Source organism: Ursus americanus, chromosome 2, assembly GCF_024610735.1.
Source record: "Ursus americanus isolate L20-20 chromosome 2, mUrsAme1.1.p, whole genome shotgun sequence".
NCBI classification, from domain to species: domain Eukaryota; kingdom Metazoa; phylum Chordata; class Mammalia; order Carnivora; family Ursidae; genus Ursus; species Ursus americanus.
In genome coordinates this window covers 7,377,381-7,602,068 of record NC_142128.1, presented here as the reverse complement: position 1 = coordinate 7,602,068, position 224,688 = coordinate 7,377,381, and the positions used below count along the sequence as shown (strand labels likewise).

Below are 224,688 nucleotides of genomic sequence, written 5' to 3'. Positions count from 1 at the left end.
GAACAGGCTCAAAGCGGCCCAAATGTGGCATTGCCAGGGACAGGTCTAACAAGCAGGTGAACTGTGGCATCTTCAGTGGTCATTTGTGCTGCCCACGACGGGAGTTTGTTTTGTGGATCTTTCCCACGCCATCCTGCCACAGTTTTTGATGATTTCAATAGCCATACTGATGAGACTTTCCGCCTTGGCGTGGCGGTTGCTCGAACTCCATAGATCGGCACAGATCTCACCCTCCGCGATACCCAATGGTTATGCCCAGACTTTGTCCTTGCCACTAAGTAACTGCAGCCCTTCGTTCTTTCTGTTCCCCTTTTCTGGTATGCCTGCCAAGGAAAAAATTAATCTGACACTGGTTAAAATGGTAAGGAAGACTTTATTCAGGACTATTGTAAGAGGTGATAAGACTATCACAATAGGGGAGAGAGATGGGGCTCTTCTTCAAATACAGCAAAGGCAGCTGGGGATTTATAGCCAACAAGCAGAATGAGGGAGTCTGTGATCTGTAATTACTAAAAGGAAACACCAAGACTACCTAAACAGACTTAGGATTCTTGCTGAAGGCAGGTCAGGGTGATCAGATGTCAAGGGCTGGAAGAGTCTCCCTAAACTGGTCTTGGCAGGCCCAGCAAGGTCGAGGCCAAGTCCAAAGAGGGCTCAGAAAAGCCTGACTGAAGTTTGGTCAAGGAAATGTGCCATGACCCCAACAATTCTCCACCTCACTGGAGTCAGTCCAATCCATTGATCCTGCCGTCTTCCCACTGTCTGGCACTCACTTCCCATCTTACCCAGCTTAAAGTTCATGGTCAGTGAAAAGCATTCCCTTGTCCCTCTCTCACTTTATTAACCTCCTGGCAAAACCACAGCCCTGGTAGTTGCAACTCCCCGTCTACCCTAAGCCTGCCCAAAGCAGCTGAATGTGGCTGAAGAAAACACCCAACTATGGTAGCTCCTCTCAGATTCATGACCATGAACCTCAAGTGGGCCTTAATGCTTCCGGCATTCCGACAAGATTTCTCTAGTCCGTTCACTGTCCTGCACTCCTGGATGACCTAAAGCCTTACGCCTCTGCTCAACCCTCCTCCGTGCTTCCTGTACTGCTCTCACTCAGCTCACCACCTTGCTTCCCAATTCAGTGAGAAAACAGAAGCCATCAGAAGAGACTAAAAGCTACTCTCTTCCCACCACGCTTTGCTGAGCCTTCCTCTTGGTATTAGCGATGAACTGACCATGCTCCCAACTAAGGTCAACCTGCCACTACTTCCCATTTCATCATCTTGTTTTCTTTTTGGTTGGATCATTATTATTAGTGTTTAAATATGCTTTTTCGGGGCACCTGGGTGGCTCAGTTGTTAAGCGTCTGCCTTTGGCTCAGGGCGTGATCCTGGAGTTCTGGGATCGAGCCCCATGTCGGGCTCTTCTGCTGGGAGCCTGCTTCTCTTCCTCTCCCAACCCCCTGCTTGTGTTCCTTCTCTCGCTGGCTGTCTCTCTCTCTCTGTCAAATGAATAAATAAAATCTTTAAAATATATATATATGCTTTTTCCCCTTCTTGACTTAAAAAGGATAAAAAAAGATCTTTTGAATACACTATACTCCTCCCATTATTGCTTCATTTCTTTGTTTTTGAGAGAGAGAGCACGTGCACGTGTGCAAGCTGGGGCCAGCGGAGGGAGGGAGGGAGACAGAGAGAGAGAATCTTACTCAGGCTCCATATGGAGCCCGATGCCAGGCTCGATCTCACAACTGAGATCATAACCTGAGCTGAAATCAAGAGTTGGATGCTTAACCAACTGAGCCACCCAGGCACCCCTCTTTGTGGTTCTTTATAGCAAAACTCCTTTTTTTTTTTTTAAAGATTTTATTTATTTAAGAGAGAGTGAGCGAGAGAGAGCATGACCTGGGGGGAGGGGGGAAAGAGGGAAAACAGACTCCCAGCTGAGTGGGGCTCGATCCCAGGACCCCAAAATCACGATCTGAGCTGGTCAGATGCTTAGCCAACTGAGCCACCCAGGCGCCCCAGATGATTAAAATTTTTGAACAATAAAGTATTTTTTGATGAAGATATGTACATGGTTTTTAGACATAATGGTATTGTGCACTTAACAGACTACAGTGCAGCATACACGTGACTTTTATGTGCACTGGGAACCAAAAAAATCATTTGACAGGCTTTATTGCAATACTCACTGCGGTGGTCTGGAACCAAACCCGTAGTATCTCTGAGGTATGTCTGCGCTTGATTACTACCTTCTCCTCCACCACTTGCTCACGCGTCTTCTAGGAGACCACACTCCTGAATTTCCTCCTACTCCTTCTCTTTTGCTTCCTCATCTCTCATCTTAACTCTGAGGCACTCCTAGATGTTGGAGAAATAGCCAAGATGCCACTGTGGACTTGGAGGCTCCACGGAAGACTGAAAGCTCAGTCCTCAGACTTCTTTTCATGATTTATACCCATTCCCTTGGTGATCTCTTCCAATCTCATAGTCTTTTTTTTTTTTTTTTTAAGATTTTACTTATTTATGTGACAGAGAGACAGCCAGCAAGAGAGGGAACACAAGCAGGGGGAGTGGGAGAGGAAGAAGCAGGCTCCCAGTCGAGGAGCCCGATGTGGGACTCGATCCCCGAACGCCGGGATCACGCCCTGAGCCGAAGGCAGACGCTTAATGACCGTGCTACCCAGGCGCCCCCCAATCTCATAGTCTTTTTTTTTTTTTTTAAAGATTTTATTTATTTATGTGACGGAGAGACAGCCAGCGAAAGAGGGAACACAGCAGGGGGAGTGGGAGAGGAAGAAGCAGGCTCCCAGCGGAGGAGCCCGATGTGGGACTCGATCCCGGAACGCCAGGATCACGCCCTGAGCCGAAGGCAGACGCTTAACGACTGCGCTACCCAGGCGCCCTTTTTTTTTTTTTTTTTTTAAGATTTTATTCCCAATCTCATAGTCTTAAACACCATCTCTATGATGGTGCCCCAAAGGTGTATCTCCAGCCCACATCTGAGCTCCACACTGTATGTCCAACAACATATTAACAACTCTGCTTGGACTTCAAACAGGCAGCTCAAGCTTGGTATGCCCAAAATCAAACACCTAAACTTAGTCCTACACCCTACTCCTTTTGTGGTCTTCCCACCTTTCCATTTCCTTAGGTGAAAAACCTTGAAGTTATGCTTGAAATACCCTCTCTCACAGCCCACATCCAACCCATTAGCAATTCCTTTTAAAATATAACCTGTATCCAACAACATCTTATCACCTTAGTCCAAGCCACCATCATCTCCTACCTGCATTATGGCAACAACCCCCTAACTGGTCTCCTGCTTCTGCTCTTACCCCTGCAGTCTATTCTCAACAGAGCAGTTAGAAGGATGCTATTAAAGGGGCGCCTGACTGGCTCAGTAGAGCATGTGACTCTTGATCTCAGGGTCGAAAGTTTGAGCCCCACATTGGGTGTGAGATTATTTAAAAATAAAATCGTGGAAAGCCTGGGTGGCTCTGTTGGTTAAGCATCCAACTCTTGATTTCAGCTCAGGTCACGATCTCAGGATTGTGGGATCGAGCCCCACATTAGGGCTCCACAGTGGGTATGAAGCCTGCTTGGGATTCTTTCTCTCTCTCTCTCTCTAACCCCTCCCCACCTCTCCTTCTCTAAAAAAATACATAATAAAATAAAATCCTTTTTAAAAATGATGCTATTAAAGCAAGAATCAGTTCATGATGCTTCTTTTCAAAACTCTCCAATAGTTTCCCATTTTCCTCATTGTAAAAGCCAAAAAGCCTTAATGATTAGGATAACCACACTTACCTCATGATTCCTCAACTATAGTCCCACTGCAATAGACAGTTTATGCCTGTTGCCTGAGTTCAGTTGTTAACAAGGTTCCCTTTGCTCCAAAGTGACCCAGGGTGGTCTATATTTTACATGGCCACTCTGCCCCCCCAAGCCCTACCCAATGGGCAACCCACCCTCACCTCTCATTTCCTTGCCCCAGCATCCAAGAACGCGCTCTGGCCCAGAAGGCATGAGCTTCCTTTGTGTTCTGGACGCAGACATTGACTTAGTGAAATCTCCTCCACCAATCCCATTTAAATTGAACCACAGCCTCCACCCCATGCCCCTATCCTATTCTTTTTTTCGCCATAGCACTAACACCATCTATGTCCTGCACTTATCTATCTCGTTCCCTGACTGCCTAGTCCCAATAGAAAGTTTAGGTCCACGAAACAGGAGCTTCTGCCACAGCATCGCAGCCGTAGCTTCGCAGCTTCTAACAGACCCGCGCACCGGCGGGGCGGGGGGGGGGGGGCGCGGGGCGGGGGGGTACTCCTCACGTGACTGCAACGCCGCCCCCTCCCGACCCGCCTGCTGGAAAGGAAAGATGGCTGCGCCCAGGGTGGCTTCAGAGAGAGAGGGCAACCAACGAGAGGGCGCCAGCCCGCTAGAGCGCCCACGCCTCGGCCAGGTCTGCGGTTGCGTCCTGGGAAGGCGCGAATTCTGGGGCTACGTGCTGGTCCTCCTTCCCACCATTTTTTAAGGAGAAAGGAATTAGCTCATCCTCGGAGACGCTTGATGTGACCTGCCTGCTGCTTCCCCGCCGCGTGGGATCCCCGGCATCCGAGGCGTGTAGGACGAGGTTCTGGGGTTCAATATATGGGTTTTTCTCTCCTGGTGCTACCTCCTGAGTCAACCTATTAAGTGACCTGAGTGTCAGTTCGGCCTCCAGTTCTGGGCACCCCCAAACACACCCGAGCCGCCCCCTGGGAACAAGGACGTCCAATCCAGCCCGCAGGTGCCCCGCTCCGATTTCAGGCCCCAAATGGGAATTCCCTGGCGATCCACCCTTCGCACCCCCGCCGTGAGCTCCCCAGGATTAAGTCTAGTGAATCCAGACCCCCTCCCCCAGGCCCCAGGGGCAGATGAGCCCTTGGCCACCGCCCCTGCAATTTCCTGCAGACCCAGCAAACAAAAGCCTCGGGAAGAGAGGCGAAGCTGCGCTGGGCGCCCTTCCTGCAGGAACAGCTGATGGAGCAAAATGGTCCAGGAGGGAGCGGAGGGGAGGGATGAAATTCCAGGATTCCTGGAGGACCAGAGTGGGAGGCCAGACTCCTGGATCCCGCGGAAGGAGGGATTCCAGAGAAGTGGATGTGGAGGGCCCAGGCAGGACATCTGACTTTGCTGGGCTCGTCAGATCCCAACTACCCTGGTGGGGTTGATGTCAACTTTTGGGAATGGAGGGGGTGGGGGGACACTGGAGTTCAGGTGAGCTCTCAGGCCCACGGGCTGGAATGGTGGGGGGCTGGGAAAAGCCTGAAGCCCTGCGTCATCTCCTCTGGGGCCCAGCCTACCTCCCCCTGGCCCGACCTGCTACCCTCTGTGCTGGCCCCACCCAGGCCTGGCTTCCTGCTCCTCCCGAGGCACAAAGCTTTTTCTGCTAAACTCTGTGAACCAGCCCCCCCGCCCCCGGGGTCTTCTTGTCCCTTCTGGACCCTGGTAGCCTAGCCCCCAGCCACGAAGTCCTCCTATTCCCTCCTAAAGCTAATGCCCCTGCCCCCATTCCTCTCAAGGACACAATGGTAAGGGAAGGGCCACATCCAGTTGGGGGGGGGGATGCTGGCATGGCGGGGGGGGGGGGGGGGCTTGGCCTCATATCCTGTCAGGCTGCCAAGGGAAGAGAGGAAACAAAAGACTTCCCCCTGCTGGGACAATGAGCCTCCCAATACCTCTCCTCCCCTACTCCCACTCCTCCTCCACCTCTCCCTTTTAGCTCTGGTCTTCAGCGCCTTCACTCTCTCCTTCTTTCGTTGCCCTCTGGTAGCCTTGGCTTCTGCTGGGAGCTCTGCTGGTCCCCTTCCCACCTTCCTATTAAGCTTGCTCCCAGTCCTAGCTGTTTCAGCCCCCTGCAATTCCGTCCCTTCTATCTCCAGCGCCAAGATTGGGGGCAAAGCTGTAGTGAATGTAAATCACACCCCTTTCAAACTAGGGGCTACACAAGAGAAGGGGCCAAAGCAAAGGAAAGGAAATGCCCTTTGGCTGGCTTGGGTGAGAGAAGGAGGAAAAGGACTTACAGTGTCCTACAGGTCCTTGGGGGTGGGGCTGGAAGGTCTGCCTGTATCCTGAGTGCCACAGTGGAGTCGGCCAACCCGCTGACTACTGGCTAAATGCACTGGACATGCCACTTAACCCCAGCCTGTCTCATCTTTAAAGAGGATGTCAGGGGGCGCGTGGGTGGCTCACTCAGTTGAGCGACTGACTCTTGATTTCAGCTCTGGTCGTAAACTCAGGGTCCTGGGATCGAGCCCTGTATCTGGCTCCGTGTTCAGCAGGGATTCTGCTTGAGGATTCTCTCTCCCTCCCTCTGCCCCCCTCCCCACCCTCCCTCATGCGCATGGTCTCTCTCAAATAAATTTTTAAAAAATAAAGTGGATGTCAGAATAATTCCCATCCTGCCTCTCTAACAAAGTTTTTTCTTTTTTTAAAAGATTTTATTTTATTTATTAGCATGAGCAGGAGGTGGGTCAGAGGAAGAGGGAGAAGCAGATTCTGCTGATTAGGGAGCCCGATGCAGGGATCGATCCCCAGACCCCTGAGATCATGACCTGAGCCGAAGGCAGCCGCTTAACCCACTGAGCCACCCAGGCACCCTCCTAATAAAGTTCTAATGATGAATTAAATATGATACTGTTTGCTTTTATAAATAGATAGATAGATAGATAGATAGATAGATAGATAGATAGGTAGAAGGTGAAGTGTAAGACTTTCCTCAGACTTCCCAATCTGTAGTCCCCTCCAACCGCCCTCCCATGGGGCAGCCTTCATTACCACCATACACCAGTATCTCCAGCCAGCAAGCTGCCCCTGAACTCCAAACCGGTTGAGCGCAGTTCGGTTGCCTGCTGGACGTGCTGTCTGGATGGTACACCATGATCTCAAATTCAGCCTGCCCCTCTCTTCCTCCCCTATGGCCCCTGGTTGCCTCACTCCTCCTACCTGGCTGCCCAGGTCTGAAACTTGAATCATGCTTGATTTCAGTCTCCCCCACTCCCATAGCTAGGCTCCAAGACCTACCTGCCGTAGCGTGCCTTCATACACTTGGGTCCTTCTGAGCCTCCGCTGTCGTTTGGAGAGTGACCCGTGGTTTCTCCGCCTTTAGTCTTGATCCCTTTCAGTCTTTTCTCCAGAGCTGTACAAGTGGGATCTTTCTATACAAATCTGATGGGGTTGCCTAAAACCCTTCAGTGGTTCCCAAGGTGTTCAGGACGAGTGTGCATTCTTGGAATGTCCCGTGATGACAGAGGCTGGCCCTTGCTCACCTCTCCACCTCATCCATTGTCACTGTCCTAGCAATCTACACCCTGGTGTCCCGAACTCTGGCAGCTCGGGGACAATCTCACCATGTCCACACTCTTGTATTTGCTGTTCCTTCTGCCTTTTTTTTTTTTTTTAAGAGAGAGAGAGCACACTGGGAGGGGAGGGGCAGAGGGAGAGAGAATCTTAAGCAGGCTCCATGCCAGCATGAGCCTGAGTCGAGGCTCCGACTCAATGACCCTGAGATCATGACCTGAGCCAAAATCAAGAGTCAGTTGCTTAAGCAACTGAGGCACCCAGGCGCCCAATTGTTCCTTCTGCCTTTAAAGCAGCCTTTCCCACCAGTCTCCTCTAGGGCTCATTCAAGACAGCAGCATCTTCAGAAAGCTCACTCTGAACCTGCAGGTTGGAAGAGGTGTGCTTGCCCGGTGATCCCATAGGACCCTCTGTACGTCACCACTAATGCTCCGCGCGTAGCCTCCTGTGTTCTGTTGGAGCTCCGTGCCCACTTCTTCCCCTGGGCCATCAAGGGTGACTTTGGGTTCCCAGTCCTGGTCCATAGCAAAACTTCAATAAAGAATTGCTAAGTGAGGAGTGTCTGACTCGTGATTTCAGCTTAGGTCATGATCTCATGGGTCATGAGATCGAGCCCTGTGTGGGGCTCTGTGCTCAGAGTGGAGTCGGCTTGGGGTTCTCTCTCCCTCCCTCCTCCCACTCGCTCTCTCTCTAAAATAAGTAAATCTTAAAAAAAAAAAAAAAAGAATTGCCAAGTGAATTTAAAAATAAGGATTTAAAGGAATTAAAGGAATAAGTAGTTAACGCACATTTACTGAGTATTTATTATGGGCCAGACCTGCACTGGACTTAGCAGTGAGGCCAACATATGTTGGACCTGCTTTCATGAAACTTGGGCCACAATCAAAATACAATCACTAATTAATTACTGAAATCTATGACACGTGTGTCTATTATAAATTCATATATGACGAGTTCAGGAAGATTTGTGGCGGTCAGATAAGGAATAGAATCAGGTTTCATGAGTCCTGAAGTTTATACAATTTAGGGAACCCTTCCTAAGAAAATAAAAACAACTCAGGGCGTGATCCCGGCGTTATGGGATCGAGCCCCACATCAGGCTCCTCCACTGTGAGCCTGCTTCTTCCTCTCCCACTCCCCCTGCTTGTGTTCCCTCTCTCGCTGGCTGTCTCTATCTCTGTCGAATAAATAAATAAAATCTTAAAAAATAAATAAATAAAATAAAATAAATTTAAAAAAACTTAAAAAAAAGAAAACAGTACCATGTGCTACTATACAGAACTCTTTGGGGCGCCTGGGTGGCACAGCGGTTAAGCGTCTGCCTTCGGCTCAGGGCGTGATCCCGGCGTTATGGGATCGAGCCCCACATCAGGCTCTTCTGCTATGAGCCTGCTTCTTCCTCTCGCACTCCCCTGCTTGTGTTCCCTCTCTCGCTGGCTGTCTCTGTCTCTATCTCTGTCAAATAAATAAATAAATAAATAAAATCTTAAAAAAAAAAAAAGAAAAGAAAAACAAAATTACGCACATGAAATTAGGTATAAAAATTTCCTGTTTATTTAAATGTAGAAATCACAGCCAGTTGCAAAAGTTAAGGTGACAGATACTATAAATAGTACGAAATCTAGAAAAACACCAGGATAGATATAGTAAATAATTGCCCAACACCTCCATATAATACTTTCATGTCCTACCTCTTTCTTAATGTGCACTCAGACTACCTCTTCGTAAGATAATGACTTTGTAATATTTCCTATTTCTCTATGTCTCTGTCTCCCCAGTATTACGGCCGGTTGAAATTTTTTTTCTTTCATTATTGAAAGTTTAGAAAGATCTCACTGAGCTTTACAACTCATTTTTGGCAATGTGGAAAGCTCTACCAAATTCCTTTTGCGTAAGAGCCAGCAGATTTCAGGCCACCGCAAACATTCGGTGCTGGGATTCACCTTAAAAACTGTTGAAATTGATGGCATTCATTAACCAGGGCAGTGGGAGGAGCCAGGGGGGTGAGGGGTGCAAGAGCTTAAACTTCACCGGCTTCCAGTAAACTTAACTCTAGACATGACAGGGCGAGGGGGACCCAACCAGAGGGGGACTGGGATATGGGAAGAGGAGTGACAGTTTCTGTAATTTATGGTGAAAGGGGATGATTTGTTGTTTACTGCATATAGGAAAAGTCCAAATTGCAGCGCTGCTCCACATAACTCTTGGTGTGGAGAGCAAAATGAAAGCCGGGGACCCCTGGCCGGCTCAGTCAGTAGAGCATGGGACTCTCGATCTCGGGATTGTAAGTTCAAGCCCCACACTGGGTGTAAAGATTACTTAAACGATCTTGGGCACCGGAGTGGCTCAGTCGGTTAAGCATCTGCCCTCCGCTCAGGTTGTGATCCCAGCTTCCTGGGATGGCTCTCTGCTCAGCGGGGAGACTGCTTCTCCCTCTCCCTCTGCCCCTTCTCCCCACTCATGCCCTCACTCGCTCACTCTCTCTCTCAAGTAAATACATTTTTTAAAATTAAAAAAAAAAAAAGCCACACCAGCTGTTGGGGGTGGGGTCCACACAGGTACTCCCACAGTGATGAGGATAGCAGCGTACTGATCTTGGGCAGGGAAGGCGGGGGAATCACCTAATATCGGGGTGGGAGGACAGGGTAAGTGCTCTAATAATAAGGAAAGGAGGTCCTGAGCTTTGTTCAGGTCTATGGGACAAGCATCCATCCAGGTAGTGATGAGACTGCTCACCTACGTAAGGTAATACAGTGGAGACTGAATTAGTTGTTGTTGTTGTTTTAAGATTTTATTTATTTATTTGACAGAGACAACCAGCGAGAGAGGGAACACAGCAGGGGGAGTGGGAGAGGAAGAAGCAGGCTCCCAGCGGAAGAGCCTGATGTGGGGCTCGATCCCAGAACGCTGGGATCACGCCCTGAGCCGAAGGCAGACGCCTAACGACTGTGCCACCCAGGCGCCCCTGAATTAGTTTTCCTAGGAAGTGCTCCTGGGTGGACGGAGGGTGGAGGAAATGACCTTACACCCACAGGACAGACAGTCCTGCGCATTGGAGGGCAAATCTCAGATAGCATCTCCAGGAAAAGGGGAAATAATGGGATTTCTTCCCCATTATAAGATCTTTGAGACCAGGCGCCGTGCTTTACAATCTTCAAACTAGCACAGTAATCACTTGGCACATAGTAGATGCTTAATAAAGATTTCGTTTTATTCATTCTTTTACTTAAAAAAATTTTTTTTGATGTTCGCTTATTAAGTAATCTCTGCACCCGACACAGACCCTGAACAGATGACCCCGAGATCAAGAGTCACGGGTTCTTCTGACCGAGCTAGTCAGGCACCCCATTTATTCATTCGTTTATTGATTGGTATACATATACGTTAGATATTGGGAACTGGATTACATGCTGGGAGGTGGGAGCTGAGGACCCCATGACACGGGATCCACCAGGTATTTTCTTACCTAAGGTGTTGCCTTCCCTCTAGAGGAGGGGGCCTGGTTCTCAGAGATACAGGGTTCAAATCTCCGGTGAGCTGTTACACCCATGCATCCGTCTGTCTCATCAGCCCTCATTCCCCCCTGCCTTGTTTCTTTGAGTGGGTCTCTCTCTACCATCCAGGTCATGCAACCCCCCCACACACCCCTGTAAGGATGAACTGCATCCCCCACCAAATGAGACAATTCAAACAATCAAGGACCGAGGGAGGTTGAGCACAGAGCCCAGGGGGAGATAGAGACATAATTTTTAGAGGAAAGAATCAGAGTGCGTAGTGAGAATAAGGAAAAGTGTGTGTGCGTTCTGAGTGAGGAGGTGGACGATTAACCTGGAGGAGACAGCGGTTGAATCAGGGAGGGAGGAGGGGATTCCCGGCCCTGGCCTGGTCTGCCTGGCTCCAGCCAAGCCGGCTGTTTCCTGCCCTCTGTGACCCCCCACCCCGGAGCAGGACCCAGGCAGGGCGACGAGGAAGGGCAGGGGTGTGGGGAGCACCACTTGTGGCAGGGAGATAAGTGCGCTGGGACAAGAGGTCACTGCAGGTCTGGCTGTCCTCTCTGCGGGGTTAGAGGCGCTTGGCAGTCCCCCCGCCCCAACCCGTCAGGGCATCAAGGATTCCTCCTTCCCTCTCTCGGCTCCTCAGCAACTCCAGGCTCTGTCTCCCTTAAATTTCTGAGTCTAAACCCTTTCCTTCCAGCTCTTCACTGGCTTACTCCAGGCAGCGCCCCCCATCCATCCCGCTACCCACACTATAGGTGCCCTGACCTAGAAGGGGGTTGGTGGGAGGAGCACTGCTTTCCTGGACCCTCCCCTCTAACTGATGGAATGGGGGGGGGGGCAGGGGAGGGATGTGGCGGCACCGAGAGGAAGGGCCCTCCCAGACATCCCGAGGGCCCCCAGGAGCCAGACAGGAAACAGCCTGGGGAAAGACAGCAGCAGCCCCGGCCCAGCCCCAGGGGTCAGAATTGCCGGCTGCCAGGAGCTCTCCCAGTGAGAGTGAAGACGGTGATTTGGCAATCCATCCAGACCCTTTACTCTTTCGGTCCCACCTACCTTATATTTACTCCTGCTTCCCTTCTTTCTATACTGCTCCCCATCTCAAACCAGTTGCCCCACTTCCCACATTTTCCTGCGCTATGTTGCGGGCACAATACGTCCTCAACACCTACTGTTTGTTAAATGATTGTGTGAACGTTCGCCCCACGGTCACCTAAGCAGGGGTCGCTTCCTCGCGGCCCGATGCGCCACCTTCCAGCCTCAAAAGCTTCCCCAAACATGGTCCCCTGAGCCAACCGTGGGGTGGTTGGCGCATCCAGAAGTAGAATCCGAAGTCCGCAGGAAGGTCGGGGCGGCTTCGAGTGCACGTTTACGCGCACCTCTGGGAGGCCCCCAGGGCTGCTGGATGTGTTTCTCCGCTGCCTGCTGCGTCCTGCGTTCGGACCTGCCCCGGGGGTCGCTGGGCCCCGGCCCCGACACGCGCGGTCCCAGTCAGGGCGCACGGCCACAGTGCACGTCTGGGCGGTCCCCGGGCTCCGCACCCGCCGCCCCTCCCCCTTCTCCAAACTTTCTCCCAACTTCCCGACCTGCTCAGCTCGGCGCCTCGCTCTGCTTCCCTCATGAATTATTCAGCAGCGCGCGCTCCAATCAGCGCGCCCCGGCCCCCACGCCGAGCCCGGGCTGGGGGAGGGGGGAGCTCCCCCGCCCCCCTCGCGCCCCTCCCTCCCCGGCTAGGCGCCGCCCGGCCCAGTCCCAACCAGGCCCAGCCCCGGCCCGCCCGACCCCGCGCCGCAGTCTCCCTCCCTCCCGCTCCGTTCCCGCTCGGCTCCCACCCTCCCGGCCGGCACGGTGCGCTCTCGGCCCGGCGGCGCGAGCAGCTACACTCCAGGGAGGGGGGGAGACCGCGAGCGGCCGGCCCACCCCCAGCCAGCTGGGGCGGGACCCCGAGGTCCCGGAGGGACCCCGACTCCAGCCACGTCTCGCTCTGCGCCCGCCCGTCGCAGCCGGTGCGAAGACGCCCCCCGCCCGCCTGCGCGCGCGGCGGGGACGCGGGGCCACACCTGGGCGCCGCCGCCCGGTGCCGGTGCGGGGCGCGCCCGCATGGGCCCGCGCTGAGGGCCCCGACCGAGAGTCCCGCGTGGGGAGTCGGCGTCTGCCGTCTCAGGGGGGGTCAGACCTGGGGGGGCTAGTGCCCCCCAAACTCGGATCGGATCCAATCCGAAAGAGGCTGCGCCATGGAACTCCGGGCTCTGCTTTGCTGGGCTTCGCTCGCCGCCGCCTTAGAAGGTGAGTTTCCCAGGGGGCACCCCGGCACTCCAGGGGCCCCCAAAGTTGGGCCTTGGCGTGAAGGGGCCGGCCTCTCTGCCCCTAGCCCGGCACCCCAACCCCGAGCACTTCGGACCAATAGTGCTAGACCGGGAGGGGGGCGGGGAGGAGGCGGCCCAGCGGGGAGTGGAGTTTTCTTTTGTTTGGAAAAGAGAAGGAGTGGAGCTCCGTCCCGGGATGTGCCCCTGCCCCAGCTTCCCAGACTCTTAGCCCTGATTCGGTGCGCCTTTGGCAGCCTTTCCCTTTCTCCCCACACCAGTCTCTCCAAAGTTTCTGTCCCTCTTCCCACCTCTGCCAAACATGAGGAAACGTTTCTGAAGGAACAGCTGCAGACAAGGCAGAACTTTGTGCTAGGCCAGAAAACTGCCCCCACCCCCAATTCCTCAGCGTTTCACACCTTGATCCTGCAGTTCCCGGGGCCTCTGGTAGGACGGCCACCTTCTGCGCTCACTGTCCAAACACCCAGATCTCTCCCAAAGCCACTGCCTCTGGGGCAGTGAGCCCCCCCCCCCGTTTCCCCAGGCTGCACCCCGGCCCTTTAAATGCTGTCTAGACCCCCAGCCTTGCACTAGTCTTGCCTGAGTCCCTTTCTCCAACCCTAAAGACCAGCAGAAACTGACCTTCACGGCCCAGTGGCACCTGAACTTAGCCTAACTACCCATCTCTCTGAATTCCTGACTTTTCTGTGCTCCCCCCAAATGTTTCTTCATCCATGAGTCTCTTCCCTCCCCTCACCCCCCTGGTGGGGGAGCCAAGAGCCCTATAAACCCTCCTCCTACAGCCCTAATCTCCTTTCAGTGAGGTGCCTCCTTCCCCGCCTTCACTGCTTGGAATCAAAGGGGTCTCTGGGGGGGTGGGTCGGGGGGGGCTACTGAGGAGGAAGAATTAAAGGCAGTTAGAAACCCCTCTCCCCCAGGCTGGGCAGTGCTGTTCTGGGCTGGGGATCACGGTCTGGGGATAGGGAGAGGAGACCCTTGCCCGGCTTGGAGACAGAAGGGGAAAGAACTGGGAGGAAGGCAGGCAAAGTGGGGAGAGTCCCCCCCAGGGCAAAGTGTGAGAGGGAGGGGAAGAGGCGAAGGAGAAAGGGGGACTGCTTCTATGCTGCTAACCTAAGTGTTTTCCAAGCCCGAGACCTGCGCTTTACATTTTCACCTTCCCAACAGCCCTGTGGTGGGAGGGATTTTTGCCCCCATTTTACGGATGGGGAAACTGAGGCTTAAAGAGGCGTTAAATAACCTGCCCGCAGCCCCATGCCCCCACGAAGGTGAAAGGTGGGAGGTGGAAAAGAGAGGAGGGATGGCGACATTCAGAAAGGGAGGTGGACAGAGGGCGGGGGAGAGAGGTGAGAGGCAGAAGAACTGACAGATCGAGGCAGGCTGTCTGAGCCCGAGATAGGAGGAGAGAAAGTGAGTCGCTCCAGAGCGTGTGGAGGACAGCCCTGAAACAGACAGTGTGTAAATTGGAGACAGGAAAACACTATCCAGGCTGGAACAATGGAGGGTGGAGACGGCAGCCTCTATCCACCCCCTTCCCAGAACCCGGGCATCCTGTCCCCAGCTTGCCGGGCTGGCTCCTGCCACCCCTGGGGGGCCCAGGCCTCACCTTGGCCTGGCTGGGGTCCCGCCTGACCCCTTGCCCTCGGGTGGACATCACTTGGTCCCTGAGAGGAGGCTGCCCCACCCACCCACCTTCTCTTCCCTTCTCTCCTGCAGCCCCCACGGAGCAGGAGCGGGAGAGGGGAGGGAGGCTGGGGGAACCTGGTCCCAGGTGTGCTGCTGGCTCTCCTGGGGGCCCCCCACATGGCCCTGCCCTCCCCGGGGGATTCCCCTACGCTCCCTCCACCCTCCACTGCCAGGGGCTGTGATGTTTCTCCTAATCCCCCTTTCCGCCAGAGCCCCACCCCTCCCTCGACGCCCCTCCCCTGAGACCAGAGCAGAGCCAGGTGTGTTCACCCCTCCATACACACACCCCTAAAAATCTCCTCCCATTTTCCTTCCAGTAACCAAATCCAGATGTGAGGCCTCTGCAGGCAGGGACCAGGGCGGGAACCCAAGCGTCCTGGCCTCTAGCACTTCCTCCTCTGACAGCAGGGAGAGCTCTTGGGGTGGGGGCAGGGGGCGCGGGCGGCAGGACTGGGCCTTAGGAGCCGAGTACCACCCTCAGGGATCTGAAGGACTGGAGGGTTTGGTCTGAAAAGGGGGTGTGGGCCTGGCAGAGGGGAGTGGAGTTGGGGAGAGGGAAGCAGCGGCTTTGGATTTGGGGCCAGACAGTGGAGTGGCAGGGAGGCAGGGCCAGGAAGGAGGGGTATCCCAGTGCCTACGCTTCTTTGCCCTCCTCCCTCCTCTGGTCAGGCCAGGTCAGGGCTCTAGTTTAACCCTGCCTGAGCTGTTTGGCCTCCTTCCCCTCTCCTCAGGGCACAGCGGTTCTCAGAGGCCTAGATCTGGGAGTCCCGAGGGGCAGCCCCGTGGCTGCCAGCTGTGAGGGGTGGGGTTGGCACTCAGAAACAGCAAGAAAGGGGGCAGCAGAGGGCAGGGCTTGCCCCCCTCTTCATCTTTCCTCTCAGTTGGCCCCAATTCCACCCACCAGCTTGGAGCTAAGAGGACCCACCTGCCTCCGTCAGTTCCCAGGGATCTGGTCCTCCTGGTGTCTCCCCCAGTGTTGATCATCTGTCTGTCTGTCTTAGAGACCCTGTTGAACACAAAACTGGAAACTGCCGATCTGAAGTGGGTCACGTTCCCTCAGGTGGAGGGGCAGGTAAGAGCTGGGCCCGGGAGCCAGGGCTTGGAGGGACCCCCAAGGAGGAGGGACAAGGGTGTGCTGGCCTGCTGGGCATGCCCCCAGCCCCCCACATCCCAGCAGCTGGGGCACATGTCCTCCGAGCCCTTGCTCTCAGAGGTCGCCTCCCTCCGGCCCCTCCTTGCTATACGACAGACATCCTCCCACCGACCGTCACCCCCAAGCTGACCCCCTTCTCCCCACAGTGGGAGGAGCTGAGCGGCCTGGACGAGGAGCAGCACAGCGTCCGGACCTACGAGGTGTGCGACCTGCAGCGCACGCCGGGCCTGGCCCACTGGCTGCGCACCGGCTGGGTCCCGCGCCGAGGAGCCGTCCACGTGTACGCCACGCTTCGCTTCACCATGCTCGAGTGCCTCTCGCTGTCGCGGGCCGGACGCTCTTGCAAGGAGACCTTCACCGTCTTCTACTTCGAGAGCGATGCTGACACGGCCACAGCCTTCACGCCAGCCTGGATGGAGAACCCTTACATCAAGGTATCCGGGCGCCTGGGGCCCCGCCGCCGGCCGGCATGGCTAAGGAGCAGTGGACGAGCTTCTAGGGCCCTGGGCGGGGGCACTGGGGCCTGGAAGCAGGAGGCTTGGGTCCGGGGAGGGAAGAAGGTGGTCTGCTATGTCCTGGCCCCTCAGGGTGGTCGTCTGGACTGCCCTCTGCCACATCCCACATTCTCCGATCTGAGTCCACCTTGCCCTTTAGAGACCCCTCCTTTGTGTCAGCTGATGCCTCCCCCCGGAATGCCGTCTCTCTGGGTCTGCTACCCGATTCCTACTTGTCTCGGGAGCTTCAACTCCCCTAGGACGATAGTTGATAAATGTCTGTAGGATGAGTGAATGAACAGAAAGGGGGTACGGGACAGGCTCAATGCATCATAGGAGCTCAGCAAGCGTTAAAGGGTAATCTTGGGGCCTGCAGGGAAGTGCACGCTGGGGAAGGTAGAGAGAAGGCTCTGGAACAGGAGCTGAGGCGGTCAGGGAGAGGGTGAGCTGGGAAGAAGAAAGTAGTTCACCTACCTGGTCCTTGGGGAGTGGAGGACCGCGGCAACGAGTCTCTTCCCTCACCTGGCAGGTGGACACAGTGGCCGCCGAGCATTTGACCCGGAAGCGCCCTGGCGCCGAGGCAACCGGCAAGGTGAATGTCAAGACGCTGCGTCTGGGTCCGCTCACCAAGGCTGGCTTCTACCTGGCCTTCCAGGACCAGGGTGCCTGCATGGCTCTGCTTTCCCTGCATCTCTTCTACAAGAAGTGCGCCCAGCTGACCGTGAACCTCACCCACTTCCCGGAGACCGTGCCTCGGGAGCTCGTGGTGCCCGTGGCAGGGAGCTGTGTGGCTGACGCCGTCCCTACCCCCGGCCCCAGCCCCAGCCTCTACTGCCGGGAGGATGGCCAGTGGGCCGAGCAGCCGGTCACGGGGTGCAGCTGTGCTCCAGGGTTCGAGGCCGCCGAGGGGAACACCCGGTGCCGAGGTGAGGGCTGGCGTCTCTTCCAGAAAGCTTGCCCATCCACGCAGGGAGGGTCCTATGCCCCGCTCTTGCACCCACTTATATTTCCATTTTGAACATTCTTCGTTCTCAGGGGCACTCAGAGGGCCTGTTTTCAGAGCCCCAGCATGGGTCCGAGCTCTTGCACCCTCTTTCTCCTAACTGTGTCTAACACCTTTCTGGACGAGGGGTGCAGGGCTGTCGTCAGGATGGGGAGGCCTCATTGGGTTCTGAAGACAAAGGCATCATGGTCTCTATTTCATGCTCAGTATGGGTTTTCTCTGACTCCCTGATCCTGAATTCTCACTCAGCTGTTTCTCCAGAACGGGCCTTCAAAACCCGGGTTTTGTAGCTAGAACGTAAAGGGTCTGTGAACTTCTGTAGAGAGAAAAAATGACCTTACCGTCACTCATCTCCACCTGAAATTGGGCCTTGCATGTGGAATAACAGTGACAGAGCCCAGCAGTCACAGCAGGACCTGAGACTTGCACGTCCTTCGAATCATGGCTATTTTCCCAGCCTGTTCCAGATGATGCAAGAATGTCGAAATGCTCTTTTTTGCCCATCACATCCTCAGTATTCCAGGGGCCGTTAGACCTGCCTCTCTATCTTGTAAATAAACGCACACATTTCTGGGGCACAAACTTGCTTTCCTCATGTTTTGATCATTGTATTTCAATTCACTTGGTTTCCTTTGTGATCCCGTGTGTTTTGTGGTGTGCGTTTATTTATTTATTTTTAATATTTTATTTATTTATATGAGAGAGACAGTATGCACGAGCAGGGGGAGGGGCAGAGGGAGAGGGAGGGCAGACTCCCCGCTCAGCAGACCCCAACCCGGGGCTTGATCCTGGGACCCTGAAGTCATGACCTGAGCCGAAGGCAGATGCTCCACTGACTGAGCCCCCCAGGCGCCCCCGTGATGTGCATTTAAAAACATACTTGTGAGCAGGGGTCTGCGGGTTTGATCAGACCGCCACAGGTGTTTGGTGGGGGGTCGGGGGTGTTGAAGTTAACGAAGCTTAGAGTCCCTGATCTGAAGGGAGGGTCTCCTCTTTCTCTCAGACGTTCGGTTTCTGAGCTCTTTCCTCCCTGCTCCCCACTTTGCGCTCCATGTGACCTTGAGAGCAGCTGCTTGAGAGCAGTTTTTGATTCATGTTCTTGGTGAACGGGTCTCTCTTTCAGCCTGCGCCCAAGGCACCTTCAAGCCCTTGTCTGGCGAGGGGTCCTGCCAGCCGTGCCCAGCCAACAGCCACTCCAGCACCATTGGCTCACCCGTCTGCCAGTGCCGCAACGGGTACTTCCGGGCCCGCACGGACTTCCGGGGTGCACCCTGTACTGGTAAGTGACCGGTGACCCCTGGGGTGGCAGGGGGTCACCCACTGCCGCCTCCCCGGCCTTCCTCCTCTTGGCCCTGGCCTGCTGGTGCCCAGCCAGGACAAGAAGTCTGAGGCTGCCTGGGTGCCCCGCTGTCCCTCCTTGAGGATCGGGTCAGCCTCTGACTCCCTCGTGTCCCGCAGCGCCACCCTCTGCTCCAAGAAGTGTGGTTCCCCGTCTGAACGGCTCTTCCCTGCGCCTGGAGTGGAGTGCCCCCCTCGAGTCTGGGGGCCGAGAGGATCTCACCTACGCGCTGCGCTGCAGGGAGTGCCGCCCCGGGGGGTCCTGCACGCCCTGCGGAGGAGACCTGACCTTCGACCCTGGCCCCCGGGACCTTGTGGAGCCCTGGGTAGCAGTTCGCGGGCTGCGTCCAGATTTCACCTATACCTTCGAGGTCACCGCCTTGAACGGGGTGTCCTCCTTAGCCACCGGGCCCGTCCCGTTTGAGGCTGTGAATGTCACCACCGACCGTGAGGGTGAGACGGGGAGCCGGTGGCCGGCCGGGAGGGAGGTGGGCAGCCTAAAGGCCTGAAGGGGAAAAGGCAGTGGCGGGGCCCTGGGGTCGCCGGGCAACATGGAAGGTCAGGACTTGCAGGGTGGGTGGTGGCAGACAGAGGAGTGAAAAGAAGTACAGACTTCAGGACGGGGCAGAGAGGGTCAGAGGGAGCCCTTGAACCAGCTGGAGGTCTGAGACACGTGTGGCCAGCAGAGGCAGAGCTGGGAAAGTTAAGGGCCAGATCTGCCATGTGCAAAAACCCTAACGTGTCCTCTCCCTCACAGTACCGCCCCCCGTGTCCGACATCCGGGTGACACGGTCATCACCCAGCAGCTTGAGCCTGGCGTGGGCTGTTCCCCGGGCACCCAGCGGGGCCGTGCTGGACTACGAGGTCAAGTACCACGAGAAGGTGAGACCAGGACGCACCCCATGCACCCCTAGGGGTTTGGGGGGGACAGTGGGACATGTTTTGGGGGCTGGCTGAATTATAGGGACCTGAGAAGCGTTTGAGGTCCAGCTGTGCCAAGTACTAGCTGTGTGACCTTGGGCCAGCCCCTTGGCCTCTCTGAGTTCAATATCCCCAATGTAGAACGGTTACAAAAATGGTACTGACCCCACAGAAATGCAGCAGGGGTTAAACGCTGTAATCATGAAGGCCAAGCACAGAGCACAGTGCATACGTAAATGAGCTCAGAGGCCCCACCTGCCACACAGTGGCACCATGATGCAAGTGATGGGGGCGCAGGGTGGGGGGAGAGAGGAGGGAAGAGCAGTGGAAACCCAGGGCCCCTGGCTTACGGCCAGCCCCTCCTTCTCCTGCACAGGGCACAGAGGGCCCCAGCAGCGTGCGGTTCCTGAAGACGTCGGAAAACTGGGCAGAGCTGCGGGGGCTGAAGCGGGGAGCCAGCTACCTGGTCCAGGTGCGGGCACGCTCTGAGGCTGGCTACGGGCCCTTCGGCCAGGAGCACCACAGCCAGACCCAGCTGGACGGTGAGCCTGGGGAGCAGGGCGCGGGCAGGGGTGGTGCCCCTCCATTGCGCGGGAGACCTTGCCTGTGCCCTCGAAGGACCCCTAAGGTCACACTCCCGTGCTCCTCTCTGTCAACCACGAGGCATTTTGGCCTAGTGAGGAGAGCATCAGCTACAGAAGCCAAAACCAACAGCTGGGAGGGAAGACCTGCCCAGTGGCTTTCCAGCTGCGTGACTCTCAGCAAAAGCCTGACCCTTAAGCCCCTTCTCTCCTCCCCAAATTGGAACTATCACGAGGCCTCTCCCCCAGGGCTCCAAAGATTAACTGAGGTGACACCTGTTCCTTTTTTTTTTTTTTAAGATTTCTTTTTTTTAATTCATTAGAGTGCAAGCATGAGCGGGGGGAGGAGCAGAGGGAGAGGGAGAAGCGGACTCCTCGCTGAACAGGAGTCCCCATGCAGGGCTCGATCCCAGCACCCTGGGATCATGACCTGAGCCGAAGGCAGACGCTTAACCCTGAGTCACCCGGGCGCCCGGACACCTGTTCGTTGTAATATGCTTTGTGGGCCCAGTGGCTTTCTAAACCTTTTAACGGTTTGAGACATGATTCACATACCATACAATTCACCCTTTAAACAGAGTACAGTTCCGTGGCTTTTAGTGTGTCTAGAGTTGTGCAACCATTACCACGATTAATTTTAGAACGTTTCAGCTTCCAAAAAAGATGCCCTTTCAATCCCCCCCAGCTCCCGGCAGACACTACCTTACCTTCTGTCTCTGCGGGTTTGCCTGTTCTGGGCAGTCATACAAATGGGGTCCTACGTCACACGGCCTCTTGTGACGGGCTTCCTCCGTCGGCACAACGTTCGCAAGGTTCATCCGTGTGTGGGGGGGTTGTTCGTGTTGATATTCGCTTGTATAGTGATAGTACGTGTTTTTTTTGTTTTTTTTTTTTCTTTTTCTTAAATTATAATAATAGCAATAGTATGTTTTATTCTTGCATCTGTTGACGGGCATCTGGGTTATTTCCACGTTTTGGCTACACACCTTTTCATTCTTAGCCCTGGGGGCCTTCTCTGGCCACCAGAATTTATAACTGAACAAAATCAAACCCGCTCTCGCTGTAACGAGGTTGGGAAACTTCCTCCCTTACCCTGAGGGACTTCGGAGGAGCCCGCGCCGGAGGAAAGCAATTTGGAAACCACTGTGCGTCCCCGCACCTGCCACACTGCTGGGGGCCTGTTCTCAGGGGAACACAGCTCATGCCTTGAGGCTGGGGTGGGGTCCCCGGGGCCCATGGGCTTCTTCTGATCGCAGTTTTTCTCCCCCAGAGAACGAGAGCTGGCGGGAGCAGCTGGCCCTGATCGCAGGCACGGCCGTCGTGGGTGTGGTGCTGGTCCTGGTGGTCATTGTCATCGCTGTTCTCTGTCTCAGGTGAGCGCGCTGGGCAACCGGAGGCCCTTGGGGAGGCCCGCGTAGACGGCCACCTCCCCTCTTGCTCCAGGCAAGCCTCCCTCAATGCCCCAGGATACTTGTTTTCTTTTGGAAGCTTCTCTGAGCCCCGCTCCTCCCCCCCCCCCCCCCCCCCCCGTCCCTCTGGAAACAGAGAAGGGTGATTCCGTTTCCCTTTTCTTTCCCCTCGGCCACAGGAAGCAGAGCAACGGGAGGGAAGCCGAGTACTCGGACAAGCACGGACAGTATCTCATCGGGCACGGTGGGTAGGCCTGTGCTGAGGGACACGGGGCTGGGGCAAGCGCGGTGAGCAGAGAGTCGGGCCTCGGAGTGCAGGGGAGGTTGCCTCTCGGTTAACGGGACCCCGTGTGGTTCCTCAGGTACTAAGGTCTACATCGACCCCTTCACTTACGAAGACCCTAATGAGGCTGTGAGGGAATTTGCGAAAGAGATCGATGTCTCCTACGTCAAGATTGAGGAGGTGATCGGCGCAGGTGAGAGAAAAGACGGGCACCCGGGGTGGGGGTGCAGGGGAGTAGGGGGAAGGAGGGCCAGACAGCGGGCGGAGGAGGGCTGACCCTCGGCGTCCTTCCCGAAGGCGAGTTTGGCGAGGTGTGCCGGGGGCGGCTCAAGGCCCCGGGGAAGAAAGAGAGCTGTGTGGCCATCAAGACCCTGAAAGGGGGCTACACGGAGCGCCAGCGGCGGGAGTTCCTGAGTGAGGCCTCCATCATGGGCCAGTTCGAGCACCCCAACATCATCCGCCTGGAGGGCGTGGTCACCAACAGCGTACCCGTCATGATCCTCACCGAGTTCATGGAGAACGGCGCCCTGGACTCTTTCCTGCGGGTGAGCCCCCTGCCCCCCGGCCTCCCGCGGCCTCCTGCGCTCCCCCGGCACAGCCAAAGAGCTCAAACCAGGACAGATGGCGGGGCGCACGTCACACCCCCTGTGCCCCTTGTTCTCCCTCCGGACGGGACTGGCCTTTCCTGTGGCCACGGGTGGAAACGGCCCGTCTGTGGGGCCAGCAGACCCAGGATTTGGAGGGGTGGTCATTCGTCCTCTTGACAAATGCTTCCTGAGTGCCATCTGGTGCCTCAGCCACCGTCCTAGACCCTGGGAATAAAGCCATGAACGTCTCTGCCCTCGACAGCGTAATAATGGAGGAGACAAGTAAACAAACAAGCTTTTAAAAAACAAACAGTTTAGAGAAGTGGCTTGAGATGCTGGGAAAAACCTTATTTTATTGTTGTCCCTTTAACGGGTTTTACTGGGTATCACTTTCTTTTTCCACTCTGCACACTACTGTACATCCTCTTTAAAAAATCAAAACATTTTCCTGCAGAGCAAAACAACATTGCATTTGACAGAATTACGACACTTCCGTGTTCCGTGGATGATCTAGTACCCGGTCACGATTCACGTGTCCCTGCTTGTCCCCCCGCATGTCTCTTCCTCCTGGCTTCTCCGAGCCAGGATCCAGTTCAGGATCAAGCACGGCACCTGAAGGTTATATTTTTTGAGCCTCTTTGACATCCAGGACAGTCCTTTGTTGTGACCCTGACATGATGAAAAGTTGGGCCTCTTATCCCCTTGAGTGTCTCACCTTCTGGATTTATTGGCCTCTTCCCTATGGGGACAGTTAGCTTATTTCTCTAGTTAAGAGAAGATATATCTTAGGTTTTGATAAGTCCAAAAATAAATATCCACAGCCGGCCTACATCGGGGGTGCTGCGTACCTCACACGGCACCCCATCCAGAGATAGGCTACCTGGCTGTCATCAGGAGCGAAGCCAAGGCAGGCCCCGGGGTAGTGTGATGACAGCCAGACCCTCCACCGTCGACACAAGGGTCTGTTCCGTCGGTACCAGACAAAGGTCCAGTTGCCGGGAGGGGAAGGGGATTTATTTTAGAAGAGATGACTTTTGGGTAGATGAGAAAGCCAACCATGAGCAGATGGCCAAGAAGCCCATTGGGGGAACCAGAGCAGGCAGGAACCCTGCATGTTCAAGAAGCAGAAAGGTCAGGGGTGCCTGGATCAGGCTCAGTCAGTTAAGCATCTGCTTCCAGCTCAGGTCGTGATGCCAAGGGCCTGGGATCGAGCCCCGTGTCGGGCTCTCTGCTTAGCGGGGAGTCTGCTTCTGCCTCTGCCCCTCCCCCCCCTCTCATAAATAAATAATCTTTAAAAACAAAAAAGGCAGAAAGGCCGGGGAAACTGGCCCGAGCAGAGGAACAGTGGTAGATCTCTGTGTACGTGGTGGGCAGACCACGTGAGCCTTGTGGCCTTAGTAAGGAATTTGGGTTTGATTAGAAGTTCGAGGGGAATCCTTTGGAGGGATTTCAGCTGGAGAGGGGTGATTTTAGGAGCTCCCTTTGGTGGTGCTGGGGAGCAGGAGCCAGTGGGGAGACTTGCAGTCCTTTGGTGGGTGAGGATTGTAGCCAGGTAGGGAGAAGTGACTGGATCCGGGGCACGTTCTGGAGGCTGAACCTGCTGGTGGATTGTAAGTGGCAGGTGAGGGAGAGGGGAATCAGACTCCAGGGTCTGCCCTGACCATCTGGCCAGCAGTGTTGCCCCAAGCTGAGATTCAAGGCCTAGTACCCTAGGCGTGGAGGGTGGATTCAGAATTCAGGTTTTGGACTCTGTCCCAGGCCCTGCTTGGCCGCCAAGGGGCCCCTGCATGCTTGCTGAACCCAGAGTATGGGATTCTTTCACTGCGACTGGCTAGCTTATCTGGTGAGCGCAGACTCTGTCAAGGTCAAGGTCAAGCTTTAGGTCGTGGTTTGGGGGCTGTGGTCATCGATCACACCCAGTTTTTCACTGTTCTCTTACAAGCTACACACAGCTGGTGCAAGAGGGCTGAGCAAGATTGCTCGAAATCACAGCACGTCCGCACCTGTAGATGGGTGGCCCCGAGCACACTCCGACCGTTCGGAACTCTGTTGCTGTCCCATGAAATGAACATAATAGACCAAAAGCATTTGTTGAGTATGTGCTGGACGTAAAGCTCTGTACTAGACTAAATAGAAGAAAATGTTAATCTCCTTATAACCTTTTTTTTTTTTTTAAGATTTATCTGAGAGAGAGAGAGCGAGCGAGAACAGGCGATGGCGGGGGGGGGCGGGGGCAGAGGCAGAAGGAGAGAAAATCCTCAAGCAGACTCTGTGCTGAGCGCGGAGTCCATTGCGGGGCTCGATCTCAGACCCTGAGCTCATCACCTGAGCCAAAATCAAGAGTCAGACCCCTCACTGACTGAGCCACCCAGGCGCCCCTCCTTATAATCCTAAGCATCGTGTCGGGTGAGTGCGGTGACAGCGCAGAGAGCTCAGGGTAAGAGAAAGGAAGAGGGCTTACCTGGGAGGTCAGCCTGCCCCGCACGGGAGCGTGAGCTGGGTGTTCGAGTGGCAGATCCCGTTCAGAGCGCGGAAGGCGGGGGGCAGGGCGGGCGAGCTGGCCTAACCGCCCTCTCCTTGTTCCATCTCCAGCTGAACGATGGGCAGTTCACCGTCATCCAGCTGGTGGGCATGCTGCGGGGCATTGCCTCGGGCATGCGGTACCTTGCCGAGATGAGCTACGTGCACCGAGACCTGGCCGCCCGCAACATCCTGGTCAACAGCAACCTTGTCTGCAAGGTGTCCGACTTCGGGCTTTCCCGGTTCCTGGAGGAGAACTCTTCTGATCCCACCTACACGAGCTCTCTGGTGAGGCCAGGGGACCCGTGGCTGAACTCGGTTCGTAGGGCCAGGTGGGGAGGGAAGGTGGGAAAGCTGGGAGGTGGAGGGATTGACGTTCCGATTAAGGGACTGGATGTATGCGCAGACCGTGGAGGGGGCAGTCAGGGAACCGGACCTCCAGTGTCCAGGAAAGAACAGAGTTGAGGAGCTGTGTGTCTGAGTCCCAGAAAGAAAGGAGTCCTGGGGGAAAGGCAAAGGTGGGGGGGGGGGCAGAATGCCTGGGCCCTGTGAGTCCCTCAGCTCACCTTTTCCTCTCCCCCCTTTAGGGTGGAAAGATTCCCATCCGATGGACAGCCCCTGAGGCCATCGCCTTCCGGAAGTTCACATCTGCTAGTGACGCCTGGAGCTACGGAATCGTGATGTGGGAGGTCATGTCATTTGGGGAGCGGCCATACTGGGACATGAGCAATCAGGATGTAAGTGTCCTGTGGTCCTACCAAGCTTTCCTGGAATGTTCTCTCACTGGGGAGATGGGGTGGGGAGTGGGGTCCCCAGAGAGCTCGTCACTGTTGGGTCCTTAAGGGCAGCACAAAGTAGAGTTGATCTTTGTATCCAAGACTTGGATACAGCATGTCTGGTCACAGAAGGACACGGAGAAGGAGGGCAGGGTGGGGAAGTTACTCATCTAGATCTTGGCCCAGGAGCCGCTGGGGCATCAAGCCACAGCCAGCTTCGGCCCCGGCCAGGAGGACCCCGGATCTGCCGTTCTCGGGGCCTGTGGCACCTCTCCCAGCATCTGCTAAGTCACCATCTTCTGGGGGTCCTTGTTCTCCCGGGAGATCCTCACCCAGTGCTTCTACCTGTCATTCCAGGTGATCAATGCCATTGAACAGGACTACCGGCTGCCCCCGCCCCCAGACTGCCCCACTTCCCTGCACCAGCTCATGCTGGACTGCTGGCAGAAGGACCGGAATGCACGGCCCCGCTTCCCCCAGGTGGTCAGTGCCCTCGACAAGATGATCCGGAACCCGGCCAGTCTCAAAATCGTGGCCAGGGAGAACAGCGGGTGAGGACCCCAGAGAGTGGGCCTCCTTCCCGCACTCTGCCACCACCTGCCAACCCCCCCTTCCCCCTCAGAAATATCCAGCCCTCTGGTGGTATGTGGGATTGTCCATTGTCCCCGTCCGCTGCCCCAAGGCTGGGCTCAAAAGCCCCCCCGCCCCCGACGTAGCCCTGGAACTCAGTGCGCCCCTCCCCATCCTTGCCTTCCAGGGCCTCACATCCACTCCTGGATCAGCGGCAGCCTCACTACTCAGCTTTTGGCTCAGTGGGCGAGTGGCTTCGAGCCATCAAGATGGGACGATACGAAGAAAGTTTCGCAGCCGCTGGCTTTGGCTCCTTCGAGCTGGTCAGCCAGATCTCTGCAGAGTAAGTCGTGGCAGGAGCTGGAGGTGGCGGTTGAGAGCCAAGCAGCGTCAGGGGCACCTGGGGACCAGAGTCAGGCCCGCCGGTTCAGCAGGGACCTTTGGGGGCAACTCCTAGTGCCAATGCTGTTACCTAGAGCACCCCCAAAGTAGCAGCTCTGGGGACTGAGAGCCCAGGGAATCTTCCAGGCCAGCAGTGACCGCCTCACCCCCTTGCGCCACCTCAGCCCTGGGCCATCTTGCTCCTGTCCTGCCATGGGTATCTATCTACATTCCAGACCCTGCTCTCACATTAACAATGTGTCAACTCTGGCTGCTTTCCAACCCATAAAAGGAGAAGGTTGGACTGGGTTTGAGAGATCATTTCCAGCTTTAATGTTAAATGGTTTTATGGTTCCAACGCCTCCCGAACACTGTGTTCCCCTAGTTGGCCTCTCTGGTTCTCCACCTTTCTGCCTGCCCGTTTTCCCTCCCAGGCTCTCTTCGTAGCCCAGGTTTGACTAACACGTGGAAGGAAGAGAAATCTGGAACCAGAGGGCGGGAGGCAGCCTCCCGGCGGGCAGGTCATGGGCCTCCCTGCTCCCTGACTTGTTCCAGCAACGCCCTGACACAGGTCCCCGCTCTCCATTTCCCACCTCTGCTGTTTTCCCTTATCTCAGGCTCCAGGCCTCAGGATGGGGGCGGGTGGAGGGGGGGCAGCTCGTTTTTCACCCCACCCCGCCCCTTCCTCCCCACCCGCTTTTCCTCTCTCAGGCCTTTTCCTTCTGACTTTCCTTTTCTCCTCTAGAGCAATCTCTGCAGCCCCTTCCCCCAGCCTCATTTTGTGTGCATTTCTCTCTTCCATTCCTCCCCTTCCCTGATTCTCTGCCTTTTCCTAATCCTTGCTGGAGCCCCAAGCTGCAGCCCCCACCTCCCATCTCTGGCCAGCCCTGCTCCACCCTCTACTGCAGCTGCGCAAAAGGACTGCAGCCCGCTCCCAAAGCCTCTGGAAACTGCCCGCAACTGTTGGCAACTATTGACGTGTGGCTCTCCCCCTGCCAGCCTTCCTGATTGGCTGACAGTCCGGAGGCGGGGCGTGGTGTCTGGAGCTGAGCCTCCCCTTGGGAGCCCTATGGCCTCACCTAGCTCTCCCTTCTTCCCCAGGGACCTGCTCCGAATTGGAGTCACTCTGGCGGGACACCAGAAGAAAATCCTGGCCAGTGTCCAGCACATGAAGTCCCAGGCCAAGCCTGGAGCCCCAGGCGGGTCGGGAGCACCAGCCCCCCAGTACTGACCTGCACCTGCCTGTCTGGCCCGACGGCTCTGGAGCAGCAGCAACTCCCAGCTGGGGACGCAGATCCCATTCTTCCAGGGGCAGAGTCGGATGGGGACCCAAGAGGCCGCCATACCTGGGCCCCGCTGGATTGCACTTTGAACCCATGGGGGTGGGGAGCTGGCAATTTGAAGAGATGGGATTTGAGGATTCTGCCATTGGAGTGTAGAAATCGTCACATGCCCCTCCGGGCGGCGGGAAGCCCTTCCCTCAGGATTGGGTGTGACCAGAGGGAAAGGAAGCGCCTGTCATCTGCCAGCTTCCCAGGGGTGGTTGGGCCCGATTCCCACAGCCTCCCTCTGATCCCTAGTTAGGGCCCCACATGCCCCTCCTCACCTCAAAGGGCCAATGCACTGCCCTGCAGACCAAAGAGAAGAGGGTGACTAGCCTGTGAGCTCGGGAGTGGAGCGGGCCCGCCGATTGTGGCGGAAGGCGGGAAGGGGCATCGTGGCCCAGTGACAGAATCATTGGACCTGGATGTCCCTGACCTTGCTGCTGTCTTCCCGAACTCGATTTTCCCTTGTAAATGCCCCTCCCCCATCTGCTGCCTTCATATTGAAGGTTTTTGAGTTTTATTTTTTGTTTTGGTCTTATTTCCCCCCCTTTTTTTGTCGTCGTTTCTTGTTTTGTTTTTCTACTGTCCTCGTCATAACTTTCTGTGTTGGGGGGGGGGGGCTGTTTCATTATTGCCTCCTTCGCCCGGGGTGAAACAGGGACTCATCGTCGTGTCTGTTTCCGGAACAGTGCCTTGGTCCCACCACAACTCCCAGACACTTTCCTGCCCCCAAGTAGCCCCAAGCTGTGTCCATGAGGAGGTGTGGGGGGGTGAGGTGGTGGTGGAAACCAGAGACAGACACCGGTGCTTGGAGGGGTTCTTAAATTATATTTAAAACAATTTTTTTTTGTATAAATAAAAGAAAATGAGAAGCGTTGCAGTCCTGGGGGTGATTGGGAGTGGGGGATGGACTAGGTTTCTGCGGAGACTGGGTAGGGAGGAGGGGTCGGAGGTCTGGAGACAGGGCTGTGGGGGGCTGCGGGCTTGGTTCCCGGTCCCAGGGTGTGTTTGAGGTGGTGGGGTGGGGGCAGTGGGAGATGAGTCATTGGCAGCTGCTTCTAACGGCTCCAGATGGCTCTGCCAAGAGCCTGGGGCACCTCCGGGGTGGGGCTGCTCCCTCCCTCCCCTGTCCTGGTTCCCCAGCCCTGGTAGGGGGCCAGGGGAGGCCGGGAAGGCCTTGAGCTTAAAGCCCTGCCCTGCGACCCCGTGACTGGGAGGGGGGGGGCATCGGCTGGGGTGAGGGTCCACTCAGATGGAGACAGATGTGGGCCAGATGTTGACAGCTGGGGTTGGTTTAGAGGCAATGGGGGGAAGAGTCTGCATGGGCTGTGGGGGAGGGGCAGGGAGCTGGAGTGAGGGATGTGGACCCCCCACGGGTACACACACACACACACACAGTCACACACTCCAGGCTGAGTCCTTGGGAAGACAATTCCCCCTTTCAAGGTGCTGCCCAGGCAGGTTCTCCCAGCCTCTTGGGAAGGGGAGGGGAAACCACCTGAGTGTCTTCCCCCAACTTCTCCCTCCTAAACAGGAAGACGGTAATGGGGTCAAGCCCCTGCGAGTCTTTGTGGCCGTCTTCTGTTCCTTCCCTTCCAATCCGCCCAACCCCAGGGACACCTGCAGGGGCCAGCGCTGTTTAGCTGGGGCAGCCTTGCTGTTTCTGCTTCGGTTGCCCCTGTTGTGTGCAGGACCCCAAATCACAGCTTCTGCCCTTCCCAGCTCGGGGAACCTCAGATCCTATCTGCAATTTCCTACCTGTACCAGCCTCTTCTGGAATCCCTAATACTCTGGAATCCTCTGTCCCCTCCCTCAATGACCCATCACCCCTGTTTTGCCCACCCGAGGGGTCTGGGAGGGACTCTGTCCTGCCAAAGATGGAGGGGGTCTATCCGGAGGATGCCGGCCCAGGCCACCTCCTTCCCCTGCCAACCAGACATCTGGGCTAGATAAGTGACCTTAGTTGTCCGAGGGGAGGAGCAGAGGTCAAGAGGACAGGGCACAGATGAATAACAGAGGCAGAAGGTCAAAGATGAGATGAAGGGAGCTCCAGTGGGGGCCAGTGTGCAGCAGGGAGCCCCATGAAGCCCAGGCTAAAACTCCTGGAATCCCGTTAGCGCTCCTGCTATGCCCAGCTCCGGAGCGGGGAGCTGCTCCCCGCAGCTAGCCTGGTAGGAGGCCACCCCCCCCCGGGGGGCCCTTCCCCACCCAGCTGGGATCTCGATCCCTTAAACGTAGGTGGCTGCAAGGGTCATCTCAGAGAATAAGCACAGAACCCAGTGTCCTGCCCGCTTTGGCATCCCCTGTCCCTTGGGGTCTTCCATCCTGACCACCCTCACCCCAGCTGATGGCCTTCCTTTCCTTCTTGGGGCCCAAGCAGGATTGTCCCAGCCTCCACCCCCAAGCAGGGACCTGCCTCATGGGAGGCACGGGACCCTGGGAGGAGAGGTCAGAACAGTTGCCCTTTGGCCTCAGGCTGAGGTGAGCTGACCACTCTTGCTAGGATGGGGCTCTGAACTCCTGGGCCCCCAGACCCCACCATAGTAACCCCTAGGCCATTTGGGGAAATAGACTTGTGCAGAAGATGGAGGCCTCCCAAGGGTCACAGGCAGTCTGCCCTTTCAAAGAAGCCACATTCCCCATCCTTAGCCCGCATCCAGTGATTAATCTCATCGTTAGAAATATCAGAATCCTTAGCATCACCTTCCGCTAGCCCTAGATTCCTGCGAAGACGGACAGTGCAGTCTTTCCTCCAGTTCCCCAGGAGCCAAAGGGCTAGACGCCACCCCCAAACGGCTTTGTCCAAAGAACAGCCAGACCTCGGTTCCCCTCCCCTCTGGACATTTTCTGCAGGGCACGCAGCCCTAGTCTCCCCCCACCGCCCGCACACCTCTGTCCCTCCCTCCTGTTTCACCCCCAAGACCCACCTCACAGACCCTTCCTCCACCACAGTCATGTGGAAATTCACATTTCAAAAATAAATTTTATTTCCTCTCTCCTTTTTTGAGGACAACTCAAAACTGACTTGAAGGGCACGCTCTGGAACAAAATCCGAGAAAACCTGTATCAGAGGCAGACTCAGCTCCCGGTCGCTAAGGTTCTGGGGTGGGAATGGTTCTCACCAGCGTCTGCCAGCCTGTCTCTACTCTGGCTCTGCGTTTTCTCCCTGGGGGTTGTGGGGAACAGAGGAGGGTAGGTGCCCGCTCCCCCGCTGACTCATCGCCGCCCACCCCTGCTCATCCCCTTTCCCAGAACTCACCTCCTCCTCCTCTTCCTGGAAACACATTCTCTGGTCACTGCGGGCACTAGAACCACCACAGGCACAAGCATCCCCAACAGGACGGCCACAAAGTTGGATGCTTCTGGGGAGCAGGGGACAGGATGTAGGGACATGGGTCAGGAAGGCATGAGGGAGAAGACACTCCCTTTGGATCCTAAGTTGGCACCCAGAAAGGACGGCAGCCCCTAACTCGCTGGGTGTGGCTAGGTCTCCCTCCAGAAGGCTGTTGCTCCACGACCTTGGCACCAGACCCCTAGGACTCCTTTGAGTTTCTGGACACACAACTCCCATCAGCCTTGTTAAGGGAGATGTTCATCCAGCTGGTCCCCTAGAGTCCGGGTACCATCTTGGCCAGTGCTTCTCGAAGAACAGCCTGGAATCACATCCCTCAGTCACCTGGGAGCTTGGTAAAAATGCAGATGTCCGGGCCCACTCCAGACCTACTGAATCCAACGTGGAAAAACGAACACGTGGAAAAAACCACCCCCACCCCACCCTGGCCCGATCTGAGGGGAGATAAAGTTGGTGAGAACCACTGGCCCAGAGGCTCAAGGGAAGTCTAGTCTGGGATGGGGGAGGTACTGGAGAGGCTTAGGAGGGACACAAGATGGGGAAGTAAGAGCGGGGTGAGGCAGGACCAGAGAAAGGAGCTAGGCTCCAGAGAGAGGATCCCGGAGCATGGCAGTTCCGCCGCATGGCGGGCTTTCCACAGTTTCAGCCACCCACAGTCACCCGCGGTCCAGAAGCAGATGGTCCTCCCTCTGATGAAGCATCGGAAGGTCAATAGCAGCCTAACGCTACCTCACACGGCCCACGTCATTCCTCTCACTTAGGCATCTTACCCTTTCCCATCATCCCAAGAAGAAGGGTGAGGACAGTACAACCGATAGTCTGAGAGAGAGACCGTGGTCACATAACTTTGAATACAGTATATTGTCATAATTTTTCTGTTTTGTTGTTGTCAATCTCCTATTGTGCCTAATTTATGAATAAAACTTCATCATTAGTATGCACACGTAGGAGGAAATATGGGGTTTGGTACCGTCTGTGGTCCCAGGCATCCGCTTGGACGGGGGTCTCGGAAAGGACTCCGCACAGATTAGAGGGGCTACTGCATGTCGGTAGGGGATGGGCACAGGGACTCGTTCTGCTGATCTCCGGGGCTCAGAGATTAGATTATTATGTTTTATATAATACACATTATATTAACAATATGCTCTCTGTTAGAGCCCTGTAACAGGTGCCTATTATAGGTTAATGTTACATGTATGGAATCATGCCAGAGCAGCTGGTGGTAGGGAAGGGGCTGTGAGGATACAGGGCCTGGGATGAAGTTCTCACCTGGCTTTCCAGGGGGTGGCACGTCCCGAGGCTCCGTGCAGAGGTGTCCCCCATAACCAAGTTCGCACTCACAGGTGAAGTGGGTTCCCTGCTCCTGGCACCGCCCATCATTCTGACAGGGGTTCCGTAGACACGGGGTTTCTGTGAGGATAAACGGGGTTATGGAAGGTTCTAGGAGGATACCCGCAGCCAGGGAGAGGTCACAGAGAGCTAATGCCAGGAAAAGGCCCCAGCACCACGCCTGGAAGAGAGCAGCTGCTCACTCCCTCGGCCCCTCCCAAGAAAGAAGGAGACAGCGGGGTTAAGGTCCAACTTCCTGACATCGAGGGGGAGGGTCTCAGGCACAGGACACAGGACTGGGAGGGATGACCCTCCGTCCAGCACCCACCCCCCACATAAGGGGACAGCTTGAAGCCACGGGGCCGTCTAGGTTCACCTCGGAAGCAGCCACGAGTGAGGTTCCCCAGGGTGCAGATCTCCCCAGCATGGCAGCTGAGGGGCTCACACAGCAGCACCCCCGAGCGGGCACAGGTGCAGCGCTGAGAGCAATCCTCGGTCACAAAGCTGTCGCCCCGCTGGAGAGGGAGAAGGGCCGGGAGGTGGCGGTCTGGCTTTGCTCCCTCATCTGGCTCTCCTGCCCCCACAGGGCCTCCCCCTCCCAGCGCGGACCTGGTAGTAGACGCCGTTGCTGGTGCAGCCGCAGTGGGCAAGGGGGAGGCTCCGGGCACCACTGTAGACGTAGCCCGGGAGGCTGGCACAGCCCTCCACACAGGGGCCCTCGCAGTCCCTGGGGGCCCCCAGGTGGGCACAGGAGGCTGGGCAGGGTGTCATGCAGCTCTGATAGACGGTGTTGGCCGGACACGCCAAGGCTGACGGGAAAGTCGGAGTGAGCAGGGGGCCGGGCGCGGGTGGAGCCAACAGGTGTGGGGGACCGCGCGGGGGCAGCTGGAGGGGGAACAAGGTCACCCACCAGAACACAGAGCTTGGCAGGGGCCCGGAGGCCAGAGGAGTGGGCCGGTTTCGGGTGTCTTTGGGTCTGACATTAAAGGGCACTAAGGAAGTGGAGGAGAGAGCTGGGCACCGGCAAGGAGGAGAAGGGCTCACAGGGGTGGGGTGCGGCTTCCTGGGGGGGCAGAGGGAGGCTGGCTGGGGAGGATTCTGACACGGGCAGTTGCACAGTCGGGGAGCCGAGGGCAAGGCGGGAAGCCCAAGGTGGGCAGGCCTGGGGGGGTCGGAGCTGAGCGAGGGCAGAGATGGCCGAGAGGGTCGGGGAGCGGCTGCTGGGGAAGGTCAGCGCCTCACCGCAGCGGGTGTGGTCCCGCCAGCTGGCCGGGGTGGCGCCCGCCTCCTGGCAGATGATGGCGTACCCGCTGAGGACCTGGCAGCGCAGTTCCTCCTGCTCTTTGGGGCTCCCGGCGGCACACAGATCAAACACACAGTGCCTGGGGGCAGCGGGGCGGTTAGGGGGCTGTCAGAGGTGGCGACACGGGGAGACCCAGCCCTGCAGAAGAGGACCTGGAAGCCCCAGCAGAAAGACATCAGGCAGGGTGTGCGTGTGTCAGCGTGTGTGCGCACGTGTGCGCATGTATGAGTGTGAGCATGTGGGGAGCGGGTATCACAAGGAACTGAAGCCACAGAGAGACAGAAGTGAGCCAGACAGAGCTCGGATTGCAGAACTGGTAGCAGGCCCCGGAGAAAGGCCACTCCCGTGTAGCCTGGGCCCTTGACTCACTCCTGGAAGGGTTCTGGGGCCACAGTCTGGTGACAGGCAGCAAAGGGGCCCTGGGGGTCCACCAGCACCCTACACGCCTGGGTGCTGTTGATGAGCTCCAGCTGCTCCGGGCTGCATCCCCACTCGTGGAAGCCTGACTCCTCCTCCTCTTCTTCCTCTTGTATGGCCCTGGGGCAGAGACCAAGAGGGGGCCAGGTGAGGCCCCTGAGGACCGTGACCTCGGGAAGAACAAGGGAGGCAGGGTGGGGACGCACGGGGCACAGCCTGGGATCCCTAGTGCCCCCTCCCCCCCACCCCGCAGTCGGACTGAGGGGCAATGGCAGGATGAGATCAGGCAAGTCTGTCTGGGCTCTCGCCCTCGGCTGTGCTTCTCTACTGAGGATACGGGGTGAGCGGGCATGGACAGAGACGGGGCTGCTGTTTACCTCCCCCAGGGCCAGGCCTCCCTGCTCGGAGCCCCAGCCCTCTCACCTTGAGAAGCGGACGAGGTCGCCTCCCTCGATCCTCTGTACCTCCCAGCTATTGCCGAAGGCAAGGAGGTTCTGGGTGACGGTGCCATTGGGCAGCATATAGTCATTCCTCTTGTTCCCATCGAAGTTCCCGCACAGGCCCCGTACCAGCCCCTTATACTTATTGGGCAGCGTGATCACTGCAGGAGGAAGGGGTGTCCAGAAGTGAGGCTCCCCTCCTCTCCACCCCTCCTGGCTACTCCCCTGGCGCTTGGGCCGGTCCCACGCAGGGACCTCCTCACCGTTCCCGGCCCCGGCCCAGAAACGCCCCCTCTGCTCTCCCCTCCCCACTCTCAGCTACCTGCGTTTTTGCCTCCATCAAAGGTGACAACCATCTCGAAGTCGGTGATCAGATACAGGCGATGGCCCCGCAGGGCCACCTGCAGACGGTCGCTGGGCTTGTAGGGGATGGCCATCTTCTGGTTGTTGACCTGGAGAAGGCAGGCGGGAGCCACAGAGAGCCCGGAGTCAGCCTGGCCCTCCGCTGCCTCTCCGCACGGCTTCGTATCTGGGGGCCGTCATTCCACGGAACGAGGTACCCCAGTAGGCTTTGCTACCCCGTGTGGCAAAGGCCTCCCCAAGGTCGGCCCCCTTTGCATACATAGCCTCTTCCTTGCAAAACACTTCACAGAGTGTTCGCCCCCCGGTACCACTCAGCCCGGCTCCCCCTTTGCCTCCCATGTTCTCTCCTCCCCTCTCTCTTCCTGTCTCTCTCCAACCTCTTGCTCCATCCCACTGCCCTCCTCTGCTTCTCCCCATGAGGCGAGTGTGGCACCGATTCTGACCTCGATGACAAGGCAGTCTGGGCCAGGAACTTCCCGGGAAGAGCGGGGGCCTGGCTTCACCTGTGTTCCGTGGCCTCCCCCAGCCCGGCCTGCCTCCCTGGCCCCTCCTGGCCTGGCCTGGCTCTTACCACCAGCTCCAGATGGGCCTTGAGCTGGACGGTGTAGCCATAAATGATCACAATGATTTCGTGCAGGTAGATGGGGCTCCAGGACGAATACACCTTGTTGCGCCCCTCCACGACCACAGGCACCACCCCAGCGGGGAGCACACCTATGGTCTTTATCAGAGTGTAGGTCATGCGGCCCCGGAAGAGGTAGCTGTAGCCATCAAATGTACGGTAATGGGGGTCCCCGTAAATGGAGCACTGTTCCGACTCTGCCAAGAAGGGCCAACCCTGAGAAGGGACCCTGACCAGATATAACAACTCCCCCTGCACCCCTGAATCCCTCTACAGCCCTGATGTCTCTGGTCACCCTCTCTCTTAGCTCTGGGCTCCCTGGCTACTCGATCTTCAACCTTCTCTCTTTCCCAGCCCTAATCGCAAAGCGGGTCCCATCCCCTCATTCTGCACTTTAGAGAGTGAGATCCAGAGTCGGCCGCAGAGCTGGGCAGAGCCCAAATGAGGCCCCAGGCCCACCCCGTGCCCGTGCTGGGGCCCCTTCTGTCTCCAGACCTACCCAGGCTGAGCCCCTCTGGTCCTGCCTCTTGCTCCGCCCCCCTGACGGGCCCTCTTACTGTTAATTTCACAGCCGCCAGTGCCACCGGGCTTGGGCTCGCAGTGGGAGCCAGGGGGGCACCTGAAGGGCTGGCAGTGAACGGTTCCTGCGGTGCAGGCACAGCTTCTCGTGCAGCGAATGGCGATCCAGGTCTTACCCTCCTAGAGAAGCCACGGGGAGAACCAGGGAGTGAGGGGGGAAGGGCCAGTTCCCCTTCCTCTCGCCCGGTCAGCCTGGGCCCACGGTCTGAATGCCTTTGTTGGCCCAGGCTGGAGGCAGTTACAGGCCGCTCACACCCTGATGTCTCTGTACCACCTCCTAGAGGTATCACGTTCGGTGTCTTACATACGTTGTTCAGGACGTACCCATCTTACAGATGACAAAACCGAGGTAACACACTCGGGAGTGGTACCCACAGGATTCAAGCCGAGGCCACACTCCTTCCACTATCCCATGCCCCATTCCAGTTATTTGGATGCCTCAGATCCCAAACCCAACCACACACCCCCAACCCAGGCCTGGCCGGACAGCACCCTGCCCTGTCACCAGTCTGCATCCCCTCGCGGCCAGCCATAGAGACACGGGTGCCCCAGGCTGACAGAGATACAGGAAAGGAGAAGATGTCAACCTTGAGGTGTCCCCACTCCTACTCCCTGTCCCCACTCACGGGGAAGGAGCTGCCGTAGTCGTCCGTGCAGCCACACTGGCTCCTGGGCACACACCGCTGCCCACTGAGAAAGTAGCCGGGCCCACAGAGGCAGCCCTCCTTGCAGGTGGAGGGGACTTTGGGGCCACTGCACTGGCCGGTCAGGTGCAAGCAGGAAGGTGAACAGGAGGGAAGGCAGGCGGAGTAGCTGCTGTGGGCAGGACATTTCAGAGCTGGGGGAGAGGGGGGTAAACGCTTCCTGAGTGTGCGCTCCGTGCCGGGCCCCAAGGAAAGAAAGGAGCAAGAACAGCCCTCCCCGTCCAGTGCGGGAGACAGAGGTCAGCCAGCAGCCACAGCGACCTTGATATGTACGGTCAGCGAGCGTGCGTGTGTGACACTCTGTTGGAGGAGTTAAATAAAACCCTTTAAGAGAAGTACCCGTGATCACATGCGAACGTTCATGGATAGCAAGAGTCTGCAACATAAAGAAGTTGGGGTCCCTAAGTTAACGTACACGTCTCAGATGATCCCAATAAAATACACCAGCACGATTCTGTTTTTGTTTTTGGTAGGGTGAGAAGATATTAAAGTGGAGAGGAAGATATGAACAAACCAGAAAAGCCAGGAGAACGCTAAAAAAAAAAAAAAAAAGACAGAAAGAAAAGAAAAGAGCAGTGAGTAGTGAATGTCCCTGCCAGAAATGAACACACAGTTGAAAATTCTGAACAATCACAACACTGGGTTACCGGTAAGTGAAGACAGATGGAGAAACGGAAGGGAGAGGAAGCCCAGACAGGGACCCAAATGGGGATGGGAACTTAGGATACGATAAATCATGGCATCTCGGTCAGCGGGAGAAGAGACTGGTCATTTAAGAATGCTGGCGGGGGCGGGTGGCTCAGTCGGTTAATCGTCTGACTCTTGATTTCAACTCAGGTCGTCATCTGAAGGTCGTGGGCCCCGGTGTGTGTGTGTGTGTGTGTGTATGTGTGTGTATGTGTGTGTGCGCTCTGTGCTCAGCGGGGGGGGGGGGGAGGTCAGCTTCTCCCTCTTCCTCTGCTCCTGCCCCATTTCTAAAATAAATAAATAAAATCTTTAAAACAAAACAAACAAAAACCAAATGTAATTCATATCTTATATCGTGCACCAGGATAAAAATCTCTGTGGATAAAACATTTAAATATTAAAAAAAAGAAACCATAGGGGTAAGGGTGCCTGGCTGGCTCCGTCAGTAACCCCACACTGGGTGTAGAGCTTGAAAGAAAGAAAGAAAGAAAGAAAGAAAGAAAGAAAGAAAGAAAGAAAGAAAGAAAGAAAGAAAGAAAGAAAGAAAGGAAGAAAGAAGCCATAAAAATGCTGGAACAAAACATGAGCAAATTCTTTTTTAAGTTTGGAGTGTGTAAAGTATTTGTCACTACGACTCAAAACGCAAAAGCCACAGAACAAAGACTGATATATGCTATCCCACATATATATATATATATGTATTTTAAATTTGCATGACAAAAAAAGTCAAAGATGAAAAAATAAGAACCGGAAAAATGTGTGTAGCTCGTAGCACTAATGGGGGCTACTCTCAGGGGGCCTGGGGGTCCCAGTAGGTTAAGCGTCTGACTTGATCTCAGCTCAGGTCCCTTTTTTTTTTTTTAAGATTTATTTATTTCAGACAGAGAGAGGAAGAGAGAGCATGAGCCCAGTGGGGGAGGGGCAGAGAGAGAAGCAGACTCCCCGCTGAGCAGGGAGCCCTGAGCAGGGAGCCTGACATGGGGCTCAATCCCAGGACCCTGGGATCATGACATGAGCCGAAGGCAGATGCTCAACTGACTGAGCCACCCAGGCGCCCCTTAGCTCAGGTCTTGAACTCAGGATCATGAGTTCAAGTCCCATGGTGGTGAGGTCAAATTAATAATTTAATTAATTATTAAAACTAAATAAATTAATTAAATTATAAGTAAACAAATAAAGGGCTACTCTCTGCCATAGATAAAAGACCTCCTTAAGATAGTTTGATAATTCCAACCAGTCGGTGGAAAAAATGGTGAAGGAGAACAAAGACAGAGCTCACAGCAAAGGAGATCAGACAACTCCCAAACATACGAAAGAATGCATTAACCTCACTCATAATAGGAAAAATGCAAATTAAGACTCTTTGTATTTTTCACATATCCGACTGGCAAAGCTCTGTGCGGGCAAGGCTGCGGGGAATCAGGCACGCTCTCTGTGCTGCTGGTGGGAATGTAAATTCCTCACCCCCTGTGGAAAGCCAACTGGCAACATCTCTCAGAAGAATGAATGCACCCAGTCCTCATCCAGCATTCCACGCCTAGGAATTTATCCTACAGACAGACGCGTGCATACAAAATCGTAACTGGGTAAGGTTTCCCGCTGTAGCACTGTTTGTAATAACAACGGGAAACAACAAGAAAGCCCACCAACAGGAGACTAGTTAAATAAATTATGACAAATGAGGGGCACCTGGCTGGCTCAGTTGGGGGAGTGTGTGACTCTTGATCTCAGGGTTCTCAGTTCGAGCCCCACGTTGGATGTAGAGATAATTTAAAAATAAAATCTTTAAGGGGCGCCTGGGTGGCGCAGTCGTTAAGCGTCTGCCTTCAGCTCAGGGCGCGATCCCGGCGTTCTGGGATCAAGCCCCACATCAGGCTCCTCCGCTAGGAGCCTGCTTCTGCCTCTCCCACTCCCCCTGCTTGTGTTCCCTCTCTCGCTGGCTGACTCTCTCTGTCAAATAAATAAATAAAATCTTAAATAAAATAAAATAAAATCTTTAAGGGGCGCCTGGGTGGCTCAGTTGGTGAAGCGTCTGCCTTCGGCTCAGGTCATGAATCCAGCACATAATCTCCGCAACACAGCGGGGGACCCTGCTTCTCCCTCCCCCACTTCCCTTCGCCCCCTTCTCGTGTGCACTCTGTCTCTCTCAAATAAATAAATGAAATCTTAAAAAAAAATAAGTTCCTGAACGATGTGAACATATCACATACTGAAAACACATTAACCACTGTCTTAAAGTTTCAAAGGTTCTGGAATTACATAATGTGATAGTTGCGGAACCTTGTAAAGACCCTACAGAACAGTGAATGGTATAATTTTAAAGTGGTGAATATCATGGTATGTGAACTATAATTTGAAAAAAACAATTTAAGAGCTACGGAAGGATGCCCAGGAGTCTGCCAGGAAGCGAGAAGAAAGAACTTTCCAGGTGCAGGGAGCAGTGTGGATAGAGGCAGGGAGGGGTGTGGAAAAGCAAGGCCTGTGAGGTTGGGGGGGGGGGTTGGGGAACGGGATGGTTTGGTGCAGGGGTTGGTCAGGCACACAGGGAAAGGGGCAAGAGAGGACAGGCCAGGAGAGCCGGCAGGGTCTCGGATGTCTCCGAAAGGAGCTTGGACTTAACCTTGCAGGCAGGAGCCATGCAGGGGAGTAACACAATCACATTTCCTTTGGAAAACGGGCGCTGGCGAAGAAGGAGATGAGAAGCAGCCCGTGCTGTCCCGGGGCGCTGGCGCGATCAGATTGTGAACGAGCCACGAGCCACGAGCCACGAGCCACGTCAGAACAATGAGGTCAGGCATAGGTCAGCAACAATGGGAAAGGAGGACAGGGAGCTTTAAAGGGTACAGAGACAGAAACGAGGTGTGGGAGGGTCTGCGGTGACCGTAGGGGACACTCACGGCAGAAGCTACTGTTTCTCCAGATTGGGGGCTTGAGCCCCTTGGCCCGGCAGGCGGCCCCGAAGCTTTCCAAAGATTCACAGAGGGCGTGGTTCAGGCCTCCAAACTGACACAGGTTGTTGGTACAGCTGAGCAGGAAGGGCCTGAGGACCACGTGGCTGGCACACTTAGCCCAGGCCGGAGCCTGCAAGGCCGTCTGGCACTGTGCCTGGGCTCTGGCTAGGTCAGCCGTCCTGCAGTTTGCATTCGGCTTCTCCGGCGTTTCCGCTGGGATCTTCTGTGCATCTGGTTGGCATCTACAGAGGAAGAAAGGGTCAGCCGAGGGACAGCCACTGCCCCACCTGTGAAAACGACTTGGCACTCCCAAGTGATTCCGAAGACCCCCCTTGTCTTCACCAGGAAGCTGGTCTGAGCTCTGGCCACGTTCCCTGCAGCCTCAGTCCCCTCCCATGTGTTGAGGCCAAAAATGGAAGACTTTCATGTTTCCCCAGATAGGTTCCCGGGACGCAGAAGCCCTCCTCTGTCAAGGTGCACACACACAGGAGCGCTCCGGTCCTCCTATCCCCTGCCATATAGTCTGGGCTCCCAACTCGTGTTGCTATGAACATGCAGAGGCTTTGGGGACAATTACTTGGGGTCAGACTTCCTATCTTGCCAACTGGTCACCAATTCAGTGTCATTCTGGGCCAGTTCATCACTGGGCATCATGAGCTCATCCTCTTCCTCATCATTGAAGTTCCCGCACAAGCCGCAGACCTGGGGGGCGAAGGGGTTCTCAGCAGGCCGGAGAGGCAGAAGAGCCTTTCTCACCGGTGCCCGGTGCCCGCATTTCCACTCCTAAGAAAAAGGCGCCCTCCCAGCCCTCCTCCGTCCTGGGGAATGACCCCTTGGGTCTGGAGAGGGTTCAGCGCCCTCTGGAGGCGGACTCCCCTGGGGAAGAGCTAGGGGTTTCCCCCACCTTTTGGTAATAGGCTGTAGGGAGCTGGACCTCGAAGAAGCCATTGCCGTCAAACTTGACCTGCAGCCCGATGTTCACGGTGAGTACGGTGTAGATGCCACTGGCCGTGATCCTGACCCCCTGGATCTGGGTGGTCGAGGGAAGGGTGACCTCTGTGCCGTTGATCTACAGAGACGGGCAGGGCAGGTGAGTGGGAAGAAGGACCAGAGCCCCTCCCCAGAGGGGGGCTGGCGTCCTCCCTCCCCACCCATGCCGCCCAGCTCACCAGCACGCGGTGGCCCTCTGCCAAAGTGACCCGTGTGTTAGAGATGTCGATATTGAGCCGGAGGAGGTAGAAAGCAGCGGGGTGGCTTCTCCGCTTCCCATGCTTGCCACTGATCTTGAAGAAAGGCAGGTCCATGGTGGAGTGGCACACTTTCAGCAGGACATAAGTGCAGGTGTCCCGAATGGTATGGCGAGTGCCATCGAACGTCACATACGGGGAGCGGTCCGAGGTACGGCACACCCCCATGCCTGGCAGAGAGGGAAGGGTGGCTGAGGAGCGGTCCGGCCTCCATAAGGATGAGGCTTGGGGGCGGAGTGGGCATTGTTGTCCCATCAAACTCGTGGCTGGGAGAACCACAAGGGAACCCAAAAAGACCTTCCTGATGGCGCAGGGGTCATCCCCCCCCCCCCCGCGCCAAGCTCTTCAGGAAGGCAGGGAGGGGAGCCTTGTGCTACAGATGGTGGGAGAGGGGGAGGGGGAGTCGGGGAGAGCAGGCTCCGTGACTTCAGGGGCCTCCCACCTGAAGTTCGGCAGCGCAGCAGGCCGTCCAGGGGCCAGCACAGCTGGCCGGGCTTGCAGGTGCTCTGGTAGCAGGAGATGTAGCTGCGTGCGGAACAGGTACAGAGCCTGGAGCACGTGCTGTCTGTGTACCAGCTCTCCCCGACCTGTGGGACGTGGGCATCAGCAGAGCCAACAGAAGTTTGGAAGCTGGAGTCGGACTGAACCCCTCCACCAGCACCCCCGCCCCCAGGCTCGCTGCCCTTGACTGCTTGCCTCCATCCCTAGCCTTCCTCAACCTTTTGGCTTCTGGACTCGCTGCTCAGCCCCCTAGACGGCCCCCCACCCCTTCAGAGGCTCTGAGCCCTCCCGCCCCCGGACACAGGGCGTTGAGGTCTAGCCCCTCACCGGGTGGTAGGAACCATCCTGGTTGATGCAGCCGCACTGGCTGAAGGGCACACAGGAGGTTCCGCTCAGGATGTGGCCTTTCTGGCACTCACAGCCCTCAGTACAGGGTAGCCCTGCTGGGCAGTCTTTTGGGGTGTTCAGGCTGAGACAGGTGGCCGGGCAGGGGTTGGCACAGGGGCTGTAGCTGCTCCTGGGAGGGCACTTCGGAGCTAAGAAGAAACCAGTGTGAGCAAGGGCAGTGATTTCCAGCTCCCTGACCTTGGGGCTTCGAGAGTTCCCGAGAACGTTCATCAGATGAACGGATACACAAAGCGAGGTCTGTGCATACAGTGGAATCATTTGCAGCCTTAAAAAAGATATTCTGGCCCACGCTCCAACGCGGATGAAGCTTGAGGACATGCCAGGTGCAACAAGCCCCTCACCAGAAGAGACATACTGTATGATTTCACTTCTGTGAGGTCCCTGGGGTTGTCAAATTCATAGACACACAGCAGAACAGTGGTTGCGGGGCCGGGGAGGGGAGAACGGGGTGGGCGGTGGGGGTTCGTGTTTAATGGCTTCAGAGTTTCAGTTTGGGAAGATGCAAAAGTTCTGGAAACGGATAGTGCTCACGGGCGTACAGCACTGTGGATGTCCTTTAAGCCTCGGCATTGGATACTTAAAAATCATTTAAATGGGAAGTTTTATGTTATGTATATTTTACCACATTAAAAAAAAGAAAAAGAGTTCCTGGAAAAGAGAGTAAGGAAGAAAGGGAACAGGGCTGGCCCGGGTCAGACGGGAAGGAGGCAGTAACCAAATGAGGGTGAAACGTCTTGGCGAGGAGGGAGCCTGATGGAGAAGGCTCCCAGGACAGGCAGAGAAGTTGAGAAGGGCTTGGAGAGACTGGAAAGAGAAGCGAGGGAGGAGGGTTCCTTCTGGGGCTGAGGGCCAGGCTGTGAAGGGAGAGTGAAGCCGACTTGCAGGAGAGGAAGAGAGAGAGGGATCTGGCGGCTTGGGGAGCGGGTGGTCGGTCACTCACGGCAAAAGCTGCTGTTGCGCCAGGTGGGGGCCCTGCCGGCGTGTGCGCACAGGGATGCATAGGCCTGCAGGGAGCGGCACAGGGTCAGGGCGTCACCCTTGGTCCCACACTGGCCATACACACAGCTGGTGAAGCTGGACTGGGGGGGCACCACCCCGTGGCACTGGGAGAAGGGTCCTGGAGGATGAAACAAAGTACGAAGATTGGATTGGAAAGGAAAAGAATCATGTCATTGCTTTGGGGTGAATTCAACATCCATTTCAAGCAAAACCCAGTAATTACTGGGGTGCTTGGGGGGCTCAGTCGGTTAAGCGCCCGACTCTTGGTTTCGGCCCAGGTCATGATCTCAGGGTTGTGAGATCGAGCCCCGAGTCTGGCTCTGCGCTCAGCGCGGAGTCTCCTTGAGATGCTCTCCCCTCCCTCTTCCACCCCTCTGCTCCTCCCCCTGCTCATACTCTCTCTCTCAAAATAAAGAAATAAAAATTTTAAAAAACCCGTAATTATTGAGAACCTACTGTTTGAAATGCAAAAAAAAAAAAAACAAAAAAACCAAAACGGTGACTGATGCATCAGAGCCCCCGAGATGAGCACCGCCTCTGTCTTCCCTCTGCTTGCCTTCCTCCTGACTTTTCCTCTATTTCGTGTCTAAATATCCTTCCTCCCTCCCTGACCAGTCCCCCTCCTCTACCTCTCACTAGGGGAGGAAAAAGAGGCTAGCAAGGGATGCTTACCCCGAGGGTTCACTAGGATATCACAATTCTTTTTCCAGTTGTTTGCCTCTCTGTTCTCCAGGCATCTGGAGGGCTTGCCACCCTCAGCAAAACACCTAAACGAGGAGAGGGGAAGGGAAAGGAATTTAGGATTGGAGGAAACTTCCCAAACACTGAAGCAAAAGTGGAGAGGGAAAATGGGAGGGGGATAAGGACAGGAGAAGAGAACAAAGTGTTCCCTCAAGTAGGAAAGTCAGAAGATGCAGCAGGAAGGAACAAGGTTAGCCCTCAGGACGGACTTCCCAAGAGGGCTCTCCAAAGAGACAGGTCAGTAAGCCCAGGACCAAGTGGGGGCAAGGGAGGTCCATTCCAGGCTCAGAGAGATCAGGGATGCACAGAGGACCTCCCCCCTCAGGTCCGGCTCCCCGCATTCCCAGCTCACCCTGGTTCAGAGTACTCCGGTAACTTCCAGGCGACCCCCAGGTGGACAGAGCTGGCCACAGGCCTTTGGTTGGGGAGCAGACTGTCATCCTGGCTATCGTTGTTGTAGTTGCCTGGAGGAGGGGCCTGTTAGAGGCCACTGAGGCACCCCACCAGCAGACCCACCCCGGGACCACCCCCTGCCTCCCAGAAGAGTCAGCTCACTCTTCGCTCAACAGACCAAGGTTCACCTCTTCTTTCTCTTCACCTTGGCTTCCCTTCACGCCTGCCCTCCTGCATAGCGCCCTCAAACAATGAACGGGCAGGCAGTGCTTAGGACACCTAATTCAATGTATGGGTGAGCAGGACCAGGACAGACTCTTGCCCATAGATGCCCAGGGAACTCACCACACAACCCGCAGAGCCGGCCGGCATAGGAAGACGGCACCGTCACTTCGACCAGGTGGTTCCCATCATAGCGAACTTGAAGCCCAAAGTCCGTGTAGAGGAGGGTGAAGAAACCACTGGGCCTTATGCTCACCCGGCCTTGTGCAGGCAACAGAGGCAGGGCCACCCGGCGACCATTCAGCTACAGAGGCAGAGAGGACACGGTAGGGAAAGGCGCTTGGGACAAGGACAACGGGGGCCAGGACCAGAGAGCAGACAGGGATGGCGATGCGTCTCCAGAATTGGGGCTGGTCCGGGGCTGGGTCTGCTGTGAGCTACCCCCCAGGGGCTCCAGAAGCCGGACAGGTGGGCCTGCCCCCGTGAGGACGGGCAGCGAAGAACCCCTGAGCGGGCTGGGGGCGTGGGGCCCGGGGAGGTGGGCGGAGGCACGCACCATGACCTTGTGGCCTTTGATCAGTGAGATTCTCAGGTTGAAGACCTGCACGTGGACGGCTCTGACGTACGAGGCCTCCAGGTTCCCGCCGCGAAACTCATTGGTGGTGCTCACGACAAAGTAGTTCTCTAGGGACCTAGACTGGCAAGGTCGGGTCAGGATGTAGGTGCAGGTGCCCATGAAGAGGTGCAGGGCTCCGTCGAACGTCAGGTAGTGGGGGTCCCCTGAGACACTGCAGGTCGCGGCCCCTGAGGTGGAGGAGATGGCATCAGAGACCCCCGAACCCTGAGCTGCCATCCCGGCCAGTCCACACTGGAGTGGGACCCATGGCTCCTCCGTGTGGGAGGCTTGGCCTGCAAAGGTCAAGCACAGGGACTGCCCCAACCTCACTGGGTCCGTGAAGAGGCTGGTCTGGCTTGGCCCAATGCCTTCCAGCACCCCCCCCCCCCCCGGGGCAGGCCCCAGCTCTCTGGGGTGCCTGCTTTAGGGCAGAGCCACGCCCTTGCTTGAGGCCACATGGGCAGCACACCCCCCCCCCTTGCCCCCGGCTCGCCTCCCACCTGGCTGCTCACCTTGGGCATGGCAGCCATAGATGCCATCCTGCTGACGACAGACCTCCTGGGCCTGGCACCTCCACGGCGTGCAGCGAACTTTACTGTTGCCCTCACAGGTGCAGAGCTGCGTGCAGCCTGGCTTGAACCACTGCTCCCCTACCTGGGGCACGGAAGGAAGGAAGGAAGGAAGGAAGGAAGGAAGGAAGGAAGGAAGGAAGGGAAAGAGATCATTCCCAGGTCTGACTGCCGGCCGACGGCTGCTTGGATCCGGGGCTTGCTTGCCGGAGAGCCATTCCCACCATCCTGAAACGCTGGCTTAGCTGCAAAAGTCTGGCATTCGCCCGCTTATTCAGTCTTTCACTTGTTTGTCCCGTTGCTATTTCAACAGATAGCTATCTGTCTGCACTAGAGAGATGTTAGGGATTCAGGGATGAACTGGATGGACGATGTCTCTGCCCCAACAGCTCATGACCTAGTGGGGTGGGGGGCAGTAAACAAGTAAACTAATTGATCAGGTGCTCCCACACGATATGCACCCGAAGAAGACAATCAGGGGACCCAACGCAAGTTTCCTGCCCTTGACACAGACAATAAGCACTTGCTATAGAAGTTTAGAGGGAAACCTTCTGACTTTGCTTATCAGGGAGGCTTCAAGGAGGCGGCGGCATTTGACAAAGCCTCAGAGCAGGTGAAGGACTCCGACAGGCATGGTGGCTGGAGGCAGAGCAGAGACAAAGGGGCTGCAGAGAAGGTGAAACTGACGGGAGAGCAAGGCCCGGACAGACCGTTCAGCGGACCAGCCCCGAGCGGGGCTGAGAGTTGTGATGGACACCAGTGCTGTTGCCAGGCACAGGGTGAGGGACAGGCAAAGAAGGAAGAGCGAAGCACTGCAGACGAGGGTCTGGCTCCAAATGCTGCCTCTGAGGGAGTGTGCAGACAGGGGCCCAGGTCGGGGCCAAAGGCCTTCGGCAGAGAAAGGAGCCCGTGGCAGCGGATGACACGCTGTTTGGAAAGATACTTGTGTTTGCACAGATGACACAGAAGTGCTTGGGCCCTCAGAGGACGAGAAACTCCGGGAAAATGTCTCAGGGGCATGGAGGGGAGAGAGCCCGGGGGCTCAGCTCTGCCGGCAGTGTGGGGAAGGGCGGCTAGGGCTCCATCCCAGAGCTGGAGAAAGAAACGGGGAAGCAGATCTGGGCCCCAATGTCCCTCCCCGCAGCCCTCCCCACTGCGGCTTCCCGGCCTTCTGCCCCGCACACGGGCTCAACCCGGTGCCAGAGGCTCACCTTGAGGTAGCCCACCGTGGGGTCAAGGCACCCGCACTGGGACTGGGGGACGCACTGCAGGCCGCTGAGCACGAAGCCTGGGTTGCACTCGCAGCCCTCCACGCACCGGTTCTGGCAGGACATGCCGGAGAAGCCGGGACGGCAGGTGGCAGGGCACAGCTTGGCGCAGAGAGTGTACCCGCTGTTGGGTGGGCAGGTCAGAGCTGGGCGAGGGAGAGGCAGACGTGAGAAGAGCAGAGGGCAGGACAGGGAAAAGGGAACGAAGTCTGTTCGGAGGCCAGCATTCAGAGGGCCCCCTGCTAGAGGCTTCTGCCCAGTCCAGAGAAGCAGAGAGTGACCGGGAGAAGCGGGACCAAAGAGCTCAGCTTCTGCCCTGGGCCCAGAGAGGGGCCTGCAGGGAGCTACCAAGAGGCAGGTCCAAGGGCGCAGACAGATCCAAGTGTCTCGGCTGCTGTATAGACATGCCCAGAGTGAGCAGTCAGGGTGATGGAAAGCAGGCGAGAACACCCATGGGGCCTCGATCCAGGGCATAGCCTTGCCCCAAAGCAGGCTCCCCAGAGGCCGTGCGGGAGCTCACGCCGGGAATCTGTGTGTTCTGTGTGCAGTGGACGACCTGGCATGTGTCTACACAGATGGGCATTGCTCCACTTAGCCTCGAGCGGCTGGGAGGGCTCAGGGTGTGCAAGGGACTGTGACTTTTCTCGCTGGTTGTTTCTGACTGCAGCTTTCCCTGTGCATGCGTGGAAACAAAGGGGTTTCACCAGGGGCCCCCCAGCCCATGCTAACACTTGGATGCCGGCCCTCTGCTCGCATCTGCCTGTGAAGGAAGGGGCCCCGCCGCTCGGCACAACTCACGGCAGAACTCGGGTCCCCTCCAGGGCTTGACCGTGTAGCCGGCATCCTGGCAGATCTCGGTCAAGGCTGCCATGTGGGTGCACAGCACTGACTGCAGCCGCGGGAATTTACACATGTCAAACACGCAGTTCTTGAAGAACACAGAGGCCTTGAGGTGAGGCAGACATGCCCTGAGGAGAGAGGCCAGGTCAGAGGGAACGACCCCAGGTGCCAAGAGACCCCCTCTCACAGCCCTACCATCCGTCCCCCCTTCATACTCGAAGGCTCCGCGGGTGTCCATGAGCCGGCCGCAGAACTGTAGTGCCGACAGACTGCTCAGAAAGCCCCGGTCGCAAGACGGAGGATTTGCCGGGTTCTTCTGGCACCTAGAACGGACCCACCCCACATGCCCTCGAGGCTCGCCTCCCTCCCGGGCCCCAACCCCAGCAGTGTCACGGCTCACGGCAGCCCCTAGTGGACAGCATCTGAATCCCGAGCCCGAAAGGAGGCGGGAAAACCCGGGGCTGAGCCAGCAGGGGAGGCTGCTCATCGTCCCCTGAGCGCGGCAGAGATGGGGGGGGGGGGGGGCGGAGCGTGGTGGCGAGAAGCTCGTGAACTTGGCCAGAATGGGAGGAGGGAGAACAACAGGTGTGGGGAACATGCAGGAGAGGAAAAAGGAGAAAAGGGCTGATGCCAGGCGGGGTGCGTGCTTCTTGGAAGGGCAAAGAGCAGGGGGGCAGAGGCAGGGGTGGGGATGTCCTCACTCCTTGTCCTCGTCCTCTGCTGTCTGCCAGCTGTTGCCCAGATCCTCCACGTCCTGCGCCGGGCTGCCATCCGGCTTCCGGTTGTCATTGCTACCGTCCCCGTCATAATTGCCACAGAAGCCACAGAGTTTCCTCGAGTAGGTGCTGGGGCCATGGGGAGAGGAGGCAGCATTAATGGCGAGAAGGGGTTCCAGTCGCCGAGGGACCAGGGCAGAGGAGGGCAGAGTGGAAGATTAACAGGTGCAGACTTTGAGCCAGGGTGCGTGCCAGCTGCCACCCCTCACCCCGGAGCCATCCTTCCTGCTCCCCTCTCCTCTTCCACTCACACCGCATCTTCCCACATTCCCGTTTTTTTCTGTGTGTTTGCCATTCACCATCACAAAGGCATTCTTTCCCTTGTTGGTTTCTCTGGGGAACAGCTCTCTCTTGAAGCCTGGGGTCAAGTGACCACTCTTCAGCTCCCAAGGCCCATTAGTGACTTCTTCTAGCACATTCCCAAAGCATTGTGTGTATATCCTGCTATTATCACACTGCCCTGAAGCCATTTCCGCCTGTCTCCTCATCCAAAGGGAGGACTGCCAGTGGAGGTGCTTCCTACCCCCGGATTAAGAGTTAGTGCCTGGAAGGGAAGGGGAGGGCGAGGGGAAGGTCCTGGGAGAGGGAGGGAGGGGCAGAGCACGGAGTGGCAGCTGCCTGTGCACCCCTCACCTGGGCACACTCATAAACAGCTGCTGGTCACCATCCCATCTCACTCGCAAACCAAACACCGTCTGCAGCTCCACAAATCGCCCACTTGAAGCCAGGAAGATGCCTTTAGAAGGTATGGCGGGGAGGGTGACTTGCTGATCCCCAACCTGGAAGGTGGGTCAAGGGAGACACAGATGGGGGGGAGGTCAAGGAGAACCCCCAGCAGACACCCACGTCCAGGCTGGAAGGCACGACAGCCCTCCACAGCAATCCTCGGTAACACATGGAATGCTCTGGAGGCTGTCCCTGAGAAGGTCGGAGGCTGCAGGTGCCGGCTGGGACCTGGCCGCCCACGGGACAGGCCACAGCCCGGCCTGGAGCCACCGGCAGGACTGGAGAGGAGAGGACACTCACCAGCACGCGGCGGCCCCCGAGCAGCGTGATGGTGACCTTGGACAGCGTCACGTAGATTTTGCTCAGGATGGACATGCTTTCCTGTCCTCGACCCTCATTCTTTGCTGCCACCCTGAAGAATGGCTCTGGGTGGGGAGATGGGTCAAGAGTACGCAGGGATTCATTCAACAAGCATTTCTTCCTTTCTTTCTTTTTTTAAAAAGATTTTATTTATCCATTTGAGAGAGAGAGAGAGAGAGAGAAAGCGCGCACATGCCCGAGCTCCAGTTGGTGGGGGGAGGGGCAGAGGGAGAAGCGGACTCCCCGCTGAGCAGGAAGCCCGATGTGAGACTTGATCCCAGAACACTGGGATCATGACCCGAGCCAAAGACAGACGCTTAACCGACGGAGCCACCCAGGCGTCCCCTCAACAAGCATTTCTGAGCGTCCACTAGGGATGGTGCCCACAGCTGGTGCTGCAGAGATAAAGGCCTCCCCCAGACCCCGGCCCTTAGTTTGAGAGGGGAGGCGGGACCCAGATGTGACTGTCCGCCTTCTTCCAGAATCTCCTGTAACTCTGCTGAGACTCTGTCTCCCCTAAGGGACTGGGACATCCTCCGGGGCGAGGCTTTGTAATAGTTCTCACCTCCCTCTATGGCCATTATTCCCATTATTCCAGGCGGGTCCTCGCTAAAAGTGGGCCCTGGAAACTGCTGATAAAGGGAAGTGTCTTACAGGGCACTCTCCCCCGCAGTCTGGTCCTGCGAAAGTCTTGCTTCTGGCGTGGACCTGTCAACTCTTGTTCTACAGAAGGCCTTGTTCCCATCTCGCGTCTCCCCCATCTGCCCCCACCCCTGGCCCTTTCCTGCCACCCTCTGTGCTCCCATGCACAGCTGTTCTGACCTTGGACCCCTGGCCCAGGCATCTCCAGGGCCCTACCTGTTGAGTTGCCGCAGGGTTGGGCCAAGATGTAGGTGCATTTGCCCGTGAAGCTGAAGTGCCTCCCATCAAAGGTGATTTGATGAGGGTCTCCATAGACAGTGCACGTGGCAGTGCCTGCCGAGGGGAGGGGGTGGGGAGCACGTGAAGCGGCAGGCTAGGTCCCTCAGCCGCCTCACCCACCCAGGATTCCTCTGGTCAAGGAAGGGATTGGGACCCTGGCGTCATACCCACTCTGACAGGCTGGCGGGCGGGGGTAGCATGAAGGGAGGGTCTCACCGTAGGGTTGGCATCCATACTGGCCGTTCTTTAGCTGGCACACCGTGTGTGTCCCGCACTGGGAGATCTGACACTCCATCTGACTGCCAGGCTTGCAGCGGCAACGTTCTGTGCAGTTAGAGCTGAACCACTCCGCCCCGGGCTGGGAGCAGGGGATCCAGAGTCACAACGTTGTAGCTCTAGGGGCCCTTAGCCCTTCCCCACCAAACCTGCAGACCTAAACTTCCTCATACTCTTCCTCTTCCCAACCCCTACCAGATATTCCTGTCTACCACAGGACATTGCCATATGCTGCTCTCTCATCCTGGAATGCTTTTCTGTTCCTTTCCAAATCATTCTTATGCAACCAGCCAGCAGAGTTCAGCTCAAGGGTCACTACTTCCTCGGGAAGACTTCTCAGACCCCCCTGACTAGGTCATCCTCACAGCTCAGGGTACCTTTCTTTCCCAGGACTTACCACGATTGCACCTTCGTGTTAATTTCTGCGATCGTTTGATTGCAAGCACTCTGTGAGGGACTGTGTCTCTTTATTCACTTTGTAGCCTCAACACATAGCACACTGCTTGGCAGGAGCTCTCATTCAAGAAACGCTTGCTGTATCAGAGTGACCTAAGACCCCACGTGTCCCCCAGGATCTGAGAGCATTAGGAGAGCAAGGACCATGCCCTATTCGTGGTGGCCCCAATTCCAGGAGGGTTGAGAGTACTGAAGAAACATTCGTTAGATGCATAAATGAATCTTTATAAGACATGCATACATGTGTCCCTGACACAGGGACTCCCAAGAGACTGGTTAAAGGGAAGTGGGGGAGAAAGTGGTGCCCAAAGAGACAAATAGCATCTCAGATGACAGATGGGAAGAAACACCTGGAACTGAGAAGAGCCACTGGACGCTAGTGAATAGCTTAACGCACTTACAATGACTTACATATGATATTTATCATAATTAGCTAATAATTGTAACATTTATTAAGTACTCGGTCCAAGTTGGGATCTAACTTCATCTTCACAACAATCTTATGAGGTAAGTAGATATTATGGACACGTTTTGTAGACACAGAAACAGATCTGAAGAGGAAAAGAATCTTGCCCAAGGTCACCCAGCAAGTGAATTTTGGAACCCCGATTTAAAGCTCTGATAGGCTTGACTCTAGGGTGGTCCTGTCCAATACAGCGGCCACCAGCCCCTTGTGGCTATCGAACTCTTGAAATGTGGCTGGTCCAAGTTGATATATGTCCTAAGTGTAAAAATACACACTGGATTTCAAAGAATTAGTATGGGGGAAAACAGGAATGTAAGCGATCTCATTAAGAACTCTTCATTACATGTTGAAATGAGAATAGAGATTGAGTACATTATTGGAATTCACTTAACCCGTTCCCTTTAATTTTTAAAAACATGGCTATCAAGAAACATAAAATAGCGTGTGAGGCTTGCGTGCTATCCCTTTTGGACAGCAATGGCTCAGAGCCTGTGCCCCTTCTGCTTGCTTCGAATCTTCCTGGGGAGGGGGGTGGGTTACCAATTCGGGGAGACAGGAACTCCTGTGTTTTGACAGGATTTGCAAGTTCCTTTGGAAGAAGATTCTGGAATGCTGTGTTCTACCCTGAACAGGCCTGAAGCTCTACTCAGCATCCAGGGCTCTCTGCATATGCAGGGACCCCCAGCTTTCCTCAAAAAGGAGATGAGGAAGGTCTTGGACCACCTGGCTGGCCCAGTGAGTACTAGCTGGGCCAAAGTGGGTACTTAGCAAATATTTACCGCATGAACAGAGAGGACAAGGAAAAGACACATTTGGAAAGAATCACTCCACCATTGTGTAACTTCACCAGCTTGTGAGCTGGCCCCTTGGGGTGGTCCCAACAGATCCGAAGTCATCTCCCCTGGGGAGGAGATGAAGTCAGAACCCCCTCGCCATCTCTCTTCGGGGCCCTGGCCTCCCAGTGGTCTTACCTTATAGTAATTGTTGTTGTAGAAACAATTGCAGGAAGACGCATTGATGCAGCGGGACTCATGAAACAAAAAGCCAGAATTGCAGACACAGCCGGGTTTGCAGAGGGGCCTACAGCTGGGCTTGGGTCTCTCGCAGGATGCTGGGCAGGCGCAGGGCTCGTAGTGGGCATTTGGGGGGCACCTCGCTAAGGGGAAAACACCCTGCGTCAAGCCTTCACTCTACTGCTTTTTTCCGGGAGATTTCCTGTCTCTACCCGCGCCCTCAAGTTCTCCAGGAAGGAGGTCCCTAGGATTCAGCCATAAAAAGGAACAAGGATCTGACACGTGGATGAACTTGAAGTTCTCGCACACAGACAAACCTTTAAAACATGATGCCGAGTGCAAGGAGCCAGTCACAAAAGACCACACACTACATCATTCTCTGTGTGTGCAATGTCTAGAACAGGCAAATTCACAGAGACAGAACGTAGGTTAGGGGTTGCCAGGGGATGGGGCGCAGTGGGGGCTGGGGAGAATGTGGAGTGACTGCTAACGGGTAGGGGGTTTCTTTAGGGCTCATAAAAATGTTCTGGATTTAGAAACGGATGTTTGCACAATCTCGTGGATATACCAAAACTCCTGAATTGTACACTTCAGAAGAATGAATTTTATGGTATACGAATTATATCTCTATTAAAAAAAAAAAAAAGATGTTGTAAGCCTAGTGCTTGGGTCCCAACAACCTCCACCCCCAGCTATATGCCTTGCTTCCCTTTTGGCCAGGGTAGTCCTCATTTTTTCTAAAGTTACCATGTCCCAATCGTTTCTCCTCTAAGACTGCAGTTTTCTACTAGACGCATCCATCTATCTAATTCTCTTTCCTACTCACAGTCTCTTACTTTCTGCTGTTTGCCCAATGCTCCATCACATACCTGGAGTACGTCTAGGGGTTGCCGTGGTCATGGAGGTACTTGGAGCAGTCATAGGAGGCGTCACCAAGACTGGTGGCCCAATTGGTACAAGTGTTGGGCTGGGCTGGGGCGTCATAGGAACTGTGTGCCTTTCGGTGGGGACAGTAGATTTTTCTGTGGGGATGGTGGGTTTTTCTGTGGGCATGGTGGTCTTTTCAGTAGGGATCGTGGGTCTTCCTGTAGGCATGGTGGTTTTTTCAGTGGGGATGGTGGTTTTTTCTGTGGGGACGGTGGTCTTTTCAGTGGGGACAGTGGGCTTTTCTGTGGGGATGGTGGGCTTTTTAGTGGGGACAGTGGGTTTTTCTGTGGGCATGGTGGTCTTTTCAGTGGGGACGGTGGGTTTTTCTGTGGGAATTGTGGGTTTTTCTGTGGGCATGGTGGTCTTCTCAATAGGGACGGTGCTTTTTTCTGTGGGGATGGTAGGCCTTTTAGTGAGGACAGTGGGTTTTTCTGTGGGGACAGTGGGTTTTTCTGTGGGGATGGTGGGTTTTTTTGTTGGAACAGTGGACCTTTCAGTGGGGATGGTGGGTTTCCCTGCAGGGACAGTGGACCTTTCAGTGGGGATGGCAGGTTTTTCTGTAGGGATGGTGGGTTTTTCTGTAGGGATGGTGGTCTTTTCAGTGGGGATGGTGGGTTTTTCTGTGGGGACAGTAGTCCTTTTAGTGGGGACAGTGGGTTTTTCTGTGGGGATGGTGGGTTTTTCTGTTGGAACAGTGGACCTTTGAGTGGGGATAGTGGGTTTCCCTGTGGGGACAGTGGACCTTTCAGTGGGGACGGTGGGTTTTTCTGTAGGGATGGTGGGTTTTTCAGTGGGGATGATGGGTTTTGCTGTAGGGATAGTGGGTTTTTCTGTAGGGATGGTGGGTTTCTCAGTGGGCATGGTGGGTTTTGCTGTGGGGACAGTGAGTTTTTCTGTAGGGACAGTGGACCTTTCAGTGGAGATGGTGGGTTTTGCTATGGGGATAGTGGGTTTTTCTGTGGGGATGGTGGTCTTTTCAGTAGGGATGGTGGGTTTTTCTGTGGGGACTGTAGGTCTTCCTGTGGTAACAGTAGTCCTTCCAGTGGGGACCATGGGTTTTTCAGCGTGGACAGTGGGCTTTTCTATGGGGATAGTGGGTTTTTCTATGGAGATGGTGGTATGGATGGTGGTTCTTTCAGTGTGGACTGCAGGTTTTTCTGCAGGGATAGGCGGCTTTTCTGTGGAAATGGTGGTCCTTTCAGTGGGCATGGTGGGTTTTTCTGTGAGGATGGTGGTCCTTTCAGTGTGGACAGTGGGCTTTTCTGTGGAGACAGTGGGCTCTTCAGGAGGGGCTATGGACTCCTCAGTGGAGACAGTGGACTCTTCCGTGGAGACAGTGGGCTCTTCAAGGGGTATAGTAGTCTCTTCAATGGGAACAACAGACTCTTCAATAGAGTGAGTGGATTTTTCAGTGGGGATGGTAGACTCTCCAGTGAAGACAGTGGGCTTTTCAGGAGGGACAGTGGTCTCTTCAGGGGGGACAGTGGTCTCTTTAGGAGGCACAGTGATCTCTTCAGTGGGGACAGTGGGTCTTTCAGTGGGAATAGTGGGCTTTTCTGTGGGGATGGTGGGCTTTTGTGTGGGGATGGTGAGTTTTTCTGTAGGGAAGGTGGATTTTTCTGGGGAAAAGGTGGATCTTTCTGGGGAGACAGTGGACTTTTCTGAGGGGGCCATGGGCTTTTTTGTAGGGAGAGTGGCTATTTCACTGGGGACAGTGTGTTTTTCTGTGGGGGCCATAGGTTTTTCTGTGAGAACCATGGGTTTTTCTGTGGGGACAGTGGCTATTTCACTGGGGACAGTGTGTTTTTCTGTGGGGGCCATGGGTTTTTCTGTGGGGACAGTGTGTTTTTCTTTGGGGGCCACGGGTCTTTCTGTGAGGACAGTGGCTATTTCACTGGGGACAGTGTGTTTTTCTGTGGGGGCCATGGGTTTTTCTGTGGGGGCCATAGGTTTTTCTGTAGGAGTCATAGGTTTTCCTGTGGAGACAGGAGTTTCAGAAGGGCCAGGGGGGGAAACTGGAGATTTGGAAGGAAGCTCTGGTGGCACTGTTCCTGAAAAGAAAAACAAACAAACAAATAAACCCTGGAGTTCAGTCAAAATCATACCATCACCCTCTTCACTCACTTCGAATTGGAGTGGGTGGGCTCAAAGGGTAACTTACACCTCTCCCACTTCCAACCCCAACCTTCACTCACTCAACAAACACTCAACAAACACTGACTGCTCCTAATATACATCAGACATTGTGCCAGATACAGGAAACACAACATGAATAGGATGTCTGTCCTCCCTTCAGGATTGCTGTCCACTAGGTAAAGGGGTTGTGGATCCAGCCACAGAAATTCATGGCATCAGAATCACATTCACTCAAGCAATCATCCCGGTAAGACCGGGAAGGTAGAGGCGGGCAGAATATGGAACACAAATCTGTGTCAAAACTCAAGAAAGAGAGAGCTTGATTTTCAGCAGTCCAAGAGATGGTCATCTCAGAGCGCGGCCCCCTTTCTGGGGCCTTGGGTTTTGTCTTACCTCGACAAGTCCCGTGATTGATCAAGATAAAACCCACAGCAACAACAAAGGCAGTGTTGGTACCCCTGATGGCCTCAAATATCAGCTGAAGGTAATGAGGGACAGAGAAGAGAGAAATGCAAGTGAATCCCTGGCAGCTCAGGGACTCTCCTGGTCAGTCTGTCCTCTGCCAAAAGGCCACCTTGTTCTAGCCTCGACAGTCCAACTCTGCCCCGGCTCCTTTTCAGGAGCCAGGTATCCCTCTCGGGGACACCGAGTTCACCTCTGCTCTGCTCCCTTTCCAGAGGCCCACCTTCCCAGCCCTGATTGTATCCAGACATCATGTCCCCCCTCACCACATTCCAGCAGACGCTGACGGGGCACGCTCTCTCCTCACCTGCATGGGCTGTTGATGCCCCAAAGGGATGGTGACAGAGGTGTTCAGCCAGTCAGGACTCTGAGACCCAACGCGGTGCCAGAGGAGAGATGGGGAACTGCCCGCAGGACTCTCCAGCAGGAGACTGAGCTTAGTGCCCTCTCCGAGGCCATACATGTGGTAGGCAAACTCCACACAGATCGCACCCGGGGCACAGAAGGGCCGGCTCACCAGTCTGAAAGACTGGCCTGCCTCAGAGAACTTGTCAGCCTCGACGAAAATATAGTGACCTCCTGGGCAAAAAAAGAAGGGAATCAAAAGGAGGACAAGATGACAAACCTCCACAGGGCAGCCCAGTGTTGTTTTCTCTCGCAACACCGTGCTTTCCAAAGAGGGTCTGATGCAAACACGTAAACTCCCGGCATTGTAGCAGGGGTGTGTGTGTGTGTGTGTGTGTGTGTGTGTGTGTTTCCTGCTTGTTTTGGACTTCCAACTGAAGAAGGCAAGATCAGAAAGAAAGGGAAAACCAAGCCAGCAGCCCAGACTCTGCTGGCTGCACCAGTAAATGTCTTGACTGAAAATGAGATCGTGGATTTTGAACGCTTGGGCTCGGCAAAGAGATGCCTGCATTTTCTGGGGGTTTCAGTGACCCCCCACAGCCATGAGACTCTTCAACTCACTCTACTTTTGTCATCTCCACAGCTCGGACCCCATGGCAGCTTCCCAGTAAGCACCTGCTGGCTGATCTTCACCACCTACGATATCTTCTTCCATCAGTCACACCAGCCAACCCCCCAGCCCGGAGAAGATTCAGTCATTTGTTGGCTTGAGGGATCGTCAATCTCCTCACCTCCAAAAGAGCCTGCACCCTGGATGTGCATATTTTTATTTTCCCGGGTCCAGTGTCCTCCATCCCCTAAAGCCTGGGCCCAGTCACAGAAGGGATGGGCATCATCTTCAAAGTCACACTGAGGAAAGCTCTCTAGGGGGTCAAAATGGGAGATGTGAGCAATGTGGGCCATGCTCCCTATTCCTCCCCCATCTGTCCCCCGGTTCTGAGCGATCTGGTCTTCCTGGGACCTTGCTCTCACCCCCACAGGGAGCAATGCTGATTGCATCCACTGCCACGGCTGGCTCTGGGGTCTCTCCAAACACACCCACCACGGTGAACTGAAGAGAGAGAGAAAGGGGGCTGGGAGTGAAAATCCAGCCCAAATGCCCCAACCCTCCCCCCATCTAATTTTATTCTATGCAGGAACCCAGGCACCCAGCTCCCAGTGCCCAGACCCTCAATTCGTTTCAATATCAGAGGTGCCTACCATGTACAAGGAATCCTGACCTCTTGCTCCTCTGTACCTGAATTTGTCCCTGGCCTGTATAATTGACAGAAACAGGCTGCCAGTTGGGTCCAGGCTGTCCTGAGAAGAGAGTGTGTTTCCGGATGCTGCCTGCAATGGAAGGAATCCGAGAGACAACTGACTTATGAAGGGGACTGAAAAATGACTTCAAACCTATACTCAGAAGGATGAGTAGCAAAGGGAATACTTGGGAGTGTATTCCTCTCTCCCAAATGCAAGCACATCCTCCTTGCTCACTCTCCTGGCACTTGTATCTGTTTTTCCAGAAGCCAGCGCTCTCCTGGCTCCTTGGTTCCACTCCATGGAGTAACCTTGCATATATCCTAGATTTCCCTAGACCCTGAGGGATGCCCCATAGTTTCCTGTCAACCCAACCCTGGGAGATGAGCCTCAGGTCCTTGCAAAGCCAGCGACTGCGTCTCACCCAAGACGGAGGCATGGATGGTGAGGGCTGCACCAGGTGACTGTCCACGGAGGATGTAGTGGAAGGACAGGCTCAGACAGCCAGAGGAATGGCTCAGGGGGCTCAGGAGGACAGATTTCTGCCTTGGTTTTGCATTCTTGGGGTCCAGGAGCATGTAGAAACCACCTAGGAAGTAAAAGGCCAGGGAGGTGGGTGGCCGAAATTGAGGGAGTCCGGCACAGGGATAGGGCCCTGTGATGGCAGGGGTCCTGGGCCTGGGAAGCCCCAACAGCTGCCTAGGATCAGCCAGCTCTGAGGTGGGCCTACAACTGGCCGAAGCCTTCGAGCCTTCCAGAAATGCTTGGCAAGAGTGGTAAGGACGCAAGCACTGCCATATGAAACGCAGCATCCTCTCAGAAGCAGCAGCCAGAATCCCGTCCTTTGAGTTCTGACGCTTTAGGTCCCCCAGAGTCGTGTCCTCTTCCGGTTCTTGACCCACTGCATATAGTTGACTCACACAGACTAGGGACAGAGACTAGTAACAGAGAACTGAGCCAAGGCCTAGAACCCGGCATCTCCCCACCCCCAGCAGCTCAGACAGCCAATCAGCTTGGACCTCGCTCCGTGACGCAACTGGTAGCCGGGGGAGGGGAATAAAGCCGCGCAGGCGTGCTCTTCCCTGACTCCCACGCGGTCCTCCCCGGTGAGAACGCTCGCGCAGGCCTTTCTGGAAAGGCGGGCTTTGGGAAGGCCGGAAAAGAGGGCTGGACGGGAGGGAGGCGGAGAGTGGGGGGAGTGGGAGAGAAAAGAGAGGAAACAGCAGGGAAGGAGGAGGAAGAGGAAGGAAAGAAATGGTAAATGGTGAAAGAAAACGCAAGGAGGGTGATGATGGGATAGCTGGTTGGTGGAAAGAAGTGGGAGAAAAAGAGAAGATGGAAAAATAGGAAGCAAGAGGGAAAAAGCAAGACAGAGAATATTAAAACAGCAGCCAACATTTACTGAGGCCGCTGGGCTTGGCCTGGGGTGCTAATGCTGTGAGGCGGTCGGTGAGATGCAGAGATACGCCAAGTGAAGGGAAGGGGGTGGTTCTCCAGGTCTTTCTAGAAGGCAGATCTCAGGCAGCGGGAAAGAGCCCAGGAAGGAGAGCCTGCCGTTGGAGTGAGCCGAAAGGACTTATGGGTGGTGGGGGGAGACGGAGGAGAAGAGAAAAGAACAGGAAAACGAAGGGAGAGGATTGAGAATGGAGAAATGCAAAGGGACGGAGAACAAAGCAGGGGGGGGACTTAGAAAAGAAATTAGGGAGCATGGGTTAGGGTTAGTTTGTGGGACGGCATTGGTCAGCCGAGTAACTTGAGCGGACGGAGGTTTGAAGTTGCTGGGGTTCACCCCAGGCCATCCCAGGGCAGTTACTGTCCGTTAGTCAGGCAAACATCATAAACTCCTGCAGGGGTCACTAGAAGCCCAGAAAGGCAAAGGACGGAAGTGTGGCCGTTACTCACTACCAGGGCTAGAGAAATCATCTTCAGGCCCCACGTTTGGCACCCCGGACAGCCCCTTCTTCTGGACCCACTTGGCCCCAGAGGCTGTTGGGATCCAGCTCCAGCCACAGAGATCATTTGGAACGTCGAAGCTGCACGTCTGCATCATGCAGACTGAGGGGGAAGAAGAAGGGGAAGGGAGGATTTAGCTTTTTCTAGGAGGATGAAGCTCCAAAAAGTATGCCTTAGCCTGGCGTCAGAATTCTGTCCCAGTCTGTGTCCTGCTGTCAGCCACGGTGGGCTTTTGAGGCAGATACAGCCCCACCCCTTAACGGTTTATTCCTGGGACAGATTGTTTAAACTGTGCATTAGTTTCCTCATCTATAACTGGGAACAACAGTACCCGCCTGTGGTAAATTAGATCATTTGTGGAGAGCAGCTAGCATAATCCTGTGCTCAGTAAGTGTTAGTTCCTTGCACTCAGCTTCTGGAATTTTCCTTCACTTGAATTTGCTCCCCTTGAGTCTCTCGTGTCAGCTTAGAGGGCTGATTCTGGGTGAATCTGGGGTAACGGTGACCAGACATCCCGTTTTGGCCAGGAACTGAGGGTTTCCTGAGATGCAGGACTTTTCAATGCAAAAAGAGGGACAGCCCAGGGCAAACTGGAATAGTTGGTCACTCTAGAAAAGGTATTACCACAACCCTGTTAAAAGAGAACCTCTCTTTAGGTGTGGCTGCTTCAGGATTCAAATGTGTGAGATGTGGAGGTAGAGGAAAGCAAGCAGCCCCAACTCGGGAGAAAGCAGGGTCGTGGTCCCTGAGGTACTTCTGCCGCCCTGGGCAGCTGGTGGAGTCAGAAAAGGGAAGAGGGACAGAGGCTTACCCCGATTGCAGGAGCCCCGATGGATAGAGATGGCATCCAGAGAGATGTCCAGGTAAGCTGTGCTGCCCCTTACTCCTTCAAACATCACCTGTGGGAGAAAGGAGGGGACCACCCACCCTGTAAGCTCCTTTGCCTCGGGCTCCCAGTTTTCCTGCCTGAATTCAGATGGCCCAGCCCCGCGCCCCCTCTTTGCTCCAGCCCCTCCTGCCCACCCCCCGACAGACCCAGATAATACCCCCTGGGGCTCAAGGCTCTGCCCTCGGCCTCACCTGGCTGGGCAGGACAAGCCCCATAGGCACCGTGACAGCGGTGGGCATCCAGGAGGGGCTCTGGGTGTTAATGTGCTTCCAGAGCAGGCTGGGGTGCTTTTTCTTGGTGTCCCTGAGCAGTAGCAGTCTGAGCTGGGCGCCCCACGACAGCCCAAACATGTGGTAGGCGAAGTGCACACAGAGGGGGCCTTGCTCCCAAATGGGGGGGCTGCGTAGGCGGGCCACCCCGCCCCGGTGGAAGGTGCTTGATTCCATGTGCAGGTAGTAGCCCTCTGGGGGAGGCAGAGCCCAGGATGGTGAGGAGGCCCTGCCGCCCCTGACAGCTGCCCCTCCCACCCCCCATCTGGAGTCCAGGAACCCACTTCCAGCTGCCTCCCTTCTCCCTGCGCCCAGGTCTGCCCGAGCCGACCTCCCAGCTGTCTTCCTAAACCTTAGGCTTCCTCACCTCCATTGGGGTACCCCCCAGGGGGACCGGTGCTGCCAGTGGGGGAGGGCCCACTGGCTCGAATCCAGTCCCCGTCATCTGTGGACGCTTGGGTCCAATCACAGAGGGGTTTGGAGTCATCCTCAAAGTCACACTGGGTGAGAATAGCTGGGAAGAAAGGACTGCTCTGAGGCCAGGACGGGGGAGAGGGCCAAACTGGGGGGTGGGAGTTAACGGGTTGCTAAGCGCAGAGAAGGCAGCCACTAGGAGACTTAGGGTCCAGAGCAGAGCCTCTTAAGAGAGAATCCAAGAAATAAGAATCTCTTAGGAGAAATTCAGGGCAGAGGTCAGGGCAGAATGGCTTCTGGGACAGGGGTCGCAAACTGGGGTCCCTGGGGCTGGATTCAGCCGGGCAGACAGGCTTTGTCTGGGTGCATACATTTTGTTGTTAATTTGAACGTGACTGTTCCAGGTAGGGCTTGGCCTCTACTTCTCCATGTCTCCTCCACCCTCTAACATTCACTGCATGTCTGTGCCATCACTCAGCCCCTAGGGCCCTGGAGGTGGCCACCCCGGGGAAGAAGAGAAATCTGAATGGTGCTGGTTTCCAACTCACAGTTATCCCTAGAGCTGCGAGCAACTGCCTTCCAGTCCGGAGGCTTCTCTTTCCTTGGGGTTGATTTGGAAAAAGGAGAAAAGAAAAAAAAAAAAAAAGAATACTGGTTATTATCAAGAATCATAAGTGTCGAAGATATGAGCTTTCTGAGTGGTGATTCATGGGAGATTTTTCCTTTTGTGCTCGCCATATCGTACTAAGGTGTAGGCAGTGAACGTGTGTTTACTTGTCTTCTTTAAGGTTTTCAAAAGTCCTCCTCACACTAAATTCTCATCTATCTCCTAAAAAAAAGAAAAAGCATCTCCCCTCCGAGCTCCTCCCGTCCCCACGGTTTCCCTCAGCGCCTCTGTGCCCAAGGTTGCATGCGTGGGAAAGCCTCGCTTGAGGAGGTACCAGTTCCTGTGTATGGAGGACTCAAGTGTTCGCACCTGGGAAGCTCTTTCCTTTGGGCTGAGAGTGGGGATTCTGTGGGTCCCATGTTGCCAGGTGGGTGGCAGGTGGTCCTGCCCCAGCTACAGGCCACTGAACATATAGATGAGTTACAGAACGATGGCCCCTCCTCACCCGCTGAACCCCACAGAGAAGCCAGCTGCCCCTCCCCAGGTGGCGTGGGCCACACCCAACAGCCCTCCGCTCTACTTGTGCAAGTTCTATTTGCTCAAATCCCCCCAAACAAGCTCCAGGACACCAAGCCATCCATCATGTCTCACTGCCTCTACCCGAAGTCTCCTATCTGCTGAATTTGCCCTGGGTTCGTCCATTTTCTGAGGGCCCCACCTCTCCTCTGTCTCCCACTCCATGCCTCCTCCCTCTTCTCACACCTGGGCTCTGTCCTGTTCCTGCTGAGCTTCTCACCCCTTAGTTACAGGCTCTCGGGCTGCAGGGTTCCCCCCACCATTCCTGTTCATCATCCTCTTTGTCCCCAGGGCTGTGTCCTTTGTCGTTACCCTGCTTGCCCCCTCCAGCTTTGCCCCTTGCCCTCCCTTGGAGCCACGCCTGATTACCCCCTGAGCCCAGCTTACCGGACAGGGGTAGGCATGTGGCCCCGGCCCCAGGCAGCCCCCGCCAGCAGCACCAGAGTCCAGACTGGAGGAGCCATGCGGGACCTCAGAGGGGGCTTTCAGGGGAGAGGGGAAGGCACAGTAAGCCCAGGCACTTTATCCGCCCCTGACCCTCCTCGCTTGACAGCCTTTGGAGGATGCCATGAAAACCAGACAGAGAACACGGGAGCACTCTGGGAAATGGAAACTACAAGGGTGGAAATGTAAAATCCAACGAAGAGAAATGAAATGAGAGCAGGAGAGAAGGAAAGCAGGAAAGCCAAGAGAAAGAGACTCGGAGAATCCGTCTGGGAAGTCTAACATCCAACCAAAAGTGTTCAAAACAGAAAGAACCAAGGAAAAAAAATGGCTTAAGAGAAACCACCCAAGAAGATTTCCTGGGACTGAGATACAAGTCTCTTGATTAGAAGGGGTCTCGTGTGATGAATGCAAGGACACCCACGGAAGGCATGTCATGAGATTCGAGAGTGGCGGGGGGAAGAGAAGACCCTAACCACTTTCAGATAGAAAAGAGCAGGTCACGTACTAAGGATCAGGAATCAGCATGGCGTCAGGCTTTTCAATAGCAACCATGGGTTCTAAGAGGCCATGGAACATTGTCGGCAGAATTCCAACAGAAAGTCATTTCAAACCTAAAATTCTGTCGCTGGCAACAGTGGCATAAACGACTGGCCGGTCAAATAAGGTGGGACTGGAAACTCTTCATGGCAAAGAACAGAAAAAATCAAGTCCCAGAGGAACACGTGCCCCCAGCCAGTAAACATCGGAAAAGAGGTTCACTAGTACTAAGGAAAATCCTAATCAAAACCACAGCTGTCACAGTGACCACCGTTGAAGGGACTGAAAGCGTTGCGGGTTGGCCAGGATGTACGTAGACACACTCATATACACTGATGCTAAGACTGTAGGTTGGGGGAAGCTTCTCGGAAAGTAATGCGACAGTGACTCCAACTTTCTAGCGTGCGTGGTTTTGACCCCACCTTCCCTTTCTAGAATCTCCCCACAGATACCCGTGTGTATTTGCCCAAATCCGGGCAACCCTTAAAGATGATCACTGTGGCATGGTTTACAATAGGAAAAGTCGAGGTTACCTAAATGTTTAGCAGCAGATAGGCTGTTGGATCGTAGTCAAGGAATATTTTTTCATAAGAAGCAGTATTATGGAGGTATTAAACAGAACGGCGCTCCTCCAAAAATTAAAAATAGACTTACCATCGGGTCCAGCAATTCTACTCCTGGGTGTGTAGACCCAAAAGAAGTGAAAGCAAAGACCTGAAGAGATGCCTGGACACCCGTGTCGATGGCGGCAGTATTCACCATAGCCAAAAGGCGAGAGCAACCCAGAGTCCACAAAACAAAATATGGTGTATTCGTACAACGGGATATCATTCCGCCTTTGAAGGGAGGAAATTCTCACACCTGCTGCACCATGGAGGACACGATGCTGAGTGAAACAAGCCTGAGACGGAAGGACAAATATCATAGGATTCAACTTATCCGAGGTACCTACAGCAGTCGAACTCTTAGAGACAGGAAGTAGAATGGTGGTTGCCGGGAATAGGGAGTTAATGTCTATTGGGAAAGAATTGCAGTTTGGGGAGATGAAAAAATTCCGTGGATGGCCTGTGGTGATGGTTGTGCAACGTGAATGTACTTAAGGACACTGAAGGGTACACTTAAAAATGGTTAAGAAGAGGGGTGCCTGGCTGGCTCAGTGGGAAGAGCACGAGACTCTTGATCTTGGGGTCGTGAGTTCGAGCCCCAGGTTGGGCGTAGAAATTACTTAAATAAATAAGATTTTTAAGAAAGATTTAAAAATGGTTAAGAAGATAAATGTTGTTATGAGTCTGTTTCCACAATTTAGAAAAATGATATCACTTGATGTTCTAACACTGTTTGTTAAAGTTTATTCCTTACTTTAAGAAGAAAGGAATGATGGTAGATCTGTGTGTTGTGACAGTGGAAAGAGAACCTGCATATGTTGTTAAATGAAAGAGGCGAAGAGTCCAGAACACAGACAACAGGAGGGGCAAGCCAGCTCTGCGAAGGGAGGGGGTGGGGAGGGGACGTTGCCAAGGCATATTTAGCAGTGTCTGGTTTTTTGTTTGTTTGTTTTTTAAAGATGTTATTGAGAGAGAGCACACGCAGGGGGAGCAGCAGAGGGAGAGGGAGAACCAGGTTCCCCGCTGAGCAGGGAGCCCGACGCGGGGCTCAATCCCAGGACCCTGGGATCATGACCTAAGCTGAAGGCAGATGCTCAACTGACTGAGCCACCCAGGTGCCCCTAAAGATTTTATTTTTAAGCAATCTCTACACCCAGTGTGGGACTCAAACTCGTAACCCTAAGATCAAGGGTCACAGGCTCCACTGACTAAGCCAGCCGGGTGCCCATAGCGGCCTCTGCTTTATCTGTGGAGTAGGAGGTGAGTAGGGAAGGCTGGTGGCAAGCAGGTCACAGCAGTCCCCCTCTCAGGGGGGCTCCATGCCAGTCCTGCCCAACTCACCCCTACCTTCCAGCTTGTGTTCGTGCCTGCCGCCCTCCTCCGGCCCACGCCTGCCCTCCCACCTTGCCCCAGCATACTTCACAGTCACTGGGGCTTCTGTCCACATACACCCCTCCGAGGGGCTGACCACAGGTGACCAGGCAGATAAGCACCTTGGTAGGGACCGTGTGAAGGGGTCCCTGCCCCAGGTCACTGGTGACAGGAAGGGAAGGCTTTTGGAAAGAGATGACACATGAGGGGCTTTCTAAACCACAGAAACATGGTAATGAGGCAAAGAAATTGGGGAGGCACATCCAGGAAAAGAGAATGTTCCAGGCTTAGAGGGAGCGCGACATTTTTGAAGAAGGGTCTGTGTGGGGAGCGCCTGGGTGGCTCAGTTGGCTAAGCATCTGACTCTTGACTTCAGCTCAGGTCCTATCTCTGGGTCTTGAGATCTAGCCCTGTGTGGGGCTCAGAGCTCAATGTGGAGTCTGCTTGAGACCCTCTCTCCCTTTCCCTCTATCCCTGCTGCACCCTGCCCAGCCCGTGCGCACACGTGCACATGCACACCCACGTGCTCTCTCTAAATAAATAAAATCTTAAAACAAAAAAAAGGGAATGGCATGCAAGTGTGTGTGTGTGTGTGTGTGTGTGTGTGTGTGTGTAACACTGGGAGGAGGCAGGGACCCTGTCTTGGAGAACCTTGAGGAGCCACCAAAAGTATTTAAACAACCAGGGTGACTTGATCCGACTTGTATTTTCAAAAGTGCGCTCGCGCAGCCTGGGCAGATGTGGACCAAAGCGGGGCTGGCTGGAGCTGGGGAGACAGGAGAGGAGGCTGTCAAGGGTGAGAGATGGTGGTGTAGTTGAATGCTAACATCCAGACAGCAGGAGTGGGGACAGGAATGGATCGAGAACTTTCTGGGAGCCATAAACAGCCGTTCTTGCGGGCTAACCTCACTGAACCTGCTGTCCTTCTCACTGCAAAATTATTGTCCTCATTTTCCATGTGTAGAAACTGAGCTCTGGAGAAACGAATCCTGTCCAGATTTCCCATATCCCAGCACACCCAGGTGTTCCTAGAAACCTTCAGTTTCGCTTGCTTCACCTTGGCAGCCCCCTACTCTCTGGCAGCAAGTCTATGCCCAGGGCACCGGGCCTTTGCCCCTGACAAGTGACGCCTGGGGCAACCATTCTCATGAGCTGTCAGGGAGGGGCTGGCACAGCCGTGCACCAGGCATTGAAGCCGAAAGTCCCAAACCGCCTCGCAGTCCTGGGGACTCCTGCCCAAATGAGCACCCATAGGACCACGGAGGGGTCAGACCTGGGGAGAGAGAGATCCTCTGCTTCTTGATATCAGAGCGGGAGATGGAAAGGATGCCCAGCCCCAACCCTGATCCACCCTTCCTCCATACCAGGTTAGGAGAGCAATCAAGAGAGGGACAGAGCCAGGAAATGGTTAACCCAGAAGAGCGGCAGAAGCCAATTGATCCACAGCCCCTCCTGGTTGGGCAATCAGTCCTCTGAGGGCTGCTTTTGCTGACCTCTCTTTGGCGCCACAGAGCCACAGAGCGGGACAGTCACAGCTTCCAACCTGTCTGGGGTGGGGGTTGGTGCACAAGGCAGGACAGGATGGGATGGCAGTGTGGAAGGGCACCACTGGGCTCTGCATTTTGGGGGGGGTCACAACGCACACGGCCCCCAAGGGTTTGTCACTTGTCAAGCCCAGCAGATGCAGGCACAGGTGTGAGGGACTCCGGCATGTGGAAGAACCCCGGAAGTACTCGAGAATTAAAGCCAGTCGGCTTCGCTATGTTTCCTTGGACACTTTGCTCACCCTCTCTGGGCTTTCGTTTGCTCTTCTGCAAAATGGAGAGACTAGCACAGCTGTTTATTTTAAAAGAAATTGTGTGCGGGTCATGTAATTATTTTTACTGATCAATTTTTAAAAATCAAGAGAGTTTATGGACGTTTGGGCATGACTCACATAAGTTGGGAAACCATACTACTGTCTGCTTCTCTGTTGCCAGTCATCTTTCATAATGTCATTTTATGATGGAATTTTAGAGGAATTAGCCTCAACCAGCTGGAAAAAAGCGTAGTTAACATTCAGCTTAGATTCCAATGTCTAAGAGGCCCCATTTAGCTAACTCAAATCCAGCAATACTTGTCTGCTATGATGAGAAAAGGATTCTGAGTAGTTCCAGGAAAATCTTAGGTGACCTGTGGGCTGGGGTCAGGCAGGTGCATTTGGTCAGCCTGATGCTCAGGCCCAGGGAGAGGCTTTGGGCCAATAGGTGGCAGTCAGGGTGGGAGCTAGGGCTGCAGGAGGTGGCTGAGTTGGCCCCTAGTGCTGGGAGACTTGGGTGGTGGGGAGGATAGGAGGGAAGAAGTGGGAGCCCAAAGTAGGAGATGGAGTGCGGAGGAGATTTTCTTTTTCTTTTTTTCTTTATTTTATTTTTTAAAGATTTTATTTATTTATTCGACAGAGTTAGAGACAGCCAGCGAGAGAGGGAACACAAGCAGGGGGAGTGGGAGAGAAAGAAGCAGGCTCACAGCAGAAGAGCCTGATGTGGGGCTCGATCCCACAACGCCGGGATCACGCCCTGAGCCGAAGGCAGACGCTTGCTTAACCGCTGTGCCACCCAGGCGCCCCGAGATTTTTTTTTCTTAAGATTTATTTGTTTATTGGGGGGGGGGACACAGAGGGAGAGAATCTCAAGCAGACTTCCTGCTGAACGAGAGCCTTGATCCCATGACCTGTGAGATCATGACCTGAGCCAAAACCAAGAGTTGGACGTTCAACCAACTGAGCCACCCAGACGCCCCCTGGGGAGGAGTTGCTAGTGAGAGATGGATGCCTCCTTGACCTGGAGCTGCTTCCTCTCGTCCAGCCACTCCCTCTACTGTCCTTTCCCTGCGATCCCTGCTTCTGCTAGAAGAGGGAATGGGGAGTCAGAGAGCCTGGCTCCTGGTTCTTATACAGCCTGGGCAAGGCCCATCATCTCTCTGGCTCTCAGTTTCTTCCTCTGCGAAATGGAGATCCTCTACCATGTCTGCCTTCCTCATGCAGTTAGGAGAGCAAATAAGAAAATGCCCAGGAAAGCACCTCGTACATCGCAAAGCACTCTACAAACAGAAGGCATCGTCATTAAACAGTCATGCAACCCGCGGACTCAGAACCGGCTGCGTTGGCTCCCGTCCTGCCAGGAATTTAGATGCACTCTCTCCGTCATCTACCCGGTGGAACTTAGTTATATTCTCCCCATCTGGTCAATGGGGATGATACCTGATGATACCTGAGGGCTTCCCCTTTCATGGACTTGTGGCGAGAATTGCAGCAGATCACGTGGTCGCCAGCTTTTAATATGTTGTGAATCATCATCATAATAGTACAGAGGAAAGTTCACATGCCCAGCCCGCACTTGGAGACCCTCTGAAATCTGGCAACACCCTCCTCGTATGTGTGTCTCTTCTCAGGGACTTGGGCCCTCACCAGGTCCTTCCCACCCCGGGCCTGTCCATACAAGCTGGCTATACCGTTAATGAGCTCGTGTCTTTCTGCCTCCAGGGGAATGCCTGCTCTCGGAGGACACTGGGCTCCTGGAGGCGCAGACTGTCATTTCGCGTTTTCCTAGCACTCGCTGCAAAGGCTGCCCCATGGTAGGCACTCCGTAAATGTGGAATAAATGAGTTACATTTTTAATGTCTTAACATACTGGCCTGGGTCATATAGTTCAGGTTTTATTAACTTTTTTTTTTTTTTTTTTTTTTTGGTAATAGAAAGCAGTAAGCAGTCTGAAGAGAAGTCAAGGAATAAGGTAGGTGGCCCTGACTTCTGGGGAAAAAAGAGCCAGGTACTGGGTGGGCCCAGGGATGTCTAGGTGGCACATCAGGCTGAGATATGCTTGGGGATTATGAGTCCTAAACCTTGTGTTTGGGTCCTAGCCTCCATTATTAGCTGCATGCCTTGGGTTTCAGGACAACTCTCTTAGCTTCGATGTTGCCAGCGAGAAAGACAGATTCCTCCCTTCCCGATTCACAGCAGTGGGGCAAGAACCAGATGCCATCTGTGGAAACCGCAATACAAAATTTTATTGGAATGTGCAAAGATCACAGCCCTCCAAGTTCTTTCGTGTGTAGATTTCTCTAACATTTCCCAGTAGGGCCTGAAGAGGGCACTGTACCCCAGGAGCTGGATTGGCCATGGTGAAAATTCTCCTTTGGGTCCGCCTCTCTGTTGATTCCTCCTACCAGGCTTCACCCCTGCCCCCAGCACACACATATACTTGGCAAATACCCTCCAATCCCCCAACCTACCCATAATTTGCCCAGCTGCAGATTGCAGAAATTCTCTCTTTTGCATATTTTCAGGGGTGCAGGCTGAGTTCTCTACGTTTTGTGATATGAGCAGAAAGACTGATCCCCACAGATATGATAATGGCCAGGACTGGGATCCCCATACAGCCCTGTGACACCCTTTGCTGTCCTCGCAGGTCTCTCAGGGGGTACTTTGCAGCTGAAGTGTTATTTCTGGGAAGGAATTTGAGATGGATTGTTGGAGTAATGGGTAGAATTAGAAGTAGGGCTGGAGAGCAGAAGCTGAGTTAGTTTGTTCTGTGTTCCCCATCCCAGGGGAGCAGGGAGCAGGTAAGGATTATGAGGAAGGATAAGCAGAAGAGGGAGGGGGTAAAAACTGGGGCACTGGGGGTTCCTGCTGTCTTGGCTTTGGGCAGTTATTTCTTCATCTGTTCCATGAGAATGACAGTGGAAACTTTCTCATAGCGTTGTGTAAGGAATAAAATGAGGTCATGTGAGCGAACCATCTAGAATAGCCCTGGGCACGGGAGTGAGTGCTCAGTGAGACCCCTGTTGGGGAACATGGCTCCTTCTGCAAGTTCCAGGAGAGAGCAGTAATGGTGAGCATCCCCAGGCAAGGAAAGGGGTCAGCTGGATTTAGAGGTAGCAAAGGCTGATGCGGGAATGTGGCTTTAGCCAGAAGCACCACGGAGAAGAAGGAAGAAATAATAAGGGTCCAGTGGCCAGAACCGGAAGCTGCCACCAGCCCCCAGAGGGGTTCCTGTTTCCTTGATGGCAGCTGTAGCTCACTGAAGAGGGTTGCCAGCTGCCTACTGAGGAATAGCCTTGAATGGAACCACCTTATTGACCAGCGTGGGCAGAGCTTTGGCCTCAGGCCCAGTGGGGTCAAGAGGTCAGACAGGCCATGCAAGGCAGCACGTAGGGCCCGACCCCCTCCACCTCTAGTTTCCCAGGACTGTGGCCTGCTGCCAGGGTGGGAGCAGGGCCAGGGAAGTAGGGGGCTCCCAGGAAAACAGAAAAGTCAAGAGCCATGTTGTGGTTTCAGTTCTTGCCAGTGAGATTGAAAAATACACAAAACTTGGTCCCAGTGAGAGCCAGGGGCCAGCCCCCATCCCATCTTCATGGCTCCCACCACCCTTGGTCCAGTGGGCTCTTGCTGTCATGGGAGTCTCCATGAGACCTGGAGAATTCATGGCTTGCCACCTAAATTCTCCAGTCCCTCCTGTCCCTGCCTGATAGGTGCAAAAAGTGGTCTCCGCCCTCTAGCTTGTCCTGGCATCACCGTTCAGCAGGGCACCACGGTGAGTTTTGGTGTCTCCCCAGCAAGGCTCTGTCCCCAAGTTTAAGCTGACTTCCTCCGAATTCCTCCTGCTTCGGGGCCTCAGGCTGGCCCTGTGACATCCTTAGATCTGAGTTGAGCTCTGAACAGTTCCTCTGGCCCTTGAGATGTCACCCCTGGCCGTGGAGTGTCCGTGGGACAGGCTGGTGCTGAGCTGCTCACCCCTCAACAGGGGTCAGGAGTGGTGGTGCAGAGGCGTGGCACGGGCGGTGGTGGTGAGTGAAGTGGTGGATGTGCCCAGGGCAGGAGCACCTGGTCACCTGTCCCCTCTCCTGCAGGCCTCCCCTGTGTACAGCGTCAGCTTTCCCCGCAGGAAATTGGAGTAGATTCGGAAAAGTTTGCACAAAGTATCAACAGTGAATGTTCGGAGTGGAGCAGCAGAGGCTTCCTCTGGAAGGGAGATGGCCTCCTTCTGCCAAGGAGAGAACAGAAAGTTACCGCAGTGCAGGGGTCCCTGGAGGGAGATGGGATTCGGCACAGAATTGGAGCGGGGATGAGGAGAGCCTCAGTACTTCTTGGCAGGACCCTTCAGACGGCAGTGTGAGGGAGGCTCCTACCCACCTGGGCTCCCAGCGCCCGAAGCAGGGAGGTGAGGCTGCGCAGGCTGCTGATGGCTTTGTCCACGTGCAACCGCAGGGTCTCAGACAGCTGCGAGGAGTTGGCCAACAGGGCCTGGCCCCGCAGGATGGCTTCTGAGAGCAGGGCCAGGCCCTGCCAGACTTCCACGGCCTGCTGCCCGACCTAAAGGAAACGGAGACTTGGAGTCAGCAGCCTAAGCCAGCCCCTCCCTCTCAGCAGCCCCAAGCACCAAGCTGAGCAAAGTGAAGGCTTGGAATCAGTTGTGTTGAATGAATGAATGAATGAATGAACGAACGAACAAAGGACAAATGAATGAACATATTGCGTTCAGCCCTCATCTTCTTCTGTCATTCTCCCTCCCACCCCATCAGGTTCCCAAAATGAGACTCCCCAACGAGAAGGAAAAAATAAACTCACGTCCATCCTTTTCCAGGTGTAGAAATTAACCTTGGTGTCTGGGACGGTGATATTCTCGCTGAAGCTGCAGCCTTGAGCACAGCCCATCTGAAATGCACGACCCAGGGGGTGGGGGTGGGGGGGGTGTCAGTCTTCCCAAAAGCTCCCTCCACCTTTGCCCCTTACCTAGCTTCCAGGTTTGCATCGGGGACTACCACTTGCATCACTTTTACTGGGGGCTCTGGCTTCCCACCTCCACCCCTGAACCAAGTGCCAGGAAGGGACTCAGGTTCCTGAATCTTGGAGGATACCCCTGGACTCCTGAGAGTGAGTTCTGTGGAATGTCCTGGGGAGGGGGCCTCACCGTGACATTTTCGGCCTCCCTGGCCTCCAGGATGTACCTCTCCAGGACTCGGCTGTCACAAATGAGGCGAGGGGGGGCGCCCAGGACTGGGAGGCCCAGAGGAAGCAGCAGCAAGGACAGCAGAAGCAGCAGGGCAGGACATTCTAGAAAAGAGTGCCAGACTGAGTGTGTGGGTTTGGAGGGGCCGGTTCACACGTTCCGCTCCTCTGCCCCCAGCGAGGCGCTCCCGACCCCCACCTTCCCAGCGCTCAGGTTCTGCCTCCTTTGCCTTCATTCAATCCCGCTGCCGAGCGCACACCCCACCCCCTCAAACTACCGGCATCCACTTCTCCTGGCCAAACTTCAATCCCTGTGTGACAGAGGCTTCCCCTCTCGCAGATCCCGGTGATTGCTCCAAGATCCAGGTATCAGCTTTCTCCTCACGCACGTAGCAGCCCCTCTTCTCCCCGAACCCCCAAACCGACTCTCCGTGTCCAGGTCAGATTTCACCTTTCCCGGGGACTCCCTAAACCCTGCCGGCACGTGGAAGCTGCCCCACCCCCCTTGCCCTTCCGGGGTCCTTGGCAAGTTGTCGGTCCTTGAACCCAGCCACCTCGGGGCCACTAGCTCCAGCGGTAAATTCCTGCTCAAACAGGGGCCCGGGCGGGCGGGGGCTCCTCCGGCCGGCGAGTACTCACCGCACGCCCCCATCTCCGTGCCTCCCCCGGCCCCTCAGCGACCAGGGGCTCGGCCGGCGCCCTTGCCCAGAGCCCTCATCCCGGGAAGCGCGGTGGGGCAGGGCTGTCCCCAGGGCCCGAAGGAGGGGGCCACCGTCCAGGGGCCGCCGAGCCGGGGTCGCACAGAGCGAGCGCAAGGCTCTTGGTCAGGGTCCGCGAGGAGTGGGGCGCGGCGACTGGCCGGGGTTGGCCCGGGGACTGCGGCTCGGCCGGGGGTCGGGGCTGTTATCAGCATGTGTGCGTGCGTGTGTGGGGGTGGGGGGCAGGCTGTGTGCGTGAGGGGTCGCCAGAGGTAAGGGCCAGAGGGGTCAGACCGGGGCAGGACGCCTGGGTCGGGGGCTCACCGGGGCGGGAGCAGAGCGGCTGCAGGCGCGGAGCGTGGCACCGGTCTGCCCGGCCGACCCCGGGTTCTGGGAGGCGCGGCTGGGTGCGCATCCGCGGGAGGACTACCATTCTGGGAAAGGCTGGGGACCCCGACGCTACCCCCACCCGGGGCGGGGGGCGCGTCCCGGTCTTGGGCGGGGATTCAGGGCTGGGAGCGCTGACTCCTGCGACGGAGCTAGCTTTGGAAGCCGGGAAGGTGCTGGCAGAGGCAAGGCAAGTTGCCTTCCTTCTCAATCCCAGTACTTGTTCTAGAAACCAGTGTTGTTGGTGTTGAGGAATTTGATGGGGGCACACGGAGTAAGAAATTTGGGGGTCTTCTCTCCCCACTCTTTACTTTTCTAGGACTCGGGAAACCCAGAAATTGAACTTTTAGGGCACTGGGCACATGTTATGCAGGACACGCATGCACTCTGACATCCTTTTTGTTTTTTGTTATTTTTGGTTTTGACCTGTGATATAGGTTACCTGTGTGGCAAAATTTGTTAGAACTCTAAAACAGAGCTATCCCCCTGACTGATGGTGATTCAGATTTGCATCTAAGCCCCAGGGGCTTCTAGGAAGCAGCAGGGCAAGCCCCCTAGAGCCGGAGTCTGAGGCTGGCTGGCCTCTCAAACCGTGGAAGGTGGTCCCAGTCCTGAGCCTCAGTGCCCTGACCCGCCAAATGGGGATGATGATGTCCTAGTTCAAAGTCCTACAAATACAGGTGGTTATATATCTTCCCTCACTTCCTTCTCAGTTCCATGAGATTAAAGATATTTTATGCGCATGATCAGTGCCGCTTTTGTGCAAGTCAGCTGCCTACACGCTTTGCAAGACAAAAAGATGTGTTTGAGAGCTAGCTCCTGCCTCCTGGAGTTTGTAGCTTACAACAGAGATAAGATAGGTACACGGGGCAGTGCGTGAGGACCGGAGTGTTCAGAGCCCAGCACGAAGAGTTTGGAAGAGGCAGAGCTCACTGTTAGCTGGGGGAATAGAGGAAGATTTGATGCAGAAGGTGACATGAGCTCAACCTTGAAGGGCCAGTAGGATTTCAGTAGGAAGAGACGTGAGGTGAGGCTGAAGCTAGATCAGCAAGGGGAAGGGGGGTCAGGGGGGTCAGGTGTGTTGGGATGGAGGGTGTGGACTGCAAAGGTGGAGGAGACCAGGCCAGAGGGCTGTTAGGGAGCAGTCAGGTTGTGAAGGGCCTTGAATGCCACTCTTAAGATGTGGATTTGGGGTGCCCAGGTAGCTCAGTCGGTGAGCGTCCAGCTCTTGGTTTCAGCTCAGGTCGTGATCTCGTGGGTGGGTCGTGAGATGGAGCCTCGCATGGTCCCCGCGCTCAGCAGGGAGTCTGCTGGAAAGATTCTCTCCCTCTGACCCTCCCCCAAATGTGCGCGGGCACCCGCTGTCTCTAAAATAAATAAATCTTTAAAAATTTTTAAAGAAAGGAAAGAGTGTAAAGAGTGGGAAGCACTCATTCATTCATTGGAGAAATGAATATTCATCTAAGAAGTATATATGAGTACTAATTGTGGCCGGGGACCTGGGGGTAGAATGAAACAAAGGGGGCCTGCCCTGGTGGAGCTGACGTTCTAGTGGCGAGGGGGACGACCAACACAAAAATGAATAAAAGACGATCTCCCATGGCAATAAAGGACCAAGGAGAGCAGAGAGCAGGGGTGGGAGGGACCAGGAGTGTTGGAAGAGGCTGCGGGTTTAGATGGGTTTAGATGGAGCAGTCAGGGAAGCCGTGGGGAGGATGACTTGAATAAAGGCGGGTGGAGGCGAGGGAAGGAACTGTGAGGTGGGGAGGGCATGATTAGAGAGGGTGTCAGGAGAGGGAGAGGCAGGACGCAGAGGCTGGCATGCTTCCCGTGGGAAGGCACGAGGGCCTGACTTGCACGGATCCTGCCCCCCTGCCGTCCGCACACCTCCAGCCTGCTCTGGAGTCCCTCCTCAGTCCTGGCATACTGACTCCCAGTCCGCACATCCTGCCGTGCCTCTGGTCCCAGTTTCCCTCTCAGCACCCAGGCAGCTTCCCAGCCCTGCTTGGCCTTCGGAGCCCGGTTCCGCTTCCCTCCCAGATCCCAGCTGTGGGAGAAGCACACGCACACTCACGTCCACACACGTCCACACATGCGTTCTGTCCCGGCCTCCCACCCACCCCCCCAGCCTCTGCTGTCCGATCCCCTGACTCCTGCGTCACTGCCCTGACCTGACCATGGAGAGGGGGCCAGGGACAGATGGGGGGGTAGACACCGCCTGAGGAGACGGAGGAGAGGAGGAGCCTTATGGGCTGTGGGACCTACTGCTTCCCTCATAGCAGCTTGTTGGAGGCCTGCCTTCACCCCTCCCTTCCAGGGAGGAGGGGAGATGGGCCATAAGCACCAGCGCCCAGGTGCTGGGGCCTGCTGGACGGGGCTGCTGCTGGCTCATCTGGGACTTTTGGAGAGAGCCCTCTGATCGCAGCTCGGGAGAGAAGGTGCAAGAGAGGATCTTGGTCCACCCCACGCCCACCCCGTAAGCTGTAGTAATCTTACCAAAGGGCAGAGCCTGGTTTGGGGGCCAACTTCAACCCAGGTGCTCCTTGCTACTGCCCAGCAGGGTCCAGCTATGTGCCCTTGATATCACGGAACCCTGAAAACCAGAGAAAAAACAGGAAGCTCCTTGGGGCTCCCCCTCTAACATCTACCACCCCCTGCCAGTGCCCTCTCCATCTGCCTCCTTGTGTCCCTCCGGCATGGTGCTGGCCACTGCAGAGGGTCTCCTCCCTGACCTCTCCAGTCAATCCCCACTAACTTTCCCATTGAATATCCTTGTTCGTGTCACGTCCCTGAGCAGGAGCCCGCTGTGGCTCCCAGTTGCCCCAGAACTAAGACCCTCTCTGCTCTGCCATCCACCTACCTCTCCAGCCTGTTCTCCCACTTTGCTCATTCCCATTCCTTCCATCACATGAACTCGGTTAGATGCTTCCTGCCTTTTGCTCACTCTGTGCTTTCCACCTGCATCACCTTCTTATGCTATCTCTCCCCCTCCCCATTCTTCAGAGCCCAAACCCAAGCCTTAACCTCCTCTATGAAGCCTTCCCTGATCCCCCCGCAGAAAGTTGTCTCCTTCTTCTGCACTGCCATCATTTATGGACGAGGCTCAGGCCTCCTGCCGGCTGGGCCACTATGCACAGCTTTCAAGATGGAGCACTGCACAACTCCAGGGGGCGCCATTCACACAGACTCGCTGGGAACGGTACTGTCTGGCGTCATGCAGCACAGGTGCCTTGTTGACCAAAAAGAGCAGACGACAGTGTATGGCGCTCTCATTCGCCTTGGTACCCCCAGGGACGCAGCATGTTTTCTATTTATGGTTAGGTGTGGCAGGTATTAGGTGGTGCCTCCACTCCAGACACCTCAGCCAGAGAATGGGAGACCTAGAGTGGGGAAGTGTGAGCCGCTCATCCTCTGAATGCTTGCTGGAGCCAGCCGGGACAACCTGGCTTTGGGATCTGGAGGGCCTGTGAAGCCTCCATCCACTTCTGAGCAGCAGCCACTGAGGCAGGGTCTGAAAAGGGATGGGTGTGACAGGAGGATGGCGGGGGTGGAGGCAGGCTCTGTTCCTGGCAGCCCATTCAGACTGAAAGTCCAAGGAGAAGCAAATTTACAGCTCCCCTGAGCTGCCCCAGACCCCAAGACAGCACGAAGCCCCAGCTGCCTGGATTCGTATTGGGGACGGAGGGAGGGGGGGCTCTGGGCCTCTCTGCAGTGGCTCTCAGCTTGGCTGGAGAGTTCAGCCAGCGGCCCACAAGACCTTCTGTGCTGGGAAGTGAGGTGGCCAGGGACTGTGGAGGGTGTGGTGGGGGAGGGCTTCCTGGCCCTTGCGGAGTTGGGAAGGGAGCAAGAATGCTGGAGAACAGATTCCTGCTGGAGAACCAAAGAAAGTCCTGTCCAAAGGCCAATTTGGAGAAACTGAGGCAAGGCTGCCTGCTGGGCCATAAAGTAGCTAGTAGAACTGGACATCCAGGTGTCTTGTCTCAATAGGCATTGGCTCTGTGGCCCAGCAGCTTAAAGGGGGTTGTCCTGTAAACAAGGCAGCCCAGATTAGTGGCCTGAGCTCTGCCACTCACTCGGAGCCGGCTTGGACTGGTGACTTGACTTCTGAGCCTGGCAGATGATAGTAATTGCTTCCCAGGGCTGTCGTGGGTTATGTAACACCGGGAGTAGGGTAATCAATAATGCTGGTTGTTCTAACTCTGCTTTAGTGTCCCTCCTACTTATCCTCACTTTGGAGGCCTAGAGACCACATCTCCAGCATATTCTCCAGACTTCCTCCAGCACCCTCCTTATTCCCTCTGGGGAGGTGAGCACAGGCTCATGGCACCTTATCTCTGCCGTTGTAGCCGCCCCGCCGAGCAACTCACCGGAAGACATCACGAGAATACTGGGGTGTGGACGGAGGTATCTCTGGGTATACGCGCTGACTGCACTGTGGAGAAACTTGTCCCTGAACACAACCGAGTGAAATGGAGTCACCGTGGGATTGCTGGTGGGTTAAGATGCAGGTATCAAGACTATAGGCTCTTTCTACTTAGAAGAATATAGGCCAAGATCTCCTCAAGGGAAGTTTATAGAAGCCTTAGACATACTCGTAAGCATCCAGATTTAGCGAGTATTTTCCCAAACGGTTCATGGTTCACGGAGAACCAACAAATATTGAGAACCTATTGCTTGACCCCATAGGCATCCCCTGACCTATATGTAAGGGAGCCTTTCTGCTCCTGTCCCGTTTCATGAACCAGCAAATGAGTTTAATACTTTCAGGAAAGTATATTTTTCTTGTAGCAAACAAAATTCACAGACTGAACTGGAAAGGATCTAGGAGGTGCCATGAAAGCGAAGGTCCACCCTCGGCTTGCAGTGGCAAGACATTTGGTGTTTCTCAAGGGAGCAGAGGCTTGTTATAGAGTGGACAGCAAGCTGTCCTCTTGTGCATCTGTCCACGCAGTGATATTAGTTACTGGATTGGGCAATGAAATCACTTCTTGAGATTACCTCATCAGTTTGATAACTAACTCCCCTGATCACCCCACCTAGAAAACAGAACAAAGGAACAAGCTTTGTAAAAAAAAAAAAAAAAAAAAAAAAAAAAATTGTTTTATTACAAAAATGATCCATGATCATTGAAAACTAGAAAATATTGCTGGGGCGCCTGGGTGGCACAGCGGTTGAGCGTCTGCCTTCGGCTCAGGGCGTGATCCCGGCGTTATGGGATCGAGCCCCACATCAGGCTCTTCCGCTATGAGCCTGCTTCTTCCTCTCCCACTCCCCCTGCTTGTGTTCCCTCTCTCGCTGGCTGTCTCTATCTCTGTTGAATAAATAAAATCTTTGAAAAAACAAAAAGAAAGAAAATATGGCTAAACCAAAACACATGAATGAAAAGCACCCATAATGCCATTAGGAAGGCAGTCTTTTTTTTTTTTTTTTTAAGGTTTTATTTATTTATTTGAGAGAGACAGCATGAGCAGGGTGAGGGGCAGAGGGAGAAGCAGACTCCCCACTGAGCAGGGAGCCCGACGTGGGGCTCGATCCCGGGACTCCAGGATCACGACCCGAGCCCCCAGGATCACGACCTGAGCCCAAGGCAGACACGTAACTGACTGAGCCATCCAAGCGCCCCAAGAAGGCAGGATCTTAAATGGCCATGTCCAGACATCTTTCTTGGTGGGATCACCTTCACTTCACCCCAGCCCTCCATGTAGTTGGACATCTGCTGCCTGAGGAACTATATTGAGCACAGACTTCTAGTCCAACTTCTCCAGAGGTTCAAGGGTTTACAGAACACGCCATTCTTCTGCCAACTCCTGACCAAACACCAGGAACTCACCTGAGACAGTACAAGGCCCTTTGTAGGAAGCTCATCACCCCATCCAAACCAGTTCATGTGTCCTAAGGGCCTGTCTTCTTCCATGCTGGGCAAGCCACAAATGGAAAAGCTAACAGAACTAGTAGCCTGGCCTTGTAAACCACACACACACAAATCACCTTTCTTCCCCTCTCCCGGTTCCCACGAAGAGGCCCGAAACCATTTCTTCGCAAAATGGCTCACATTACGGCTTATGGAACCTGTACTAATGCCAGGGACAGTTCCAAGCACTACGCCAATTATTTGTCTTTTTTAAATCTGTCTTACTCCCTGTTGACTTTAGAGGACTGGTTTATACCTTTCTGGGAAGGCCAGGCGCTTAACACAGATGCCTACAGCTAACGCGTGCTCGGTAATGCTACAGAGGATGAGCGGACGTCTGCATCCTCCTCCAAAACAAAGCATTTCCACTCTGGCCTCTGCGGATCTGGTTTTGAAGTTGGAGGTCACTTCAAACTCACTGTGGCTTCTGTCGCTGTTGAGTAAAAAGAAGGGAGGGGGCGCTGCATTTGGACACACCTTCTGCCCCTATCCCCAGCCCTGTTGGAAGACGCTTCAGAGTCAGCTGTTGGCCTCCCTATCGGAGTTCCCTGCCCTGCCCACCGTGCCTGGACTCCAGGAGATGCAAGAGCCTTCCCCACGCCCCCTACCTGCCCACACACAGAAGGGTGAGCTCCCGGACCCTCTCTTCCTTCAGCGGCGATGTCTAGGGGCTGTTTCCACAGACCTGCCACTGAGGGAAGCCCCACTGGCAAGCAGTGAGAGGAATGGAGTAGAAACAACAACAATTAGGCTGGGAGAGGTAGCTGCCAAAACAAACCAAATGCAAAAGGGCTGCTTGCCACCACCTCAGCTGGGCCCAGGCCAGGAGCACAGAGAGACAAGAACACATACGTGCCGGGGGACACATAGTTCCAGCGAGCTCTCTGTTGGCTCCCCATTCTGCTACTGGGGGGCTCCGGGGCAAGGGAGCCTTGCAGTCAAGGCTGACAGGGGGACGAGGTGGGCAGTAGGGAGGGTGGGGGGTTGTCTGAGAGAAATGTCTTTCATCTTATCTCCCTTAAGTCTCCCCAGTGCCTCCTGCTTTCTAGCTACCCTGAGTGACCCGAGTCCCACAACACACCCTGCCTATTCATGAATCCCCTTCGCACATTCTGACCCGTCTGCCAGATAGGTCCTCTCTTCTCTTTGCCTGGCAAACTCCTATTCATCCTTCAATACCCAAGGTCAAAGGTGAAGCCATTTTGGACCCAACCTGGAAGTTAGCCATCTCACTCTCCACATTTCCAAGTCAGGGCTACTCTCACTTCTTACATAACTCATCTCACTCACTCACAAAAACGGGTATATCTACCTTCCCAATGAAATGGGGGAGCTCCTTGAAGATAGGGGCTTTTGAACCGATTTTGTATCCTCAGGGCCCAACCCGGGCCTTGGCCCCCAGTAGGCACTCAGCATGTTTGTTTGAATGAAGCACTAGTCCTCCTGTAAGGAGTCTACTTTCTGGAGTTGCTGGCAGTCATCATCACCCCCGTATCCAAGTCCCTCGACAGGAATGCCCAAGCCGGAGGGAGGGACTTTGATAAATGAGAAACCTGATTTTCAGACCCTAAACTTAACTGCCTGCAAGCAAACTACAGTAAAATTCTGTTACTGTTAGATCAGAGGCTTTCAAACTCTGGTGACTTTGATCAACAGTAAAAAACCCAATTTATATTGTAACTAGCACATGTGTAACACATACATTATCTGTAACTAAAAAGCACCAACAAAACATTACCATTTCAGGTCTTGTTTCTGTAAGGAGAAAGAACGTTTTAAAAGGCTAGGACCCAGTAAATTGATTTCGAGACCCACAAATGGATCACCACCCACTTTGATAAATACTGCTTTAGATGACTCTAGCTTGATAAACATGAGAAATCAGATCCCCTTACAAATATCCAAACAAAAAATACTTATTACCTGTGTGCCTGGTAATTCAGGCAGGAGGCTCTCCCTTCCCACTAGAGCAGCCCACCCAGGAGGGTCTAAAGGGCTCTGGACCACAGCTGCTTGGAACCACTTGGGCCCAGCAGGACCAGGAATCAGATGAAGCAGTGTGTTAGTCCCTATCACAGAGCCCGACACAAAGGAGGTCCCAGTCTTTGCTCCCTTCACCCTTAAATTCTCACCTTCCTCTCCTGGGAACCGCCACCAAAAAGCCTGATGCTTCCTGAGTGTACAAAAAAATGTAAAGCAAACACTGGGATTTGCAGGCTTTTGCGTGTACTAAAGTTTGTTTTGTTACACTGTAGTGCTACCTATGCTCTCTGCAAAGGCAGGAAACACTTGGGGTTCCCTCCTGTACGTAAATACTTGTAAAGGTTCCTACTCTCCCTTTCCTCGTACCTACAGAATTTACACGGGAGAGTGGGGTGGCTGCATACTAACACAACGTGGTAGTTTTTATTGTCTAGGACAATGGTTACAGACCACAAAGACCCGGGAAGACCCACTGCTTGGGCCCGACAAGACAATACTCTCCCTCTCAATTCAGAGTCCTGCGGGCTGTAAGGGAACAGGCTTTTTCTTACGTGGCTCTGGTAGGAGGTCCATGACTGTACCCAGTACAAGAAGGGCCATATCTGAGCCTAGTAATGTGGGGGTGGGTGGATAAGGTGGCCATCCTCATTTCCATTACTTGGGTGTAACCCTGAAGACACGGATGTGGATGGCCGAGTTGTTGCGGATGCGGGTCAGTGGCTCGCGTGTATCAGTCTCTGGTTCCAGCTCATCCACAAGCTCCACGGTGGAGGTATTGGCAGCCACCTGCAAGGACCCGAAGCTGCCCGCCTGGAGCTGTAGGGCAATGTTGATGGCACGGTTGATGGCCAGGCCCAGGCCATGAATGTAGATCTCACTGCATGAATTCTGACCCCGAGCCCCTCCGTCCAGAAGCTTTTGGCAGCGGGCCAGCTGGGCCTTAAAGTCAGTCTTCATGTTGACATAAATGTCATTGGGCCTCCGGGGCAGGCGGTGGGGGAGCCGCTTCCGAAGGGTATACTCCACCGGGTCCAGCTCACCCTCGACGGCCCCGCGGGGCTCTCGGTTTTCCGCCATGCTGTGTGTCCTGACGCGGGGAAGGGAGGAGATCAGAGAGAGGTGACAAGCGACTTCGTTGCCTTTCCTACCCGCTTTCCAGCCCAAAAGGTGCAGACAGGAGGGGGCGCACTCAACTCCCCTCTTGCCTTCCAGCCTCAGTCCCCTCCCACTCACCTCAAGCTCCCGGATCTCCCTCAACCCCAGTTCCTATTCATTCAGGACATCGCCCCCAACCTCAGGTCCCTCCACCACCACCTTCCCCCGCGCCTACACTCTCCAGTCCACTGTGCTTTCCCCGAGCACGCGGCCCGCTCCCGGCCGAGCCACTCAAGTGCTGCGCCCACCGGCCCGGCCTGAGCGCGGGGCACGGGACACGAAGGACCCAGGAAGAGAAGAAAAGCGGCGTGCTACAGGATCGCGAGATCGCGGCCTCCCTGACGGGTCTGGGCTCCTGAAAGGGCTGCGCAGTACGCACGCGCGCCCGACCCCCGCGATCCACGAATCGCCTTCCCGGCCTCCGTTCTCCCCGCCCCTCTGGGCGCTCGCGCGACCGTACGATGTGTCTAAGTAACGCGAGAGCGATGGGAGCTCGGCTCCACCATGTGTACGCCACGCAAGCGGGGCGCGGAGGCAGGAGGCGTGTACTAAGTCAAAGCCCGGGAGGGTCAGCTTTCCTAGGCCAGTCCAAATTCTTGGTCCACGGAGGGGTCCAAAGGGAGAGAGGAGACTCTTCTAGGAGCGTGGAGGATTTGGGGTAGGGGCTCACAAACACAGTCGGGAGGGCCGAGGGTTCAAGAGAAGGTGAAGGGACCTGAAGGCGAGTCTGGACTCCCGCGTCTATCGCAGTTCCTCTGCTCAGAGGAGGCATGGCAGAGTTGGCAGAGCCGATCTCCCGCCCAAGGTCCCTGCTGCCCATAGACTGAGTGGGGAATTGAGTGGCGAGGCCGGACCCTCGGCAGAAGACGCCGCCTCTGGTGTCCCCTTTAGGACACGGGGACCCGTCCCTCCCAACTATCTCTTGCAAGGGCCGACCCCCAAGTCAGCCCTTGGGGACCCAAACTATGAGCCATAGATCCAGCCTTCAGGGCTCCCCGCAGAGCACGCTGACCCACCCACACCCCTCACCCTTTACCCACCAGCTAGCTCATCGGCCTCTGCCCACCCCAGCAGGGAAGTGCGCCTCCTGGCGGGCAGGGTGGGACGGCGCCTGGGGGTTTGTGGCTTCCAAGGGCTAGTAACTGGCCAGATTGGTATCGCTTCTGGAGAGTTCCCTTCAAAAATGGGTTAGAACCGCATTGGGGACCTAGAACTACTCTCTGCTTGAGTTGCCCCAACACTCAAAATGGGGATGATAATTCCTTTTTCGCAACTGTGAAACCCAGTATGTGAGTTCGCATTTTATGACCTCATTTGACTGGAGGTTGGAAAGGGGTCAGGTTCCTGAGAACTTCTCTCCCAGCGCCATTTAAATCCTGTAGTTCTCCTTTTAGCTTCAGATTCTTTCATTAATCACAAGTTTGGGGGTTTATGTGGGGGGTGAGGAGGAAAAAAATGGCCCCAACCCTATTCTGCCTCAAAAGTGACACTTGAGCTGAGTTTTGATGGATAAACAGAAGTTCTTCAGGGAACCAAGGAGTATTCTGGAAACACTGAAGGGTATTTTTAAAAGAATGGAAGCGTAATCTAAGCTTCCACCTCAAGGAACTAGAAAATGAAGAGCCACATAAAGCCAAAGGGAAGAGAAGTGAGGAAATAATAAAGAACAAAACCCAATAAAACTGAACACAAAAACAACAGAGAAACTCAACATAAAAGGTGGTTTTTTTAAAAGATCAATAAAGTTGATAAGCATCTAGCAAGCCCGACAAAAAAGCAAGAACAAGACAAGGAAAACTGGAGGTGCCTGGCTGGCTGGGTAGAGCATGCAAGTCTTGATGGGGGGTTGTTAGTTTGAGCCCACGTTGGGTATAGAAATCACTTAAAAACAAAAATCTTAAAAAGAAGGAAGACTCAAATTATGATTACCAGAAACGAGAGCAGGATAGCACTAAAGATCCTCATATGCAGAAGATACCTAGAGAATAATGCAGGCACGCCTTAGACATGTGTGGGCTGGGTTCCAAACCATTGCAATAAAGTGAATATCACCATAAAGGGAGTCAAATTTTTTTGGTTTCCTAGTACGTATAAAATTTATGTTTATATCATACTGTAGTCTATTAAGTTTGCGGTGGCATTATGTCGAAGGACAAGTACATCTTAATTTCAAAATACTTTATTGCTGAAAAATGCTAATCATCCTCTGAGCTTTCAGTGAGTTGTAATCACTGATTACAGGTCACCGTAACAAATACAAGAAGTTTGAAACATCAAGAGAATTACCCAAATGACACACAGACCCAGAAGTGGGCGAATGCAGGGCGCCTGGGCGGCTCAGTCAGTTAAGTATCTGCCTTCTGCTCAGGGCATAATCTCAGGGTCCTGGGATTGAGCCCCACATCCTCGTGGGGCTTCCCTGATGAGTGGAGAGCCTGCTTCTCCCTCTCCCTCTGCTCCACCCCCTGCTTGTGCAGGCACCCTCTCTCCCTCAAATAAATAAATACAATCTTTTTTAAAACAAAATAGACTTTTATTTTTATTTCTTTTAAGATTTTATTCATTCATTTGACGGAGAGAGCACAAGCAGGGGGAGCAGCAGGCAGAAGGAGAGGGAGAAGCAGAGCAGGGAGCCTGATACTCGATCCCAAGACCCTGGGATCATAACTTGAACTGAAGACAGATGCTCAACTGGCTGAGCCACCCAGGTGCCCCAATAAATAAAATCTTTAAAAAAGAAAGAAGTAAACAAATGCTGTTGGAAAAGTGGTGCTGACAGGGTTGCCACAAACCTTCAATTTGTAAAAACTGCAATATCTACAAAGTACAATAAAATAAGGTATACCTGTACAAATAACTATAAATATAAATTCAGCAATTTAGATGAAATGAAGCAATTTCCTAGACAACCACAACCTACAGAACTTACCTGAGATGAACCAGATCATCTGAATACTCTTGTAACTATTCAAGTAATTACTTGAATTACTTGCAAAATTCATAGTTAAAAAACAAATTAAAAAAAAAAAACCTTTAAAAAAAGAAATATCTAGGTCCACATGGTTTCAGTGGTGAACTCTACCAAAAAAAAAAAAAAGAACACAAATGCTACACAATCTCTTCTCTATAGAAGAGGAAGGAACATTTCCTAACTAGTTTTATGAGACCAAAACCAGACAAAGACTACACAAACAAAAACTACAGACCAAAATTTCTCATGAACAAAGATGTAAAAATCCTCAACAAAATTCTAGCAAACTGAATCCAGCAGTATATATAAAAAGAATCATGAACCATGACCAAGTAGAGTTTACTCCAAAGATGCCAGACTGGTTCAATATAAGAAAATCACTCTCATTTACCATATTAACAGACTAAACAAGACAATGTATATGCTTATACCAACCAATGCAGAAAAAAAACATTCACCATAATTTAGTAAACTCTCGGCAAAGAATAGAAGGAACTTTCTCAACCTGATAAAGAACATCTATAGAGGGGTGCCTGGGTGGCTCAGTCGGTTAAGTGTCTGCCTTTGCCTTAGGTCATGATCTCAGGGTCCTGGGATTGAGCCCAGAGCCCCATGTCAAGCTCCCTGCTCGGTGGGGAGCCTGCTTCTCCCTCTCCCTCTGCTGTTTCCCCTGATTGTGCTCTCTGTCTCTGTCAAATAAATAAATAAAATCTTAAAAAAGAAAAAAAAAGAACATCTACAGAAACCCTACAGCTATAATCATAATGGTGTAACACTAGACATTTTTCTCTTAAAATCAGGAACTCTCTCTCGTGGTTAAGGTCCCAGCCAGTTCAATAAGGCAAGGAAAGGATACAGTGCAATAAAGCAAAGGAAACATTGGAAAGGAAGAAATAAAACTGTCTCTACTTGCAGATATATGACTGCATACATAAAAAGTCCCAAGGAATCTACAAAGAACTCATATAATTAATAAATGAGTTTAGCAAGTTTAACAGGATACAAGATTAACATACAAAAATCAACTGTACTTATATACACTGTCAATAAACGATTGGAAACCCAAATGTAAAATACAATACCATTTACAATGGGGGGATATACAGGAGGTGAGGGGGGAAGCAGAAAGAGGGAGAAATATTTAGGTGTAAGTCTGACAAACGTATAGAATCCGTATGCTAAAAACTACAAAATCCTGATGAAGAACTCAAAGAAGATCTAAATTAATGGAGAGATGTCCATATGTCCATGTATTGGAAGACTGAACATAGTAAAGATACCAATTCTCTACAAACCGAACTCTGGGTTTAAGTCAATTCCTATGAAAATCCTAGCAAGAATCTTTATAGTTATAGACAACTTTATCGTAAAGTTAATATGGAAGGGCAAGGGAAGTTGAAGCAATTTTGAAAAAGTTGGAATGACACTACCTGATTTTAAGACTTACTACTACATAAACACAGCATCAAGACGGTATGGTATTTGCCAAGGGATAGACACACAAATCAATAAATTGGAAGAGAGAACCCAGAAATCTATTCACACAAATATATCCAGACAAAGGTGCAAAAGCAGTTGGAAGGGGAAAGAATAAGTCTTTTCAGCAAGTGGTGCTGAAACAATTTGATAAAAAGGCAAAGAATTGAACCTTAGCCCTACGCAAAAAAATTAACACAAAATGGATCAGAGGTCTAAATAAAAATGTAAAATTATGAAACTTTCAGAAGAAAAATAGGAAGAAAATCTTCATGAACATAGGGTCAGGTGAAGAGTTCTTAAGACAACAGGAAAAGCACAATCTATTAAAGAAAAAAATGATATTTTATCAATTCTATCTCATAATGCAGGGGGAAAAGGGAAAAATAAAAAACTTTCACTCTGTGAAAGACCACATTCAGAGAATGAAAAGAGAAGCCATAGACTGGGAGAAAACATTTGCAAATTACTTATCAGACAAAGGACTTGTATCCAGAATAGAACTCTCTAAACTCAAGAGTTAGAAAACAAACAACCTGATTAGAAAATGGGCAAAAGTCTTGAACAAACACTTTGGCAAAGAGGGTATAAGGATGGCAAGTAACCACATGAGATAGTCAACACTGTTAGCCATTAAGGAAACGCAAATTAAAGCCATGACGAGGTACCATCACACGCCTATTAGTATGTCTATAAGAAAAAGTCTTGACTTGATACCAAGTATTGAAGAGAATGCAAGGAAACTGAATGTCTCACACACTGCCTGTGGGAATGTTACATGGTCCAGCCACTCTGGAAAATAGTTCGGCAGTTTCTTCTAAAATTAACCAGCATACATATGACCCAGCAAGAGCACTCAAAGGCATTGAAAATCCTGTTCATGAATGTCTTAGCAGTTTTGTTTGTACTAGCCCCGAACTGGAAACACCCAGGTGCCTCTCGATGGATGAATGGTTAAACAAAATGGCACATCCATACCATGGAAAAGTCCTCAGCAATAAAAGGTGGATCAAGAAGACTTGATAGGCTGTTGGAATACTAGCTGCATCACGGAATATCGCGCTGAGCAGCTCATAGTTTCGTGTGGAAAGCAAACAAGATGAGCAAAATAGTGTGCCCAGTGCTAAATGGGGAACATGTACAGGATTTGGTGGAGCCCCAAGGAGGCATAGCCAATATGACCTTGGGGAGACTAAGGTTTTCCAAAGGAAGCAGTGGCTAAGCTGAGATAGGAATGTCTAGCAGTGGGGCTCATAGCCTGTGCAGTCCCTTCTGTTACAATGGAACGGTCTGGAAGGACTGAGTCCTGTGAGTTAAGGAAGAAGGAAGGAACCAGCAAAGGACTCAGAAGGAGCAGCTGGTGAGGTAGGAGAAAACCCAGGGAGTACGGTGTCCTGGAAACTAGGTGAAGAAAGCATTTCCTGGAGGAGAGAGTGACCAGCGGTGACATATGCCACTGACAGGCCACATAAGATAATGGACCAGTGGATTCAGCAACATGCAGGTCATTGATGACCTGACAAGCTGCTAGGTTTGGTAGACGGAAAAACTTAGCTCATGGCAGAAAGTAATTCTGAATGCAATAAATTCATTTTGAGGCCCATATTGTCTGATAATTAACAATAAACGCAGTTTATGAACCATCACTCCAGGGGAGTTTGGGTGGCTCAGTTCATGATCCCAGAATCCTGGGATTGAGCCCCCTGTGGGGCTCCCTGCTCAGTGGGGAGTCTGCTTCTCCCTCTCCCTCTGCCTCTCTCCCCACCCCCATGTTCTCCCTCTGTCTCAAATAAATAAAATCTAATAAAATATAAAGTTTCAGGATTTAGGTGGGTGAAGCCAGGCACTATAATAAACTGATTTGACATTAAGATGGCCCTTATCTTTTTGCATTTCATTGAAGGCAAACACCACAGAGGAATCTGCCATTAGGAAAAAAAGGCAGAGCTTGGCTGTTTAGACTAGAGGCCTCCCTTTCATCTCGCTTCATCACCTAGCCAAATCTCTTTCTTTAGTTCAAAAGCGTGCCAACTTATTTATTCACTTGTTTATTTTTTAAAGATTTTCTTTATGTATTTGAGAGAGAGAGACAGGGAGAGAGAGCACAAGCAGGGGGAGCGGCAGGCAGAGGGAGAAGCAGACTCCCCGATGAGCAGGGAGTCCCGACATGACATGGGGCGAGGGGCTTGATCCCAGGACCCTGAGATGATGACCTAAGCCGAAGGCAGCCACTTAACTGACTGAGCCATCCAGGCGTCCCCAAAGTGTGCCAATTTAAAGCAACACAGACCAAGGCATTTTACAGCATAGCACCTGAAATAAACAAAAATATTTTAGATCTAACTGATTTTTTCGTAATTCTCTTTTCCATTCCATATGGGAGATGCACGGTTCTCATTTCAGTTTCCCTTCTCAAAGAGGGTGCTTAACAGATGCAAATTCTATAGTCTCTTCAGCAACAGGGGCAGCAGAACATCTTCCCCAGCTTCACAGTTGGGGGAGATTACTTGGCCAGGGTCACAAGCTGGAACACAAGGAACCCTCGGTGATCACTCTTATCTTGCACCCAGGAGTCCGACATGTGCTCCTTGCCAGACTGCATCTAGTGGGTGCTACTCTCAGATCAAACACATTATGGTGGCATTCAACGCCCTCAGCTGAAGTTCCACTTCCCTTCTCATCCAACTAGCAATCCAGGTACTTTTCTCCCACTAGCCTGGATTTTGGCTATTGTAAAGCTAACCCTCACTTTTCCTAAATCTACCCAAATGCCTGCCTTCCATCTCAGCACAGGCCCCCACCATCCCCTACAGACAGCATTCCGCAGAGGTGTCCCCCCCCTTTCCCTATACCATTTCTCCACCAAAATTTGCAATCTGGCATTTGCTAATTGACTATTAAAACATGCTAAGACCTTACTCATTCAGAGATTAGGCTGCTGGGAACTTGAATCACCCACGACACAAACTAGAAAAATTAAAAAACAAAAAGCAACAACAGTTTTTGAGTAACAAAAAACTGTCCTACGTTTAGGAACTTCAGGTGAAGAATTCTCACCCAAGCCTGAGTTCTATTGATACATTTTTATACAGTGTTAACAATCTGAATATCGTCCATCCTGTTGCAACCAGAAGCCCCTGTCAGCTAACATTTGTGGAGTACTTGCCCTGGGCCAAGCACTGTGTTAAATGCTTTACCGTACATTCCAGAGATGGAAGAGATTATTTCCAAGGCCACGGGCAGTAATGAATGAAACCCGCACAGGAGCCCTTGCTTTAAGCTGCCATTTTCCAGCCTCCAAGCAAGCAGCGAGACTGGTAGCATTAAGACAGAAATCCTGACTGCAAGGAAACGAAGGGAACTGAAAAAAACAGACAGTAAAGCTGCAAGTGCATAGAAGCCTGGAGAACCCTCGGTGGAGGAACAATGGGCCTTCTGGTAGCTCCTGAGGTCTGCGCTCCATTATGGCACAACACAAGGGACACGTTCCAAGTCTTGACTTTACCTTTCCCTGTCCTTAAAAGGATTACGTTGTTTGCTAACAGCTGTTCTAGGAAGCTGGAAAGTGAAGTATACATTCTGGAATAACTATCCCCCCCCCCAAAAAAAGAAAAAGGTGAAAATACACAGGAGAAAAAAAAAAAAAACTTTTCATCCTAAAAAGTTCTGGGATTCGGGTAAGCCTTTCTTGAAAGCCCCTTTTTTAAACAAAGGAGTTGTCAATCTACTTCTCACATCTGCATAATAATTTCTCTCTTTTCACAGCCTTTCATAGTCACCTATTTTAATTCTTTTAGCACTCTGGGAAGGGAGAAGAGTGGGGGTCGGCGGTAGGGCGGAGAACAACATTAACACCTGACTGTAAAAGTGAAACTGAGGCCCGAAAGCACCAACTGCTTTCCCCCCGCCCGGGGTCTAGAAGCTATTCAGTGGCGGAGCCAGACGGAAGGGGTCTCACCAGCCAGTGCTGCCTCAGTTTCCAAACCATTAGTTCCTCACTTATTTCATAAATCCCAGGACGTCTGATGAAAGCACCTCTGGATTATATGTTATTGCCTTCAATCCAGGCGGGCTTCCTGGAGGAAGCCGACTGGAGGCAAGCCCTGCGATGCCACCTGCGGCGGCCTCCTTCGCGACGGTCGCGCGTCACGTGCCGGGGAACAGCCGGGGGGCAGCCGGGGAGCGCCCCGTGGGGGACCCCCTCGACCCCCCTCCACTGCAGGCCTTGCATCACGTGACGAGCCAGGCCCCGGGTCACGTGCAGGGGGGGTCGGGGGCGGCGGGAGTCCGGGCTCCCCACTGGGCAGGCGGGCGGGCGCGAGGGCGTGCGGGTCGCTGGAGGCCGGAGCGGCGGAGGGGGCGGTGGCGGCGGCGGCAGCAGCGGCGGCGGCGGAGGGGGCGGCCCCGCGGCTCCGCGTCCGCGTCACGTGGTGTGAGGCGGGCAGCCATCTTGCTACAAACACAAACAGAGAGGAGCGGCCGCCGCGGGAGCGCCAGCGCCCCCTCCCCCGCCGCCGCTGCCGCCGCCGTCGCCGCCGCCGCCCCCTGGCCCGCCGCGCGCGCCGCCAACGCCCCGGGACAGGAGCCTCGCGCCGTCCGCCCGCCGCGGTAAGCGCTCGGCGGCCCCGCCGACCCCGGCCCGCCGCCGGGCCCGGGGCAGGCCCGCCCCCGACGCTGAGGCGGCCGCGCCGAGCCTGCGAGAGTCAGAGCGAGAGCGCGGGCCGCCGGCACGGACCCTCCCCGCGTCTCTGTCCAGGCCGCCGCCGCCGCCGCCGCCCGGTGCGTCCGCCCTCCCGCCGGCCCCTCCCCGGCGCGGCCCCGAGGGAGGCTGGCCCTCTCCGGGTGGGCGGCCGCTCTCGCCCCTCGACCCCGCGCACCTGGCGCCCCCTCCCTGAAGGGCACGCTGTCCTCCCGGGCGGCCCGCCTCCTTCCCACCCCCGCGCTCCTAACGGTCGTCCTCCGGCCCCTCGGCAACCCTGCCCGGCCCCCTCCCGTCCACCCGCGTCCTCCGCCGGGCCCCCCTGGAGGCCCCCGACCCTAAAGCCCGGCGCTCCCCGGTGACTTCCCCAATGTGCCTCCGGGCTCTTATCGGAATTAGCTGGGCCCTGCGGGTCTTAAAGTCCAGGCGTTCCATGACTTTGGCAAATGTGGAAGCCTTTCTTCTTAACCGAAGCACCTCCGTTGGGTCTTCACCTAAATTTCCTTTCAACGGATGACATTAGTGCTTGGTCATTGGGGTCTCCTTCCTCTCTGTTGCCCGGCCGTTTCTAACACCTTAATCTTTCCCGTCTCCAGGCCAGGCTCTCCCAGCCCAGCGCCTCTGATGCAGCAGCTCCCTGGCCACGGCCCCTCACACTTTGCCCTTTTTTCCCCCCCAAGTTAACTTGAAAGAGACCCTCATCTCGCATTTCTTACCCAGTCATTATCACAATTCCCAGTAAGCTTCCCGGTCTGGTCTTTCATAGGGCTCCAGCCCTGGGAGATGCTAAGTCAATTGTCGGCCTGTTCTTTCCTCCACCCACCCCAGTCTCACTCCCGTCTTGCTTCTTACTGCTGCTTATCCAAAACTCAGCCTGCATACCACCCTCTCCACTGTCTCTCCGAGCTGCCATGCCAGTTACATCTTGCCCCCCACCCCTGCCCTCTGCATCGGAAACCTCATGGATACCAACAGGCTGGTCCCCTTTGCAACTCATGATGTGGGAGTTTGCCCTCAGGATCCTTCCTCTGTACTTTTTCTGCGCAGTCCCAGGCCACCGATCCCTCATCCAGCTCCAGTTTTATTTCCTAGTTGTGGGTCTGCTGTGTTATTGGGAAGGGTTGAAATAGATGTGGACTTGGCGTTGCTGCCATGGCCTGCGGACCAAGGGCCGTAAGGGTCCCATATGGTGATTACAGTCAAGTGAGTTGTGTTCCTGGACCTCTGGCCTGGCTTTTTTAGCCAGTGGACAAATTAGTTTTGCTGTGATTTGATGAATCTAGGGACCCCAGTTCGCCCTTGTCTGTTTTCGGAGTTAGGGATAGAAAAAGCAACGCCACTTCAGAGAAAGGGAGAAGAGGTTACTATGTGAGAATTTAAAAAATTCTAAGGAGAAATTTTAAATGGCTTAAAACTCACAAAGTACTTAGGGTGGTTCCTGCTGCTTGTGCATCTCTTCTCTAGTCTCGAATAGAGTGTCCAGGAACATGGGGTCCCCTGTGGGGGCAGCTGCATCCTCCCTTCCTTGTTTTCCCTGGCTGGGTCCCAAGACTGGGCAAGTGGGCAGAAGGGATCAAATGAGGTAAAGTGTGAAAGCGCTTTGAAAACTTAACCAGTAAATGTGCCAAGGGGCGTTATTTGTCATGATGGCTCAGAGAGTAGAGAGCTGTGCTGACCAGGCAGGGGGAACACGGGCTTGTACTCCTTCCTGAGCCTCAGAGTTATCCTACATGCAGGGAGAATCTTTCCATCCTGAGAAAGGGCGGAGTCACCTCCCAACAGGCTTGGGACTGGGCGGTTGCTGGTTGCTCAGATGTTGGGGAATTTGGGACTCCACTTCTGTTAATAGTGGTACCTTTCTGTGCCAAGGCACATTGTTCTGGAATGGGGCTAATTTTAGGGGTGATGGAATGAGGAAATAATGTTAACTTAGTATGTACTAGGACTGCCTATTCTTTGGATCTTTTTCTTCTGAGAGTTCTGAACCCCAGAGAACAGGCTTCCCTCCTGTTCTGCAAGCCTGTTGTGAGCACCCTGGACCAGTATATGTTCTCTCCCCTCAACTCCAGCAGGGGGCAGCCTTTTAATAGCAATAATTCCAATGTCAGGGAAGGGAGGGTACACTGAGGCCTGAGAAAGATGACAGGGCAGGCAGGGACAGAGGGAGCACGTTGGGAGATGAGGCAGACAGATGCTGAAGGTAGGACCACGGGGTGTCAGGTAAGCTGGACTGAGCCTGTGAGGACATCCTTAGATTAAGTGGCCAGGAGAGTGCTATTCCCTGTTCTGTCTGCTCCCTGTCCTGGCTCTTTGCTTCACTGGAAAGAGACCCAAACAGTTGGCTTTGAGAGTTTGTGATAGGGAAACGTAGCAGAATGTTTTAAATCTCTTCTTGAGGATTTCCCTCTTGGCAGGATTTCAGATTTTTCTCATGGGATAGTATAATTAGGAACCGATTTCCTTGCCTTCTCTTCACAGGGGAGACTGAACTGGAATAAATCGGTTTCTCTTGTCTTCATTCTTCCCCATAAACACCGAGTAGACTTTACTTGTGCTCCTGATACAGAGGAAGTGTCCTCAGCCATGACAGTGTTGCTACATTGGGCCAGCTAATTCCTTGTGTGGGGGGGGGGCTGTCCTGTGTATCGTACGGCGTGTAGCAGCATCCCTGCCCTCCACCCGTCAGACACCAGTAGCGCCTTCCAGTCATGCCCACCAAAGCCATCTGCGGATACTGCCACATGTTCCCTGGGGAGCACAGCCCCCCCTCCCCCCAATTGAGAACCATTGGCTTGGAGGAAACGCGGAGAAGACTCAAGTGGGTTGGAGGGGTGGGCACCATGGGGCGGCTCGGGTGCTGCTTTGCAGCCCTTCCTGCAGTCTGAGGAACGGCCGGCGGCCACCAGCTGCTGGGACAGGTCCTCCTGTGGCTGGGCTTGCCTGGAGACGCGGCTTTTTTTCTCCAGCTGCTCCTCTGCTTCCTCTGCCCTGACTGCCTTTTCCTTGCTTCTGCAGTTGCCCTGCTTCTCACACCGGGAGCCCACTCCTCAGTTTGCTCCTCACATCCAGGACAGAAAGGCAAAGGCCAGAAGCGGAAGCGTCACGGAGAGCCGCCTTTGCCACTCCCTGGAAGGGAGGGAGGGTGAGTTGTCCCCTGTCCCCGAAGCAGCCTTCCACACCCAGAGAGCTCTTCTGTCCCCTATCTTCCCCCTGAAGATGCAGCTCTTCTGGAATGAACTGCAGGAAGCTCAGAACAGTTTTTCCTGAGGTTTGTCTGAAGGAATGTGGGGTGTTTTCCTTGGAGTGAGGAAGACTTAGGTATGCAGTAGCTATTACTAAATGTCTTTTTTTCCCTTAAACCTTTTTTTTAATGGTGGTTAAATATACCATTTAACCGAGTTTTCGAGGGTCCAGTTCTGTGAGTTGAAGTATGTTTGTGTTGTGCGACCGTTACCACCATCCGTCTCTGGAACTTCTTCATTTGCCCCATTTGGGCTGGCACTCACTACCTATTGAACAGCTCCCCACTCTCCTCGCCCCCCTAGCCTGTCTTTCTGCTCTCTGTGTTTTTAAATTAGATTCTTTAGGAATCTCACATAAGAGGAATCCTACAATATTCTTTTGTGACTGGGTTGTTTCATTTCGCATAATGTCTTCAAGGTTGATTCGCTGGTCACTTTAAGTAGGGGTTGTAGCATGGGAAGAACGAACCTTACTCTGTTGTCTGGGAGGCCTGCTTAAATCCAGTGAAAGGAAGAGCTTTTCAACAGATGTACATGTGTCTCCTCACGGCCGTGTGTGCCATGGTGTGCTCCGTCACCAGCAATGTCCAGTTGGGGCTGTTGTAGGAGAAATGCCCGACCTGGGAGAGGTCCCCCTCGCTCCAGATGCTTTCCAAAGCTGCATTTCTTGCGAGGACGCTGGGATTCTGGTACTGGGTCCCACCTCTGTCAGAGCATTTTGCTTCATCTTCCCGTGTGCAACTGAAAGTGAGAGCTACTCTCCCTTGGTCCCTCTGGTAGAAACCTTTCCTCCTTTCTTGCCAGAATTGTGGAGTCTTGGACTTGATGAAAACCGTGGAGGCACTCGGGTCCAGCCTTCCCACCAGCCAGTGAGGGAAGCCCCCGTGCAGCTCCCTAAGACCTTGCCCACCTGTCCTCGCTCGGAACCACCAGGGATGAGCCGCCTCCTGAGAGCCTCCTCTGCTGTTCCTTAGAGGGACAGGTCACTGCTACTGCCACTGCTTCAATCAACTTCATTTCTACTTTATGGTGAGGGGAGTTCCTTCCTAGTTTGTAGCATCATGATGTTCCCTTCTTGGTTCTTAGCAGTTACGATGGGCTCTTCCTGATCCGTGGAAAGGATCTGGGTGTTGATTCCTGTTGCATAAACCAGCCCGAGGGGGCACTGGCCCGATTTACCTGCCCGCACCCTTCCGTGTGCCCTGTCTTTGGCCCTGGAATAGGGCTTCCCTACCATCACTCCCCGTCTTCTGGCTTTCCCCACCAAATTGAATCCCTGAATTCTGGCCACCGACCAGGCAGCCCTGAGTTTTTTCAGAAGGGAAATAAGTTTGTTTCCAGACTTCATTTGTAATTTTTTTTTCAGAACTGATGTTTTCTGTCTTGAGAATATGTTTGGCTCTGATAGGACTTTGCTTGCTAGTGTTTTATCTTTCTGTTGAGCATTCCCACATACCTCAAGCAGCCCTTTCCAGAATGCCGTGGCACTCTGTGAGGGCTCTGAGACCAGCGCCTTGTTCAGCTCTACTGATGGAATTAACTAGTCTGGAGACCTAATGTGGGGGACATAGATGAGGAGCAGGTGCTGTGGCCTTCTGCACTGGATAATTGGAAGCTTCCAGCAGCTTTAGATCTCCCCGTTATGCAGGACAGAGGAGGGCCAGAAGTGGGGAGGCCCCTCTGGCCCATTGGCTTAAACCCAGCTTTGTTTCCTTGCCTCTCGGTAAGGATCTTTCGCAGATGTGAAGCTCCCTCCTCGGGCGCCACTGCAGTCAGATCATCATCCTGTAGCTTGGGGACCTTGGTTCATTCCAGCATAGGCCCCTGCCTGAAGAGAGCCCATTCCCAGCCCTACCTGCTTCCTGGGGGCAAGGCTGCCAAGTGAGTCTGGGGCGGAGGGTGGCAACCCCTACTGAAACTGGCAGGGGCTCTAGCTGCCATTTCCTCCCCTCCCCCAGGTCTTCCCTCATCGTGACAGTTCGCTTAATACATGGTGTGTGGCACGTGGCTGGCTTAGGTGAGTCCTTTCAGAGTTCATTAGGTGGGACTCTATACCTTGTTCTCTGGGTGTGCTGTCTCCAAGGCCTAGCATCCCTGTGCCTCCACAGGTGTTTTGGAGAGTGAACGCCAGGTCCCCCCTCCCCCCTGCAGCCCCTCTGACCTCGAGAACACGCCCAGCTCCATAATGGCAGCAGAGACCCTCAATTTTGGGCCGGAATGGTGAGTCAGACATGCTTTGGAGGGCTTGGAGAAGCCAGGAAGAATAGAGTTGCTCAGACTCCTGTCTCTTTCCTTCTCTGTGTCCGTTTCCTAGGTTGAGGGCCCTTTCCAGTGGTGGCAGCGTGGCCTCCCCACCCCCATCCCCCGCCATGCCCAAATACAAGCTGGCTGACTATCGCTATGGGCGAGAAGAGATGCTGGCTCTCTACGTCAAGGAGAACAAGGTGGGGGTAGGCGGGTGTGGGGTATTTGGCCCCGTTGCCCATTTGGTCTCAGCCAGTAGAGTGGGTCCGGGAGCACGTGGGATCCTGGCTCTCCTGCCCCGATTGACAGGTGCCTGATGAGCTGCAGGACAAGGAGTTCGCTGCGGTGCTACAGGAGGAGCCGCTGCAGCCCCTGGCGCTGGAGCCTCTGACTGAGGAGGAGCAGGTGGGGCTGGGCCGGGGCAGCGCACGGCAGGGCGCTGGGCCTTCACCTTGGAGAGAGGGGCTGAAGCCGGGAAGATAGATGGTGGGGGTTGTAGTTCTGGGCAGGGGAGGGGGGGCGGGTGCCTGGGTCCTCACTCCCATCCCTGGCTCCCTCCTCAGAGAAACTTCTCCCTGTCAGTGAACAGTGTGGCTGTGCTGAGGCTGATGGGGAAAGGGGCTGGCCCCCCCCTAAGTGGCACCTCCCGTGGCAGGGGCAGCACTCGGAGCCGAGGTAGAGGGGGTGACTGTGTGTTCTGGGGGCGGGCCAAGGCGGGGGGGCGGGGACTGTGGTTTTGAGGTTGCAGAGAGATGGTCAGGCAGGTTTCTCACGTGTATCTTGTTCTCTCTCCAGGCCGAGGCCGTGGTGACAGTTGCTTTTACCAAAGAAGCATTGAAGAAGGCGATGGGGCCTTTGGCCGAAACCCCCGGGAGATCCAGCGTAGCCAGAGTTGGGATGACAGGTGCTGGCAGCATAGTCGCAGAGCAGACAGAAGCCCTGTGGCTCGGTCCTTGGAGGGCGGCTCGGGTCTTTGTCATCAGAGGGCAACAGAAGACCCACCAAATAAGCCCTGGTCACACATTTTCCTTTTTGACTCACTGCCTGTGGCCCACTTCTTTTCCTTCTGATTCTGTTTACCCTGTGTGACCTTTTCTGCATGCCCTCCTGGGTTCCCTCCCAAGCCGGACTTATCCCTAGTAGCCCCGCCCCTGTGCCCTCCCTCTTTCCACTCCTCTCAGGGCAGAAGGGACAAGGTGTGCAGAGATGCCTCGAGTTGGAGGGTGGGTGGAATCTGTCCTCCTTTGACCAACACCTTTTCCTTCTGCAGAGGCGAGAGAAGGTTTGAGAAGTCGGCGAGGAGGGATGGAGGTATGGAGAGTGGCAATGGCCAGGTCCTGAAGGTCATTGAGAGGTGGGGGGAGGATTGAAATGGGCGGTGCCGTAAGGGGATTGTTTTCCTAAGGGAGGTGGTGGGGACAGGAGGGCCTGGAGCTGGGCTCTTCTTCACTGCAAGGTCTATAGTAAGAGTCTTCCAGGGACCATCGCTGCCGTTCCGCTGACTGTGTCTTCCCCCACCCCCAAGCACGATCCGGGTTTGAGGAGGGAGGGGCTGGCCCGAGGAAGGAACATGCCCGCTCAGATAGCGAGAACTGGCGTTCTCTTCGAGAGGAGCAAGAGGAAGAGGAGGAGGGCAGTTGGAGACTTGGGGCAGGACCCCGGCGAGATGGCGACCGCTGGCGCTCAGCCAGCCCTGGTGAGGTTGGGGCCGGATGAGTGTTGTGGGGTCCGAGGGTGGCAGAAGATCATTGAGAGGTGGGGGGAGGATTGAAATGGGCAGCGCCGTGTGAGGTGACCATGTGAGGGTGGGCTCCCGCGGCCGGGTGGAGGGCACAGAAAGCTTTCTGGAGTGGAGTGGGTGGGAGGGGAGGTCCTGGAGGGCAGAAGGGTGAATGAAGGCTGGCTTGACTGGGATACTGACCTTCGTTCTCTGACTTTTCCTGCCCAGATGGTGGCCCCCGCTCTGCTGGCTGGCGGGAACATGGGGACCGGCGTCGCAAGTTTGAATTTGATTTGCGAGGGGATCGAGGAGGGTGTAGCGAAGAGGAGGGGCGGGGTGGGGGAGGCAGCTCTCACCTCCGGAGGTGCCGAGGGCCTGACGGCTTTGAGGAAGACAAGGATGGGCTCCCGGAGTGGTGCCTGGATGACGAGGATGAAGAGATGGGCACCTTCGATGCCTCTGGGGCTTTCTTGCCTCTCAAGGTAGCGGAGGAAACTCAGGGAAGGTCTCCACTGGAGGGTGGTGGGACCTATCCTGGTGGGGGTTTCTTGCTCCCACCTGTTCATCCTCTACCTCTCACTCCCCAACGTGTCCCCTAACCCTGTGCAGAAGGGCCCTAAGGAGCCCATTCCTGAGGAGCAGGAGCTCGACTTCCAGGGCCTGGAGGAAGAGGAGGAAGAGCCTTCTGAAGGGCTAGAGGAGGGGGGGCCTGAGGCAGGTGAGCCTACGGGGTGGGGTGGGGTGGGGAGGAGGGGGAGTGCCTTAGGCCAGGCAGGCAGAGGGGCCCTCACCAGGCTGTGCCCACCCGCCTTTAGGAGAAGGCGGCTTGGGAGAAGAGCAGGTGTTGCCAGGTGTGGGGGGGAACACAGTGGGCCGTGTCTGAAAGGCAGTGTGTCAGTTCAAACTCGGGTGTAATCACGGTGATCTGTGCGAATCCTTTGAAGAGTCTGAAGAACATGACGTTAAGTCTGTGGTGGTGTGTGTACAGCCTTGGGCAGGGACGTGGACACGTGCACGACGTGTCCAGGGTTGCAAGGTGGGTTTGTGGTGCTGATTTGCTGGGTGTTAGCGGAGTGGAGCAAAGTTAGAGGGGCGGATTCAAGGCCCAGAGGCCTAGGTTCTGGCCACAAATGGGGGATTTGTGTCAGATCATTTTTAAGGCCTTCTAGCTCTTTGGTTTTGAGTTCTGGTAAATACCTGTTTCTTTCAGGAGGGAAGGAACTGACTCCGCTACCTCCTCAGGAGGAGAAGTCCAGTTCCCCATCCCCACTGCCCACCTTGGGCCCACTCTGGGGAGCTAATGGGGAAGGTGATGACACTGCGGATAAGGACCTGCCGGCAGCGGCACCTGAAGGTAGTGGAGGACATGGGGGGGGGCTCCTCTTCCTTGTGGTGGGATGGAGGTACCTAAGGCATCTTGGGGGGTGAAGGGGTGGTCCACTCTTCTGGAACAAGGGTAAATAGGGTAGTGTTTCATTCTGTTTTCTGGACCCCCCATTCCACTTCCTTTGCTTCTAGATGATGGGAGGGGAATGCCGCTGAGTCCTGGGGTAGGCTCACCCTCTGGCCCGCCTGGAGATCTGGAGGATGATGAAGGCCTGAAGCACCTGCAGCAGGTGTGGGGGGCTTCAGAAGGCTCTGGGGGAGAGAACCACTGTTCTATCTGTCCCTGCCCAGTTCATGCTTTCCCCATTTGTTCCTCTGCATTGTGACCTGACGACCTGACCCCGCGCCGATCTTAGCTCCACCCCTGTCCTGTTGTTGTTCTGTTGAGCCTTCCCTCTCTCCCTGGTCTCCCAGGAGGCAGAGAAGCTGGTGGCCTCCCTGCAGGACAGCTCCCTGGAAGAGGAGCAGTTCACGGCCGCCATGCAGGCCCAAGGCTTGCGCCACTCAGCAGCTGCCACTGCCCTCCCTCTCAGCCACGGTGCAGCCCGGAAGTGGTTCTACAAGGACCCCCAGGGGGAGATCCAAGGTGCCCGTGGGGAGTGGGGGCCGTGCAGGAGGGGCTGCTGGGGGCAGGGGATCACCACCATTCTCATTCAGGGCTTCTCTGGCACAGCTTTCTGACCGAGGTCCCCCTTCCCTTGGTCCAGGCCCCTTCACGACACAAGAGATGGCAGAATGGTTCCAGGCGGGCTACTTCTCCATGGCGCTGCTTGTGAAGCGGGGCTGTGATGAGGGCTTCCAGCCACTGGGTGAGGTGATCAAGATGTGGGGTCGTGTGCCCTTTGCCCCGGGACCCTCACCACCCCCACTGCTGGTGAGCACTGCCGCCGCGGGGAGGCGCGGGGAGGGAAAGCGGGAGCCGGGCCGGGGCCGGGTGGATGGCAGCCGGGGTGCAGGGTGAGGTGATCAGAGCCACAGGAGCGCTCTGGCCCTCATCAGGGCAACATGGACCAGGAGCGGCTGAAGAAGCAGCAGGAGCTGGCTGCGGCGGCCTTGTACCAGCAGCTGCAGCACCAGCAGTTTCTGCAGCTGGTCGGCAGGTACGGGCGCCTGGAAGGCCTTGGCGGTCAGGCCGGGTGCGGGCCGTGTGGCCTCCGCCGCTGACGCCCGTCTCTGTGTCCGTAGCCGGCCGCTCCCGCAGTGTGCGCTCCGGGAAAAGGCGACTCTGGGGGACCTGAGCCCGCCGCAGCAGCAGCAGCTCACTGCGTTCCTGCAGCAGCTCCAGGCTCTCAAACCGCCCAGGTTCGGGGGCTGGTCTGTTCTGGGGATGAGGGGGGCAGTCCCAAGAGGAATTCAGAGTTCTGAGGATCACTGCTTTGCTCTTCAGAGGTGGGGACCAGAACCTGCTCCCGACCATGAACCGGTCCTTGTCGGTGCCAGATTCGGGCCCCCTCTGGGACATACATACCTCAGCCTCATCACAGTCAGGTGTGTGGCCTGCCTGTTCCCTGCCCCCATGTGAGTGGGGGGCTCTGTGTGCTCCCGCCCTCCGGCCGCTCCAGCCCAGTCGAGCCTGAGCCGCCTCCTGCAGCTGCCCTTGCTTTCTGCAGGCGGTGAGGCCAGTCTTTGGGACATACCAATTAACTCTTCGACTCAGGGTCCAATTCTAGAACAACTCCAGCTGCAACACAAAGTGAGTAGGCTTTCTGGGGCTGGGGTCCTTGGGCGCCAAGGGCCCCCACGGGTGAGCTCTTTGGGGAGCTCTGCCATCTGAGCTCTTTGGCTGTGCCAGTTCCAAGAGCGCAGAGAAGTGGAGCTCAGGGCGAAGCGGGAGGAGGAGGAGCGCAAGCGGCGGGAGGAGAAGCGGCGGCAGCAGCAGCAGGAGGAGCAGAAGCGGCGGCAGGAGGAGGAGGAGCTGTTCCGGCGCAAGCAGGTGTGTGCCCCGCCGCGCCGCCCTCACCCCCTGGCCCGGGCCAGGCCGCCGGCCCTCACCACGTCGCTCGGTCCAGGTGCGGCAGCAGGAGCTCCTGCTGAAGCTGCTGCAGCAGCAGCAGGCGGCGGCCGCTGTCCCGGTGCCGCCGGCGCCCAGCTCCCCGCCCCCGCTGTGGGCCGGCCTGGCCAAGCAGGGGCTCTCCATGAAGACGCTGCTCGAGCTGCAGTTGGAGGGCGAGCGGCAGCTGCACAAGCAGCCCCCTCCCCGGGAGCCGTCGCGGGCCCAGGCCCCCAACCACCGCGCGGTGAGCAGGCTGGCCCTTCCCCCGCTGACCGGCGTTTATTTGAGCCCTCGGGAACCCCTTCCAGTCAGCTCCCAGGGTGATCCGGGGTGGGGGGGATCGCTGAGTCCCGACTTTGCAGCCTGAGTGCTGGTCTGTACCTGACTCTGAAGCGGTTCTCTTGTGGGCGGCCCTCACCTCGCCCCACTCGGCCGCCTCCGTGAGCTTCCCCACTTAGCTGTTCTAGTGTGTGTGTCCATATTTGGGCCACTCTGATTTTTACCATCTGTAGCAGCTTGGGGGCCTGGGCTCGGCCCCCGTGAACCAGTGGGTATCTGAGGCCGGGCCGCTGTGGGGCGGGCCCGACAAGAGTGGGGGCGGCAGCGGTGGCCCGGGGCTCTGGGAGGACACCCTCAAGAGTGGCGGGAGCCTGGCCCGCAGCCTGGGCCTGAAGAACAGCCGGAGCAGCCCCTCTCTCAGGTGGGTGCCGGGGCCCGCAGGGTCCGTCTGGGCTCGGGCAGGGGTGGAAGGACGCGGCAGGCCTCGGCTGACGTCTCACCTCTCCTTTATCCCCGGCCCGCTCAGTGACTCGTACGGCCACCTGTCAGGCCGGCCTGTGCGCAAGAAGACGGAGGAGGAGGAGAAGCTGCTGAAGCTGCTGCAGGGCATCCCCAGGCCCCAGGACGGCTTCACCCAGTGGTGTGAGCAGATGCTGCACACGCTGAGCACCACGGGCAGCCTGGACGGTACAGGCCGCAGACCTGGGGGCCGGGCGGGGCGGGCGCTTCGGGCCTGCCTCGGGTGGGCTCTGACCGCCACCCTCCCCCCCCCAGTGCCCATGGCTGTAGCGATCCTCAAGGAGGTGGAATCCCCCTACGACGTCCACGATTATATCCGTTCCTGCTTGGGGGACACGCTGGAAGCCAAAGAATTTGCCAAACAGTTCCTGGAGCGGAGGGCCAAACAGAAAGCCAGCCAGCAGCGGCAGCAGCAGCAGGTGAGGCTTCGAGGGCCCCTGGCGGGTGGGGTGAGGCTGCCCCTCACCCTGCTGACCCAGCCTCCCTCTCTGAGCCTCACAGGAGGCATGGCTGAGCAGTGGCTCCCTACAGACAGCCTTTCAGACCAACCACAGCACCAAACTCGGCCCTGGGGAGGGCAGCAAGGCCAAGAGGCGGGCGCTGATGCTGCACTCAGATCCTAGCATCTTGGGTGAGTTTGGGGGTGTGGCCATGAAGGAGGCTGTTTACTCAGTAGGGGCCAGGAGCCTGGGGAGAGCTCAAACCCAGCTTCTCCCCGGCTTCAGGGTACTCCCTGCACGGACCTTCTGGTGAGATCGAGAGCGTGGATGACTACTGACCAGCCCGTCCCACCAGCCCCTGGGCTGTAGGCCAGGGGCGGCAGCAGCGGCTTGGACCCTTGGGTCCCCAGCCTGTAGGCTCCCCACAAGGAGCATAGGAGGAAGCAGGGGCAGGGTCCCCAGCACTTGTTACAAACCACACGATGCACCTTAACTCACCCACCACGAGGCACTTTACAGATTGGGGGGAAGGGTTTTTGTTTGTTTTTGGTTTTTTTTCGTTGTTTTTGTTTTTTTCTTTAAAAAAAATTTTTTTAAACAACCCTGAAGAAAACGTTAGGAGACAAAAAAAAAAAAAAAAAGTTAAAAACTAGACTCTAAGCGCCCCTTCCCCCTCTAGGGACAGTGAGGGTGACGATGGAAGGTCCACAGAGCTTTTTTGGGATTTTTGGGTTTTGTTGGGTTTTCTTGTTTGTTTTTTGGGTTTTTTTTGTTTGTTTGTTTTTTAAGAAAAAAGAAAATGAAAAAAAAAAAAGGTTAGGAGATTGAAAGAAAAAACACACTGTTATTTTGGGGCAGTGGGGACACAGGCCCCACGGACCTGTCCTGCCTGGCCCCCAAGGCTGCACTTACCCTCCCTGCCCCGCAAGGTGGGCCATTGGGGTAACTGGAAGCTGGGGTGCCAGCAGTTTGCACAGCGAGGCCCCCTCAGCCCCGCCAGCCGGACCCGCTGTGAACAGCTCCCTTTGTTGCTGTGACCGTGGCAGAGGTGTCCGGGGTAGGGGCCAAAGTAGCCCCTTGGCTTTGCTGCTTTGGGGGAAAGTTGCACAAATGGGCCGGGCCACCTCAGCTCTCTAGGCTGCCATCCTGTGCTGGCTGACGAGGTAGAGGGGAAAGGGCCAGCCGTGCCAACCTCATCTGGCTGTCAGGGTGGTAGAACTTCCACTCTGGCCCTGGTGAGGGGCTTCCCCCACTGCTGCCATTTGGGGGGAACGGCCTGGGTGTGAAGCTGAAAGCCTCAGCTCCCTGCCTTGCCACATGAATGTATTCTTTGGGCCACAAGCCCCTGCTGCGCCTTCTGCCTCAACCCTGCGCGAGGTGGGAATGGAGCAGTTCCTCCAGGAGCTGGAGAGAGAGGCACCACTTAATGACTGTTTTCTCCTGTGAAAGGGGCAAGAGGAGGGCCTGGGAGGCCAAGGGAGTGGGCAGCATGGGGCTTCAGGTTGCGGTGTGGGGGCCATTAGAAGGGAGTTCCCTCCTGCAGCCAGCTGTGTGGGCTGTGGACCACCCAGCTCCACTCTGACCCCTCCATTGACCAAATGGGAGAGGAGCAGGTGGCCTCTCCCCTTCCTGCTCCCCTGATTCATTTTTAATGTTGGGTAGGGTGCGGGGGTCAAGAATAGAAGTGTCGTCTCTCCTGGGTCAGGGGTAGGCTGCCCTTCTGTTACTCACCAACTTCTTTTCCCAATCACCTACCTGGGTTTGTCTGCATTTGTTTTTGGGTTTTTGTTTTTGTTTTTTCTTTTTTTTAAACAGCTTGTATCTTTTGGGTTTCTCATTTAACTTCTCCCATCGACCTCATTGCTCAGAGCGCAGTATTAGGGCAGGATTCTGCCACTGCCTCCCCTCCATGAATGTATTTATCCTTCCTGCCCTGGGGAAATGGGGAGTAGCCCCTTTTATTTCCCCATCCATCCCCAGAGAGACCACATTTTGTTTTTGTTTTTGTTTTGTTTTTTTGTTTTGCACCAAAGTGGCAACTGGGTCAGTGTTGGGGGATAAAGCTGGCCTCGGGGGTGGAGGGGCACCCTCCACCTGCTTCTCCCTGGTTTCAACAGTGTTAGCGTCCGTGAAAAGACAATATTCTCTCTAAAGCAATAAGGGGGTGATGGGCCAGGGGGAAATGTCTTGCTGCTGCTGGCCCCCCAGCTCCCCCCTTCCTCACGCCAGTATTTGGTGGCATTAGAGGTGTTGGGGGAGTACTGTTGTGACTGAATGTAACCACCCCCACCCCTGCCGCAGCCAATGCAGGGGAGGGGGGTGACACTCTTCCCTGTCTCTTCCTTCCCCTTCCCCCCCCCCCCAGCTAAAGAGACTTTGAATTTAGGGGGCCCTTGAGCCTGGAGAGGCCTTAACCCTGTGAGGAAGTGTAGGGGGAGCCCTCTCCCACCCCCATCCCCTTCTGAGAGTGGTCAATGTTTACAAGCCCCTGAGCCCCCCAGCCCAGGGACTCCACCCCCATTGCTGTCCTTTCCCACCTGTCTTCCTGGGCCCCAGCTGCTCTCCCACCCTCCCTGGGTTGGGGTGGGTGCAGGGGCTGTTCTGTATCCCCTTGTCTGCCTTGGACCCACAATCTCCCCTACCCCCACCCTGTGTGACTCCCCTCTCTTCTACCTGCCCCTGTAAATATTCCCCTTCCCCCAATAAAACTTGGTGTGTGTTCTCCCCTTCTGCTTCTGTGTCTTTTCTTGGGGAAAGGGGTCTTTGGGGAACAAAGAACAGGCTAAGCGCTAGGAACGGGAAGAGCTGTGGCCAGGGGCAGCTGTGGGCAGCCAGCCAGAGTCAGAGGGCTGGGTGTGTTTGGGAGCATCCATGGCCCTGCTGGGCAAGAGGTCCTCCTGCCTGACTTTAGCTGAAAAGGTGTAAGGACCCACACCCACCCTACCCCCCACCCCCGACACACACACTGGTCTGCCCTGGGAACTGAGATCTGGAGTGAGAGACACAAGGGTAGAAGACCAGGTACAGAGTTGGAATTGGTTCCTTTATGGAAAAACTGAAAATATAATAAAAATTAAAATAAAACCAGTTTTAAAAAAGCCAGCCCCTGGAGTTTCTACCTCCTGCCTCTGGCCCTCCAGAGGGACGAGGCCCCAACCCCAGGGCAGCAAAAGGATGAGGGCTTTCTGCCCCTCCTCTTCCCCCATTCTATCCCCATCTTTATCTCCACAGTGGGGGCCCCCGGGAGGAACCAAACCTGGGTAGGGGAGCAGGGACCCAAGGCCCCGTGGCCCAGGGAGGGAGGCTTGGTGTGCACCCAGCCCCAAAGCTCCCGGCCTGTAGTGTGGGCATGGGCAGGGCCTCTCTTGGCCTGGGCCCAGTGGGGTGGTAGCTGTTAGTTCCAGATCTTGAGGAAGGAGTCCCAGGAGCCTGTGGCCACAGCCATGCCATCATCGGTGACCCCGAGGCAGCTCACACGGTTGTCGTGGCCGGCGAGGACACCTGTGAGGAAGGACCATCAGAACCTGGGCTCCCTGGGCCTGCCCGCCCCCCAACGCCCAGCACGCACCTGCACGGTCGCCCTTCATGGCGTCCCAGATGTTGCAGTTGAAGTCGTCGTAGCCGGCGAGCAGCAGCCGGCCGCTGCGGGAGAAGGCAACAGAGGTGATGCCGCAGATGATGTTGTCGTGGGAGTACATGAGCAGCTCCTGGTCAGCCCGCAGGTCGAAGAGGCGGCATGTGGCATCGTCGGAGCCAGTGGTGAAGGCGTAGCCGTTGGGGAAGAACTGCGGGACACAGGGCCAGAGCGGGATGAGGGCACAGCAGAGCCGGGAGCCTGGCAGAGACAGACCAGCCCAGCTCGACCGAGAACTCACCGCCACGGCATTGATGTCTGACTCGTGGCCGATGAAGGTCTGTCGGCACATAGAATCCCGCACATCCCACAGCTTGATGGAGGCGTCACAGGCACCAGACACAAAGGTGCGGCCATCGGGGGCCAGTGACAGGGACATCACATCTCCACTGTGCCCAGCAAAACCCACTGTCTGCTGGCCTGTCTCAATGTCCCACAGGGCACTGGAGAGACAACAGAAAGAAGGGATCAGAGAGGAATGCTGGACCGACTCCCTGCCCCCCTTCCTCTCCACCATGTGAGCCCAGCCCTGTTAGAACCTCCGAGGAAGGGGCACACGGAGCCACTGGGTCACAGGAAAGGGGGGCGAAATGTTCAGAAGGCCCCTGCTCACTCACAGCACGTAGTACGTGCTAAGCACCAAGGCAAGGGCACCCCAGGCAGGAAGTATTGGTGAGCCCCGACTACCTAGCCCTGGCAGGGCCTCACCAGGTGGTGTCCCCGGAGCTGGTGATGATTTGGTTGTCATCCAGGAAGCGGCAGCACGACAGGTACCCTGGGGAAAGGGGCTGGTCAGCCGAGTTTCCCAGGGCGGGCAGCACAACCCCTCCCCCCGCAATAGCGCCTGAGCCCTGCCAGGTCCCTCTCACCGGTGTGGCCAGGCAATTCCCGGCTGACCCGGACATTGCCCTCGCGGGTCTTGAGGCTGTAGATGGAGCAGATGTTGTCCAGCCCTCCACAGGCCACAAAGTTCCCTGAGGGCGCATAGGCACAGGTCATGACCCAGGAGGAGCGCAGAGGGATGGCATGGACCTGGAGAGAAGTGGCAGTGCCCAGGGTCGGAGCCAGCTGGGGCCTGTGGCCCCACCCCATCCAGCCTCAGGCACCACCTCTACCTTGTTGGTGGTATAGCTGTCCCAAATGATGAGCTTCCCGTCCTGGGAGGCGCTGACCAGCAGCCTATTAAAAAGTGGCAGAGGAGAGGCAGAGGGGTCAGGGTGTGACGCTCCCTCTGGAGACAGGACACCTTTCCTCCTCTCTCATCAGGTGGGAGGCCCTCTGAGACAACTCCCAGCAGCAGCCCAGAAGTGCCTGCCGGTATGGTCCTGTTTCCCACCCCCTAGGGCTGTCTGGGAGTCACTGTCTTTCCAAACACACTCAGCAACATAGGCATCCCGTTCATTCCACCAGATCAGCGAGGCTGCAACCCTGCCCCACTCTGCCTGCTATAAACTCAGCCCAGGGCAAACAAAAGCTCAGCACACGGCCCCAACCACACACACACACACCTTGAGTCTGTCCCCCAGTGCATGGCATAGATTTTTGCCAGGTGCCCACGGAGGGTCCTCCGTGTCCTCATCTGGATTCTCCCCACTGGGTCCAGCCCAGCTGTGATCTGGAGGTAGAGGCAGAATGGGCTCAGGGAGGTTCAGGTGGCATGGCCCACCAAGCAGTATGCCTCAAACCCTTGCTCCTTCCCTAAACCCCAGGTTTGGCCCTGGATTCACCTCACCTGGGTCAGTGTTGAATCCCCACATGCTTTTCGGGCATCCTGTAAGAGATGGCAGAGACCATCAGAAAGAGGCAGGAGGAGAGGGGGAGGAGGAGGCAGGCAAAGAGGTGACAGAGGAGTGGAGAGGAGGAGACAGTGAGAGACTACGGTAGCCACACACACAACCCCCCCCCCAACCCAGTACATGCAGGCCACCTGGCCCTGCCTGCTCAGCCTCCCCAGCCCAGCGGCCAGGCCCTCACCCGGATCTGGTTCCGGAGCTGCTCAGCCTCCTGTCTCAGTTGCTCCAGCTCACTCATGGCGCCGGGCCCGTGGGGCGGGGTTGGGGGCGGCTGGGGGCCGCGGGACGGGGGCTGGGGGAGACAGCTCCTCGCCGCTGGCCAGAGGCCTGGGGGATGCAGGGCTGACGTCAGGCCCAAGGCCGCCGGGGAAGAAGGGGGAAAAGGCGGGGTTGAAACGCGGCCCGGAAGGGGTAAGCGCCGGTCGGAGGTGGGGGGAAGGGAGAGCAGCAGTGCCCGCGGTCCCCCAGGCGGAATCGGGGTCTCTGGCACAGGAGGGATGTTGCCCAGGAAGAGCTGACTTCCCCAATCTTCCTCCCGCCCCCCGGAAACGGAGCGGGAAGTGCAAGAGGAAGCGCAGGGGAAACCCCTCCCTCGGACAGCAGCCCGGGCGGGACACCCGCGGCAGGAACTGAAGGGGGGGACGGGGGGGGGGGGGAGGGGGCGGGGAGAGTCCCTTCGAAAACAGACCTGGCGTCCGCCCGGGCCCGTACAGGCGCCGCCCTCCTAACACCTAATTTTAAAAGGGGCGGTGCCTCTTTAAATTCACCCCCACACGCCGCACACCCTCCACACACACCCCCAGCTTCGACTGGGGTGGGGGAGAGACCAGAGGGGGAAGCTGGGCTGTTCGTGGGGTTGCCTAGGCAACCGTCACCCGGACTGAGAGCACCTCATTGGTGAAGTGCCCCCACCCTAGCCCTGTTGCCAAGGCAACCGCATCCACGGCAGAGACCTGTAGGGTGGGTGACCCCACCCCCGGCCCCATCGCCCCCGCCCGACCCAGCCTCCCGCCCCGACCCAGAACCGGCCAGGGTGGCTGTTTACAGGATTTGGGAAAGCCGATTGGCACTAATAGGTTCGGGACGGCTCACCCCGGATAATCCCCGGGCCGGCTGCGCCCCATTAGCCGCCCCCGGCGGGCGGAGGGGAGGGTGGCGGGGAAGGCAGCCCCAAGCCGCTGCTCCCTCCAGCGCCGAGGCCGCCCGCCCCGGCACGCCCGCAGAAAGCCCGTGGGAGCCTCTCTCGAGTAATTAGCGCTCCGAGGAGAGGTCCCCGGCCCCGAGGCGCGGAGCTGCTCTCTCCCAGACGCGGGCAGGCTGGCGGGCTGGCGGCCCCAAGCAGCCCGGCCCTGCGCCCTCGGCACCCCAGGGGCCCAGCATCCGGGCTCCGCGCCGGGGCCCCAGGGGCCTGGCTGGCTCCGCTCCAGGGCCGGGAGTCCTGCCCCCCTCCCTGGACACCTGTGTGATCTGGCCATGCACACTGCGCTCTGCCGACCCAGACGTCCCCCACCCAGCTCCCACTTCCACCAGGCCCTGGGCGTTCCTCTTCCCCACTGACATTTCCCCTCTGCCAGTTCAGCTTTCTACGCTAGAGCCGGGGGATGCCCCTCCAAGAAAGCGGGGAGCCGGGGGGTGGGGTGGGGCAGGGTCTCCCACTCCACGTCCCCAGCTCCGGACAAAGCCCCTTCCTTCCAGCTGCCAGCAGCCCAGGCCGAGCGGCAACGCCAGAGGCCAGGGGCAGAAGGAAGCAGGCCAGGAGGAAGCCGCTGGGGGCGGGGGCGACGCTTCCACCCTTCAGGCCGCATCACCCTCCAGGGCCCCCTCGGCGGCCCCCGGATTCTGGGCCTGTATAGCAGCCGGGGCCCCAAGGAGAAGTGGGGGTGCCACCGCCTCCGCAGGTCTGGCGGGGCGAAGGGGAGGGGACATGGGAGGGTCCCGGATCTGGCAGCTGGAAGGCGCGGGCCAGTGCCGCGCTGCGAAGCGCAGTGGGCCTGGCCCTCCGGCCCCCACGACCTCCATTTTGCCCAAAAGAAAGCTTTTAGGCGTGGGATGAGGGAGTCGGGGAGCTAGCTGGGCTTGGGGTTAGGGCCAGTAGAGGGAACAGGGTGCCGAGGTCTCCGGTCTAGGGTAACGCGGCCAGAAAACACGGACAGAACCCAAATCGAGGGGAGGGTGGAGGCGAAGGGAAGGGTGGCCTCGCGGCCTTGCCTGCTTCTCTGAGGATTCTAGAGTTTTGCAAGGCGAATGCCGGCATGGGTGCAAAATGGGAGGACACGAGGGGTGCTACCCAGGGGCGAACGGGAGGGCGGTGATGGGGGGGAAGGGGGCGGGACGGGGCCTAGAGGAAGCCCGGAATTTGGCCCCCCAACTTCTCAGGGAGTGAGAGGCTGGGATGGGGTCAGGCAAAATGCCCCTGACGGTGCAGGGAGCGCGTGCATTACTGGGGACGAGGGTCCCCCCAGTTCCCCTTCCGGGTTTGGGTGCGACGGAGCCAGAGGAAGGGAGGGGAGGTCTGGGGTGCTACGTCCGCTCCCAAGAGGCCAGATCAGGGAGACAGAAGGAAGAGAGGTTCCCCCACGGGAATTTGGGGCTGGGGGAGAGGAGGACTTCTTTTGTCAGCGGAGGTACCTGTGGCGGTGGGATTCTGCGAAGGGTCGCTAGAGGAGCGCGGGAGGTCCTGTCTTCCTCCGCGGCGGAGGCGGCAGCGGCGGCGACGCGGATGGATTTCCTCAGTCACCCCAACTCAACCGTCCTGCGCTGCTCTCCCCAGAGCGGAGGGATCCCGCCCGCCAGTGACGCGGCCGTCGCCGCCGCGCCCAGGACCCGGCTGGGCGAGACCAACTCCTTAGTGGGGGGAGCCCGGAAGGCAAAAGACCCCTTAAGGGGCAAGGATTGACTCCGTTACAACAAAGATACCATACCACACTATTTCGACGCAAAAAGGACCAAAATAAATGCTTTGCTTCCCAAAAAGGCGCAAGGCATCCCCCCTGGGACTGACAGAGGTGGTACCGGCATGGGGGGGGAGGAAACCGCTCGCTGTCATGTGACCTACCCTCCCGGATTGGGCGGCTCCAGACTGGGCAGGGGAGCTTGACGCCCCAGTTCTAGGTTCGGCACGCCCCTGCCCCGGTGAGACCACGCCCCTCCACGGGCTGGGACCTTGCCCGAGAGATACCTACCCGCGCGCTACAGGGCCGGCGGCCCTGACGGGGCAGAGGGAGACAGCTGCTCTTCTGAAAGTCCCCGAGAAATGGTGCGGGCCCCTGAACCTGGGAATGGTGAGAAGAGTCGTGCTCGGGAAGTTCCCCAGCGTTGCCCACTGGGCTTTTGTAGAAGTCTACTGGAGTGCGTGACACTGTAACAACAACTCATATTTATTGAGTTCCATACTTATTTAATTCTCACGACAGTGCTGTGAATTTCAGTACTAGCATTGTCCCCATTTTATAGTAGTGGAAACAGGTTCCTAGGACTGCAGAGTTGAGATACGAACCAAGGCAGCTTTAGCGACTTCAGTGTGCGGTAATATCAATACTAGCCTCTTGAGGAACGCTCCCGTAGACCATCCTTGTAAAGGAATGAGAATGTAAGCATAGGCCTTAGTTTCCACATCTGTAAAATGAGTGTTGACTGCTGCCTGCCCTGCGAGTCACGTTGGATTGTTACGAGATTCTGACAGATTGTGAAAATGATTTGGAAGGTTCAAGTCAATGAATAGTCTTCACTGAGTCCTCATCCAATTTAAAAGTGAAAGTATCAAAACGGACAACTTTTTGTAGCCTCCGTTAAAGGCATTACAAGAAGCTTTCAAAGCACAATAATTTTTTTAAGAAAATAAGAAACTGAAGTCACATTTTTCCTTATGCATAAATCCCATTTATGTGCACTTACTGATTCAATGATATATTAGCAGTAGATGATAGATGTCACTTAGGCATTAGAATTTGGAAGGGACCTTACGGATAATTTACTTCAATTTCCTGTCAATCTACAGATGGGCAAAGTGACTTCCCAAAAGTCACTTAGAAAACTGGCAGCCTAGGACTAGAACCCAATTTTATTAATCTCTGTAGGGCATCTGACACTGCTTCCTCTCACTTTTGGCTTCACTTTTCCTCTCACTTTTGGCTAATACGCTTCTTTGTTTTAATTCGTTTGACAAACATTCACTTAGTCTCAGTGATGTACGAGGCACTGTCCTAGGCACCGAGGATACAGCCATGAACACGTGCATCCTTCCTCTTCCTGAAGGGAGGTTACAATCTACAGAGCAGACAGATGGTAGATGATCATTGAAATAACAATTAGCGCTGGTGGCTTGGAAGTGCCATTTACTAAGAGCAGAACATTTGGGAGGGGACACATTTGGGGAGGAAGATCAAAAGTTTTAAGTTGGGACATGTTAGGTTTATAGTGCCTAGGAGAAGTGCAATGAAGAATATTAAGAACGTGGCCATCAAAGCAGGCCCAAAAGAGTATGAGTTGGAATAGAGCCTTGAGAATGAGTGGCGTTTTAGAGCAGATGAAGTCATAAAGAGGTTCAGGGAAAAGACAAGATGGCCTAAGACCAAGCCCTGAGGAACTCCAACATTAGAGGTCAGGCAGAGGAGAGCAAGCTGCCAAAGGAGAAGCCAGAGAGCTAACAGGAAAATCAGGAGAATGTGGAGTTCTGGAACCCAAAAGAAAAGAGTGTTCCAAAAAGGGAATGGCAAACTGTGTTGAATGCTGCAGAGGGATGAAGCAAGACTGGACTGGGAAGTGTGCATGAGATTAAGTAATGTGGAGGCCATTGGTGACTTTGTCAAGAGCACTTGCAGTGGGCTGAGGGTAAGTTAAAAAAATGAGGCAGTGGTGACAACCAAAGTGGCCAAAGCTCTGGGAATCTTGACTTGGAGGGGGTGGGGGGTAGAAAGGTGGGGCTACATACGGTGAGAGGAGCATTTGAAATCAAGATGTTTGTGTTTTGATAGGAGCTACTGGAACTTCTTTAGATGATGATGGGAAGGATGGGGTTTGGGGGAGGTGAAGGATACAGATGGGTAGGGCATGGCCAATGGATGACCAATTTCTCTGAGAAGGCAGGAGCCCTGGAGCACATGTGGAGAACCTGGCTCTCCTTCCTCTGACTCTCCTTTCTCAGGCTTCTCCTTGGTCCTCCCCTCCTCCTCTGGGCATCTGTAAACATTGTTTCTCCCAGGATCCCAGCTTCAGCCTCCTTTTCTCAGTGGTGTCTTCCTCCATTGCTGTGACTATCCTTGAATTGCTTATACCTCTCAAATTTCCATCTCCAGCCCCAGATGTCCCCCCCCCAGTACAGACTTGGTATATGTCCAACTGCAGCCTGAATATCTTCACCTGGATGCTCACAGACACTGGTGTGCTGGAGGGAGCTGTGCCAGTTCACACCAGCTCACAAGAGCCTAGTGTGTACCTGTCTTCCCAACTCCTTGTTCAGTGAAGTCACGTTGATAGTAGTAACTTTTAATTGTCATGGTAGGAGTATTTACACCATGGAAATTGGCAAAGGCTTCAGATCAGGGCTCCCTTTTCCAGAAGAGCTTATTCGTAAACCATTTACTATATGTCAGTAGTCACAGACATGTCACATCCAACACATTCAAAACTAAAGTAATCCTCTTCTACCCCACCCCACCCTGCCCAACACTACCCTTTCTCTGAATCTCTTGGCCCAGTTAATGGCATCACCATCCACCCAGGAGCTTCTCACACCCTCATTCCCCATATCCAAAGATGGTCAGCTGGTTAGGGTATAGGCCAAGCTGCTATCACAAAGAGTCCCCAAAATTCAACAGCTTAAGAGACAACTTTTTTTTTCTTCAAGGTTTTATTTATTTATTTGAGAGAGAGCACAAGCAGTGTGGAGGGGCAGAGGGAAAAGCAGACTCCCCGCTGAGCAGGAAGCTTGACGCAGGGCTCAATCCCAGGACCCTGGGATCATGACCTGAGCAGGAGGCAGATGCTTAACCAACTGAGCCACCCAGGCACCCCAAGAGACAACTTTAAAATAGATTCTCCAGGACCGTGGGGGCATTTCTGCCAACCTAACACCTTGCTTCCATCTCTGTGTCTAGTGTGGTCCAAACAGCTTTCCACAATCATACCTGAATTTCATCCATTGGGAAGAGGGGTGGGGTGGAAAGCACAAGTTCTTCCCTGTGTAAGGGTAACACTAACTTCTGCTCGGAGGTTGGCAACTTGCAAGGAAGGCTGGGAAATGTAGTCTCTAGCCATATACCCACCTTAAACATTATTAATAAAGAAAGAAGGGAGATGGCCATTGATGTAAGGGTAACAATCTGTGTCACTGGTGGATACATCTTGCCCATGCTGCCTCTTGTATATTGCTTAAATCCATCCCTTCTGCCATGTGCCAAATGCTATTACCCTGGTCTTAGCCTATATCCTGGCCTCTAAGATAGTTCCTCTCTATTCATCTACCAAAAAGCTGCCAGACATATCTTTCTAAAATGCAAAATAGATCATATAACTTTGTTGTTCAAAACTATGCAGTAGTTCCCTACTGGTTCCATGAGAAGGGCCAAACTTCATGACACACAGACTGGGCCTTGTCCCCTCTCAGAATGCCTTCCACCCCCACTCCAATTAGACTTCCTTGTCAGCTGGGAAAATTCAGCTCATTTTCTCAGGCTTGGTTTAAATACTGCCTCCCTGACCACACTGTTGTTTGTGCCCCACTGCAATGCTGGCTCCATTCCTGTTGTAGCCTTTACTGGACTGTTTATTTCTGGGCACTCGCCACCTTCACGAGGGAGGGGCTCCCTGTGAAGCCAAGACACTTGATTTATCTGGCAGAGGCCTGGGGGAGAGCTCACCGAGCAAGGAACAGACCCTCACAAGATGCCAAATAATTTCCAAGATGTGGGATCTGAGGGTCCTGGCCCTACCACCTTTAGTATCATTACCAGATGTTCAGGTTTGGCCAGCCTGAATGTAAGCCTGGAGGGCCTGCGGAACCTCCAGATGATTTTGATGAATTAGTTATTTAACCCTCCATCTTTCAGGACTGACATTAAACCCTAGGAGAGTCACATCAATTTATGTGAGCCATTTTACTCCTGGTGTCTATCAGGCACCTAGAGAACATCTATGAAATGAACAGATGCTAGGGAACATTTTCCCCAGGATCAATACTTTTCACACACCACAGTTCAAATCTCAGCTCTGTCATTTACTAGCTGAGTGACCTTGGGCAAGTCACTTAATCTATCCATGCCTGTTACCCCTACAAAGTGGGGATAATAATCAGGTCATTATAAGGGCTAAAGTACTTAACATTTGAAAAGCACTTATAATGCTTTACATCCAGGCAGTGGATGTTTTGTGTTTGCTAAATAAAAATAGAGTTTAGGGGGCGCCTGGGTGGCACAGCGGTTAAAGCGTCTGCCTTCGGCTCAGGGCGTGATCCCGGCGTTCTGGGATCGAGCCCCACATCAGGCTCCTCCACTATGAGCCTGCTTCTTCCTCTCCCACTCCCCCTGCTTGTGTTCCCTCTCTCGCTGGCTGTCTCTCTCTGTCAAATAAATAAATAAAATCTTTAAAAAAAAAATAGAGTTTAGGTATGAACGAGTTGGTCTTTGGCCACTTTTCCAGTCTCATTTCCCCCTGACTCTGATCTCTGCCACCAGCTCATATGCAACCCCCCTTCAAGACTGAGCTCCTAACTCCACATATGCCAGAAATGTTCACGTTTCTAGAAATTTGCACATGCTATTCCCTGTGTGGAAGACCTTTCCCACCTTGTTCACCAGTGAACCCTTTCCATCCTTCACAATTCAGCTCAAACTTTACTTCTAGAAGCCTCCCTGGACTCTCAGAGACAGGTAGCCCCTCCTTCCTCCTGGCCCCCACTTCCCCACACTTCCATGCATGTGTGAGCTCCCCACTGCACCAAAACCCCTTGACAGCAGGGATAGATCTTAGGCATCTCAGGATTCCCATGCCTTGCACAAAGATGTTTGCTGAATCAATGAATGGATGGTGAAATATATTAATAACCTTTTACCTTAACCACTTATGTAATACAATAGAATCATAATACAATAGAATGACAAATGAAAATTGGCCACAGTTGACTGGGAGGTAAATCAAGTCCAGCCATGTATTCAGCCAGCTGTAGTTTCTCCACAAACCATGAGAGGAAAATTCAGTTCTCATTACAATACTACAGATTTCTAACTTATGAATAATGATAGGAAAGCCTCAGAAACTCCCCAGGAACATTCTTAGGACCAGTGTTTACTGAACAGTCCTGCGTGCCCAGCTCTTAGCCAGGCACTTGATTCTGGCATCAGATTGAGTCCTCATTCCCACCCATCCTACAGCTAGGGACGGTGAAGCTTGGACCGGGACACAGAAGTTTATGAAATAAGGTCATCTTTCAAGTGGCTGATGAGAGATGTGAGTTCTAGTCCTGGCTTTGCCCTAATAGTCTGTGTGACCCAAGACAGGGCCCTGCCTCCATCTGGGGAAACCCCTGTGAAATCCAAGGGCTGGATCCATGATCAGTAAGGTTTCTCCTGACTTGGGGTAGTCTCTGAATCTGAGACCCCGACTGGGTTAAGGGATGGGTGATGAGAACTGACAAGGTGAATTTATAGGGAAGTGAAGCAATGTCATTAAATCTCAACAAAAGGAGAGGTGCAGGCCACAAATAGAATCACTTTCCACTCCAGTGTCCCTGTAAGCCTCCCCTCAGCAATAATAATCATAACAATAATAATTGTGTAAGATAAAGACATGCAGGTGCCAAGAAGTCAAGAGACTCATCCAGTCATCTAGGTCTCATTTATAGAGGCCAATGACTAACTCACTCAGGAATATTTCAGTTTCCCAATAGAGTCAGCTGTCTCCCCTACAGCTCACCTCTCCCACTTAAGCCTGGACACCTCCAGACTGAGGTGCTAGGCCTGGGCTCCCAACCAACCTTGGGCATTTGAAATGCCAATGTTGCCAATGGGTAATCAATGAGCCACCTTAAACCATCTGTCCTTTGGGTGGGGACGGGTGGAGTCTCTTCCAGAGTAGGTATCTGGTGAGCAAAGAAACTTCTGGGGCATTGGCTGTCACAAGGTACTCTCTTCCTGTGCCATCCATGATCTTTTTATTGGGGGGGGCAGGGAGACCAAAACCTGCCATCCATGGCCTTAATGCTCTCCCCACCCTCAGCAAATAGGTGGGAGTGACCTCAAAACAAGTGTATTCACATGCATATACATACACACACGCACACACATGCATATGCACACGCACAGGTATCCTGACACGCATAAACACATACATACAGGCATACATCGACACACATGCTCACGTAAGAGTCTCTCAGCTAAGCCAGGCTGTTGGAGCTGCTCCTTCACCTTTGCTATTAAAACTGCTGTGGAGGTGGTGGAAGGCCAGGAAAACAGCTGGGGAGAAATAATGAGGAAAGGAAGCTAAAGATGGGTTAGTTGAACACGGGTACACGTGTATGTATAGGGCCCACGCACTGGGGATGGGAGAGGAAAAGAAGGGCCATTAGAAAGACAAGGACGGAAAGAAACAGGGAGAAGATGGAGACACACCCCCTCCTATACCACTCTTTCTTTCCTTCTGCCTTTCCCTCCTTCGCCAGGTGATTTCATTCAGGCTTGAGTATGGCAGAACCTTGCTCTGAAGCCTGAGAATGGACAACTCTCCAGGACTATGGTGCCCTCTCCTCGACCCCATTTAAAAAGGTAAGGGAGCAGTCACTCTGCGGCGTCCTGGTCTCCAGATGGACAAGGTTTCCATCCCTTTTGTACGCGTGCTCTCTACCTGGCTATCCCTTAGGGTCAGTCTCAAAGTCCTTGCTCTCCCCTCCCCGATCTTAAAGTTGCGGTGTCTGCCCCTTTAAAGCAGCAGCCCCCGGTCAGGTTATTGTCTAGCCTTGCAGCCAATCGGCGGCGCCATTGGGGGCGGGGGATCCGGCCTCCTGATTGGCCACCGCGCGCCCCGCCCCGCCCGGGATCCCGGGAGCTGTCCGGCCGCCTCGGTGCTGATCCCGCCGCCGCCCACGGGCCGTGAGCCGCGCGGAGAGGGCATTATGAGCGGGGGCGTCTACGGCGGAGGTGAGCTAGCCTTGGGCTTCATGCTCCCCAGCCTGTCGCGGCCTCACCGGCAGCCCTGCACCCCGAACCCGCGCGACCTAATCTCTGGGCACCCCAGGGCCTGTCACCCTGGCGCTCGAACGGGTTTGGGTCCTGCGCCACTCCTACCTTGGTCCTCGCAGGTCGGTCGCTTGCGTGCACTGGGCTCACTCTTCACCATCCAACTCACCTCCTCCCGGCCCCCCCACCCGGCCCCTTCTTTCCCGGCAAGGAGAGTGGCCTGAATAAGGCCACCGGGCAAGAAGGGACTCTGGAGGCTTGATCCCCACTCCCAGGACCCCGGACTCCAGGCCGATCTCCCACCTGCCCCTGCAAGCGTTGAAGGTGGCGAGACTATGGCTCTGCCCTGACCTCCTCTTGGAGCTATCCGGGGCGGGGGGGGAGGCAGAGTTTGGGAGAGGTCCCCTCACACACCTGTCTCCCTGCACAGATGAGGTGGGGGCGCTCGTCTTTGACATTGGCTCCTTCTCAGTCCGCGCTGGGTACGCTGGGGAGGACTGCCCCAAGGTGAGCCTTCCAGCCCTGTCCCCAAATCCTAGGGGCTCCGGATTCCCCTCCAGGCTTCCCAGTGACCCAGGATTCTCACAACACAGAGAAAAGCTCTGCAAAGCGGGAATGTGGGAGTAAGCCCAGGGGCGGGCTGAGGGCCTTGCTATGGGCCTGGACAGGGGCAGGGGGTTGATCCATTTTCCTGCCCATGCCCCCTCCAGGCTGACTTCCCCACCACGGTGGGGCTGCTGGCCGCCGAGGAGGGGGGTGGGCTGGAGTTGGAGGGGGAGAAAGAGAAGAAAGGGAAGATCTTCCACATCGACACCAACGCCCTGCATGTGCCTCGGGATGGAGCGGAGGTCATGTCGCCCCTCAAGAATGGCATGAGTAAGGAGCCCCCACCCACCATCTCCGGCCACAGACCCGGAGCCCACACACCACAGCCCGGGACACATCACCCCACACCCATGGAGTCTACCCTGCAGCTGCCCACATCCCAGGAATTCCCTCACAGCTTCCCACAGCTGCCTGGTTCCCAGCCCAGGGTCCCGAAAGATTCCTAGAAAGGGGGGATTTCTGCTGGAACTGATCTCACTTCCCCTCCCCTGGACTTGGCCTCCCTCCTTCCTTTGCCTCCTGTCTCTGGACCCCTGCTGGCCTACCCTCATCTCTCCACACTGGTCTCCTGGCCCCAGTTGAGGACTGGGAATGCTTCCGTGCCATCCTGGATCACACCTACAGTAAACACGTGAAGTCCGAGCCCAACCTGCACCCAGTGCTCATGTCAGAGGCCCCGGTAAGTGCCTCACCCAAACCCTAGTCCAGCCCCAGGGGCTTCCTACCTCCTTTCTGCCATTCACTTCTCCCTCGAAAGCATCTGCCATCCATCACTCCACTTCTCAGACTTCTTCCAACTCCACTATCTTCAAGCACTTTTTTTCTCCCTGGTTTTAGTCTCTATCCCTCTCTCTTCTCCTGTTTTATCCATCATATCTTTTGCCCATTCAGGCTTATCCACTGCTGTCCTTCCACCCCCAAAGTCCTTTTTGGACTCTTTAACTTAAAATTTTTGTCAGTGTTATATATGCACATAACCAATTTGCTTTATAAAGTATGTGAAGGAAAAAACTGCCATTCATATCAGATTCCTTCCATTCCCCTTTTCCAGAGGCAACTGCTTTTCTTTTAGATGAGTTTTGTCATGTTCTTCCATACCTCCAAATATCACACTCAAAATGCTCTTGTGGATTTTATAGTTTTAGGCATCAATTTCCCACTGTAGAAAATAAACATTGAGGGGCACCTGGGTAGCTCAGTTGGTAGAATGTTGGGACTCTTGATTTCGGCTCAGGTCATGATCTCAGGGTCCTGAGATCGAGCCCCACCTAGGGCTTCACACTGAGCTGGAGCCTGCTTGGGATTCTCTCTCTCCCTTGCCCTATGCCCCTCCCCTGCCTCGAGTGTGTGCACTCTCTAGGAAGGAAGGGAGGGAGGGAGGGAGGGAGGGAGGGAGGGAGGGAAAGAAAGAAAGAAAGAAAGAAAGAAAGAAAGAAAGAAAGAAAGAAAGAAAGAAAGAAAGAAAGAAAGAAAGAAAGAAAGAAAGAAAGAAAAGGAAAGGAAGAAAGAAAGAGAAAGAAAGGAGGAAGGAAGGAAAGAGGAAGGAAGGAAAGAAAAGAAACATTGAGCTCTCTTTCCTCCTCCAGCTCACACCACACACTTCCCTCATTCCCCACCTTTAAATACGGTTGTATTTTAGATTTTTTTAAAAAATCATTATTCAGTATTTACACTTATATTTCTGTATGCCAATCAGGTCTGAGGCGGGCAATAAACTATGGTCACTTTTCTTTCCTGCACAGCTGTTTTTCCTAGAACTGAAAATTGTGCTGGTTTTTATTTTGTTTAGCTTTCTATTTATTTAATAATATGACCCTAAATTATTCATCTGCTTATTACCCATCGCTTATGTTATCTATATCCTTCCTCAAAACATTAACTCCATTAGGTATTCTATCAATTTCATCTTCTTGAAGAAATCTCTCCAAAGACGCACTGATTTGCTCCACTTTGGACTTGTTGCCCTCTACACAGAGGACATAACTCTCAATCCCGACATCTCTCTTCACCATCATCTTAGGGCGTCTCTTCACCTCTCTCCTGTGCTAGAAATCCTATTTTTGTATCTCATTACTTCTTATCTTGATGTATTCCCTTGTTTTCATGGAGCACGTCCTCTAGTAACTGCCTTAGAAAGGTCATGAGAAGTAAAATTTTTAAGACCTTGCATGGCTTACCTTGATTGATAGCTTAGCTAGGTATAACATTCCAGATTGGAAATAATTTTTTTCTTCAGAATCTTGAAGGTACTTTTCCATTGTCTTCCAGCATCTACTGTTGCCAACAAAAAGGCAGAGTTATCTAATCCCTGATCTTTTGGTGTAATGTTTTTCTTTGTGAAAATTTATAGAATTTTCACTTTGTCCTCAGTGTTGTATAATTTCTCAATATTGTATTGTTTAATTTTCATCCATTGCTCTAGACACTCAATATGTCCCTTCAATCTGAAAACCTATGTCTTTCAATTCTGTGAAAAAATAAGTCAGTAATTATTCAATTAAGTAGTTTTAATTACTTATTTGATTATTTATTTCTCTCAATATTCTCTGTTCTCTCTTTTGGAAAATATTGTTTGGATTTTGCACCCCCTGAACTGGTCCTCTCATTTTCTTATCTTTTTTTCTTATGTTTTCCTTCCTTTTCTTTTTTCCTCTAATTTCCAAGATATTCCCTCAACTTTATTCAACGCTTCTATTGAGTTTTTCATCTCTCCTCCTGTATTTTCAATTTCCAAGAGCTCTTTTTTGTTCCACGAATGTTACTTTTTAGGACATCCAATCCTTTCTTCATGGGTGCAATATCATCTGTTAGGTCACTCAGAATATTATTAGTTTTGTTTCTGTTTTTGAAAGTTTTCATTTCTCTGTATGATCTCTGTTCTTCCAAATTGCTTCTTTTTGGGGGGGAGGTGGGGTATCTCTCTCATTTTTGAGGCTTTTCTCAGATTTCTGAAAAATCCTTGGTTTTCTGCTTATGTTTGCAAGTGGTTGACTGAAGCACTGATTGGAAGCTGTGTGGGGCAGGGCACTCATTGACTGTGATGATCGAGGATGTTGCTGTAGGATGACTTGCCTGGGATGACTGATAGGCAGCCTCTGTTAATTGGCATCTTTAGATCTCTGATGTAACCCACAGGGAGGACTTGTACTCTACAGACAGGCCTGGCCACCCCCTTTCTGGGACCCAAGTGAGGGAATAGGGCCAGGGCTTTCCCCATTTAATATGCATGGAATCACTTACTTCTTCTGTTTTAAGTATAGTGTCTTCACTCCTGACTGTGTCAAGTGTCCCACCAGTCCAGAGACCCTCAGTTTTACTCTAGGGAATAAACTTCCAGTCTTCTGCAGAGGTTGGGGTGGGTAATAACCCAGTGATATGGAACTGGGGAGAGAGTTTCAGGAGCTGTTGCTTGAGTGGCTTTAAACAATCTAGTTTTAGCTTTCCCTTAAACTTAACTGCCAGAGGTACCCAAAACTACCACTTCCTGAACCCTCTGAGGATTCTGCAATTTGACAAAGGTTATTCCTGGCTTTCTCCACTACCAGCTCAGGAGTCAGTGTTCTTGAATCTGTTAAGACAGTTACCAACTATCTGATTTCCAACCTTCAACACTAGTTGCTGTTTTCTCCTTCCTTATTATTCCCAAACCTTGAGGGTGTCTGTCTATCTCTACCTCTCTTTTTTTAGGTAAAATTCACACAACATAAAATTAACTTTTTTAATGTTAACAGTTTGGTGGCACGAAATACATTCACAATGTTGTGTAGCCATCATCTTCATCTAGTTCCCCAACTTTTTCATCACCCCCAAAGAAAATACATTTTCATCAATCTGTTTCTCTCTACTCTCCCTGCCCTTGGCAGCCATCAATCTGCTCTCTGTCTCAATGAATGTATCTATTCTGGATCTTTCTTATAAATGGAATCATACAACATGTGACTTCTCATGTCCGTATTCTTTCACTTAGTATAATATTTTCAAGGTTCACCCATGCTGTATCATTTATCATTATTTAATTCTGTTTCATGGCTGAGTAGCATTCCATTGTATGGCTATACCACAATTTGTTTTTCCAGTTTATCTATTCACGGATTTTTGGGTTGTTTCCATCTGTGGCTATTGTAAATAGTGCTGTTATGAACAGTTATGTATATGGATTTATTTCAGTACCTGTTTTCAGTTCTTTTGGATATATAATTAGGAGTGGAATTGCTAGGTCATATGGTAATTTTATGTTTAACTTTTTGAGGAACTACTGATTGTTTTCCACAGTGGCTGAACCGTTTCACCTTCCTACTAGCAATGTGCAAGGGTTTCAATTTTTCTATATCCTTTTATTTTTCTTAATTATTAGCGGGTATGAAGTGGTATCTCATTGTGCTTTTGAATTGCATATCCCTAATGGCTAACAATGTTGAGCATCTTCTCATGTGCTGGTTGGCTTTTGTGGCTCTATGTTTTTTGTTTGGTTTGTTTGTTTGTTTGTTTGTTTTTTACTTTTGGAGAGACAGAGAGAGTACAAGTGGGAGAGGCAGAGGGAGAGAGAGAGAGAATCTCAAGCAGACTCCACACTGAGCACAGAGTCCAATGAGGGGCTCAATCTCACAACCATGATATCACAACCTGAGCCAAAACCAAGACTCAGATGCTTAACCAACTGCACCACCACTCTGGGACCACCCCCTTTTAAGAAAAGTAACCTCTGTGCCCAATGTGGGGCTCGAACTCATGACTCCAAGATCAAGAGTCGCGTGCTCTACAGACTGAGCCAGCCAGGCGCCATTGGTTTATGTCTTTTTTAAATTGCCCCCCCTTTTTAAGATTTTATTTATTTGTTTGAGAGAGAGAGACAGAGAGAGCATGAGCAGAGGGAGAGGCAGAGGGAGAAGCAGACTCCCCACTGAGCAGCAGGGAGCCCAATGCGGGGCTCTATCCCAGGACCCTGAGATCATGACTTAAGCTGAAGGCAGATGCTTAGCTGACTGAGCCACCCAGGTGCCCCTAAATTACCCCTTTGTTATACTTTTGCTGGAATCTTGGAAGAGGATAAAATTGGATGTTTGTATTCCACCAACAATTTCTACCAGAAATCCTCTTCCCAGCTTTCTTGACTCTGAGATGATTAAAATGAGGAAGAGGGATAAACTGGAAGCTCAAAGGAGCCCGAAGTGTATATTGTACAATAAAGAACAGTGAGCCAGAAATCAAGAGACAATGACTCTACCAACCTCTACAAAGGGCTTTGCGTGTGAACTTGGTCAAGTCACTCTTCCTCTCTGAGTTTTGTTTTCTTTAGCTGGGTTTGGATTGTAATCTTTAAAATTCTTCATAGTTCTCACATTCTAAGGGTCTGTGTGGATCAAAGACCCGACCTCTGTCCCCAGTCCAAAGTGTGTGTGTGTGCACACGCGCTTGGGTCTGTGCCTCTCCCTTTTTGAATCCTCCCCTCCTGCATTTTCTCCCCAGTGGAACACACGGGCCAAGCGGGAGAAGCTGACAGAGCTGATGTTCGAGCAGTACAACATTCCTGCCTTCTTCTTATGCAAGACGGCTGTGCTCACCGCGTATCCTCTGGCTTGAGCTGCCCTGGCTGGGTGGAGGGCCAGGGCGGGGTTTATGGTGTGCCAAGCTGGAGGCTGGACCTGATTCTGTGGAGATCAGTGTCCTGGATGGGCAGACACCCACCCTGTGCTCCATTAGTGCAGAGGGGCCCCTGTGGGCTAAGTGCCTTTGACCCTGGGGTGGCCAGATCAGCAGCTCTCTCCTATTCCTTGGATCAGGCTGAACAGAGAGAAAGAGAAAGAGAGAGTTGGACCACATAGACAGCAGGGGCTGGGACTGGAGAGAACAGGGAGGAATATATAACACTGAGGAGTTTCCTCATTTTTTAAGGCTCTGCCTTGCATTGACCCCTGTGCTAGGCACTGGGGCAATATGGCCCCTCATTTCAAGGAGCCCACAGAGCACTGAACCAAGACTAAAAACAAACTGGGAGCTCAGAAGGAAGGAAAAGAGGAAGAAGTTGTGATTCAGACAGGAAAGAAGAGACAGGGGTCTCAGGAGCCTTTCTCCAGTGATGGGTCATAAACCAGAATGAGAGATTTGCAGACCGTGGATGGGCTGGACCAGGAGAGCAGAGAGTGACCAGGCCGAATCAGAGTCCCAGTCCCCTCACTTGCTGCTGCTGTCTCTTTGACCTACCCATCCTGCACCAGCTTTGCAAATGGACGTTCCACAGGCTTGGTGCTGGACAGTGGGGCCACCCACACCACAGCCATTCCAGTACATGATGGCTATGTCCTGCAGCAAGGTGGGCTTCGAGAGGGGTTGGGGATGCCTTGGGGAGGGGACCAGGCCCTGACACCCCCTTCCTTTCCAGGCATTGTCAAGTCACCCCTGGCAGGGGACTTCATCTCCATGCAGTGCCGGGAACTCTTCCAAGAAATGGCCATTGACATCATCCCGCCTTACATGATTGCAGCCAAGGTGGGGCCTCTGGGGAGTCTTAGGCACTCACCCTATGACTATTGACCCACGGACAGGCTAGACGTCAGAGAGGGGAGCAACAGGGTCCCCAGAGGACCCTGGATCCAGTTCCTTAATTTACAGTCAATGCATCAGAGATCGGACAGCCTGAAGGACATGGCCAAGGTGGTACCAGCCAGCTGGTAGCAGATGTGTGAGGGCCAGTGTGGTTAGACCCAGGTTCAAGGTCTGCCTCTGCCATGTGAGAGCTGTGTGACCTAGAACAGGAGATCGAATCTCCCCGCACCTCAGTTTCTTCTCCTGTGAAGTGAATAGCAGCATACAGGGCTGCTGTGAGTGCTGAGACACGGCATACAAGGGTTCACCCTGGACCCCCACATGGAACATGTCTCAGGAAAAGGCTGCTTCTTTAAGGTTCTCGTCTCCCACTGTATTCCCCATGCCCTCAGCTTTCTCTGGCTGGGGCCTTTCAGGTCAGCCGTACCTGCTGTCTGAGTGGCAGACATGGGGACAGGCTCTCCCCATTCTCTCTCCTTTGACAGGGAAGAAGGAGAAACCCCTTTTGTTGGGCAACAGAGCAAAGAACCCAGTTCCTGTTAGCTGCAGGAGTACAGGTGTGGTCGGGGGGGTGCTGGGCAGGGGTGGAGTGGGGAAGGGTGCTCATAGGCTTTGTGCCCCACAGGAACCCGTACGGGAGGGTGCCCCTCCAAACTGGAAGAAGAAGGAGAAGCTACCCCAGGTTTCCAAGTCCTGGCATAACTACATGTGCAATGTGAGGAGAGAGTCCCCCGAAACAGCCCAGGCCCCTCCCCAGCTCCTAGGCCCCTGCCATGAGTAGAGGGGAAGGGACTGAGAGGCCCTGCAGGCGGGTTGCTTGGCGGTGCTGTGGAGGGGGACCAGGCCCTCACCAGCTCCCTGGGTCCCCAGGAGGTGATTCAGGACTTCCAGGCCTCTGTGCTGCAGGTCTCAGACTCGCCCTACGATGAGCAGTAAGTGGACCCCACAGCCCAGGGGTGGGAAAGAGAACAGGCCTGGGACTCCGGGGGGTACCTCTGGTCCTCTGTGAGCACCCCAGGCAGAGTCTCTCTCTTTCCTGGTCAGGGTGGCCGCGCAGATGCCCACAGTGCACTACGAGATGCCCAACGGCTACAACACAGACTACGGCGCCGAGCGGCTCCGCATTCCCGAGGGCCTGTTTGATCCTTCCAATGTCAAGGTTGGCCCAGGTGGAGGGAATTGAGGTGGGGGCTGGTTGGAGTCCCCGGATGCCGGCATGGGGGGCAGGGCTGGGAAGGATCACTGGGGTCCGGGAAGAGAGGGCAGAAGCCCAAAACCCAGGTCACCTTTCTCGGCAGGGCCTGTCGGGGAACACCATGCTTGGTGTGGGCCACGTGGTGACCACCAGCATCGGCATGTGTGACATCGACATCCGCCCGGTGAGGCCCGGGCGAGCCTGTGTCTGGGCAAAGGGGCACAAGAGCAGTGGGGAGACGCAGAGGGGCTGTGCCCTGAAGGCACGCTGCTCCTCTCTGCTCTCAGGGCTTGTATGGCAGTGTCATTGTCACAGGCGGGAACACGCTGCTCCAGGGCTTCACGGACAGGCTCAATCGAGAGCTTTCCCAGAAGACCCCGCCGGTAGGAGCCCACCCCAACCAGGGACCTGGCTTAGCTCTTCAGGACCCAGTCCTTCCTCCTTCCCCAACAGCAAACCTTCTGGCCACCAGAGCAGACCCCTCCCCCTGTGGCTTCCCAGTCTTCCCCACTTCCAGCCCTGTCCCTTCCCAGAACCCAGGTGTCTGCTTCCCCCAGCCCCTCTTTCCCCCCAGAGCATGCGGCTGAAGCTCATCGCCAGCAACAGCACCATGGAGCGCAAGTTCAGCCCCTGGATCGGGGGCTCCATCTTGGCCTCACTGGTGAGAGGGAAGGGGCCTGGCCTCGCACTGACTGTGGGAGAGGGGCAGACCCAGACAGCCCCATCCCCTTGCGTGCCTCCTTATTCATTCATTCAACAAACATTTATTTTTGAGGAAGAGCAGTCAGTGCTTCCAGAAGGGTGAATATGCCATCAGGACAAATCAGGGAGCAGGACAGGAAGGTGGAGAGATTGGTTGGGGTTGAGATTGTGCATGAGGCAGAGGGGAGACCCTGAAGGTTTGGGGTGAGGAAGCAATGGGACAGTCCCAGGTGTGTTTGAGAAGACTGCGTCAGGCATGAGTATTTGGAGATCAGGCTGTGAGCTGGACACGGGAGGACTTTGCGAGGAGGCTCCTTCCGTTGTCCCGGAGTCAGAGTGAGTCCTAGTGAGGATGGGGTGCTGGGCAAGAGGCAGACAGAGAAGGAGACAGGCAGGCTGGTTCTGGGGCAGTAGGTGGGGAGTTCTGTCTGGGCCTGCTGCTGGGCACAGGGGGCTGGAGGTGCAAACTTTATCTCACGGGTGTCAGCCACGCAGAGGGGACGGTAGGGCCATGACAGAGCAGGAAGGACATCTCCTAGAGGGGCAGCCCCCAAGGAGACAGAAACAAGGGTCAGAAATACAGGAAGCTGACAGTGTGAAGTCAGCTGGGGGCCGGGAACCTGTCAGCCATACAGTTCCTGTGGGCCTACCTGTGTGCCCAACGTAGTCCCCACTCCAGGAGCAGACCCCGTCCAGAGGCTGAGAGCATTAAGCAGGAAGTCACCACAAAGTGTGGGGGTCTTCCTTCAAGGGAGGACCTGATCTAGTTCAGGGGTCACGAAGAGCCTCCTGAGGAGCATTCAAGCTGAGACAGAAGCCTGAGTAAGAACTCTTGAGGCAAAGAGGGAGAGAGGGTGTCTGGGCCATGGAGAGAGGCAGGCGAGACCAAAGGCGATGGGCAGACGCAGTTGGACCTGAATGCAGGAAGCTCGCTGGGACAGCAGAGTGGAGAGTGGCTTGAACGGAGCTGCTGTGGTCTCCACTGTGACTGGGGCTTGACAGAGGAGTGGGTATCAGGCTGTGGAACCCGGAGCTCGTCAGAGGTTCAACGGACAGAATGTGGGCAGCGTGTGGATACACGAAGTTAGAGAGAAAGAGTCCAGGACGACGCCCAGGATGCTAGCTCCTGGCAGCTGTGTCCCACAGGAATGTAATGCGAGCCACATATGCAACTTTAAATTTTCTAGTAGCCGTATTTTAAAAGAGCCCCAAGAATCACGTGAGGTTAAGTTTAAAGAATATTCTTTATTTGGGGCCCCTGGCTGGCTCAGTCGGTAGAGCATGCGGCCCTTGATCTAGGGGTTGTGAGTTCGAGCCCCATGTTGGGTGTAGAGATTACTTAAAAACTGAGTCAGCCAGATGCCCCTACTTAAAAATAAAATCTAAAAAAAAAAAAAAAGAGAGAGAGAGAGAACACATTTATTTAACTCAATATATCCAAAATATTATCATTTCAATGTGTGATCAATATAAAAATGAGATTTTTACATTCTCTTTCCTGGACTTAGTCTTCAGTATCCCTTGTGTATTTTCTAATGGTAGAGCACATCTCAGTTCCGACTAGCTACACTTCAAGTGCTCAGTGACCACAGTATTGGCCAGCACTGGTAGAGAAGGTGAGAAAGACCACCAAAGCAGGTTTGAGCCAGGCCTGGGGGAGCTCAGTGGTGGGCATGCCGAGTCTGCGGCCCTGAGGGACTCAGAAAGAGGTGTCCAAAGCACAGCTGAGTATTTGGGTCTAGTATTTAGCTTCAGCAATGGGAGAATGAGGGAGGGATAGGGGTTCAGTGCATGAGCAGAACTCCCAGGAGTGGGTGAGCTGCTTCCGGAAGGCTTGAACTGTGAGCCCGGAAGAGAAACAGGGACAGTACCAGGGGCACGAGGCACTAGCTCTCAGGCAGGGATTAAGCAACCATCAGAGAGAAGGGACAGTCTGAGATGCCCAGCGCTGAGAGACCCTCAAGGGGCAAGGTTCAACGAGGGGGTGGCGTGCAGAGTGAAGAGAACTCCAGTGAGGATGGAGGAAAGATTCTTCATGGGAATATGGGAGACTGGACAAGTTTGTAAGGCCTGATGGAGTGATAGGTGCAGGAGGCATTGGGGAAGGGGTTGGGGGGGGACAGGCTGGCTGTAAGCTCCCCTACCCAGCTCTAGCCCAGCGGTGGCCCAGGGCAGACAGATGTGCAATAAATACTTGTTGAATGAATGAATCAACGTCATGATTGAATTACAGGAGTGGGGGTATTCACCCTCTGAATGTGAAGGAGGGCTGGGAGGCTTGGGGAGGTCGCTGCTGCTGAAGGGATTGGGCGGGGTCGGAAGGCAGGAGGAGGGTTTCGGAGAGGCAGGGCCTGCACGGGTGGAATGGGGGGAGGCGCGACCCCCCTCCTCCTCCGGGGGCGTCCTGAGGTCCTCTGTCGTCCCCCGCCCCCAGGGCACTTTCCAGCAGATGTGGATCTCCAAGCAGGAATATGAGGAGGGAGGGAAGCAGTGCGTGGAGCGGAAGTGCCCCTGAGGGCGCCCCCTCAACACCCACACGCCATCCAGCCGCGGTGGGGTAGGGGACGCCGAAGGCGGGGAGAGGGTTTCCCCGCTCTGCCTCCGCCAGCGCAGATCGAAGCCCCCACCCCATGCCCTCGTCTCTGCCCCTCCCCTCCCGTCCGCTTAGATTGTGATGTTTCTGGGTTGAAAGGAGTAAAAATGTTTTAAGAAAAAAAAGTTTGGCATCCTTGCGGGGGGGGGGGGCGGGAGTGGGGACAGAGGCCCTGGGGGGAGGCGAGGGGAGGTCCACACCTACGTCCCTTGGTGACCCCACGGTGGACGCCGGGGCAAAGTCTGCGGGCCGGGGCAGAGCCCCAGGAGCCACAGAAGCCTCAGGTTTCAAAGGGGCCGCGACGCAGGGAGGATCACGTAGTGAGGCTCCGGCAGAGGCCCGCGAGAAGGCCCCCAGCTAGGAGCGAAGGCCTCCAGCTAGGTGCTGGAGACTCGACCCCAGGGGGGTTGGGGCGGAGCCAGGGCCAGCCCCGGGGCTGGGCTTGGGCGGGACAGGAGGCGGGGGGCTGGGTGGGAGGGGCCTCGGGCCTCAGGTGGGAGGTGGTGCCTAAGTCTCCGCGGACCTGCGCTCAGGTGAGCCCGGCTGTGCTGCGTCTTCCTTCTCCCGGCTCTTGGCGGGGGCCAGAATGGGGCGGGGACTGGGGCACTGGTGCGCCCCAGCAGCTCTGAGTTTCTCTCCCAATTTGGGTAGGCGCTGAGGTTTCCCAAGGGAGACCTCGACACGGGCCCCTGAGCCCTTCTATTCCAGAGCTACTTGTCTGGGGGTCCTCGGTAGGGCTTGGGGACCTGCACCCCTGCGAGAAATTCTGGGTAAAACTTAGCAGTTTGTGTCTGTGATGTGTTCCTGGGGTGCCCAGACCCAAAAGAGGTAGAAATCAAGTCCTCCCGTCACCAAAGAGACTCAGGTGCCCAGAGAAGACCATGGATTGTTAAAGGTCATCCAACTCTGCCCAGGTCTTGACCAGGACTCTTGCCACCAGTGCCTGGTGGGCCTTGACCCACGGCTCCGGGAGAACCCCAATATGGAGCACTCACTGGTCCTGCTTGACCATATGCTCCCACCCATGCCCCTCCCTCCCCCAGAAGTTAATAGGAGCCTGAGACCCACTTTTCAGCCTGATTCCAATGAGACAGGTATCTACAGGGCCAGACCAACCCCCAGGTCACCCCACTGTCGCAACTTAAGTTTAGGATCGCTTGGGGGCAGGTGTCAGAACAGGGAACTAATGTGTCAGGGAACTAATGTTTACAAGGCCTGGCTGGGCACTCACAGGTGGGCCTGAAAGCCAGATGATTTGAGGGGAAGGGAGGTTTTCATGGTGGGGAGCTTAGGAAGGGGTCCCCAAGGACACTGGGAGAGGTGGAAGCAGGAGAGGGTATCCTTATCTTTTTGCCCTCCCCAACTATCAGCCCCCCTCCCCCACCCCTGACGGGAACTAGGAGGCCAAAGTCTGCCCCAAGGTCAAAAAATTGATTGTTTTGCAGGGAGGGGGCAGGAGTGGGACTGTGGAGGGATTGGCAGGGTAGGGCACAGCCCCTCGTCCTCTAGCCTGGGCTGGGGGTTCATATCTGGAAGGCTGGACTGAGGCCAGGACTGTGCCCCCACCCTTTCTGGGGGAGAAGAACCGCTTGGGCTCAGGCTGCCTGCCAGGGCTGATAAGGGGCCCTCTTGGGGCTCCCACAAACGGTTTATCACTGTGGGGGGAACAGCCTGCAGGGCTCAGGAGGGGGCGTGAGCATGGAGCGACTTTGGGGTCTACTTCAGAGAACGGTAAGACCAAGCGGGGTTGGGGGACACTTTTGGCCTTCTCTCCAGGTCCCTCGGCCCCCTCCCATACCCCAAGGCCGCCCCCTCCCCTTCCCACCTCCATCTCTCCCCTCCAGCTTGCCTCTCAGGACGCTTTCCCCTGCCTTGTGCTCCTTGGGCACTCCAGAGTCACTGGCTCTTATGGCCAGATCCTGCCCCATCCCCCACACCTCTTTCCCCAGTCTCATGGCCGCCGTGCCCCCCTCCCCCTCAGCAAAGGTTGTCCCCACGACCCTCTCAGACCATCTACAAGCGTGTGGAGGGCACCCAGCAGTGGCGCCTGGAGGAGGAAGAGGAAGACGGGGAGGAGGGGGCTGAGCCAGCAGCCCACTTCTGCCCCATGGAGCTGAGGGGCCCTGACCTGGGCTCTCGAGCAGGGAGGCCAAACCTCGGACTCTGGGCAGCACCAGGACGAAGGACTGCCCCCTACGTGGTCCTGACAGCCCTGCTGATCTTCACTGGGGGTGAGAGTCTTCCCCCCGCCCCACGACCAGTAAAGGGCCCGGGTTGGAGGGATTTATGGCATCCAGAGTGGGGCACAAGGAGAATCTTCATCTTGCCATCCCTCAGCTTTCCTTCTGGGCTATGTGTCCTTCCGAGGGTCCTGCCAGGCATGTGGGGATGACGTGTTGGTGGTCAGCGAGGACATAAACTATGAGCCGGGCCCAGACTCCCACCAGGGCACACTGTACTGGAGCGACCTCCAGGCCATGTTCCTGCGGCACCTGGGGGAGGGGCGCCTGGAGGACACCATCAGGTAAGGGTCAGCCTGCCCCCTTCCCAGGCCTTGAAAACCCTCACTCACTCACTTAGACTCAGCCTCCTTTCCTCTCCTCCCAGGACCCTGATGTGGGGTCCCTTCTGAGTCCTTCCACTCGCCTCCCTGGCCTCCCTGTTCCATGGTCCTGGGAAGGATGTCAGGCATTTGGAGCACAGGAGAGGGAGAGTGTTCCAGAGATAAGAGAGCAGAGGGCTCGGGGTCTGAACAGGGCACACTTGGGAGATGCGGGAGCTGAGTGAGAGCAGAGGGGTCCAGTATCCAGAGAGGAGGTGGGACGGATCCATAAAAGTCCTGAATGCCACATCGCGGAGCTTGGATTTTGACCCGTGGCTGCAGGGAGCTCTGGGGGCGGGGGGGTCTGAGAAGGGACACTTTAAGGAATCAGAAAAAAAAAAAACGAGCAAGCAAATGCATTCATGAGAGCAGACCATCCCCCTCTATCTGCATTATGAGAGATGCCAGCCAGACACAGACCTTGCAGGCCCAGAGCAAAGCACAAGCAGGTCGGGGGTTTCTCTTGTTCTGCTGAGGTCACTTCCCCATCGGGAAGGATCTGCCCAGGTAGGTCCAGAGAAGAGGTTGGGCCACCAGAGGCCCCTCTTGGGTCAGGAATGGCATTTCAGTGGATTCTTCTGGGTTTTCCAAGTAGAAAGTCATATAAGCTATAGACGCTGGCTGAGAGATACATAACTTCTTTCTCAGTGTTTATACCCTTTGTGTCTTTTTCATTGCTTATTGCATTAGAGAGGATGTGACTTTAGGTAATGATGACGGGAGGTAGGCCTATCTCCTGACTTTTGTAGGAATGTCTTTATACAACTTTGTTATTGAGTGTGAACTTTCCTGTAGACTCTGGATAGTTTTTTAAAAATGAATCAAGGAAGTTTCCTTCTACTTCTAGCTTTCTCCTTCTCCTTCTTCTTCCTCCTCCTCCTCCCCTTCCCCTTCCTCCTCTGCCCCTTCCTCTTCCTCCTCCCTCCACCTCCTCCTCCTCCTCCCCCTCCCCCTTCTCCTCCTCCTTCTTCTTCTCCTCCTCCTTCTTCTTCATGATCAGGAAAGGAGAGACAGGTTTGGATTTTTTTTTTTCAAATATTTTGCCAGAATGTACTGAAATGGTCACCTGATTTTTCTGCTTTAATTTAGGTCTGTATGTCTTTAGTTTACATTTTCTGTAGTAATTGGTATTGATCGGTTTTCTTGTCTTCATGTGGTCGATGCGAAACTTGATCGAGGCGTGTTATTACTCTTTGGACACACTGCTGGATCCACCTTGCTCACAGGCCTTACGTCTGTGGGGTCAACAACATGCAGGGTCTCTTATTTTCTTGAGCAACGCTGGGTCGTCTGGGTACAGGCTGAGCAGGCGGGTGGTTTCTCAGGGCCCACGGTGAGGTGTGGCACTGGGGACGCCATCAGAGGGCAGGGAGGCAAGAGGGTGATGGTGAGGGGAGCAAGCAGTGAAGTGATGCACGCCCCCAGGGTGGACGGAGAAGGAAGGAATGGGACAGTCGGGAGCACTCAGTATGGTTGAGGGGCAGGTGTAGAGAGGAGTCAAGAAGCAAGCTGGAACCCGGACAACTCTAGTCAGAGAGCGGCGTGTTGGAACTTTTGAGATTTATCTGATCAGCCGTGTCCTATTTATCTGGATGTGTCCAGCACCTAGCAGAGTGCCTGGCATTAAGTTGGTGCTCAGTAAATCCCCAGTGGATAAAGATTCCAGAAATGGAATTCTGGGTAATGACAAGACCCATGTGGGCGTGGCGAGGGAAGTGAGCAGCTGGACGCAGGGACACTGATGAGGTCATTCATTCATTTATCCACCACATATCTTCGAGCACCTACTATGTGGCAGGTGCTCGGCTAAGTAGGTGGGGACAATAGAGCAGAGAACAAAAGTCTGGGCCTTGTTCTTATGGAGCTTGCAGTCTATGGGGGGAAATCAATACTGAACTGATAATCACGTTCATGGCATATATTTATCACTAGGATCACTGTTTTGAAGGAAAAATAAAAGATGTGGGGAATGACTATAACCAGGGGGACCTGACTTAAATTGGGGGCCAGGGAAGGCTTCCTTGAGGAAGTGATGAGTTGAAGCCTGAGGTGTGAGTCCTTCACCAGGCAAAGAGAAGGTGGCAAAGCATTTCAGGTCGGAGAACAGCAGGTGCAAAGGGTCTGGGGTGGGAGATTGTGGCTTATTGGAAGACGTGAAGGAAGGTCCATGTGGTTGTCTGAATGAGAGCAGAGGGGTGCAGTATCCAGACAGGCGGTGGGACAGACCCAGAAAAGTCTTTTTTTTTTTTTTTAAGATTTTATTTATTTATTTGACAGGATAGAGACAGCCAGCGAGAGAGGGAACACAAGCAGGGGGAGTGGGAAAGGAAGAAGCAGGCTCATAGCAGAGGAGCCTGATGCGGGGCTCGATCCCATAACGCCAGGATCACGCCCTGAGCCGAAGGCAGACGCTTAACCGCTGTGCCACCCAGGCGCCCCCAGAAAAGTCTTGAATGACACATCATGGAGCTTGGATTTTGACCTCTGGCCTTGGGGAGCTGCCGTGTCAAGGTGGGTGTGGCTTAGGCCTTAAAAGGCCCTAATGGCTACACAAACTGCTTTGGATTTTCTCCTAAGAGGAAAGAGAGAAATGAAGACTTTAAAACAATAGCATATCATGACCAGATGTAGGGGAGGGCTTTTTGTTTTGTTTTGTTTTTAAGGTCAGTACAAAGAACAGAGTCTATGATACTCCTGAGGTGCTAGTTCAGTGTCTCAGTGAAGGGCTTTTTTGGGTTTGGTTTTGTTTTTTAAAGATTTTATTTTTAAGTAATCTTTACACCCAACATGGGGCTCGAACTTACAACCCTGAGATCAGGAATCGCATGAGCACCCATCGACTGAGCCAGCCAGGCGCCCCAGGGAAGGGCTTTTTTATTTAATTTCCGTCCCTAACGCTGACGGCTCTTTCCCATCCCCTCCCCCAGAAGCACCTCATCTGGTGTGTTTGATGTGAGCCTTTATTTTATTTATTTATTTTTTTTAAAGATTTTATTTATTTATGTGACAGAGAGACAGCCAGTGAGAGAGGGAACACAGCAGGGGGAGTGGGAGAGGAAGAAGCAGGCTCCTAGCAGAGGAGCCTGATGTGGGACTCGATCCCGGTACGCCAGGATCACGCCCTGAGCCGAAGGCAGACGCTTTAATGACTGCGCTACCCAGGCGCCCCTGATGTGAGCCTTTAAATTCCCAAGTGGCTTTGCCATGTATGTAATGTTTTATGTGCATCTGTGGGTTTTTCAAAACATTAATGTTTGTATAAAATCCTCTATGTTCATTATTTTAAAAGTTAAGCCATATGCAAAAATATAAAGAGGAAAGTTAGAAAAAAATCACTCCAAGACGTACTACTCAGATATAGCTATCTCCAGTGTGTTTTTAATTTTGATACACTTTTTTTTTTTTTAACCTAACACTGTTTGCAAGGCCTGTCTGTATTGCAGTGTGGACGTCACGTTTATTGTTAGGCACAGGAACCCACAGGGCGCAGCACCCATTTTACGAACACACTGACAGATGCAGTTTCTTTTCTTCTTTTCTTTTTTTTTTTTTAAGATTTTATTTATTTATTCGACAGAGATAGAGACAGCCAGCGAGAGAGGGAACACAAGCAGGGGAGTGGGAGAGGAAGAAGCAGGCTCATAGCAGAGGAGCCTGATGTGGGGCTCGATCCCGTAACGCCGGGATCACGCCCTGAGCCGAAGGCAGACGCTTAACCGCTGTGCCACTCAGGCGCCCCTCTTTTCTTTTTTTTTTTTCTCTTAAGATTTTATTTATTTATTTGAGAGAGAGAAGGAGAGCATGAGCGGGGACATGGGCAGAGGGAGAGGGAAAAGTAGACTCCCTGCTGAGCAGGGAGCCCAATGAGGGGCTTGATCCCAGGACCCCAGGATCATGACCTGAGCAGACGCTTAACTGACTGAGCCACCCAGGAGCCCTGACAGAGGTAGTTTCAAACAAATGCTTGAGCTCCTCGATCGGGACGGGAGGGGGCAGCAGGAATGGTACTGAGAAAGCCACGGCGATCACGGAGTCCTGGGGTGCAGGGGTCCTCTTGAGAGCTGAGGGGAGGAGGCTGAGACCAGGGCGCACCCTGCATGTGGATTTTGAAGCGGTGACACAACGTGAGTGGACCGTGGTGTGGAGAGGAAAATGCCAAGCCAGATGCCAAAGCCCTTGATGAAAGTGGACAAGTGACCGATTGGCTGGAAGAAGGGCAGAGGAGGGGAGAGCTGGATGGCACAGGCTTCAAAAGGAGAGAGGTTAACCGGAGGAGAAATGGGCAGGACTTCCAACAGTGGAGCCAGGAACCTGCCTCCGCTCCAAGCCCGGGTGGTATGATACCCTGAGTTCTCTCCTGAGCTCAAGAGCCCCATAGGAGACCTGGCCTCTCAAGGGACAGCTTGGGTTTCTGCCCAGGCCAAAGGTGGAGGGGTATTCAATGAGAACGCCGGGGAGGGAGGAGTCTGCCGTGGAGACGGCAAAGGTGAGGCCCTTTGGCAGGGAGGCCATGTGGGGGCATGGAAGGGGAGATGGAAGAACAGGGGGTTGCTCAGGGGACAAGAGGCTCAGTTAGGTGGTGACTATGGAAGAAGACAGGGTGAAGTGTCCAAGACAAGGGACCCCGCTATCATCCCAGTAATCACAGTGTAAGATGTCTCCATGAGACCCAGCTGGAGGACGGGGTAGATGGAGGGCCGCCTCTGCCCACTTAGTCCTTTGAAAGAAAAGCGTTTTCACGCGTGGGGCGGAGCACGGCCAGTGTGCATATGTGTGTATGTGTATGTGTGTGCGTGGGGGGGGGGGCTGGAGATAGATCGGTGAGTTTGGCCTGGACCACGAAAAACCTAAGGGATGGTGGGCAGGATACCACCCTATCCGAAGCTAGGGCTTTAAGCAGAAGGAGGCAGCCTTAGAGACAGCCCAGTGGTGACCGGATGGATGGTGGTGGCAGGGGTCAGGGAGAGACTTAGGAGCTCCTCACCGCCCAGGGTCACCCCACGTCTCTGGCATCATTCCCTCCTCCCTCCCTCTCCTCCAGGCGCCCAGAAGTCCCTCTCCCCTTCCGAGCCCCAATCCCACCTCTTCCCGCTCAGGCAAACCAGCCTTCGGAAAAGGATGGCTGGCTCGGCCGGGATGGCCTCTCTGGCTCAGGACATCCGGGAGGCGCTCTCGAGCCAAAAGCTGGACCACGTGTGGATGGACACGCACTACGTGGGGCTGCAGTTTCCGGACCCGTGAGTGCGCGGGGGGCGCGCGGGGGGCGCGCGGGGGGCGCGCGGGGGGCGCGCGGGGGGCGCGCGGGGGGGCGCGCGGGGGGGCGCGCGGGGACGCTCACCACCTCTCCTCTTCAGGGCTCATCCCAATACCCTGCACTGGGTCGGTGAGGCTGGGAAACTCGGGGAGCCCCTGCAGCTGGAGGACCACGACGTCTACTGTCCCTACAGCGCCACGGGCAACGCCACGGTGAGCGCCCCCCGTCCCGTCCCCAGGACCCGGGCAGCGCGCGCCCTTTCCCGGGTGGCAGAGGAGGGACCCGGAGCGCACGCCTCACCGCCCTCCCCATCCCCAGGGAGAGCTGGTGTACGCCCACTACGGGCGGCCGGAGGACCTGCAGGACCTGCGGGCCCAGGGCGTGGAGCCGGCGGGGCGCCTCCTGCTGGTGCGCTTGGGGGAGATCAGCTTTGCCCAGAAGGTGAGGATCCCTGGTGGGGAGGGGGTAGCGTGGAGCGGGAGGGTGCAGGGCTGGGGAACGCCAAGATAGGATAGCGGCAGATGGGAAGCGTCTAGGAGGCTGTCAGAGAAAGAAAAGAAAGAACCAAGTGGGTTGTTAGAAAATGTTGGCGGGAAACAAAATCGGGAGGTTGGGATGGGGAACAAACACGGAGGAATGCAAAGGACAGTGGGGTTTGAGGGATGCCAAGGCACGGGGGAAGGCGGGACGATGATGACGGTCAGGCGGTGTTCACAGCTTCTCTGTGGTTCCATGAAATAGGAGCAGAGGCAGTCACTTTTCCTTACTTCCCCCGCCCTTACAAATCGGTTTTCTCCGGGAGAAGGAGTCTGTTAGACACTTTCCTTCTCCAGGTGGCCAGTGCCCAGGACTTTGGGGCCCGAGGAGTGCTCATATACCCCGATCCAGCAGACTTCTCCCAGGACCCACACAAGCTCAGCCTGTCCAGCCACAGGGCTGTGTATGGACATGTGAGTCTGGGGGCAGCCAGCAGTGGATTCTTGGGGTCCCCAGACCTGGACCTCCTTGTCTGGGATGGGGCTGGTAGGCTACTCCTTGGAGCCCAGCTCACAGCTTTGGCGTGGACACCCCTTTCCTCACAGGTGCACCTGGGAACTGGGGACCCGTACACGCCTGGCTTCCCTTCCTTTAACCAAACCCAGTTCCCGCCAGTCCAGTCCTCCGGCCTCCCTAATATCCCCGCTCAGCCCATCAGTGCGGACATCGCCTCCCTCCTGCTGAGGTGAGGGGCCTGTGGGGGCGGGGAGGGGAGGAGGAAAGGAGGCGTAGCTAACCTGTAAAGTGCTTTTGGCTGAACTAGAAAAAGATGGATCTTCTGGCTGGGCACGGGCTCACTTTGAGCAGGACATAACCTGCGCAACTGTCCAAGGCAGCAGGCAGAGTGCAGAAGTAGAGCTGGAGCCAGAAGGTGGGAGGGAAAGAGCAAAGAGGGAGCTCTGGGCTCTTCTATAGCCTGGGCCTCTCTGCCACTTCCAATACTTTCTGCCCTGCCTCTCTCCAGGAAGCTCCAAGGCCCTGTGGCCCCCCAGGAATGGCAGGGGCGCCTCCCAGGCTCCCCTTACCGCCTGGGCCCTGGGCCAGGCTTGCACCTCGGGGTCAACAACCACAGGGTCTCCACCCCCATCAGCAACATCTTTGGCTGCATCGAGGGCCGCTCAGAGCCAGGTGTGCTCGCTTGCCCAGCATCACCCACAGCCAGCAGGAGGGGAGCCGCCACTCATGAACCCTGCCTAGAGATGGGGCTGAAGCAGGAGGCCCCAGGGGAGTGGGGGAGAGTGGTGCCCAGTGGAGGGTGTGGTGGGCTGAGCAGGGAGGGAGGCTGGCAAGTTGAGGCTGATCTGGGACTGAGGGGGGTAGCAGTGGGTAGATCCCATGGTCAAATCTGTCCAGAGAAAGGGTAGGCATTCAGCACAGGCGTGAGTTCCCTAGCACTGGAGGTGAGCAAGCATGTGTTGGGTGATATTATAGCATGAACGGGAGTTCCAATGAGATAGATGAACCTTTCAAGCCTAACTAGACGCAGATAGCGGTGGGCAATCAGAGTGGGTTCTTGAGCCGAAGAGTATGGTACCTACAAGCACTGAGGGAGAGACACAGGGGGGGCCCGTGATGTGGCTCAGAGGAGAATGCTGGAGCAGGGGTGCGGGTGGATTAGAGAGAAGCGTTAGGGAGGAAAACCTGTTAGGACTTATGCGGGACATGGCCGACTGCCCCGCGAGCACTGCCCTCCCAGGTACTCTCTGGGTGCTGCCAATGTAAGGACGTCAAGAGCCTCCCCTCCCGCAGATCATTACGTTGTCATCGGGGCCCAGAGGGATGCGTGGGGCCCAGGGGCGGCCAAGTCCGCTGTGGGGACAGCCATACTGCTGGAGCTGGTGCGGACCTTTTCCTCCATGGTGAGCAATGGTAAGGTCAGGGCCTGGGCCGGGCAGCTGGGGCTGTGGCCTGAGCCAGCACAGGGCAGAGAGGCGGTCAGGTGCACAGGCTAGAGGGGGACACGCAGGCCTGGGCTCCAAACCTGGCTTCCTCACGTCCCAGCTACATGGCCCTGGGCAAGTCACTTTACCTCCGTTTCCTCATCCAAACATGAGAGTAGAGCTGGCCCTGGAGCAGCGCCAGGGTTAGGGGCGCTGACTCCTCTGCTCAGTTGAAAATCTGCATGTAAGTGGACCCACGCAGTTCAAACCCATGTTCAAGGGTCAGCTATAACTGTAGTCCTCGGTCCGAGGGAAGCATTAAGCAGGAGACTCCGTATGAAAGCAAGCTCCCTCACTGTGATGGTGGAGTCAGGGCCGCAGGACAGAAGAAGACAAAGATGGGTCTTTGCTCGGCGTCCAGCGGAGCCCATCCTCCTGACCCACTCTGCTTCCAGGCTTCCAGCCCCGCAGGAGTCTTCTCTTCATCAGCTGGGACGGAGGTGACTTTGGGAGTGTGGGCTCCACGGAGTGGCTGGAGGTAATGTGGGGTCCAGGGCCGGGAGTCAGGCAGTGGGAAGAGGTGGGGGCTTTGACACCCCACGTCCCTCACGCACAGGGCTACCTCAGCGTGCTGCACCTCAAAGCCGTGGTCTACGTGAGCCTGGACAACGCAGTGCTGGGTAAGTGGGGGCGGGGCCCCCGCTGGGCGCCCCCTGGTGCACCCTGGCCGCGGGGCCCCAGCCTTGAGCCTGGCATCCCTTCTCCTCCCTCTCTGCAGGAGACGACAAGTTCCATGCCAAGACCAGCCCTCTTCTGATCAGCCTCATAGAGAACATCCTGAAGCAGGCAAGAGCCTGGCCAGGAGCAGGGGATGAAGGGAAGCTGGTGGCGGCCAGAGCCTGACCCTGCCCCCTCTCCTGCCCCCCAGGTGGACTCTCCTAACCGCAGTGGGCAGACCCTCTATGAGCAGGTGGTGTTCAACAATCACAGCTGGGATGCCGAAGTGTAAGTTGGGGCCGGGAGGGAGGGAGGGAGGGAGGACAGCTGTGGGGGGAGCCCATCCCACAGAGCCCTCCCACCTGCCCACTCCCAGGATCCGGCCGCTGCCCATGGACAGCAGTGCCTATTCCTTCACCGCCTTTGCGGGGGTCCCTGCCGTCGAGTTCTCCTTCATGGAGGTGAGACTTCCCGGCCCTGCCCCAGAGCCGCAGCCCCTCCGCCTGTCTGCACCAAGCCCCTGCAGCAGCCCGCGCCCTGTCCCGGCAGGACGGCCAGGCGTACCCGTTCCTGCACACGAAGGACGACACATACGAGAACCTACACAGGGCGCTGCGCGGCCGCCTGCCCGCGGTGGCCCAGGCTGTGGCCCAGCTCGCCGGGCAGCTGCTGATCCGGCTCAGCCACGATCACCTGCTGCCCCTGGACTTCGGCCGCTACGGGGACGTGGTTCTCAGGCACATCGGCAGCCTCAACGAGTTCTCTGGGGACCTGAAGGTCCAAGATACCAACGCTGCTTCTGGGGGTGGGGGGCGCTATATCCCCTCAAAGTGTGGCCCAATCCAGAGGTCCGGCCCCTCCGTCCCACAGTCCCTAGGGTCTAGTCCCCTCTGGTAACCTGGCCCCTTGACTCCTGCCCTAGGACCCAGCTGGTCCCCTCCCAACCGCCCAGGTCGTCTTCCCTCTCCCAGCATCCCATCCCCCACACGCCCTCCTCCTGCCGGCCCTGGGGTCCCGCCCCGTCCCCTAGTCCCCCAGCATCTGGATCCCCAGCCTAGGCCGGGGTCCTGGCCCCCGTGTCCGGGCCCAGCCTGCATCTCCACCCTCAGGCCCGCGGGCTGACCCTCCAGTGGGTGTACTCGGCGCGGGGGGACTACATCCGGGCGGCGGAGAAGCTGCGGAAGGAGATCTACAGCTCCGAGGAGAGCGACGAGCGGCTGACGCGCATGTACAACGTGCGCATCATGCGGGTGAGGCTCCTGTCCCTTGTCTCCGCTTTTACTCCGGCCAGGCTGGAGCGACCCCTGAGGCAGGCCCCGCAAAGTGATGAGACTGGCAGGGAGGGCCGGCTGCTTGGCAGACGCAGTGGCAGAACTGGGACACCCCCCCCCCCCCCCCCCGCACACACAGAGCCCTCCACCGCCTCCTCGCCCCTCTGGCGGGAAAAAGCATGTACACGATTGTCCACAGTACAAGAGGCACAAGCTTGTGGCCCAGGAGGGGCAAAGGCTGAAGAAATTCAGAGTAAGGAGAGCTCTCTTCCTTCTGGTAACAAGATGGGTGAAGCCCAGAGAAGCTGCCTGGGGGAGGTGTCACGTAAAGTTATACAAGACCTTAGTCCTTCGTCCTTGGCCCATCCCTCCTGCTTAGTTTTGGATACTTTGCAACCCACACTCCATCTCCTGTTCCAACCCCTCCACTTCCTTCCATTTCTTTACCCCAAGAACTCAACCCGGTCACCCACTGATTTTGGGAAACGGGATAAGTAGGGACTGTGGGCATGGGGAAAAGTCTACAGGGCGAAATGAGAAACCGGACCATCCTCTAAGTGTAGGGTGGACGGGGAACCCATAGTGTATGCACGACCATGGTTTTAGAACATACCTGCCCCTTTTGTTTTCCTCCCGAGTCCCTTGGCATCGCTCATTCCTTCTTTCTGTTCCCAAACCCACCCCTCTTGCTCTTTCATCCTTGCTCCTTTCTCCTGATCCCCCTCGTCCTCCTCTCTCTGCAGTTTCCTCTTCCTCCCCCACTTCCTGACCTCTCCATCTCTCCCTCCCTTTGTCCTCTCCCCTGAGACACTGGTGACCCTAGGGTGAGACAAGAGGTTGGGCCTGGTTCATTCTCATTCACTGATCTTGCTTTAACCCCTGCTGTGCCAGACTCCAGGAACACAGAGATACTCCCCTCACCCAACCCCCAAAGTTGCCACATGCTCCCAGGGGAATAAAGGGTGTCTGTGTGTGAGGGGCATGATTCAGACTCAGGGCTGGAGAGTGAAAGATTCAGGACTTCAGAACCAACAGCACAGAGCTGGGCCAGACCCAGGGAACTTTGCGGCTCTAGATCAGGGGTTGGTAAACTATAGCCAGTGGGCCCAATTTGGTCTGCCGCCTGTTTCTGCAAATAAACCTTTATGGAAACACAGACATGCTCATTGATTTTCATATGGCTGCTTTCGTGCTGCTATGGTGGCCAAGTTGGGTGTTTGCAACAGAAGCAATATGGCCTGCAAAGACAAAGATATTTACTACCTGGCTTTTTGCAGGAAAATGTTTGCTAACCCCTGCTTTAGACTATGATGTTGGTCTTGAAGAACGGACAGAACTTGGGTTGGTGCAAAGAAAAGACGTTTCAGAGTTGGAGAGGCCTAGAGTAAGAGTGTGGCAGGGAAGTAGGCCTGGCTGTCCTTGGGAGCAGGGTGTGGACCAGCAGAGCCAGAACGGAAGCTTGTAGAGAAGCAGAGGGGAGCGGTGCACCCATCAGTGGGCTAGAGATCACCTATGGGCAGCCCTGAAGGCCAGGATGAGAAGTTTGGATTTTTAGGGTCCGGGCATCAAGGACATTAGGAAGGTGTTGGAGCAGGGAGGTGATGTGGGCGAAGTGGAGTTTTAGGAAGGATTTGGCCAGAGTGTAAGTGGTGAAGAGGGAATGAAGTTCGTAACGGCCGAGCTCTGGATGAGAGTGGCTGGTGGCAGATCCACCTGTGGGTGAGGGGCCTGGAATGAAGTGAGATGTTTGGAAGGAAGGTGGACAGACAGGGTGTTGAGGGAAGAGGAAGAGGAAAACCATAGCAGCTGCCATTTACCGAGGGCTGTGTGTGAGGCTGTGAAGGGGCCCCCTGACCCAGTGGGGAGGCCCAGAACGGTGGAGGGCAGGATTCCAGTGGATGGTCTGTCAGGTGGGCTTGGCAGTTATCTCCATGAGGTCCTGACTGAGGCGGGGGCATGGATGAGCCCTTGGGGTGAAAGGTGGAGGACTTGAAAAAAGATAGGAGCCTATGAGCCTAGAGATTCTGATTTTGCTGGGGAGGCACCCACGCAATGGTCATTAAAAAGTTCCCCCAAGTGATTCTAATAGGCAGCAGGCTTGAAGACAACTGGAGCGTAGGTAAGGAGAATAGGGGGTGGGGGCGGAGTCCTGGGCCTGCCCCTTGGTGGGAGCAGAAGGAACCAGAGAGGGGGAAGAAAGGTAGGAGCACTGGGCTAGGAGAGACGCCATCTCAGGAAAGATGAACAGCATCTGAGACATGCGGGGAGGTCAGGAAGTCAGGCACTTCGTTAGGACTGGCCTGTCCCCTTGACCTTTGACTCTGGCTGTGGACATTGGTGGTGGTGAGGGGGAATGCGTGGGGTGTAGGAAAGTGAGGAACAGCAGGACTATAGACTGTTCTTTGAGGCTTCAGCCGGGTAAGTGAATGGGTGAAGAGGGAAGACTGGGGAGACGTGGACGCAGGTTTGGTGGGTCAAGGCTTAGCAAGAATGGAAGAGAACCCGAAACACAGCCGGAGGACGCATCCTACCCGGCTGCTGGTGACGTCAAAGAAAGGCCGCTCCCGATTGGGTAGCCGAAGGGAGGTGGGACTTTACAGAAGGGGCTGAGCAATGGTCTCTGGGCGCGTACTAGGTCCCAAGCTGGCTAAAGAATTGCTGTTCGGGCCCGCGCTCCCGGCGGAGCCCCCACCCCGACCTGATCCCCTTCTTGGCGCAGGTGGAGTTCTACTTCCTGTCCCAGTACGTGTCGCCGGCCGACTCCCCGTTCCGCCACATTTTCCTGGGCCGCGGAGACCACACGCTGGGCGCGCTGCTCGACCATGTACGGCTGCTGCGCTCGGGCGGCTCCGGAGACCCAGGGGCCGCCTCCTCCCGGGTGCCTCCCGGCCTGGGCTTCCAGGAGAGCCGCTTCCGACGCCAGCTGGCCCTTCTCACCTGGACGCTGCAGGGGGCCGCCAACGCACTTAGCGGGGACGTCTGGAACATCGATAACAACTTCTGAGGTCCGCGGGATGGGGGTGGGGGGCATATGCCCCTGACCCCTGCCCCTGCCCGGAGCTCCTGATCTCCCGTTAGAGTGATTTCTGTCGTTGCTGACCAATTTCTCTTAGCCCTTCCCGTCTCTGCAAGGGGCCCAGCCTGGATGCCAGCGCGGACACCCACACCCAGGCCCTGCAGTGTAGGAGTGGGTGAGCCCTGCCTTCCACGATGGGCCGGCGGTACTGTCAGCTAATCCGAGAGCATCCGCTCTCCCATCACACAGCCCCTTCGCCTTCGGGAAAGGGTTCCCCCACACCTAGAGACCCTTCTGGAAGTTTTCCTAGGCCCTGGGACCCGGCCAGCCCTCTTGGTGGGAGAATGGCCTAGAGCCCCCAGCAGGTGGTCTGTGACGGGAGGGGCTGGGGTTTGGACCTTAATAAACCACCTGGTGGCATCTGTTGTTTATAAACACCTTGATGCTTCTTCCTTACCCTCACTCCACCCAGTCATCCCTCCCTCGGGACGGGAAAGGGTTGGGCAGAAGGGCAGGAGAAGATACAGGTAGGAATGCTGTCTCTCCACATCTCAGGACGCCGCAGCCCTGGCTCTCACTCCCAGGGCAGCTGCATAAATCCTAGGGCTTGTCTTTGGGCTCCTTGGTCCTCTTTTGCTCCCAGTATGGTATTACAGGTCCCACCCTGGGTTCCAGGATGAAACTCTGCCTCTCTCCCTGCCCCCTCCTTGAGCCCCCTGAGCCTGACTGGGTTCTCAGGAGCCTGGGCCAGGGTCAGAAACCTCCTCAACTATTACTATTTGCTTGTCTGACATACTGTCCAGAACAAATTTCCGAAAGTGGTTTCTTAGCCCTTCACCTTGTCCATTTGCTCCTTGTAGCAGACAGAATAATGGTCTGGAAAAAGATGTTCACATCCTAATGCCTGAAAGCTGTGAGTGAATGTTATCTTACACAGCACAAAGGACTTTTTGGATGTGATTAAATTGAGGATCTTGAGATGGGGAGTGTTTTGGGCTGAAATGCCCCCCCCCCATCCCTATGTTGAAGCCCGACCCTCAGTACCTCAGAGTCTGTATTTGGAGATAGGGCCTTAAATTCAAATGAGGCCATTAGGGTGGGCCTAATCCAATCTGATCAGTGTCCTTATAAGAAAATTTGACGGGGCTGTCTGGGTGGCTCAGTCCATTAGATGTCAGACTCTTGACCTCAGTTCAGGTCTTGATCTCAGGATCGTGAGTTCAAGCCCTACACTGGGCTCTAAACTGGGTGTGGAGCCTACTTAAAAAAAAAAAAAAAGTGGGGGCGCCTGGGTGGCTCGGTCGGTTGAGCGTCTGCCTTGGGCTCAGGTCATGATCCAGGGTCCTGGGTTCCAGCCCCACATCAGTCTCCCTGCTTGGCGGGGGACCTGCTTCTCCCTCTCCCTCTGTGTGCTGCTCCCCCTGCTTGTGCTCTCTCTCTCTCAAGTAAATAAATACAATCTTTAAAAAAAAATGGGCACAGAGAGACGGCAGGGATGTGCATGTAAAGACACAGTGAGAAGGGGGCAATCTGGGAGCCAAAGAGAGGCTTCAGAGGAAATCGAAACTGTTGACCCCTTAATCTTGAACATCTAGCTTTTAGAACTGTGAGAAAATTAATTTTGGCTGTTTAAGCCTCCCCTCCAGCCCCCCGCTGTCTGTGCAGCCCTAGCAAACGAACAGGGAGATTATCCTGGACTGGGGGGGGGGGGGCGTGTAATCACTAGGGTCCTTTTAAAGGAGGCGAGAGGAACAGAGGTGGATAAGGGAGATGTGACAGCAGAAGCGGAGAACAGACTCTGTCTGAACAACATTATGTTGCTGATTTTTGTCCCCAGTCAACAACCTGCCAGTGTCACTGGCTGCCCCCCTTCCTTTCTTCTCCCTTGCCCTGCTTCTGAAAGAGGGCTGGACACATACCTTTCAAGGATCCTATTCTTTTCCTGTGCCTTAGTTTCTCCTGCCTGGTTGAGGTAATGTCAGGCAATGCCATTTCCCCCAATCTTGGCGGGGACCTTGGTGTTTCTGACCTACCAGAGCTGAAGTCTTAAAGGGAGAGAAAAAAAGTAAGGCAGATAAAGGGTCAAAAAGCAGAAAAGGATTCTGGGTATTGGAAGCATCCAGGCAACCCTGGCAAGAGCCTCTGATGGCTCAAGACTGAGACTGGATGTCTGCAGCAGGCGGGATCTCGCAGGATTTGTTTGTTTCTTTGTCGTTTAAGTACACCCACTTAGGGACAGGACCCTATTTGGGGGACCTAAAGGAGGCCTTAAAAATCTGCTTGCCCAATTCCCTCATTTTAGAGGTAGAAGTAGAAGCTCGGCGAAGTTCAATGGCTTGCTCAAGGTCACACAGTTTTCCCAGTGTGGCACCAGGACCAGAACCCAGGTCTATATCCTACCTGGGCCCCTTCACTGCCCCCACTTCCTGGGTCCCCTGCGGCCGGGAGGAGGAACTGGAGGAAAGACGTGGGAAGAAAGGGGCTGCTCCCTCCATTTCTCAGTTTAATTTTAAAAATTTATTTTATTCAATTTGGAAAATGAATACAAATCCTTGGGTGCTTGGGGGAGGGAGGATGGGCAGGAAGAAGAGGGAGCAGAAGTGAGGCGAGGCATGAACATCACAGTGGCTGTCTCATGTGCATGTCCAAGTCCCTGCCCCCGGAGGAGGGCGGGTGGAGCAGGGAGCTCAGGTCCGCAGGAACACCATGGTGAGGAGTCCTGGAGAGGGGACAAGGAAGAGCAAGGTGGTGGTGAGCAGCCCTGGGGCTTTGTTAGCCTTCCTCCGAGGCCCCCACACCCCTAGCCACTACTGTGCTCACCCAAGACATAGGCTGCCACCAACTTCTGTCCCAGGGAGACATGCAGGATTTGGGGCAGCTGGCTGCCGAGCTCGTCCTGGAGCGGGAGCAGCAGGAAGGCCACAGAGACTATGCCCGTCAGCAAGAAGAGGAGGAAGGAGCTGGTGGCCAGTTGTGGGTGGCGGTCTGGGGAACAAGGCTCATCAGAAGCTCCAGCCCCCCTCCTGCCCAGCCCAGCGGTCCTCCTGGGAGGAAGCAGGAGATGGGAGGTGTATCTGTTTCTTATTGCCCTCCAGGGGCATACTGCGAGTGTCCCCTCTTCCCTGGAGCCTCTGTCCCCACAGCCAGGAGAGACCCTCTCCCCTCTGGTCCCTCAGCACTCTTTTCTCTTCACCCTTCGTTACTGGTTTCTGTGCACATGTCCGTCAGGCAGGGGACTCCGATCTCCCATAGGTAGCCCGCAACTTGGTACGGCATAGCTGCTCAGTACGGGTTTCTTACTGAACCGAGCTGAGCTGGCAACGTGACAGGAAGTACCGAAGTCAGAGCTAAGGAAGGACTTTTCCCTCTAAGTAGAAGCCAGAAACCAGGGAAACGACAAAGTCTGCTTTTTGCCTAACCTAATATAAAATCTGAACTCCTAGGAATGCTTCTACCAAAAAGCAAAAGACCGAACCAGAAGACCCCTTCAACTCCAACGGAGCGCAGCTCTAGGGGAATGCTCAAGAACTCAAGAGTTCCCATCCCCCAACTCACTCTCTGGGAAGTGTCTGGCCGTGGGTGGTGCTGTCCAGGAAGGAGGCCCTGGGTGGGGTGTTGGGTCAGGCTGTCCCTGAAGCTCAAGGGGGTAGGCTGGGGCCCTCAGAACCGAGGTGATGTCCTTGCGCCCCACCACTCGACCCTCAGTTCCTTCCTCAGACAGCTCAATGCGGAAGCGGTCCTGGACGTCATAGTGGCTGGGAATGGGGGCCACGTGGCGAATCACACTGGTCCCAAAATAGGAGAGAGACCCATTGAGAGGAAGTGAGTAACAGGCAGTGATCCAAGTGGATCCAGGCCCCACCTCCCAGGAGCCCTTCCCTTAGGGATGCAGACAGAAGGGGGGAAAAAGGCTGCCAGGAACCAGGTCTGAGCCGTATGACACCGGCGTGGTAATTCAGACGAAGGTGGCAGCGACCCCTGGCTCCTGTGATTCCCCTCCACCCTCCTCACTCACATGTCAATGCAGGATTGAGGTTTCACATAGCCTTCTGCGTCAAACACGGTGTATTTGGCAGGTGCTGTGCACAGGACTGAGGGGTAAAGGCACACAGAGACCGACTATTGCTTCAGACACAAGATTGCCTATGGAGGGACATTAGAGTCCCCCTTCCCTTCTACCCCGGGGCTGGACATGACTCTTCCAGTCCGCCCGGATTGGCTATCTGACCCCACTCATCCCACTCCTCCAGCCCACACAGCCCCCCAATGTCCTGCCACCAGACCCAGATCCCTGGCATGAGGCGCCCATCACTTCACCTCGGAAGCGAAGCGCAGCTCCCGTGGGGTTATAGAGGGTCAGCAGCTGCCGGGGTCCGCTCCGCTGGTCCGCCCTGAATACCAGGTCCGGGGGAAAGACGAGGACCGGGACAAGTCCGGAGGGAGGAGGGGCGCCCCGGGAACCCCGCCCAGAAGCCCCCGGGCCCACCAGCTCCTGGTCCTGGGCGCCCCACGGCGCATGCAGGCTGTGGACGGTGGACATACGAGGGCAGAGCTCAGGGGACAGGGCCTGGAGTCTAGAGCTGGGGGACGAGAGGGGAGAAAGGGATCGGAATGAGATCGGGGGGCAGGGCCTGGTCTGATGCTGCCGCCGCCGCGTCGGAACCCCGCTAGATGAGGCTCCCGCAGACCAGGCCCAGGCCCCCCAAACCCTTCCCTCTCCAGCTCTGCCCCGGGTCCCTTTAGGCCCCGCCCCAAGCCCCACCTCATGGTCACGCCCACCCCACAAACCCTGCCCCTAGTTGCTCCCAACCCGGGCCTTGTCTCCAGGCCCGGCTCCCGATCTCCAAGAGCCCCGCCCCGCCCCTTCCGGGCGTCCCCGCTCTCCGGCCAGACCCCTGCCTGCCGCAGCGCCCCCCTCCGGAACGGCCCTTTCTCCAATCTCTTCAGAGACCTTTGTCTGTGCCTCAGACCCCTCCCTGAGCTCGGCCCGCGGCTCCTTTGTGCCTTAGCGTCCGAACGGTCGCTCGTACTACGGGGCTTATCTTCGGATCACTGCACCTGCCAATCAACTTTTGGCTGGACCGAGGCTGCCATCTTCCCGAGAGACCATTTCTACACTTCCGCCGTACGGCCTCTGTCATTGGCTAGGGCAGCGTCGTTTCCGCCGTCAGCGTACCGATTGGTGAGTTTAAAGACGTGATTGGCTTGATCCCAGTGACGTAAAACTTTAAGGGTGACTATGGCTAGAAAGCTCAGCCCCGAGGAATTCAGGGGGCCCGGCGGAGCCTGGGAGCTGGGCCTTGTTCCTCCCCACTGAGACCTGCAGATCACTAGACTCACATCCCATAGGGAAGCCCTCTTTCCCTGTTTTAGTCCCAGGCTCTCCTAGAAGCCTTTGCAGCAATCATAGCCGTCTTCCATAGTACTAGTTGGGAGGTTGCCTCCAGTTGGACTAGGATTCAGGCAGGGAAACTGCAGGGACCCCATGAGAAAGCCGGGTTTTTTGTTTTGTTTTGTTTGTTTGTTTTTAAGATTTATTTGAGAAAGAGAGACAGCAGGAGCAGGAGGGGCAAAGGGAGAGAGACTCCTGAGGCGGACTGTCCGCTCAGCGGGGAGCCTGTTGCCGCGTGCAGCGGGGCTCGATTCCACGACCCTGAGATCATGACCTGAGCCAAAATCAAGAGCGGGCCGCTTAACTGACTGAGCCACTCAGGCGACCCAAAAGCTGTTTTTTCTCTCTTTGATTCTTTTCCAGCTTCTGTTCTTGCTAGGACCTGCACCCCCCCCCCCCCCCACATGCCTCCTAATGCGAAAAAGCGTATGTCCTCCTTGTACGGGACAAAGAGATACTGATATCTTTGGAGGCTTCCAGCACAATAGGTGATGTCTAAGGAATGACTTGACAGAACCATCATGTGCCTATTCCAGACCACTGGCACTAGTTACCTCCAGGCCAAGACCCCCTGGCTTCAGGGAATGAGTGACTTATGAAGGATACCTGGACCCTATTCCTTGTTCTGACCGGTCCCTGGATGCCTGAGAGGACACATGCACCAGACCCCAAGAAAAGACGAGATTCATGCTCTTTACCTTTCCAAGTCTCTGGAACGCTCAGTCCATCTCTCTCTCTCTCCCTCTCTCTCTCTCTTGATATATATATATATCCCCGCACCCAACCTGCCTGCATCGGGATCTCAGCCCATGGCTCCCCTGCTGAGTCTCCCTTTCCTGCATGGGACTCAGAAATCACATTTGCCCAAGGAAGTAGGATTTACTAATCCAGCCACTTGCATCACCCTACTGAATCTTCAACTCCTTTCACAAAAGAGTGGCCCCGGCAAAGTGAAGAATCTCACCCCAGAACACACGATTGGTTAGCAGTAGAGCAAAAACAAAATTCATCTTATCCCAAAGCACCCCAACAAATGTAGAAACCCCTTTATCCTTTTAGGCTTTTGTTTTCTTGATAGCATAGCTTCACGTGACACCGTGTTTATTTTATTATTTATCTGCTCCAGTAGAATGTACTTTCCTCCCCACAAGAGCAGAGACTTTGCTTTGTTTTCTGGTTCGTCCCAAAGTGCCTGCTGTTTGGAGCACTTGCAAGGGAGAAAACAGTGAGAGGTGAGATGCGGTGGGGGGTCGGGTGCAGATCACCTAAAGTCTGAGTCTGCAGCAGGACTTGGATTTTATTCCGAGACTAATGGGAAACTATGGGAGAGGTTTTCTTTATTTTTTTTAACAGCTTTTTTTTTTTTTAAAGATTTTATTTATTTGACAGAGAGACAGCCAGCGAGAGAGGGAACACAAGCAGGGGGAGTGGGAGAGGAAGAAGCAGGCTCCCAGCGGAGGAGCCTGATGCGGGGCTGGATCCCGGAACGCCGGGATCACGCCCTGAGCGGAAGGCAGACGCTTAACGACTGAGCCTTCCAGGCGCCCCTATTTTTTTTTAACAGCTTTATTGAGATATCTTAGACATATAAAGATTGGATATATTTAAGGTGTACAACTTGAGGGGGGCCTGGGTGGCTCAGGTCATGATTTCAGGGTCCTAGGATCTAGCCCTCTTCGGGCTCCTCATTTGGGGGGGCGGGGTCTGTTTGTCCCTCGCCCTCTGGCCCTCCCCCTGCTTGTGCTCTCTTTCTTTCTCAAAGAAAATCTTTAAAAAAACAAAAGGTGTACAACTTGATATTTGGATTTCTGTACATATTGTGAAAAGATCACCACAGGAAGCTAATTAACACATCTGACACCTCTAATTACAATTGTGTGTGTGTGTGTGTTTGTGTGTGTTGAGAATAAGGGAGAGTTTTGAGCAAAGGGGTGACAAGGTCTTAACATTCTTAAAGATTGTTCTGTATAGTAAACATCTGTTGAGTTTAACAAATGAATGAAATCTCCCAGGTGGGCCCCCAGACCATAGAAATGGACATGTGACCCCTTCCTCAGTCAAGAAACATTTATTTGGATAAGAAAGGAGTCTCTAGGGCTCCAGGCTGGGAAGGTAGCCTGGGTTTCAGGCCTGGGATCCAGCAGCCCGAGCAGGCTGGGAGGGGCACTTCCTCTTGCTGAGGTTGGTGAGGATCTGGTCCTGGTTGGACCGGTAGAGAACCACGAAGCTGTCTGCAGGAAGGACAGCACCTCTGTTCTCGTCCACCTGGCCCATCATCAGATAACTGGCTCCTGGGGGAGGAGAGGGAGGGATCGTGTTATTGAGACCTTGTAGGCGTACCTCCTTTGTCAGAGTCCTTTAGATTCTATCATTGTCACGAGGCTCCATCCTCTTCCCCATTTTGCCACATCCGTTACCTTTCTTCATGAGGGGGCACTGCTTGCAGGGCACGTAAAACTTCAGGGGGGTGTCAGTGAGTGGGGAGGGCAGGTCCAGGCCTCCGGTTTTGTAAGCACCAATGAGACTGACAGTGACAGTGAGGCCCTCTCCCGGGCCCCGAACCATGGACTTCACTGTTGCGGTCACCACTGTGGGAGAGTGGGGGTGAGAGGTGAGGAGACAGGAGGTCAGCTCAGGGCTGGGGCCAGGAGGGGGGACTTTGAGGACAGGAGGGGAGGTTAGAGCTGCTGGAAGAGCACAGGTGGCGGGTGCGGCTTCTTACCCAGGCTGCTGGAACAGAAGTTGCTCTGCAAGGTGCCTGTCCGTCGGCACTGCTTCGGGCAGGACACAGCGGGCACGTCTAGGAGGGAGGGGGTGCTGTTTGTGGAGGGGGACCCACCCAGCAGGTTGGAAGGGCCCCTTTCCTCATAATGGCCCCATTGATTTGCATTCACTCAGAGCTCTCTCCAGCGTTGGGTCCCAGCACTCGGTACCAGACATCAGTACAGAGGTGGCCCCAGTGACTGATATATGAATGAATGAATGAATGAGTTCGGAAAGGTCGTCTTTGAAACGGCTCCCTTCAGTCTGCGTCCCCTTCTTCCCCCTTCCCAGACTCACCTGGGGCCCCCGGAGTTGCCTGGGCCTCAGAGGAGGCCTTTGGTTTCTCTGCAGATGGGAGTCCAGGCTTGGAGAGTGAGGTGCCCAACCGGGCATCCTCCCCCGGGCTCCGGGCCTGCCCTTCGGCACCTCGAGGCAGGGTCTTGTAGGAGGCAGAGAAGCCATCAGCCGTGACACTGAGGTCAGAGACGAACTGGACGAGGAGCTCGTTCCCTTCAGAGGAGATGGGACTGCAGGTGGCGAGCACGGGGGGGTGGGGGGGGTGGGGGGGGGTGGGGGGGGGTGGGGGGGGGAAGCGTCAGGTGGGCCTTGTCATCTCTGCCCTGGGTTGGCTGTACCAGCTTCCCGACTTAGCAGGACCTACTCGCCTCTCGATCCGTGGACCGGTCCTGGTGCTGTCCCAGGGCCAAGCCAGGTCTCTTGCCTGGTCCTCTACTAGCTCCGCCCACCCGTCTGGGGCTCACGGGTTCAGATCCCTCCTCTTCAGCTAAACCTGGCCTCTGCCCCCGCAACTCCCTTGCCTAGAGAGGTGGACCCACCAACCCCTTTGGTGCATCCCCTCACCCTGGGGCCGTGTCGCCGCAGAACTTCCCCAGCCTCTTGGCGTCATCGCTCACGGCTCCGTTGAACACGCTGACCGAGTCGTAGCGGCAGTAGGTGTCGGGCTCCAGGTCAAACTTCCCGAAGGTCAGCGAGATCACCTGTCCGCGGGGAGAGAGGAAGCTGCGCGGCGGGACCCGGGCGGCTGGAGGGAGGCTCGAGAGCCCTGCACCCCTCGCGTCGTCCGGAAGCCCGGAAGCTCGCGGCAGCCTCCTCTCCCCCCTCCCGCGTCCGCTGGACCCCCCTCTCACAGCATTCACACACGCACCCGGGGAAACCCTTCGGCGGCGTCTTCCGTTGTGGGCAAGGGCTGGTCCTGGCTCAAGCTCAAGGAACAGAGCCGGCACCCACCTCCAGCGGCACCGCGCGCGCGCGCGCACGCACACACACACACACACACACACACACACACACACACAAAACAGCGGCGTCGTGTACCTCGCTCTCCTAAGACTCGTCACAGGTGTGATTTTACATTTTTTGTTTGAGCGCAAGCAGTTCTGGGTCTGTTTTTGCTCCCTACCAGCGCGAGCTCAGTGGTCGGGACATAGCAGACGGTCAAGAAATCTTTGCTGGCTGCATGTTGGAGAATGCCGCCTGGGTCCCCGAGGGCGGCCTGGGCAGGGGGTCGGTACCTGGTCCGGGGGCGCGATGATGTGCCAGGAACAGCTGATGCCCGGGGGGTAATCGGACTCGGGCCAGTTGGGCGTGGTCAGGGTTCCCTGGGCCTTCTCCAGCCGCCCCCCGCAAAATTGGTGCTCTGGGGAGGGGAGAAAGGAGTGGGGGTGGGAGGCGGTGGAGACCCTTGGTCAGCTCGAAGAGAGCTCTAGGCTGGAAGCCTGTGCTGGAAGCTCGGACATCTGGGTCTCAGCATGAGGGGACGAGAAGAGAGGTAAGGAAGAGGGGGGTTGGTTAGCAGAGAGGGGGCTTGGAGGAGCAGGGCTCAGGGGAGTCTTGGACCTCCGGGCGCCCAGGCGGGCGGTGGAAGGGGTCGGAGGCATTGGCTGGACACGCTCCCTTCTCGCCCCTCCCCCTGACCCGCGGCCACATGGCTCCTCTTCCCCTGGGAGATCCCATCTCCCCAGTCCGGCGGAAAAGTCCCCTTTGCAGGCTGGGGAGTCCCCACGTTGTGAGGGTGCCCTCAAATTGGGGCACAGCCCCAGAGGCCTCTTTGGGGAGGTCCCTGCCTTAAACATTTTAGGGGAGACTTCTGCCGCCAGGAGGGGGTGATGGGACCGCAATCGGGAGCCCCGGGCTGGGTGTAGGGGGCTCCGGGTCGGGGGAACCTAGTCCCCCGGCCCGGGGGTGTCCCCTCACGCCCTTCTGAGGGAGCCCGATTGCGGACGGGGGCGGGCAGTTACTCACCGTCCCAGTAACCCCAGGCCGCCCATTCCACCCGCGGGTCGGTGACCCATTTCCGCCTCGCGCCTGGGGGGGGGCCTGGAAGAGGGGGCGGGTGGGAGCGGGAGAGGGGAGAGAAGACGGGGAGGAGGGACTGAAGGGGCAGTTAGTGAGGAAAAAGGGTAAGGGAGGTAATGGGGGCCCTAGGCTCTCGGGCGCAGGGTTTGGCTCGGGGTGGAGGTTAAGGCGGGGGCGGGGCCTGCGCGGGGGGCGGGGCCAGGAGAGGGGGAAGGCGGAGGTGAGGGAGGTCTCACCAGTGCCTGAGGTGGCCCTCCCGCTGTACCAGAGCAGGAAGCCTCGTCCTCCTGTGCCCTCGTCCGCCGTCATCCTCAGGGTCACCTGGTTGCCGGGGGCGACTAAGGGCGCAGGCCGGAAGGTCCCGCAGAAGCGTCCAAGCCGCTGGCCCGAGGTTCCAGACCCGACAAAGACCTCCAGAGCATCGTAACGGCAGGCGGAGTGCTGCTCCAAGTCGAAGACTCGGAAGGAAAGGGACACAGTCTGGCCCTCAGGGACCTGAAGGCGGGGACAGGGAAGAGGACCTGCAAAGTCAGGCCACACACAACCCAGGCGGAGGGTACCTCTCTTTCCCCGAGCATTTCATAGGGAAACTGGGCTTGAACAGGAAGGGACCCCATCGGGGTGCAGCAGCTTGTGGCTTGCTCAGGGGACAGGACCTGAGGGCGTGGAGAGATTGGACAGCAAGGAAAGAAGCTGGGAATGGAGGAGCAGGCCCTGAGCTAAGGAAGGTGTGAGGACACTTTGCCACGTGTTATTGTGGGCACTGCTGCCCTCAGCGACCAGAGGGGATGGGTCTTGGACGTCCCTGGGGGAAGTGGTGGTGCAGGGGCTGGAGGGGAGAGCAGGGCGCCGGCAGACTGGGGTTCCCTTAGCAGTCAGGCCTGGGAGACTAGAACGAGGGGGTAGTGATCAGAAAGGCCTTCTCACCGTTATTGTCCAGATGCACTCCTTATTGGGGGGGTAGAGGTTGGGGAAACCCTCACTTGCCACGTAACCTGACTCCCCGGTCACATCCCCTCCACACAGGAAAACGGGTCTGGAGAACAGAAGAGGGGTCGGCCATGAGTGGAAGAGAGCTTGGGAAGGATAGGGTAATGGGGATGGGGGGCCAGCAAGGGAAGCCAGGGGGATGGAGGAGAAAGGCCTCGGGGATCTGGGCCAGGCTGGGATTGAGAGGATTAGGAACAAGTGGGGCCAGCAACTTGGCTGTCTCTCCAACACCCCCCAACCCCCACCCCCACCCCAACAGGAATTCCCGGAATCCTCCCCAGGCTGTTCCTCACTCTCCCCCCTCGCCCTGCCTGGCAGTCGGGGACAGGAGCCGCCTAACTACTTCCAGATGTGGACACAGCCACGAGGCCATGGGGGGGAGGGGGCGGAGAGATGAGCGGCAGCCGTGATGGCCCTCACGTTGAACCTGGAGACCAGATTTCCCCAGCTCCCAACCTTTGCCCTGCTCCTGTTCCTGCTAACTACTTGAGTATCTGACTCCCAAGTCTCCCACTCGCTCCCCCCATCTCCCCCCCCCTCTAATTCCCTCCTGGAATCCAGATGTTCAGCTACCAGGCAAGTTCAGGGTCTTGGAGCTCTCAGGTTCCACGGGGGCCCAAGGGTCTGGGCGGATGGGGAGACTTAGAGGACAGGGGACAAAGGGTGGAGGAACGGGGTGGGGGGCAGTGGTGACCCACAGGAGATTGTGGTCTTGCAGTAGGGAGGGAGAACTTGGGGGCTAGGGAAGAGTTGGGGCTGCGGGATATCTGGGGGGGTGGTGTGTTAGTGAAAGAATCCACAGGACCCACAGGCAAACCCCCAGGAATCAGGGCTTTTGCCGCTCACTCGAGCTACCTGGAAGGGGCCAAGAGACCTACCTGGTATAGTTGGGGGTCTGGCCCTGGGCGAAAGGTAGCAGGGCCCAGGCAGTGAGGAGGGGCCCCAAGAGGGAGGCTGTGGCAGCAGGCAGCATGGCCGGGGGGAGAGGCGCTGGGGTCCTCGAGTCACAGGCAGCCGCTGAGTTCAGTGGCGGCGGCGGCGGCAGCAGGGCTAATCAGTGCCAGATGAGGCAGCCTCGGGTGTGTGGGCGTGGGGACCGGCCAGCGGGGCGGGCGGTGGGGAAGGCGGGACAGGGAGAGTGTAGTCGGGACAGTGGTGAGGCCAGGGGCCTCTCGACGTCCAGGACACATAAATATTGACCTAAGTCGGGGGTGGAGCAACGAAGGGCAGAGGGAGCATCAACCCTCAGCCCTAACGCGGGCATCGGGCACTGTCATTGGGAAGCCCGCTCTGCCCGTGCCCGAGCGTGCCGCGGTCACAGCCTCCGGTCCTTCCTCCTGATCACCCCCTTGCCTGCCTCCTCAGCACCCGCAGGAAGTCCTTCCCTTGACCCCCGACACCCTGTCACTCACCCCCTCCTGACCACCCCCTCACCCCGCTCCAGCTTATTTTCCACTTCAAATTGCTACTGTCTTCTCCCCATCCCTGGGCCAGACTAGGCCGAGGAGAAAATTCTATCTGCTCCCCCATTTTCTCTCCCAAATATCTGGAGGTATGGGAGTGGCTTAGGGAGGCATGGTGGGTGGACAAAGGGAGCATCCCCCTTATTAAGAAGAGGAGGGAGAAGAAAGTGAGGGAAAGGGACACCACGCGAGACTGGACCTGGAAGGTAGATGGGAGGAGGGGAAGAGGGGGCTGACTTCGCGGGGACCAAGAGACGTGGGTAGGAAGCTCTGTGAGATCAGAAGCAAGCGGCCTCCTCAGGATGGGATAAGTCTGAGACACAGGGGATCCGAGGAAGAGAACGAGAACCGAGAACCGAGCAGCATATGTTGACTGCATTGTTCCAGAAGGAGGAGCCTGCACTTCCAAGTCCAGAAGCCTGGGCCGGTCTTGGGAGTGGGAGGGGAAGCAAGCGGAGGGACTTAGGTGGTCAGGTCTGCAGCACCCGAACGCTGGAGCCCACCTCGGCCACGCTCCTGCCCTCTGTCACCCACTGAGCCAGGCCTCGGCCCCCGTCCTGTGCCCCATTTTCCTCCCAGGCCCCCGGGCTCCAAATTGGGCCTCACTTCAGCCTTTTATTCTATTTGTCCATCAAATCTCTTGTCCATGATAGTCAGATTGGGGGCCCCTCCTGGGCAGCCCCCTGAACATTTTACAAAACAGTTCCCTGTCCACCCTGGCATGTCTGGCAATCCCCCCCCCCACGTGCATGTACAGTGTTTATTGCCACCACCCCATCTCTCCTTAGCTCCGGGCCCAAGGCCAGACTCTCCCTCCAGGGGTGAGATTAGGAGAGGGGGGTCAGCTCTCAGGGGTTGGGGGGCCTGGGCCAACCCCTGCAGCAGCCCTCTGCAGCATGTCCAAGGCCTCCCAAAAGAAATCCTTCTGTGCAGCCATCAAGGGCATCCAGCCCACGATCTCCTTCATCTTTTCCATGCGATCCTGCAATGTGGGGCAACTGTGGATCTGGCTGAGGTACTCCTCACAGGCCCGGGCCGCCCCCCCAGGGTCCTGGGATGCTCCGGCCCCCAGGCTGGGCTCGGGGGTCCCCACCACCCTGCTGGCGGGTAGGTCCCGATAGGTGGGCTGGTGCTCGATGTCATGGCTGGACAGCATGTAGAGGCACTCTCTGGTAGCGCAGAGGGAACAGGCACACAAAGGGACCTTGGAGGAGACAAGGGGCGTGGCTGAGTGGGGTCTTTACTGGGGGGCTCCCAGGAAGCCCCAGCTGTTGTGTTCCTCCCTCTCCGACCAGCCCTGAGCCAGCAAGTGAGCTAGGGCTGGCCGAGCCCCAAGGTCGTGTGAGGTCAGAGAGGGCCAGCAGGGTCTGCTAAGGGAGAGAGCCAGGAGCCGCGGTGTGTGGCAGGCAAGGGACGCAGGGGGTGCTGGGGAGATGGGGCCCCCGGGTTCCTGCAGGAGCCCCGGCTACGTCGCTGTGTGCCACCTCGCTCTATCGCTCCTGCCCCCCCTGGTTGCCTGCTGGCCGGACAATGCTCTGACCTTGACGTGGAGCTTCACGAAGGAGGCGCTCCCCTTAGGCCAGCCAGGGAGGCGGCCTCCAGCCCCACAGCCGCAGCCCAGAAGCTCCTTGCTGAAGTCCGAGCCCCGGCTCAGCACCAGGGAGTGGTTGAGGCCACACCACAGGGCGATGGGGCGCCGCAGATAACGCACCTGAGGACACAGGGCCAGGGTCCCTAAGGTGGGAACACCAAGGATTTGGGGGCCCAGATAGGACAGGAAGGCTCAGGGAAGAATCTAGGGAACCTAGGAGAGGAAAGTGAAGGGACTCAGCATCCCCCCTCTCGCACCCCCCACCCCGCCAGGAGGTAGACCAGCAGCGCTCTCTCCCTCCTTGGCTCTCCTGCCGCCCCAGTCAGACTGCATGGGGCCCAGCACTTCTCTCGGTTCCTCATCTTTGCTCCCCAGAAAACAGGCTACTTGCCTGAGCCCAGGGCCTTCTATCTGCTCCGTCACTGTCACCCCGGGCCTGTGCCAGTCCAGCCCCTCATCCTGCCTTCCAGCCCCAGGAGGACGGCTGTGCTTTCTCCTCCCAAAGTTGGAAGACGCCCTCCCTCCCTGTGCGATTCCAGGGCAACCCCCAGGAAGGACTTTCCGTTCACTTATTCCTCCCATCTCTCTCCAGCATTTTCAACTTGTCCTATCCCTGTCTTTCAGATTGGCCACCCTGTTTTGAAAAACAACATTTCCACCTGATTCCTGCTGCTTCCGGACCTCTGTCTTTCAGGCAGCAGAACTGGTGACATGACCAGTCTGAGGTCGACCCCATTCTTGTTCTCACCCAGCCAGGCTTTCCTGCATCTTCTTGTGATCTGGCTTCTCTCCTTACTATGCGACTGACATGTTCTCTCCAAATGTACTTGACCTGCCAGCTGCCAAATCCCAGGGCCTCTCCTGTGCACTTTCTCCTGAGATTTTGAGGGCTTTAATTTTGAAGACACAGGTAAGTACTTTGTGGTCATCATAGAAAAATTATAAAATATTGGTGAGCAAAGATTAATTTAAAAATCACTGGCTAGGGGGCGCCTGGGTGGCACAGCGGTTGGGCGTCTGCCTTCGGCTCAGGGCGTGATCCCGGTGTTGTGGGATCGAGCCCCACATCAGGCTCCTCTGCTATGAGCCTGCTTCTTCCTCTCCCACTCCCCATGCTTGTGTTCCTTCTCTTGCTGGCTGTCTCTATCTCTGTCAAATAAATAAAATCTTAAAAAAAAAAAAAATCACTGGCTAGGGGCGCCTGGGTGGTTTAGTCGGTTAAGCGTCTGACTCTTAATATGGGCTCAGGTCTTAATCTCAGGGTCATGAGCTCAAGCCCTGCGTTGGGCTCCACGCTGGGTGTGGAGCTTACTAAAAAAATCACTGGGAATCCCACCACCTACTGTGAACAGATGTTGGATATTCTTATTTACCGCTGCTTATGTATGTGTGTGTGTGTGTGTATGTAAAAATTGTATATTTTTAAGCAAAAAGGGGATTACGTAAAATAATTTCATTTTTTTTCACCAAAAAATATGGCCTGACCATGTTTCCGTGTCAGTAAGTATGTTCCTGCATTATCTGTCACCATCAGTCACTCCCTTCCTGATTGAAACTCTCTGAGCCCATGGCGTCTGGGATTTGGCATCTGTGAGTGCGCCCCTCCGGTCTCAGAGACAGCCTTTTCATTCCCTCTGCCTACGACATGGGCTTCGGCCCGGGCTTTGCTCCTCTGTCCCTACTTCTGTCCGTGTCAACTTTGTTCCAACATGGAATCTAATGCCAGCGACACATTTCCACTTTAAAAAAAGTCCAAGTTCACGCTCTGCCTCTTTCCTCAAGCCAGCGTCCCTTCCCACATTTGTAGAGATGCCATCTTTCTTCAAGGGATCTCACGCCAGAGCCCCTTTGGTCCTCGGGGCCTCTCCTCACATCTCAGCAGTTCCCAGAGCCTGTTCATTTCCTTTCAGAACATCTCCGGGATCCATCCTTTTGTGTTCTTGCTCCCCAGGCTCTTGTCTCAAGTGCTGCTGGGCCGCCACGGTCTCCCAGTGGGCTTCTCAGTCGGCGGCCTCCTGTTCTTGGTCATCTGTGGGGGTTGCCTTCTGCTCCCGAACCTGCAGTGACTCTTTCCCAAATCTACGCCTCTCGGGGCTCACCCCCACCTGTACCACCTCAAATTTACCGGTTTCCGAAACACGTTCTCTGCTTTAGGTATGTGCAAGCTGCATTGTCGTCCCCGCTGTACAGAATGCCTCTCCCTGTACCCACCTGCATTCGATCTGACCCACTGGGCCCTGATCACATCTCACCTCTTCTGGTTAGACCAGCCCACCCCCTGGTCTCCCTGCTGCACTAAATCCCTATGCACTTACAGCAAGCACCTCACAGAACGGATCTCATAGAGCCAGCCCTGGGGAAGACATGCACCAGTAGTACCACAGGCATTACGTACTGGTTGGCTTAACTTCCCCAGGGAGTAAGGAGTGGACTCTAAAGAGAGTGGAGAAGTGGAGAGATCTGGGGGTTAGGGAATTGGAGGAAGGGGGTCAGGATGAGAGTAACTGAGAAACAGTCTCACCTGTGTGGGTTCCCCTCGGTCCATTTTGTCCCCTGTTCCCAGCTGCCCGTATCTGTTATTTCCCTGCATGAAGATTCGGCCAAATTCATCCACCAGGCCAAGGTGATTGTAGCCAAGAGCGCAAAATAGGATCTAGGAAGTAAGACAGAAAGAGGAGGTGGGCGTTCAGTTCCCTCCAGAGCAACCCTGCACTTTGGAATCTCCCAGCCGCTAAGCTGCCATTCGCAGCTGACTACTTTGGGCCCTGCCCGAGGCCTCACCCCTCTCTTTGGGTCCCCTGTCCCTCCCTGAGCAATCATTTGATCCCTGCTCATATTTCAGACCTCTGGTACCTTTCAAACCCTAAACACCACCCCCCCGCCCCTCCCTGGTCTGCCCCATCCCTCCAGGATCCTACCTTGGCAGGCAGTGAGAGAGCAAGCGGCATCTGCTGGTCCAGGGGGTCAAAGGCTTGAAGGGTCCCAAAGAGATCACGATACACCCCTGGGGTATGCACCTCAAAATACACTCCCCCCTGGTCTGGGGGGTCAGGAGCCCTCAGCTCAGCAGCTTTGGGCACCTGTTTCCTAGAGATAAGACCCTATCTGGGATAAAAGCTGCAGGATCTGGGGTGTCTCACACTCACTAGCAATGTACCAGCTATGATGTCTGGGAACCTAAACTCATCTTTTCACTAGGATGCCCGAGAGGGTCCACCACAGAGCCTGAGTAAGTGTAAGGGGGGTGTTCCATACAGAACATACCTGGAAGGTATGTTTAAGACCAGGGTCTGGAGAAGAAGGAGGGTGGTTCTTACCCGTGATATAGAGAGTACTGCTCTGGTTGGAAGCCATGCAGGCCACACGAAGGTGAGGCAGGCAACGGGACACCTTCCTCAGGGCCAGCTGAACTGTGTAGGAGCGTGGCTGGTCCAGCTGGGTTTCATTCACTACCAAAGAGTAGATCTTTCCTTCCTCTGGGAGATGGGGAGAGGCAGACAGTTATGTGGGGGAAGGGGACCGCTCAATATCCATATTAACTTCCCAGTAGACTCTCTAAGCCGTATGGACAAAACATTTACTGCCCTAGAGTGGGGTGGGAAGAAAAAGGGTAGAAATGGAATAAGAAAAGAGTGACCTTGAGTTGTCCCGACTTGAGCCCTTTACCACCAAAAATAAGTCAGGGAAGTCCCTGAGCATGAAAGATGATGGAAAGAAGACTTAGCAATCAGATTTGGCAGAATCTAATTGGACTGTTAGGAAGAATGATCCTGAGAACTTGGGACCCTGCCTGGCATTAAGAAGTCCAGAGGGTCTCAAGCTTGGGAGTGTGGTCAAATAAAGGGGACAGGGGCTCGAGGCTGGCTCAGTCAGAAGAGTTCAGTGACTCTTGATCTCGGGGTTATGAGTTTGAGCCCCACATTCGGTGTAGAGATTGCTTAAATAAATAAAAAAATAAAACTTGAAAAAATATATATAAATGTGACAAGGAGCAAGTGGGAGGAAGTTGGGGGAATCAAGTGTAGTGTCTAACAGGGAGGTTACAAAGGTTAGAATTTTGAAAATTGCCCTTTCGCTAGAACAGTGGTTTCCAAACTTTTTTTGCAGCAGTGCCCTTTATTCATATGAAACACACAGAATCTTAGACTAGGAGGCAGACAAAAAGCAAAGCTCTTGGGTTTGAGAGCAGGATGAGGGGGCGTGCAGAACCCATGTGAGAGCCCTCCCCCTCCCCTGCAGCACGTCCTGTCCTGAAGAATCCGTAGAAAGCAGTTTGCAACCACTGCTCTGGGCCACACCTGTGAGAAGCAGCAGAGCCCGCTGGGTCTCCTGACCGACCAGCACAATCTGTTTGAAGCTCATGGAGTGGTGGAAGGTCATCTTGAAGACCCGCTGCCCACTGGACTGCAGATAGACCTCGACACAGTCACAGGCCCGGCTGCCAGTTGTGCCCACCACGCCTGGCTGCTCCCGAGTGGCCAATACGTAGAGGTATTTACGGTAAACTGTGTCACATCTTGGGTCCGAGGCAAACTGTAGGAAGAGATGAAGGTGTCTGGGATCTAGGCCTTGGAGTGGAATGAGGCTGGGCCAACGGGGCCCTGGGGTGAGAGATGAGGTACTTGGGTTCAGGGCTGGGAAACGAGGACTCGTTTCTCAGTTCCTGGGACAGGAGGGCGGCTGTCCCGAGGAGAATACCTCAGGGCTGGTGTGGACCCTGGGTCCCTGCAGGAGGCCTGGGTCCCCAGCGGCCAGGGCTCTACGACTCACATCCTTGGCTCCGCGACACAACACAACATAGCGGCAGGCTCGCTTCCACTGGATCTGGCCGAGGGTAGAGGAGACCAGGGCATTTTTGAGGAAGAAGAGGGTCCCCGCGTAGTCAAGAATGAAGACGTGGTCCTTGGTGGGCAAGAAGCGGCGGTAGCCGTGGGCTAGCAGGGGGGCTACACTCTTGCTGAGACAGCGGCGGCGGCCCCCAAATGCCTGGAAATACAGGCCCTTCGTGTCTGGAGAAGGGAAGGAGATGGAAGGCTCAAGGGGTCAGGATGGCACAAGGGAGAGGAATCAGAGCTTGGGCAGACTCGATTTGTCGGGTAGCGTGGTATTTAGCAGCTCCCAGACCCAAGACTGGGGAACAGACTCGTTCTAAGGGACACTGGAAAGCTCGGAGGATATCTTTAATAATCCCCCATGCCTGAACTTGAGTTCTCTGCCCCCCTCAGCCCAGGGCACTACACATGCTTCTAAAGGAGCACTTCTTCAATCCAACCTTGCATCAGAGACATCAAGGGGAATATAATATATAGAAAAGCAGCAGAAAGAAGAGTGAAAAAGAATGACCGAGAAAGGTCAGTAACCCCCCTCACCCCTAGCTCTGGATGTGCTCTCTGGAGCAGATCTGGATCTCCCTTAACCTCCAGTGTGTGAAATCAAGTACTTGGATGGGGCTCCCTGGGAATGGAGGGGTTGAGAGCATGTTTCTCAGCCTGGGGTGATTTTGTCTCTCAGGGAGCACTGGCTGGCACGACAGGGGGGAGGTTTGCTACTGGCGTCTGGTGGGCGGAGGCCAGGGATGTTGCTAGACATCCTGCAATGCACAGGACAGCCCCTCATTCCAAGTAACTATTTGGCCCCAAATGTCAACAGTGACAAGGTTGAGAAACCCTGGTTTAGGGGAGGGAAAACTCCAGGTGTGGGGAGTGGAGGAGGTGTCCCGGGTAAGATTTGGAAGAGAGTTTGAATATGGAGGGAGGTTTGTCAGGGATGCTAGTAATGGGGGTCCATCAAAGGGTGGAGCTAGAGGCTTGCAGTGCCGGAGGGCGCATGTTTGAATCCAACGGAGGGCGCATGTTTGAATCCAATGGGCTCTTCCAGAGAAAGGGGCCCTGGAAATTTGGCTGGGAATGCTGAGGCAACTCTTTGGAGCAGGAGGGATCCCAGAATAAGGTAGGACAGAGGCAAAGAGCACGGGAGTTTCTGGGGAAGTGTACAGTTAAGAATGGCAGCTCTCTTCCAGGGCCGGACCCCAGAACCCTGCTCTCGTAGGCGAGGACTGAGCCTGCGACAGATACGTCTCCACACGCCCTCGGCGTCGCACACTTCGTGGAAGTAGTGGCAGGTCTGGCCCAGAGCAACGACATCTCTGACTGGGAGGAATGAGATGATATGCTCCACCTGGGGGGCAGGAGGGAGGAAGCAGGGATCACCAGGGCCTCTCAGTGGTCTGGCCCCCTGTCCTTTATCCTTAATACCTCCCTGCGGAGGACTCACCAGCTCTGGGGGGAACAGCTGAACAGAAATAAGGTTCCCTCTCCCCTTCTTCTCTTCACCCCCAGGCTCTGGGCCACATGAAGGGCAGCTCCGCTTCACCTACCCAAGGAGAATGGGGAGCACAGGAGTTCCATGAGAGTCAGGCCTCTTTTGCTCCCTTCTCTCAGCCTATCTTTCGTTAGCTACTTTCTTGGGGGCTCAAAGCTTTGTCATCCAGCTCTGTGTTCTCAAATCCTCCCATCTTTCTCTCTAGGTCCATGCGTCACCCCTCCCTGTCTGCCGTGTTCCTTGGTCCACTGGGTCCAAAGAACCCCTCCCCCGATCTCTGGCTGCCATCTTCTTATCCTTCCCTTGGCTCGCTCCCCCCTCACCCGGAGCCCCTCCTCCCGTCCGCACAGCCCGGTGACTTTTTGCAGCTTTCTCCGGCTTCTCCTCACCATCCTGACTGCCCCCTCCCTGCTCCTGCCCTCATCTCTCCGGGCCCCTTGGCCCCCCGTAGTCAGCTCCCTGGCCCCCGTCCCTGCTGCCTTTCCCACACCATGTCCCCTGCCTGGGCTTGGGGGACCTCTGGGGCCCCTCTGCCTCCTAGGCCCCTCCCCCATGGAGTCTGGGAAGACAAACCTCTCTGTGACCTCACTGCCCAGCCACTGTGACCTATTTTCCCCAACCTGGCCCGGGATTTTCTCTTAGACAGCTCCTGGGTTCTAGCTCGGCTTTAGCCACCCAGTGGCTCATGGGATATGCATTTTACAGGAGAGACACAGTGTGAACTACTGGTAGATGAGGCCTTTCCTTTTGGGGAGTAGTTGTGAGCTTCCTCCACTTGAGGCCCTTTTGGCACTAACTCTGCTCTGTAGAGAAATACTGGTGAATGCTTCCTATCTCGGCAGGCCAGGGCCTCCAGGGGATTCGTACCCAAGAGTATAAACTCAAAACAAACAAACAAAAAAAAAGTATAAACTCAGTTTGACAGGTGAGGGGGAAGGGTGACCCTGCTAGAGTCTCTTAGAGGACAGCATGCACCGGATGAGAGTGGGAATAAGTCAGCACAAACTCTTAGTCTCATAAAAACACACCCAAAAGCAGATTTCCTGGGACAGTAACATCAATGCATGTACGAAGGACAACCTATCAAGGTGGAAGAAAGGGATAGAATTACTCTGAAACTTGGGGTATCTCCCAGAGTCTAAGCTTTTAATGTAGTCTTATGGGGGCAGAGGGGTGCCATGTATGAGAAACAGAAGGAGTTGGGGGTGTGTCTGTCTAGGTAGGACCAAAGGATCCACACCAATAAATCCAAGGAGTAACTGGATCTTCCAGGAACTCAAAGCAAACCAGTCCTGGACAGCCAGCCCTCAGCTGCCAAGTATTACAGATTTTATTGCACTAGCTAATCGTCAACCACCCAAACTCCCTTTTTCATGGAGACTAGTAAACAACTAGTTTGAGACAACACGGATGGAATTTTAATCATTCAATAAATGTTTAGGAATGTCAACATTTGAGATGTGATTTATAAGAAACTTAGAGTGGTTTGCGGTCAGCTAACTTCTGACCATACTAAATGGACTATGTTATGCCACCTAAGATCTCTCAGCAGACAGAAAAAGATCGTTGGCTTCCTCTGGTGTCTGGGTCCTCTGGAGGCAAAGAAGAGGATGCGGATAGAAAAAGCCCACCGTAGCAGCTGCTGGAAAACGGGTGGGAAACTGGGCTTTTAGAGCAAGCGGTCAGTAACTTGCGGTTTACTCTTGCCAACCCATCAACTTCCCTCCGCCTCAGTTTCCTCATTTGTAAAACGGAGGGCTCCTTCTAGAGGGCACGGTCCCTTCTGGACTACCCGCTCCCCCGCTCCGGGCTTGTCATCACAGTTCCCGCCCAGGCGCGCTCTTGGGGGCAGGCTGGTCAGCCGGGCGGCAGCTCTGGAGGCTCTCCGGTCTCCCGTAACCCTTCCTCCAGGAGCTGAGCTGGACATCTCCGGTCTCTGGGAAGCCCCCTGCCCGCCGGGGCTCCGGACCCCGCCGCAGGGCCTCAGCCTCCGCGGCCGGAACGGCCTCCACGGTCCCTTCGGCTGCAACGACCCCCTGCGCACTGGCTTCAGGCGTCGCCTGGCCCCAGCCCCCCGCCCCCGGCCTCCCTCGCGCCCTCAAATTGGGTTCCCTCCCTAACATTTCCAGCTCGCACGCGCCACTCCAGCCCCTGCACTGTCCCCAGCCGGCCCGGCGCGCAGCGCTCGCATTCTTTACCTCAGTCTCAAAGTTCTAGCTCACCCGCCTCCTCCTAGGCGAAGGGACCGCCTTCTCGCCCATGCTATTGGAAGGTACAGCCGTCCCTCAGAGAAGCGGCCGGGCCAGGTTCCCTCCGGAGGATCTAATTGGCGTTCTTGTCAGTCACTCGCCTGTATCTGGCTTGCGATTGGTCTCCGTTGGAAGAAAACCAAGCCCCGGCTTGCGGTCACTCGGCCTCTATCCCTTCTAGTGGAGCGCAGGCGTCCCCGTCTCCTGGTTAGACTTGATTGGCTCCATCTCCAGCCCTAAGCTTTGCGATTGGATGCGGCTGCGCGGGGCGGACCGGCCTGGAGCGTCGGCCGTTGGCGAGCGCTCCATTCTAGCCCCCTCCCTTCTGTCGCCTCACTCCGGAGCTGGAGTCTCCACCCCTCCGGCGGGTTCTGATTAGCCACTTCCGACGCGTCTCGGGGCCGCGATTGGTCCGCCGGGTCCCTGAGCCCGTTTCCTCCCCCTTGAAGCGACTACGGCGGCTCAAAGGAGGGGGAGGGGGAAGGAGGGACGGCCGGTCCCGTCAGTCAGGCAGCGGGAGCCGCCGGGAGCGGATGGCGGCGGCGGTAGCGGCCCCACTCGCCGCCGGGGGTGAGGAAGCGGCGGCAACGACCTGCGTTCCAGGGTCTCCGGGTCTGCCCGGGAGCCGCAGTGCAGAGCGGGCCCTAGAGGAGGCCGTGGCCACCGGGACCCTGAACCTATCTAACCGGCGCTTGAAGCACTTCCCCCGGGGCGCGGCCCGCAGCTACGACCTGTCAGACATCACCCAGGCTGGTGAGTGCACCCGGCCGCGTACCCAGACGGGACCCTCATTTGCATAGCCCCGCCCCTGGCTTGTTTCTCACCGGGCTCCGGAGTCTGGCCCGCCCCTTCACCTGACCGTTGGGGTTCTCGACCCCGCCGATTTGCATAAGCCTGCTACCTCCCCCTCCCCACTTTGAGAACTACCAGACAATGAACGCATTTCTCGTTTGCACGGAACGCCCAGCGCCCCAGCCGAGTGTTGTGAGAATTCCCCGTCTTCTGCTTCTCTTTATTTGCATGTCTGCGCACCTGTAGAATGGTCCCGCCCCTCACCTGGTTGACTCATTTGCATGACCTCTTCAACCTCAGTTCTGATCGTTCCTTAAAGCAGCCCCCACGAGCCCCTCTTAGGACTCCTTTATTTTCTTCCACTTCGTCTCCCAGCTCTTTCCCCCCGTTCCCGTTCCACCGAGATCCGAGCAGCCTTAGGTCCCCCCTCTTCCCTAGGATTTGCCCCTAACAACCTGGTGTTTCTGTTTACTGTGCTTGTTGGCCCGCCCCCTAGGGTCGCTGGCCCTCTCCACTCTTCACACAGCTAGCCTATGGGAAAGAAGCAAATCTTCCACCTCCCCTCTTTTCTCCTCGAGCTCTTCCACCTATTATCCCTGACCCCCTTATCCGAGAGTCCTCCTCCTCCTCCTTGCGTGTATGAGGTCACTGTGGAGCCTGTGACCTCACAGGGACCCTAGAATTCCCATTTCAGCTTCTGCTTTCCCTAGGGGGAGGGACTTGAGGCAGTTGCTGAAAAGGAAGGAAATCTTATCTCCTGGCTAGGAGTGCTGGGAAGCTAGAGACTGTCCCACTGTCCGTCCACTCCCCCATTCACAGATCCCTCTAATCATGCTCCCTCCTCCCTGGTGTCTCTTTATGGCAGGGTGCGGGGGACTCTACCATGACAGGTGAGTCGGGCCTCAGCTGCTCAGGAGGCAACAACCTATGACCTTGGGGTGGCAGCTGGGGGGTGGAGATTGGGAGTGGGAAGGAGGACTGCATTCCCGAAGCCCCACCCCAGCCGAGCCCAGGGTGGGACTTGGGACCGGGTGAGCGTCCTCTGGCTGACACGACAGGGCTCTACAACTGCACGCATTTCTTCTCCAGCAGGTGCCTCCTCACCTGTAAACACTCAAGTGGGCACAGACACTCTCTTTCCTCCACTGTTCTGGGGAGGACCAGTTTAAACCTCTCCACTTTTCTTGGTTTGCTGGGTAAACTCACTTGCCCACCATGCAGTGAGTTCAGGGAATGGGTGAGCCCCAGGAGCCATTCCTCTCCCTCGCAGTCTCCCCCAGCCGCCTAACCCCCAAGCTCCAGATTGACCTCAGCAGCTGTGTGACACTCGCCGTCTGTTCCCTTTCCCCTCCCCCCCTTGCTTGTTTTTTGACAAAGACCAAATGTTATTCTTTACTTCCTTAGGGCTCTGCCTCTGTGAGTGGACTCCTGGGGAAAACTACCAAGAACTCCCTGGCCCCTCCCAGCTCCTACCCCCTCCCACCCTCCTCCGCCAGCATTCCGGCTCAGGGTGCAGGCAGTTCTTGTGTGTTGAAGCGAGAAAATCCCAGCTTTCTGAGGACCTCTCCCTGTCCTGCTCTCCACGCAGAAATCCTGAATCCTTTCTGGGCCCAGGTTGTAGGCCTGGTGGAGTCTATCTCATCCAGAACGTTCTCCTCTAACCCCCCTCCCCAAGCAGAATGCTTAATAGTTTAGGGTGGAAAGGGGAAGTGACAGTGTTGCCCATACCCTGTCCTCTACACCTCCTTGCCCTCCAACCCAGACTAAACACTTGGCAACACTGCACCAAATAATTTTAAGCCCTCTCCTGCTTTCCCAACTCTTTCTGACCCATTGTTTTCCCTGCATATTTCCTATGGCCCAGGTCTCTGATAGCCCCTGGACTCTGTTCCTTGGGGCCCCTGAAAGTAGGATGAATCCTGAGATGGCGGGGAGGGGCGGCTCTCGCAAAGGAGAAGTGCAGCTCATTCTCTCACAGACCACATCCTGTGCCTCTTGTGCCCTGCCTCCGCCAGCCTGGGCTCCCTTCCGTTCCTAGCTTTTGCCCCCACCACTGCTTAGCCCATCTTGTCCTCCACCCCCTTCATCCACAGCACGCACGCTCACGCACGCGTGTGCGCACACACACGCGCATATTTGTAGATGCAGGAAGAGCAGGCAGGTGGAGGGCCAACGTAGGAGGACTGCATCTGGCTGTCTCACCCTCTCGGGAACTTGGTCTTCTCCCTTGACGGGTCTTTTCTCTTTGTGTACCAGGGCTGTGAGCACAGAGGGAGAAAGACGGAGGCCTGGTGCACTGGGCTGTCATCTGCCCTGGTAAACATAGGGCCCACCAGAGATAGAACCTGACAGATTGTTTCTACTCCATTTCCTGTCACGAGACTCATTTCCTTGGGGGATATACCCCAGCTTCCCTCCCATCAGCTTTCACTCACCCCTTCCTGGGGAGGGCTGCCTAAGAAGCTCACCCAAGTTCTATTGCCAGGGACATCCCCCTGCGGGCACTGGGCCCCTCCCAGTGCAGGCGAAGAGAGGAAACAGAAACCCAGGCTTGCAGAGCTCTGAGCCGTTAGTGTCTCCAGACTGGCAGAAACCCCATGCCTGACTCCTTTCACTGGAGTAGCAAGCGACCACTTGAGATAAGGGGTGGTCATAGGGTTTTTGCCCCCTTCCTCCTTCCTCCTCACCCACACCAAGACACAGGCAAAAGAGTTGAGTGCCTAAAGCTTGGGTCAGTAAGAGAGGAAGTAGAGGAGGGCCAGTGGCGCTGGAAGAGGGTGGGAAGGAGGCCTGACCTGAGCAAGGTGTATCCAGATGGGGGGGACCTGAGGACTCCAGCTTCCATCTCCAGCTTGGTCAGCTTGCCTTCCCCTCCTGATCCTTGGGAGTCTGTTCCTTCACAGACCCTTGGACCTGGCTTGCTGATCCCAGGGGCAATGAAGAATACATTGTTCAATCTGTCAGGAGCCTTACTTACTCTCTAGAGCCAGACTCTAATGACCCTTGATTCTCCCCTGTGTTGAAAAGAGGTTGAGGCTGGGGACAAGGCCCCTGAGGAGGGACAAAGAGGGACGAGCGTTCTCAGTGGTCTCCCCGGGGGTACTTACCATATTCTTATCTCAAGCCTCCCAGCCCATTATCTTGCTGTTTTCTTTGGAACACCAGCCTTCTCCATAGAACAGCAGGAGCCACAAGAGTTCTAGAAGCCAGTCACCCTTTCCAGGGTCACCCTTCATTTGTGTATTTGAAGGTGGTGGTCATGGTTTGTCCTCCTAAGTCTGGGCTTCTCCAGCCCCGTGACCCTATGGCCTTTGCTGTTCTGGTAATGCTTGGAATGTGCTCAGTTTTGCGGAAAGCTTTGTTCTCTCCGGAGAGCCCAGGTTTATAGGCCTGATTCTTTAGGTCCAAGGGAGGGGAGGCCAATGGCTGGGCAGCTGGCTCTGGGAAAGTTCAGGGCCCTCCTGTCCAGGGCTGGGCCCGTCCACGGCTCTCCCCTGACACTTGGTTCCCCTAGACCTGTCCCGGAACCGGTTCCCCGAGGTGCCGGAGGCAGCATGCCAGCTGGTGTCCCTGGAGGGCCTGAGCCTCTACCACAATTGCCTGAGATGCCTGAACCCAGCCTTGGGGAATCTCACAGCCCTTACCTACCTCAACCTCAGGTAGGGAGGCATGGCCAGGGGAGGGTGGGAGCTCCAAGTCCCAGTGCACAGCACCCTGAGTGCCCCTCCCAGTGCCCTGAGAATGAGGGCAACACTGGGCTGCCATGCCTGGGGAGTGAGCCCCATACCTTTCTCCCTTCCACAGCCGAAACCAGCTGTCATCGCTGCCACCCTACATCTGCCAGCTGCCCCTGAGGGTGCTCATCGTCAGCAACAACAAACTGGGAGCCCTGCCTCCCGACATCAGCGCCTTGGGAAGCCTACGCCAGCTTGTAAGCACAGGGAGCAGGGCAAGAAGAGGGGCCGTTGAGCCAGGCACCAGGGGCCTCTGGGGAGGTTGGGGAGAGGCAGGGACCGAAGGAGGTGGCCGGAGACCGGGGTCAGTTTCTGATGCCCCTGGTCTCGTGGCTCGTGCCTTACTCCTTTCCTCATTGCAGGATGTGAGCGGCAATGAGTTGCAGGCCCTCCCGGCAGAGCTGTGTAGCCTCCCTTCCCTGCGGGACCTCAGCGTGCGCAGGAACCAGCTCAGCACCCTGCCCGATGGTGAGGAGAATGAAGATCTGGAGGGAGGAGGTGGGGGGAGAGTGTGTGTGTCTACACTGGAAAAGTCACAGGACTCTTCACAGAGCATCACTGTCCTAGGTGCCCAGGGTTTTGCAGTGTATGAAACAAACTTAATTATTTGTTCTTGACCAGCAACCCCCTGAGGCTGGCAAAGCATGGGTTATTAGCTCTATTTTCACAAATGAGGAGCGAGGCACAGAAAGGAGAGTGGGTAAGTGTGTTGGCTCCCTGTAGAATCCCAAGGTTGGAAGGGGCCTTCGGGGTCACCCAGGGTCATCCCTCACCCAGTGGGAGCTCTCAGGCACCTGAGTCAGATGATGCCCTGTGCCTCCTTTGCAAAGATTCTGAGTCTGTGGGGCCACAAGCTGGAGCCCAAGCAGCCCCCAGCCCCACTTTAACGAGCTAACTGTGATCCACCCCAACATTTGATAGCCTCTGCTCCAGAACAGCCACCCTTCCCTTATTCAGCCAGCGTCGTTGTGTGCGTCCTGGTTTTAGGTGGGGGTCAAGTAGATGTGAGTGATGTCACTCACACCTGGGGCCAACTCTGAAAACGTATGGGCTTCGTGGGGAGAGACGGGTGGAGAGAAGTGCTAGAACAGGACACGGAAATAGCTGCAGGAGCTAGAGGGAGGCATGTGGCTCTGCTCGCAGAGCTTGAGGAAGACTTCGCCCCAGAGGCGTGGCAGGAGCTGAACTGTGAAGGAAAGTTCTCCTTCCTTCTGCATCCCAGGCAGAGGAAGCCCATGTGCAAAGCATGTGGGTGGGAGGGAGCATCGTCACGCACGGATGTGGTGAGAAAGGCAAGCCAGCGCAGGTGGGAAGGCCCGGAACCGTGCTCATCTTGGTTTGAAAGAATAAGAGAGGGGAGTCAGGTGGTCACCCGTTTTCTCTGGGCTCCCCCTACTCTGGCCCTCTTTCCTTCTAAGTCGGTAGCAGTATAAACAAGCATTTGATCAGGGTGTGCTCTGGGCCATAAGAGAGACCCTAGCAAATGCCCTGGGGACACAGAGGAAGGAGCAGTGCATTCGAACATGAGTGTCTGGAAAGATTTCATGGATGAGGCAACACTTGAGCTGAACTTTGAAAGATAGTCACAAAAATGAGTGCCCCAGCTGGGCAAACAGCATGTGGAAAGGTCCAGAAGCCGAGGGGCTGGAGGGTTGTCTGATGTGTGAGGGTGGGCAGTGAGATGGGAAGTGTGGACCGAGCCAGATCATGAACGCCTTGAGTGCGCTGGGCCAGGGGGTGGTGACTGTTATTCTGTGTCTCCAGTCACCACTCATCCAACTGTGCCTGTTTGAGGAGTAGAAAAAGGTACCCTTTCCTGTGGGTGGGCACAGCCTTGCCTGGGAGGGGGAAGGGCCTAGCTAGTAAAGTTCGGGTGGGGTTGCAGGCCCCTCCTGCCTGGGAGCCTTTGTGCAGGGCACAGTCTGCTCACCCTCAGCAGCCTCGGCTGCAAGTCGTGGAAGGTGTTTGAGCCATGCAGTGCTGCAGTCTGGTTTGGGTCTTATGATGGTCGCTTGGGGATGAAGGAATGGTTGAAGTATGGAGTGGGCAGGGTGGGGTAGAGGAAGAAAAGCACGTGAGATGGGCAGGAGCTAAGGGAGGGGAGGCCTGGATGTGGGCCCGATTTGAACAGGAAGGGAAGCAGGGAGGTTGTTCCTGGGGAGGGCCCTCAACCAGCCAGGCTAGAGGACGTGGTGGACCCAAGGGTGGCAAGTGGGCCAGAGCAGAGGGCAGAGGAAGTGAGCACAAGGCCCCACCCTTGGGCAGGCTCCTGACTCTTCCCTCACCCACCCCCAGAGCTGGGGGATCTTCCTCTTGTCCGCCTGGATTTCTCCTGTAACCGTGTCTCCCGCATCCCGGTCTCCTTCTGCCGCCTCAGGCACCTGCAGGTCATTCTGCTGGACAGCAACCCCCTGCAGAGCCCACCGGCTCAGGTGAGGGGTGGATGTGGGCTAGACCATGGGGATGGGGATGAGAATGGGTAGGAGTTGGGAGGTGAGTCCCTTTAGTAGCCAGGCAGGATCTGGGGGAGCCCCCTTCCCTTCCCTTCACCCCTACCACGTGCCTCCTTATACCTAGATCTGCTTGAAGGGGAAACTTCACATCTTCAAGTACTTGTCAACAGAAGCTGGGCGGCGTGGGGGTTCTGCACTGGGGGACCTGGCCCCTTCCCGTCCCCCGAGTTTCAGTCCCTGGTAAGTCCCAAGTGGGAAGGAAGGAAGCCTCTGGTTACTCACTGCCCCTTCCTGGCAGCACGGACTCCATGGGTTTTGGTGGGAAGGTGAGAGGGGTTGCTGCCCAGTACTGACTGACTAGCTCTCCCTGGTCGGCACCAGCCCTGCTGAGGACTTATTTCCGGGACGTCGGTACGATGGCGGGCTAGACTCAGGCTTCCACAGCGTTGACAGTGGCAGCAAGAGGTGGTCTGGAAATGAGGTAAGGGCCTCCTTTCCACAAGACGTTGGGGGTCTTGGCCCCGGGGGAGAACCTCTGAGTCAGGACCCTTTGCTTGGTGCCTCTGAATATCAGAGTGACTGTTGGTGTCTGGAGTGGTCTTCTTCCCTTGCCCAACTATCTTGGGGAAGGGCTGGCTCAGCAGCAGACCCAAAGGGCATGAACCCCAGGAACCCCCAGCACTACAGAGCAGCTCTCTCCCATTCTTGCATTTCTAGTCAACAGATGAATTTTCGGAGTTGTCCTTCCGGATCTCGGAGCTGGCCCGGGAGCCTCGGGGGCCCCGGGAGCGGAGGGAAGACGGCTCTGGTGAGTGGTGGGGTCAGGGGAAGGGGTCTCGGGCATTGGACGAGTGCCTGAAGGCCCCCAAATGCTTGCTGACATGCCCTGGCCTCCCCAGCTGACGGAGACCCTGAGCAGATTGACTTCATTGACAGCCACGTGCCTGGGGAGGACGAGGAGCGAGGCGCTGCTGAGGTGAGCGTCCAGCCCCTGGCTGTGTGCCCTGTGGCAGAGGGAGGGAGCCGGCGCAGCCTTGGGGGAACCCTCCCTCGACCGACCCTCTGCTGCTTTCCTTAGGAGCAGCGGCCGCCAGAATTGAGCCCTGGGGCAGGGGATGCAGAGAAGGCACCAAGCAGCAGGTACCCCAGAGCCACCTAAGCCAGCACCTCCTCCCTTTACTCCTTTCCCCCGGGCCCTCCCTCCTCTCCGCTGGCCTGGCTCGGCCTCACCGGTCCTGCCTCTGCCCGTCAGGCGGGAGGAGCCAGCTGGGGAGGAGCGGCGGCGCCCTGACACCTTGCAGTTATGGCAGGAGCGGGAGCGGCGGCAGCAGCAGCAGCAGCAGCACAGTGCGGTGTGGGGGGCCCCCAGGAAGGACAGGTATGGGCAAAGGGGCAGGATTGGGGGGGGCCCTGGAGATGAGTGGAAGCAAGCCCTCATAAGCTCCTCTGCCCCTCGGGGTTGGCGGTCCTCTGCCTGCGCTGCTGACCCCACGTCTCCTTCATTTTCCAGTTTTCTGAAGCTGGGGATCAGGGCCGCCGGCGGAGGTGCTGCTGCCTCGTCCGCTCAGGCCTCCTACAAGTATGTGTCCTCCCAGGGTCCACCTCCCCGAGCTCTGTCCCTACACGCCGTCCCCCTGCCCATCCCCTCTAATTCGCTTTCTGTCTGTCCTCAGCGGCATGCCTAAGTCCAATGCCACCCAACTGGGAGCTTCTGGAGGGCAGGGAGCCCCTGTCCCCGCCCCGACCTCCCAGGAGCCCCTTCCTGCAGCTGGACCAGGTGGGACAGAGACTTGGGGAGGAGGACGGGGGGCTGTGTAGGTGGGGGGGCTGGGGCCTGGTGGCCTGAGGGAAGAGTGGGACTCTGAGGGGTGTCTTTTCTCACCTGTCCCTGGCTCTGGCCCCCAGCAACAGTGCCTGCTCCCCGGCCACTCGGCTCTATTCAGAGACCAAACAGCTTCCTCTTCCGTTCTTCCTCTCAGAGTGGCTCAGGTGGGTTTCCCCTGTCCCCAGTGCTAACCCAGCCCTCACCCCTGGGCTGCAGACACCCCTTCTGGCCTGGGAGTTCTCTAGTCTATTGTCCCTTTGTGTTGAAAATCCCACAAGCGCAGAGGCAGGAGATGTGGGTGCCAGACACCGCGACCCAGCTTGGAAGTCAGCGGTGGGTGGTAGAGAAAGCCCACATTCCTCCTTCTCCAGGCCCTTCCTCGCCAGACTCTGTCTTGAGAGCTCGGCGATCCCCCCAGCTTCTGGACGAGAAGGAGCTGATGGCACAGCTGCGCCAGGTAAGAGAGGTGGGATCTGTGGGGCCAGGCAGGGTGGGGGGCTGGGGGCGTGCTCGGCCTCCTCGAGTTTCCTGGCTTCCTGCTGCACCCTGTGGGTGCTTCCACTGAGATACAAGGGGCAGGCGGAAGTCCCCACTGACACTGACCCCTCCCCCCACCCTCCTGCCTCCCAGGTCCTCGAGTCAAGGCTGCAGCGGCCCCTGCCCGAGGACCTGGCAGAGGCTCTGGCCAATGGGGTCATCCTGTGTCAGCTGGCCAACCAGCTGCGGCCCCGCTCCGTGCCCTTCATCCACGTGCCCTCCCCTGCTGTGGTCAGTTGGGTCCCAGGGCAGGAGGTAGGGGATGGGACAGAGGACTGCCGGGGCCTCTCCCTTACTCTCTTCTCTTTTTCCTTCCTTGCCCTCCCCCAGCCAAAACTTAGTGCTCTCAAGTCTCGGAAAAATGTGGAGAGTTTCTTAGAAGCCTGTCGAAAAATGGGGGTGCCTGAGGTATGGGGGGTATGTTCTCGGGAGCCCAGGGCTTCTCCCTACTATAAAGAGCGGTGACGTCCTGGGCTCAGCTGAGCACTCCGCATGGGTGGCAGGGTTCCATTCACAGGGGTGTCTGCTCCCCAGAAGGAAGCATGTCCGCAAGTCCCCGTCCTGCACGTCTCCCTGCCCCGCATGCCTCCCTTCCCTGCACTCTGCATGTTGGCATGGCTCAGGCCCTGGCACGTGAGGGCAGGGGGTGGGAAGGATTGTCTTGCTGCTGCTGCTGACGTCTGCTCTTTGTCCTTGTCCATCTGTCCCTACTCTCCCTTCCCAGGCTGACCTGTGCTCGCCCTCAGATCTCCTCCAGGGCACTGCCCAGGGGCTGTGGACCACCCTGGAGGCTGTGAAGCGGGTGGGGGGCAGGGCCCCCCCGCCCCTCTGGCCCCCCTCTGGTCTGGGCGGCTTCATCCTCTTCTACGTGGTCCTCATGCTGCTGCTCTATGTCGTCTACACTCGGCTCCTGGGTTCCTAGGACCTGAAGTCACCCTTTCTCCCTGCCCCTATTTCTATTTATGACTCCTGTGCGACCCCGGTCCCTACCAGTGGTGCCTTCAGCCCCTACCAAAGACACTAGTGAACCCCCCTCCCCTCACAGACACTGACCTCAGAGGCCCCACTCTGGTGCACCCAGACCCTGGGCCCCCAGCCTCTGGCCACCCTCCTGTAGCCCCTTCCCTTCCCTCACTCCTCAGTGCTGACGGTGCCTTCATTCCCTCCAGGCCCTGCCCTCTGCTCCCTCAGGGGGTAGATCTCAACCTTCCTCCTTGTGCCGTCCCTCCCCACTGTCCCCCCACTGTTATGGGGAGCTAAATTATCTATATTTTGTAGAGAGAACTCTATATTTGTAGAGGATGCGGGGGCCCCGGCTGGGTCTCTGTCTCTGTATATAAATTGTACAGACTGTGGCCGCCTCTGTGTGTGTGTGTTTACGTCTGCTCCTGCTGTGGCCGGGCCCAGACCTGGCCATGCCCCTGGGCTCTATTTGTCAGCCTGCCTGTTCCAGCATTTCCATCTGGAAATGACAGGTCTCTTCTCCCCTGAGCATTGGCCCCCTGTGTCATCGCTCTTCTGTTACCTGCTGGCAGCTTCCTTGCATCTCGTTTGTCCCCAAGCCGTGTCCAGGGTGCCCCTGACCTTTGCCACCTCCACCTCGAAAGGCCATCCTGTCAACCCTGTTTGCCCGGGCTTCTTTAGGGTTTCTCCCATCCTGCCCTCTGAGAAGGGCAGGGAAGCCAGAAAACAAGGTGACAAGGGGAACTTAACCTGGGCCCCTCCCCCCAGGAGTCCCTGTGCCAGCCCCATCACATCCTGGAAGAGGAGGGGGCCCCGGGAAGGGGCCTCCCCTACATCGCTGCTGTCATCCACGCACTGCTGGAACGGCCATAGGGTTCAAGGTCGGGGTGCAGGGCTCCGACCTGGCTGGGAACCCAGGAACAGAGAAGACAGCCGCGCCCGGGCTCTGCTCCCTAGCAAGGACTCGGGTGAGGGCGGCCTCGGGCTTGGCCCTGTTCGTTGGGCGCCCCTTGGCCCGCCCGAGGGGTTGGAAACCGGCCGGCCCAGCAAGGCACCTGGCCGCCTCTGGGTGTGGCCGAGGGTCTGGGATAGAAGCCGGGCGCCGGATGTTGTGTCAAGTGCAATAAAGAAGACTGGCCGTCTAGGTTGCCCCTCGGGTGCGTGTGTGCGTGCGTGCGTGTGTCCGTCCGCAAATGAACGTGGCGCGTCGCGGGGAAGGAAGCACCTCCCCGTCGGCGTCGGGGTTCCGCAGCTCGCCGCACGGGGCGCCACTCTTCCGTGTGGGACGGCGGGCCGCGCGCGGACCCCGTCAGCCCCGCCGCCAGGGGGCGCCCGCGAGATCCCGGCGGGAGCGCGCGCCACGTGGCCCGGAAACGCGCCGGGCGCCGGCGTGGTCGCGAGGCCCTGCGAGGTGGGCCGGCGTTGTGGGCTCTTGGGGCGCGAGGGCGGGCGGCTGCGGGAGGCGGGGGCCGCGTGGGGCCGCGTGGGGCGAGGTGGGAGGCCCGGGTGGCGCGGACGCGGGGCCCAGAGCAGCTGCCCCGCGCCGCCCTCCCCTAGACGCGGCATGTTGCCCCGGCCGCCTCCGCTGCGGGACGCGGGCAAAGAGCAGGCGCGCGAGGAACGAGGCCCCTCGGCGGGCAGTGACCCCGGCGAGGCCTGGACCTCTGGAGAGGACGCGGTGGGGGAGCCAGGAACTCCCCCACAGGACAGGTGAGGGGCCCCGCCTCAGGGAAATCCGGCAGGGGGCCCACCGTGTGAGGAAATCTCAGTGCCCACACGGAGGAACGGGTGCGCTCACACTCCCTGGCCCAGGCACCCTGGGCCCTGCCTCAGAAATAACGGGGGAGGCTGTGACGGGGGCACCTCCGTACCTCCCCCTCCCAGCCCGCAGCCCCGCTCCCGAAGGCCTTCCTGGACCCGGAGAGAGCAGCTGCTGCCCCGGACCCCCCCGGGCCTGGCTGCCGAGCATTCCCCCGGAACCCCGGGTAGGTACAGGCCTTGCTGCCTCAACGCCCCCCAACACCTTTCCACCGACTCCTGAGCCTGTTTTAATCTCTTCAAGTGTCCCCCTCCCAGTTGCCCTTCCCCCCCAGATGGCCTGGGAGGTGGCCCCGTCAAGGATGACCGCGCTAGCACCGTGGGACCCGAACTACAAGGCTAAAGCAGGACCTCGGCTGGTGTGGGTGAGTTGGGAGTATCTCCCGCCCTGGCCTGGGGATGGGGCAGGGGTCCCCAGGGAGGGGACCGAAGCTCCAGTGATCTTTCTTGCCCTTTCCACAGGGGCCCAGCTGTGCGTCCGGTGCCTCCTTCTCAGGCCGGACCTTGTATCATCCCTCCTTCTGGCCGCTGTATGAGGCAGCCTCGGGCCGGGAGCTCAGGCCCCTGGCCCCAGCAACAGGTCATCAGAACGGAGAGCATGCGCCCAGGGATGCAGGTAGTTTGCCTGGCCCCGCAGGTCTGGAGGTGCCCTGCATGAACTCCTCAGGGAGCCAGTGCAACCCTCGCTGGTGTGGGAGCCCCAGCCTGCTGCCCTACCAGCTTCTCCTCTCCAGGGTACCCAGTGATGTGCTGTGAAGATGTCTTTCTGTCGGACCCGCTGCTGCCGTGTGGGCAGCGTGTTCCTCTGTACCTGTCGGAGGCCTCTCAGCAGGTGAGTGCAATTCCTGCCCTGGCCTCACATTAGGCCTGCAGGGCTTGGGAGGAGACACTTCTCCCTTCTCTCTCCTCAGGTCATGGGCTCTCTGAAGCTGCTGCTCCCACCTCCTATCATGTCTCCCTGGGTCCTCCGCACCCCATCCCCGGGCTGCTCCACTGCCTGGCTTAGTGGGCCTGAGCTGATCGCCCTCACTGGCCTCCTGCAGATGAGCCAGGGGGCTCCGAGACCTGCCTCTTCGGGAGCTCCCACGGCCCGTGCTGGCCCCCCAGACCCTGTATCTGACCACCCAGGCCCCACTGGTGGCCCCAGCTGTTCTCACTGCACTAACCCATCTGTCCCACGAACCCCAGATGCCCATTGAACATAGCTCTTCTGTGAGCAGAGTGGGTCCCCTACTCCCCCAAGCAGGTTCTGTTGATAATAAAAGTGTTTTGGTTTGCAAACAGGCTCCTTGTAGCAGAGTGGGGCATGGAGACAGGGATGGGGTTTCTTCCTCTACGTGGCTTAGGCGTTCCTCCCCTCAAATTCTCGTTATTCATTGGTCAGTCCTGCAGCGGCGCAGGGGAACCCATGGACCTAAGACCTTTCCAGGCTGACCAAGAAGGGCCACTTTAATAGGGCAATAGGGTGGGGAGTGGTCCACGGTACAGCATATGGAAGCAAGAAGTCCATCAGCTCCTCCAGGCTCCAGAGAAGGGAGGATTGTGTGAACACGTGGCTGGCACTGGAAGAGGAAAATTAGGGAGAAAGAGAGCGGCACAGCACTTTTGGGAAGCAGTAGAGGTAAGATACCCGGTACTTCAGCCCTCTTGCTCTGGGGCCCTGGGACGGGGAACTGGTTCTTTGGCTGGAAGGAGACACAAGGCAGGCCCTGCAGCTGCGGGGTAGGGAGGAACAGGTCCCATTCCAAAGAGTGGGACAACTCTTTGGAGGCAGGGTCAGGGGCCAAGGTTGACCTGAGACTCTGGAGTGATGCTGCAAGAACTCTGCCAAGAAAGAAAGGATCAGGGCTTTGAGAAAGCCTGGAATTCATAGGGGTTTGTGGGTAGGAAGGGGGGGAGGGTGGTTCTAGAATTTTCTCCCTTAAAAGAATCCAGCTTCTTGGGGAAACTTTCCTGAAGAATTCCCAGGTACCACATCTGGAAGTGGTGGAGTGGGGAGCAGGCCCTAAGGGGCAGCTCAGAGCTTCTGCAAGTTGCAGGTCCTTGGGGGCCTGAGAGCCCCTCTACTTTGGGAACGGGTGAGCAGGGGAGCAGGCAGGAAGGCATTCATAATTTTACCCATTTTCTCTCCCCTCCTCCCCATCCATCCCTCAGCTAGACAGGGCGGGGCTGCCCCTGTCTCCTCACCGGAGCCTTTCTGAGGTTCTGGAACTCGATGCGGGCATAGCTGTGCTGGCGGTTTGTGCTGGTCTCGGAGGCGTTGCCTCGAGCCTCCAGTGGAGGGATCAGGTCCAGGTCGATGTAGTTGAGGCGGCTGTTGTGGGGTTCTTGTATGGCAGTGCCCATTCCTAAGTAGTCCGGGGCCACGTACTTGATACACACGTACTCCCCGGCTAGCTCTGAGGGTGGCTGCAGGGAGGGCTGAGTCCCTGCTGGTCCCCAACGTTCCCTGATGCTGCGAGAGGGGCCTTGGAAGGAAGGTCCAGGCTCCCGGACCCCCAGCGTATAGGAATGGGGCAGGGAGCTCGAGGACAAGGACCCCCGCGAAAAGCGGCTCATGGGCACGTATTCGGTGACCCCGCAACGTTGGAGCGGGTGGTGGGGAGCGGCGTGGGCAGAAGCCGCAAGGCCACGGGGCGCCATCACCATGTAGTCACCTGCTTCGCCACCTCCCATGAGCTCGTAGTCGCTCCCGGCTCCCATGGCTACGTAGCCCCCTTCCCGCGCCAAGTCCTCGGGGATCGGGGCTGCCGTCACCAGCGTCTCGCGGGTTGCTTTCCCGGTCCTCTCCCTCAGGCCCCCGAGATGGCTCGGGACGCTTGACTGGGCTGCCGAGGCCAGGGTCGCATAAAGTTGGGAGGCAGAGGGTCTGTAAGCGCTCGTGGGGGCATCCCTTGGCAGTGGCTCAGCCCTGCCACCGGCACTGCCATCCCCGAGTCGCTTCATGGCGGCCAGTACGGTCTCGTGAATGCTTTGGGCCACGACGGCGTCGGGCGCCTGGAGCCACAGCTCCCCGGGACCCGTGGGCGCCGAGCGGCCGAGCTCCAAGAAGAAAAAAGAGTCTGCGTGGCCGCAGCGGCGCACACTGAGCAGGGACAGGCGCAGGGCGGGCGGCGAAGCCTGGTTGTCCCCAGAGCCTCTGCCTTTGGGCTTCCGCAGCAGGCTCAGCACCCCCGAACCCAGGCACAGGCGGTAGCGGCCGCTGCCCAGGCCTCGTGTTCGCCCCAGTCCCTTGGACCACAGCGTCACGGGCCAGACGTCCTGAAATGGAGCGAGAATCCAGGCGCCAGGGTCCTCGTGGAAGCTGGGACCTGCAGAGACAGGGGGCTGGTCATAGGGGGCTCCTGGGCCGTAGGGTTGGAGTCACTGTGCCCCGAGAACTAAAAACGTGTAAACGCTTCATGTTTGAACTTGCTGTCGGAGACTTACGGGGAGGGACAACCCACAATAAACTAAACTCGCGATCACCTACCCCCTGGCTCCCGGCCCCCCCCCCCCCGCGCGGTTCCGCCCGCCCGGTGCTCGGGCCTCACCAGCGGCCGCGCGCGCCTCGAGCAGGGCGGTGTACCACTCCTGCTGCTCCGCCTCGCAGGCCGCCGCCACGCCCAGGCTGCGGTCGCGCGTGTAGAGGAAGATCAGGGGGCGCTGGCGTGCGTCCACGCGCTTGCTGATGGTGCACGCACCCGCCAGGCTCACGCTGAGCTTGGGCGGCGCTTGGCCGGCACGGAACTTCTTCTCGCTCTCGTAGCACTCGAGGCGTGGTGGGTCGGCTCGGAGCACGAAGAAGCGGCGGCGCTGGGACTTCTGCTTCCGCAGGTGGCCGCAGAGCCGCACGTCAGCGGGACAGGCCCAGGGCCGCGGCAGAATCAGGGGCAGGTCGGCCGGCTCGGACTCCGGGGCCGCCATGGGGCCACCGCCTCCCGGCTTCATCCCCGGCCAAAGGCAATATAGTGACCGGAGTGTAGGGGCTGAGACTCAGCAGAGGTGGGGTGAAGGTGGCAGTCTCCGGGGAGGGGTCAGCGTCCTGACACTATCCGCCACCCGTCTTGATGCCCAGCCTCTCGACCCTGCTCCGGACTTGAAGTTTGGTGCAGGGGGTCTACGGCGGCCCCTCACTGCGCGCAGCGTGTGCCCCAGTGGCTGCCCGGTGGCCTGTGACAAGCGGGGCTCTAGCGGCCTCCTCCGACGCTCGACCCGCTGGCTCCCCGCGCCTCCGGTCGCCTCCAGCCCCCTCCCTCCCTTTGCCGACTGCTCCAGAGTCCCCACCCCCGCGAGGTTAACCCTCGCGCGCCCCGGGCGCTGGACGTCGGGCGGTGGGAATGAAGTCTGATTGGGAAAGTCTGGGAGAGGGGGCCTCCACCCCACCCCAAACACCCTTGGGCTGGGATTGCAGGGGCGGGGAGTGTGTGGGCGTCTCCACGGATCTGAGCTGACTGCTAAGTGAGGCGCGAAGTGAGGCCAATGTGAGCGGAACTGGGTCGAGAAGAGAATGGGCTGGCGGCGGAGTCCTGGCGATTAGGGGCCGGCCCTTACAGCCGCGCCGCCTTCTGTTCCCCGCCACTCCCCACTCGGGCTCCAGGCGTCCAGCACCTGTGGCCCCCGCCCCCGCCCAATGGGTCTATACTCTTCCTTCCCAAGCCAACCTAGTTGCCAGGGCCACCAAGCATTGGGCTGTGCTGATTTCAGAAGAGCTGGAGGTTCAGATTCTCTCTGGGTTTAGGGTGATAGCAGGGGTCTTCGGATAAGTTAGCTTTTGGATTGGTCCCTGTGCATAGACCATTTATCACCAGAATTCCAGTCAAGGGGCCCCTGAAGGAGAACCTGTGAAGAAACCATCTCTCACGGGCACTTTCCTCTCACTGCCCTTGGCCCCTTCTCACCGCCATTGTCCAAAAATGCCACGATGAGCCAGCTGAAGGCTCTGATTAGAGGTGCAGACTCTCTGGTGGAGGTACCCTAAAGATTTTGAAACAGGTCTGGGATTCATTTTGTACCCTTCTGATCCTTTCAAGGAACACAAGACTCCTGCTGGGGGTGATGGCGCTGGTCACCGCACATTCTGCATTCACACCAGGAGTTGACGCATGTGTGGGAGCCTTAGAGGACCTTGTGCTATCACTATCATGGCAAGTAAGATAGCTAAAGCGAGGGGGGGAGCTGAGGGCTGAAGAGGGGAAGTGGGCAACCGAGGCCCCTGTTAAAGATGGCATACGGGGAGGAGGAGATATAACAAGAGTCCTGAAGCAAGGGAATCCTGTTTTCTGTCTCAGACTAGTCCAAAGGCCATGACAGGCTGAGCTGGGAGGGCAGGGCTTCCCACCCATGTTTCTCCATTTCCCAGGCCTGTGAGGAAGGGACTCTTCTGGAATACTGGGGAAGCCAGTGGTGCGGTGCGCGTGCAAGCTAGGATCCTTGAACATCTTTTCAAGGGTCATGTTGAAAGTGAGATGCATGGAACCAACCAGCATGGTGAGGATGGGCGTCTGGCTAGTAGGCAGGTGGTGCCCAGGGCCCCCACCAGGTGCATCCGGGTCAGCCATACCTTCCCGAGGTGCAGGGGAAGTGCCGGCAGCTCATGAGTGCACTGGGGCAGTGGCAGCCACCGCTATTGGTAGGTATTGGCCAGGGAGAGGCAGGTATGTGATAGATCTATAAGCAGCCACCAAAACAGAAGTACGTTCAAGGCCACTGCCTCCAGTACCGTGTGCAAAGCAGCAAGCAAAAGTGATCTGCAGGCCCCTCCCCTTCCCTGGCTTGGTGCTGCATCCACAGGGCCCAGGACCTGCTGTGCTCCTGGCCTGGAGCCTTACTCTCCAGGCTTGATTTGAAGCTGCCCACAGGTGGGCCTCTTCATCCCTACTGCTTCCTAGTCCCCATCAACCAGGCCACCGTGCAGCACCCCAGTCCTTGTGAAATCACAGCTGCATCAGAGAGACCAGCTCCAGACCCCCTCGTGTCGCTGAACCCCTAAGTGCTGGGTACAGACGGAGCAGGAAGGAGCAGGATCTGAGCACCTGGGTCTGGGCAAGCAGCAGTGGCAGAGTGGGCTGGCAGTCAGTGCCAGGTGATTTAGCCTGATGGGTACCAGGAAGAGCCTGGAGCCAAATAACTGGCCTAATCAGTTGCCCTAGCAACAACATTGCCCTTGGCCCTACCCAGATGAGATTTATTTTAGCCTGTTGCCCTGGTAACTCCAGTGGCTCCCAGGGACAGGAAGTGGCAGAACCTCAGCTCTGCAGGGTGAGAACACCTCCCCCAACTGAGGGGTCTACCTGTGCACCTCTCCACTGGGTGCAGGGTAGCCCTGGGATGGAATCTCCGCATTCTAAATCCCTATGGAAGAATCTTGTTACCAGTGACAGGAACCTGCAGGGATGAGACTGGGGTACTAAGGCTGGGCTATTCCCGTCAGCCCCTCCCTCCCCCATCTGGAATTCTCCCCACTCTGTGGAGGGGGATGCAGGGACAGCCTCCATCTCCTTCCTTCAGCCTCTCCCCACTATGGCTCCCAGGCTCCAATGTGGAGGGAATGGAGTTCTTCACAGCGGTCCTGGGGACTGGCTCCTGCATTCTCACCCACAGGGGCAGGTGACCTGCTGGAGGCTGGGGCCAAGCCAGAGGCCTCTTTGTCTGCAGAGCATGGTCACAGCGTCGGCCCGCTTGGTCAGAAGCCCAGGGGGAGACTGGGCGAGCTCCACAGTGTGCCTACATCTCCAGGTTTCCCTGCAGCGGGGATCCGACACGTAACCACCGGACAGGGCCGTGCAAGGACGTGCTGAGGGCGAGGTAGGAGGAACACAGCCCAGTCATTTAGACATTTTCTAGCAGGCCAGGGATTTTTCCATTCTTTGCTGCTCGCCTGGATACAGGAGGCCCCATGGAGGCGGCACCGTGGCTGCTCCGTGCCAGCAGAGGCAGCTGCGGTCCTAGTCCTGGCCTATGCCCAGGGAAATCGGGCTTTCTGTCCTGGCGTTGGAGGCTGACCCAGTGTAACTCCCCTGGCCAGTGAGCTAGCTGGAGTCCTTGCTGGACAGCGTGCCCCAGGGCGCAGGGAGGGGGACTGCAGGGAGGTCCTGGGCCCCGACACCAAGCAGTAAGGAGATCCTTGGGAAACGGCAGGGGCAGGAGTGTGACTGAAACACGCAGCAAGGGACTTTCAATTTCACCTCCAAACCTCAGTGCTTTTGGTTGGGAAAGGGAGTTGGGGGGCGGGGGGGGGGGAGCTCCTCCTGCTCCCACACAACAGACCAGCTTCCTCCCCCTCCTGGCTCTAAGCAGAGAAAATGGGAAACAGAGACAGGGACAGAGAGGTAATCAAGGGGGACAGAAAAATACTGGAAGAAGGGGGCAGAACATGAAAAATCCATGGATGGTGGTTCACCCTAGGAGCTCCACCAGGCGATGGAAGGAGGGAAGGGGCTAAGAGGATGGGAACACAGACCCAAGACAGGATGGGTTCTGAGCCTTGCAAAGGTGGGGAGGCCACGCCTGGCTGGGCAAATAGCAGCAGCTAGAAATATTTCTAGAGAAGTCCTCAAAGTAAATAAAGTGATAACACAGTCCCCACCTCTCCTTGCTGTTAAAGGTCATTGGGTGGAAAGACCCAGAGAATCCCAAGAATGAACAGCTGAAGGGCCAGAGTCTCTGTGCAATGCAGAAAAGGGAGGAACAGTCTCCTGACAGCAAGGCTGAATGCCGGGCCTCTCCTCTGCCACGTGAGGTGTTTAACCCACACCGGCTACCTTGTCACCACACAAACAGCCCAGACACCACGGCTGTTCACACAACACCCTCAGGTGAACACAGTCTGGGGAGGGGCTGAGGGTGCGCTGACCTGGGAGCCGTCTGCTCCTGTACTCGGATCCCACCATTTCCGTCTCAGTCCCACTTCGTCTGTCCTCCGTCCACTGACCCTCCCGCTGGGAGTCACCCCCTCGCTGCGGCCACCTGACTCCCACTGCGCCGGCTCTTCACCGACCCAGCAGTCACACTGGGGCCCCTAGAACTAACCCAAAGTGAGACCATGACAGCCATTTCCTTTTTCTTTCAAATGCAGTTCTTTTCCAACATTGCCTGCAACAGCTTTGGTGCAGAGAATTCGGGCGTGGGGGAGGCACATGGGGAAAAGAAAGGAGAAAACCAGCCAATGGCACAAAGCCTTTCCCTGGAAAAGCCCAGGCTCTGGGGTGGTCAGGACTTGTGACCGCCCTCCCCGCCACCCTCTGGAGCTCCGGCTTTGCTGGTCGAGGCACAGATGGGGATCCATTCCATTCCCCATGTCAAAGAGCTGTCTGGGAGCAGGAGAATGGCGGCATGTGTATATATCTCTATGTGTGCGCGCGTGTGTGTGTATATATAATAGGCTATATTAGAAAATTCTCTATGTATAAATATAAAACACTGGTATCCAAACATGACACCACAGCAAACTAAAGTGCTTGACAGGAGTTGGGCATGTCTAAGTACATAGGTAAAACTATTATTCATCCTGAGTACCCAGGATGAGGGAGGGAGCTGGGGAAGCAAAACCAGGGAGGGCCTCCTGGCCTGGTGGGGGTGGGAAGACAAGGGGTGCTGGCCCAAGCCAGGGCACCAAAGGCACCCTGCGCCCGCCCCCCCCCCCCCAGCCTTCTCAGCCTATCTGATCACCGTCCCAGGTCAACACCATGCCTCACCTCCAACTTGACCCTACTTTTCCCACTGTGCTTCTGTCCACAAGGAGCCCAGCACTGGAAAGTTGGGGATGGGGGAAGGCTTGCTCCCACAGGGGAATGCTGATCGGTCTGTACCCATAGCTTCCTCTGCCCACATGGTTGGGAGTGAAGGGACCACTATGTATGCTAAGGGCAGGAGAGGAGGATTATTGTCATCATAATTAATAATTTGAGAAATCAAACACCATCACTCCTCTAGGCCAGGCCCTGCCTTCTCTCCTCTTGGGCCTCCTGCCTAGGTGGGGGCTGGAGGGAGGATGGGAGGAAGCCTTGGGGGCAGCTGACCCGGGAAGCTGCCCTTTTATCTGCAAGCCCCAAGCAAAGCATTAGCACCTCCACTATCCCCAAGACCCCTTCCCTGCAAAACAAGGCCCATTCTGGTCTCAGACCCACAGAAATGCCACAGGCAAATGGTCACCAGAGCTCCTGGGAACAGAGGGGCCCCAGAGGGCAGGGAAGAGGCCCCCCCAGGACACAGTGCTACAAGAATGGGTTGGTGGTTGGAGGTTTGGAGGCAAACGGGCTTGATGAGGATCCAGTCTGGAAAGAAACAACAACCACAAATTAGGGGATCAGGGGAGAAGAGCTGGAGGCCAGGGAAAAGATGTAGTCCAGGATTCCTTTCTCCCCCAGAATTACTGTGCTGAGGGTTGTGGGAAAGTCAGTGGGCTGAGGCAAGTGGGGGGCAGGGGAGTGTGGGAGACAATAGGGCCCACTGACTAACCCACTCACCCCCTGCGTGGCCAAGGCAGAGCTTCACGAAGGAGAGGCATGGCTTCCAGCCCACACTGCCCTGTTGTCCTCGAAGGATTCTGTCCCCAGCCCCCAGAGAGAGGCCATACCCCACACCAAGGCCACACCGGCACTCACCATGAAGGGGTTGGTGGAGGTCCCAGCTGGCTGGCTCAGTTGCCTCTGCCCCAGCTTGGCTGATCCTAGATCGCTGAAGGAAGAGCCTGGGAAGCAAGAGCAGAAACTCAGCGGACATAAGCCCTGCCCCTCATGCTGCTGCTGGCCTCTCCGCTGGGCCTCCCTGCGGGGCAGGAACCCACTACACCCTACAGGGGCAGCAAGAGCAGGTCTTTGTAACCACCGGGAAGAAGGGTGTGGAGCAGAGTCAGAGGACACAGGCGGGTCTGTGGCTTCTCTGGCCCCCCCTACTGGTCCAAAAGGGAACTAGCTCAGCTGTCAGGCTCCCTAATAGTCTTAATATTCAGTTGCCACCCCCCACATCCCCACAGTCCCTGGGGGTGGGGAATAGGGGTAAGAAAGGAGGGTGTGGTCTGAATCCCTTACCATTCTGCTGCTGAGTCATGGAGGTCTGTGGGGGGAACAGTGGTGATGGGAAGGTGCTGACAAAGGCCCTGGTGGGTGGCACTGTCTGGGGGAAGCCAGGCCCAGCACTGCTCATCCCAAAGCTGGGCCCTGTGGAACGAGGACATGAAGTTCAGGCGAGGTCCTGGAATGCAGGCTGGAGAACAGTTCTTCCTAGATCTCTCCAAGATGGGGACATGGGATAGAATGTGTCCCTAACCAGAGGGACCCACTAGAAGTATCCTGAGTGAGCCATGGAAGTCTTCAGCTTCCATGCAACCTAGCAAACCTGCCCTCTTCCTGCCCACGGTGGCTTGTGGCACGAAGGGCACAGCAGTAACGAGCAGGGGTGTGGCCCAGAACTGGGGTCTGCTGCCTGCTACCTATTAACTGCACCAACGAAAGCCAAGTATTAGCCCTCTGCGTGCCTCAGTGGTCTCATCTCTAAAAGTGAGCCCGGCCCCTTTCCTAGTGCTGCTGGGAAAAGCAAATAAGGGGTGTGAAGCTCTCAGCAGTGGGGTTTGCCACGCTGGTCAGTGGTGCTAGGTGCTACCAGTCTCTCTTCCTGGCCTCAAGGTTGTGTTTTTTTGTTTTTTTTTTTTAAGATTTTATTTATTTATGTGACAGAGAGAGCCAGCGAGAGAGGGAACACAAGCAGGGGGAGTGGGAGAGGAAGAAGCAGGCTCCCAGCGGAGGAGCCCGATGTGGGACTCGATCCCATAACGCTGGGATCACGCCCTGAGCCCATAACGCCGGGATCACGCCCTGAGCCGAAGGCAGACGCTTAACGACTGCGCTACCCAGGCGCCCCTGGCCTCAAGGTTTTTAAGAACAACAACAAAAAAGGCAGGTGTGGGTTGAGGGGAGCATGCCTCTGAAGAGAGAAGAGCTGAGGCTGTGGAGGAATAGGGAGTGAGGAGATCACAACAGTCCGGCTGATGAGAGCAGGGACCGGGGGCAAGGCTGCAGGTGGGACACAGAAGGGAGAGAGGCTGGGTGCCTGGGGGCAGGGGGCACTGCTGAGGGGCGAGGAGAGTCACTGCCGCATCAGTCATTAAACCGGAAGAACTGGCTTGGGTAAGTAGCAGTCTGTTTTTTGTAATTCTGAAATTCTGATTCTGGGACTTGGGTGCCTGGAAATTCAACCTGGTCCGGCCTGGTGAAGGGTGAGAGGGGGACTGATTTCAGGACTACAGCTGCCAGCTGAGGCTGCCTGCCACTCCTCCTGACGGTCTATGTGTGTGAGACAGGGAGAGAGACAGACAGACAGAGACAGAGAGAGAGGGGAAGAGAAAAGGTGGGAGAGAAGAATTTGCGCCCTGGACAGAGTCAGGGCCAGGGCAGAGTCTGGAGGCTTACCTGTGGCCAGGCCGTTGGGCTGGAACGGGTTGGTGGAAGGCAGCTGGGGGTGAGCAGCAGGGACTGTGAAAGGGTTGGTGAAGGCTGCTCAGGGTGGAAGGGGGTAGAGGTGGGAGGAAGAGAGGGTTACTCTTCTCATCTGGTTAATACTCGGATGACAGCATTCCTCTCAATCTTGGTGTGCTCTTTCTCCCCTCCCCTCCCCTCCCTCCCCCTCCCCTCCCCTCCCTCCCCCTCCCCTCCCTGCAGAGTCCCCAGTTTCCTCTTGGCCTTGGATCCCCTCCCTGGGTCTCCACAGGCAAGACTCACCTCCAAAGGCAAGCCCTGTGCTGCCGCCTCCACCAGCTGGGGCCGACTGGAGCGTGGGGACCTGGCCGGCCACCCCGAAGATGCTGTGATGTGGGAAGAGAAGTCAGCACGCAGGGCACCGGGGATCAAGGGGAGAAGCGGGGCAAGGGACCAGGAGATGGCAAACCCTGTCCCGCCCGATGGGAGGAGCTGAGCAAGCTGGGGAAAGCAAGGCTCTGCGGCCCCAGTGTCTGGACCTACCTGCTAGGGATACCTCCAGCTGATGTTCCGGGCGCCAGGAGGCTGCCCATATCTGCGAGGCTGTTGGGCTGACTGGCAGGTGCAAGAGGAGAGGCCGCAAATGGAGTCACCTGGCTGCTCCCTGGGCAATCACGGGAAACAGAACAGGGAGTGCTGGGGTGAGGCAGGAAGGAATGGGCAGGAGAAGAGATGGAGGTGGGGGGAGCAGGGGAGACGTAGCAGAGTGATGGCATGAGTGCACCCACTGCTTCTCTGAGCCCATGTCCCCCTGGATCACCCGGTTCAGAGGGCCTTGACTCCCGCCAAGATTCCAGGTAACATGGTACTCAGCCTTTGTCAGTCTCCCTAGTGCTCAAAGCCGCCGCTGCCCAGAGAAAGCCCTCGTGTCAGGTCAGTGTCCCTCCTGCTCTGGTCTGACTTGCAGGTCCCATTTTTTCCTCAAGACGTGGAAATGTCTGACCTTCCTCAAACCAGCATTTCCATTTATGGATAAATCCCAGGAAGGGGCAGGTAGAGGGGATGGGGGGAGGAGCTGTGAAGGGCAGAAAGGCCCAGACACTCGGGAGCCCCTCAGGGAAGGTGGGACAGCTCAGCTCCCACTCCCACCGGAGCTGCCCCCTCTTGGGAGGCCACCATAGCCCAGGAGTTTCGATCAGGGTTCCTCTGCCCTCTCTGGTCCTCACATTTAAAAAGAAAAAGCACTGAGGGCGAGCCCGCGTGGGAGGCTACGGAAACAGCCTGAGGAGCAAGTCCAGGAAATCCCTGTCCTTTGGAGAAAGCCTCTTTATCTGCGTGTCCTCAGTCTCATCTGTATGGTGGGATCCGGTCAACCACTCTGGGCTGTTGAGAGGGTAAAATGAGGCTACAAACGGAAAAGGCTTGATTTTTTTGAGTGCTGGAAGACTTGTACCGAAGGGAAACACACTTTGCGTGATGTCTGCCACATGCCAGTGCTCAGAAATTGTTTGCTGAATGACTATGTGAGAGGTAGACTGAGAGGAACCGGACTGCAGTCAGGGCCCTACCCCTGCTACTGCTCTGACCTGAGCAAACCACCTTCCTCTCCCGAGCCCGTTTCTGCTTGCCCTCTCGTAGGATGGCTGTGAGACACCCTCCCTCCGCCGAGGTACGTATTTTCAGTAAGTATTCTGAAATCTGTAAAGCGTACATGAACATGAGGTAGCATCATTGCCTATGATAAAAGAAACTATTTCCGGGGTCAGGGAAACGAGACAAGGTCTCAAGGGAAATGTGACGGCTGCCTCAGGTCGTAAGCACAAGTGAAGAAGGCCTGGACTCTCCAGCTCCGGCCTCTCCACGTGTTCTGCCTCTGCCTCGAACAGGAGGCCCCACCCATGGCCCTACCCACCCTTTGGGCTTTAACGGATGGGCCTTCCCTGACCTCAGTCTGAATTAGAGCCTGGTTTTCCTCTCATCACACCTTGTTCTTCGCCCTTACGGCACCTGACATCTTTGTAGTGACATAATTCATTTCTGTATCAACTGTGTCCCCCTCTAGACCAGCTCCCTTGCCAGGAGTTTTCTCACAGATACAAGTTGCAAACGTGCAAAACATGACACAGGCAGGGTAATTAACAGCCGCGCTGTTTGATGGCAAAAGACTAAATATTCATCATTCTTCCACATATTCATCAACACGGGACGGATTAAATAAATTATAGTGTATACATAAGGAGGACTATTGTGCAGCCATAAAAAAACAATGAGGAAGCTGTTTGTGTGCTGATAAAAAAAAATCTAGCAGTGCTGCTCCATTAAAACATAAATCAGGGTACAGAGTGGTATGTCTATTATGCCATCAAGCACGTAAAAAAAAAGAGAGAAAGAGAAACTAGGATGATAAAAAAGTGAGTAAGTGAAGGCTTACTCCTCTTCCCAGGGGGCACGGTGGTGGAGAGGAGGTGAGACAGCAGCCGAGCCCGGGTGGGGCTGCAGAAACTGGAGGCTGGGTAACCTATTTGTGGGGAAGGGGCAATGAGGTGGAGAGAGTGGAGGGGGGATTCAGAGAAGAAAACTGAGGGTAAAAACACTGTAGAGAGTGGAAAGGATGAGCGGGTAACCGTCACAAGGGAAGATACTTTCCCAGCCCCCAGAGATGAGAGGAAGAAGGGCAAGGAAAAGATGAAGACACAAGGCAAGGGAGGAAGGGCCAAGCCAGACTGGTTCTCAAATCTGTGTTTCTCCCTGGCCCCCTCAAGCTTTAGCCTGGTTTCTCCTAAGTTTGTGGCTTTTTTCTGGAGGCCCCGGAACTATCGTTTGAAGCTCCATGTTCTTCCTTCCCTAAAGGGTCAGGCTGTATTCAGCCAAAGCCCTTGTTAAGGGGATCTTCCCGGTGCTAGGCATCTCTGGCTCTGACTTCGAGAAGCTGAGTCCAGCAGGGAAGGCAGGTGCCCAGGCCCGGCTGGCCCGCTCCGAGGTTCCAAGGGTGGGCTGCTTCCTGAGTGCCAGTGCTCGCCTTGGCCACCCTCCTCAACCCCTGGGCTTTCTACAGGAACAAGTGCTAGGCTGCCACGCCACTGAGCACACTTGGTCTCCGTCCTCTCCAGGCCCCAGGCCGTCAGGAAGACTGGAAGCCAGCAGCCTAGTGTGGAATCTTCTGATTCTCAGGAGCCCCTGGCCTTTCCTGGGCTATGACTTGGGGTTTGTGGAATTTCTGAGTGAACACAGCTCCCTGTCCTCACTTAGGGTCAGACTCTTCAGTCCTGCTCTGGGCTTTTCCGTCAGGGAGCTCCCAGGCTAGGGGAGGTGCTGTCCTTTCCTCCCGCCGCCAGGCTGTCTGTCTCCTGGCGGACACTAGAGGGCAGAGCCCGCCCTCCAAACGGTGGGGTCGACCGGCACTTTCCGCCCACTCTTGGGGAACCTAGGAATACCTGCGCTCTTGTTTGCTTCTTCTACACTTCCAGAGCCTCACTCCCTGCAGCTGGATTGGTATATATGCCTTCTAGCAGTTTCGGGGGAAACTGCAGTTTTAGAAACTTCCTCTCTCCAGACTCCCCCTCAGAAATATAAAAATACAACCAGGCTTGTCAGAAAAGACACCCACCTCTCCCCCAAGTCTCCCTACTTCATACCCAGTAGTTCTTTATGTCACACTCAGAGAACCACCCTCGTGATCATGGTGCGGTGAGAAGTGAATGGGAGCTGCCACTCATCAGCCATTTGGGTTTGGCCAAGTTACTGGCCAAGTTGAGCCGGTTTTGTCAACTGCAAAATAGAGATCTTTCCTTCCTCAGGGAGATAACATGAGGATGTTCCTAGCAGTGGCAGGAGCCTGGTCGGCTCTGGCTGGCTGCAGACTCTGGTTTTTGAGATGACCAGACACTGGACAAAAGTTCACCACAGGTTCAGCCAGGGAGGGCTCCTGACACCTTCCTTCTCTCCTTTAAAGGTTGGCCCTTTAGGCAAGGGCTCGTGACAGGCACTTCTTTCTTTTTCTTTTCTTTCTTTCTTTCTTTCTTTCTTTCTTTCTTTCTTTCTTTCTTCTTTCTTTCTTTCTAGATTATTTATTTGAGAGAGAGACAGCACGAGCACGAGTGGGGGAGGAGCAGAGGGAGAGGGAAAAGCAGACTCCCCACTGAGCAGGGAGCCCAATGGGTGGCAGGGACCATAACCTGAGCCAAAGGCAGACGCTTAACCCACTGAGCCACTCAGGCGCCCCAACAGGCATGCATTTCTGACCGGACCAATTTATAACCACCTTGTACAGGCTGCTTCCTTTCGAGCTCTCATTCCGAGGAACGTTTCCCTCTTGCTACACTGAATATTCCTGTGCAACTTACATTCTTACTGATAGCATGCAAAAGGGCCAATTTCCCCACACAGTACTGGCCATTACTAATCTCTCAAACTTTTGTGAATATAATGTATAAAATTATTATCTTACTCTAATTTGCCTTTTCCCTAATTAATCAGGTTGAGAACATTTTCATCATTTTTTTTTTCTGGGTATTAGCTGCTTGTATCTGTTGCCCATTATCCTATTCTTTCTTACTTATAGGAGTTTTAAATACAATGATGGGTATTTGTTTTTTGTCTTTTTTCCCTATTGTAATTATCTTTTCCCTGTTTCATGCCTTTAAGGACATAAAAACATTGTTATGGGACATCTTTTAGGAAACCTTTTGTCATACAGAATGTGACCTAAGCAATTTCTATTCGTTAGAAATTTATGTGGTGTCTCCTGGTCTGCGGTCAAATTATAAAAGGGTTTGAAAATCCTGTCTTTTGATTACAAAGTTCTCCTTATATTTATTAGGTCAAACTTGTTCAAGTGTTACTCAGATGGCCTACTTTCTTCCTTATTTGTCTATCTCCTTTATCTATTATTAATCTCGTGAGTCTACTATCGTCCCCCTCTCTGTTGCTGTGTTACATTTTCATTGTGTCTAACAGTTTTTGCTTTATGACTTTCAAGGCTACCCCGTCAGGTACTTTAAGTTCATAACAGGAGGACTTCTTTGTGAATTTTAACTTTTACCAGTATAAAATGTCCCTCTTTGCCCCATTCAAAAAAATGGAAAACAAAAAAAACCCAAAAAACCCCAAAAGCACACAGACAATTCGCAGTGGCACAGTGGGAAGGCTGTGGGCAGAGTGAGAGTCGGGGAGTCTGGGCTCTGGGCCGAGCTCTGCCACTCCGTGGGCTGTACGACAGGGAAACTGCTTAACTGCTTCATCTGGAAGATGGCTACATTTGAAGGATTCCTTCCAGACCTCAAAGCTCTCGGCTCAGAGGACCTGAGATAGGCTTCTACCTTGGGTGGGCCGTGGGGTGGGAAGATAACTCACCAAAGCTGGAACTTCCAGTTAGCATCCGACTGGCTGGCCGTGGGGGTGGAGAAAGGCAAGGGCGGGCGGGTGGGGGAGGGGAGAAAGAGAGAGTGTAAGTCACTGGCTTTCAGACATCGGGTCAGGTCAGCACTCCGGTTTGCCCTCTTGTGTTTCCAGGACGGGCAAAGGTAGAGGGCCGCCCCAAGGCTATGGAGACTTGATGTCTGGGGACTCAGGGAGGAACCACATGCTTTACCGCCCTTGGCCTTTAGGGTCTCTTTCTTTTTTTTGGGGGGGGATGTCTCTTTCAATTGCTAAACAACACAACACTGAGTTTACAGGCTTCTGCTCTAACAGGGGTGAGTGAGGACTTCTGGAGACTATCTTGGACTCTGACCCAGCCCTCGCCCTGTGGGCAGCGTACAACACAGACCATCAGAGCACTCAAGAGGAAAGGTCACATCCACTCTTGATTTTTCGAGGACTGGGGTCTCCCAAGCTTGCCGGTCAGAGATCTCCTAGGCACACGCAGCACAACTCCTGCTGTTTTCCTTCCATGACGAAATGGAGCAGGAGAGCCCCTCTTCCTGCCAAGAATCTCCTCAGACCCCTCTCTTCCTTTCCCAGGCCTGCTTCTCTTCCCCCTCGGTCTCCTTTGCCCAGCTCTCTAGGTTGGTGCAGATGCGAATGAAGGGTGATGTATGGATGTGGAAAACCGAGCGCAGTTGGAAGAGAGAAGGGGAACGGAAGAGAGCAGGGCAGAGTTTACCTGGGGGTGTTGGCTGGGCCTGGAACGGGCCTTGGCCAGCTGGAGGAAGGCTTCCAAATGCAGAGGAGCCGGGGCTGCCACCAAAGGCATCGAAGTTGGCAAAGCCTCCGTGGGAAGGTGTCTGGCCTACAGGTGGAGGGAATATAAAGGTCGTATATATAAAATGTACATATAATCGATATAATACACACTAATTCTGAAGGCCAGAGGCCACTGATGGGACACTGCCTTTGCACAAGGTCCTGTTCAGGGAGAGCTGGCAGGGCCTGGGCCGGGGGCCAGACTCCCGCTGGGGGAAAGGGGATGTCAGAGGTCCCCAAGTTCCCCCCCACCATCTTTTATCCTTACTCCATGAGGCATTCACACTTTTGTCAGGGCTACTTTGGGCTGAATCATGTGGGGAAAAAAGTTGGTTTTGGTGGGGGAAGGGGCTTGGAAGGAAAAAAGGAAACTAGATACCATTTTATTCAACCCTCTGTTGGCTGCTGCTGATCTTTGGGATGAGGGCAGGGGAAATGGAACACAGGACAAGCCCCCTGCCCCCATTTTAACAGAAAAAGAAGGTAATAAAAAGGCGATTTCCAGTGTTCTAAAAGGAAGCGCTGGGAGTCCCCAACTGTGATGTTTTCTGGTCAAACTCGAAGACATAATCCCGCTGCTCTCATCTGACCCCAACCCTTCCAACCTTGATGCTTCAGAATTATCATCACATTCATTTGCGTGACAGGGGCTAGAACCGGCGGGGGCGGGGGGAGCGGGTTGAGGGGGGAAACCTGGTCACCCCAAGGGCGTGAATGCCTTGTGTCAGGGGTATACATTGTAGGAATGTTCTCCTCCCAGGTCCCACTTACCCCCGAAGGCTGGGAATGCAGCAAAAGTTGGTGCCACCTGGGGAGCGGCAAAGGGGTCTCCACCAATGTCGGCCAGCAGGTCAGTACTGGCTTTCTTGACCGAGGAGTGGGGAGGTGGCTGCGAGCTCCGGGGCTGGGACGTCCGAGGCTGAGACTGACTGACAGACTTGAGAGGAGAAGGCATGACATAGAGTACTTGGGAGTCCCAGACATGACCTGGCCCCTGCATGGCTCCCTAGGCTGCCCCCAGATAGGCAAGTGGAGAGAGAAGAGAGGGAGAAACTGCCCTCAACTGAGAGATTTCCTGGGCAGCACTGCCTGAGCCCCTCAAATATACCTAACTTCTCTGTCTTCTCAGCACACCAGCTCCCAGAAGCAGACATTTTAGAGCCTATCAGTGAAGGTAACCCTGAGCTACACAGGGATGTTGCCAAGAGTTGGACCCGCCCCCCTGGAGCTTGAGGCAGAGTTCCGGTCCCTCCTGCATTTCTTTGGAGCAATGGTCAGGTTTGAAGTTGAGACTCGGACTTCCCTAAATACCACTTCCTGTTGGGTTCTTTCTTCTAAAAGATAGGAGTCCAAGGTGAGTCCAAGACATAGGTGACAGCAGGGCCGAGAACCAACTCACACCTCCTACACTGTCATCTGCTAAGTCCAGGGAGGGGAGGCGGTGGGGGGGGGGGCTGGATTTAGGAAACTGACATCCCTGTCTCCCAAATCCCCAACTAGTCTCGAAGGGCAGGTTGAGAGTTACCTGGCTAGAGGTGGAGGCGGCAGCTGGGAGAGATGGCACAGGATCCCCCAGAAGAGTCCGCAGGGGCTTCCCTTCCGGGACGGAGCCCTGGATGGGGGTGGAGGCACTGCCTTTGGTATAAGCAGGCCCCTTGACTTGGTCTGGGGGGACATACCTTTGAGAAAGAATAGTCAGACTGAGAGGAGGGGGTAACACCGTGGGCCATGCTCGCATAGGCACCTGGGAAGCCCAGGTGGCAGCAGTCCAAGTCCCTTGACCTTTGCCCACTGATTCTCTTTTTTGAACTAAAGGGAATTTCGTAACTCAGCAAAGTTCTGCCCATCCTGAGCGTCTCCTTTACTGTTGGATGCTCATTCTTTTCTGCAGGAATGTTCACTTCGCTCTGCCTTGGACCTGTTTTTCTCTCCTCTCTCCTTTCTCTTTCTGACATCAAACCATTTGGGTTTCAAGTAATAACCCGTCAATAATGCTGCAGGACAGGTGATCCTATTTCCCAACTTCCATTTTCTTTTCTAGGTGTTTCTGCAGGTTCCTCCTTTTCAGTCCCACAAAAAGCTTCTGCCACCTCCTCTTCTAAGCGCTCACAATCTATCCTGCCAGCTCCTGCTACTTCTGATAAAATCCCCTCCACTCCAGTGTATGTATGTGGTCTCTACTCTGGAATTATCTTCTTTATCTGGAGGACACCCCAGGAGGGACTCCAAAATGCTGTTTTGTCCACATCGATTTCCTTGCTGTCTGCATTCCCTTCTCCACCCTATAGTTACCCCCCAACATGCACACACCCCTGAGATGAAGCAACAGAAAGTGCCACATGGGGAGATAAAAGGCAAGGGAGAGCAGAGATGCTGTTCTCGTCACCAGGAAAACAGAACACACAGAAACCACAGATAAAACAATGGGTTAAAAGCACAGAGCTCTAGGACATGTGCTTCCAGCTGCCTCTCTGCATATATGGACCCAGCTGAGCTTTAACCTGCCCCACATTCCCACAGGCCCAGCCCCTCTCCAAGCCGTCTAATGTCTCTCCAAATGAGGGGCATCAAATCTGCAAGGCTAGTGACTGGGAACAAACTGTCCTTTAGGAAGTTTTATAATTTTGAAGTCAGAATTGAGCCCTAACTGAATCTGGGTGGAATCCACTCAACCTAAGTCTGGCCTTTGAGAAAAGCCCCAATTCAAGTCTGGAAACTGGACTGTCAGTTGAAGAATGTCTTGGGACATGCGTCTCAGTAGCAATCTCTTTCCTCCTCCTTACCATCTCTTCTTCTCATATTTCTCCTGGAGAAACTCCTTCACCTTCTGAGGATCCCTGGAATCCGGTATTAAAGATGTCCGAGCATCAAAAAGACCCAGCCAAATCTTTCTGCAAACCTAAAGGAATGGAGTCAGGTAACAGAGGAGTTCAGGCAGAAAGCATGACATGGGAATGACACCACTTCCGGGTTATTCATCAATACATGTTTATTGAGCACGGACATTCCTGAGGGTCTCAGTATACCCACAAAGCAGACACGATCCCTGGCTTCACAGAGTTGACCACCTAATGGGGAGGGTCGTGCCTTAGGTAAGTAAAAATAGATTTATAATTACATATTATGACACAACTTGTAAAAGAAAAAAGAGGGCCATGAGAATTATGGGGAACTAAATCTGGATGGGGTGGGGTCAGAGACAATTGTCAGAGCTGTGGCTTCTAGAACATCCTCCAGAGGCCTTCCCTTCTTGGCGCCCTCCAAGTAAACCAATCACCTGCAAGCTAGGAGGACTGCTAACACCAAGGACGGCGTCTTCCCACCGCCAGCAGATTTAGCTGGGGAAGGGGTTTAACCCACGTTTGAGTACATGGCATGGGCTCACACCCAGGGTGCTGAGGGGCAGGTCAGTAGACCTGGCTCCAGGAGATCTTACTCGAGGGGCCGGCCCAGTCTACTGTGAATGCTCAGCAATGTGGACCTCTAAGTGTCAAGGGGCAGTCTTCCCTGTGAGTGCCCAGGAGTCACCCCCTACAGAGATTTTGTTCCTTCCCCCGATTCCTCTAACAAGGGCCTAGACAAACCACAATTTGTAGAACTCAGATTTCATGGACATACAGATATACATAAGACAATATATACTATATACTAAAAAAAATAAGAGAAACTCGACCAAAAAAGAAAGCTGTAGGGTTTTTCTGTAGTCTTGAGGCAAAGCTCCCCTGGGGCCAACAGGGCAACTACAGCCAGTAGCCATTCCATCGGTGGTGGCTCACCTCATTTCCACGGGATTGCAGGAATACGACTTCGGGCTCAGTGAAAGTTGTCATGGAGATGGACTTGACTCGATGAGGGGGGTTCAGGCCTCTCCTGGTGGGAGAGAAACAGGAAGAGAAGTACGATGCAGTTAGCACTGCAGGTCTGTTTATGGGAGGAGGGGGAGGGAGAAAGGAGAAAACAATACATAAATTAAGCTCAGGCAGAATTCCCCGACCAAAGCTACTTCCTAATTCAAGGAAAGAAGGGAAGTGAGAATGTTTTGGAGGCTTTTAATGAGAGTCACGAATGTGTTGTGTTCCCTGTCATTCTGGAGAGAAAGGCAGAGCCTTCCCATCCAGAAGCCTTCTCTCCCTTGCCTCAGTTCCGTGTTCAGCCTGCAGGCTGGGGGGGTGCTTCCGGGAACTCAGAGATGTGCCCACTTCCCATTTCCTGTTTTACCACTGTTTTACACCTGCCTGCCCCTCCTCTTTGTCTCGACAGAAGGTGTGGTGGTAGGGATGGAGAGGGTCCCTCTCTTTCAGGAAGAGATCTCTGGGAAAAGAAATAGTCCAGGTTTTCTCAGCTCTAGATCTTTCGATGAAGCAGGAGGAAGTCAGGTTCAACCATGAATAGGAGATTGGCATGAGTCAGGAACACATATCCTGTAGTGATGCTTTTGTACCAGCTCTGTGTGCTCTGTTAACTCTCTGGGAGTCTAGTTGTGCCCACAGAAGCCCCGTGGAGATTACAGTAGACAAGAAGGCTTCCTTGCCCCCACTCAACTGCCCTCTGGAGTGTTCTCACAAGGGAAACTTGGCGCCGAGCCACGTTCCCCTTTCCTTTTCCCTTAAGTTTTACTCTGGTGTAGACCAACTGCACTCATCAGATGAAAACAAAACTGGCCAGACCACAGTGAATAAACCAGCCCCCGGGCCCAGCATGTGAAAGAGCACAGGCCCGTGCAGGAAAGACTGTCTCAGCTGGTGAGGCTCTTCAGACTTTTACTCCCCTGGAAAAAATTGGGCAGATCAAGATATGAAAATAAAAGTAACTCTAGAAGAGGGTCCTGATTCCATTGGGAAAGCAAAGACGGAAGGCAGAGATCACACAGTTTACCAAATGGAAACCCTAGAGAAAATTCAGGCTTACCAGGGCACCCACAAAACAAAGGTGTCCCTGCGAGTCTAGAAGAACGGCAGTGTACGTGTTAGTGTACGAGTACGTGGGCGCCAAGGCGGTGGGGGCGAGGGAGGGGGCACAGGTGACACAGTACAGGGCGAACAGTGAAGAGCGGCAGCCCCTTTGGATGATAAATTACCGATTGTGGGATTCTAACAAAGGACCGGACACCGAAGGCTACAATTGAAGGCCTTTTCAGCAATTCTGCCGCTAGACTTTTAAGTAAAGCGGTTCAAAATACTCCTTTAAAAGACCATATCAAAGAGGACTGATGCCCCAAGGAAAGATTAAAGCACGGAAATCCAAAAGCCAGGCTTTGTAACTACATGTCAAACAATAGCTCTTAAACGTGAACTGCCCTGAAGACTCTCTTCTAATCGCATTTCAGAGATATTCCAGTTTTCTCTCCTAAAGCCTCTCTCACTAATGACCTTCTTTTGTTTTGAAGTCTAGACAGCCTTTTATATTCTTTCCCTAGCTCCTGCTCACCTTAATCCCCAGGCCTTTCCCTCTCAAAAGGCCAGACGTTCTGAGGTCTAGCCAGAGCAGACCTCTCTGTCCCTATGATCCCAGTCCTTATCTTCACCTCCCACTAACAAATATTTCCTTTGCCAAAATACAAGGCATTATGGTAGGCACTTAGACAGTTGTTTATCACTCTATATCATATCTATCACTTATCGTGTAGGACCTAGTCCTTGATCACCTGGCGCTTGCTTACAATGACCCTAAGGAGCCTGGACAAAGATACTTCTCAGTACAGGTGGGTGCCATTTAGGCACACAGAGCCGGATCAGGGAGAATATGGCACCAGGATGCAGCAGTGGGGGAAGGAAGAGAAATGGTCACGGGAAAAGTAACATGTATTATGTTAACACTAGAAAAACAGATTCGAAGTCTATCACAAAAAGGTCATTGACATTTCCTGAAAGGACAACCAGGAACTGTTAGCAAAGTGTAAACAGGGAGGTGTGCTTCCTTGTAGGGGGAGGGGGAGGGAGTGACCCATTCATCAGTCTAGAGGGGATGATTAGAACAACAGAACTTCCTATGGCTGAGCTTGGACTGGAGGGGTTTTTTTGGGGGGGGATGGAAGATAGGATGAAGGGAAAGCAGAGAAAATAAGTGATATGGGTGCTTTGGGCCAAATGAATCTGAGGGAACAGAATGTTTCCATAGCACAGTACAAAAAGCACGGCTCTGACCTTGATGTCTGTAGACTGGATTATGTATAACTAGAGCCACAGTTTGGGGGCAGGGAAAATTCTCTACAAGGCAACATTCTGCAGCCCAGGAAGAGGACCTAGTTACATGGCCTATGAGTCAGAGCGTTTTGTTTCTGAATCAGAGAGAGCCCATTGCTGGCTGACAGGAGCAATTTAGAAACAAGAGCCCCTCTCCTCCCAGTAGCTGAAATCAAATGGTCGTGGGGTATTGGGGCTCTCTGGGGACATGGCAGGGTCATGCGTGGGGCCAGATCTGAGTCACTGGCCTGGAATCAAACAGACCCAAGTCTCCAAGCTGCACCCAGTCTCCCCAACATGACTCGCAGGTTCTCCCCAAAAGAAGTGAGAGCTAGAAGGAGACACTGCCCTTCGGTTATCACAGCAAATCCATTCTGTTATTTCTAACCAGGAGGTGCTGGGGAAAAGCAGAGATAAATTTATTTGCCCACAATAGGGCAAAAGTTTCCAAGTGAAAGCAAGTCCATTACTAGGACTCGAGCCTCAGTCCAGTCAGGAGGCCTTCGACGTCAGTTTGTTTCACGGGGCACCTGACTGGCATTTGAAGTACTCTGCATCCCTCTTTGAAGTGCCCTGAATTACTGGCAGCCAAGCGACCTGCAGGGACCCTAAAGCCCGCCCAATTCTCTCTGCTGGCCTCTCTCTCCCCTTCCTTTGATGCTATCAAGTGTAGGACTATTTCTACAAATACCACACCTTTTGTTTTTCTGTGGTCATCACCCTCACAACGGCCCATATTTTGCTTCTATCTTGCTTCATGCAAGTCTCAGACCTGCTCAGCTGCTCAGATAAGAAGGTTCTGTCAGGTCAACAATGGAAAAAAACAGTTCTACCCAGCACCCAAGTTCTTTCCTTTGTGCCAAACTTGGACTTGGGAATTCTTGACTTTTGAATATTTCGTGTTCAGATTCACCCCCCCCCCCCCCCGCCACATGGTTTCTTTGCTTTTGGGATTCCAGTCCTCTGCTTCCGAGCAGGGTTCAGCTAAACCATGTTAGCTCTTATCTGGGATCCAAACGTCACCAAAAAGAGTGACGGGACTAGTAAAAGTCCCTAATAGGAGAGCTCCCCCTTACCCTGCCCAGGCTCAATTTCACTGATTTTAGGAAACTTCTTCCTAATTGAAAATCCCCGTTTAACCCATTTCCTGTAGTTCTTCCTTAGTGACAATGATAAACTGCTGTCCTCCGCCTTCCTCTTCAGGCTCATTCTCAATCCTGCTACAGTTTTCCCCCTTCTTCTCATCTCTTTGGATGAAAGGTGAGGTGGGAGGGGATGGAGGGACGGAACTAACACAGGGGCAAGAAACACGTCTACCTCTCTAACCCAGACAGATGGAAAAGAACTGAATTATTGAACAACACCCTATGCCTTTTCTTCCATGGAGATAAAAGTGCTTCAGCGAGGAAACACTACCAGCAAAGCCAGATGAGGAAACTAAGGCACCAGGAGGTTAGGAACCTGTCACAAAGAAAGAGCTGTCAAGCACATCTCCTGGCACCCAGCCCACAGCTCTGTCCACCCGAATCCTGACTTAATCCCACTATTGGAATAAAGTTGTGCAGAAGTAGAGGAGACAAGCAACTATTATTGAGAACTGAAGGACTACGGCTTACAGAGGGACCGAAACAGCCAGGTTAGGGAAGCATGCCACAGACTTCGGTGAAAAAACTGGGTGTCAAAGACAGTGCCCATCCCTCATGTCAATGACATTTCAGGCCTCCGGATCCGTTTTCTTACTAAAGAAACATGGTTTATCCATTGAGGCATCCAGGCAAACTAGAACAAGAAAAAAAACACTGAAGGCACTGCTTTGGAAAAAGGACTTTTTAGCAGCAAGCTTTACCCCGTCCTAGCTTTGCTGTCTAGTAGAAACGTCAGACACAACCAAACGCACAGCGGATGTATATACTGGGGAAATGAAAAGGACCTATATCCAGGTTAAGGAAACTAGGTATTGGACGGAAACCAAATGAATTAAACTAGGTCAAATTTGGGACCTACAATTGTGGCAGCATGTATATAAATTTAGAAACAGCCAAAACTAGCAGCTTCTCTCTCAGTCCCTCACACCAACGCTGTGGTTTTCTGCTAGAGCTGAGAAAATACTTCTCATGAAAAATGAAAATGAGAATGAGCTCTCACATGTAGTGATGAAGCCATAGTCATACCCACCCACCAGTATTAAAATCGAAAATTTTCTCCAGATCTTGGGAAATCCAACTTTGGCTGCAACAGTCAACTTTGCTACATCAGCCCGTGCAGCCAGCTGGGAACTCTGGTAATGGTGCTCACTGCCCCCAGAACACTCCACTCCCCTAAGAGGTGGACATAATTGTAACATACTCACCAGAAACCTAGCTTTCAAAATAAAGCCAGTCCCGCTGTCTCCTTTCTCTGGCGGTGGTGCTAAGTGTGGTACTTGAATTCTCACCCCCCTCAATACCCTCGTCCTTTAAACAAAGACTATTTCTTCTCTTTTTGTCATCATACCTCAACATGAGCTCCCATCACTCTCCAGCCCATCCTGAGCTTTATTTTACTTCCCAGCACTTATTACCACCTGCAATTATATATTTACTGATTGATTTAAAGTCCATGGCTTCCACTACGGTGTAAGCTACGTAAAGATGGGTACAATTTTGTGCACTGCCATATCTCCAGTGCCTAAGACCGTGTCTGGAGCTTGACAGACACTCAATAAATATATGTTGACAGATTGACTGAATGAATGTGCAGCCTCTTGGCCTACCATGACTTTCACTTCCCAGTACCACGAAATCCTCATCTGTGGGCAATCAACCATGTGGATTTAAGATGTTAATTGGTCTATGTGCCACCCTGGAGCCATGCCCCTCCACTGCCTGCTGAACTGGGCGTGCTCCCTCTTTACTCTGCAGCCGGCAGTAGGCATCCCTCACCTCACAGCCTCTGTTTACTGCCCACCTGCCAGCTCCCAGCCTTTCCCAAGGTGCCTCAGAGGGCACAGGCAATACTTTGAGAAGACCCTTTTACAAGGTTCCTGGGCCTTGCCCTACTTAGCTCATGCTAATTAGAACTTCAATTAGCACATGAGAAGTACCACCAGAACTTAGGCAGACAGTCACAGCCAGGGAAACTACAGCTTTCTTCTAGAGTTTACTGTGATATTTCTGTCCTTATAATGTCAACACGCCTTCAGTTCGGCTTCGTTTAGTTGCCTGGCTTTTTGATCCTTCACTAAAGACCAACAATCATGAGCACAGGGAAAAAAGTGGCCAAGTTCTGCAAACTGTGCCCTGATATTTAAGGAGTTAACTGTTCTAGCAAAAGAAATCAGGTTTTTAATGTGTGCCAGATCCCTTGACCCTCCTTCTGCCCTGATTGAGGGATACTCATTATAGAAGTGAAATGTTATCTATGAGATACTTTAAACCAAGATCTATAAAATAATGATAATAATGTCAGACCTCCCATTTAGTCAGTGCTTTATCTTTTGTGCTGTGCAGCTAACCATGGGGATGAATTAACACTGTTTCCAAACATTTTCTTCCTAGGACCTAGACGCTGATATGTCATCAGTTTTATCCCCTGGCTCCCAGACTCTATAATCAGATTTTCCTCTTCATTACAGGATCTTCAGGAATCTGCTCTTTCTCTTTCTGCTATAAATAGTCCTAAACTTTGCTCCTTCTCTCCTCAGAGTACTTGTCCCAGTCTCAGTTCTATCCTTTTGCTTCATTTAAGACTCTACCTCTGACACATTCCTGTTTGGGTTCTAATCATTGTCCCCAGAGCCATAATAGCTTTTACTTAGACCAAGTCATAACACACAAGTGAGGTCGATCAGAACACAGAGGTTTGGCAAAGGAGGTAAAAATCGCATAGAGAGAGAATCCTAGACCGTATCTTAGGAGACCCGGATCTTCATTTCTGGTCTGCCACGATCATAACTAATATCCAATAACAAATGCTGAAAACAGCAACCCCCATATAGCACTGGATAAATCAGTAAACCTCTCTTTGCTTCTGTTCTCCCGTCTGTCATGTAAGAACAATACTGCTCCCTCCTTGGCTCCTGAAGGTTTAAGAAGAAACAAGGAAAGCACCCCTTGTTAAATATGAAACCAACCAACCAGACAAACCAATATATTAAAACAGTACTGAACAAGTCAAAATAAATCTCTTGATAAACTTATACAGAATAGAGATACAGGGTTGGTATCGAATGTTAATCAGGCATCTAACCAAATAATTCCCTACAGGGGAAAAAGACCTTACTCTATAACCAGAAATCTGGCCTAGAACTGTGGCTCTAAATTAGCTCAGGCATGACCAAATACAGTGCCAGTGCCAAGTGTTGCATTGCAGATTATACAACAAAACTCCCCCCAAATCTAGAAAGAGCTGCCAGATGCTACTACCAGGATCAAGCCATGGCAACAAGAAGCTTAAAGGTGTAAACTATTACAATTAAGGATGGCTCATCCAGATCCCCAAACCTTTGAAAAAGTTAAGCTCTCTAATAGGGTAACCCATCAGCTCTCATCTCTTAAGATTTGTAAGAAATCTACCTCTGGGTTGCACTCCGAAGCCCGGCAACATTAAGACCTGCACCTGAACGCGTGACCAAGGCTTCTTACCTGTCACTATCTCTATGCCCTCAGCCTGGGTGAACTTACCTATTTTAAATTGGTTTCTCCATCTCACACTCCAGGATGGGCACAAGCCAGAAGGAAGAAAAGTACGCCTTCATCTAGAGCCCAGCTTACTCTACCCCTTTCCTATTTGCCCCTTACCTACACAGAGTTCCCTTTCAAGGTGTGTGTCATCCTCTGGCCCTTTAAATCTCTAAACACCTCCCCCCTGTTCCCTTCAACTCTCCCCCACTTTCGGTTAGGTTCGCCTCCCCTCCCTTGGGGAATTTCCCCCCTCTCCGGTGCCCTTCCTTTCCCCTGCAACGCGACTCCAATCTTGTCTTGTCTCCCCTGCCAATTTCCCTTCTCCGTGACAGCTCTGCAGCAGACGACCCTCTCAGCGCATCAGGCGCGTCCCCAGGCCTCCCTGCCACCCCTACTTCGGCTCTGTCCCCGGATCCCCGCTGTCCCCAACGTCGACACTCCGCAGCCCCTTCCCGGTCCTCCCTCCTCCCCTACCCCGCGCCAGTTCACTCACAGGAGGCCGGAGCAGGTGGTGCAGACGAAGCTGCCCACGGTGATATCCACGTAGGTGACCCCGCGCTGGGCGCACTCGAAGCAGTGGCGGTTCCCCGCCTGGCTGCAGCCGCCCAGCTCCCGCACCCGGCGACACCACACCTCCGAGGCCGCCTCCGCCTCCGCCTTTCCCCCGCTGACCCCGCCACCTGGGCCTGGACCCTTCTTCGCCGCCATCACCATGGTTGCCCGCTCCCTCGGACCTCCTCCCTGCAAGTCAGCAATCGTCCCTTCAACCACGGCCGCCTTCCCGCCTCCTCTGCCTCCTCCGCACGCCCGGCTCCCCTGACAGTAGCTAGGGAGCCGGCGACGTCCGCGAGAGACTCTTCAACCCCTTGCCTTGCCTTTTCTGCACGCTGATTGGTTAGTCTCCTCCCACCTCCTCACTCTGATTGGCTCGACATTGGACGGCCTTGGGCTGCGGGAGCCGCCGACGCCACGCCCCAGCGCCTTCACCCTCAGGCCTCCCCCATTGGCCCTCAGGGACACTGCCGCGAGAACTGTGCGTGCCCTCTCCCTGTCCCCGCCCCCTCTCGCCACTGCCTCCACGGCGGCCCGCCTCCCAGACTCGATTGGTGAATCTTCGGAACACGTGCTCCCACGCTAACTCTGATTGGCTGTCGAGGCTGCAAAGTTAGAGCGCGAGAAAGAGTAGGTGTCTCGCGCCTGCGCAGCCCTGGTCCTCCTGAAGGATGACGTTAATTCCCGCCAAATTTTAAAGACCCAGTCTCTGCTAGACTGTGAAGAGAGGTACGAAAAGCAGAAGAGAAGTGGCCACAGAAGGGACCGAGGGGAGGAGGAAAAGAAGGGAGCCTTCAGAGGAAGGGAGGGAGGAGAGGGAGTGCTTTATAAATGCTCTTTCATTTACTCCTACCCTATGCCACAGGAAATCTCATTGTACAGAGTTTAGGTTATACGACTTGAGGTAGGTCACACGACCGGTACGTGGCCCAGCCAGGATTCTGATGTGGGTCGTCTGACTTTAGAAACCCTGCTTTTAACCACCACACTATCCATGGAATCGTATTTGACAAACGTACTGAATGTCTAATGGGTTTCAGGCTCTGTTCTAGAGAGTGGAAGTCCAGCAGTAAACTAAACAACCAAAATTCCTATCCTCATGGAGCTTTACATGCTAGGAGGGGGAGGCAGACGATAAACAAACTATAGAAATGATCCCTGAAAGTATAGTCTTGGCAGGCGATAAACAAATGAAAGAATCATCAGTTAGCGATAAGTCCTACGCAGATAATTAAAATAAGGTATTGTAAAGGAGACTGACTTGTTGGGTGTTTTAGATTGGTCGGGGTAACCATCTCTAATGATGTCTCTCAGTGATATTTAAGGTGAGTCCTCAATTACTAAAAAGAGTCAGCCATAAGAAGATCTGAGGAGGAGCAACCCAAACGGAGGGAAAAGCAAGTGCAAAGTCCCTAGAGCATGAAGAAAGTTGGTGGGTTTTTTTTTGTTTTTTAAAAGATTGTTTTTATTTATTTGACAGAGAGAGAGCACAAGCAGGCAGAGCAGCAGGCAGCGGGAGAGGGAGAAGCAGGCTCCCAGCTGAGCAGGGAGCTGGTGTAGGGCTGGATCCCAGGACTCTGGGATCATGACCTGAGCCAAAGGCAGATGCTCAACCGACCGAGCCACCCAGGCACCCCGAAACTTGGTGTTTTGAAGCAGCAAAAAAGAAAACCAGAGTGACTGGAGCATGGTGAGTGAGGGGAGAATGGTGGGGATTTGTACTGGCGTGGGAATTGATCGTGTAGAACTTTCCAGGCTTTTGTAAGGAGTTTGGGTTTTCTTCTAAGTGTGATGGGAAGCTGTATTAGTTAGAATTAGATCCTACTATGACAGAAAACCTCAAATAATTGGGACTTAAACAAAATTAAGTTTATTTCTCTCTCATGTAAAAATCTAGGTAGGTGTTTCAGGACTGGTGGATTTCTCCACTACATCAGGGACCCAGGTTTCTTCTATCTTGTTGCTCACAGGGCATTACCTCCATTGCCAAGTTCCAGCTTCAGCCATCATGCCTGTTAGAACAGCAGGAGGAGCCTGCTCTTTTAAAAGACAGGCCAGGAGACTGCACACAACCTCATTGGCTCTCTCTGGTCAGAACTCAGTTACATGACCACACCTAAGTGCAAGGAGGGACTCTGGAAAATGTGTTCTTTATTTTGGGCTTCTATGTGTTCACCTAAACTTCAGAGGTTCTGTTATTGAGGAAGAAGGAAAAAAAGGACTAGGGGTAAAACTACAGTCTTTGCCACAGAAGTCATTGGAAGAATTGTAGCAGGGGCAAGGCATGATCTGATTTTCAGTTCTGAAAAAAAAAATCATTCTGTCTACTATAGGGTAAATGGTTATAGGTGGGGAAGATTGGAACTAGGGCAAACAAGAAGTGAGTTCAGCAGTCCAGGTGGAAGGTGATGGTAGCATAGACCAGGGTGGTAGGAGTGGGTTGGAGAGAGATGAATTAATTCAGGGAATGTTTTGGAGGTAAAATCCATAGGTTTGTTAATGGATTACATGTGGTGGTGACAGAAACAGGAATCACTGGTAACCTTGCTAGAGAAGCATTGTCCAACAGAACTCTCTGTGATCGTGGAAGTGCTCTGTATCTGATTGTCCAATATGGTCGCTACCAGCTATCAAGCACTTGAAATGTGGCTAGTAAAACTGCAAACCTGAAATGTTAATTTAATTTAAATTAGATTAAATTAAGTGTTAATTAATTTAAATTTAAATAGCTACATGTGGTTAAGGGCTACCATATTGGACAAGGGCAGCTCTAGATTTTTGTTTTGAGCAACTGGGTGGCTTTTGGGGCCATTTATTGAAAAAAGGGAGACTGTAGCAGGAGCAGCTAAGTGGATGCTGATAGCCAGAAATCAGTAGTTTTGCCTTGAACGTGTCGATTTAAGATCCTTATGAGGCCTCCAAAGGGCTGATTGAGGAGGCAGGTGGATATATAACCTGGATTTGAGGGGGGCTAGAGCTGGACATGTCGGTTTAAGAGCCCTCAATAGCTAGGAGCTATTTAAAGCCGTGGGACTGGATGAGGTGCAGCACATAGACAGAACAGGGCCCGGAACTAAGCCCTGGGCACCCCCATGTGTACTTTGTTCCACCTCTCTAGTTATCACAGCCACAGACGTACTTCCGTGTCCCTAAAAAGAGGCAACATCAAGTCACATCCAGATAAGACGGACGTGACATCTCAGGCCACTTTAAACGTTCCTTCTAAGTTTCAGAGTTCACTGTTTCAATGTGCTGCCTGTTCCTCCTCTATTTCTCGGTAGCCACGGGTTAGTTCTTACTATTCTGGAACCTTGAACAAATTGGTAGATTTAGCTCCCACTAGATGTATACAATAGTCGGGGAGGAAAATTAGTACATTTATGTGAATTGTGATGGTTTTATGTTAATTTGTGCCACTGGGTGTGGTGATGCAAGGAGGCAGCCACCTCCCTCTCAGGCCGTATCAGGGAGTAACAACGCTACTTCCCCTTCATAATCGGGGTAGCAGGCTCCACAGGAACACCCTTTCCTGCCGCTGCCCTAGTGGGAGGAGGAGCCCCAAATGGCCAGGTGGAACCCTAATTGGGTTCCTCAATGACAACGCCTCACCTTGGACAGTTATGTCTACAGAGCATGAGTGGCTTGGGGGATGGGGAGCAAATATTTTATAGAGAAAAGTAATAGTGAGAGCAGCCACCCTCTACCCCCCACTCCAGCCCTTGGTTTCCGGACCTCTGTATTGACCGAGGGAGAGCTGACACTGCATTTGGTCACTGTTTGAGATCACATATCACTTTCTACAAGAAAGTGTCCCAGCCTCACAGGTGTGGTCTCCTGGACACTGCTAGATCTGTTTTCAGAATACCATTTCATTGTTCTGTAAGGCCAGCTGCTTCTGGTGGTTGGGAAATATGATAATGGCCCATGGCTTGCCAACTATCTCATTTCTCTCCCTGGGAAGTGAGTTTCTTGGTTGGAGACATTTTTATCTGGACCACCCTGTTGTTGTGCAAAGTCAGTAATTCCAAGAAGGGTAAAGTAGAGGCATAACCTGCAGGGAAAGCAATCCCAAATACAGAATAAGTGTTTCTTCCAGAGCGCATAATTCACCACACCCTCCGCGACACAAGGGACCTGGTAGAGTTGACCTGCCACGAGATTCCTGACAGGTCCCCAAGAAGCCTGGTGCTCTGTTAGGGCTTCAGGATTGTATCCAGCTTCCTACTGAATCAACTTACTATTTATAATACTTTATTTTTTTTTCAGTTGCTTTTCTTCGATTTTCTTGGTAGAGATCATGTTGTCTTCAAATAATGATAGTTTTAACTTCTCTTGATTGTTTTCATCCCCAGTTACTTTCTTCTGTCTAATTAAGTTGTTTGAACATCTAGAACTAGTTAGATAATAGTGGATATCTTTTCTCCTCCTCTAAGGAGAGAAATATCAGGAGAAACTCTGCAAGAAAGCTGTAGTTTCCCTGGCTGTGCCCGCCTACCTGGATTCTGGTGGTACTTCTCATGTGCTAATGGGAGTTTTAACTAGCATGAACTAGGGCAAGGCATAAGAGCCTTATAAGAGGGTCTTACCAAATATTACCTAGGTCCTTTGATGTACCATGGGAAAGGCTGGGAGCTGGCAGGTGGCTCATAAGCAGAATATGTGAGGTGAGGGATCCTTACTCCTGGCTGCAGGGTGAGGAGGGAGCACACATAGTTCAGCAGGCAGCGGAGAGGCAAGGCCCGTGGTGACACATACACCAGTTAATATCTTAAAATTCTTTACTTTAATGGGAGTGTATCTTTATTTCCCCATAAGTCTTGATGTGGACTTTTTGGCTAACATAAATGTATTTTGTTTTATATATATATTTTAAAGATTTTATTTATTTATTTGAAAGAGAGAGAGAGGCAGTGGGAGAGCATGAGCAGGTGGCGGGGGGGTAGGGGGAGGGAAGAGCAGAAGAGCCCGACCTGGCTTGATCCCAGGACTCTGGGATCATGACTTGAGCTGAAGGCAGACGCTTAACAGACTGAGCCACCCAGGTGCCCCGTATTTTATCATGTTAAAGGAGCATCCAGGGGCACCTGGCTGGCTCAGTTGGAAAAGCATAGGACTCTTGATCTCCGGATTGTAGGTTCCAGCTCCATGTTGGGTGTAGAGATGACTTAAAAAAAAAAAAATCTTAAAAAAATAAAGCATCCATCTTTTCCCATTTAATCTGGTAGTTTGACAGTGTTTTATTTTCTAACTTAATTTCTCATTGTTTCTATTAATTTATTTCTTCTGCCTCTCTTTGATTTATTTTTGTTATTCTTTGTCTAATTTCTTGAGCTGTATGCTTAGTTATTGTAATTTTTTATTAAGGACAAAAACATTTCACATGAGTACTGTTTTAGTTGTATCTCATAGATTCCAGTATGTTGTAGTTGTTATTGTTATGTTTAAAATATTCTGGGGGCACCTGGGTGGCTCAGTCGGTTAAGCATTAGCCTTCAGCTCAGGTCATGATCTTGGGGTCCTAGGATCAAGCCCTGCATCTGGCTCCCTGCTCAGCAGAGAGCCTGCTTCTCCCTCTTCCTCTGCTGCTCCCCCTGCTTGTGCTCTCTCTCTCTTTGTCAGGTAAGTTAATAAAACCTTTAGAAAAAAATAAAATATTCTGTATTTTTATTTTTATTTCTTCATTGGCTCAAGAGGTTCTTTTATTTTCTTTTATTTTTCTCTTTTTTAAAAAAAATATTTATTTATTTATGTAATCTCTACACCTAATGTGAGGCTCGGCTCGAACTCACGACCCCGAGATCAAGAGTCACGTGCTCCACTGACCAAGTAGCCAGGTGCTCCTCAAGAGTTTCTTTTAAAAAAGAACAATAGGGGGGCGCCTGGGTGGCACAGTGGTTAAGCGTCTGCCTTTGGCTCAGGGCATGATCCCGGCGTTATGGGATCGAGCCCCACATCAGGCTCCTCCGCTATGAGCCTGCTTCTTCCTCTCCCATTCCCCCCGCTTGTGTTCCCTCTCTCACTGGCTGTCTCTCTATGTCAAATTAATAAATAAAATCTTTGAAAATAAATAAATAAATAATAAAAAAGAACAATAAAAAATATTCAGGTGATAGTTTTAATATTACATTACATTACATAGTGATCAGAGAATGAAGCATATATTCGTTCTTTTTCTTTCTAGCTTATGAGACTTTCTTTGAAAACTTTTATATGGCCAGCTTCTGTGAATTTTCTCACTGGGTACCTGAAACTGGGGGTGATTAACAATATGAGATCTACCATATTAATTATGCCATTAAGGTCATCTAACTTCTTACTTGTGAGGTTTTTCATAGTGCAAAGTCCTTCTTTTGCTACCAGAGAGACGCTTCCCCATGCAGTGGCTTGCCTGTCCCATTGTCATTTACCCCACCTCTTCTGCTTCACAGAGTTAAACTAGGTCCAGGAAGCTTCTGTCCCTCCGCCTACTTGTTTCTCCCATCCCAGCCATCTGAGATTCAGTCTGAAGGGGCTTTTGTGCGTCCACGGTTTGCCCCTTCACCGTTGGAGAAATGGATCTCTGGCCGTCTTTGAGATCAGCAATGGCAGTGACTTGCCACCCTTAGTTCCACAGGCACCTTTGCGAGAACTCCGCTGCTTTTGGCAGTGTTTGCATCGGAATCGTGGGTGGAGGTTTTAGCTAGTTCAGTATTTTGCTGAAATTGGAATTTGTATTTCTGTTCCTTATTCTCCACATTGCTCTTGGATTGTTGCAAGAAGATAAAGGGGGAAATACTGCCTTTATGTTTCCATCTTCCAAATGGGACTTTCTGTGGGCTTTTAACATAATAACGCTGAGGTAGTCCCCTTCTGGGTGGTACCAGCATACCACACAGAATCATCTGTAAATTGGCCAGCATCATTTTACCCTTGCTTAATTAGTCATAGAGGGGCTCCCTCCCACGGTCTAACGTTGAGGGTGAGGAACAATGGGGCAAGTGAAAGCATACTTGACAGGGGAGGGGAGAAGGATATAAAGACATAAACAACATGCTCAAGTAACTTACTTAGGCCTTCAGAATCTGGAGGTGACATAATAAAAGAAAGCCCAATTCTGGGTTGCCCAATTTTGAGGCGAGATGGAGTTCAGGTCTCATGGTAACATTTCATCCCAGATAATTACACCAGACTTCAGAAGCAGCAGGCTAGGGGATGTTTCCTGAAAGGAGAATAAGTTATATGCTGAAACGTGGTCTTGCTTCAAAAGAACCCCAGGGGCCCCCCACTGTGACTCTGTTAGGCATGCTAATGGTTTGGTGGACACCTCCAGCACCACTGGGTTAGCAAGGCCACAAGGGCATCTTGTTCTGCAGCCTGGGCTAGTTTCAAAACTTCCTTTTTCTTCTTTTCCTCACTCAAATGGACATATTTTCAGGGCAACCAGTCAACGAGTCAACCCTCGTTGTGTAGGTTAACCCTCCTCAGTAGGGTTGTTCTATGCATGTTGGCCATGGACCCTTCCATGCCCACAGATTCTTCCAAGGAAATCAAACCAGTATTCCCATAGCCCACACTGAGTGGGTAGCCCACTGTAGCAGTAGAATAGTCTCTAGTCACAACTGTTTGGAGGGTAGGAAGGCCCATGATCCTAAGATGGGTAAATCATACCATGGGCTGTAGCCTTTAAAGTTGTCTGATGTGAAAAGACAAGCAAGGAGACTTCAGCTTTTGCCCATGATGTAATAACAGGGACTTCATTCACCATCCCATATTAATCATTCTAAAAATGGACAAAATATGGGCACCTGGCTGGCTCAGTAGGTGGAGCGCAAAACTCTTGATCTTGAGGTTGTGAGTTTGAGTCCCACGTTGGGTGTAGAGATTACTCAAAAATAAAATCTTAAAAAAAATAAAAATGGACAAAATATACAAAACAACACTGGGCAATGGGCAGGCACAGGACAGTGATCCCTGAGGAAATGGAAAAGAATGAGGTCAGTCCTACCATTGCCCCAGCTTGCTGCCTGGAGAGAATTCCCAGTCTACAGTACAAAGAGGGGAACCCACATAAAGCCCACCTGGAATTGAGAAGAGAGAGCTGAGGCCAAGAGAGCTTGAGTTTATGGGACAAAATATTGGAGGGAGAGGTGCAGAGACAGAGGAAGAGTTTTCCTAAATCTTCAGAGCATTCATCTCAAGTCTTAAGCTGAGCACTTATCTGAGTATTAAGTGTGTATGTGTGTGTGTATATATATACACGAAGAAACTACTCAAGGCCGGAAAATGAACTATCAGGAAGGAACAAGTGCAATGATTTCTGGAGATCACACGAGTCTGGGAATAGTTCACATTCCTAACAGCCAGAATGGAGAAATCTCATAATACACAAGATATTCCAAGTACTCCGAAGGATACTGCCGTAGTAGAAGAGCTAAAGTAGCCCTAGACTAAATGCTGCTTTGGTCCTCACTAACAAAATTTAAAAGTAAGACTTGAAAAAAAAGTCACAGGGGCACCTGAGTGGCTCAGTTGGTTAAGCAGCTGCCTTTGGCTCAGGTCATGATCTCCAGGTCCTGGGATCGAGCCCCATATCAGTCTCCCTGCTGAGCAGGGAGTCTGCTTCTCCCTACCCCTGCTTGTGCTTGCTCTCTCTCTCTCTCTCTCCCCCATCCCCCATAAATAAATAAATAAATAAATAAATAAATAAATAAATAAATAAATAAATAAATAAATAAAACCTTAAAAAAAAAAGTCGCAAACTATTTCCAAATAGCTTGGCTGCATCCTAAAAGACAGGTCAAAAATATTTAAAGGAACACAAAGAAATACGGCACCCAAATGTAAAATTCACAGTGTCTGGCATCCAAAAATAAATAAATAAATAAATAAAAATCAGAGATGCAAAGAAGCAGGAAAATATGACCCATGGTGTGGTGAAAAAATCTTGAAAATTGAAATATGAAAACCTCAGAAGAATGGTTGAGAGATAGAGTAAAGGAAATCTCCCAAAAAGTAGTTCAAAATGAGATAGAAAGAAAATATGAGGTAATTAAAGGAATAGTCCAAGAGATCCAATATATGGATAATAGAAGTTGTAGAAAGAGAAAAGAGAAAAAAATGGAGGGAAAATATGACTGAATAAATTTAAGAAAATTTACCAGAATGGAAGGGCATGAGTTTCTAGATATAAAGGACCTGGGACACCTGAGTGGATCAGTTGATTAAGCGTCTGACTCTTGATTTCAGCTCAGTTCATGATCTCAGGTTCTTGAGATCTGGTCCCCTGACAGCTCTGTGCTGGGTGTGGAGCCTGCTTAAGACTCTCTCTCTCCCTCTCCCTCTGCCCCTCCCCTCACCCTCCTGCGTGTGCACACACACATGCACTCTCTCTCTCAAAAAAAAAAAAAAATATATATATATAGAGAGAGAGAGAGAGAGAGAACCTATCAGAGTCCTGGTGCAATTGAGAAAAACTAAGAACCTCACCAAGGCACATCCTTGTGAACTTTATTTTTGTAAAGATTTTATTTACTTATTTCACAGAGAGAGAGAGAGAGCACAACCATGGGGAGCAGCAGAGGGAGAGGGAGAAGCAGGCTCTCCACTGAGGAAGGAGTTCAATGTGGGGCTTGATCCCAGGACTCTGAGATCGTGATGTGAGCCAAAAGCAGATGCTTAACCGACTGAGCCACCCAGGCGCCCCCATCCTTGTGAACTTTAGAATAGAGGAGATTAAAAAAAACAATTATGTAAGTTTCTAAAAGTACAAATGATCCAAATTATAATTTATAATAGAAATTCTGGAAGTTAGAAGGCAAAAGAGCAATGCATTAAAATTCTGTAGGAAAATGACTTCCAACCTGCAATTTCAAACACAGCCAACCTACAATTATGATTACTCTAGAAGAAAGATAGTCTCATTAAGTAAGTTTTAGATTCAAGTGACAGAAAACCTAAACAATAGTTACAATTTTTTTTTCTTCCTGTTTCACATAAAAATCCAGGTCACTAGAGTGGCTTTGTTCCATGCAACCTAGTTTCATTCCAGTCCTCACTCGGCCTTGCCCAGGGTGTGGCTCTCAGCCTCGTGGTCCAGGATGGTAGCATCCTCCAGAAGGAGAAAGGGATGATGAAGAAGGAACAAGGGGCATTTGTCAGCTATATCTTCAGGAAGTTTCTCAGAAGCTGCCAAATAACACTTCTGCTTACATCCCATTGATCAGAATTTGGTCACAGGGCCACCTAGCTAGGAGGGAAGCTGGAAAATGTTGAAATATATATTTTGGATGGTCTTGTGCCCAGCTAAAACCTCTATTACTATCGAAAAATAGAAGACAGACATGGGTGGAATAAGTAGCAATCCCTGCTACACAGTCTTGAACGTTTTCTGTGCACTCTTTCTCAGAAGCTACTGGGAGGGTATACTACCAAAGTGAAGGGTTTAAGCAAGAAGGAGGAAGACCTGGGATCCGTGAATGAAGGTATCCAACATCAGAAAGATAAAGGGAATCCTGAGACAGCAGCTAAGTGGAAGCCTAGACAGCAGCCAGTTCAGAGTGGAGAGGTCAGAAGGTTCTAGGAGTGTTTTCCTGAAGAAGATGAAACTGATAGAAGACCTAATGATTTCCCTTCATGGGGCAAGCACAGCAACATACCTCTACTTCTCTGACAGTCTACTCCATATGTTTGAAAATAGAAGACATTTATATGCATTGTTTCAATTAGGAATAAATACCTAGAAAACTATGCAAACAAAAAGACAAGGCAATTATTAACACCAAGGAAAACAAATGAAAACACAATAACATTATAACCTATGGCTCAATTGGGAATGGCATTTATATCGTTATAAAATATAACTCTAAATATCTTTCTAACTACATAACAAACTTATTTGGAGGATGGTTGCATGAGAAGTGTATGTGTGTGACTAGGAAATGAAAGAAAGCTAGATCCCACTGTGGACGGTGCTAAGTCAATAGATAATGGCTAAAACTGAAAAATATCAGGAATTCAAAATATAACTTAATTATTTGGAAACACGAAGGTAAATACCAAATACCAAAATAATCAGGGGTGCCTGGGTGGCTCAGTCGGTTAAGCAGCTGCCTTTGGCTGAGGTCATGATCCCAGGGTTTTGGGATCAAGCCCTGTATCGGGCTCCCTGCTCCATGGGCAGCCTGCTTCTCCCCCTCCACCGGTTGTGCTCTCTCTCGTGCACTCTCTCTCTCTCTCTCTCAAATAAATAAATAAAATCTTAAAAAAACAAAAACAAAAACAAATACCAACACTGAACTGAAAAGGTCCTTGCTTCAGAGGAGCTGCAAATAGAGAAGGATTGAAAGGGGTCTTCTATTTGCTTTTTCTAACAAGGCTTTAGAAGTATTTAACTCTTTAAATCATGTACATGTCAAACTGTATTGAAAATAAAACAAATTTAAAAAAGGAAAGGCAATTAGATTCTCTTTCTTGGGATTTTCAGGTGAGAAATGTGGAATCAGATGGAAGGAGACAAACACTAACAGGGGTGAAAGACAGCGGGTGAGCCACATAAATAATCTGGGATAGAAGAAAATCCATAAGGGCGCCTGGGTGGCTCAGTTGGTTGAGTCTAGTTGAGTGTCTGCCTTTGGCTTGGGTCATGATCTTCGGGTCCTGCTTCTCCTTCTCCCTCTGCCCCTACACCCCCCCCCCATGCTCTCTCTTGCTATCTCTCTGAAATAAATAAATAAAATCTTTAAAAACTTAAGAAACTTTAAATTAAAAAAAGAAAAATCCACAAATTCTTATTCCTAGAGTTTTCCTGGATCTAGAGCTTCCTTGAGTTTCAGTCTTCACAAAGTCTGACCCCACTATAGCCTCAGATCCAGGATAGTTGGTCTCTCTCATCTAGTTCCCTGAGCTTCATCAAATGAACCTGTTTCTTGGAGTAGAAAAAAAACCCTGTTAGAATAGAGGTATGTGCTGCTTCCAAAATTCCTTATTGGTTGAAAGGGTATAAAATGTAGCAACTTGCCCTTCATTTCTTCTTCTTCCCCTTCATTTTGAAGGAGATATTCCATTATACTTTATTCCAGTGGTTTCCTAAGAACTTCACTCATGTGGCAGGTCCTCATATTTCTTCAAGTTTTACCTCACACCGCCATTACCTTCATGTCTCAGCAGGACATCAGAGTGACTTGCTACTTCCTAATGCTCAAGGCCAATCAGCGTGGTATCACAGTGTAGCTGCTTCCGGTGACATTCATGGAGGAGTAAATTAGTGTGGTCAGCCCTCCCTGTTTCCCAGTGGTTTCCTGGGATTTAGAACTTTCAGACCATCATGAGCAAACCCAATACTTCGTCACCCTAGGGCAAGTGGACTAGGTCCCTGTGAGGATATGCTGCCACACCTGCCAGCTGCCAGATGGTGTGGGTAAACAGAAACAGAAAGAATATATTTTATCATATATCAACATAGCTAATTAAGCTTGAAGTAACCCTCCATTATTTTTGAAGTCCTGTCAATCTTCGCTACCAACCAATCTGGAAAACTGGATGATTTTCAAAGCAGCCTTCCTGCAAGGCTTCTGTCCTCCTCTTCAAGGAGCTGTGGGTCTATAACTCATTCAAGGGTTGGTTATGGCCGGAGGGCCTCTGACTGTGTAGTATGCTGGCTTGAGTTACATCTTTGTTCATTAAGCTAAAGAATTATTTTGCTGTACAAATCAAGCAGAACCCAGGCCTGCCCATCTGTTCTGTTCCTGCCAACACTTCAAGCAGAAGCCAAAACCTCAACTCAGTGTGTTAGGCCATTTCTTGCGCCGAAATTACCACACCTACTTGGCTTTTGCTTTTTTGTGGCCACAGCTAGGGGTGATATTCAAAATATTTAGCAGCTGGTTACCACATGGCCTCTAGTTAGTTAGAATAGATACTGACTTTAGCACCAAGTCAGATTCCAGGAGGCCAACAGCTGTGCTGGGTGTTAACCCTTTAGTTGCCAAATGAGAGGGAGGTCTGGTGGCCCCGAGGCAGGTTGACAGGGGTGAGGTGTCAGGGGACTCTAGGTAGCAATTCAGCAGCTGATAAGAAAACATTTCAGTATTTCAACAACGTGAGTGGCCATAGGCAGAACGTCAGCTTGGCCGTAGCGAAGTACAGAGACTGGATGATCCACCCAATTTTACTTTTAAGACCTCTCTCCCCTTGGGTCTAACCACCTGGTTTCCTCCTTTCCCAATGTTACCAGTAATTTCATTTTGATTAACAGCCTTTCTTCCTTGTTCCTGGCTGGGGCAACTATTCCCGTGAACTTCCCCTTGCTCTGCATTCCCCATCCCCATCCCCCAAAAGAGGTTTTGCTAATGAGTCTTTCAGCAGCGGTGAAT

At 54.6% G+C, this 224,688-nt stretch overlaps 15 protein-coding genes, 2 long non-coding RNA genes and 1 pseudogene across 30 annotated transcripts; 8 read left to right on the top strand and 10 right to left on the bottom strand.

The window, feature by feature from the left end:
• Positions 1-12,593: 12,593 nt before the first annotated feature.
• EPHB4 (EPH receptor B4) lies at positions 12,594-29,060 on the top strand. The gene is made up of 17 exons (XM_045773927.2): positions 12,594-13,120; positions 15,843-15,913; positions 16,141-16,428; positions 17,018-17,414; positions 18,615-18,770; positions 18,950-19,282; positions 19,587-19,711; positions 20,127-20,292; positions 21,602-21,704; positions 21,920-21,984; positions 22,103-22,216; positions 22,321-22,568; positions 25,203-25,418; positions 25,718-25,867; positions 26,264-26,457; positions 26,664-26,819; positions 27,959-29,060. The coding sequence occupies exons 1-17, from the start codon at positions 13,069-13,071 to the stop codon at positions 28,086-28,088; spliced, it is 2,964 nt and encodes a 987-aa protein (XP_045629883.1). The 5' UTR covers positions 12,594-13,068; the 3' UTR covers positions 28,089-29,060.
• Positions 29,061-31,153: 2,093 nt separating this feature from the next.
• On the bottom strand, positions 31,154-64,389 carry ZAN (zonadhesin). Its single transcript, XM_087867806.1, has 46 exons — positions 63,992-64,389; positions 62,970-63,022; positions 62,375-62,521; positions 61,930-62,201; positions 61,661-61,748; positions 60,799-60,951; positions 59,321-59,485; positions 58,895-58,986; positions 58,630-58,708; positions 58,389-58,520; positions 57,560-57,828; positions 57,184-57,268; positions 54,597-56,705; positions 53,686-53,870; positions 51,733-51,874; positions 51,454-51,570; positions 50,536-50,660; positions 50,143-50,288; positions 49,435-49,578; positions 48,949-49,056; positions 48,692-48,861; positions 47,837-48,039; positions 46,569-46,710; positions 45,997-46,244; positions 45,564-45,744; positions 45,178-45,289; positions 44,757-44,851; positions 44,026-44,202; positions 43,005-43,213; positions 42,619-42,763; positions 42,099-42,346; positions 41,834-41,998; positions 41,507-41,631; positions 40,876-41,171; positions 37,214-37,425; positions 36,566-36,707; positions 35,958-36,205; positions 35,346-35,475; positions 35,007-35,184; positions 34,536-34,703; positions 34,106-34,245; positions 33,473-33,672; positions 33,240-33,378; positions 32,804-32,944; positions 31,442-31,544; positions 31,154-31,348 (listed from the first exon to the last, which is right to left on the bottom strand). Exons 1-46 carry the CDS (start codon positions 64,066-64,068, stop codon positions 31,261-31,263), a joined length of 9,093 nt encoding a protein of 3,030 aa, XP_087723932.1. The 5' UTR covers positions 64,069-64,389; the 3' UTR covers positions 31,154-31,260.
• Positions 60,090-79,794, top strand: LOC148110471 (uncharacterized). Its single transcript, XR_015726847.1, has 5 exons — positions 60,090-60,153; positions 61,506-61,712; positions 70,085-70,176; positions 70,297-70,334; positions 78,981-79,794. It is a non-coding gene; the product is annotated as an uncharacterized LOC148110471 (long non-coding RNA).
• Positions 71,647-74,662, bottom strand: EPO (erythropoietin). The gene is made up of 5 exons (XM_087859848.1): positions 74,572-74,662; positions 73,512-73,654; positions 73,169-73,255; positions 72,734-72,913; positions 71,647-72,584 (listed from the first exon to the last, which is right to left on the bottom strand). Exons 1-5 carry the CDS (start codon positions 74,660-74,662, stop codon positions 72,429-72,431), a joined length of 657 nt encoding a protein of 218 aa, XP_087715974.1. The 3' UTR covers positions 71,647-72,428.
• Positions 79,795-82,921: 3,127 nt separating the features above from the next.
• Positions 82,922-92,445, bottom strand: POP7 (POP7 ribonuclease P/MRP subunit). 3 transcript variants are annotated; one of them, XM_045773864.2, is made up of 2 exons: positions 92,166-92,445; positions 82,922-83,615 (listed from the first exon to the last, which is right to left on the bottom strand). In XM_045773864.2, the coding sequence occupies exon 2, from the start codon at positions 83,603-83,605 to the stop codon at positions 83,183-83,185; it is 423 nt and encodes a 140-aa protein (XP_045629820.1). In that variant the 5' UTR covers positions 83,606-83,615; positions 92,166-92,445; the 3' UTR covers positions 82,922-83,182. The 3 variants fall into 3 exon arrangements, with proteins under 3 accessions (XP_045629820.1, XP_045629819.1, XP_087723942.1); XM_045773863.2 differs by lacking the exon at positions 92,166-92,445 and adding an exon at positions 83,859-84,075; XM_087867816.1 differs by lacking the exon at positions 92,166-92,445 and adding an exon at positions 83,762-83,783.
• A 139-nt stretch (positions 92,446-92,584) lies between these two features.
• On the top strand, positions 92,585-107,376 carry GIGYF1 (GRB10 interacting GYF protein 1). Of its 5 annotated transcripts, none has more exons than XM_045773793.2 (29): positions 92,585-92,738; positions 95,845-95,971; positions 96,876-97,100; positions 97,800-97,952; positions 98,030-98,088; positions 98,180-98,291; positions 98,386-98,515; positions 98,625-98,720; positions 98,879-98,990; positions 99,111-99,219; positions 99,586-99,626; positions 99,841-100,011; positions 100,264-100,517; positions 100,645-100,753; positions 101,246-101,389; positions 101,554-101,651; positions 101,836-102,007; positions 102,129-102,295; positions 102,421-102,521; positions 102,607-102,723; positions 102,809-102,909; positions 103,032-103,114; positions 103,214-103,354; positions 103,431-103,658; positions 103,927-104,114; positions 104,220-104,380; positions 104,468-104,631; positions 104,744-104,843; positions 104,938-107,376. In XM_045773793.2, the coding sequence occupies exons 6-29, from the start codon at positions 98,257-98,259 to the stop codon at positions 104,988-104,990; spliced, it is 3,075 nt and encodes a 1,024-aa protein (XP_045629749.1). In that variant the 5' UTR covers positions 92,585-92,738; positions 95,845-95,971; positions 96,876-97,100; positions 97,800-97,952; positions 98,030-98,088; positions 98,180-98,256; the 3' UTR covers positions 104,991-107,376. The 5 variants fall into 5 exon arrangements, with proteins under 5 accessions (XP_045629749.1, XP_045629748.1, XP_045629746.1 ...); XM_045773792.2 differs by having other exon boundaries at positions 104,714-104,843; XM_045773790.2 differs by having other exon boundaries at positions 102,436-102,521; positions 104,714-107,376.
• Positions 107,377-107,674: 298 nt separating this feature from the next.
• GNB2 (G protein subunit beta 2) lies at positions 107,675-112,868 on the bottom strand. The gene is made up of 10 exons (XM_045773796.2): positions 112,708-112,868; positions 110,261-110,406; positions 110,019-110,057; positions 109,795-109,901; positions 109,402-109,465; positions 109,156-109,318; positions 108,995-109,061; positions 108,528-108,729; positions 108,221-108,437; positions 107,675-108,153 (listed from the first exon to the last, which is right to left on the bottom strand). The coding sequence occupies exons 2-10, from the start codon at positions 110,315-110,317 to the stop codon at positions 108,047-108,049; spliced, it is 1,023 nt and encodes a 340-aa protein (XP_045629752.1). The 5' UTR covers positions 110,318-110,406; positions 112,708-112,868; the 3' UTR covers positions 107,675-108,046.
• ACTL6B (actin like 6B) lies at positions 112,799-131,999 on the top strand. The gene is made up of 15 exons (XM_045773869.2): positions 112,799-112,927; positions 120,032-120,206; positions 120,676-120,752; positions 120,956-121,121; positions 121,430-121,530; positions 126,318-126,415; positions 127,067-127,161; positions 127,231-127,337; positions 128,020-128,109; positions 128,265-128,326; positions 128,439-128,553; positions 128,693-128,773; positions 128,877-128,972; positions 129,164-129,250; positions 131,726-131,999. Exons 1-15 carry the CDS (start codon positions 112,799-112,801, stop codon positions 131,804-131,806), a joined length of 1,560 nt encoding a protein of 519 aa, XP_045629825.1. The 3' UTR covers positions 131,807-131,999.
• Positions 132,000-132,384: 385 nt separating this feature from the next.
• TFR2 (transferrin receptor 2) lies at positions 132,385-147,598 on the top strand. 3 transcript variants are annotated; one of them, XM_045773874.2, is made up of 19 exons: positions 132,385-132,417; positions 133,555-133,615; positions 133,866-134,115; positions 134,222-134,408; positions 139,583-139,723; positions 139,841-139,952; positions 140,059-140,181; positions 140,574-140,690; positions 140,823-140,962; positions 141,242-141,405; positions 142,027-142,146; positions 142,613-142,695; positions 142,774-142,837; positions 142,936-143,003; positions 143,086-143,162; positions 143,251-143,335; positions 143,424-143,651; positions 143,984-144,124; positions 146,865-147,598. In XM_045773874.2, exons 2-19 carry the CDS (start codon positions 133,583-133,585, stop codon positions 147,147-147,149), a joined length of 2,418 nt encoding a protein of 805 aa, XP_045629830.2. In that variant the 5' UTR covers positions 132,385-132,417; positions 133,555-133,582; the 3' UTR covers positions 147,150-147,598. The 3 variants fall into 3 exon arrangements, with proteins under 3 accessions (XP_045629830.2, XP_045629831.2, XP_087723928.1); XM_045773875.2 differs by having other exon boundaries at positions 132,401-132,417; positions 133,893-134,115; XM_087867802.1 differs by lacking the exons at positions 132,385-132,417; positions 146,865-147,598 and adding an exon at positions 144,345-146,858 and having other exon boundaries at positions 133,330-133,615.
• A 2,057-nt stretch (positions 147,599-149,655) lies between these two features.
• MOSPD3 (motile sperm domain containing 3) lies at positions 149,656-151,920 on the bottom strand. Its single transcript, XM_045773883.2, is given in 6 exon segments — positions 149,656-149,880; positions 149,982-150,146; positions 150,717-150,946; positions 151,177-151,252; positions 151,479-151,664; positions 151,667-151,920. Coding segments are annotated over 6 exon segments (702 nt in total). The 5' UTR covers positions 151,680-151,920; the 3' UTR covers positions 149,656-149,848.
• Positions 151,921-154,606: 2,686 nt separating this feature from the next.
• Positions 154,607-159,636, bottom strand: PCOLCE (procollagen C-endopeptidase enhancer). 2 transcript variants are annotated; one of them, XM_087867785.1, is made up of 10 exons: positions 159,501-159,636; positions 158,560-158,668; positions 157,869-158,127; positions 157,579-157,653; positions 156,849-156,973; positions 156,178-156,314; positions 155,614-155,843; positions 155,276-155,353; positions 154,971-155,141; positions 154,607-154,844 (listed from the first exon to the last, which is right to left on the bottom strand). In XM_087867785.1, the coding sequence occupies exons 1-10, from the start codon at positions 159,593-159,595 to the stop codon at positions 154,678-154,680; spliced, it is 1,446 nt and encodes a 481-aa protein (XP_087723911.1). In that variant the 5' UTR covers positions 159,596-159,636; the 3' UTR covers positions 154,607-154,677. The 2 variants fall into 2 exon arrangements, with proteins under 2 accessions (XP_087723911.1, XP_045629910.1); XM_045773954.2 differs by lacking the exon at positions 157,579-157,653.
• Positions 159,637-160,926: 1,290 nt separating this feature from the next.
• FBXO24 (F-box protein 24) lies at positions 160,927-168,551 on the bottom strand. The gene is made up of 10 exons (XM_045773955.2): positions 168,321-168,551; positions 167,950-168,048; positions 167,670-167,853; positions 166,447-166,685; positions 165,975-166,209; positions 164,994-165,152; positions 164,595-164,716; positions 164,198-164,329; positions 161,626-161,796; positions 160,927-161,289 (listed from the first exon to the last, which is right to left on the bottom strand). The coding sequence occupies exons 1-10, from the start codon at positions 168,549-168,551 to the stop codon at positions 160,927-160,929; spliced, it is 1,935 nt and encodes a 644-aa protein (XP_045629911.2).
• On the top strand, positions 161,754-169,447 carry LOC123777350 (uncharacterized). The gene is made up of 4 exons (XR_006775632.2): positions 161,754-163,830; positions 165,916-166,167; positions 166,902-167,027; positions 167,696-169,447. It is a non-coding gene; the product is annotated as an uncharacterized LOC123777350 (long non-coding RNA).
• A 1,262-nt stretch (positions 169,448-170,709) lies between these two features.
• LRCH4 (leucine rich repeats and calponin homology domain containing 4) lies at positions 170,710-181,708 on the top strand. Of its 2 annotated transcripts, none has more exons than XM_045773949.2 (18): positions 170,710-170,999; positions 174,553-174,697; positions 174,843-174,969; positions 175,135-175,240; positions 177,068-177,204; positions 177,350-177,465; positions 177,607-177,706; positions 177,943-178,033; positions 178,125-178,201; positions 178,304-178,365; positions 178,478-178,603; positions 178,736-178,804; positions 178,899-179,002; positions 179,131-179,214; positions 179,422-179,507; positions 179,681-179,818; positions 179,918-179,995; positions 180,312-180,942. In XM_045773949.2, exons 1-18 carry the CDS (start codon positions 170,780-170,782, stop codon positions 180,507-180,509), a joined length of 2,064 nt encoding a protein of 687 aa, XP_045629905.1. In that variant the 5' UTR covers positions 170,710-170,779; the 3' UTR covers positions 180,510-180,942. The 2 variants fall into 2 exon arrangements, with proteins under 2 accessions (XP_045629905.1, XP_045629906.1); XM_045773950.2 differs by lacking the exon at positions 180,312-180,942 and adding an exon at positions 181,319-181,708 and having other exon boundaries at positions 170,711-170,999.
• Positions 181,709-181,743: 35 nt separating this feature from the next.
• Positions 181,744-183,797, top strand: SAP25 (Sin3A associated protein 25). 3 transcript variants are annotated; one of them, XM_045773951.2, is made up of 6 exons: positions 182,115-182,260; positions 182,435-182,535; positions 182,627-182,733; positions 182,831-182,984; positions 183,103-183,200; positions 183,280-183,797. In XM_045773951.2, the coding sequence occupies exons 1-6, from the start codon at positions 182,115-182,117 to the stop codon at positions 183,565-183,567; spliced, it is 894 nt and encodes a 297-aa protein (XP_045629907.1). In that variant the 3' UTR covers positions 183,568-183,797. The 3 variants fall into 3 exon arrangements, with proteins under 3 accessions (XP_087723895.1, XP_087723894.1, XP_045629907.1); XM_087867769.1 differs by having other exon boundaries at positions 181,744-182,260; positions 182,435-182,733; XM_087867768.1 differs by having other exon boundaries at positions 181,744-182,733.
• Positions 183,798-183,799: 2 nt separating this feature from the next.
• On the bottom strand, positions 183,800-186,926 carry LOC123777346 (uncharacterized). Its single transcript, XM_045773952.2, has 3 exons — positions 185,902-186,926; positions 184,556-185,679; positions 183,800-184,192 (listed from the first exon to the last, which is right to left on the bottom strand). Exons 1-3 carry the CDS (start codon positions 186,296-186,298, stop codon positions 184,145-184,147), a joined length of 1,569 nt encoding a protein of 522 aa, XP_045629908.2. The 5' UTR covers positions 186,299-186,926; the 3' UTR covers positions 183,800-184,144.
• Positions 186,927-190,401: 3,475 nt separating this feature from the next.
• On the bottom strand, positions 190,402-211,660 carry AGFG2 (ArfGAP with FG repeats 2). 2 transcript variants are annotated; one of them, XM_045773953.2, is made up of 13 exons: positions 211,281-211,659; positions 203,721-203,814; positions 202,728-202,843; positions 201,470-201,623; positions 200,716-200,881; positions 199,865-199,990; positions 199,114-199,146; positions 194,305-194,425; positions 194,065-194,147; positions 193,756-193,839; positions 192,379-192,507; positions 191,953-192,038; positions 190,403-191,622 (listed from the first exon to the last, which is right to left on the bottom strand). In XM_045773953.2, the coding sequence occupies exons 1-13, from the start codon at positions 211,499-211,501 to the stop codon at positions 191,563-191,565; spliced, it is 1,473 nt and encodes a 490-aa protein (XP_045629909.1). In that variant the 5' UTR covers positions 211,502-211,659; the 3' UTR covers positions 190,403-191,562. The 2 variants fall into 2 exon arrangements, with proteins under 2 accessions (XP_087723906.1, XP_045629909.1); XM_087867780.1 differs by lacking the exon at positions 192,379-192,507 and having other exon boundaries at positions 190,402-191,622; positions 211,281-211,660.
• A 741-nt stretch (positions 211,661-212,401) lies between these two features.
• Positions 212,402-212,513, bottom strand: LOC148110470 (small nucleolar RNA U3; annotated as a pseudogene).
• Between the last annotated feature and the right edge of the window lie 12,175 nt (positions 212,514-224,688).

What these genes read in the sequence shown, in the direction of transcription:
- EPHB4 (XM_045773927.2), top strand. Translation starts at nt 13,069, where the DNA reads ATGGAACTCCGGGCTCTGCTTTGCTGGGCTTCGCTCGCCGCCGCCTTA. An exon ending in GGGGAACACCCGGTGCCGAG is followed by an intron (nt 17,415 to 18,614) that starts GTGAGGGCTGGC and finishes TCTCTCTTTCAG; the next exon opens with CCTGCGCCCAAGGCACCTTC. An exon ending in CAGCCAGACCCAGCTGGACG is followed by an intron (nt 20,293 to 21,601) that starts GTGAGCCTGGGG and finishes TTTCTCCCCCAG; the next exon opens with AGAACGAGAGCTGGCGGGAG.
- ZAN (XM_087867806.1), bottom strand. Translation starts at nt 64,068, where the DNA reads ATGGCTCCTCCAGTCTGGACTCTGGTGCTGCTGGCGGGGGCTGCCTGG. An exon ending in TGATTTCTCTAGCCCTGGTA is followed by an intron (nt 59,486 to 60,798) that starts GTGAGTAACGGC and finishes TTTACTTCCTAG; the next exon opens with GTGGTTTCTACATGCTCCTG. An exon ending in TCAAAGGCCACAAGGTCATG is followed by an intron (nt 45,745 to 45,996) that starts GTGCGTGCCTCC and finishes CTGCCTCTGTAG; the next exon opens with CTGAATGGTCGCCGGGTGGC.
- EPO (XM_087859848.1), bottom strand. Translation starts at nt 74,662, where the DNA reads ATGCGCACCCAGCCGCGCCTCCCAGAACCCGGGGTCGGCCGGGCAGAC. An exon ending in GGGAGGCCGAAAATGTCACG is followed by an intron (nt 73,256 to 73,511) that starts GTGAGGCCCCCT and finishes CGTGCATTTCAG; the next exon opens with ATGGGCTGTGCTCAAGGCTG. An exon ending in TTCGGGCGCTGGGAGCCCAG is followed by an intron (nt 72,585 to 72,733) that starts GTGGGTAGGAGC and finishes TCTCCTTGGCAG; the next exon opens with AAGGAGGCCATCTCCCTTCC.
- POP7 (XM_045773864.2), bottom strand. Translation starts at nt 83,605, where the DNA reads ATGGCGGAAAACCGAGAGCCCCGCGGGGCCGTCGAGGGTGAGCTGGAC.
- GIGYF1 (XM_045773789.2), top strand. Translation starts at nt 98,257, where the DNA reads ATGGCAGCAGAGACCCTCAATTTTGGGCCGGAATG. An exon ending in CTCTGACTGAGGAGGAGCAG is followed by an intron (nt 98,721 to 98,878) that starts GTGGGGCTGGGC and finishes CTCCCTCCTCAG; the next exon opens with AGAAACTTCTCCCTGTCAGT. An exon ending in CCTCACCACCCCCACTGCTG is followed by an intron (nt 102,296 to 102,420) that starts GTGAGCACTGCC and finishes GGCCCTCATCAG; the next exon opens with GGCAACATGGACCAGGAGCG.
- GNB2 (XM_045773796.2), bottom strand. Translation starts at nt 110,317, where the DNA reads ATGAGTGAGCTGGAGCAACTGAGACAGGAGGCTGAGCAGCTCCGGAAC. An exon ending in AGCTCCGGAACCAGATCCGG is followed by an intron (nt 110,058 to 110,260) that starts GTGAGGGCCTGG and finishes CATCTCTTACAG; the next exon opens with GATGCCCGAAAAGCATGTGG. An exon ending in CAGACATCAATGCCGTGGCG is followed by an intron (nt 108,438 to 108,527) that starts GTGAGTTCTCGG and finishes TGTGTCCCGCAG; the next exon opens with TTCTTCCCCAACGGCTACGC.
- ACTL6B (XM_045773869.2), top strand. Translation starts at nt 112,799, where the DNA reads ATGGATTTCCTCAGTCACCCCAACTCAACCGTCCTGCGCTGCTCTCCC. An exon ending in CTGGGGAGGACTGCCCCAAG is followed by an intron (nt 120,753 to 120,955) that starts GTGAGCCTTCCA and finishes TGCCCCCTCCAG; the next exon opens with GCTGACTTCCCCACCACGGT. An exon ending in GTGACATCGACATCCGCCCG is followed by an intron (nt 128,774 to 128,876) that starts GTGAGGCCCGGG and finishes CTCTGCTCTCAG; the next exon opens with GGCTTGTATGGCAGTGTCAT.
- TFR2 (XM_045773874.2), top strand. Translation starts at nt 133,583, where the DNA reads ATGGAGCGACTTTGGGGTCTACTTCAGAGAACG. An exon ending in CCTGGACAACGCAGTGCTGG is followed by an intron (nt 142,838 to 142,935) that starts GTAAGTGGGGGC and finishes CCCTCTCTGCAG; the next exon opens with GAGACGACAAGTTCCATGCC. An exon ending in ACAACGTGCGCATCATGCGG is followed by an intron (nt 144,125 to 146,864) that starts GTGAGGCTCCTG and finishes TTCTTGGCGCAG; the next exon opens with GTGGAGTTCTACTTCCTGTC.
- PCOLCE (XM_087867785.1), bottom strand. Translation starts at nt 159,595, where the DNA reads ATGCTGCCTGCTGCCACAGCCTCCCTCTTGGGGCCCCTCCTCACTGCC. An exon ending in GGCCTGGGGTTACTGGGACG is followed by an intron (nt 156,974 to 157,578) that starts GTGAGTAACTGC and finishes TCCCCTCCCCAG; the next exon opens with AGCACCAATTTTGCGGGGGG. An exon ending in CTTCTGTTCCAGCAGCCTGG is followed by an intron (nt 155,142 to 155,275) that starts GTAAGAAGCCGC and finishes ACTCTCCCACAG; the next exon opens with TGGTGACCGCAACAGTGAAG.
- FBXO24 (XM_045773955.2), bottom strand. Translation starts at nt 168,551, where the DNA reads ATGGGGGAGGGGCCTAGGAGGCAGAGGGGCCCCAGAGGTCCCCCAAGC. An exon ending in TGTGTCGCGGAGCCAAGGAT is followed by an intron (nt 166,210 to 166,446) that starts GTGAGTCGTAGA and finishes CTCTTCCTACAG; the next exon opens with TTTGCCTCGGACCCAAGATG. An exon ending in TCGTGAAGCTCCACGTCAAG is followed by an intron (nt 161,290 to 161,625) that starts GTCAGAGCATTG and finishes GTCTCCTCCAAG; the next exon opens with GTCCCTTTGTGTGCCTGTTC.
- LRCH4 (XM_045773949.2), top strand. Translation starts at nt 170,780, where the DNA reads ATGGCGGCGGCGGTAGCGGCCCCACTCGCCGCCGGGGGTGAGGAAGCG. An exon ending in AGGAGCGAGGCGCTGCTGAG is followed by an intron (nt 178,202 to 178,303) that starts GTGAGCGTCCAG and finishes TGCTTTCCTTAG; the next exon opens with GAGCAGCGGCCGCCAGAATT. An exon ending in TGATGGCACAGCTGCGCCAG is followed by an intron (nt 179,508 to 179,680) that starts GTAAGAGAGGTG and finishes CCTGCCTCCCAG; the next exon opens with GTCCTCGAGTCAAGGCTGCA.
- SAP25 (XM_087867768.1), top strand. Translation starts at nt 181,744, where the DNA reads ATGAACGTGGCGCGTCGCGGGGAAGGAAGCACCTCCCCGTCGGCGTCG. An exon ending in CAGGACCTCGGCTGGTGTGG is followed by an intron (nt 182,734 to 182,830) that starts GTGAGTTGGGAG and finishes CCCTTTCCACAG; the next exon opens with GGGCCCAGCTGTGCGTCCGG. An exon ending in TGTCGGAGGCCTCTCAGCAG is followed by an intron (nt 183,201 to 183,279) that starts GTGAGTGCAATT and finishes CTCTCTCCTCAG; the next exon opens with GTCATGGGCTCTCTGAAGCT.
- LOC123777346 (XM_045773952.2), bottom strand. Translation starts at nt 186,298, where the DNA reads ATGAAGCCGGGAGGCGGTGGCCCCATGGCGGCCCCGGAGTCCGAGCCG. An exon ending in CGAGGCGCGCGCGGCCGCTG is followed by an intron (nt 185,680 to 185,901) that starts GTGAGGCCCGAG and finishes CTGTCTCTGCAG; the next exon opens with GTCCCAGCTTCCACGAGGAC. An exon ending in AGAACCTCAGAAAGGCTCCG is followed by an intron (nt 184,193 to 184,555) that starts GTGAGGAGACAG and finishes CTTTCTTGGCAG; the next exon opens with AGTTCTTGCAGCATCACTCC.
- AGFG2 (XM_045773953.2), bottom strand. Translation starts at nt 211,501, where the DNA reads ATGGTGATGGCGGCGAAGAAGGGTCCAGGCCCAGGTGGCGGGGTCAGC. An exon ending in AAATATGAGAAGAAGAGATG is followed by an intron (nt 201,624 to 202,727) that starts GTAAGGAGGAGG and finishes TCTTTCTCAAAG; the next exon opens with GTATGTCCCCCCAGACCAAG. An exon ending in CACAGGGCTTGCCTTTGGAG is followed by an intron (nt 193,840 to 194,064) that starts GTGAGTCTTGCC and finishes CACCCTGAGCAG; the next exon opens with CCTTCACCAACCCTTTCACA.